This window comes from Melanaphis sacchari, unplaced genomic scaffold (assembly GCF_002803265.2).
Source record: "Melanaphis sacchari strain LSU unplaced genomic scaffold, SCAv2.0 Contig8_pilon_pilon, whole genome shotgun sequence".
Classification (NCBI taxonomy): domain Eukaryota; kingdom Metazoa; phylum Arthropoda; class Insecta; order Hemiptera; family Aphididae; genus Melanaphis; species Melanaphis sacchari.
In genome coordinates this window covers 1,868,336-2,156,693 of record NW_020271635.1, presented here as the reverse complement: position 1 = coordinate 2,156,693, position 288,358 = coordinate 1,868,336, and the positions used below count along the sequence as shown (strand labels likewise).

Sequence of the window (288,358 nt, the reverse complement as noted above, 5' to 3'; positions counted from 1 at the left end):
TTATGTAATCTAACAACTAAAAATTTAAAAACATTTTTAGGTTAGGTTAAGTGCTCAGTTTATTATTTTGAAGTAATTAATCTGATGCTTTAACACTAAATCATGTCACAGACTTTTTTTTCATTAATACTTACAATCTATATTCAATATGATATAATAAGCAAATTTGTTGTCTTGTATACTAAGCATGGTGAAATGATAAAAGGAAGCATATATAAATACTACTTTAATTCTAGACCTAATATTAATAAATGAAATTAAGTATAAATTCCTATAGCCGATGGTGATTGTGCTGAACCTTTGAAAGCATTCAAAGAACAATTCAGGTTGTGCTTTTATCATAGTCTATCTATCTAGATAGCTTCTGAAAAAAAATCACTGCACCATACACTCACAATATTTATTCAAATGCTCCATTTATTAGTTTAAGCTAAGGTGTATGATTTAATCGACTTCATAAACATTCTTACTAAATACAAGTCTTGGAATTTAAAGGTTAATTTGAGTATTTATAAGACTTAGGACTAATAGAAATAATTATACTAGATCATCTACGTAATTTATTGCAATAACAATTTGTATTATTCTTTACAAAAATATAACTAAAAGGGTTATTAATAGTTGATACTAATATTTGTTTATGACGATTATATACCATACTAATCATAAAACAGTTTTTGCACATGTATAGAAGATATCATAGAGGCCCAGTTTTATCATGCTTCAATAAAATAAATCAACTCTTTCCTGTGTATATGGTCTTAAGTTTAATATTATTATGTTTAAGTTTTAGTTACCTGTTGAGCAGAAGTAGATTGTTCAATTGACTTGTCTTCTCGTATTCGTAGAAACCTTGGAAATCTTAATGAAATTCCTTTTTCAGGATCCACAATACCTAATGCTGCTCTGTGTACCGGAGATAATGACAAATCTGCACATTTTATTTCCCATACCTGGACTGTTTCAAACCAATGATCTGGCTCATGGCTTTGATCAAAGCGGTAATAAGTTTTAGGTCCCTCAATAATATGTTGTTGGAAAAACTCAGTATGAGTTTGTAAATCTTCATCACTAAATCCTGTTCCAATCTAGAAAAACAAATGTATCATTTAAATAAAAATTGTTATGGCTTAAAGAGATATTAAGTATGTAAATATTTAATTACTTTACATATACTCTGATACTCTTCACTATCTGGATCATAACAAGCTAATAGGAAGCCACCATAAGTACCAGTACGTTTTCCACGACCCAAATAACCTCCTAAAACTACTAAATCTATAGTATCACCAACACCATCTAAATAATCTTTTTTTAACTTTAACCAATTGCGTGAACGTTTGGCTATTTCATAAGTAGCTTCTTCTTCCAATGTTTTCACCATTAAGCCTTCACAATTTCCTACATATTTACAAAAAATAAATGCATTTTGTTAAAATTAAAAATATTTATATAAAAGCAGAATTATTTTTATTATTTGTTATTAGGACAAATATAAACATAAACTAATATACTTAGTTATGTATATATAAATACATTTAATCTAAGTTAATATTATTATTTTTATTATTAACATGTAATAGAATTGCGGGTATTCTAACATTTATTTAATAAACAATTTTTATATTTGTACCTTTTATAGATTCTTCAAGAAAATCTTGAACTTCCTCCATTTTGGTCGTATCTAAAGATGTAGCTAACAAAAATTGTTCTTCTACTTCAATAAAGTTTTCTCTTAATAACTGACGACGTTCACAGAAAGGTTTTTTAACTAAAGGTTCTCCATTGAGGTAGAGTAAATCAAACATATATACACATACTTGTACTTTAATATCTGCTTCATTGGCATTCTAAATTATTCACGATACCAAATATTTTAATATATTTAATAAAACTATTTACAAATAATTTACCTTTCGTTTACGAGTACTTAATATTTGGAATGGCATAATTTTTTTATTTTCTCTATCCCATGCAACGGCTTCAGAATCCATCACAAAAGACTTAACATTAGGACCTTTAACGGAATCTAAACGATTAATTATGTCTGGATATTTACTAGTATTATTTTCTTGATTACGACTGTAAATATAAATATTTCCATCTTCTGTCAAATGAATCTATAATTTATAAATAAAACAATAATCTTGATTTCGAAAAGACTGAAAAAGTAAAATTATTATACCTGAGCTCTTTCTCCATCATATTTCCATTCGCATGTAAACTTTAATCCATCAAATCTACTTAGCACTTCGTGAACACCTTTAGTTGGATGTGCTAACATTGGTTTTAAAGGTATACCAGGAGTTAACTTACAATTTTCTGGTAAGGCACTAACACCCATTTTTAAGATAATAGGTATTATTATATCTAAATTTGGGCTTTCACTACAAATACATGTTAAAAATGTTTAAATTAAAAAGAAATATGTGCAAAGTTATTATTTGTTTAATTACCAATAAGTTGTTTTTATGATTAAAGTATTTGCATCATAAATTTTTTTAAATTTTTCTTCAGACATTGTTTTGGTTGCATCAAGTGTTTCAGGTGGGAAATCTTGAGGTGGTGGTGTCATTGTGCAAGCTAAACCAAGAGCCTGGAAAAATCATATGATACATTAACTTTTTAATATATTTCTTAAGTATTTTTTAACTTCTTTATTAATATCAATAAATAATTAAAATTTTGCTGTTATAATTGTTTATATAAATTATATTAAATAACTGTGATGATGTTTTATTTATATTGAAAAAATCACTCATCAATATTTAATAATAATTCAATTATATTTACCTGTAGAACTGATTGTTCAGCAAGTCCTATTCTTAATTTTCCAGCTAATGATCGCATCAAAAATCTAGCTTCAGAATCTTGACATGCAATAAACATTGATTGAATTTTATCAAGTTTTTTAACAGTTATCTATAATATTTAAAATGTATCATGGAATAAAAATAATTAGAAACTGGTTAAGATTAACTAATTAGAGAAAACTTTAATTAATTAATATGCATACCGCTTGACCAGTCATTTCTGAGATATCCTTTAATTTATAAAATACACTTTTCACGGTTAAACGGGCAGGTTTAAACATTGTTTTTTGATTACTTTTACTTTTTTCTGCAACAATTCCTAAATCACCAGTTTTTTTAACATCAGATTTTACCTGTGCCATGCTCCTTCCTGTCGTTTGAACTATAGCCTAAAGAGTAACAAAACATTTTTCATGCAGTAATAAATATTAATTGTGTGCTATACAAATAGTACAAGTACCTTTAAAAGAGTGGTCTCAGCAATACCTAGTTCCAAACCAACATAATCGGGACAAACTTTATTTAAACACAAGTATACACTTGGTAATAAATCATTTGGGCTAACCGCTATCACTGAACGAAAATAATTTGAGAGTATTTCAATAATTTTCAATCTAGCACTAACCTCTTCAATGCACAACAAAGTTTTTGTTAGTGCACTATATGGAGTCCTATTGAAATTAAATTTTAAATTTAGGTAAATATATAACAAATTATTTTATTTCATAGGGTATTAAGTTAGATATAATAAAAATAAAAAACAACTAAAATAAATTATAAAATCTAAAATATACCTAAAAACAATATTATAATCTAAATTAGATTTAAAATAAAATATACTATCAACTTTTATCATAAAAATACTAATAAATTTAATTTCAGATATAATTCATTTTTACTCACGGTTGGTCATGATCCCAAAAGGCATCTTTTATAGGATGGTAATTTTTTTTGGTTGGATCATATTCACTTTCAGAAATTTTATTATTTTTTGAAAATTCATCATCATCTTTTAAAGGAGATTGTTCTTTAATTATTTTTTCAGGAGATTTTATTTTAGTTGACTTTTTTGATTTTTTTTGAACTTGGTTTTTAGTTTTCTTGTCAGTACTTGGTTTATTAGTGACTTTCTTTTCAGTATCAGAATTATCAGACTCAGTTTGTTCAAATTTGATGCTTGGCAACATATCTTCTTCATCTTTTGTTTTACTAAATTTAAATGATCAAGAAATGAACAATATTTTAAACAATTGTATTCGAAATATTAATTTATACTCACATTTGGTTTTGATCTTGTACAGTATCTTTTAGAGAATGGTCATTTGTTTTTGTTGATTCACTTTCAGATATATTGTCATCATGTATTGGTGATTTATTGACATCTTTTAAAAGAGACTGTTCATCAATAGATATTTCTAATTTTTCAGCATTTGGTTTATTTGAAAGAGTATTTTGTACACATTTTTTTTTACTAAATAGAATGTTTAGATGACATTAATAAAAATAAATTTTGTTAGGAAAATTATAAATTACCTATCAGATGTTTCTTCATCACTATCACTAAATAATACAGCATGTTTTTTTCTTTTCCCATAAGTCTTTATTGGACTGGAGTGTACAACTTCTAGATCTCTATAAAAATTAATTGTACATTATTAATTTATAATTAAAATCTTTTTTGATTAAGGATTTTGATTACAAATCTAAAAAGAAGTATTAAAAAAAAAAAAAATGTATAATAATATTATAAATGCCATAACATATTATAAAAAATATTTAAATTACAACTTTAGATACCTAATCATATAAATTATTAATTAAATATCTATTTTATAACTATGATTGAGGAATGACATGGCTAATAGAGATAAAGTAGAATTTTAAAAGTAGTATTTTCAAACACCATTGCTAGTTCAAATTCTATAACAGCCGTTTTAGTTTAGAAGTGGAAAACCACTGCACTAACTCTTATCTAAATCAACAGTATAATTTTTAGAGTAGTAAGTGTTGTAAAACTAATCTGCTAGTGAAAAAAAACTAAAATAAATAAATAATTAAAATTATGTTATTAAAATATTTATGAATTAACTTACTCTGGAGATGTCAATGTCGTACTAACTGATAAAACAGGTGGATCTTTTTCCTTTTTAGTTCCATTCTTAGGGCCAAAATAAGACCTAAATAAGACATAAATAAAAAACTCTCAATTTTATAAAACCAACGAAAAAAAGTAAAAAATTAAAACACACTTACATTAACGTCCTTTGAGTCATTTTTCTATTTTTCAATAACAAACTGTGATGACAATAAAAGTTATTTAATAACGTCGAAGAAAACCGCCAAAATACTGTTTGCATTCTGTCTTTTGGTTAAAATGTTATCACTGAATTATCATTCATTTTTTATCATACTTCCACAAAATAATGTTAATACTCTATGCGTAGACCTTATATTATATAATTGACGGGGCATCTATGGTAGTATTGTGTGAATGCGAATGGGTGGTGCAGTCTTTCCTAGCGTATCAGCAGTGACGCCATTTCTTACGACCAAAAATATTGTTTTTTATACTTACTTACCATAATATGCTATATTATTATTATATAAATCATGGTATGATGAATTCAGTTACTATTTTAAGACTTTTAGTTTAATGTTATATAAAGATAGGTTCATTGGTTACACAAGTTATACAATGGTAATAATATATACTTTTTTATTACATAAACATTTTTGATAGAATATTTGGCAGAAAAACGTTCAAATTCGGAATATTCTTTCTACTTTTTGGCAAATTTCGACAATATTTTGGCTTAGCCTAATCAAAGCATTATTCCAATTTTTTTTATCAATTAATTTAAATACATGTCAAGAATTATCAACTAGATACGTATGACATATATGGCATTTGATTTTTCAAAAATTGTATTATTATTATTAATTTGATATTAGCTGGTTTTATATTGTATACGTATAAAAAATATCAATTACTCAAGTATAGGTATTAAAAATCACAAACATTTCGTGTAGTTTATTATTAGCAAAACAAATGCTAAATAAAACAGTTATTTGGCAAAAAACATTATTTATACATTTAAAAAACATTATTTTTTTAATTAATAGAACTTAAACAAAATAAAATTACTTAAATAATCTTCATCCACTTCTTCACTTTTTTTCCTATCAAATTCACTTCTAAACAATTAAACAAAAAAATCACATTTTCATTAAAAAATGAAGAAATAGTTGTATCGGTAGATAAACAGATGTATTTTTAGAAATAAAATTTTTATATTTCAATTGTAGGATAAAGTCATTATACTTTCTGAGTTTGGCCTGCAGTCTCTTCAGCTGCTTTTTCAAATTTGCAATATGGTTTTTTTTTTTTTGGTTGAACTTAGTTTATACCATTTCTAAATTTCTTTTTGCTTTCCTAGGTATATTAAAATGACGATAAATCCCCCATTGTATCTGGATTATATTTTTTCCTTTTTTGGCTTGAACTTTGAGATAAAAATATCAATATTTATTACATAAATATAAATATTTAATCAATTACTATAAATATGCATAACTTTACTTTTTTAGTGTATTACAAATACTGTTTGTTAAATTATATCTACATTGTGATATATATAATTGTCATAAATTATTTATTTTTTTATGTTTGTTAAAATATTTATTTCTAAGAAAAATCTAGACATTTGAATATAAAATTTCTCATTAGATGTTTTTACAACAACCTTAAAATATTAAAAATACATTTGCATAGCTTTTTTATATATACACGTCATAATATATAAAATTTAAATATTGATAAAATTAGATACTGTAGTAAAAGTAACAATTATAGTTATTATTTTGTCATAGGTAATTAATTAAAAGATATCATTTGATGGTACCATATTTTCATATATTATTTACTATAATAACTTCCAAAATATATAGATTAGGTACCCACTTTAAAACTGTTATTGCTAAAAATGTATTCACAACAGTCTACCTACTGTATAAAGATATTGACTTAATATAAATTTGTAATTACAGCTGGGCATTATTTAGTAATAATATTGTATAGGTTTATAATATGCGTTTTTGGAAGAGAATAGTTCAGCTAATCATTAACCATAAAACTAATAAAAAAAAATTAAAAATATAAATATACAATCGAGTTTTAAAAATCATTGTATCCTTTATAATAATTTTAAATTATCTCTTTTTTAGATAAATCGATGTAAGAAAAAAAAAAAGTAGGTAAGTGCGTAATTGCCGTGTGCCATACTGCGCAGTAGGTAGCTTATATAGTCATATTTTAATAAATCTGTAATAGCATCATTAGTACGTACCTATTTATAATCAATGGTAATTGGTAGTTGTCATTAGCTGCAATGTTGTGTATTAAATTTAAATTCAATAATAAATTAATATTTACAAAAATGATTAGGATCAAAGACTGTTTATCAGCATAAAATATAAATTCCTAAGTAAATACTTTATGATATACCTGATTAAAATACTTTATGTATCTAATTATATTTCTAATTTAGTATTTTTTTCTTTTTATTTCTTAATACGATAGACTTAATGATTTTTTCCTGAAAACATTGTATTTAAAAATTTCATCGTATATTCCTATTTATAACGTATAATATAATATTATAATATATTATTACATAATAATGCACGGAAAAGTATCAAATCCCATTCTCCACGAATACTATTTTTGAATTACAACCAAAAATTTTAATCAATAGCTTATTTATTTAAGTTAATTATTCGTTTATAAGTATTTAGTTTTGACTTTTATCTAAATTTAAATTAAAAATGTCTTTCAAAAACATATTTCGTTCATATAATTTGAATATTAAATATCAAATTTTGATATGAACTATATATTTGTATTATTAGTTCAGTGTTGTACCATAGCTAAATTTAGTTAGATAAGTTTATCTAGATACCATATCTAGATAGAACACTCGTATCTATTATCTTATCCAGATAAATTGTATAATTGGTATCTCACTGCCATCTAAGATGAAAACTACATCATCTAAACCGGGCCTCCACATACAATCTCGGGTCCCTGACTAAATATTTGTTCGGGCTCTTTATAAAACTTCCAAAAATATAATTTACCATCTATATATATATAACAATTTTTGTTTTTTAATTATACCAATTCGAAATCAATATTCATTATCAAGGCGAGACAACATCTGTCGGGTCAGCTAGTAAATTATAAAAAATTAAAAAATCAAGATTTATAAGCATTTCAACATTAAGTAAGTCAGTTTTCGAAGTTGATTTTAAAAGATTAGTAATAGAAAGACGACCCTTTACTTCTTTATCATCTTATTCTAATTTTTTTCTGCATTTCAGAGCACCTGATTTATGCTTATACAGTTATACATTATTTAATAAATTATTATATGTACAAAGAATGCAATACAGTTATTATATTATAATAATAAAAACTAAAAAGACACAAATAAATTCATGGATTCGACTGATTGAATGACTGAGTGTATTACTGATTAAATCTAGCTTAAAAGCTAGAATGTCAAATATTAAAATTTAATATAAGATAATAACTAATAATAATATAATATCGCTTACAAGCGGTTATAGACGCAAATTGCAACCACGATAATTTCTAGGTAATCAATGGTTAACTATCATTAATCAATGACTATATATTTCATAAAATGTTATTTTACAATCTTATTTATTATTTAATATAAAATATTAAGTATTACTACTAAAATTTTAAAAATTTCAAATACATTTTTTAAACGGATCCACGGGCCCTTAAAATAGCCGGACCCTAGTACTCAAGGTCCATTAGCCCCTCCCCCTTGTGGGGGCCCATATCTAGCTAGTATCTACTTTAGTAGTTAAGTGATTCAATATTGATCTACTTTTCAAAAAGATTTGGTAAAAAGTTAGGGAAGAATACGTTTTACGTAGGACTTATTTTTGGTAGGATCAATTATGTCACTATGTTATAATTTAAAATTAAATAACTGTAGAAACTTACTCTATAATCGTGATTATTTGCAAAAATTCATAAAATGTATTTAATATTTAACCACGGTAAAGTATCAATCAGACTAATAACTAATAGATAATTAAAAGGTGTCAGAACTTATGTTTAGAAATCCAAGACTTTGTAAGAATTTTATGTCATATTACGCAATATTTTGTAAGCTTGTAAAGTATTAAGAAATAATATAATATTAGTACAATACTACAATAATGTTTTGATTCAATTTTTGAAAAGCGCACACGTCGCCGCAGTGTTGCCACATATTGATCTACGTAATCGCAACCGCAGCTACCAAATACAGCTGATTCGATAACAACTGCGGTCCGTACTCCTTGCTTTGAGGGCCACTGTCGGCTGTCGGTAGGAGTGTAAAACTTTATCCTACGACTGTAACAGGCCGTGTGATTGGTCGTGAGACGCGGGCTCGACGACGAAGACCAGCTCAACTCGTTTCCTTTGTACTGGTAGGTAAGCAACTACAGACGCCGGTGTTGACCGATAACCCGAACGCTTCGACAGTGGATGCCATTGGTTAAACGTTCTCTCCGACCCTCTCTGCACTCATCACTGAATGATTCAGTCACTCTATGGTGAGCATACTTTTTACTCCACTCGTCGCTCACCACTGTTTCATAAAGTGCTATCTGTCTCGCTCATTCCGATCGTCTATCCACTCCATCATTGATGTTGCAGCAGCACCACCACCGCCGCAGCCATCAAAGTTATAGAGTACAGAATTCGCTATCGCCGGTTACTATACTAAAGTGATTAAATCAATTATAATAATTCAATTAAGTAGTATATTTTAATATTAATTAATCTATTATTGTTATTCGTCGTCGGGCATTCCACGGTAATATAGTTAAATAATAATAATATAACGTTATATCAATTGCCGTTCGCCGTCGCTCAATCGTCGTTATTATCGCGTCGATTTTTTTTGTTTTATTCCCCCCCGACATTGTACACAATCGTGAGTGAAAATTTTATTGGATTCTCGTTTTCTCGTAACTCATTGCGACATCAGTGCGCGTTTACCGTTATCGTCGTTGCCGTATTAATAACAACATCAAAGGCCGTGCACTCCACGATTAGTTTTTGTATTGTCCGATGTCTGGTGCTGAAGTACTAGACACTACCTGTGAATTGCCGGCCAAGAAGCGTAAACTGGCTTCCGGTGAATCGTCTACAGTGACCATCGACTCAGCACCTAGAAATCAGGTAAAAATGTCGAATAACGGCGTAGAAGAGATTGATGAGGGTCTATACTCAAGGCAGCTGTACGTATTGGGCCACGAAGCTATGCGCAAGATGGCCACTTCTGATGTGCTGATCAGCGGGCTCGGTGGCTTAGGCGTCGAAGTCGCCAAGAATGTTATACTCGGCGGAGTTAAGTCAGTTACACTGCATGATTCTGTTGTATGCACCTACAGTGACTTATCGTCGCAGTTCTATCTAACCGAAAGTGATATCGGCAAGAATAGGGCTGAAATAAGTTGCCCTAAGTTAGGTGAGCTAAATTCCTATGTGCCTGTTAAGGCATACACCGGAATTTTGTCTGAATCGTATCTCAAACAATTTAAAGTTGTCGTTTTGACTGAGACAACATTAGACGAACAGTTGCGTATATCAGAAATAACACATCAGAATGATATTGCTTTAATAGTTGGTGATACGAGGGGTGTATTTGCTCAAGTTTTCTGCGACTTTGGTGAAGATTTTACTGTAATTGATACAACGGGTGAAAATCCAATTTCGGTTATGGTTGCTGGTGTTACCAAAGAAGAACAAGGAGTTGTTACTTGTTTGGATGAGTCTCGACATGGTTTCGAAGATGGAGATTATGTAACTTTTCAAGAAGTACAAGGTATGACTGAAATAAATGGCTGTAAACCAAAAAAAATTACAGTCTTAGGACCATATACATTTAGTATTGGGGATACTACATCTTATTCCGATTATGTTAAAGGTGGTATTGCTACTCAAGTGAAAATGCCTAAAAAATTAAATTTCAAATCATTGAAAAATTCAATAGTTGAACCAGAATATCTTATTTCTGATTTTGGTAAATTTGATAGACCTTCTCAATTACATTTAGCATTTATGACATTTCACAAGTTTGTCTCAGTTAATGGTCGTTTACCAATTCCTTGGAGTTCTGATGACGCAGATGAATTTCTAAAATTAACCAAAAATGTAAATACTGATTCCATCGAACTTGATGTTAATCTAATAAAACGATTTTCAAAAGTCTGTGCCGGTAATATTAATCCAATGACATCATTTATTGGTGGTATTGTTGCTCAAGAAGTCATGAAATCGTGTTCTGGTAAATTTAGTCCAATATTTCAATGGCTTTACTTTGATGCTACTGAATCTTTACCAGAAGAAGTTACAGAAGAAGATGCCAAACCTATTGGTAATCGTTATGATGGTCAAGTCTCCATTTATGGACGAAAATTCCAGTCTGCTTTGGGAAATTTGAAATATTTTGTTGTAGGTGCTGGAGCTATTGGATGTGAATTGTTGAAAAACTTTGCAATTATGGGTGTTGGGTGTGGCAATGGTAAAATTTACGTCACTGATATGGATTTAATTGAAAAGTCTAATTTAAATAGACAGTTTTTGTTTAGAGCTCAAGATGTTCAAACATCAAAATCTGAAACGGCTGCTAAAGCAATAAAACGTATGAATCCTCATGTGAATGTTGAACCACAAACAAATAGGGTCTGTCCAGAAACAGAGCCAGTTTATAATGATACCTTTTTTGAAAATTTGGATGGCGTAGCTAATGCTTTGGACAATGTTGATGCCCGTATATATATGGACAGACGTTGTGTTTTCTATAAAAAACCACTTTTAGAGTCTGGAACTTTGGGTACAAAGGGTAATACTCAAGTTGTAATACCAAACTTGACAGAATCTTATAGCACTTCTCAAGATCCTCCAGAAAAAAGCATACCAATCTGTACTCTTAAAAATTTTCCCAATGCTATTGAACATACATTACAGTGGGCTAGAGATCTGTTTGAAGGGCTTTACAAACAAACACCAGAAAATGTTAAACAATTTTTAGAGGACCCTACATTTGTTGATCGTACAAATCGTTTACCTGGACTTCAACCCGTTGAGATTATGGATTCTGTTAGAGCATCAGTTGCAGAACGCCCTAAAAATGTTGATGATTGTATTGAGTGGGCTAGAAAGCATTTTGAAGATCAATTTACAAATCAAATCAAACAACTTTTGTTCAATTTTCCACCAGATCAAACAACATCTAGTGGTCAACCATTTTGGTCAGGACCCAAGCGTTGTCCAAAACCTATCATATTTGATGTAAATAATTCATTACATCTGGATTATATTTTGACAGCAGCCAATTTAAGAGCAGAAACATATAATATTAATCAGATTAGGGATCGCGTTTATGTTGCCAATGTTGTATCTTCGGTTAAAGTTCCTGAGTTTGTCCCAAAATCTGGTGTAAGAATAGCTGAAAATGATTCACAGATAACTAATGGATCATCAAATTATGACCAAAGTAAACTAAATAAAATTCAAAAAGATTTACCACCAGCAGACTCTCTAAAAAATCTTAAAATCGTTCCTTTAGAATTTGAAAAAGATGATGATGATAACTTACATATTGATTTTATTGTAGCAGCATCAAATTTAAGAGCTACAAATTATGGTATTCAACCTGCTGATAGACATCGAAGTAAACTCATTGCTGGTAAAATTATCCCAGCAATTGCTACAACAACATCTGTTGTTGCTGGTCTTGTTTGTCAGGAATTCATTAAATTAGCTCAGGGATTGAAAGATTTGGAAAAGTTCAAAAATGGTTTTGTGAATTTAGCTTTACCATTCTTTGGTTTTTCTGAACCTTTATTAGCACCAAAATCTAAATATTATGATATTGAATGGACTTTGTGGGATCGTTTTGAAGTGGAAGGTGAACTTACGTTAAATGAATTCTTAAATTACTTCAAAGATAAACATGCACTAGAAATCACTATGCTCTCTCAAGGAGTTTGTATGTTGTATTCATTTTTTATGCCTAAAGCAAAGAGAGAAGAGCGTATCAATACTAAAATGTCTGAAATTGTACGCAATGTTTCCAAGAAAAGGATTGAACCACATGTAAAATCATTAGTTTTCGAAATATGCTGCAACAACACTAATGGTGATGATGTTGAAGTACCTTATGTCAAATACAATTTGCCATCAGATTTCCAATATTAAAAGGTATGTCAAATATTCTCTAAAAAAAAAAAACACTTAATTCCATTATTAATTAATTATGTTATTTTGAAGAATTGTAAATTTGTGTAGTCTAATATATTATGTTATTTTTATTTTTGTTTCAGTTTATATGATAATGAAAAAAAAAATTGAAGAAAATATTGGTAATCACCATCCAATTCAGTACATTTTTGGTACCTAATAATTCTTATTTCTTTTTATAATTTAAAATTCAATGTGTGTTTTTTTTTTATATATATTAATTATTATATTAAAAATATGAGATAAGTTTATATATTTATCTTCAATAATTAAAACAAATATATATACTTTTTTCTAACTCGGGTGTTCTGTCTAACTATAGAAATAAATATTTATATTAAAAATAGAAGAAATGTGATTTTTTTTTTGATCTTGCCTTTTTAAAATAAATAATATTTAACAGATACATTTTAAATTAAAAAAAAAAAAAATATATTAGTCATGTATTAAGTTTGATCCAAAATAAAGTAAATTTTAAAACAAATGTTTATTTTTACAGACGAAATGCAGTACCTTATAAGTATATTTTAAGATACAAACACATGAAATACATATACTCGTGTTACCTAAAATACTAATATAAAATGTTTTCAATTATAACCATTAATTACTAATATTGTATTTATATTTTTTCAATAATATAAGCATTGAATGAAGACTATTCTAAAATATTCATATGCACTAGAAAACTATAACTGTTAAACTTCAAATTCATAATTTTATTTACCTCTTTAAATTTTATGTGATTATTTATATAGAATAGTCAAATTTGAGATTTATGAATATATATCAGATATTATTTTTTGTTATTTATAATTAACTTGGAAATTATTTAAGAAATATATCAGTGGATTCATGTTCTGTATAATCTGATAATAAATTATTGTATTGCTAAAATTAAGTAGCATAATACAATATTTTATTTTCATTTTATCAAGTGAATACTAATCATATTTATTAGTGTAAAATAGTTATGAGTGTTATGACTTAACAGTAATTTGGTGATAATATAATTTGGAATAAGATCTTAAAAGCTCAAGATACATTAAAAAATTTTAATTTTCTAGGTTTTAAAATATTAAATGACTACCAAAGAAAGTTAAAATTTTTATAAAGAATATTTACTGATTAAAATGCTTACTTAATAAAATTTTATTTTTGTAGTTGAAGGAAGTTGAACATTTGAACAAATAAAGTGTGTTTAATCAAATGAACAAATACATTGTCATCTATAGAAAATTTGAAATTAATATGAATATTCTTTAATTTATATTTTTATTTGTGTAAGTGAATCATGCAAAAATATAGTATTTATGATACTTATGTAATTTCAATTTTGTGTTTATAATGATTATATATATATATGGTTTAAAATAATTAAATTACTAATATCTAATTTAAGATTTTATTCCATACCTATAGAAAAATGGTTAGGAATTTTGTTTTTATAATTTATACAATATAATATAAACTTAAATTCTAAAATTTGACAAGATTGTAGGCAATTTATTTTTTTTTTATGAATAATTTATTTTGTAAGGCAATTGTCAATATTACTTGGCTATAGAGTGAAAACAGGTGTACCGATTTTGAGTTAAATCATCTGTATCACAAATATTTTATTGATTTAAACATAAATACTAAAAAATATGGAAGAGGCTCAACTATCAAGTGAAAAAATATTTTGTTATATGATTAGATCACAAATATATATATATTTATAATTAAAAAAAAATCCTTTATTTAGATATAATTGTATTGTACATTTCAAAAATTATTATTCTATACATTTTTGGTGGGCTTGACAAAAACTTTTTTTCGTTTCAGTTTCTTGCGCATTACTTCAACTTCATGCAACTCTGAATAAACTTCAGCAAATATTTCTTTTTGCTCTTCCTCTGGTATTGTTTTCCTAAAACACAAGATTATATTGAAAATATATAGTGAATAATACAAGTAGAGAATTTAATTTACCTGTATTGTTTCATTAAGTCGTATTTCTCCCAAGGTGTTGCTAATTCTTTAGCTCTTTCATAAAATCTTTCTTCTAGCCCTAAATCAGCTAATCCTTTCATATCTTTTCTTTCCCATCTAGCACGCCAAGGTCTGGGTTTTAACTTAACCTAAAAAAAAAAAAAATTAAATATTAGATTTTGAAAGTTAATTATTTTAATTGTTAATTATTAATTTTACCATTAGAGGATTCACAGGTACAGGCATTCCTTCAGGTAAATATTCAGCTTCCATATTTTCATCAAATGTGCTGTATTCATTAGGTGCGTCTCTCAAGTATAGCAACTCGTCATCAAGACGCTTTTCTAAACGTAGAACTTCAATCTTTTGTATTGTTGGATCATACAGTTGATATTTCATTTCTGTACCTATATAGATAATTTAAACTGGGCTTCAGTATAATTTAAAAAACCATATTTGTCATATTCACTTACCAATATGCTTAATTACATTTCTAAGGGTAAAATTAGCTCTAAGGCCACATCCTAAACGTTGTATACATATACCCACAAAACGAGTAGCTTTATTGGGAGCATGTGGATTAGATGATGAAACAGCCATAATGGACCCTATAACAAAAATAAATAATTTAAATAATATATATATTAATGTAAATGACATCTAAAATGTTTTAATAATAAGCTAAAATAGAATTTTTCAAATCATAATCTAATCATTGATAAATCAATAATTTAATATTTGTTATGTAATATATTAAATATGATTTGAAATAAAAACAATTAGTCTTAAAATGAAGAGGTAAAAATTACTCTTTTTTGACTATTTTCAACACTTTATTTATAAATAAAATTAAGTATCAATTAGTACATTTGTAAGATTTTTTTAAGAAAAGAAATAGTCATATACCGTCATTAAACAGACATCTTATACATACCAACATAAAATTCGGGTATATCGATATGTTTTCTCCTCTGTATCATGTCCATGCGTTCTAATTTTTCTCGTAAAGAGTTTCTCCATTCAATTTTAGGATCGGGTAAAAACTCTGGATATATAAATCTAGAGTTGGATGGGACAACTGATTTCCTTTCAGATTTAATTTGTTTTTCAGAAGCAGATTCATTAGGGGATTGTTGGACATCAGGTTGTGGGGCATTGCTGGATGATCTAGATACCCGAAACACTGTTAAAAAAATATTTGTTAATCTTTACTGTGTAAAACTATATGGAAATTATGAATATTACCTGGTGCAAAACCACACTGAACTTTGTGAAAGTTTAAATTTCTCAACAACATATTGAACTAAATATTTTATAGGACAGTTCACGTTCTCATTTCATAGCGATTTGTAGACGAATCGATTTATTGTATAAATGTTTCAAAACACTTCAACAATCCGCAGTAAATAGTAATGGTCAATGGAAAACTTTCATCCGGTGTCGTGAAAATTATCGCTATCAAATATTTTGTATATTATCAGTTTTTGTGATAAGACAAGACGACTGGTGCCTAACCCTAAAATATTAAACTTCTACCATAGTCTACCATGTTCATGGTACAGCGGTCGCAGGAGATAGGAGCAGTGAGCTAGTTTACATAGTTTATAGCACAGCACAGAATAAAATTACACAATATTGTAACGAGTAAATCGTTTCGTTTATTCGTTGGTCGTATAGGTATATGGTATAAGTTTGTTATAGCTTCAGTCAGCAGTGAACACCCTTACCAACGTAATGGTTCGGTAATTCGTTAGTCGGTACTACGTTATCAAAAATCAGTCAGCAATTTATGTTCTATGACATCGTCTTCGAAAAACTTTTAAACATCAGCGCTAGTGGAGCTTGTGTGGCGGTATTGTGATCGTATGAGGTATGATGATGCGCGTGTGGAACAACATTACTATTGTTAATTGTGTTTACTCTAGTTATTATTATTATTGCTCGATAGAAGTGTTATTACCCAATACCCATTAAGCGTCTGTGATAGTGAGTACTGTTAAGTGACGCTGTACATGTTGTGCCGCACTAATAAGTGCTGGTCGTACGTCTCTTCTAGTCAATTTCTCTAAATCATTTGCGATTTGTTGGTTTTTCGCAGACGATGTACAACGGAATCGGCTTGGCAACAGCCCGCGGTTCGGGTACCAACGGTTATGTACAGCGGAATTGGGCGGCCGTGAAAAAAGTCAAAGATCATACGTCATTCAAGACCGAAGAGGAGTTGGCCAAAATAGATTCTGCCGCCAACCGTCAACCCAATCAGGAGCTGTTGGATCACGATCGTAAGCGAAAGGTCGAGCTGAAATGTATTGAACTCGAACAGTCTTTGGAAGACCAAGGGTATGTATTATTCAACAAATATTGTCTTGGTATTATTCAATTATCTAAGTATTCTTTGTCATTTGTTAAATGTTTTTTTCACAGTTTTTCCCAAGATGAAATTATCAAAAAAATTAATACTTTTAGAGTTACGTTATTGGGCAAACAAAAGAATACGACTGAATATGATGAATGTGGTAGACCTATGTAAGTATAAATTATTACATAATGTAGATGTAAATTATTGTCTTAATCATATATACCTATTTTTTAAATTTTGGTATAATACATTAGCTTAAAAATTAATTTGTTTATACAAATTACTATATCTAAACATTAGTTTCTGATGTTAGATCTTTTAAATTATATTTATTGAACATTTTTATTACACGATAAAAGGTGTTAGTGTTTTAGTAACATGAAATTATTAATCATATAGATTTAATTATTGTCAAATTTTATTTTATTCTGTATATATACAATTTTATCAACATTTTTTTATGATTCATATTCATTGATTGATATAATTATTATTCATTTGTAAATCATTAATTTTTATAAGTATTTTTTGAAATTACAATTTTTGCTTTATAAATTTAATAATTTTATCTAGATTATTCTACAAAAAAAATAACTACAAATTCAGGTACCTATTTTATTTATTTATTTTTACTTATTTGCTTAATAAGATTCTTTTAATTTAAAATTTGTATTTTATGGTCAAATTATTATTAAATAAAATAAATTTATTTGTAAATAAATAATGTAATATGTAATCACTGCATATAAAGGGAAGTTATTCCACTAACATTGCAACCCTGTTTGGATCAATACTACAATCCACCCCTCTTCACCATCAAAGCACCACCCATTGGTAAACAGTGTATGAGTCACTATATATATTTATATATATATATGTGTTTTTTTTTCATAAATTGTGTGTATGTGTTTATTTTGGTTTGAGTTTTATAATGAGTGAAATTAGCATTAAGTAATAAAATATTTTAAAGTAACTATGTAAATCATGAAGGAACCACATTATAAGCCACCATGATCTGATCAAAATTAAATACATAACTATGTCTTCCAAAATTTACATGTGATATTAGTATTTAAATAATACATTGAGTCTTCCATTTATTAATTTAATTAATATTAATCAAGTCTTCCAAATATTTAAAATTGTGATTAGATTTAACTTAATATTTATTATATTTTAATTAAATTTATTTATATTATTTTAATAACAATAAAATGTCTACCCCAAATAATGTTGAACAACAGTGTTTTAAACGGGTATGGAAAAAAACTCTTAAATCTGTATATAAAAATCCTACAAATGATATGATTATGGCTGAAACGAAATCTATTCAACAAGTCAATGTTAATCTCAAGAAAAAAAAGTCTAGAAGACGACGGAAAAAAAAAAATAAGCAAAAAATTTGTGATTGTTACATGGATAGAACAAATTGTATGAATGGTTCAGTATCAACTTTAAATCCAAATGGTTCATTATATTTTCATCATGTACCTTGGAACTGTCTGAATACAGTTTACATTAATGGAATGCAATTCGCGAATATTAATAGCTTAAAATCATTTCTAAGGTATTTTTATGTAAAGGATATAACATTTTATTTATTGTTAATTGAGATTTGTACTTTACAGAATTTTAAGTTATTTATAAGTGTTAATAGATATCTAACATGAAGTGATTGTTAAATACAAGTAATTTTGTAAGTAACATAATTACTTGTATTTAGGTAACATATTTAATATAATGGGAATCTAATTGAATGTGGGTATACCATATTTTTTCTGTTAGGTTTTGAAAATTATGTTTATTTATTTTAAAATTGTTTTCTATATAGTCTTACTATGAAATAATTTATAGTTATTTTTTTTTTCAGTGTTAGGGATACTCATCAATTTGCCGATGAGCAGTTAAAAAAGAATGCAAGACTAAGAGATGCTTTTGGTATATCAGAATTTTTTATTGAAGGCTCTAGCTTAGACCCAGAAAGAAAAATAAAAGAAGCGGCTCTGGCCCAGTTAAAGGCATTGCAGGTGGATCAAGCACTTGAGCAAACACAAACGAATGAAGACACCTCAACAAATAAAGACAGCAGTATAGCAAACGAATTACAGTAAGAGTTATACTTTTCTTACCTAAACTAATATTTTATAAAATGTAGAACATTTATAAATTTATAATAGACGTGTACACTAATTTATTCATTTTATTTTTCATTTAAGGTTTAAAAGTCCTAAGCACAAAAAACGAAAGAAGAAGAAGTCAAAATCTCATAAAAGTGATAAGTATGTTTGAGACATTAATTTTACAATTACTAATCAGAATATTTTGTTTGATTTATGGAAAAGTATAAAATATATTTGCCACTAAGCTGATGATCAAAGATTTAATTTGATCTTGTTTATGTAATAGTGTTTTTATCTAATTTTAGTTTAGAAGAACTACAATTGTCTAAGTATACCTTTGATCATCATTTTATAGAAAGTAGCTTTATGCATTTTATGATACACTTAGATGTATGAAGTGAAAACTATTTGTTTAATTAGGCAATTTGTTGATTACCTGTTTAGTTAAACTGATTAAAGGATATTAAACTAAATAGTGGTAAGTTATTATGTTTTCCATACAATAATTTTTGTTTTGGTGTGATTTTCCATACAGTATTGTATTTTGCTATACTTACATAAATTCTAAAAAAATTTTTATTTTAACAATATTCATTTTTTAATAAATAATAAATAAAATAAATAAATTATATGATACAATTATCTAGGCTATTTAACAATTCATTATTATATTTTATTGAAATATTTTTAAAAATATTTTCTAATTAATTATTATTGTTTTATTTTGTTATATTCACCAAATAATATGTAGTTTAAATAATATAAACAAAATTCAAGATTTTTGCTTGTCATTTTTAAATAATTAATATGTTAAAACAAATACATTTTATATTCACATTTTTTATCCCTCATTTAGTTTTTAATTATTGAAATAAATATAGAAAACTATATTATTTTAAATTATTATTTATAAATATCAAATATTCATCTATACATTTATGATATTATTGAGATTAAATTAACAATTTTTTGGTCTTTGGTAAATCTAAAAATATTTCAAATTAATTTTCAGTGCATTGAACGAATTAAACTTAATTAATAATGTTAATATTCGTTTATATTAATCTTTCAGAAAAATGGCAGGATAATGTTTTTATGAATATTTTACTTTTTTATTTTTTAATATTTGTAATTAAATAAATTTACACATTTCATTTAGTTGTCAATATTAAATAATTTATACATTTATTGTTGTTACAGAGATAAGGGAAGTGAAAAGAAAAAATCAAAAAAACATAAAAAGAAACATTACTCTTCATCTGAAGATAGTCCAAGGTAGTATTTTTTTTTTTAATAAGTTATACAAATTAATAATTTATAAATAATTAAAATTGTGCTTTTGCATATTTTTTAATTATTTGATATGATGCTTTTTTAGTACTTATTATTAAACATGTATCTAATGGCATTATACTTGTTTTAAATATTAATTCTTGGTATTCAATTGTCATATTAAGAGATTTAAAATCTTAATGGTAATAATTTTAGTTAAAAATATCTTGAAATTCGAGGATCAAAAATGTTAATGGCTTTTAATTTTCTAAAAATTCATAGATTAAATGTTTTTAGAATATTATGAATACAAAGTTAGTGAATACTGTTATAGCACTATAAATTAAAGTTGTAATTTTGGTATGATGGAAATTTTATAAATATCAATTTTAAAAATGTTAAATAATTTAACAATTTACTTCTAGATTTATAATTTTAGATTATTTTTTCGGTTTATTTCTTTATTTGAATCTTATATTTTAATGATGACATTTTCTTTTTATTTTTAGAACTGATGAAGTAAAATCCAACAAGACTTTGTCTCAAGAAAAATCTAAGTATGATGATGATAAATCTAATAAAATAACCGAAACTAAAAAAAAAAATGAGTCTGAAAATAATCATAAAAAATATACAAAAGACAATGATACGAAAGAAATAGAATTCAAGTATAAGAGTGATCGAGAGGATTACCGTAAAAAAGATTCTAAACTAGAAAGTTCTAAAAACTTGAAAAAAGATAAAATAACTGAAGAACTCAATAAGCCAAAGTCTAAAGACATTGTTAATGATTCTAAGAAACAAGAAAATTCTCCTAGACATAAAACACCAATAAAAGAACGTGATCGTGATAGAGAAAAAGATTATGATAAATATTCTTATAAACAACATAGAAATCGTGATGACATTAAATCAAGTAAAGAAAAATATGATAAGAAATCTGATAAAGCAGACTCAAAATACAATTCTAAGAAAAGGAATTCGAGAACTCCTACTAAAGAATTGAAGAAAAAATCATTTAAACCTGATAAATTGACTTGCATTTCTGCTGATAGTGATAGTGACAAGTCATGTTATACACCACCTCCCAAGGGTTTAAATGCTAAATTGAGTCAAACAAAAAACAATGAAGAAAAAAATTTAAAGAGTACCAAGTATACTTTTTCATTGCGTGAAGATAGTGAAGATCGTTTAGTTGTAACCAAGCCTAATGGAAGTAATAGCGATTTGAAATCAGCATTACAAAATAGTGAAAACCAACATAAGAAATCTGAAACACGAAAAACAAATGATCGAATAGATCAAGTATTTTTAGATTCAAGTACAAGTGAAAACGGTGGATTAGAAGAAGATATTGATTTGAATATAATTAAAGAAATTACTACCGAGAAAATTAAAAAAGTATTTGAATTACACGAAAAACAAGAACAAGCACTGCTTCTTCTGAAAAAAAAACTAATGGAGAAAAAACGTAAAGTTAGGACTTCTTCCAGTTCAAGTGAGAGCTCGGATGAAGAACCTGTTAAAAAAAAAAGTGTCAAACGGAAACATGTTAAAGAATCGTCTTCTAGTAACAGGTTTGTAAAAAATTTCCTTTTCATAAAAATCTACTATAGATTTATTTAATATTTAACTAAGAAGTAATTCATTTTTTTGAATGTGGTTTCTTTAAAATAATTAATTTTAGTAACTTGATTTGTTCACAGTGATGTAAATACTAGAAAAAAGTCCAAGCGTTCACGCTCTAGTAGCAGTAGTAGCAGTGCAAGTGACACAAGTGTTGATCATCATAAGTCATTAAAGCGATCTAAAAATAAATATTCTAAGAAAAAATCATTTGTTTCACGTCGCCGTACCAAAGATAGTACATCTCGATCTCGATCTCGATCAGTGTCAGTTAGCTCAAATGAACGGTTACGTAAGAAACGGATTTCGTCAAGTGAAGAATCAAGTCCTAGGCGTAAACACAAATCATCCAAACGCAAACGTTCATCCCGAAGACAAAGGAGCAGTGATAGTAGTTGTAGCACTAGATCATCACCATCTTACTCAAACAAAAGGCGTTACAGTTCAAGTCGTTCACGTTCAACTAGTATTTCATCAAGCAGTCATTACTCCCGAAGTTCTAGTTCAAGTCAGGACTCAAGCAGTTCTAGGTCTAGCCGTAGTTCAAAGTCTCGATCTGCATCTATACCTAGGCGACGGGGGTCGCCTAGTTTTTTGGATCGAAGACGAATTACAAGGTAAATTTTAATGTTGTGTGTGTTCTATACCTCCTATTTCATTTTTAAATTAAATATATCTTGAGTTAAACAATTCCATAAAATGTTTGTTTAAACTATATAAAACATAATATGTTTACATTTTTTATTTACTCAAATTCTCAAACAAAATAGTAAAATTATGTTCCTATCTCATTTTAAATTATGCTCAAATCACGATTTGGATGATGAGACTGGAACACAGGTATCAGGCTATCAGTTTATGTATTTTGTATAAATATTGTCCAGTGTGTGTAAAATACAACCTTTTTGTAAATTTTTGGCAAGTCTTGATTATTATTTTACAAAAAATAAAGTAAAATTGAAAATTTAATCCAATTTAAATATTACCATGAGTAACTTAATTTTTGTGTTTATATTACATTTGATACTATAATAAATGATGAGCCATTAATTTATAAAAAAGTTATTTTTGCTAATTCAATATTACATTAGCAAAACAAATTTTATTTTGACTATTGATTATTTTTATTTTGCCACCCTTATGTGCTTTAATTGTCTTTTAATTATAACAATAATCATTATTTTTTTTTCCTAGTAGATTATAATTATGCATGTTCATGTAGATATAAATTACTATTATCTATGCAATAAAAAAAAATTGTGCGATTTGAATTTCTCCAAACAACTTTTACTGTGTTTTTATTTCTTTACCATTATAATTATTTATTTATTTTTTGATTGAATGTTTAAAATAAAAGAATTACTTGAATGCAAAATCGTACAATACAAACAAATAAACTATTTTGTTACGTTTTTGTTATTCAACACATTTTATTGTACATTACATTCTCACGTATCACTTGGAACAGTGTAGTAGATCGTCATGGACACTTTATTTAAAATATCGCTTGTAGGAAAAGCGAACATGTGAAAATCATTTGTGCACTTTCAATTGTAATATCAAGATACATCATACTTATGTTTTTGCTTTCAGATAAGTTATATGCATCATGGCTATATTATATTTTGTGTGATTTTATTTTTATTATTTTTTTTTTTTTTTTATTTAGATTTGTTAAGTTTTGATTTTTGGCAGTTTTTTTTGTTTACAAGCTGGTAAATATTGAAATTCCATTTTCATCAAATATTTTGAATTCTGCGATGAAATCTTCAATAATGGTTAAAAATTATTTTGTAGTGCGAGAAAAAGACCCATCCCATACACAAGACTAACGCCGTTTTCCACCAATTCTGATACGGATAGTGTCATCAGCGTGCACGACTCACCAATTGCTGAAAGCCACTAACTCAGATATTTTTCTTTGTATACTAACACAATTTGTTATAGTGCAATACTATTAGGCCAACATTTAATGGTTAAGTTATCTAACTCTAGTCAAATATTTGTGGAGTGTGAAATAATCACACTTCATAATTTGTTTTATTTTAATCTTCCTAGCAAACATGTGATCTTATTACTGACATTCCATGTAGGGATTGAAACTTACAAAATCTAGTCAAGTCTAAGTCATTCCTTTACGCCTTATAAATCTTTTAAAATCTTTGTGATATATTATTTTTGGCGGGAATAATACAATATTTTTCATGTTACCAATAATATGTTGTTCTATGTTATTATTTATTTATTTACTATATATATTTTTTTCATTTATATATATACAAAATTTGTATGTTTAAAATAATATTGTTCTGGTAATTTTCAAAGATGGACCAAAAGTACCGATGGCATTTAATTTTTTAAAAAATTTAATGCAAAATATCAATTTGCAATTGCTTAGAAATTAAATACTAATTTTATGTTTTATAATTTTTAAATTTTAATATATTTTATTATTTAATGAATTTGATAGAATAAAATATCTGTTTGTATTTATAACATAAACAATAACAAACAAGCAAATTAATAACAACCACCTAACTATTGCTTTATTACAAGTCACCATTTAACAAATTCAATTTTAGACAGTTATACAATTAATTTTCTCAATATTTGTAAAAATCTTATTGGGTTTATTGTTGTGATTTGATTGAATATATGTACAATAATAAAAACAGTTTTTTAAAACTAAAATAAATCCTTCCTCAATTTAAAATTTAAGCACAATATTAACAAATCTAATTGCTCAGTCCTTTGAAATATAAAAATGCTATCAAAAATTGTTTTCCAATAAACATTAATACCTAAAAGCAGATAATATAATGAAAAAATGTTTATGTACAACTGTAATAAAAATTGATAACAGTATTATACATAACCATAACAATTTTTTTGATGTGTGCAATTTATGTTTGTTTTTTTTTTAATAATATTAAAATATAAATGTATGAAAAAAAACTAAACAAAATGTAGTCTTGTAATGTAAAAAAAAGAAAAAAAGAGTAGTAAAAATATATATTTATTAAATAATTCTTCACAGTCTGCAAAGCAGAAGAAGTGCTCCAAAAAAAGCAATCAGTGCTCCAAATATTGGCATTAATTTCATGGAATTTACATCTTGTGGATCAGGCGCTCTAGGACCACTCGGATTTCTAGTGTGTTGTACCATTTTTATAGGATCCTTGTCACTAACAGATCCATCTTCTTCCACATCTACCTCATCATGTGGTTGTGGTTCAATATCAGAGTATAAATCTGGTAGTTTAGGTATATCTGAAAAAAATAAAAATATTAAAATGTACAAATTATACTCAATAGTACTAATACTAAAAACTATAGGTACCAACCTGAAATTCTGCCTTTGGCTACAAGTACTGCATTTACTTTAGGGTTATCTCTTTCACCCTAATATACAAATTACAATATAGTTATTAATAATAATAAATCATTAATTAAAAAAAAAAAATGTATCATTACTTAATACTACAATATTCACATTTAAAATTAATATAGTTTTATTGATTATGTATATATAGACGTATGTCTATGCTCAAGGTGTTTAAATATATTAGTGTTGTACAAATATGCAGTTATTTACAAAGTTTGCACCATCATTTATTATTCATGATTATAATATATACTTAATGTTTAATGTTTTATTTGCATATTTAAAACCTTTCATTTTCTGATGATAAATTATTAAAATACTATACAAATTGAAATTGTCATTAACTTTATTTTATAATTCTGGTAAAATCAAACAAATAATAATTAATAAACAATAAATTAAATGTATAATTGTTTTTTATGCAGTTAAACTAATACAAAATAATATACTCTCATTTTTTTTTGCTTTAAAACATAATTTTATATTTTTACAGCGTGCTCACTGAATATCATGATAACAGAATATATAATATTTACTTATTATTTGAATTCATTTTGTAAGTTATTTAGGATTTGGTTTAATTCATTTACTATGAAGTTATTTATAATAAAGTAATATGATATGACATTTTATTTGGAATTTGACAAAACTGCATCCCAGATTAGTCAATAAATTGTATAGATATGATACTCTATAGAAAGTATTGGATTAGATATGGATATAAAACGTCACCATACCTACCTAGTTTATCACGAAGCCATCTAATTCAAATTAAAAATAAAGTGGGTAGCTACTCAATTTTTCAAATAAATCATACTTTTAAAAAATCCACTCGAACGAGATTTCCTTTGATTATAGATATCTCTCCTCTCCAATATAACGTTGGGCCATCAACTGTGAATTCAATATACTCGTCATGAGCGGAACCAAATCCGACTTTGTCGTAGATATCCAACTGCGGTACCACCAAGTGTTGTTCGTTCAACACGACGTCAAACACCTGAAAAGAAAAATAAATGTCGTCGAAAACAGATATTACCGGTTTGATCGTTATAGGTGAGAATCACGGCAATACCTTTAAGCCACTATTGGTGAAGTACACCTCACTGAACTTGAGCACCATCACGTAGTCACCGTCCTGCATGATAGGTATGTCGTAGCCGAATGTGGTTTGCGAATACCTCTCGGTCTGGTACAAGATCTGGTCGTGCGGCTTGACCCGCTGTATGGACAGCTTCTTGCCATAGTCCGACTCTGTGCCGATCCGGTTGAAGTCCCTCTGGTACAGAATGCCGTAGCTGTCGACGTGTGCGTCGCCACCGGCGTTGACGGCGAAAATCACGTCCTCCTTATCCAGGCACTCGGACGGCGGGGCGCTGGCGCACAGGAGCAGGACGATCAGAGGCCACGCCATGTCGTAGCCGCCGGCCAACATTTTTGCGGACGATGCGATGAAACGCGGCTGACGGCTGTGTCGGTCGGTCAGGCGACGGTTGCGCGATCGGCGACACGGGCCATACTACACTACCGGTGATGTCGCGGGCGCCGGTTAATCGCACGCTATGGCCGCGGCTCGGGCGTACGACGTCATGCGACGGATTTTCGTTGACGTGTTTTCCGCTGGTAATCCATTTTTGCCAACTAATCCGATTTGAATCGCGCACGGTAATCGTGGTCCGCTGTTGTAATCATCAGTTGTAATCGCAATCCGAATGCCAAATCCGCGGTATCGTCGAACGACATTCCATGATAGAGTCACGGCTACAATACTAGTACTAGTACTACTACTGCTACTACTACTACTACTACTACTACTAATAATAATAATAATAATAATAACGATTATTATTATTGTCGTCGTACGATAGTCGATAGTTGTATATTATTATTATTATTACTAATAACGATTTTTATCAGAGCGCAGAAGACACGAGACGCCTTGATCAAGAGGTGAAGGAGGATGAGGAGGTGGATTGTTGAGGCTAAAGGAAAAACGGTATAAAAATTTAAAATTAATTAAATATTAACACATTAGGAACACGATATTGTAATATTATCTTACTGGATTACAGAATAATAATAATAATAATAATATAATATCATAATAAGATATAGTACTAACTTACGAGTATAATATCACCGTTCAAAGTGTTGACTACTGGATAGTGGATACTGGAGTCTGGAATACTGTAAATTAGACGATCGGCGATTGTTGACTGGTGGTTAGTGAGAAGTCTTATCAATTCTCCCCGAGATTGCTATAGGGTTTCCCATAAATACTTAGCTCCTTGAAAATAGATAATAATTCCCGCCATCGTTTAAATAACAATCGTAAACACATTTTGTTAAAATCTAATAGACTTCATTCACCCGACGGCCGACACTCATCATTCATCAACGTGGATAATCAACCAAATCAACTATAAAATTAAGTAACCCAAATTAAACCGAAACGGCTCTCTCGTCACCAAAACAGCAAAAAACATCTAACGTCTAAAACTAAACTTAAACCACGACTACTATAAGAGTACAAGACAATATCTTCCTAAAAATATTAATTGAATTATAATATTATACATTATTAATTTAGTATAATGTTTATCGTTCACTGTATTTAGAATATAAATTAGAGTGATATTACGTTGTAATCTACTCATCAACAAGGATACGAGGTAATAAAATGGTATTGTTTGAAAGTAAAACAAGTTTGTCGATCAGATTATTCGTTTTCTGAATAGTCGATGGTCATTAGTTCAAATGAAAAGAGTAAACGTTGCAAACGGTAAACTTTAGCAGTTGATCAAAATTCTAAATCTAAAATTCAAATACAGCCTACATGACGTATAACACATAATTCGTTTACGGCAGCACCATCTAGCAAACATAGTTATGGGCTGTTGATGTTGTTGTTCGTGCTGGCCGTGCTGCGATCAAAGTTTGTTAAGTCGGACGTAGATACCGCTGTGATCATTATCGTATATGAACGCGCCAGTCGACTGAATATAAATATACCGAATAGGATTCCACCCTTCACACAATATATCGACGTTACCGTCGAATGTAAATAGTAAATACGTAGTACTGACTATAAGTACGATTTAAGATTATAACTCATATTTTAGACCAAAGTAAATGGCTGAGTATTTATTAGAAATAATGTTACAACTACTTGAACTACTATTTATTACCAGCTACCAATGACGTGATTTTTATTTTTATATGTTTATCATCAGGTTTATTTCAGTAAAAGTACTTTAACTTTGATAGTAGTTTCTAGAAGTTAATTGAATTTAGTTAGTATGTTGGGAACTTGGGGTACTTTTCAAAACAATTGGGAAAACTAAAATAATTACGAAAAAACGGGAATATTACATAATACCAGTTTTTGACAAAATACAGCAATTTGTTATTCTGTTGAATTCAAAAATGATTAATCATATAGGCACTTTTAATTGTCACCAAATATATTATATTTACATACGTAAAGATTGTTTGAACATGAGACAATAATTCGGTTCTTTTGTGCTATAGATATTTATAATTATTTGTAATTTTCCATTCGTTATTTTATTGATATATTTTTTTTTAATCAAGTATACCCCATATAAGATTTTCATGTAAAAATTAAAAATACCAAAAATAGGTATAAGTCATATTTTTTTTTTTGATTAGAGTTTTAAGTTAGTGGAAAACCAATAATATTTGTAGGTACATCATTTTGTAGTTATGCATTCATACAGTTATTAATTAAAAATTAGTCTATACATTTTAAATTTTTAACCATTACATATGTTGTTTATTATTTTTATTTTGTTTTTAACAGTTAAATTTTCAAAATATTTAGACAAATTGTAAGTCAATTTATACCGTGATGCTATCATGAAACTGTCGTCTTTGACGACATTTACGATTTACTATTAATTTATAAGTTAAAAACATTGATATATGATAACTATGATATATTATTTTAACAATTAATTATTATACACGTAGACGATGTTTTTTCATAAATTAGTTTAACATACAGCATACTGTAGTAATAATATATATTATATATACTCGTATAACGTATTTAACAGAAAATATTGCTTAAATAGCTTTATAATTTTTATATTAACTATCCTTAAGAATGATGGAGATAAATTTAGTTCAGAATTGTATTAAGCCAGTCTTCACTTGTGACACGCTCGTTAAAACCTACAAATCTTACCCTCGTACAGTCTAAGCTACGAGTATTAAGTCGGTATTGTTTGCTAAAAGTGAAGTACGATGGCATACGTTTATCGTTTATCGTTTTATGTTTGTTTCTTTTAGATTTCATCGATCATTGATAAATAATATACAATTATATCTCAGTGATGCCCAGTCATAGAATTAGGACGTTGAATGAATGCAAAAAAATTTAACTCGATTGATGGTCGGAAACATTTCTATTACATTTAAACATACATAAAATATCTCAGTATCTCATTAAGGTCCCTGTTATAGCCGTTCGCATCTTCTGCACGTAAGACAGTTACACTTTTTTCTACCAAACTTTACTCCACCAACGGGTAACTCCCCACACGCATTGCGCATTGCGACGGCGGTGTCAAGCAAAAATATATTATAATTAAAGCTATCATTTCTATTTTACATATTTTGTTATATATGTATTTTAAATACATATTTTTCAATTAACTAATGAAAATCTAAAAAAAAACCTAATTTTCTTGTCAGGTGGCACTGCTGGGACCTTCCTACTCCGCAATTAAACGTCATTTCCAAAGTGTGATGACACTTACTTTTTGTAACTTGCCGTATAGATTGTATATAGATTATTTTAAATAAAAAAAAAAAAATAATAAAGTACATATTTCACTATTTTATTAAAAAAAAATTTAAAACAATATTTGCCATAAAGGATAATCATTTATACATACTTTATAATATTTAATATGAATTTTTTAGAAGTTAGAAAAATATGGATTAAAATGATCAAATATAAATTACCTATTGAATAATCTATCTACTGCACGTTTCCCAATTATTTGTGTGCTGAGAAAAACTACGTATCGACCGGAATACGCGGAATATTATAGTCAGTTGATGTAAATTCGTTCGTTTGTGTCATGTGTTTTTATCTCGTGTTAATATAGTTAATATGGTTAATATAATATTTTAGACTAGGTACAATTTTTTGTGAAAATTTAATTGAATATGTCTTAATAAATAATGAGTACATTTGCAATTTTTGGTTTTTAATGAAAAATTAAACATTCTAAGGGCATACATGATCATTTTTAAGGGCATAAATGCATGCATATTTTAAGGTTTTTAAGATTGTGAAGTTTCTAGCCTAACTTAGCAGAATAAATTTCCTTCTTGGGTCTTACCTATGTTAATGATTTACTACATACTAATATATGTATACATACACACATATATATATATATTTATTTATTAATAATAGACAAAGTCAAATGACCAATAGTACGGAATGCATATAGATAGAAGAAGGGTAGATGCATAATAAGATTAATTAAGTAGCAGTTATTGTAGTACGGAGCTGGTTTTTAGATTCATTGTGGCTAGACGCATTAAACGATTTAGTGGATGATTACCTACAATTATGATAAATTTGTTACACGCTTGAGTGCAACATAATATATTATACTTATGTGATTATATTATAATTTATAACATTGCGTCTCTATGCTACATATCTATCTACACTTCTATACTAATATCATACAACTGAAGAGTTTATATGTTAAACAAGATAATCTCAAAAACTACTGTACCGACTTAAAATAAAAATGTTCTATAAATAGATTATTTATTGAGATCCTGAGAGTGTTTTTAAACTTATTTTTTAAAACCATATAGATTGTTTCAGGTGGCTCATACAAGGATTTTGTTTTAATTTACGAAAATCGAATAATTATTTGTTATATTTACGTATAATTACATAAGGTTTTTATTGGTTACGGTAATCAATAATAAAAAAAAAAAAAATATTAAATATTAAATTTTCAACAAAAGTCAATGTACCTACTGAAATAATCGATTATTTTTGACGAAAGTTTCAGAAATTGTTCTTAACGATATCAGGAAAATGTAGAGTAGTTTGAATTATGTTTGAAAATCTATAACCAAATGAATATAGCAATGGGCTCATTGTCCATCTTGGTCGAATTAGTTCTAGATGCTTACACAGATGCAGAGTTCCTCGTGAACTAAAACCGAGATACATCGGTATAGCACCGTATTTTACATTAGTTCAGTCTTTTTCGGTGTAGTATGGTTATACAGTTAGTATATTATGTACTATCTAATATTAATAGTTATCTGGTGATTTATCAACTCTTTTTAAACTTGAATTTAATATGTCCATCTTGCTATGATCTATCTTACTCAACGACTAGGTATACGATAAATCTTTTATACAGTAAAGCAACTTTCTTGGTTTTAAAAAGAAAAAATTCTCGTTAATAAAGTATCAGTAACTATACAGAGTGTTTCTACTCAACAAATATTACTATTATTTGGAAATAGTGATATACTTAAGTTTTGTGTGAAAGGGAATCAATAGAAATAAAACTGTGTTTTAAGGTATTTATAATTCCCTAAAAAAAAGTAAATGGAAAAATAATTTTAGTTTACTTCTAAATCCACATTAACTACCATGTATGACAGTGTGAAAGCTTAACCATACATCATTGTCACAGTAACCATCATTTTATATTATTGTCCTCATATTAACAGTTTCTTTAAACTTATGATTACGATGATGATTCTAGTTGTAACTTGTAACAAATGCAACTATCGCGTTTTACTATTATTGAAGTTTATCATTGTATATTCAATAGTTGTGATAGTAAGCTATTAGTTATATTGTCTATATCTTATGTATAATTATGTAATATAATATGTATTATAATTTATAGACTACAGCAGAGGTTTATATTGCCGTACATCGCTATGAAGTATTATTATATTTTATCTAATTTTCATATTATAGGTATGTATTATATATTTTTCAACATAAAATGTGAAATATGTGTATTGTATTACCTTTTTATTAATTTTTTTTTGTTTTATTAAAATAGAAAATTTATAATCTGTAACATGTGTACAATAATCAAATAAGATACATGATATGAATAATAATTTACAAAATGATATTAGCACCAGGAGGAGACTGTTCAGTGATATAATCCTCAAAAATATAATTAAACAGGCAACTAAAATTTTTTTGATAAATACTTATGAATTATATATTATATTATATTTTTAAACTTTTTCTAAAAAAATATTAAGTCACTGATATCTCTCTTTAAAATTTGGGATTACCATTTCTAATAAAAATTTATTCGACATTCTTACAGGACTTATTCAAATGTTTGTATTACGGAGCAGCAGTATAAAAATGATTTCCCGATATTTCACGTATAGAAAAATTAAAATTGAAATTATTTTGTTGGTTATCAATTAGTTCACTACTGATTGAATTTGATTGATGATTTTTAGAATTATTCTGATGTTCTTGAGGAATGTATTAGTAAAATAGGATCTCCAAATTTTTCTTTATATACATTTCTGTTTGGAAAGTATGATCATTGAATATGCTTGGCGAAGTGTCCAAAATAAAAAATGTTTTTCATTATTTTATCATTATTTCGCATCCATGTTACATTCTTATTTTGTTATTATCTATTATTATTACTTACCTGTCAATATATTTTGTTCTAACTGCGGAGAATTAGTGTTATTTAGCAGCACACGGTGACGTCTATCAAACATTATGATTTTCAATATGAGTTTTATAATTATCTTTTCGACTTTACCACAAGCGACCAAATGGCACTTCGATTTTATTTTGTTTGTTGCTAAATAAGAAAAAATCACTATTCCCATGCGGATTTTGCCAATACCATGGTATATTTATTTTTAAATTTAAGTTATTAGAAATTTAAAAAAACCCTTGTTTTTGGCGTGAGAAATAAAATATAAATTTTGAATACTACGTATTTGGGCCACTTATTATAATGATCATTATGATGGTGATATTCGTTAGAAATATCTTCTAGGCCGTTTTTGTGTCTACAGAATATCGGATAATGTAGCGGTATTAATATAATAATATAACTTCACCTATAATTTACTATAAAAATCAATAAAATTCAATGAAATTGTACTAAAAAAAATAAAAAAAAAATGTAACTTTTACCACAGAAAATGATTGCAAATCGTTGAAATTATATGACACATGATAACATATTCAGCTAATCGGATTTGCTTTGTATTATTTTGAATACAAGCAAATTATTAGTCGATAATTATATATTTTACACACATTTTTATAGTTATTTTAGTTAATTTAACAGACTTAAGAATTATAATAATAGGTTTAACCAAAAATATAATAATTATATTACATAACAATAATTCATGTATAAATAACAATAAACGAATTTGTATTTTATTCTTTTATTTTATTATACTGCGAAAAAATAATATATTTCTAAGAAAGCAATATTTGTTATATCTCATATTTGTTCAAAATGAATGTAATTTCAAAATATTTGATATTTTTATATGTATTTGGTATTAGAGTTGAATAAAATGTTATTTATTCGCATAAAAAATTCAAATAATTTAAAAAAATAATAATTTAATTAAAAATGTATTAGAATAGTTTTCAGACATAATACTGAGTTCTAAATTATATACAAAAATAAATAGATAGATGAGACATGTGCCATATTTCTATAAAAAGTATCTGTTTAATCTTATGATATTTATTATAATATCCACCAATCAAAGAAATATTTTTACTTTATAATACACCACTGTTGTCATTATGTTCCGACAAAAGATTATTTTCAATGCAACTATCAACCATGACTAATTTAGTAAAATGTAACAAACTATCAGACAATATGTTTAAAAAAAGAATTATTTTGAAATATTGTTTAAAAATGTAGTGATAAGTATAATGCTATTTATTAATAATTAAATTATAATTATATTATGTTACAATAAGATTTATTGAAATTTGCTATAGATACTATTTTTATTTTTGTTATTATTTAGGTGCTACTATTTATTTTTATTATAGTTATTACAAAATTATTACCTACTATAAATTAATATTATTACAAGTATCTAATTAAAAAAAAATAAAATAATTATACGTATTTCTACTTATATAATTTTTCACCTTCTTCTATAACTCTATCTATAGTTTTGTATTTGTTTAATATTAATTTATAATTTTTTTGCATTTATTTGACATAAAAATTAAATTTCTTATCTTGTAAGTTAAAATACAACGCTAATTTTCATTTTAATATTTACATGTTTCAAATCAGTAAATTACCAACCAATGTCCAATTAAATAAAAATAACGAAAATTATTCGAATAGTTGTGAGAAATTCATCTGAGTAATAGTTTATTTGAATAAATTTTATTTAAATAATGCTTTATTTTATTTGATATAGTGTTATATATATAATAATGATTTATTTATATTATTTTTTTCTCTGAATACTTACAAATAAAAGGTGTAACAAAAATATTTAATATTTATATATCTTATATAATAGTGATAAAGATAAAGAAGTTATAAATAGATTATGTATCATATATAGGTATTTACTTAAATAAAAATAAGTTATCTACATGTATACAAATTTTTTTTGTTATAAATAAATACACAAATATAAAAACGTCGAACCATATATGCATGACTGTAAATTAACGAGTTTTGAGTACTTATTCCTATAAAATGAATAAATGAATATATTTTTATACTTATTACCTATTTTTTTTCAAAATAGAAGAATTAAGGTATAAATATATAGATAAAATCAAATATTTTCATTATATTATGAAGAATTGATTTTCTTTTCATGTGATTGCTATCATTATTTCGAAATTTTTAAGTGCTCTAAGTACTCTTACTCCAAAAAATGGTTGTTTTAGTGTAAGACCAATACAATATTACATGTCAACCATAAATTATTTAGATTATTTTTTAGTTATAGTCTCAATATATTGTATTACAATATCATGTATATGTTTACTTTTTGGTTGAATTTTGTTTTATCGACGATGATAATAGATTATTCATATTTGTGTTTAAAAAAATACTCATGTCACAAAATATGATTAATTCTATGACTTTCGTGTTATTATTATACATTTCTAATAATACAATTTTACAATTCGTACACAAATGGCATGTATGATGTGTTTTATTAAGATGGCTTTGCTTATTTTTACTATTAAAGTATTACCTATATGTATGCACACTACATATAGTACACATATATAGTATACATATATAGGCGAGGCTATACGATGACATTGACGATCTCAGGCTTGAGACTGACCAATGACAAACTAGCTCCGCCCCATAAAATCTCGCATCACTTTGCTACCGTACCGAGGTCATCGACGATCATCATTCTGCTGACAGCAATATGGACAGCTCCGAAGGAAGACGACCAAAGTGCGCACGATGTAGGAACCACGGCGTTATATCGTGGTTGAAGGGTCACAAAAAAAGGTGCTCATACAAAGAGTGCGTGTGCCCGAAATGCAATCTTATAGCTGAAAGACAGCGGGTCATGGCTGCTCAAGTAAGTCGGCAAAAATTATTTTTATTACTTTTTTCAATCATTATTGGTTTCTGTAACATTTATAATATCTGCACGTTTAATGCGTTATTTTAAAATCAATTTTTTGTTTAAATTCTTCGAGTATGAATTTTATATCAGTTAACTATTTAAAGGTATATTTTGAACATTTTTGATTCTGTCCAGTATAGCATATACGTATTATCAGTTATATTGTGACCAAAAAAACACATTTTTCATTTAATAAAATGTTCATAGACTTTATTCATAAACTCATTACTATTCTAAAATCATTAAATAATTTAGTATATTTTCTATGATATGAATTATTGTTTTTTCTATTTTACATTTTTAAAATTATGTTTTTTTTTTTAAATTACTAATAATTGAAAAAAAAATTATATATTTTTGTATCCTATTATTTAAAAAAAAATATATATGACTGATATTTATTCATTATAAATACCATTGACTATTAAACTTAAAATTAACGTAAATATAATTTTCAATAAAATAAAATAATATTTCAGACCATATTTTATTACAATATTGTATTAGCAAGTTTAAAAATTAAAGTATGTTTAATTTTCGCAAGCAAATAAATTTAATTCCAATTTCTGATTTTTAATTTTATGCATCATGAATATTATCTATTTATTTTTATATAAATTGCTACACAGTAAATGACAACGATTTTAATTTAATTTTAAACAGTTATAATGTATTTACTATTTATACGTATTAGTGCTTACATTATTAAATTGATTATTTTTTAGTAATATTATATAATAATATGATCATATAAATTAATTAAAAATTATTGATAGTTTATTAGTTATTACTTATTTATTATATAATATAAATATTTAGATTTTGTAATTTATTTTATGATAGCAGTATATTTTTTAATAAAATAAATTGATGTAAATTAATAATTTAAAGGTGGCATTAAAAAGGCAACAAGCGGCCGAGGATGCCATAGCATTGGGATTGGCTTCGGTTACTTCCGGAACTAAATACGGATGCTTACCACAAGGTCCCATATTTGGTATAACTGTTCCCACATCCAAGTCTCCTGTTGGTACGTAAATTGATATTTTAAATAATTAAGATGGTATAAATTGTCGAGTACATTTTTAGCAAAAGAAGAAACTGCTCGACCTGAAGAAAATTCGACAGCGACTTTACAGACATCAGATGGGACTAAGGGAGTTGTACCACCAGGTTCTCTCGATTTGCTTTGTCGATTATTTCCAGAGAAAAAACGATCGGTCCTAGAGCTGGTACTTCGTCGTTGTGAACATGATTTATTGAAAGCTATTGAGCATTGTGTACCTTTATGCAAGTCTTTGGCAGTTACTCCGAAATCTCGGAAGACCAGCACAGGTAAATACGTCTAATATCTTTTAACTTATAATGTGGTGTATTTTAGTTTCTCATTGTAGTGAGAATATTTTGGTTTTTCAAAATGGTATGTAGTTTTTATTTTTTTGCTTGCAGCATGATTGGTAAAAATATAGAAATAAGTTGAAAATTTTCTTTAATTTATGACGTTAAGACTATAATACTTTCCTAGTGATCAATTTTATCTAGTTGGTATTTTAGTTAGTCGAAAGTAAGAAAATTTAAATACTTTTTAATTTTTATCAATAATTATTAAGAATAATCGAAATACCATGAAACTATTGAAACTACAAAAATAATTACGTTAAAATCGTTACACTAGTTTTCAAAAAACTAATTTTTTTTTGTGTAATTCGAAAGTGAATAATTATATAAAAACTTAAAATTTTCACCAAATATTTATAAAAGCATTTTCTAGACATGATATTATCTTCAATGTATTTTAAATCTTTTTAATGAATATTTAATATGTTGAGGTATTTTTGTTTTTTGTTTGTTTGTTTTTTTTTTTAATTTACTTTAATTACAAATTATTTTGTTATTAATAATTCATCTAATATTTAATTTTAATACCTAAGTTTTGAAAATATAAATATTTAAGACACAAAATTCTACAAGATTTTATGTAAGTCATATCATAAGTTGTTCTCACAACTTCTAATGGCTACAAGTAAGAAGTTACAGTAATTTAAAAATATATAAGATAAATATAGGTATACTCTATTTTATATTATACCAGCGTTTGAAACTTTTAAATTAGACATTTAGACAAACAATAACAAATATAGATGTTTTATTGACTTGTTATATTAAAAAAAAAAAAATACTAATTGTAGAGACTTGAAACATTTTCAAGTACATATATATGTATCATTATTTTATTATACAATACTATCATCAAAATATTTTAATTAATTCTAAAATATCTATACCGTGAACCTATTCCATCATTCAACAGTTTGTCTTGATTGATAAATTAAAATATACAAAATTTTTGTTAAAAATTTCATCAATTTACAAAATTACGTTAATACTAATAATTAATAAATAATAATTTAAATATAATATAAGATACATTATATTTAAAAATAGCTGATCTCAGTCTTTTTTTGAAGAATGTTTTATCATTGGTTGTAATTTTATACATCTATTTTAGTGATATAGGTACTTAATATCAAAGTGTATTCAGTATTTACTATACGTATAGTAGGGGCTGCTACTCAGATTTTTTTACATGAATACTTTTTTTTTAGATAAGGTTGATACACCTCAGACTGCTGCTATTAGTTCTGCATTTATGCCTTGGGGTTTACACCGTGAACCACCAGTGGCTCATCAAAATACACGGAGGCAGCTGGCCACTAGATTGACTTATCATGTACCAGAACCGACAACTACGTTATTTCACCACTTTCGGTAAATATTTACACCATAACATTTTTTTTTAAACTTAATTTTACTATTTCGAGTATTTTTCTAATTATTGATTTCTTGACAATTAAAAATGGTTTTTGTATTTTATTTTGATTATGTAAAAATATTGGTGAGAAAATAAAAACTTTATATATCAAATATTGAGAGTGTACATTTTACTCTTTAATTGCAGTTAAATATAAACTGTACATAAACAAAATATAACAGGGGTAATTTAATAAGTTATGATTATTTTGAAATTTTTTTTTTCGAATATTTTAATTTGTTTTAATCGGTTGATTTATTTTTAAGAAAATATTTCGATTGAAGGCTAAAAGAATATTTTGAAATTTTTATGTAATGTATACACAATTGAACCAATATTTTTTGATTTAAGTCTTTAGATACCTATAGACTAAATTAAACCAAATTTAAACATAATTATAGATCTGTGATATTAATTTTATCTTGTTTAATATTATTACTAACCCTCTAAATTTTACCAAACCTAACGGGGGAATTTTATCCAAAATATTAAAATACTTTAATATTGATATAAAATCGAACTGTGTTGTTTTATGTTACTTAATTCATTTTTTTATTTTTATATAGAGAGATATTTTTTAATATATATACTAATTAGATATATTGAATGAGAGATTTTGTATTTTTAGGACTCAATCTACTGGAGTTTCGTGTGGACCGCCTTTTTATTTGCCGCCGTTTTTGCTAGAATCAGCTGAATCATGTCATGTAGCCAATTGCGCTGAATGTGCATCAGCTGCAGCTCAACAGATATAATATCATCATCACTTTTAATATATTCAATTAAAATGTATAAAAATATAGTTATTTGTATAAGTTTGTAACTTGTTTATTAATTTTAAGTTGTATAAAATATGAATCTAATAAATAAATACAGTATATTATGTAATATATTATTATACTTGCATATTACCTAATACATTATAATATACTTCTGATTGGCTAGCAATTAAACTAATTTTATTCTTTAAGTTCATTGAACTTGGAACACAAATTAAAATGTTCCTTCCTACACTGTTTTTTGACAGAGTCAAATTAATAAAGTACAGATAAATGATGACAACTCGATAAAAGTATGGGTTAGCTAACAATAGTGCTTTTGGCAGGAAACAAAAGAATTTCTGGACTATCTTCAAAATGGTTTGAAACGTTTCTCGAAAAGTTATATTTGTGTTTGTACGTGCACGTCTATCCACTTTGACGAGTTTTCGAATATTATTGTGAATGATTTGAATAGGTACGTAATTTATTAATGTGACTACAAAATGATTTCGTAAATACGTATTGATCGCAGTTGTTTTGAAACGGAATACGATATTTTAGATGTAAAATTAACAGTTTTATTTATGTCTTAAATTACTATCCAATTGAAACCATTATTGTTTTAGGTCACATCATGTCGGTAAAAGATGTACCTATCATAATTTGAATAATGTTCGAATTGGTATTCAATAATATTATTCATGCAATATATTATTTTACTGGGATCATATATCTTAAAATGATTATAATGATAATTTAATAAAATGAACGATACTTATGTTTTATAAATAATTGTTCTTTGTTTATCATTGAATATCAAAAACTTGGATTTTAAATATATCAGTGAATTACTGTATACAAATCACGAGTTCTATTACCAATATCAATCAAAATGGTTAACATTAACATCTGTGGTTTGTGTACACAACGCGGCACGACAAAATTAAAATTGTAAATGCGTATGATAATGAAAATATTTAAAAAAAAAACCATATTATATACTATCCATCACATTGTGGCATTGCACATCATTATAATTGTGATATTACATGAGAAGTAAAACCAAAATAATGTCTTAAATCAGGTAAAAGACTTGTGTAGTGACGTCTTACAACGTAAATTTCGGCGTGATCGCGACCAGCATAATAGTTTTCTGCACAAAAATGACGTCTTATTCCTATCGTATTAAATAATATATATCGACTTGGTGCATGCGCAAGGACTGTCAAAATATGTATGATAATATGACATTCGTCAGAGTTTGGTATAATTGCCCGGTGTCGATGTATAAACCATCTGGCACAGACATCATCATGTACATCGGTTGGCGCGAGAGAGGTGACTGGATTTGAGGGGCGGGCAGGGCGGAGGGAGGAGAGACCTAACAAAAACTAAGACGTCGAGAAAAAAAATTTCAACAAGTACTATCACGTATATATATTATTGCCACCGCCATCGCGTAAGTATATAATATATATTAGTAGTATAGTCTTCGACGAACCCTCGGGGGTCGACTGCAAATTCAAAAACAAACACCGTCGCCGTGGTAGTACTATCAATCAGATCCACCGGCGGCGACGTTGAATTTATATATATATATACATATGAATTATATACATACACTTGTGTGTTTGTACGGTCGTATAAGATTTCATATGTGTATTTAATAAAATATAATATAGTATGTGTGTGTGTGTTTGGATATCGCGTTAACGTCGCGGGTAACTTAATAGTTGCGTGTGTTTACATTCAATTTCACGGGACGTTTGATCGAATAACCGGCCTTATATTCCACCAACTCCTTGTGAACTCGCAGACGAAAACGGATTTCCTCGTCCGTCCAGGGACAAATGATTTTTAATTCCACGACACCACGCGTGTAATTGATATACCTATGGGGATCGAGATTCTTCTATACGTTTACTTTTTTCCTTTTTCTTTTATTATTATTATTTTTTATCGCTCTATCCTTGTCAAACGGCCGAAACGACGTCATATGAGAGAAACCCGCACTTATTATTTCATCCCCTCGGAGGAATCGCCGAAAAATCACACAGACCGGGTGGTCCATTAGCTGTTGCCCGGCCGCCGTTACGCCGTAGGTCTGATTGACGGCTACTGACACCCGTTTGACACACGTTTAGAACAAATGCGACTTGTCTGATGTAAGGAAAAAACAAAAACACCGCATGGAAATAATAATATTTGTAGTTGTTTATTTATAATGAAGGCAAATGTTCGGATAAAAGGAAATGTGTTTTTAAATGTGTTTACCGATTAGTCGATGCCTCATCTGCTGTCCAAATAGTGTACAAAATGCATTGGCATTAATGTAACGGAATCTCACATTTACATGTTTTTTTGTTTATATGCGGCTCAGTTTCGAATAAAAGTGTTTTGCATATACAAGACATCATAATAACTCAGTTTTTATCAAACCAAAGTCGCAGTGAATGCATAATATAATATAAGTTTGGTACACGATATTTTATTATATAATATTGGAAGCTTACAAAAATGTAATTTATTTATTCGAAACTAAATTAACTGGTAAATATTAAATTCATAGAAATACTGTACATTATTATTTATTTTTTTTTATTAGTAAAACTAATTTTTTAATTTTTGGAATCGTAAAATATAATATTTATGTATTTTTATTTTGTAAAATTATTTAAGTATTAAAAAGAAGTTTATTTTAAATTTGGTTACAGTTCATTCTATACATTTTTATGAAAAAAAAAAAAAAAATAACGAAAAATAATTAGCCAAAAATCAAAACCTATCAAAAATCAGTTTAATAGTTTATATTATTAACGTAATATTAATATAATATTAATTGACTTGTTAATAATATGAGTATTTTTGAAAACTAATATATTCTTTAAAAGTTAAAATTTATTGTAGATTATTCAAAAATTACATGTAAAATTATGCTAATAATTAATAACAAAATATATTGTATGTATTTTAAAAAAAAATAATTAAAAATGTTTTCATTAAAAAATACGCAAGCTCAAAAATAGTTTTTTTTATTTATTGAAACAAGTAGGTATTTTAAATATAAGGATTATATTGAATTATTAAAATTTTGTTTTTTTTTTTTTAAATTCAAATTTATAACTTCTTTGACGATTTAAATAAATTAAAAAATTTAATTAATTGAAAAACGCTGCTCCACGATAATTGAATTGTTAAAGTACGTACCTACTAAAAATTAACAATATAATACTAATCTCATAAATATCTTTAAATTTGCTACAAAATCTAAAAATAGCTAGTCATTGTATGCAAATATATGCAAAATACGTCTACAGATTTAAAATCGAGACTTCATAAATGGAGTTAATGTAATATTTTGATATAATTCGAGTTAAAATACGTAGTAATAAACATCCAAGTTCTAAAAATTATTATTTAATAATATATTATGTTGAAGTTTAACTAAAAAATTTGAAATATTTTTAAGCGAAGTTCAAGTAATGGCGATAGTAAAAAATATAAATATATTCATAGCAGAAAGGAAATTCGAATTAATATTTAATTAATAATTTATGATGTATATTATATACTACATAGTGTTGAAATTGTATTTTCTTATAATTCAAAATAAATAACAAAATATTTATTTCTATTAAGATGTCAAAATTATCTAAAAATATTTTTTAACCATCCAGATTCTAGATCTGTTTTGCTATCAGGAATCACTTTTAACGTTAAAATGTGAATGCGTAGACACATAAAAACACTCAAATCATTATAAAACCAATAGTTAATACAATAATAATTTCCCTCAGAATCTATATCTTGTATAAAATGTAGCTCATAAAATGATGGTAATATTAATGTTATACATTTTTATTTTAGATTCTGAGCGAAGCGATGAATGTATTAATTATACAATGATGTGTTTTTTTTTTTATGAATACAGAATAAGTTTTTGATAAAATGTTCCAATTTTCAAAAATAAGAGTGATTTATATTTTAAAGAGGTCAAACTTTTAAAAATTCCCAATATTTATTTTTATAATTGGAGAAAATAAATAAAAAATTAATGAAGAACGGAATTTTTTTTTAAATCTCAAAATGTACAAAGATAATTATTTTTTTATAGAAATTTTAAGTTTTAATTTGGACGAAATTACTTATTTCAATGACAAATAATGAATCGTTAATTATTTTTTAATAAATTTATAAACATTATTTATGGAAACTTAAACATTTATGTATTTTATATTATTATGAATTTTACTATATTATGTAATAAGATTTTTGATTTATTTTAAAATATTATCTATTTTTAGATAATATGAATCTATTTTACAGTTTTATAGTATTTATAAAAAGATGATTTTGAGTTATTTAAGTTGATATAATATGGTATAGGTATATTTATTATTATAATGATTAAATACTAATAATATAATAAATTCAGTATTTTTGGAAAAAAAAATATATTTATTAACTAAAATATTAAAAGTAAAATAATTGATTTAAATAGCAATATCAAAAAAACTTAGTGATATAGGCTGGTAAACCGTTTTCTTCAGAATCGTTTTTCATATGAAATAATATGTCATTGAATTTAAATTTAAAACAATTTTAATAGTGACCCATTCAACATCTAATGTATAGCAGTTCGGTATCCACTAACCTACTTTTTTGTCTTTGTGGTAATTTAAGTCATACAAATATTTTATGTTCATATTATGTAATGGTAATTTATATTTGAACTAGCAAAACATAAATATAAAATCAAGATAAAACAAATTTATGTATATTTATTTAAGGCATGTTATAACTATAAAACATAGGTTGTTTTGAATAAATATAGTTTAATTAAAATATAATTTTAAAGATTTATGTGAAAATGAGAACTATACGAAGGTATATAGAATGATTAAAAAAATTATTTAAGAATTTAAATAACGTAATGCTATTCAAAATTATTAGTTCTAAATATTTAAGAAATGATTAATCATTTTTTGAGCGTTATATTATATAATGGAAATCAAATTTTAAATATATTCTTCTGACCTAAATTTACGTTAAAGAACTCTAGCATCCTTTGACCACACCCCATTTTCACTCTAGGCGATAAAAGTATAAAACGTTAGGCGACACATCAAAATATCACAGTAAGAATATTATAGTCATTATATCCTCGACAAAATATTCTAAAATAAAAATATCCCCAGAAAAATATTTTATAACAAAATATTCTGCATAAATATAATTCAAAACTTTAATATCAGCGAAATCTATTATAAAAGTTGTGATTGTAATTAAAATACTCGCACTTTATCCAAAGTGATATGTGTAAATCGTTCTTTTGATAATGGCAACGTGTATCATAAGCTATCGTATTCACTTTATTTAATTTACCTTATGATATGAATTTTGAAATTGCGCATTTTTTTCTCTATAAGTTGCTTATTCAGTTTAAAAATATTCTAAATTATATGTTTCGTATTCTAATAGTGATTATAGTCTGTTATGAAATATTTTTCCTAGGATTATTTTCAATGGGATAATATTTGATTTTTAGATGTTTTGTTGAGAATATTATGGTTAGAATATTTTTATCGGGGTATATTGACGTTTAATTAATTATTATCCTTGGTACACAAAGTAAGATAAACAAAAACTATTCATTAGAATTATGATTCAGACATATAAAAATGTTTCAAAGACTCACTTAAAAATTTGCAAGAAAAAGAGTATTTTTTTATATGAAAAAAAGTTGATATTGTACAGGATACTTCTTTAATATTTTAGCATAGCGTTTTGATTCTACGTTAAAATATCTCGATAAAAATATTCTATATGAAGTTAACAGTTTGTGTACTGAGGATAATAGGTCTATTTTTCAATAGGTTTGGGTTTGGATAATATGTGTTGAATATGAAGCATAGTACGATTAGAAAATTATATTAATTAATCGACATTTTATTTATTTTTAAAGTATCTGATTATAATAAGTGTTAGATTAAATGTAAAATACGTACATAAATTTTATAGTTTTGTAAAAATATTTTTAAGGATATTGGTCATTGAATTTATGACATATAGACATACCAGAAACTAATTATTTGAATTTTAATATAGAAATAACAAATTTTTCAAAAAAAATTATCTACTTAATAATTTACAGTGAAAATGTTGATACTCATTTAATAAAAAAAGAATGTATAGCCACAGATTAAACTTTATATTATATAAAACATTTTAGTGTTAGAAAATATTATTCTTCAGACTATATATTTAAAAGTTTTAAAAATTGGAATTTTATTAAATTATTAAAATAAATAATGGTGTGTAAATGATTAATGAATCATTTTGTAAATTATATACGTAAAATGCGTATACAATATTTACACGTGTCTGGTATTTGTATAATATCTAAAAATAATATTAAGTATTTTATTTTTAATGCAAATGTATAATGGCTTAAAATTTATTTAGAGCTGTATTGTATAATAAAATATTGATTGTCGCTATAATAAGGAAATAAAAGTAAAATATTTTATAACGTAATTTAAGTTTAAGCTACATGACTGGGGAAATAACAATTACCTGATACTAGCTTGAAGTCATTTTTAGTTTAGTAATATAAAACATGAATTCTGTTTTGATCGCTATACTATAAAACTAGATGACATTGCAAAAAGATAAAACACGGTTTTGCGTCAATTAAATTGATAACTATATATTTTTTGGTTGGAAGTGATTGTTTAAAGGCAGTTTTGTGGAACGATGAAACAATGGTGTGTTTGGCATTAAAGGCAATAAACACATAAAGTAGGTATTTAATTATATATTTTTCATTTAATTTATGATATGTACCTTTAGTTTAATAAAATCAAGAACATTTTAAGAATCAAGTCGCGGAATGGAGTCAAAAAGTGATGATTTCGATCAAAATATTCGATTTATATGTAATAAATATAATGAAGTATAATAAATTGTTGACGAGATTTACTCGTCACACGGCGTGATGTATAGTCAAACTCGGTACATTCGCGTTTGCGAGGTCAAGCGGGCGCCTGTCTTAATATCATAATAATTTTTGTATGTCTACATACCTAAATACCTAATAATATGATTATTATTAAGACACTGATTTTTATTTAATAAAAAAAAAAAATCGGAATTTGTAAATATTAATTTAGTTTTTTTTTTTTTTTTTGCTAGTGTATGTAATAAAAATATCAAATATTTATAAAACGTTTTTATTCAACAATCATTTTTAATATTTTATATTAAAGAAGAAAACTAAGTATACTGAAAACAAAAATAAACAAACGAACGAAAATAACTATACTCTATAGTCACTAGAATAGATTGTAAAATAATATATGGTGATGTAAAAAATTCATATTTATATCTCCCACAGAATAATTATTATGTTGTGTTAGTGTTAATACTGTATAAAGGTATAAAGCATTTAACAAAATATGTTTATCTATTAATTATTGGTAAAATATTTAATAGTAATTTATTACACGATTGTGACGACAATAGATTTAACGGATGAATAACCAGCTATAGAAGCACACTCGCAACCAGCAAGCACCGTAGTACATACATATAATAGTGTCTCGAGAACAAAACATAATTTACACTTAATGTTTATTTCAAAATTTTTCTAAACGACATCACATATATTATTATTATTTACGTTTAGCGTGAAAAACCTACGCACTAGTGAAATAATAATAATCATAAAAAAAAATCATCAATGGAGACACAGCACTGTGTACATAGTACTCGTGCGAGGTTGCGTTCGTTCAAAGAGCATTTTCGTTTTCGCCGAAAAATAATATTACCTATGTATATATACATTTTATAATATACATCATATAGTTTACGATATTTACGGGACGCGCCGCCGCAGATGATGCGAAGAACGGCGGGAGAAACGGGAGGATTTTCGTCTCCATTAATGGCCGCAGAGAATCGCCTGTTTCGTGGCGGCGGCACGGCTACTATATTATGCGTGTATCGTAATAATACAACCGCCACTGGAGTCGCGGGCGGGCGAGCGCAAGCGCATAATATCATTGACATTGCTGCTACTGATATTGCTGCTGCTACTACTGCTGCTTTTCCACTGACGTGACGTCACGTAACCTACGTGTATACAGGGTAGTTTTCCTATCGTGTTACTTATCATTACACGCGTGGATAGGTATTTTATTTTGAATTTCGATTCCGGGACGGTTTCTGGCATTCCATCCGTCATAATACGAGAATGTATTATTTTAATACTGTGCAACGCGCGGATATGATAGAATATAATAGAATACGTTTGAGGAGTGCAGTCTTGTCACTATATTATACTGTTTTATTATTTTCGCGAGAATCGCCTCTTATTTTCACCGAGAACGTTTTTTTTTCTTTTCTAAACACTTTGACACATCGCAAATAGAATTTTATTATTCTGCTCGACGCTCTAGGTACACGATATTTAGTGTTATAAAATGTATTACCTACGTCAATCGCAGTTTTAATCAGTCAAGTAGACATAATATAAATAGATTTATTTCTCTTCGATTTTTAGTAATTTTAAATGTGCACAGAAAGCATATATCGGTTCGAGAGACCGCGATAAAAGGATGCCGCCGGAGATGGCGTTCATCAACTCATTTGAAGAACAAACGATTTAATAACTCCGCGGCCGAAAAGTCTATGTTTAAACGCCACAAAGCGTCCTAGTGCTCGAAAACGTGGCCTTTAAGCGCGTATACCACCAGCTAGGACGTAAAAACGCAAAAAAATTCGATATCAATGCAGGGAAAAGTACGCGACGGCGGCCGAGTGTTGGGACAAGCGATTCACCCTGTGCAAGATAATATATGTATATAATATTATACACATATTGCGTTTATTATGTACACGTCGTTGACCGGGTCGACCGCTCGGCGGAGTCGGGTGTTCCGGCGTACCCGTTTAGCCCCCCCCCCCCCGCCCCCACCCCCGCTCTTTTCTACCCCCGTTCGCCCCCCCCCACATACACACACACAATCGCACCCCTAAGTCTACTGCCGCCTCGGACTACGTCTTTGTATTGATCAACCGATGCGCGACGCACACACGCGGGCGGCGCAAACGTTAAACGCGAAAAGAGAGGAAAAAATCTAAAATAATAACAACGAAATAAAATCCGTCGGCAACCCCCGAACTAGGACGACGACCGCCGTCGACGCGTCGCGCTCCTACCGCCGTGTGCTCGAAATTATTACTATTACTGTTACTATTTTTATTATTATTTTTTTTTATTATTATTATTATTATTATTATTACTACTGTCTACTACTACCGCCGCGCCGCCGTCGTTGCAGTTATTATTACAGTTTGTTTGTTTGTTTGTTTCTTTATTAAATATCTCGTCCGACCGAACACACGTCGAATACAACGCACGTCGGGCACGTCACGCGCGCAAAAGTTGATAACAACGCGTCGCGGACGGTATCCCATACGGGACGAGCGCACGCCGACTGATGCCGAGAGGGGCGAGCGGGTCGTCCGCCATGCACACGCAGTAGTATACGGTCGCGCCTGATAATGCGATAACACGCAACACACACAGTGTACGCGGATCGTACGATAAACTGTCGTTCACGCGAGCGCGCGCGATCTCGTCGCCGAACCACCGAGAACGTGTAAAATAATATATAACCGTAGTAAAAATAGTATCGCGCGACGACAGAGCGATAATCGCATAATACCTATACATTATTATATCGTGCCCTCGCCAGCCGCCGCGATATCGTACGCGCGGCCCGCCAGCGTTCCGATTCGCGCCCCGCGGTCACCGCGTAGTCCGTCGTCGCAGGCGCGTGTACCCCGCAGTAGAGTACTAGTCGCGTGTCCCAGTCCGTCGTCCGCCGCCGTCTGGCCACGCGCCGATCACAACTGTACTGCGTTAGGGGTTATGGACGTGGCGGCGTCGGCCGCGGCGACCGAGACGACGACTGATACGACCAACTCCCCCGCGGCAGCTGCTGCTACGGCGGACGTCGGCGTCACGACGAAACCGACGGAGGCGACGTTAACGACGACGACGGCGACGGCGATCACGACGACGACGACGACGACGATAGCGGACGCGGCGAACATCTGTGATTACAATAACACGGCCGCGGTACGCCCGCCCGTGGTTCGCGTCCGATAGTCGTCTTAAGAGGACGCGCCAGTGGGACCGTAGACACGGGAAACGTGATCGCAGGTCAGTAATTATTTTAACGGTGTTACTGCGTTGTGCGTCGCGCGGAGTAGTCGACGTTGTTTATTGTTGTTTTCCCGTCGTCTCGGAAGCAAAACGGAACAATAACTCGAGCACAGAGTTCTACGGGAGAGACCCTTCGCCGCGATCGTCGCAAGCCCGCCAACAAAATAGGTAGGTTAACGACAACAACGCCTAACCGTAGTCGTACCCGCCCGAACGAAATTCCTACGCGGTTTTCGACGAGGTCATGTCGTCCGACATCATCATAACGCATTCGCTATCTGTCACGACTGTGCGTCATCAAGACGTAACAATATACGAAAACGGTACGACTCGGCCAGAGAGTGTGTGTGTGTGTGTGCAGCGTACTACGCGTTTTAATATAAACGTCCGCGCCAACATAATTACCGTATCATTACGTCCACCTCCCGAAAAGACGTCGTCTTTTCTCTCTTATTTTTTTTTTCTTTCTGTTCTACTCGTAATATTATGCGTCGCGAAAACGATCGATACACGCGTGCACGTACGTATAATAATATAATATAATAATACGTAGGTAGGTAGGTAGGTATATCCCGCCGTATAGCCGTGCGTGGCGCTCAAATGTTCCGCGCACGAACTGCTGCTCGGCGGGGTATAATATTACATATTATTATTATTATTATTATTTTAATTTATTGTCTGCATACGAAGTCATACGTATGTCGTTACGCCGCGACCGCGTCGCGTATGGCGGCGATCACCGCGTGCGCGTTAACTGCGCGTACTTCGAACGGGTTTCGCGTGATTTAAGGAGGTCGGCGAACGCGGGATAAGTGTCGAATTTCGTCGACGCTAAAATACACGACAAACACTCGCTATAATAACGACGGACGCAGTGACGAAATCGTGTAATTTTTACGCGCGTGCAAGTGTCCGTCGGGTAGTTCGAGTGTACAGTTGCTGTGTGCAGATAGGTTGATGCATCTCCTGGGGTTGAACGATTTCTCGCCGATGACATAGCGAGAAATGTAGGTAGTACTCGGGGGGGGGGGGGGGAATTCGTTAGCGGCCAAAATTATTCCGATCGCGATTAGACGTTTCCGACCGAATGACGGTGATGGTCTATGTGCTAGTGCATATATTTTATTGTTTTGCGGCTGTAAGGTCGGTGAAGTTTATACTCAGAAGAACGATTTTATAAATAATTTTATAGCTACACCTCTGCACGCCGTATTGGCAATATCCATGATTTCGAGAATTCCACGATTTCCTTACATTTGATCGTAATACACCAAGCATGATATACGAGTATTATTAACATGCGTATTGTATGTTATACATATAATGTCTAATGCTAAATAGCCGATTATAAGTTCATGGTCTAAGTATAAGAAAAATAAAAAAAAATAATACCTCATCTCGCGTACGTCTTTATGTATACGTGTGTTATAAGTATATCGACAATAGGGACATGTTTTTTTTTTAATTTGGTGACCCACATTTTGTTTGTTTATTTTGTGCGCCGCCAATAACCTATTTAAAAGGTTGACGGATTTTGATGAAAGTTTACCTGAATAACTGAATGAATAGGTTTACGAGTGGGTGGGTTACTGGAAAACAACAAAATGCAAACTTTCAATACATTCTTCGCAAACAAAAAGAAAAAAACAACGCTTCTATACTTTATAGTGGAATATTTTCTGGCTTTCCTTTGTTTTCTGTATGTGGCTCCGGTCGTTTGTCAATAAAACAATTTAGTCGCCTTAATCAAAACGATTTTCAGCTGTTTATTTCAAACTTAACTATTTTATTTATTTGAACGTTGAATAATTAATATTAATTTGACAATTTCTTATTCTTTTTAAAGAAAGACGTCAATTTATAAAGATTAAATCTTAACAATATGTTTATTTAATGTATAATGTCTTTACAAATTTAAATGATATTGTGTTATTTACATAAAATAAAATAATTATATTTAAATTAAATTAAATTTTCTTTTTATTATTGTAGTTTATTACAGATTGTATATTAAAATGTACAAAATTACTCTTATTGTTTTAATTGAAATTTACTCTATAGATATACACGAACACTGGTAATTGAAATCAAATTAAAAATTTATATCTCTGTAATAAAGTTAACAGTTAAGAGTAACATATAAGTACATAATTAATTCTTGAATTTCATACGAGTACTAAATCTGTTATATTTAAAGAATAAGTAAACTTTTTAAATGTTTATTTTATTTAACTGATTCTGAATATATAATCATTTACATCGTCTTTTAAAAAAAAAAAAAACGATTTACTGTAATGGACCAATAGATTTATTTCAAATAAATCATCCAGTTGACTTTGACAACGGCGTTACACAATAGGAAGGATTTTAAACATATTGATCAAGAAAGAGAATTATTTTTGATTACTACTTAATACCGAAGAACCATACACCTTTATAAATAACTTTTATCTTAGTCCAAGATTATTTTTAATATCATTAATTATCGGTCATTATTCATTATACAAAACTGATAAAAATATAAATTTTTTTTTAAAATTATAATTCTTTTAAAAACGTATTAATAATGAGTGTGATTTAATATACTAAGAACTTAAACTAATCAATAATAGAATATATATCATAATTCATAACATATTTTTGTTTGATATACATAATTATTATTAAAAGAATATTGACAATTAATAAAAATTTTAATTACGTAATATTTATGGATTTGAGATATTTATTTAAATTCCTTTAAACATATTTTTTATGTATATAATAATTGAGTTAATGATTCATAAAAATAAGTAATAATATTATAATATTGTATTTTATTTACTGAGAAAATAATTTTTTTATAGTGCCTTCTTGAGTTTGATATTTAATCAATCATATTTTTATTTTTATTCCTACACTTTTTTTTTTATTTATTAATTGCTTATTATAAAATTACTTTTATTCGAGATAAATACCAAGATAATTTTTTTCATTGTTAAAATTGTTTAAAGTTTGTTATTATTTTATTTTTGTTCTTTTAATAAAAAAAAAAATAATATTTAATTGTTAAAAATAAATATAAAAATTTAAGTTAACTTCTATAACTTTTTAAAAATGAGCATGTTTCTTTCAAGTTGCGTATGAAAGTTACATGTCAAAACTTTTAACTAAGTTTAAAAAAATATTAAATTAATTATAATTTGTATAAAAAAAAAATCTCGCCAGATAAATAACGTAAGATTTTTTTTTATTGAATTATAAAATCATTGATTTTTAATGAGATAATGATTTATTATTAATAATACTATTATCTGGTTAGGTTATATAGATTAACACTGTCACTAGCTGTGAATATTGTTAAGGTTTATATAATTAAAAAAAAATTGAATGTGGTTAATATTTTTCTTTTGATTTATTTCAAAAGTAAGCATGGTTTATCTTAAAATTGTATTACATAAATATAAGATACAAAATAAGTAGATACTTACATAATAATTAATTAAAATATAAATACTTTATTACTGCATAATATAGGTATACACATTTGATAAAAATATATATAATTTGATTTTTATTTAATTGATAATATTTTAGTATCTATATATATATATATTATGTACAGGTACAATATAGTATTTGTGATTTGTATTAATTAGTCTAAGTACATAAGCTTCAGTTAAATACATACATTTATATTTGAAATTGATATCATCAATCATAGTAATTAATATTAAAGCTGAAAATTTAAAATTACAACACTGTATGGGAATTTAACAGTTTTTAGGTTTAATAGCAAGACCTATAATTTACCAGGAACATCGAATTTGACCTAGTACCTAACTATCATTGGTATTTCGATGCAATTGACAGTTTGACATCTACGGTTATAAAATTCGAAGTAAAACAATAGAATTTCAAAAAGTATAAGGTAGTTAATTCAGATATATAGTGTGATATTGATAAAAATGAACGAATAATATTCTGGTATAACTATATTCCTTTTTTTTTTTTTTGATAACATAAAATGAACGTCATAATATATTGTTTTATACACATTGGATATAGAAAATTTAAGTATTATACTTATACGTGATAAAAGACGTACATCGATTATTAATATATTTATATTAAGAATAAAAGTCCTAAAAATGATTTTATTAATATATTTATTATTTATATTTAATTTTATAAATAGATTTATCACGGAATCTAGTATTTATTATACTTGTACCATTAAAAAAAAAAAAAAAATAATAATTATAAGCATTGATAGATAAACAATTATTTATTGAAATGTGCAAATCATCACAGGTATCTTCTGAATTCATCATCGTGGACTCAGTACTCTATAAGCTTAGTATACAAAGTTAAATAGGTAACTCAGATACTATAAGTTTGAATTTTGATTTTGACTTTGAATTGTCTACTGAATGATTTGTTGTGGACAATTTTTCATTTGAAGTACACTAATAATTGTTATCATCACAAGACCTAAAGTATAAAGTATAAATAAATCTCAAATATTTTAATAAATCATTCAAAAAAAAAATCATATCGTATTCATAGTTTATTCATAATTAATAATACCTAATAATAATAATGACTTTCGTATCAATGTAATCGAACAGGTCCAGCACGTATAATAGTCTGCTGCAATAGCCACGATACGACGTCGTAATGCCGGAACAGAGCAACGACTACCGAGTGGTGGTTTTCGGGGCGGGTGGCGTGGGCAAAAGCTCGCTGGTGCTCCGGTTCGTCAAGGGCACGTTCCGGGAATCGTATATACCGACCATCGAGGACACGTACCGACAGGTGATTAGCTGCAACAAGAACATCTGCACGCTGCAGATCACCGACACGACGGGGTCGCATCAATTCCCCGCCATGCAACGGTTGTCCATGTCCAAAGGCCACGCGTTCATATTAGTGTACTCGTGCACGTCCAGGCAGTCACTTGAGGAACTCCGGCCGATATGGCAGGTGCGTACATGCATTACAGTGTCATATTGTTGAACGTAACATCGGTGCCGCGTCACCGGGTTATGGGTATGTGGCAAAACGAGAAGGGCGTCGCCATTTTTCGCCAAAATCAACTTTTTCGTTTACCACCAGTATAATATAATATGGTTTAGGTAAATTTCCGTTTTCCACTTAGAACAATTTTAATTTTTAGATTTTGGTAACCCAATAACTCGTTATTGTAATGATTGATAAATTTTATAATAAATCGCGCGTAAATAATATTTTCACAATACGTGGTGAATTATTCTGTGTAAATATAATTTAAATTTAATATTTATTTTTATATATACCTATAAATATGCTTGCTTTAATTACTATATAATAAAATAATAACATTATAAAATCCTCTATATTTATTTAATTTACAAGTATATTACTTGAATATGTTCTCTTTAATATTTTTTAATTAGTAATCAATTTTGATTATTTTAGTTAGATTTAAAATTATTTTCAAAATGACAGCCAATTATCAATAACTCTACGTAATATTTTTTTTATTATAACCGGTTATCAAAGCTTAAAAGCTGAAAATTGATGTAGGTATGTACATTATTATACTGGTGGTAAACGTAAGGTCGATTTCGTGGAAAAATTGAACGTCCCAAAAGACTACACCAAAATGTTTGAGGCAACGGTGTGAAAGTATATTCTATTAGTAGTAGATATATAGAAGTATTAGTGGGGTCGGAATGGGTAAACATTTCAGAGTGAAAATCTTGTTAGTCCTGGTCATATTTATTGATAATATCTTTATGTCAACACATACGCAATTTAAGAGGGAGGAGATGTTAAATAATAAATAAGCTTTTCGCGGATTTTATCCATCAATGTTATTTTTTTAATAGATAAATATTAATTTCTATGGTAGCTTAAAAACTCCTCAACATATAACTTTATTTGGGCATATTTGACTATTAAAGTAACTAATTTGTTTACAAGTTTACACAGTGTTAAGTTAAAATTTCTAAAACTAATACCAAATGAAATTATACAAATAAATCTATTACATATAGACTATAGCCGACAGCTGTCTAACCAACCAGGTAATTGGTAATACTAAAAGCCAAGCCACAAAATTTTCCTAGTACCCCGGTTGTTCATGTATACTACTAATAGTAAATATATGTACGTTTACTGTCTTATGTTTTGTAAAGTTATCAAAAAAACAAGGTTCCTTAACTAATTTACGGCTTCATTTTGTCGGGTGATAGACAAGAAAAAAATAATCAATAAAAATAAAATATATAGTATTATAATTCACAATGTACAGGATTTTCCCTAGGTGTCAATGAACGATATCACTCTAACTATATTTATATGTGAAAACTCCTCGGCCTAAATTAAGTTTATCACACCACCCATGATTTTAAAATGTATTGTATCATTAAACACACGTATTTCAACGAGTTCAAATTAACGGTGTAATCAGAATTCATCGATTGGACTTATTTACATTTATACCTAGTCTTAACAAGTTCACAAAAATCTTGAAGATTTCAACTTTGCAATTTCATTTGGTTAGGTTAACAAGTTAAGGCAATAATTGTGTAACCATCTAGTATAAAATATATCAGAAGTATGATTTGACGAATTAAAATTATTGTACAAAAATACTACAGGAGTACAGGACACGCGAAGATGTGCAGCAACTGTCTTAAGAAAATGTAGTTGCCACCGGCCATTTTCTTGGTGTCAAGACGAAGTGGACTGTTTTAGTTATGTTTATCTAAGTTTTCGAAGATTCTATACTTAGTAAATAATATTTAAATATCGATGATGATATTATCTACTACGAAATTAATTCAAAATAATTGTAACATCTTCGACATAATAGAACTAGGTAAATATACGTAGATGGTAGATGTGCGGTTTTGGTTTTTGCGCAGAACTAATTCAGTTGATACGTATACCATTATACATATACCATTATACCAGTCTTTTTGTGTATGCTCACACGATTATACAGTATATTATATCATAATAATCGTACACGCGATATAGGTCAGACATGTTCGCTGGATCGTTATCGTCGTTTTACGTCAATATGTACAATTGCGATGCGAGTCTATAACTTTGTGATATTCTATAATATAGTGTTATACCAATCTTGGAATGTAGGAAATAGGTAAACCGTACATAAAGTGTTTACTATTATTATTATTATTAAGTATTAATATCATACCATGTTATAAATTATAATATACCTATATTAATATGTTATACACTGTAGTGATGTAGGGTAATGCGTATTGCGGAAAATGCCAACACTAAGCAAATCATGTTATTTGGGCACGCGTGACTGCGCGGTGCGCGTAGAAATAAGTTCCAACGGTGATCGATAAAATTAAGATTATGTTTTTTATGCCTGTAAACTTATTAAGTATATACCTACATTAAAACAAAAATCGTTTTTATGTACATTATTGTTGAACATACATCTTGGCCCAGGTCCACGCCACACCCTCATTTTCGTGTAATATGGCCTTAGTGTAAAGTGTTATATTATTAAAAACATATTCAACATAAATACATTTATAAAATATTGTGTGCGCGGTGAACTCACACGACTATAGACACTCCAACAGAATATATGAATTATGAATGTTAAGTAAATGAAATAATGATAATAAACGAATATCGGAGCATAATCTATAAGCTATCTTATAAATTTTAATCATTATTTTGTCGATTGTCTATATTAATACTTTTATCAAATAGTTAATTGCTTAAATGTTCACTGTATAAGAATATGAATTTAAATTTTCATATTGCTTATAATGTTCAATTTTTGTATTTTAATTTGGGGTTTTTTTGGTTTTGATCCAATATTTTTATTGTATACGTTTATAAGATCGTCGCTAAGATATTTGTCACGCCCGAAATTAAAATTCCCTTAGCGATTTGGCAAACAGAAAGTTGATAAGTTTATTATCTTTCAAAGAAACAAAAATTAAATAATTCGAATTTCGTTATTACCTATATGGTATTTTATTTTCAGTGGTTCAAAAAGTTTGACGTATAAAAATATAAAAATTTAATGAATTCGAATAATAATAATGATAAGAATTGATTGTACATAAAAAATAATGCTCAATGAACATCAAGTAATAATAATTAAATAAATTATAGCATTAAAAAAAATACATATCCATCCGTAATTCTTAAATTTAATGAAGTTTCTTCTGAAGTAAAATAAATATTTTATTTTTCCTTTATGCGTTAAGTTATAGTGCATATCAGATTCATGACGTATTTTTTCAATTCGCATTAAACCTACCATCCATCCTATTGAATACACCGTAAAACTAACCAAAATGATGGATTACTATTGTTCTTATTTAATATGAGATGAAATTTGAGAAAAAGGTACCTGTTATAAATAAAATTCATGTCAGTGATGTAGGTATACAAATTATTAGCTTAGATTCTCGGTAGAGCGAAGAATGTATTGATTTTATAATAATGGGTGTTTTTATTTTTTATTTTTTTTTTTTAGCAAAGGCACTTTTTCTAGTAGAAAAATGCTCCGATCATCAACTTCAGGGGTGGTTTGTGGTAATAAATTAGATCTAGTTTATACTTTTGGGAGGTGATAATTGAAAATTCTCATTACAATTTAAAATAAATGTAGAAGAGAGGAATAAGAACATTCGTTATAATTTTAAATATTATTCTTTAAATAATAATTGTTTGGAAATCTTTAATATCATAAAATTGTACTGTCTTCGCTCAGAATCAATTATCATCTCATACAATGATTTATTACTAAATTTAAATTGAACGTGTCATGTCATCTATAACAAAAAATGGTCTGTCAGCCCATTATCAAATTTTTAATTTGATATACTTATATTACTTCAAAATAGTTTATTTTACTATTGTCTAGTAGTAATACTAACTGTTGAATTAATTAGTGTCGAAAGCATTTCATTTGAAAATATCATTATGTTTATAAAATAAAATAATATAGGTACGTTTAAAGTTTAAATACCAACCCATGAATAATACTTTTAAATTATAACAAAGTAATATTTATAAAAACATGGTGATAGATTTATTGGTTCTATTTTTAGGGTTTTCTTTATTATTTCTTAAACTAATAACGTTTTAAAAATATTTATTTTAGAGATTTTAAGAGATTAAATAACGAAAAGACATTTTTCTAAATAAATTATGTTTTACTATTTTTGATCGTTATCATTTTTTATTTTTTATTCTAAAGCATATTTTTTGGAATATTTAATTGTATAAAAAACGGATTTGGATTAATACGATAATTTCAGTACAATGATATAATTTTAAAAATGGTTATATTTTTATTAATTAATTAATTAATGGAATACATTACCCGATGTGATCGACGATAACAACCAATAATGTAGGTACCAACTAAAAATTCGATTTTAATAGATCAAAATATTTGGAATAATATCCTGCTTCAAAATATAAAATTAAAAATGGATGTAATCATTAAAAATAATTTAAAAAAAAATGTATGATAATAATAATCAATAAAATTTATATTGTTGTTTTGTTACTGTAACGTCTTAAAATTATGCAAAATAAATATTTTCAAGAACGTTAGTATTTTCTAAAATAATGAATGTCTTAGACATGTTTAATAAATTATTTCATATAAAATTTTAATATATACAAAAAATAATAAAAATATTTTTTGAACATTTCAAGCAGGTATTTACGGTTTTTTGTTTTTGAATCACAATAAAAAACAAAATCTATTTTGTCAAAAATTGGTTTTACAAAGAAATTCCCATTCTTTCTTATTTTCTTTTGTTTTGTCTTCTTCCATTATTATGAAAAATACTGAGATTTTTTCATTTTTTACCCTCTCCTCCTCAAGTACCATTTAGATCCAATTTTATATTGAAAACTATTTCTAAAGTTGAAAATCTTAGCATTTTTATTTCATAATTCATGTGTTTTAATACAAACAAAACAAATAAACGCGCAACAATCAAAACTCAACACATACATAACATACATTGCTTACCCCAGATTTAAACAACATGTTACTTATCTGCATGAATCATTGGCTGGGCTGTCAGTTTCAAACGGTATTGCACAAAAATAAAATTTGAAATAGGAAGTATCAACAGACAGTGACATTTTTACATTAAAATACAAGACAAATTTTATGTACATAATATATCCAAATATCGATAACCCGTAAATTTACATCCTACGGACTACTATCGTTCGCCACGGCACTGCCCTCCAAAATTAAATATTGCATCTGTAACACTACTCGTTTATAGTGATCGTCGCCATTGTCGATGATAAATCGTTGACATTCGTTGTATTCAAAATGAACAGTCCTGTGCAGTGTTATTGAGTTTAGTTTATAAGTTTTCATCGTTATTTTGTTGACACGTGGTAAATTTAAAACGATCTAAATGTAACGTTTTCTGGTTGCGGTCTACATATTTTGTTATAGGTACCATATCGTAGGTACACAGACACATTGGCGGCAATAAGACATTAGACAACTGTCCGACCAAAATAATTAATATTTCTCTCACCGATAAATAGCGCGGCAGGTTAAGTTAGTTTATGTGTGTTTGGCTATTCAATAACAGCCGCGTTAAAGGAAGACACATGCTAGCTTAAATAACTTTATAGATAGGTCGTAGGTATCTATTATAAAATACGGCCGATATGTATAGGTATTTTGAGAATCGATATCAATCAAGTTGCGGTTTAATATCGTTATTCCACCAAATTTAAAAGTCAACCCGTCGTTGTCGTGGTAACTGTAACATGCAGATATTTTTGTGCAGTTATAAATTGCCCATAAACGTGGTTTCGTGCTATCGTGCTATCGTTTGACCTTCGTTGTGTAAATAAATGAATTCCGATGGGTTAGACTATATTATTATGTGTATGTCGGCCGAAATCGTTTAGATAGATTGACGTGGTACAATACGTCCAAGTCCAATAATTGTATTCCAAATTTCAATTTTTTTTTTCACAGAAGACTGAAAACAGTGCAAATATCTATAGGTACTATGACATAGGTGGAAACTAGAAAGTAAAAACTAGTGCATGCTTATCGATTGAATTAAAGGCGTATGAAAGGAGGGGAATGAAAGGTTTTCGGTTGCTTTCATTTCTCGTCCCCGCGGGAAAACAACATTGCTTGTAAATGTTGTTTGTACAATTCGTTATTCGAGGAAGACAGGTACTAGGCAGGCGTGTTTAGGTACCTACATATTACGAATATGAATAGGACAACTTCTCTAAGCGGTTTATGTATATTTGCCCATAAGTCTTCGGACAATAATAGGTAGATTCAAATATAATTCACTTAAGACAGTTTATGTTATTTTAGTGTATGGGGGGGGGGGGAGATTAAGCTAATACATACTGATAAAGTTTTATGCTTCTGTAATTCTAGATATTTATTTATTTATACCTAGTATGATAAGAAAAAAATGTGTGTACCTACCAGACTTGTAGCATTACAATAAATTTATCTATTGACCATTGTTAATATCAAGATCAGAAAGAGTAATAAGAAATAACACAAAGTATACAATTTATTACAAAGTTTAAGTGTTAATAAAATGCAAAATGATTATTTTTTGAATAAAAGTAAAAAAATATTTATATTCTGAATCCATAAAAAATTTAATTTGTAGCTAGTTCAGCATTGTTCTAGTAATATGTAATAGTCAGTTTATCATAAATTTTAAATCCAAATAAAAAATATTATTTGTGATTAAAATAATAAATTGTTGATAGGTCATCAAAGAGACTAAAGGTGCATCGGAGCTTCCATCAATACCAATCATGTTGGTTGGTAATAAGTGTGATGAGAATGACACTCGAGAGGTTTCAGCCGAAGAAGGTGATGCTGAAGCTCGACGGTGGGGCTGTCATTTCATGGAGACGTCAGCCAAGACCAACCATAATGTCAAGGAGCTGTTTCAGGAGCTTCTCAATCTGGAGAAGAATAGGAACATATCGTTACAGCCAGAAAAAAAGTCCATGCGCGGCCGTAAGATACGAGAGAAGTGCGCACTCATGTAGTAGTATATTATTTACTACCAAGACACGCTCATCGGACATGGGGATATAGTTTTACATATGTATTGTTTATATTTTATAAAATAACTTTCATTTTGTTAAGTCAGAGTTCATTGAGAATTAATATAAAATGTCACAACAAAGTTTAAATTATAATATTTATTAGCGAGACTGATAAGTGGCTGACAACACCAATTTATTTAGATAAGTACTTTAGAGCGATGTTATAACACAATAACGCCATGGACATTATTGGGGGTGCAAATATAAAAATGAATTTCTGTTGTATATGTCATAGACATATATAGCTAGCAAAGATATAGCATTTAGTATTTATTTTGTATATAATATTACTATAATAATTACTATATCAGTCTGACAGGGAATATGAGTATGGTGAATACTTTTGTGAAATCGTTTTTCACAGTACTATAAAATAAACATTTGTTTGAGTAATAATGTATGCAGTATAGGTGTTTGATTTGTGTAGTAATTATTTGAGAGAAACAGAATTCAATCTTAAATTTTTTAATTTTTAATGTACATCATTTATGTGTAATGTTCAGCGTACAGAATATAAATTATATTTCTTTTTTTATCATAATTAAATATTAATTATTGTAACGAGTGTTATATACAGTTGTAGTGTAACAAATTTTCCTGTATATAATGCTCAAAAAGTACCATAAAAATATTAATTATTTTAATTTTTTAATATTTCTAGCCAAGTAATATTGCTTTTCTTTATAAAGATGAGAATTATATATTGTATGTTGCACCTTGTACATAATATTTTAATAAACAATGTAGTTACCTAGTCAACAATATTATAATTATATTTTTAAATACATGACATTTGGTAACCTTTGTTTTTTTAGAAAAATATTTTAACATGTTATTATTGTTTACAGCTTTATATGGTTTATTTGTTATTCTAGTTATATAAGTGTATTGTCGATCAATTTTAAAAATTGAAAGTGATTTTCGGAAATCATTCTAATAAAAACATTTAGTTCCTGAAAATAATTTTCTTTATCATCGATAATTTTACGCTCACAATTTTATTATTTTCATATATTCACTTATATAATATTATAGTTTTTAGATTTTATTAATTTTAATGAAGTAATTAATATTTGTATAATTGAATCATTTTTTTAATTTTACATATTATTAAGAAATTATTAATTTAATAGGCTAATAATTTAGCTGAAATATTAAACCTAATAAACCTAACAAATGGGAACACGATTATTTGATATTTATCTATAATTACTAATAATTAGGTAATGCATACTTTTTTGGTATTTTATAGAATATAAAAAAAGTTTTATTGTAATGTTAGCCTAATGCTCAATAAGAATTTATAAAAGAAAAAAAGAGTAAAAAAAAATTTTTTCAGTTTGTACTGTCCATTAAACGATTTGATTGTTTATTATTTAGACATTTATATAAGAGCTTTTAATTGTTGTTTAATGAATGTTTAGTAAATATGTAATATTGAATGTCGGAGTACTCAAATGTGAAATCATTCATGACAAATCAAAAAACTTACACAATTTAAACATAAATTAACTAAAAAAGGAACAATTTATTGGGAAATTTAAAATGTATAGTTATTATACTTAATATTGTCAACCATTTAATTTTAATTTTTATTGAACTTGATTCATAATTATTTTTAGAAAACATATCACAGTATAAAATTTTTATTTATTATAGTCATATAAAAAGTAAAAGTTTCAAAATAAATACTTCAAAATTCTGCTATATGATTATTGATTATAGTATTTATGCTTTTTCCTTAATTATTCATCCATAGCTTGTAAACGATGGCGTGTAAGATTTACAATATCATAACAAGCTTCTGTGGTTAATAAATCTGATACCTATAAAACAAAGAGGACATTAATTACTATAGATATAATTCAAGTTTTTATAGAAATACTGTGTCAAATAAAATTGAATAATTTTTAATACATATTTTATCAAGATAAATGTATAAGCGTAAGTAAGTACATGACATTCTTAATTAATTGAAATGGAAGTAGTACAAGCCGATATTCGATAAAATTTACTTGTAATAAAATTGTTTTTGATGTTTATTGTGTACTTTAATCAGAATTTTAAAACTTTGTCATTGTTATAGTGAAAATGAAAGATCTAATAATGAAAATTAAAATATAAATGTTAGTGTAAAATACTAAAATTGCTTTTGTCACCTTTTTTTTTTCCTAAGCTTATTTTCCATTACTTATATAACTCATAAATAGTACATTTTATCCTAAATTATTATTCTTATCCTAGTAATTCTAAAACTATTATAAAAGACAAAAAAACATACCTAAATTTAATACAGTGTAAAACACAATTGTATTAATTTTCTCATTACAACATGGTAATTTATTAATTATAATAGATGTTAAAATTCAATTGATACAAGTAAATAATATTAATGACAAAAGTATAGAATTATGATGTAATGTTAATTCGATTTAGTAATATTGGAATCAGATTTTAGGTTTATGCTTATATTTAAGATCAGAAATTAGATAAGTAAAAATTGTGATATTGAGAATCTTTAATTAATTATAAAAATTATATTAAAAATATTATCATGAATAAATGTTTCTTTGATTTGATTTTTTATGGTTTATTATTCATAAAATCATCTATAAAAATAAAATACAAATAATAATTTATTTTAAATCTAAATGGAATATGTTATTTAATTTTTTTTTTAAATAAATTATATTTTAATTATTAGGTATTGCTATACATTGAAAACATTTACCTATACATTTGGTTATCTTGTAAATATTTATTTCAGGATATTATTAGTAATTTATATTTTCTCTAAAGTATATTATAGATTTTAAGATTCTGTTATGATTCTTTTAATTATTTAATTATTGATATGTTTAAATTCTAACTAGATACATGCCTTACAAAAACAATTTAAAATTAAACAATTAAATTAATTGTAGTAATATTTTTAAGACAGACATATTTTACAAAACTATAGTTTATAGTTTATCAATTTAATATTTCATTTTATTATATTTTATATTTTAATAAAATACTTATTTTATGTAATATATTTTTCATTAATTAAATTTTGGGAAAAATCATGTTTCAGAATTATGAAAATATTATTAACTAAAACTTGATATTATATATTTACAATAAAACTGTTCTATTCATATTTTACTATTAATACTTACAGTATATTTGTTTGATTCTTCTAATGCATACTGTATACTTGTATCATATATAAGCATTTTATAATAAGATAATGCTAATATTACATTACGCACTCTCGATATTGTTTGTCTATCACCAATATCAACGACCTATAATAAAGAATAATATTAAATATTTTTATTCATATAATATATTTAATTTAATGAATAAAATACTTGTTGAAGATCAACTTCAAATCCAACAGGATCTTTATTGTCGTTTGTTGGTTCAATCCAAATGTAACCATTGTTACCAAGTATAACACTAACTCCAGCTGACAAGTTATGAAAATGATTTTTACTACGTTTTATTAGATTAGATTGTACTTTAACTAATACTCCTTGTCCTAGCTGTTAAAAAAACATTTAGTTTAAATATCTGTTTTGTTAAAACAAGCAATTATACAATTTTTTACCTTGCCATACTTTAAACTTCGCATGTGTAATGATAAAGAACCATCAGCAAATACAGAATGAACTTCAGCACTAATTAAGTCACCTTCGCTCAAGTAACTTCTCATTGACTGTTCATCTTCCATACCTCTTCTTCTCTAAACATAACATAAACATAATTTTATAAAATCAGTGACATCACTTACAGAATTTTTTTAAATTTATAACTTACTAATTCTCCTCCGGGTAGTTGAATAGATGTTAGTAATAGCACAGCATCTAATCTAGCATTTATATCTACTTTCCAACGTTTATGCACCAATTCTGTGATACGGCCAATTACTACATCGCCAATCTCTCCATTGTATCGACACCGCAATGGACTAACTGTGACTAGTTTATTTATATTCTGTTCTACTCCTGCAACAGTTGCTTTTAATGATCCCGCCGATACATAAGTTCCATGACCTCTATATTAGTAATAGTTTATACAATTTATTAAAATAGTTTTTAAATAATAGATCAGATATAATATAAATAAACTTTAGGTAGTAAGAAAAGGCAGTATTAGTAGGTAAATGTAATCTCCCTTATAATAATGATAACATTAAACATACTAAAATACCTTAATTAATATTTTAATACATGTATAAAACCCAAATAGTAAGCTTTCTTATTTAATGTTTAATATTATTATATTAATAGAATTATTTGTGTAATAATTTATAAAGATTATACTATGAGATAGTTCATACTTTTTATATTATTAATTCTCCAAAAAAAGTAATGTATAAGTGTATACAAATGTTTACCTCATAAATCCTGTTTGGTCTCTAATTTTTTCACCAGGAGTAAAAATAATCGGCGGATTGGATGAAGGTTTCAGAACGGCATGCCTGGTCTTCTTTGACGCTAAGTTTATGGAAATGTTCATGCTGATGGCTGTGGCGCTTTTTGCATCCGATGTAAAATCCAGTGAAAAAAATAAGACATTAAACGTGAATTATATTATGGTCACGATGTCTGATACAAAATTCAAATACTAATATTATGGTATCAAACGTGTAGCATGGCGGTGATAAGGATAACAACCGTGTTTTGGGGATTGAATAAAAAAAAAAAAACCACGTGATTGTTTTGACAAGCAATCATTCCGAAAGCAATGGAAGAAAAAATTATTAATTGCTAATTTAAGCTCAGTATTTTCCTTCCAAATGATCAGTAAAATCATCCTCGATTTTAAGCAACCGCTATGTACATAATAATATATTGAAACAATGAAACATATACAATTAATTTAAGAAGGCATAAAAAACAATAAATTAAAAAAAAAAATATTGGATGATATATCAATGTGATTTAAAGCAATTGACACGGGCAAGTAAGTTTTTGAACCAGTTGGGCTTAATAGTTTCTTTAGTTTCTTCATTGGCCAAATATAAACTCCTACACCAATAATATTTTTACATTTTTACCAGAAAATCAAAGATATTGTCATCTCCTACATTTTTACCTGAAAAAGGGTAATATTATTAAATTCACGGTTTTAGAGTTGAAAAGCTTATAAAGTTAAAAATTATCATGACTTAAGAATTATAAATATATAAAATACGAATATTTGAATAGAGCATTTACAGCACAAATTGTTGATAGACAGCGAAAGTAATTAGTAGGTATAGTATTTGTATGATATTATGTATTAATATATTGTAAGACTATATATTTTTACGGTGGTACGAGCGCTATCACTTTTTTATCATATTTTGTAGGAGTCAACAGTAATACATTATCGTTTAAAGGAGTTAACACTATGTTTATGTACATTTATCGGAGTTAGATTAAAATTAAAATTAAAATTTAAATTTTATTAACCATTTCCCACCCGGGATGAACCACGAAGAGATTAACTGGTTTACACCTCAAAAATGGGGGGTGAAGTGGCCGAGCGGACTAAGGCGGCGGTTGCGTCGCGCACCGTCGCCGGTTCGAATCTCGGTCACGGGCGGCGTCATTCTTCAGGCAGTCACGGTGTCTGGAGAGAGAGAAGCCGCCGCCCCTCACCCGGGCATGGCAGAAACCTACGGGTGCCCACTAAAAATTCTGCCAAATAGGCGTCCGAACTATAACCTTCGGGCCTACTCCCGGACATAAGCGGCGCCATATGATAAAAAAAAAACCTCAAAAATATTTTTTGATTCTAATTTATGATAAAACCTTTTATTTTAATTTACACCTTTGAATTTGGGTGAATGTACTAATTAATGTAAAAGTGTTTTTTTTTATTAAAGAAAAGTTTTATTTTTTGTTTTAATATATCTATAGTCTATATAGACTGGTGTATGATTGCCATTCTTTTGAAAAAATCTAGTCTTGATATTTTATTATTTTAAAATTGATTCATATTGTCTTCGATGTATGACATTTTCTTGCATGTGAACTAAGTACGCTTTCGAGCTATTCAATATAATTTGTCAATAAGACTGCAGACATACTCTGGCTATGAAAAAAGTAAAAATTAAAAATTGGATGCACTCGACTCGGGATATCCTAAAAAATCCAACTATTATATCATTTTAATTTTGGGAACCAACGTTGATTAACTAATTTTTCAAACATATTTTATTATTTATCCTCTTTTATGATTTTCAATTAATACTCGCAAGTATGTATAATTTTGTTGCTTGTATAAATTATTAAATTTGGAACGAAATCTTACAGAAAAATATACGGTGTATTTCATCCAATTCTTATCTTTTTTTCCAGAATAGAATTTTTTTTTTTATGTTATTGAGTAGTGTAAATAAAACATGTTTTCATCGGTTAGGTATTATAGTATATTATGAGATGTATTGTATGTACATAATAATATACATTTTATTATAATATGAATAATACATACATTATCTCACATATTTTGAATATCTCGTGTGTATATTATATTGTAGTATATAGGTAGTGAAACTACGGCGCGGTGGCGCGTTGTTGATGATTATATATGCGGCAGACATACATAATATTTGATCTTAGGTTTTAACTTACCTGTTTTTTTTTTTTTAGATGACTTACGTTAAAGTTATTTAAAAACTACAATTATCTATTAAATAAACTTTATAATTATAGTTATTTAAGTACTCAGTATTGGCTACTTAAGCTTTATAGTATATCATAATAGAATGCCAAAAATATGAAGATATGAAAATTAACATTAAACACAATAAAAAAGAGAAGCACTACAGTCTATAATAAAATATAAACACCATGATTTTTTTAAAAGAAAATATTAAACCAAAATATTATGTACTAATTTACAAAGTATTATAAATTCTATAAAAGTAGGTTTTGTAGATAAATGTGCTATGGTATTTTGAAAATTAGTAATTAATATTATAATTTTTACTGATAAAGATACAAATAAATATTTAACTAAATATTTCATATTATATAAAATAATTATTAAGGATAGTTACGTAATTTGATTATGCATGTGTATGTATGGGGGGGGGGGATAAAATTGTTATTTTTTTTTATTTATTATATATTTTTTCAAAATATGTTTATTTGTATTATAAGCACCTTTCAATACAATCATAACATTGTAATATTATGTTTAATATAATTGCATGTATAAATATATACATACTTAGAAATTAATAATTATATTATATTCACAAATATTCACATACAATTATTGATATAGTTATACATCATAGGTACGAAGTTGTTGATATTCGAGTATGTCCTTCCTTTCAAAGATACACCATAGTAATTAAAATTCATAGTAATAAGTAAATTTTGATTTTATAAATAATACGCGAGCCGCTTCGGATATGATAAGAGCCGCAAGTTGGCCACTCATGGACTATATTGTTTATATATATAATATAGATTAATAACATAGAAATTATTAATACAAATTCATTTAGTTGCATCAACTAAGTTTTTAAAAAAAGATCATTAGATTAACAATTTAGAAAAAGTAGATTATTTCAGATTTTCTAAAAAAGTGTTTATCAACTCCATTTTACAAGATATTCCTTACCTATATCTTATATGGTGTAAAAATATAATTATTTGAAAACATAGTTTTAAGCTTATTTAAAGTATTTTTCTTAATTATTTTAAGCTATTTAAAAATTTTAAAAAGCTGAAAATCGAAGAAATATTTTATATTAAAGAATAAAAGAAGTTAAGTTTGATTGGTGAATTAGAAACCAGGTTGGATGATAAATATTTTTTTTAATATTTTCAAACATTATATTCTACAGAGGGTTATAATTTGTAATATTGTAAAAATTAAAAGCCCAAGTCTGTTAATAGAGAAAAGTTGAAAGCTGAGGTTTACGTTATATTTTGTTCTAAATGTTCGAAGTGCTCTCGAGGGAAGTGTTAGTGTCATGTTTAGGAACTGAACAAGTAAACCGTATTTGTACACTGTTATTTCTATATAAAAATCTTATCTATTTGTTATCTTACATACTTTTTGATTGAATTATAAGTCTCGATGTGGTAGGAATACATTTAGGACAAAAACATGCAGTACAAATGAAAATATAAAGTAAATACAATGAGTATAAGATGTCATCTGCCATTGCTATACCTAGTGACTAAGTTTGGGTAGTGCAATGATGAAATAATGATTTAAGTCTAATGAGTGGCATACATTGTTTATCAAATATATTTGCGTTCCCTAGTACAATTTCTCTCTTCGGGAAAAATATTTTTTCGGCAATACGTTGTTTTATGTGGCAAGATTAGAAGTAATATATTTTTCGTTAGATGTTCATAAAATATGTATCACTTTACTATTGAGGAAATAATAATAGTATCAGCGTGTTTTTTACTTTTGTTGCGAATATTAATTTCAAAGATTTCATGGTTATTGCGGTTTGTGTACGAACAATTATTATTATTATTATTATTATTTTTTTATATTTATTAAGGCTTCGACATCAAAGGTTTTTAGCCTGCATTAGATTAATATAAATAAGAATAAATTATAATTTTTACAAATATTGACATGTTAAGTGTGCTTACAATTTATGACTTATGTTTATAATATGAAAGAATAGGTTGATTGCGTCCAGACTATTTTTTTATTGTATCTAAAATAAATGGTATAACTTAAAATAATAATTATAAAAAAAAAAAAAATAATAAGAAATATATAAAGAGTAATATGATTACATAGTGCAATTAATCGGTCGAGTTCGGGTTTTGAGTGCATGGCAACTATGTTGGTAAACGCTATTTTTGCATTACCACCACCGCCACCAATCGGAAAAGCTCGACGTCCGCGGTTTTTCAATAGCGCTGTCGTGTCCGTCGTTTGGTGGCGGGTCCTCATCGTCGTTCCGGGCGTACGCACCACATACACAAATCCCCGCTCTACCACAACGCGCGTGTTCAAGTCCGGTAAATGTGTACCGATTGTACGTCTTTGTCGTCATCTTCGTCTTTGCTGTGATTCAAACACTAAACCATCGAGGTGATATTCACATTCATTGATAAGGTATTTTTCTCGATATTTTTCTAGTGCGCTACAGTAGATAGTGATTTATATAGTTATGACAAGCAACTACTGCTAACACATATTTAATATGACGTGAAATCTCTTTAGATTTTGTCGAAGCGTGATTTCTGCGTGCGTCGATGTAAAAATGTAAAGGGTTGGATAGAGTTTTATGGAATTTACACTCGGAGTTATTATTTTTATAAACTTTTTTTCATAACATATACGACTGAAGATTTTAATATAATAACTATTAAGTTTATTCGCAATGTATTCAGTACTCAAAATTAACTTTAACGTATGGGCTATGGAGTATATAATAATATTTAAAGTTATAGGAATTTTATCATGGTTATTATTTTTATTGTTAGGGGTATATATTTTTCTTTGTTTGTTCATATTTTTTATTGCTGTAAAAATAAAATTACAATGTACACGTAAGTGCACGCGAGCATGAGTGTGTATTCAAGTTAAGTTTTTTAATGAAGTATTTAGCTTTAAAAAATGGTTAGGGTGACACTAAAATTTGAATATTTTAACTGTAAATCTAATATTATACTTTAGTGAATAATCAAATACACGATGCGTGACGAGGGTAAATTGTTTTTACAGCGTTAAAAAGTTTTCTATTGTTTGTCATGACTATTTTGTTAATTAATCATACTATTTTTTACTTCAAATTTCACAATTTATTAATTTTTTATTTAATTTCTATCAAATAATAGTTACTTACTATCTAATATTTACAATGTCGACAAAACGATAAAAACAATTAACTATTATAACATTTATTTAGTTTTTTGTTATTTATTTTTAACATAATCACATTGGGATTTATATCAATTGTCCTCTGTGTTTTATACAGTAATTTAATATATTTTTTAGTTTATATTAGAGTATATTTATTATCTATAGGTATTAAATTTAAGGGTACAGCACTGATAATAATTTTTAATGTATTTTATATTTTTATATAAATAATATATTATAAGGTACCTATATCCTTTTACATTTTCCTAGATTTATAAATTGAATATATGTAATACAAAGTTTAATAATTATAAATAAAAATTGGAAATTTCCAATGATGTTTGAATTATTCTGCTTTGTATAACTGAATATTATATTATATGATTTATTTGTTAGCTTAAGTTTTTAAATATATAATTAATTTGATAATAATTTATTCAGTTTTTTAAAATTTATTAAAAATTATGTGGATGGTATTTAATAATTTTATAATTTTATTAAGAATCGTAGCTATTGATGCAATAGAATTTTATTTTTATTTTATTTTATTTTAGATATATCAAAGTCATGTTCAAATAAAATATTTAATTTGTAATATTATAAATATTTGATACTTATTATGTATATAAAGTGTTAAAAAATTATGGTTTTGGATAAAATATACTAAGTGTTAACATAAAAAAGACTAATGTATAAGTATTGGATACACAATTTATATTTAATATAATTAAGGTGATTTTCCGAATATTCGCATAGAGAATGCACTATAAAATAATAATTTAGTAGTATAGCAGGTATACGTGTCGATTAGAATTGAATTCATTGCCATTAAGTGAATATAGAAGTGTATTGTTTAGTAGGCGCCCTTTGCAGGTAGTTTATACAACTGTAATAAACAAATAAAAAGTATTTTTGGAAAAAAAATATAAATAAAATAATATAATTTTATTCAACAATAAAAGTTTCTGTAATATATATATATACACTATACAGTTAAACCTTGCTATCTCGAACTCCGGTATCTCAAAGTTTCAGTATGTCGAATTTTTTTTTTCAGTCCCGATCATTTAGTATTGGACTTACATGTTATTTTAGTATATCGAAGTTTCATATGTTGAATTTTTTTATAATTCGAAGTCATTATCCGGTAGGTACCCACCGCCTATTACGATTTACTAACTCGAATATAATATGAGAGATTAGATAAAATATAAAATATCTATTGCCCAGACTATAAAATATAAGATAAATAACAGAACTTATATACACAATATGTTGTAATAACGTTGATATTTAAATTATAGTTCAGCTGGTGACCGATAACAGTAATAAAATTACACGCACTTTTTTTGGACATTGATTCTACTTTGAGTATATCAGAAAGTTTAACCGATGTAGAAAATTTTAAAACATCTAATATTCTCAATGAGCTAAAGATAGATTCTGCCCATGAAGCAATCGATGAGGAAAAAATTGCTGTTGTTGAATCTTTTATACATGGTGTCCAAGCTGAAAGTTCATGAACTTCAAATATACGTCCAACAATATTTAGGAGTTTTTGACAAAATTTTTTATACATTTAAAATTTCAGGTATTTTTATTGAAAATACTTCTAATAATAAATAAAAATGATAGATTTTCTACTTTCATAGAAAATAATGTATACTTATCTAAATAACGAATACTGATGATATATACAATATATAAATACATTCTATATCATAAATACATATTTTTCCCAATAATTAAACATTGTTATTTCAAATTTTATTTATGTTTTAAATTCCCTCGGTAACTTGAAGTTTCGATATGTCGAATTTTTTTTTTTTTGTCTCTTGCGACTTCGAGATACCAAAGTTTTACTGTAGATGTAAATAAAATTTTGAAAATTTATTCCATTGAACATGTTTAATAACTAGTATTATATCTATAATAACTAGTATTATATAATATTACTTAAAACACGTACATAATATTTATTTATTTGTTCAATACTTTTATTTATTATCAGTGAATAAAATTAAGTTATAAATATCACAATAATATACTTGATACATTTCATTATATACTTTTAATAAGAATGAAACCACATTGATAAAAGGAAAAGTGTGGACAGAAAACAAAGAATTTATTGAAAATTAAAGTTTTATTAACATTTTAAACAAATAAATTAAATACTTATAAATACAAAAGTAATAATAAATAATGTAATTTATCAATTCTTATAGCAGAGCACGATTTAGTATAGATACATTTATGTCGTTTAATGTAAAAAAAAGATTTTGTTAATATAAATCTTGATATATCAAAATAAAAAAAAATAAAAAAATGAAATATTCCATATTTTATTTAATTGATTACTTATTATAAACATTTGGCGTAAGACGTTCGCTAATGAGATAAAAAATGTTAAATTAATATTTTGTATAATCATGACTATACAGTATACACAAGCATCTTACATTAAAATTAAAAATCTTTAGGTATAACATATTATACTAAGTTATCTTAATAATAGAATACGTTACTTAAATGTTTTAAAATTATTATTAATTAATTATTTATTTAATAATTGAACATTACTCAGCATCTGTATTATGTATTTATTTACTAATTAGACACTAAACAGTAGTATTATTAAAAGGTATAAATATTTTAAGTTTATGAGCTAAATTAGTGAAATTGTATAAATTAATCTTAATATAAAAATCAAACCCATAGTGTTTACATAAATTTAAAAATAGAAGTTAAAATATCGGAGGTTTATTTCCGTAAGTTGTGAAGAAAAAAGCTACCATTTAATTCTTTAGTTTTTAAGTTTATCTAAAACCCACTTCATTATTCACAGTATCATTTTCATTTAAATAATAGTTTTTAGTTTTTTAGGTACTTTTTGTATTGTAAAAATTATTTATAACTTTTAATTTAAACATTAAAAACACTTTGACCTCTTTTTATTTACAGAACCAAATTATAAATTTCTAGTAAATGGTATATTCATTAAAAAAAAAAAAAAAAAATAACCAATTTGATAATATCTTATTAACTAATTAAAGTTATAGGAGAATTTAATTTGATGAAATTTGAATTATTTTACCATTTATATTTTATGTTATTCGTTCTATAGTTTATACTATTTTTCTCTGTTTTAAGGTAGATTCACCTTTGACCCATCATGATTTATTGAAAATGCTCTTAAAATGTCACTCTTTTACAGTCATTATGATAAATTGTAGCCAGACATTTAGCTGTGGATACAAACAGGCAATTCAAATATAAGAGGTGACCGAATAACTAAAATTTACATCTTTTAAATCACATTTAATAAAACAAAATATGTAATGAAAACTTAGGAGTAGAATATACAAAATATTATGTGCTGGATTTTTAAATTATTAAATTATATATTTAGAGAGTTTATTACTGGCCGGCCGCACACCAAAAGATTAAAACTGCTTTAAACAGTGTTAGTTAGCCTATCACAGTTTTGTTAAAAATAGACTAAAACGGAAATGTCTATCGATGACTAACATAGTTTTACTCTTTTGGTGTGCGGCCGGCCTTAGAATCTAAACCGAATTCTTAATTTCAATTTTAATTGTCTTTCAATAGTCAATCACTAAGTTGACCCTTAGGGTCTAGAGATAATAAGTTAGATAAGCGTGGTTGACATATAAATATTTTAATATTATCATGTATCCTATTTGAATTATTTCATTAATTTATTATTAAAGCTTCTCAATAAATCTTCTGTTTTTTTTATGACTTTCTCTTTAATGTACCAGATTACCAACTATAGTTTTTCAAAGTTAACACTAAGCCTATCCGTTTGGCAGTTCTATTAACTGTCTACCGTCTACTTACCTAATTGTTTCATTGTTTCTAAGTTTGCATACAATATAATGTATCATATTCTACGTAGAACTTATTATTGTGTAACATAAGTTACCTACGTATGTATTTATATTTTGTAATATTAATTTTTTTAGTCGAAATTGTTTTCATTGAGTGTACCTAAAACTCCGTCACAATAGTATTATGAGGTAATATTATGTGTTCTATACTTAAAACTTTTTGAGTTCACTGTTATATTTTTAAAATTATTAACAACTTTTGTTGCAAAATAGTAAATTTTGTTATTATTAATATAATTTTAGATTTACATATATACATTTTAAATATTTACATATAGAATTTCAAGTTCAAAAATATCAAAGACTTGTTAAAATTAAAAATTTTGGTAAGACTTAGGTCAGCCGTTGATTAGAAATATATTGTACTGTGGTTGTTATAATTCGTGATGAAAAATAATGTATACATTGAGGTATATAGGTGTATGTGTGGGTCTTACACAAACATGTTCAGTGGAGCCCATTATCTTCTTGAATAATAATAATAAAAAATTGTATTATATAAATATGGTAGTTACGTACAATGTGATTAAGTGCTTAAAAATATGTGTTCATAGTAGATCATAATATGTAAGTCACAATTCACATACTATTAATACATAGTTAATATGAACAATTAAAAAAACCATAAGATTAAAATTAAAATAATTTATAAAACAAATTACAGTTATAAATGTAAAATAATTATAATTTTTTTTTTTTTTTTTAACAACAACACTTAAAGTTTATGCATTTATATAGCGATAAAAAAATATAACCATATGGAGATTGTATTGGCTAGTATAAGATAGTTCTTAAAAAAAATTAATTTATTCAGAGCTTTCTAACTTGGGATTCTAAAATCAATTAAATATAAAATTCCTGGGCAGATGTTGAAGTCATTTTGAAATGTCAAAAGCAAATATAATTTCCGTTAAATTACGCCTAATAGGTAGGAATCAAAACCAATAGAGTCTTGAACTAAATTAACTGTCATTATAGAATTCAAAAATGTAAATCAAACAAAATAATTGTTATATAGACAGGTAGAATAATTAGAAAGTCAAATTAGAGTCATATTCTAAATTAAATGTATCTGAACTATACGAGTTTTAGATTTTGAGCTTAGGGATGAATGTATTTACTTTACAATAATGTTTATTTTTATTACAAGGTTCCTTATAAGGTTATTCCTACTGAAACCTAAAAATATATAAAATATATGGGCACAATTAATTTTTGACAGACATTTAAAATTGAAATTTGCACAAGTTAGGTATTTAAACAGAGAAAAACGATTTTAGTTATTTTTTTAGAGTATAAAAATATAGATATATTTTGTGGTACTCAGTGGATAATAAGGAAATAATTTTTATGAATTTTCTTTTTTATTCTTTTAACTAAATACGAGTACATCCATCTTTTGTAGATAAGTGGATCCTCAGAAATATCTTCAGCAACATATATTATTTTGAAGATAGCCATTACTGATATATTATTTGGTAATATAATATAGGCTGACAAATCGTTTTCGCTCAAAATCCTTTTTTGTATACAATGATTTATTATTGAATTCAAATTTAACACATATGTTACAGTAATACAGTTACCTATTCAATGACGAGGTACACTCGAAACCTATTGTATAGCAGAATGATACTTACTTATCCTATTTTTTTTTTTTTTTAAGCATGGATATCTAAAGTCATTAATAATTATATTTATAAAACTTTGTAGCTTGCATTTTATACAATTTATTGATAATTGTTTTGTGATCTAATTTAAAGGACTTAATTAAAAATAAATTGTAAAGTCTCTAATTTAATAACATCTTTTAAACAAAAATCATTTAATTAATAATTACATGTTAAAATAATTTTACTAAGCATGAAAGATATAATTTTTTTATTTATCAGTATTCAAAAGTATTTTTTTAAATTCATTAAACAAACAACGTAATATACCTAGGTTATTTATTACGAAACTGACATAATTATTAGTTATATTAGGTTATACTATATTCCATAAATAGTTCTATAGGTATCTACTTTATTATGTACAAAACATTTAATTTAAAAGAGTGTTTTGGCGAAAACGCGTAAAATAAACACTATATTTTACTATTATTTTTTTTTTTATTTATAATATATATGTTAGTTTTGAAAATTAAGGTATTATGTTAAAAGTAAATAAGAAGTTATAATTTAATACGAAAAGAAAGAAACAACAAATACAAGAAAAAAAAATATTAAATAACTAGCTAAGTTAAATAATATTTATATATAGCCTATATGGTTAAATAAAAATAATAAACAAAATAAAATATTTATTTGTTAAGATGAAAATATATTTTCGAGGTTGAGAGGGATATGGAAGATTTAAAAAGGAAAAATACGTGTGCGCATTTTAGTGATACTTTAGGGAAGTTGGAAGTAATGCGAGTAATATCACAAATCTTAGGGTTATTGTGAAGTGTGTAGAAAGGGAGAGTCATTCAATGAAATTAGCTTATTAAATATTAAACTTACAAACATTAAGAGAAAAATATTTTTAAATTAATCATAATTTGCATTTACGAGAGAGGGGTGGTAATACTAGGATAATATATACTATTTTTGAGTTAAACTTTATCCACATATGTTGTTTAAAAACAAAAAATTAATTATAAATTGTCATATAATAAGGGTAGAATGGAATAGTTATATTTATAATATCTGAAAGATTTTCTGTTTAAAAAAAATAATAGATAAAATAAAAATAAAATTAAGTATGTTGAAGCTATTATATTATTACCGTGTCAATAATATTTTTTTTTAACCCTAAATCAATTAAAATGTTAGTTAATAAAATTATACGATAAATAAATTGTTTGTTTGGTCGATCCTTATTTATTATTTTTGCCGCATTATCTATTACTATAACTGTTTACCAAAAGTCTTTACTGAATTATGCTGGGTAGAAGGGTCTACTTTTTTTTTTACCCTATTGTAATTTGTATGACATAAAATTGTTGATCAGCATATAGTCAAGTATTTAGTAAATAAATTATCCTTTATTTTACATACACTGTAACTTTTTTTTAAATAATTCCATACTGCAAGAATAATATAGATCATAAAACACATAAAACAGATTTGTTGTTGTGTACTAACGGAAAATACTAAGTGTCTTTGATAGTTCTTTATTCTTTAATATGTTTTATCAAGAGTATTTTTCTATTAGAACACCTTTATGTATAATATATTATATAATAAAATAAATCTTTATTAAGTCTGTTGAAGTGATATTAAGAATGATTCTTAGGAATTTATAATAAATGAATAAAATTTCTTATCTCTTATGGATTATAGTTATGTGTGTAATCTTAACATTTTATATATCAAATTAAAAAAAAAAAAACTATTTATATTTCATAGAATTTTATTAATATTCATTAATAAATCATGATAAAATTTGTATTATCGTTAATAATAATTCTTAACATTTTGTTTTTATTTTAACAAAAATATACAAATACAATATTATATAATATAATATACACTATATAGTATATATACAATAAAACGTAATTAAATGTGCTAAAGGAAGAGAAACATAAATTAGAGGTACATTATTAAAAAATCACCCACTAGTGACACTTAGGATGGAATTAAATTTATACAAGTTCAAATGCCGATGAATTTGGATATTTCAACAAGAAACAAAGAGTATTTCTATTTATTTTGTTATCAATAAAATATTGTAATTTGTATAGGGGCTTGAATTTTTCATCATAACATATATTATTTACACGTATGTTTTATTATATACGCAATGGAATTTTAAACATGTTAAGATTAAATATTTTAAGTGTTATATACCACAAGCCTATTCTCACTCTCTTACGTGGTACATCTATATTGATTTATATAGGTATAACAGTTAGTAATATGGAGGTTACCCATTTGCTCTAAAAAAAATTAATTCAATTTGGGTTCAGCCCATTTATGCCAGAATAAAAAAGGTAAATTTTTTTCTACAGTCCATTTGCGTCAAATATACCTGCGTAAACAATTTACATTAATGAATTGGTTAATTTGTATGTTTAGAAGACGTCGTGTACTCGTGTCTGTAAAGTATAAAAAAGTTATTTTTATAAGTCTATAGATTTTAAATATAACTGCAGCATGTAAACGTGTGGCTTTCGAAGACATAAATATTCGTCCTAAGAAAATTATTTTAATTGAAATGAATAACTACATAACTAGTTCTGATTTCTGATTTTACTCTATCTGATGTATCTGCTGTACGAAAAAGTATTTACCGTGCTCGTAAAAAATCTCTTTTTCAAATCTTAAATCTGTGTCTTATGTTCATGAAGCATTAATCAATTTACATTTCACCACTTCTAAAAATGAAGATTCAAATGTGTATTATTTATTATAATAATAATAATAAAAAAAAAAAATAAATCGTACGATTGATTATGATTACCAATAGCTTATAATTTTTTAAAAAAAATATGTACTTACTAACTATTTATTACATATTGTTTAAAATAATTTTGATTATTATTCATAAAAAATTCGTACAGTTGATTATAATTTAAATAAAATTGTATTGGTTATTATTTGAAAAAAAAATTAATATTATTTTACTATAATAAATTATACTAGGTAAATTTGGTGCAAATGGGCTGTCGGAAATAATATACCTTTTTTATTTTGGCACAAATAAACTGTACCAAAAACGAATTAATTTTTTTTGGTGCAAATGGGCCATGCCCAGTAATATTATATGAATAATACTTTAATAATTAATATAATATAATGCGGTTAATTTTGAAAAAAATTATTTCAGCCTTTCGTATTATTAATATTAAAATATAAATGTTTTAAAAAATATATATAAGTTGACAAAGAGTATCTGTTGAGAATCGTTTTTCGTATATATTAATTATAGTGATCTAATTTAACAACGAAGTGCACTTAGTATATAGTATACAGCAGAACTGGTTCTTTGTTAATTATTTTTTTTTTGATCGATGGTTAAGGGTAGTCAGATTATTTTTAGATGTGAACCATAAATCAAATTTTTGAGTGTATAAAATAATTTTGATATATAATTTTGAATTATGAAGTTACCTTGCAAGTAAAATTGGTTATTTGATTGCGACACAATTTCTGTAAACTAGAAATTAGCTCTGAGTACTGTAGTTGTCTTAGCGGAGAAGTGTTATGTATTCAGTACCTGTTGCTTTGGTTTTAACTGTTAACCCCGTGTTCTGTCTATTAATTTTACACAAACACAAAAACAGCGATAAAGAAAATTCAAGTATAAAATATAAATATTTACTACTGGTTGAAATATGAGTATTTTAAAATCTCAGATCACTATTGACTTTATCTACATATTAATTTCTTTAATAGATAAAATAATTATAACTTTTTCTGCCAAAGAAATTGTTTTTTTATCACAAAATTACTTTTTTCGAGTTGTTTAATTTTATCTTTGGGACACGGCGTGGTGTAGTAGACGCACTAGTTACTTCACGACATTAGTGTTAAGCCAGCGGTTAGTTGTAATAGTTCCCGGATGGGTGGCCATCTGGGAATTACAGCAACACACATGCTCTATTCTACTTCATTATAATTAGAGAAATAAAAAATGTATCTTGCTAAAATAATTTGTTGTAAAAATACTTATTTAATGTGTGTTAAAATAATACTTTTAGGTATTATTTAATTTTAATATAATTTCTCGAAAGATTAATTAAGTTTTAAACACAAATTTGTATAATTTTACTCTTTATTTTTTAAAAGTATTTATTATACTTGAAACTTAATAAACCATTATTATGAGATTATAAACATTTAAAACGATTAATTTATTGTTTTAGTAAGACACAGAGATATATTACTAATTAATATAGTTAATTGTTGGTTAAAATTTGGTTGAAGTGATTTGATTTATTAATTTAGAGCTTAATACAGTTGAAGTATAGTATTATATTTTTGGTAACTTGATAGAAAAGGTTAAGGATTACTATTAGTTTATAATTTAGGTTATATGAATAAATCATAAATGCTTAATATGGCTTTGCACAGCCTTTATACAAATTAAGGTCATAGATTTTGTAATATATCTGCCATCTGGTCTACTTCAGCTAAATATAATCATAATTTTAGGGTATGTAATCTATTGTAGGTAATTTATTCATTATAATTATGTTGGATATAAAAGTGGATTAATTATTTAAAAAAAACTGATATATGACTTAACTATACAAAATAAACGATGTAACGTACTATCTATCTATTTATTGTTATTAATTTGAAATTAAAAATTTTATGTTACATAAGTTTAGTATAATATTTGGTTTTTAAATAGTCATTGTTGCGAAATACAACCTATTTCCTAAGTTTCTATATTACATATTATTCATTTTTAGATGATTACATTTTAAGATAAAACTATTAAAATTATTTCAATTGATTTTATTATTTTTAATCTACGTATATTAAATTTAGATCTATGGTTATACAAAATATTCGGTTTTCGGTGGTAAAACGATTATTTATTGTTTTAATGCACCAAGTTAGTTTATCACTATTGAACAGACATTTGAATAATTTGTCTATAATTTGTCTGTTTTAAAATGAATGTGTAATATTCTATTCATACACTGAAATTCAATTTAGTTTCTCATCTCGATTGTATATCGCATAAGTGTACCTCAACGAATCAAAATATGTATAACGCCATTAATCCATTCATAATTTAGATTCGTTATTTTAAAAATTATTATAATTTTATACTTTGTTTATAAAATGGTTCTGTTCATTAAATCTTTTTCATCAATTATGATACAATAACAATTAAATTTTTGTTTATGAACTTAAGAGATTGAAAATACATGGATCATTATGGTTTGTTTTACTTCTAATGTAACTTAAATTATTATTTATTGTTTTATACTCATAAAATAATAATATATAATAATAATCATAATATAATGTATCAAGTGATTGTATTTGTTTCATATAATTTAAATTAAGATACGATTGATTTATCTATATTTGGCTTTTATTTGTTTTTATTTAAAATTTATGATGACCAATGTTTGATATAAATCTCAATTTGGAATTTACAGCCAATGTATTTTTTTTATTTTTTTTTTTTGATCATTAATGTTGTATAAACCATTACTGACATGATTTAGCAGCGTATACTGATTGTTAGACAAACTAATACACGTGTTGTAAAATTTCATTATATTTCAAGAAAAAAGATACATGATATAACAGTATTTTCAATACAATGCTTGTAATAATTTATCATTGTATGACCTTAACGTAATAATTATTCGTTCGTAGTTTATTTAATGTGTTGGCGAAGAAGTTTTTTATGTCAACTTTGATAAATTGGATTATATTATTAATAAATTCACTGACTTATCTTATAATATTACTCTCAGATTTATGATATTCCTTAGAAAAAATCTCATTAAACATCTTTCATGGGTTATTTTATACGAAAATAACTTTCGATGGCGATAAATCGATGGGTGTCAACAAACAGTTGTTGATTGAATAAACTGATAGATACAATTTGTTACCTAAAGCGTTATTGTCTCATAATCTCGTAGTTGTGAGTGAATATTCTAGAAAAATATAAAGATTTGGATACTGAAGACAGGAATTCAAAAATGCTTTTCTTTAAGTAATTAATTTTTTTTGGTAATTTACGTATAATTTTTCATTGGTTTTTAAATAAATCGCTTAGCATAATTTTGATATTAGTAAATATTATATTATGCAGTGATCAATCAATGATGCAGTAGAGAGATAAATACTTAAGCTATTTTGAGATTTACTTTGAAAACTGGTGCCCAAGTAGACATTGGGGTTATATGAATAATGCGATGTATTATATATTTTGTTAGTTGTCTAGATTTACTTTATTATTTAATTTTTAAATATATGTTAAAAGCTTCAAACAAAATTGTAAATATATCATGAAATACGCTAGTAATATTGTATTATTGTGTATTTTTATTTACAGTATTGTATGTTTAAGAAGAATATGATCGAATATTTTATGTCTAGCAAAATGAAATTTCTCTGTTTGGCATACTATCAATCATAATAGTTGTCTTGAAAAACACACCCTTCTTCGCGGAAAGTTAATTTTTATTATAAAATAACAGTAAAAAAAAAAATAATGAATAGTCTAAAAGATGTTAATAGTATTGTAAAACATGTTATGAAGTTAATAAATTATTATAATAATATTGAATGAGACAAATCAATATCAACAATTTTACTGAAAAATTTATACTATAATAATAAAAAGATGTAATAAAAATAGGTATTCCATTAATAGAATACTATACATGATAAGATTTTTTGTTTTCTAAATTTATTAATAATATAGAAATATATAATGGATAAAAAGTACATAATTTTAATATAATATTGGAAATTTAACTTATCTATGAATAGTAATAAATATACACTTTCATTTGCATTAAATTATAATATGAAAAAAGCATGATCTAACTGATTTATGTTCAGTAACTTTTTTATTTTTTTAAAATGGTTATATGTTTTTATTTAGATTTTAGAAATAAAAAAATCACGTCAACATTCATTAATAAATTCTTTTTCACGCGTTTGAAAACTTTGAAATATGTTTTAAAATTTGTTTTCTTGTTCAACTAAATTAATAATTAATAAAAAAAAATGTTGTATATAAATATAATATTACAACTATATTAAAAGGTGTGAAATAAGGTTAAAATACTAGATTTATTGTAAAATATAGGTAATTTAATTATAAAATTGTATAAAAATATATCAAATTAAATCAATATCACGTTAATTAATAAACGAAGCTAGTAAAAAAAAAAGTGAACTGTCGTGGTAGTGTATGACCGTCAGGAAATTAATTGTTCATAACAAATAGCTAAGTGGCAAAAGATATTAATTTATATGTTACTTGAATTGGAATAAAAATGATTAATATTTGTACATATTTAATTAAATTTAATTTTTTAACTAGATAAATGGTTTAATATAAAATAATACTCATTTAAATTTAAAAGTAACATTAAAAATTTGAAATGGTTTTTATGTTTAATAAATAAAAGAAACAATATAAGTATTAAGTTTAAATAAAAATTGAAAACTTTTAGAGTAGTTGATGTTAATTTGATAGATAGAGTTTTACATACATGAGAATGTACTTACTTATAGTTGTTGTTAAAAATACGTATCTGATAATTATTGTGTAGTGGTACATATTAGTTGATTATTATATATTCGCTTTTAAATTTTATGTAGGAAAAAAGGAATCAAGATAGTGGTTGAATGAAATCATGCAAACACAGTTTTGGAATAAATAATTCATACTATCAACTATGATATTTAGTATTCGTTTTAAAAGTAATATTGGAAAGTTTTAATTTGATCTGGGAATATTTATTAACTATTGATTTTTTTGTTTTGTTTATTTTTGTTTAATATTTTCCATAAAATAATTTTTAGGGTAGTTAAACAAACAAAGTCAACAATTTATAATAGAGTTATAAGATCTTTGAAAAATGTATTTTATATTTATTTTATTTTGTGTTTTTTGATTATGTTGTGGCATTGTGGGTGAAATAAATTGTACATAAATCATTTGATGATAATAATTTTCAATTCTAAGCTTTTAATAAGTCTTGAAAACATCATTTTTGTCTTATTCGTATCAACGATTTATTTTGTTGCAATGAAAAACAATATTGTTGACTATTATTATTATTTTTAATATTCCTTTTATGTATTAAGCTGAATATTTATTTTTCTGTTCTTTTTTTTTTCAATTTAAATACTACTGTAGAATTATCGATTAAAATTATCATGCAATTTATACATATTTTTTATGTGACAGTGGTTTATTAAAAAAATAATTTACATAAAGACATTGTATTAGCTATAAATCTTAGATGTAATTTATTCAGACCGTTAAATTCAATCATAATTTTGTAATTCGTAAAAAACTTTTCGATTATTTTAGTACAATATGGTGTTTTTGTTTTAAATTATTAATTACTTTATCGAATAAGTAAAAAAGTAAAATAAATTTATTTCAAGTACTTATCGTTATAAATATTATTATTTTACTCATTTTAATCGTATGTGATTGAAGTATTCAAAAGGTACAAATAGTGAAAATTATAATTATTAAATTATTTTATTTATTTATTTTTCTTTAAACAACAATACATAATATCAAAAATAAAAATATTTTTTTCGATTATTTATTGAGTGCCTCTCAGTTAATCGACGGGGATATAAACTATGTATAATATATATATATATAAATGTGTGTGTTTTTATTTTTATAATATTTTTCTGCTGGAGTTAAAGAATCACTTTGGAAAATAAACACCAATAATTTGGTATAATTTTAATTTCCGTGTGAGACGCTAACGATAAATAATTTGCCAAGCATACAATATACACGGGGAAGACTTGAGATTTAATATTTTTCGCTCCAGTCATATCAGATAATAGAATATAATGTTGGGGATAATATAATATGTGGTTTCTGCGGATTACCGGCTGAACAATGGCTAGGTGAACACTGCACGTTTATTATCGCAAACGGGCATACATAACGGATCCGTAGAAATTCAGGACACGGAGGAAAAAAAAAAAACAAATCGTAGAGGAACGTATAATAGAAGGAATAACCATTCGCCGCGAACAATATGGCTGAATCGGACGGTAAACAGAAAGGTAAAACTTAATGGACTATCGAGATAGCTTTGCGCGCGTGGTCGTTGAAATGGACGAGGCGGAAAATGGTCAAATAGATGCTGATGGACGCTATTAGGCGTGCATCCTGAGTCGTGACAGTTATCCATCTTAAGCCAGACCTATATTTTCCAGTCAACAAGGCGTGTTACGCGAGAGGGGAGATCATATTATTTTAATAGCAATGGAAAATTATTCAAGCGTCGTTGTTTTCATCGTAATAAACCATAATACGCTATTATTTATTTTTATTGTTGAACTAATCGAAGTTGGTAATCATCAACTGATGCATATTATTATTATTTATTATCATTGTGATCGAAATTTTCTGGCGATCGGATATTAGGTGCTACTTTTTTTTTTTCAAAGCCGTGCGGTCATTTTTGCGGTGTTATTGGTGTGGTATGTTGCAATGTTTTTGTAAATTAATACGAGTAGGTACAATGTACATATAGTTTCAGAGTATTAATATTTTTACTATGCGTTTTCTTGTTTAAAAATCATTATTATGTTATGTTTTAATAATGCAGAAAATAAACCAGAATTGTTTTGATTTAATAATAATGAATATTATTTGATCAAAGACTAAGATTCTTGAATTCCTTTTTCACAGTTTATATATTTCAAAATAACTAAAATAATACTAAGGAATTCGTGAAATTTAATTTATGAAAATATGAAAATAGATATAAAAATTATAGCATCAGTTATATTTTGTTTTACTAATAAGTTCAATAAAGTATGTATAAATTATTTTATATAATAACCAATATAAGTATAATTAGTTTATTAATGTTCACTAAAAAGTAAAAATTATATTCATAATAATTTAAAAAGCTGATAATTTTTTTTTTAATTATGTTATTTAAATTTTTTTATATAATGTATTTATTCAATTCAGTAATATATGGTAAAGGTGTCATCTTATTCTACAGTAAGTTAATATGTTACTTTTAAAGTTCCTACTTTGATGTAATTTATAAATATAGTAATATATTTACAAAAAAACAAAAATTTAAAGTTTAGTCAAAACTCAAAATTATTTAATTATTATTTTAAAGTATAATTCAATACTATCAGTTTGGTTAGTTATAAGCTGTATATTTTTTCATTTTATCAACATTTCATTCTTATTGTATAAGTACCTATAATTTTTAATTATTTTATACTATAAATTGATACAGATACTTGTTGATATAACAATATATTAACTATGTATTTTTAAATAAAACCAAACTATGAGTTTTACATAGGTAATTATTAGTTTTAAGGTAACAAATATTATATTATTTTTAATTTATTGACTTATATAGGTTAAGAGTATAAAATGTTGGTTGTATATAATATGGTAATGTATAATGTCTAGACATTTATCAATTAGTTTATTGAATAAAGTGAGTTTAATTAAATTAAAAAAGATAATTTAAAAGCTAAAATAATAGACATGTTATTTAAATAATATGAAAAAAAAAAAAATATAAATTTATTTTGTTTTTTCAGTTGACGATGGCAGATTATCAATATGGATTGTCTAGTATTCAGGACAATCATATTCTGCATCAAGTTATTGCTAAACGAAAAAAAATGTGCGAATCTGTCATAAATGACCCACCAGGTGAGTGTATCTCGTAAATTTGTTTTAAATATTAATTATTAATTTAGAAATTATTGTAAGTTGTCATATGTGATAGATTAATTACATTCCCAGAAGAAAAATTTTGTATCATATGAATAAGAATAATTAAAACTCATGTATTGTATTTTATCAGTCATTGAATGGCGATAATTATCTTCTTTTTTTATATTATATAATATTAATTAATTTTATTATTAGTATTAAGGTAAGTCGAAATGTGGTATTAGTTTTTGGAAAACTTTTTTTTTACCTAGCAAAAATGTTAGTTAATATTTATAGAAAAAATATCCAAAACTGTTAAATGTCTAAAATCTAAATACGTAATTTAAAATTAGTCTCATAATTTTGAAAATTATACCATGTATAGAAAATTTAAAAAAATATATTAGGTTAAGTGATAAGTATCTATAATTATTTGTTTTAAATTAAATTAAAAAATTGATTTCGGCAAAAGCTGGTTTTGCATGAAAATTATCGTTTTTTATCAATTTTTTTTTTTTTATTGTTTCTAAATTTTTAAAAAAAGTGCTGGGAATTCTTTGCTTGTAAATTGTGATCCAACCCAAAATATAAAATAGATTTACTTTCTTAATAGAAAAATATCGAAGTTGAAAATCAAAGAATTTTTAATGCTATATTTCGTGTATACACTATATATAATTTTTTTATTATTGTAATTAATATATTTGTATTAATCGTTTCACTCTAAAATCTAGAATTTAAAAAATATTATAGTTGATCACTCTTTTCAGATTCTAAAATATATTATTGATAAAGTGATGTAATATGAGCTATAAATAGTATAACTAGTATAGTTTTATAATCGATGGACATGATAATGTGTATTTATATATTATATACCCAACTACTATAGTTTATATTAGCCTCTTTAGTTCTTTTTTTTTTACTTTATTAATCTGATTATTGTGTCACTGGTATACATAATATTTGTCGATTGTTTTTTGCAGTTGACAAATGTTTTATATATTTATTCAAATAATGTGATATCCTAAGGTGAAACGAATTTAATATGATATATTTGCTCGTCGTTTACTTAAAGATAAATATTTGTTATAATTCTAAAGTATAGTGCATTGCAATTGCAAACGTCAAGTATTAAAACGTTGCTACAAGACAAATAGAAATTATGTAATTTTAAATGTTAGTCTAATGCGTGGTATGTATTAAATAAATTATATGATTTGAACTATGTTAAAATGATATCTATATTATATATATATATAATTATTAACTAAATTAATATTTAAAATTTTGTTAAATTTTAGTTTAAAAGTTACTATTCAAAGATAATTGTAGACACTTTTTAGTTTTAACGAAATTATCTTATTTTTGAGTTGCTCTTTATAAATTTTTTGTTTTTTTTTTTCAGTATTATGTGTAATAAAATCATTAAATAAATTATTTTGTAAGTAAAATTTATTTAATTTTAAATAATATTACAAAGTTTCAAAAATGTTTGTGCATAAAAAAAAAATAACATGTACCTAACTAAAATTCTTTCTAACTTTAAATTGCATTTAAAGTATAAGATTGCTTTTATACACAGATTATTTATGTAATTTAAATATACTTCTATAGTCTATATCACGTTATATAATTCTGTTAAAATTAAATTTACTGGTTATGAAACGTTACGTAGGTGGTTACCATTATACTACGTGCATATTTTAAACGACAGACTTTCGAAAAAACCACACGAATTTAATATTATTTTGTCGTTTTTTTCGGGATATAATAGGCTGTATTTTTTTTTTAAATTTAGTTTCACATTTCATTATGGGTTTTATTGAAAGTGTGTCAATTATTTATTGATATGTCAATAAGTTTTTTTTTTTGGTATCGGTGAAAAGGTAAAAGAAAATTGAAAACTTCACAAAAAATATAGTATGTAATTAAATAATATTTTATTGATTATTCGTATAGAAACCATATTGAATTAAATATATAAACAAAGTAACTACTTGATATTAGTTTAATTGTTTAAATGCACAAACGAGTGTGTTTATTTTGTAAATTGTTTATGTTTAATATAAACAATACTCTAATTCAATTTTTTTTAACATGATGTATATATATATATATGTGTATTTGTATATAATTTTTAAATATCTATTTAGTATATATTTGAAAATATAAGTCAATTCAATATGTAATACGTTCAGGAACTGAGAACTTCATGATTTTTTCGGTCGACTCATAAAACTCAATTAAATTGGTTTCTATTACGATTTTGGATTTTAAAATTATTAAATAAGGGTTTCGGTTAAAATTGATGCTTATTGATTTTTAAAAATGCATATTTGCAATAACATTTTACAAAGGTATGTGTAGTAGATAGTATTATACTGAGTAGTTTACTATCGTACATTTAATTTACGCTGATCGATATTATTTTATAAACAAATAATACATTATTTTAAATTAGAATAATATAGTTACTAAATAATAAATTTATTTATATAATTATAAATATTTATAGCCTCGATGTAAATAAAATACGATAAATTGTACTTATTTAATAGTAATTGAATAAGATAACTGCGTAAGGTAAAACATATTTTTTAACGATGTACGTTGAAATTCGGCTCATGTTGAAAATAATAAAATGCAGAGTATCATATAGAAGTAAATATAATATAATTTATAATCGGCCGCTGCCTGCAGATGCGACTCGAATGTGTGAGTGAGCAATTGTGCGTGTAGAAGACCATGAGATGGAATATAAAACTATAAATAACTGAATATTATTATTCGTATTTCGTAATAACTCGTAGAAGCCAATCATTGTTCCATCATTCTCGTTTTATTGCAAATGAAAAATGGGATTCATATGTTTGTAAATTAATCGTTGTCAATCGTACAACATGATTATTCCAAATTAAAAATATTAAAAAAAAATATTTCTATGAAAAATTATTATATTTTGATTAAAATAAAACTCAATAATTTAAAAAAAAATGTTCAAATACACCGTAGAACCGATAAAAATCTAAAAGAATCGCAAAACTTATATTAATCTAAATAAATCTTGGTTTTGGTTTTATATATTGTGAAATATGGGTTTTAAGAAAGGTTCTGGTTCTCAGATTTTCTCCAGAAAACGATACGAGAACCGGTAATTTTGATTTTAATTATTGTTTCTGAACGAGTTATGTATTATTATTTATATAAAAAAATTTAATTGATTTTAAAACCGTGTAAACATCCATCTTCAATAAACATATTAATAATTATATATATTATAAATAAAATGTTAAAATTTTTATCATTGACATTGGTGAAATGTTATAGATATCCAATAAATTATTAAAAGTATTTAAACATGTGTCATTCTATGTACAGTTAAGCATGTTTATCCAGACTGAGTACTGTGTACTTAAGGATTATGATGGATATGAAGCATATTATATATCAGGTGTTTAAGATATAACTATCAAAAAAGTCATAAATTGACGCTAAAGTAAAGTTAATAATATAATATGATAGTTTATAATATTCAGTATTTACATTTTAAAATTCCTAAATTTATTTCATGAATCTTATATTAGGTAGTGAAACATACGATTTTAATACTGTAATAAAAACCATATAAGTATATAAACCGTTGTTAAAGTGGTATTTTAATTCATATTATAATGTTCTAAGTATATTATATGGTATTTCTTCACTATTTTTTAAACAGTTTTAAAGTATAAGTGATGATTTTTGTTTTTGTTCTTAGTTGTTTTTAATTGTACGGTGGAAAAGATTATATTTGTTATTTGTAAAAAATGTATTGTCGTTGTTGTTGTGAAACAAAAACTTTTCGTGTTTTGTAGTCCATTTGGAGAAAATATAAAAGTTTTCTTATTTTCTGCTATCATCTGTTTGGATTGCAATACTGCACTTGTATATTAAAAATAATAAAATATACATTTGACTGATATTGCAAGGTTATGCCATGACACACTATATTGCTGCTCTAATGTCAACAGAATTGAGAAACTAACACTATTGATCATCGGAAAAGTTATTGAAAACACATTGAGTTCATATAAAAAATAAAATATAGCATATATAAATAAATAAATAAATAATACCAGAATATGTTATTACACGAAAGTGATGACTCGCCAAGAACAATGATTTTAAAAGATTTATTTCAAGAAAGAACATATAAAATATTAATGATATTTTACTTTTAATACAATTCATGATTACCTCTATATAAAATCATTGTTTAATAATAAATACACTATTAGTATTGTTAGTAAGTTTTACGTAGTCTGAACTTCGGTTAACCTACATATTCTTATCTATGAAAAATACAAAGAAAAAGAGTCTAGTATTTTAGAATTGGAGATAAATTTATTGTTAAATTTGAAGTGATATTATAAATATATGGTAGGTACATTTCAACACGTTTATTTTCAGATAAAACTACTACATAAGTATGGAGATAAAATTTATACATCATGCGTAAATATTTTAAATGCAATATCCATTAAACTTGTAATGAATTCAGTTCGTGTGATTATAATATTTTATGTTTGAAACAAATTTAATTCCATCAATGTTTTTTTTAGCCTTAAAGGGTCATATTTTTGTAGTGAGCAAAAGCTGAATGTATTACTGCTAAAAATATTTTCACAATAAAATAATTATTACAGCGATAATAAAATGTTGGTGGTTTTTGGAATATATATTTTACCACTTACTTTTATTTTGGTTATATAGCAAGTCCTTACATATTTAAATGCTAGCATGTAAAAATAAATAACATTTTTTTTAGTCGAATAGATATAATAAAATGTTTATGAAATTGAAAGTGTTTTTAATTTTGCTATTCTTTAAAAAATATATTTTCAACATTTACCTTATTAATTTAATTAATTATTATGAATGCACAATCACTTCAACATATTATTACTTGATATAACGTACCTAATTCATTTAAAATAATTGCTTGTTATTACCTGCACGTATCACACTGTGTTAGATTATATGTATCCATTTAGTTTCATCTGTGTCACACGCAAGTGATTATAATATTGTGTATACATTACTTCAAGTTTTAACTAATTTATATTCATTTATTAATATATTTATATAGTTTTTTTATATTACTAAATTACTAAAGGAATATTATAGGTATAAACACATGGAAGTATTTTAAGCTGACTAATAATGGAAATAATACATTGGTTATCTATATTATGGTTATCGTATATTCCATTATAATATGATTAGATTTTAATAAAATACACAGCTTAAATATTGCTAGCCAGTTAAAATACTTATGTGCCATTTTATTATTAACAAGTTAATTTAAAAACACGATAACTTTTAGAATATTTTTTATCAAATTACACTGTTATATTATTAGATACTTATGCATACTTTAGAAAAATTTATTGTTTTATAAATTTAGTGATAAATAGAATATATTACGATTTTTTTAAATGCGTAAAAATATATTTGAATGTATTGATTGTGCGCAAGGTATTAATATACCCCCAGAGAGTCTGTTTAAGAGGACATCGAATTTGCATATTGTGATATTTCCGTCTTACAAACATAGATACTATTAACAAATCTGCATACAGAAGAACAAGTTTTCTGTTGTTAGCTATAATATAATAGTGAATTGATCCATGATGAAATTTAAAGGTGACAATATTATTTAGGGTACTTCATTGGGTTTTAATTGATTTATTAAATTAAAATTTTAAGCATTATTAAAGTATTTTACATAGTCAACATTTCAGTTCACATTTATATTTAAATACCAATAAAAACCTATGAATTTGCTCTAGATCAAAGGTTACAAAATTGTGGACGGTAGACTAACCTTATCTGGATCACAGCCAAAGAATACATTTTCTAAATTGTGTTATTTGACGCTGAATTAAATGATGTTTTTATTAATTGTATTTTTAGTTTCTTTAAAAAAACTATATATTATATTTTGATGGCCTCAACAATGTCTTATATTTTTGAAATGGCATTCCAATAATATTTATTGGTGATCCTTGCCCTAGATTATTTTTTCAACTTTAATTTTAATTATATAACAATTTATTTTAATATTATAGCTAACAACACAAAATATGTTGTGCTAAGGTTTATAATATGAAGATATTTTATGCGAAATTGATATCCTTTATACTTGACTTATTTTTACAGCAAACAATTGTGCATTTTAAATTGCTTTTTATTGGTAAGTTGAACCAAAATTTACTAGTTATATTATAATCAGTTAAATTATTATTTGTTAAAATTTTTTTTCTTATGTTCAGTATAGAAATAAATATAATGATGAGCATAGTAAAATTTATACAAACTATTAAAAATGGCGTATAACTTAAAATGACCATATAAAAGTAGTAGTATATTAAATTGCAAATAAATAAATGTCTAAAGCTTACCATCCAAACAGTTGTTAACACTATTTATTAAAAAAAAGTAATTCTAAATAAATAAATTAATTTAATAATATATTAAAGAAAAAAGTAGTTAAATTAAATTAAATTGTATCTAAATTTATAACGTTTTTACGCTCTTCACGTGAACCATTAAAACTATATAAATTAGTGAGTCTAAAATTAAAATAAATAAATAAATAAAACCAGTGCGCTAAATCTTATCATTTTAAATTATTTTCTTATTTTTTTTCTTTAACAAAACAGAATTAAAAATATAATAATATTATTTTAATACATAAATGTTTTTAGTTTTCATTTGATTTTGATTAATGTCAAAAATATCTAAATTAAATAAGGGGGGTTTTTTTTTTCCGTAATCAATTGATTAAAAGTACAACCATATTAAAACATAACATTTAATATTTATTTATAGATTATAATAATATAATTTAATCGTTTCAAATTATAATATACTATACAACATCTGCTATGCGTCTTAATAAAACGCCAAATAATTTTTTCACGCATATATATGGATAATAATAAACAGCGTAAGTTATACATATTTAGCAAACATTTTCTGATATTCTGCAGTTTTGTACAAACTAAGCTAATACCAATATAGTTCAAAATGTTATGATTATATACAAAAATAAACTTCACCACTCTAATGTGTGTTAGTATTTCTGTTTTTATCGGCTGTAGTATTTATGTTTGAAACGATTTTAGCGATTATATGTACATAATTTTGTCTATTCTAAAAGTTATAGTTAAACAGTTAAAAACGATTAATGCCAACGTTAGGAGTGCTCATGTCTGAAATATATAACCTGTCCTAAGTATATAATATTATAATATATTTTATTATATTTGTTTAAATAAAGATAATCGATGTTTAAAGAGGACTATCGATTATTTTCATTGTAACCGAATAATTACTTGTCGTATATTATACAGTGCACAGAGGGATACTGCCGAGTTTAGGTTAACATAGTTAAATTAATTATCAAAGAATCAATTATTGGTTTGGTTGAACAACACGGTTACACCAGTAATATTTATTCGCGTACCTGTAAACTGACAATTCATTTGTGTACAACAAAAAAACGTGAAAATCCAATAATACAAATTTTTATCTGTAAAATGACTCGTTTGCAACGCACAACTATTAAATTTCATTCTTAATTTAAACTAATATTATTACTTACAATACCTTATGCAATATAATGATAGAGTTATCTTAAACATTTCAATAAGATATACGTAATTAATTCAATTGAGTATAATCAATTTACAATTTTTTTCGATGATAATTCTACTACATTTTGAGTTGCCTACTTTAGTGTTTTAAAGTCATTTTACTTTATATGAGAAGGAAAATGTATGAAAACGATCTTAGAAAGCATTTAAACATGATAATTTAAGGACGTAAGGCTTTTTAAGTTTTGGAAGATTCTTGGTATAGTTTATATACACAAACGAATTCTACGTTTGAGTCACTTAAACACAGGTATTAAAAACTCGTGTGCGCAATCGACTTGTATGTTTGTGTGCGACTGAATTGCAAAAGAGAGTAAATATATATTCGAACGGGTATCGTTTGACTACACGACCATATTATAAATATGTCAATTTCAATGCAATACTTACGGAATAGTGGTGGTTAGATAAGTCGATAGAAAAAAAGAAATGGGATCTGTCGGAGACTGACTGCTAAGTCACGTCTGGTTACATGCGTCCGATCAAGAAGAATTGGAAAGTAATTGGCGATTGTCGATCAGATTCACTCGGTCAATGGAAGAAACTTACGAAAAACACCGATGACATTTACGATATTTTAAAAATGTCTATTCTAATCATTTTATTGTAGTTTTCGAAAAATTCTAAATAGTTTTGGACATCGGTTTTTTACGTGCATACTTCGTGATTCCAATTTTTTTTTCAGTGCGGCAGTGCCGATTATATAGCCTCCATCCATATTCCATTATAGAATTTCTATCACACTAAACACTACATATACACCATACGTTCAGGCAATTAGGATTACCAGCCCCACTTCAGTAACAATAACATTAAGCCTTATTTGCCTCCTCTCGCGCGCTGCCGTCTCGGCTATTCGCGATTCGGGGAGAATATCGGATTACTCTCCCCCTCCACCACAACACATCCAGTTGACGTTAAATGTATGTGCAGAACAAACTAAGCCTCAGGGTGGTGTATACTTTGCGCGTCGAATACTCCTCAGGTAAACACTAAAAACAACCGTTTCGACTAAGCTAATGTTCCGAACCGATTTCGCAATTACGTTAGGAGAAACCTCGCTAGTCTATATGTATGTGTATGTATATGTGTGTGTGTGTGTGTGTGTAAATTATAGACTTTTAAACGTATTCAATAGAAAAATAGGTTCTACAATCCCGCCCACACATATATGCCCCATCGAATGTTTGTTTCGACAACAGTAGGTACACAGCATTATAATTATCCTACGCCGTCTGCTGATATCAACTTCAAAGTCAGAAACAAGAACAACAGTCTGTTGTTGTCATGTAAATAGCCGTATTCCGTGCGTATATAGCTTAAAGTTTAAACATCAAATATAATATATTAATGGGGCGTGCAATTACGGATTATTATTAAGATTCGTTAAAACTATGTCGTTATATTAAGCATAAGTATATAGAAGTGCGTTGTGAGTTGTTGTGAAAATTGTACGTTTTTAATTGGCATGCCTAAATCAATCATTATAATATAGTGTTTTCATTAGAATACGTACCTACTCATTATTAACGATGTGTGGACGTAATGCGTATGTCACTATAATTATTTCAACTTAACAAGTATATAATTAATGATTTAAAAAAAAGTCATTAAATAATGATATTTCATGTTAGTTTACTGTAATTTATATACAATTATCATATTATATTGTACATAGATTATTATAATACATGAGTAATCAGAAAATCGTATTTTATTTATAATTATATGAATTTTAGTTATCATAAAACGATTTAGGCATATAAAATATGAAAAAACTTTATTCAACCCTAAATATTCACAATTTTTAATAACAATTGTTTTTAATACTAAATAAATATTGTATGCAATTATTTTTTGGATTCTATGTTAATTTTTTACTAAATAATTATAAATATAAAACTATACAAAGCGTTTAATTTATTCAATATGTCATATTGATGGAAAAAGTTTAAGTTATCGTAGACGCAGAAAATAACATTTTTTTCAATTTATTTTGGATCGTAAATTATGAAAAATGGCTTAGTAAACACCAGGTAAACACTTAGTCAATATTTCATCATTTTTTGATTGGCACGAGTAAGGGAAAAAGTTTTTTGAGTTAACTAATAATTGAAAAACGTTTTAGAACAACATACTTAACCTCAGAAAATCTATAGTTTATGGCACATTAATATAATTGAAATCTATTAAATATTTTCTGCGTTATCAAGGAATCATATATCTTTAATAACTTATGATAATATAAATACTAATACATGACGTTTTAATATTGACTGGTGATAATTTGTTTGAGTAATGATATATATACATATTACCATATTACTAAATAGCTCCGCATTTAAAAATTTCTAAGGGTTTAAAAACAGTTAAAATAACGATGGATTTAGCATTCAGCTATACATATTGAGAATTTTTTTTTCTGTAGATTATGTAATACAAGTTTTTTATCAAGTATAACTGCTATATTTGGTTTATTTGAAATTTTCTGGAGCAGTTTCAATTTTTTTTTTTTTTTTTTTACTAGATAATTCTGTTTTTACAATGATTTTGATAGACCACGGAAGTGGAAGGATAATAGTATACTTTATTATTTTAAAAAAATCTAATTTGTGTTTACTAATTTTCTGTTTGATGTTTTATAGTAGATATTAATATATAAGTGTAACTTATAAATTATAATATCATACAAAATACTTTAAAAAAAATGTTTAAAATTATCAAGATTAACAAATTTTTCACTACTTACACTAAATTTCGAAAATATAAATTAGATATTTATTAATATATTGTATAAAGTTAATGTTGAGACATTTAATTTTAATTAGTATCTTTATATTTTAGGTAGTAAATGTTAGCACATTATAAATGCAGTTGAATGGGTTTAGAAAGGCATTATGCTGTGTTAAAAAAGGTCCACTGGCGAGGAAAGAATATTTGTAATTTGTGAGATTTATAGTAATTTTTTTTTTTTTAATTTGTGGCAATTTAATTATTTATAAGGTAAATGTCTGTTTTTAGAAAGTGTATTATTTATCTGACATGAAAAAAGCTATCCAATATAGATAATTTGAATAGATTTTATTTTATTGAAAAAATGTTAAGTATTTTATTAGATTGAAAAAAATATAACTGCTGAAAAATAATAATTTTAAATAGCTCAAATAGTCATTTGATATTTTTTAAGAAACACGTTTGTTGTTAATTATTATTATACATTGCTATTACTTATTAATACGGTTATTAAAATTATTCATATAAATATATTTTACGAATGTATCTATGCAGCATTAGGATCTCCTTATTTTAATAACACTTGTTGGTTAGCATTTTGAATTTGTTTGGTTTCAACGGACCAGAGGTACTTATTAGCTGTGTGTACTTGCGTTATAATATAAATATTAACCTTATTATACATACAAATTCATATATTGAACTTTTGCATTTTTTTTTTTTTTATGATTTTTACATCGTTAAATATATCTGTAACATAATAAAATATATATATTAATATTATGATATCCATACATTGTGACCTTATTCGTATTAATATATCATGTATCATATTTGTTAAAAAAAATAGAAAAACAACGTATTATAAATGTACATAAATTACTGCTGAAGGATTTACAATAAAGAAGGATGTAGAAATATATATGGGTAGACTTAAAAGTGAAATATCTTTTAAATGTATAATTGAGCTAAGTACCTATATAAAAAAATAAAAAAAAATATTTAATTATTTGGAAACTTTAAATAGCATTTAGGAAGTTTGTATATTTTTATTTAGTTTTTCATGCAACAACCTATTAAATATTCTATTACCATATTATACTGGATAAGTTTAATAAGTTTGATCATAATTTTATATTAGGTAATAATAATTTTATAGGTTGTTTTTTAAATTAAAAACAATAATTTGTTAAATTAATTTGCTATTAATAAAATAAAAAACAAAAACATATGAAAAATAAACAATGATTTAGTTTGTTAATGAATAAAATAGTCTATTCCATTTATTTAAATGGTTTTTAATTTAAAACTATTATATATAATGTGCACCTTATAACAGGGCTGAATTTATAGTTTTTAAAATGTTTTATTGTTTTATAGTATCTGACAGTAATGCCTGGTGTCCCGGAGAATTTGATGGCTGGACGTGTATTAATCGGACAAAGGCTGGCGAAGTAGCCAAATTTCCATGTCCTTATTTTATTTTGGGGTTCGATACAAAACGTACGTATACATTATATTACCCATAAAATCAATTACTGTACAATAGCATATTATAGTTTGTAACATATTTTGTGCTATTTTTAGTATTAAGTTTTACATGCTAAATTTTTTGAATATTACATGCAACTCTACAGAAGTATTTATATTTAATGTTAAATAATATAGGCAATAAACCGTATTGAACATTAAAAAAAAATAATCAAAGTCAAGTTTAATAGTATGCTCATTATAGTTAACTATTGCAACGCGCCACGCGGTGTACGTAAATTTTTCGCAATGAATTTTATTATTTTATATTTGTATGTTGCTTGGATAAAAATTACTTTAACTATATACATCGCAGCAGCACTATAAGATGGTTTATTATTATACAATATAGGTGCATAGATATTCTAATAACTAATAGAGGTGTGGCTCGAGGTCATGAACTGCATTTACTCCGTTTTGATAAACATTTTTGTCCACCGCGTAACAATGGTTTATCGTACAGGATTATATACGTTGGCGTACGTTTTATGGCCAATTTATTGGACTCGCAAGTTTACTATTGCCTATCCCAGTTAATATAAACCAATAAGTTTTCAGATGGGTATTGACGTCACATTTTGTTGTGAACCAGCGGAGGGTAGGCTGTAGGTTGTTTTCCCGCCTATATTTGCTTACGAAACCTTAAAAAGACCGGAAAGGAGGAATAAATATTAGACATGATCTGATTAATGAGTTATTTCACGCGAATGATTCGTCGATTCTCTTATTTTCGGCACCTAAAGGTGAAAAAGAAGAAAACTTTTATATTCTAGTGTACGTTTTGCACGGTTTGAATGGTTTTACATATTTCCCAAAAACTGAAACGTGCCATTTACGATTAAAATACGGGTTAGTCGTTATTTTCCAAGTTTTACGAGTTAAGTAGATAACCCAGGGTGTTAGGTTACGAGAAACAAAAGCTGTTTTATTGTGTCTTATAGAATATAATTTTGTCTTACCTTTATGCATTTTTTTATTCATATCCATCCACATTAAAAAAAAAAAAAACTAAGAAGCGCACAGAATAACAAGATGGGGTTGTCGAAAAACGTCACTAACAAGCGAACAGTTACTGTTGGGTTTTTTTTTTTTTGTTATATAGTAATTTTAGGAATTGTGAGATTTTATTTTACTATCACCGGTGTATCGTGAAATATTATTATCCAATTATTTCATTTCTTCTTTTATTCGCTCTGGCGGCTTAGAAAATATATATGATATTCATTTATAAAACCATAATGTGCATACGCAGAGCTTGATAAACTTATTTGGAGTCTTCTGCTTTTCTCTAAGTAGTCTCTTTACAGATATACCTGTGTATTTTTTCATAAGTTCTGTTTTTTCTTGAATAAAATATATCTTACATTAATAATAAATTTAATCAAACTATGGTAGGAGGATTAGGTCTTTCCAAGCCAGCACTTCTCTAACTTCACCCTTCATCCAAGAGTAACTGTGATGTTTTCTGTTTTAGTTGCCTTTGTCTAAAATAGTTAAACTTCATTAAATACATGGTCACAAACAAATATTACAATTAACGTTACTTTTTCATAGCCGTATCATTACGTTGATGGCGCATGCAATTAAGTGTTCCTTAGTTTTATAATATTAATTTCAAGTACTTAGTGTACATTGTAAAATATGCCGAGTTCATCATATTTCTATTTTTCGTTTGAAAATTACCTTAGATGAAATTTGGGTTTTACATTTTGATAGAATTAATTTGTTTTACTTGTACACATAGTTAGTTTTCATTATTAATTTTTAGAATATTCTACAGTATCATTAAAATTTATAAAGTAAATTATATCATATTTAAGTAAACATACATTTTTCATACGCTTAATTATAATAACGATTTTGATCCCATGCAATACATGGTTTTTCATAAAATTAATTTTTATATTTTAAACATGATAAAAATATTATTAGTTTAATAAATTAATTGAAACTATAGAATCAATTTATTAAATAGTCAAAGAAGTTTAAATATATTTTAATTGTTAATAAATACGTCATTAAATTATAAACACTTGGTGATTCAATAATTTTTGAAATGTTTATGTGATTTTATTGTATTTTTAATTTAAATAATTTCAATAATAAAAACTATTAATAGGACACAAGTTTTGACTCGCTTTTTAATTAAAGAAGCGATATTATGATTTATTTTTTATAAGTGATTTTTGTTATATAATGTAACTTTCATCAACTTGTTACTTAAAGCATACCTAAAAATGATATGAATATTCGAATTTTTTGATAAAAAAAAAAAAAAAAAAAATGTTGAAATGGGCAATCAGAGTACTCATTTTAAATGCATAAAATCAATATTTCAATTCCAATTCCTGTAGTCTATAATCCCTTAAATCATAATATAATACTGGAATTTATAATCCATACTAAATGTAACATGTTGGCTATAGTTTATTGAGTATTTAAACAAATTTTTTAGAAATTCTTTATAATTTTATTTTAATATATTGAAATAATAATTGAAGCTTATTATTTAATCAAAGAAATATTTTCTTTGACACTTATATCTAATATTATATAATACTTAATTAATATATTTAGTTAATTGTTTTTTATAAGTATTTTTATATTATATAAAATTAATTTCACTATAATAATATATTGAAATTAGAATTTATGTTATAAATATTTTTATGTATCTATGTCAAGTATTATATAGACTAACATTCTATATATTTTTTTTATTTTAGTGATAAGCAAATATAGTAAAGTTTAGATTATTTGCACTAAAAGTTTTTCAAAAAAAAATTATTTTTATTTTGTATTTCAAAATTTAAAATTTAAATTAATTTTATCAACTACGTATTTTAATCAGTACACGCACGCACACACACACACACACACACACATACATATATATATATATATATTAAAAAAACTATACTTTTACATTATAAAAAAGTGATTATAGGCCAAAATATCGAAAAAATAAAGATGAAAAGAAAAATAGCGAAACCAAAATAGCGAAAAAAATAAAAGCAAAGTTTATATAATTACGAAATCAAAAATAGCGAAAAAATATTTTATAATAAGTACAAGTATAAAAATATAATATAAAAAAATATTCACAAAATCATAGTTACATTTGTAAAGTTAAGTTGTAAGCGATACCTTTTAAATAATTAATGTTGTCGTTAGTATTGTAGGATAAGGTTAAATTACGTATTTTTTCTGAACAATCTTTATATTTTTTTTTTTGATGTTTTTTGGCACCAGCAATGAACTGTTCCTGTTTAATGTCCTCTAAATGTTGTTGATCTTTTAACACATCGATAAATGTCCATAATGTTGGATGATATGCACCTTAAAAAGTTAATATTACATTATACATTGATACATTAAATACATTGAATTAAATTATAAATTTAATAAAATATTTTAAAAAACTAACCAAGTAATGAACTGAAACCTCTATGCCAACCCTCTACTGCATTGTTAGTCCTTGGCAATAAAGTACTTGCTGATTCGTAACAATTCCATAAACTTATTGAATACTTTGGTAATCTACGACCTTTTCTTCGACCCATTGGACGGCCTACCCAGGTGTCTTCAAAGTAGTCAATAAGTGGTTGCAAAATTTTTTCGTTATCTGTGTAGTATTGTGAATCTATTAATTCTTCAAACGCATCTATCACATGATTTTCTGGTACATATGCTAATGCTAATAAGAGCCGTATCTGTAATGCAAATGTCGAATCTGATATATATTTTTGGGCCATATATTGAATTTGTTGTATTTTACGCCAAATACATTGGGAAAAATGGAAATGGCATCCTTTTTGTTTTACATTTGGAAATACTTCTTTAAATGCATTAATTGATGCCATTTCAAAATCTGACATAATTAATTTTGGTGATAAAGTTGATTTAATTTTTTTTAATTGATTAAGGAGGTGTACATATGTTTTTTGTGATTTATTTGGTAATAAAGCGTAAACAGCAGGTATCAACGAATTGGTTGTCAATACATGTATTGTGTAAATTTGAGTAAAAAGTGTCGGAGTGCACTTAAATGTACCATCAACGAACCAATTATTACATTTTCCCATTAATTCTAGATTTTGTCTAGTAAAAAATATTAAAATACGTTCATCTGATGGACCGCTATCGTACTGCATGAATTGCTTTCCATCTTTAGTTAAAGTATACCTTTCAGGTATTTGGAGGTTAAAAAGTGACTGAGGATTCGGCGGTGCGCAATCATTACGTTGTCGTACTCTTCTTAACGTGTGTTTTAAATTAGATATTTCGGGTAATGCACCTGATATCATTGGATTTAATTGCGATGAAGCGATTATTTGTTGAGGGTTATCTTGTGACGACAATGATTGGGATTTCATTCTCTCGACTTCTTTTTTTACTTCTAACTTGCATATATCTGGAACGTGGTTATGCTCTGAAGGCTCTTTTTTAATTTTATTATCACTTGTAGTTGTTAATCGACCTTTACATTGCATATCTATACATTTCCAATACTTCGATTCCTTGTATATTTTTTCCTCTCTATAAGCATAACTATAATACACGAGTAAAAGTTTATTTTTATTAGATTTAATAAATTCCATAACTTAAAAATCAAATTTTTAAAAAATACAGTTTAAATAGAATATAAGAAATAAAATAATAAGCACAACACTTAGTCAACGATTGTCACGATGTCGAACGTCGTACAAAACTATTTAATGTCCATATAGTATAGGATACGATAGGTATACGATGTACACTATTCACGATAAAAGCGATAACGGATATTACCTTGAGTCACAATAATAATGACTGACTAATAAAGATTATATTATTATCTATAGTTTTCCCCTATTCTCTGTTTAATATTAACTATAAAAACAAGAGTTTCCCCTAAACATTCGATATATTATTTTTCGCCATAATTTAGTTTCGTTATTTTTATTTTCGAAATTTTTAATTCGCTATTTTTCCATTCACTATTTTTTTTTCGCTTTTTTGGCCGGTTACCTAAAAAAGTACATAAGTTATATTTTTAATTTTATAAAACATTTAAAATTTTGTTCGTTGTATATTTTTAATTATTATTTGATTATCTGCACCCCTTCAATACCAATTAGTGCGGATAATCGAAGTTCCACTGTAGATAAATATTTATATTTTATGCATTAATGCTGAAATTATTTAAACTTTCTTTTTACTGCGTATAATATTAGAATTTTGTTTAGTAATATATTGTAAGTTTATCACATGTAGATACGTCCAAATAGTATATTTGAATTTTATCGACAAGCACAAGATAAATAAAATGGTATCGAATTTAAATTAGATAGACAAATGTCTCAATAAACTAGATGACGGGTAAGAATAAATGGTTGAACTATAAACAATTCTGGGTATAAATGAGACATGATGGGTGAACCATAAATATTCTACAAATTGAAGTTTTAGTATTGTGACTCAACAAAGTACAACCATACCATAATCTGTTAAGTGTGTGGTAAAGAGTAGTTGTAGAAGGGTTTAAAGTGAAGAAAACTATTTCACGCGAAAACACAAGATTAAATGAAATCACGATATTAGTGTCTAGCCGACAAATAAAAGCTTTGACAATAAATTTTCGATCAATTTCTTGAAAGACACTGTCTTTCCAAGTATAGCTCGAAGGTATCAACATGGACGAAACGAATAAACGATTTTTAATACTGGTATGACACGTGTATTATATTCTCGTTGATTTATTATTGATATGTTGGTTTTTATACTAATATTTTAAATAAATACGTTAAACCACATCCAATGCATATTGCATATGCTTAAAATATTTTACAACTGTAGTTTTAATTATAATTTTCATAATACTATTTTTAATAAAATACTTAGTATTTCTGTGTTCAATAATAATTATTAGTAAAAGACGTGCATAAATATTTAACACGCGTTTTTATTCATACAGTTTAAATAATAATTTATATCTCATGAATAAACATTTATTAACTTCGGATAGATCATATTATTTTATGCATTATATATATTTATTTAGTGACATGTACTTAATAAACGTAACTGTTATCATGTAATAAAAATAAAATAATAAAATAAATCAAAAAGATATCTATAATTTTATAAATTATAATGATTGAAGATATTTGTAAGCTAAGATATTTTCCAACAAAATAAAGATTATTGTAAATCATATGTTGGAAAATTTAAAATTCATCAAGGTTATTTATACGTTGTTACAAGTATATTTAGGGAGAAAACGGGACTAAAGGTAGGTAGGTATCCAAAAATAATAATGAAGTATAATATTATAAGACAAACATGTTTCTCTCCAAATAGAATATAACACGAAACCCTTAACTATAAATTAAAAATGCAACGATGAGTCATGATAGAAGACAGAAATGGCAATTAAAAAAATAATTGTTTTGTATATTATGACTGGCTATCTGTTTTATAATTTATATAAAGCTTTCATAAAAAATTGTACCGAGTGCGTGATATTATTAGATAATATAAAAGGAATTCCATAATCAATCAGTAATCGTCTAAGCTTTAATGTCACTTTGAGATTTATTTATTTTATGAATTTTAACGCTATTATTTATCAAAAAAAAATGATATCGTACTTCTATAATAATTAATTTTATACAAAATATTGATTTTTGTTACAGACGATAGTTATTAACTGACCATCGTAAGAGCCCTGTGCAACTTCCCTATCCCATTCACGCTTCCTGATTCCTTCCCTTATATCACATATTGAGTAATTTGTATTTATTGAACTTATTTTATTGCAGATCATACATTTTAATATTTTGAATAATAATAATAATAATAATAATAATAATAATAAAAGAAAATTACGATTTAAAACCTTATTACTAGTTACCTAGATTTATTATGCCATTTTAAGTGTCTTAAAAGTGTTTAAAAATTGTTTTTCAAAATATAGACGTTATTCTTTTTTATTGTAAATTGTTAAATATATGTTATAAATATATTTAAATCAAAATTAAAATCAATAGTTTTTGAGTTATTTGAATTTGCGTAATCTAAAAATAATATTTAAACATGTTTTAAAGGTATGTAAGTATTAAAATTTGAAAATTATGATAATTAAAAATAATTTATTAATATTTTATAATTTTTAAAATTTTTTTTAATATAATATGTGTAAAGTTTTAGATAAGAAAAACTAATTATTAGAATTTAGATTTGTATACATCAACATTTAAAAAAAATCAACCGTTTAAAATACATAGATAAGGGATAGTTTTAAAAAAATAAATAAAGCACGTATTAATGACTTTAAAAATTAAAATTTTTTCGAATATGGTAGGTATACTTAAAAACTTAAAATATTAGAAATTTAATAAATTTATAAATGCATCATTAAACGATATTAATGAAGTATTATGAGTTAATACTCATACTAAACCCAGTAACTGGAAACCAATTATACTGATTAAAAAAAAATAAATATTTGTATTTATTTTTGTTATTTTGTAAAAAAAATCTCACACAAAGCTTTATCCTATATTTACCTACTATCTATTTATGTATATTTTATATATTTTAAAATAAGAATTTTTTTAATTTTAATTGGTAAGATTGTTGAAAACACAACTTACAAGGAATAAGTTTGATTAAAAAGTAGCGTATAAAATTATATAGCTTCGTTTTTATGACTAATATTAGTAAAATATTGAATTAATAATATAATTATTAGTTCTTGTTACAAAGATATCAGTATAATTTTTTACAATTTCATTATTAATTGTATTATGATGTAATATATTTTTATTTTGTAATTGAATAATGAGCTTATAATAATTAGATGTAATAAAATTATGAAAATGCATAGGATTAAGATTTGAGTATTATTTTAAATTGGATTATAATTAGGCGCTGGAGGCAAGTGAAAAGTTTATGGTTCAAGATGTTCAAAAAAATAATCAACGATATTATATTAAAGTCTATGGTATTTCTCCATTATTAATTTTTTAAATATAATAATGAATTGCTTTGATTCAAGATTCATACTTCGATATATTATTATGCACAAATTACTTTTAAATGTACTATACATAATTGAACGATTGATTAATATTTTTATAATTTAAATCTCATTACTTCTCTATTTAACCAAAAAAGTACTAAAGTCATATATTTTAATACTTTACAAAACATATATAGTTTTTATCCAAGCAAACATTGTACAGTTTATTTTATTCCATTGTTTTATACAACGTTGTCAAAATTGTTGTCTACTAGATATTTAAACGATTTTTACTAAATCAATTTTAGTGTATGAACAAAAATTGTGTTTATCATGGTTTATAATGATGATGTGAAAAAATACCGAAAAACCGAAACAGAAGATTTGAATTTGCTTCGCATAAAAATATATAAAATATCATATTCACATTTTTTCATGACGATTTTATTTGCTATTTTATGCGTTTCTGTATTTTAAACATTATAATTCTTATAAATCTATCTATTTCATCTTAATAATAATAGAACGTATCTAAGTTTTTATTTTGTAGTCAAATGGTTCAAATTACACAAGTTGAATATAATTATTCAGACATTAATAGTCTGTAAAATTCAAAATGCAGAAAATGAAATAACGGTATATTGTAATAATTACTATTTGAAAGAATAAATCATCTTATACATATATACTTGCCAATTTGTTTTGATATTACATTTTTTAATGTTGAAATAATTATTTTGAAGATTCTATAATCAATCACATTTTATAACTATCTTAAACGTTACAGCACGATTAATGATTAAGGTCGGAGTCGTTAGACGATAGTTGTTACGTTTAAATTATCATTTTTTAAACTTTGAAATAAAAACTTTATTGTTTCTTTAACAATAAGTACAAAACAGATTTGTTTTGAATAACGTCAATAACTTAACATAATATTCCATTGATTTTATAAATATAACATTAATTTAGATAATATACCATGCGTTAAATACAATATTTCTTTTTACATAATATTATTTTATATTCTAATTTGATAAAATATAATAAATCTACATTTTTTTTTATTTTTCATTTAAAAATATCAATAAATATTTAGTTATTATTTTTCATATCGTATAAAATCAATGATTTCACTACATTAAATAATAAAATTAATATAAGATTGTTTATTGTAAAAATTACGTTTTATTTGAAGAGATTTTCTAATGTACTTTTCCAGATCATTAAATATTCATAAATCATCAAAAATTTATAAAAAATTAATTGATTTAAATTAGAATACTATATACTATTATTAATATGTATGGTAATTAAGTATTTAAAATACTTTTATACAATAAAATAAATTTTATTTCGTACTGTTTTGAAGAATTTTTTTGACTGTTATAAGTACACATACTTAATATGATGCTAGATATATCTATTCCTTTTATATAATATTTTAATTTTCTTGAATTGAATATATTTTTTACCTTATTATATAATATATGATTAGTATTGATCAAAAACTTCTATGTAATAGGCAATTTAAAAAAAATCATCAATATTGTTGATTTAAGGCTTACGTGGCTAATATATTTTTTTTATGGGCCTAAATCTCACATTTGATAATTTTTAAACAGTTTTTATGTCGGATATCATAATGTCATAAAAGTACGGGAATAAAGTCTAAATATATCCCTATATTATATAATATTAAAGTATTTATAGTATTTATACATAAATGCTATTAAAAAGCATTACGAGTGATGAAACATTATGAATAGTCTTATTTTTACTCTCATGATAATTATGATAATAATAATATGATTGCTCTTGTAAAATACAAATTTAGATTATAATAATATTTACGAAAATAATAAATTATGTATAGTATAATGTATAGGTTTTATAAACCTGGTTTATTGTATTATATAATTCCCAGCTATATTATGTATAGGTGTACTAAGATTACAAAAAACATCTTTCTAACCCTAAAATTAACCTTCACAGTGTTTTGGTCTAAACTCTACTTGATTTCATCATTGAAGATTAATATAAAAATGGTTTCAAATAATTAACGTAGATTACAATTTTATTGCTGTAAGTAATTAAGTAGTGTTCTAGTGTATGTACATTGAATATCGTGTTATTTTGAGTACACTTAGACGCCACAGATGGTTTGCTGCAAAAATATTTTAAAATAATATATTAATTAAATTTAAGTAGCCTTTTTTTGTCATATTAGATAAAGAACTGTAAACATTGTGTAATTTATTACTATTTTTTTCTTGTTGTTTATTAAATAGAATAAATTTGCCATGGATATGAATATTTATAAATATTTATTTGATATTAGTTCAAGAAAGAGTCACATTTATTAAATTTATGGTTTTAAACTATTTAATTCTTTTCAAATGACTTAAATTATTATAATGGTTATTTGATGAATATTGGATATTTATAAATTAAAAAAGTATTTATATGCTGTTTAATATATTTTTTTCTTTATGTTTGTACATCATCAATTTTAATTTGTTATTAATCTAATTCCCTAAAAATAGCTAGGATGTTATTTTAGTATCTGAAGTGGATATGTATATTTATTAGCTTCGGTAGGAATAAAAGTCAAGTCATTCAAAATTTCCCAGGATATATATGTTGCTCTAAAGAGTCTTGAATAAAACTTCTAGATTGGGAATACTTTTGAAAAATTACATTAATCACATATATTTTTCAGTAAAATTTGACAGATAGAAAATATCATATGGAAAATGCTATCAGACTTATTTTTTAAGTTTCAAAATATAAAATAATAATAATTTTTAGTTATTAATTATTCATTTTTATCTAATAGTAAACTATTATTTATTACATTATTATATTCTATTATAAGTTTTAATTTAAAAATCAATACATTATAGTGAGATATTATAGTAGAGATACATTATAGTAGAGATATTGAAGTCATAACGTAACACTGTTAATCAACAGTAAAAATGTATTTTAGTTTTTGATGATTTTTATAAATTTAACTCAAAGTGAGCTATAGAGTATAGAATCATTTTTTTTAACAGTCAAACTAAAAATGTATTGTGTGATAGGTGTTTTTTTTTAACTATTTCTTGATATACTTTACATTTTTCAATATTTTAAAATATCATATATTAAAATATTTTGATTGTTTTTTATTCATTTTTTCACAGATAAAAAATGTTTAGCATTTAAATAATTATCAAATAAGTATTATATTGTGATGCGTTAGGTACTTGTGTTCTGTATTATTATTTATATAGATTTTAAAATCTATCGTATTCTAGGAGAATTATTTATTTGGTTACTTTGCTAAAAATTATAAGATTAAATATTTATTTAATTTTCGTAAACCATAAAATAAAATATTCAGTTCTTTTTTATGATTTTTTTTTTTTTTTTATTTTAAACCAACTGAAGATTTGTATAGAATTAAAACCCTCTTGTACAAACACGATTATATAATAAGCATTATCAACCCAAATTTACTATACAAAAGTTAATCTTACGAATTTAACATTTACAAAATTTCGCAAAATATTTTGATTTACTTTGTAACCCGCTGTTTGTACATAAAAATGTCGTTTTAATTAACAAAATTAAAGGTTTTAACGGTAATAGTTAATTATTTCGTTAATTTTAATTAAACATGTAATATTAACGAATAAAAAAGTGTTTTATATTAGTTAAAAAAAAACCATGTTTTCTCAGATTTTAAGTAAATTTTATTTATATTATTTAATGCAATGAGAAAAAATACCTATGTTAAGTTAAAGATAATTTATTTTAATTGAAATGTGATATGTACAATGTAAATAACTTAACTACATTTGTTTATAAACTTCTTATGTTGGACATGTATAACTTTATTATGTTCGCTATATTCAATAAAGATAGATTAAATTTGATTATGAGTTATGACAAAATGTATATTAATTTATTAAAATTGTTGGTAACTCGTTTATGGTAGGTAAACGGATTTTGATTTTTTAAATATTCTCAAATCTAAATTTTATACAGAATTTTATTAAGTTATAATCTAAATTCTTAGATAAATTGTGTATTTTATGCAAAATAAATAGTAGTCAAAACGGAACATATTATATTTTACATTTACACCATTTACAAGTATTGTTAACTAATTATCATAAAGACATTAGGATTAGAATAATCGATAAACCGTCTTAGCAATATTGTAGAATTGGATATTTTTAAATTTCCTATATTGTTATCATTTATCGGCGTTTATATGCATTAGATTTGCAGGATTTGGTTAATAGATTATAGTCACCAAATTACACCCAAAATAAAATTGTTACAGACAGTGGAGGATCGCCAAATTATTACCCTAGATTTAGAGCTTTATTTAAAAATAATAAATGAAAAGTAGAAAACATGAAATCGCGTTAAATTTTATTTAACGTTTATAACTAATTATTAATTAGACTGCCTTAACGTAAAATATAGTTGATTTTGTTTGTATAAATTAAAAATAAGGTTTATATACAGACAAAGTTCTATGTCATAGGCAATCGTATTTATCTGTAAAGTAAGATGCATCGTGCATGTTATCGCTTCTGTATCAGTTTCATTTGTTACGTTTATCGTGGTTTTTAAGTTGTATTTTGGTGAACGTGTCGGAATCGTTCAAAGTGTATTAGCCGTTGTAACGCTTCTCAAGTCGCTGATGTAATAACTATAATTATTAAGACCGGCAGAGAAGAACGTGCACGTGTCAAGTTAATTTGTTCAAAACTTGGAAGACCCAGGAGTCCCGCACGAAACCACTAAGTCGGCTTGTAGAGACAAAAATACATATAAACTATAATAGCTGTAATAATAAATGATATTGCTATCATATAACTCAAATATACACCGTGAGATCTATGAAAAACGACGGAGTGATAAACATGTTAACATTATGAAACACAATGTTTGATTAATATTCGAATCGTGTACGTGAAAACGTAGTATAATATAGTTTATTAAAATATTATAATGCATATCATGCGAATTTAATATTTTAAATGACCTCTTTTATAATATTTTTCATTATAGTCAAATCAAAACCGTCGTGGCGATGTCGTGTGCAGGTGTGTATTTTTGTGGTTGTAAGGTTAAAGAGATCATAATTCAATGAAAATTAAATTTAAATTTGAATGATAATATTTTTTTACTCTTCGTTGTTATGGGGAAACTAAACTGGATGTTTTTTCTTCTGAAACACAAAAAACCTTTTTCTTTGTACAATATTAAAATGTAAACCAAAAATATTTTATTTATGTGCGACTGAGTTTATACTTAAGCTCCTGCTGTGTGTAAGAATTTTATTTAACATGATTAAATCGTAATGTGTATTATTGCATGTTGAAAAATAAATTTTTGATTCACCTCGAAAGAAAATGAATCAAGTGGGTTCTATCTAGGGAATAGAATTGTATAGGTAGTCTATCATACATATTTTATTTACATATGGCTTTATCACTTGTGGTACTTACATGAATTAAATTACAATTTGATTGATTTATTGAAAAAACACGACACCTTTATATTTTTACTGACTACGTATTCATATATCGAATAAGTAAATATTAAATTTATACAAATACGCCATAATATAAGAACACTAGACACATATCTAGGTTTACATATTTGATCTCATTGGCTGCTGTATACAATAAAATATGTGGTTACAATATATAAACTTACTTTGGAATCGAATACCCCTCAATTTCAAAGAAGTTTTACATTTTCTTATCTCCATCAACTCTTATTTTACCTAAAGTTCCTATGCATTATTTTGAAAATAATAGTAATAATACTAACAGTGGCGTATTTACGGGGGGGAGGGGGGTTCTCGGGTCTCGACCCCCCCCAGAAAAAAATAATATTAATTTATATTATGTGTTTTTAATGTTTGTATATAATATATTTTAAAAATAACTTGGGTTTAACTATTAATTGACATTTATTTTCATAATAATAGTGAAATACAATATAATATAAATAATATCATTATTAAATCATAACTGTATGTACTTATATTTAATATTAAGAGAACCCCCAAAAATTGAAAATACGCCACTGAATACTAATAATAAAAAATAATACATAGTTACAATGTATATAATATTAAGATGTGACTTATAGATATTTATTAAAAGTATTATTTTAATTTCAAGAATAGTTATAAAATAGTAAATGGATAAATATGCATAATGTATACATTTTTCTTGACAAAGAATAACTCTTAAATCAAAATGCATCAGTGAATTATATTTGTTGCTATATGACGTGAAGTATTGTGTTTGAGAAATATACTTTTTAATTTGTTGGTGATGTTTTTATTAAATAATAATAATTGTTAGTGATTTTATAAATATTAAATCAGACTATTTTCAAACATATAGCCCACTAAATTTGTGACTTAATTAACGTTTAATAGATTTATACATATAGTCAGTATCAAAATACTTAATCGGGGGAATAAAAAAATTAAAAAAACGATGATAATTTTTACATAAAATCTGATTTTGTTGTTTTGTCGTAATTAAAAATTAAATAATTTAGATTTTACACAGTAACATTCTCTAGGTATAATAAAAATTCAAAAATATTTTGACTTTTTTGTGCTGTATATAATCATTTGAAATTGTTAACTTAGTTTTTTTCCAATCTTTGTATACGTGTGATCATATTTTTGTTCGTGAATAAGAATTATTAATAATTTAATACATGGTTTTTTATAATTTGTTTTTATACAAATAAAAAATATAAAAAAATACAACCACAGTGTAAAAATATTATACTATTTGTAGCTGTTAATAACACGAACTTATTCATACTGTTCTTCGGTACATTGGTATTAATTTATAAATATCATAGAATTTAAATTTGACATTTTCCTGATACTGATCCACTCAATAACGAGGTAATTTGATACCTACTTTAATAAGTAAAGCAGAGAAACTTGTATTTAATTTATTTTTTTCTATGTACATTATATATATTATTATTTTTAATTTGTTAAAGAGCAATTGTCTATTTTTAAAACAATGATATTATTATAGTTTACTATAAAACAAAATATAATAAAAATCTAAATAAATATAATGTAATATGAAGAAATAAAATATTATACTTTTTTTTTTTTTTTTTAACTTTTATTTTTAATACATATAATCTATAAATAAGTTTTACAATAAGTATGTTTGAGGATTTACATTATTAGCATAGTTGACATGATGAAGTAATCACCTAGCGGTAACACTTACTGGCTAGAGATTTAGAGTTATTTCATTTCAGGTTACGGTTCCAATTTTGTTTTAACCTTCTAGATGGGTTTCCAAGAATGGATTTAAAGTTTAGAGCAATGATTAGAGGGTTATATTATACTTGAATAAAATAGAAAGGATATACCTTTTTTTATAAATGTTGTAACAAAAATTTTAATATATTTTTAACTTTTATAAATTTTTGCAATATTTTATGAAATTCATATCTTTACAAAAATGTAATGTTTTATATATATATATATATATAACCACTAGTCTTATCCTCAGTGACTTTTAATATTTTTAAGTACGTATCTATACTTGAGTAAACAATAGACCGTGGTTAAGATTTATACTCAACCAAATTCAAAAAATGTTCATCAATTATTATTTGTTCTACATAATTTTTAAATATCGTTTATTCAATAAAAAGCGTTATGGTTATATTTTTTTATGGTCGAAAGACCTCTTGCGAAGTAAAAATTTTATAACATCGCTATCTTGACCGACATTTTTTTTGTTTTGCGTTAACTATCCGGTATGTATTTTTTTTTTTGTTTAAAGGTCAATGGATATATTTTTGATATAAACCGCTCTTGAAAATTAAAGAGCGACCTTGTCTGGACCTTAGGTATAGAGAAAAAAAATAAAAACATCAAATAAAAATAGCCTTTTTTTTCTAGGGTTATACTTGCCCGGCGTGATATATGCGATTATTGTATTAGCATAATGCATTAAATTTTAGATTTACGTTTTCATTCAAAATTTTCGGTAAACCTAACAAAATATTATACAATATCATAGTTTTGTTAACATTATTATCATGCGCGTGATTAAAAACTATGCTTTTAAAATTTAAGGTGATTACAGAAATATACATAATTGTTTTTTTGACGACTTTTCGCAGGTTTTGGCCAGAAAATATGCCTGTCGGACGGCTCGTGGTTCAAGCATCCGGACAGCAACAAGACGTGGTCCAACTACACTACGTGCGTCGATCTCGACGATCTAAAGGTCGGTGCTGTAAAAATATCTCAGTTTTCATTTCTGATGCCGTGAAAAGGTGGTATTGAACGCTCATCGTTCACCAATTCCCACCCCTATTATTATTATTATTATTATACCACGACAACGTGGCATTATCTATATGTCTCATTTTTACCAACCCTTAAACAATTGCCCACATCCATTCCCTGACACGATTTATAGGCCGACAGCGTTGACTGCCGTGACAAATTGCCGCACTTTTACTCACCGCCGTCACGACGTACACAATGGGGACTTGTGATAATAATATTTTTATATATATATGTATTCATTCATATAATGTATATTTTGCGTGTATACACATTATTATTATTACGTTGTAATAATGCGTATTCATCGAGAATTTGGTAGGTACATTGTAGGTAAGCTAGTCCATTGTCCGAGTCGTATGTATTATACACCTGTGCGCGTAATTGAAACCGCCGCGGATATTTATCGTTCGAAAAAAGCCGTCGACGCGCCGAACAATATACGCAACGGCAATAACAACCATATACGATAATAACGCGTGCGTACATTATTGTATCATTACCAATGCTGTGAAGTGTGTACCTATCAATTGCCATTGTGTGTAAATTGTATATGGTATTATGTACATATCATATAGTGCGCGCCGCCGTCAAAATTTTATGGACATAAGCGCAGTTTGCCTCAAAGTGGTAATTATTTTTTATGCTGATTCCCCTTCAAATTATTTAGATCAAAACGTACCAATTTTTCCAACATGTTATATATTGCATGTCATAATTATTATTCGTTGTGTAGGGGAGGTAAATACGTGACACTGCCGTGGTATGACTTCGTGTACGCGGCTGTATAAATATTACTAATATTAGTATTAACTATTGAAAATAAATTAAATCATATACTCGGAATACAAGAATAATTAATGAAATATTTTCGACGATAGCAATATAAGCGGCACGCATTATAATTTGTTAAAAAATAAATTTGAATAAAACATATACCCATTTTTTTTTTTTTTTTTTTGTAAAATTATTAAATACCTTATAATAGATAATGTTTAATTTATAATTTTTGTTGTATTAATGATTAACAGGTTTTACGAAATTCACTAATATTTTTATTTTCATTTTTTATATAACAGAATTGATTGGTACATTCAGTTGAGGAAAACTGGTATACACGCATTACTCAATTATATTACTCTTGGCAATAGGTTTATATTTTTAAGTACTTCTTCCCTACAGTCAAACTTAAATAATATATTTACCAAAACCGACATAATTTTTTTTGATAAGAGTTTATGTATAATAATTTTATTTAACAAAACTTTTACACCAGCTTGCAATGTCTCAGTTTTATTAATAAATAACAGGAAAATTGTACGTTCAGAAGAATCTATTTAATCCTTGTATGCTAATATTGCAATGAATTTATTTATTATTAAATTCAAACGTAAGAATATTATCTGGTGAATCTCATAATTTTTTTGTAATTTAACTATTTAAGTGAGTTATGAAAATTTGAATATTCTAAATTGTTCGTATATTTTAACATTTACATAATTCACTTAAAAAAAAAAAAAAAAAAATATGCATGTATAAGAAATGAATAAATTTAATATGAGATTATTTAATGTACAATTTGCCATGTTTGCCTTGTTATGCATTAATAAGACGAGAGACAAACTTAGCAGGTGTAGTGTTCTCTTAAAGAAAATGCTTTTAATTTGTATGTGTGTATATGTGTGTGTGTGTGTGTGTGTGTGTGTGTGTGTGTGTGTGTGTATTAATACATTTAATTTATTGATGCTTGTGACCTATTTTCGAACTTTGCCAAAAAGAATAAAGGGCTAGGTTTTTATTTAGTGTTTTTTTTTTCTAGTTGAGGAATCAAGTCAACATGATTTACAAATGGGGATACACGGTATCGCTAGCTGCATTGGCGGTTTCCATTTTCATATTCTTTTATTTCAGGTATTACGCTGCACGTATTTTATAATAAAATTGTATAATAGATCGTAGTCGTCATCACTCTCTCAATTTATTACTCACCATATATAAAGTGCAGGTATACTGGCTTGGCTACGTGCGTGAAATGTTTTAATATTTTCCACAAAAAGGTATTCGTGGAAAAAAAATATCATCCGTTTTCCATAAAATATCTATATAATATTATAATTTACATATTTAACGGTACATGACGTAAATTATTGGTCAGCACTTTAAATATTAGCTGCTGTTGGAGACGTCTAAAATCACAAGTTATTTAGCGTATAGTATAGGTATGTAATTGCTTTATATTTCGTGCATTAAACTTTACATTCATAAAATTTGTTATTATAATCTAGCCAACTAGATTGAAACAAGAGATTAAAATCATTTTAATTTTATAAAATTAACTGTTGACTGTTATTTCATTCAATAGTTTAAATAATTATTTTATTTACGATTTGAACGTCAAACAAACGACTCTTCTCAAATCCCTAATGCAATCAAATTTTCGCGAAACGAAGTATTTTTACTACCGCGGGCATTGCATATTTTTCACAAAAGAAAAACATTTTTCTTACACAACATATCAAGAAACATTTTTATATTTCGCGGATCAACTCTTTAACTAAAATCAACTCCTATATTAAGCCCCTGAGGACAAAATACTACACTTCGCAAAGGCATCTTTAAAATGGGAAATTTGCTGCTTGTATACATTACATAATGTTTGTTTGGTTTTGTGTCCGAAATTATTAATACGATGCGTATGGTGGAGTTGGTACAGTTGTAGTTGTCCATGTGTAAAGGAAATAGTCTAGCAATAACACTATTGATCGAAACATGAATTTAAGCACATAAACGTATCTATAACACTAATAATATAGTAGTCTCGGTTCGCACACAGTTCTCAACCTGTGGAATACGTCAGTAAATATAAATAACCACCAGTTGCGCGATAAATAATTATTTTAGTTCACGTTGGAATACGCATATTTACTTTGAAATAAGGTGAAAGGTCACATTAAATATTTCGATTAGCTATCATATATTTTTAAAAAGTTTTTTTTTTTTTTTAAATTTAAATTTATATGTATGTAAATTATTATGACAAAATTATAACTGCACAACGTGTAAAACTAGTCATTCGTTTCTTATTTTGTGTTGTTGGTGTTAGTTTAACTATTAATAATTCTATCATTGATGAATTAATTTAATTATTTGTATTTGTCTTAAATATAAATATAACTCATATCATATTAAAAAAAAAAGAGATAGGTTAAGGGTTGTAGTCATAATAATCGTAAAATTTGTACTCGTGATAAATAATAATGATAAATAATTGTTAAAAGTATGATATATAATATTATAATAATTGCTAAAAATGTTATTTATTTATTGGTTTATTAAGTTAATGCCAGGTAGTTCAAGTACCTACTGTATTTTTAGTATATAGTTTTTAATAGAGATGAATAATAGAAAGATATGTTATGGTTATATTATACTCTGGAAATATATAAATTCAAACCCTTTATATACCTGTAACTGTATGCAAGTATTTAAATTAAAATTAAAAAAACATACTATAAAATTTATTTATGATTAGGTAAGCATTTAAGTAGGTATTTCAAATCATTTAGAGAATAATTATTTTCAATGCTGTAGATAAACCTTGAAATATTACATTTTTTTCCCGTAAAGTAAAACATTTTTATTTTAACAACAGCTTGCTTTATTTTTAATTATTTTAAATAATCAAGTTAATCTGCATAAGCTTTTAGTAAAACTATATTTTAATGTATACTAGTCAACCATCATATTCTCTTTTCTCTGTAAAATATTTTATACCTAATTATATTATTATGTTACAAGTTTATTATCCATTGAATCTTCTGTTGATTTGTGTTTGTGTAGTATAGTAAACTCAATAATTTTAATTATTTTAGAAATTTCAAATTTTATACAAATATATATACACACCATGGTAGTAATTTAAATATAATAAGTCATGTTTCTCATCAAAGTATAATTTGTATATAATATGTATACAGTGTACAGTATTTAGTGTGTATAATTTATAAAGTAATTGCATTATAAGTGTTTTAAAAATGTATTAAAATAACAGATAACAGTATGACATTTTTAAAAGATTTATGAAAAAAAGAATGAAATTCTATGAAGGTGACCATTTAAATACGAATTTAGGAGAAAAAAGTAGAAAGTATTCAGTTAAACAAATTTATTTCAGAAATAAAGTGATGTAAAAATGATTTAAGGTTTAAAGTGAAACAAAGAATGTATTGTTTTAACATGTTTTTATCATTTTTTTTGTGAATACTTTTTAGACTGAAAGAATACAAAAAAAAAAAATGATGCAGCAATTTTAAGTATAAAAAATCGTGTCTTGATGGTCTTTTGAATAGTTCATATCTGATTTTATTTTTTTAAATTGTCTGTAAGCTTAAAGAAATACTACTTTCAAAAACCATTTAACTTTCGTTATGCTCTGTTCAAGATCGTGTTTTGATTATGATCTATTATTGGTTTCGAAATTCACAATACTTACCATTATTATGCATATAGACGAGCAAAGCAAAATAAATGCAAAAATCTGGTTTTAGAATGCGGTCCATCTGTTTAAGTAAATTTTTTATAATGCAGCAATAAAAGTTTTCTTTAATAATACATTAGCCAGTATTATTTTGAAAAACATTTGATATTGTTTACTATCCACAATATTTCTAAATAAAAAACCCAATTTTTATTGTTTAAAATTTGAATTGCTCGATGTGTATAATATATATCGACGCTTTACTGCAGTTATATATGAAATTTTTTCCAGGAGCCTCACGTGCACTAGGATACAGATACATAAAAATCTGTTCATATCGTTGGCAGTCAATAATTGTCTGTGGCTGGTGTGGTACGAAGCGGTGGTCGACAATTTGCCGGTACTGATGACGAACGGGGTAAGTTCAGGATACTAATCGACAAAACGAGATCGTGACATTTTATTTGGACAGATGTCGAATTTATATTTATTTTTCCAATTACACAATAATATTTTTATCATTATTGTGAGAAAACGATTTATGGTCGTTAACGTGCCGTAATTTTCAGCTGGGCTGCAAATTGCTGCATGTTTTGGTTCAATACTTTCTGGTGGCTACATACTTTTGGATGTTTTGTGAGGGTCTGTACTTGCACACGCTGTTGGTTGTCACGTTCCTTACCGAGTCCAAAGTGATGCCGTTCTTGCACACGATAGGCTGGGGTATACCGGCCTTATTGGTGTCCACATACGCGGTTCTCCGGACAACCACTCCTGGCGAGACTTTACAGTTAGTACGTTTTAGATTATACGATATAGTGTAGGTATTTTATACAGTAGTGATTTTTAATTTAATATAGTGAAATTCACTATTTATTATTTCATTTAATATCGCCCGAAAACCATCGGTTCGTTGTAATACCTTCTTACTAATAAAAATAAATATGACTCGTAAGCATTTATGGTCAGATACTGCAATAATTGTTATTGCTTATTTCACTCAGACAGAAATAACTATTGAGACAATTGTAGGAAAGAATGTAAGAAATTTCGTGGAATGTGCATTTAAAATCTACTTTTCACAAATTTTATATTTTTGTTAAAAATATAAAGATTTTTTGCATTAGTTTAAATATTGAAATTCTAATTAATTTAGAATATTTAAATTGTATTTTAAATTATATATTTTAAATTTACTTAATTACTTACTTTGAATAGGTACAAACCTCTTCTACAGTTTATTAAAATAAACAAAAATAAAGTTTATTATTATATTTTTATGTAATTTTACTGAAAAACTCATATCTGTGATTTTAATAGAACTTTTTATCATATGTATACAATTCAGCTATCAATCTTTTGGTTAATCAATTTAAGATTTTTTTCTTTTTTTGACAAAATGTTTATATTATACTAAATTTACCGTCTATAAATCTGAAAATAATTGTTTCTTTTAAAATATATTTTTATCTCATTGTGCAGTACTAAGTAAAGTAAATACATACATATATATCGACTAGTTTGTATATTTCTTTGACATTCTAATGAGCTCATTGTAAATATTTATTTTATACCACAAATAAATGAAAATCATTCCATTTAAAATACCACCTTCTAAGGCAGTTTTGTTTGAAAACCGTGTGTTTTAAGTTTCAATTGACTTAAAATAAATTCAATACATTTTGTCAAAACTTGGTAAGGGTAATAATTTATTATAACGAATTGGATTTAAAGCTGTTTATGTTATAATATATTATATTATTATAACTGTCTAGGTATTGTTTAATATTATTTGTCAAGCATTTTTACATCATATTTGTTTAGGTTAATAGACTAAAGTTAGTTGGATTATTTTAATACTTTTCTTATTTTTAGATTGAATTTAAATTATTGTATTTAAACTACACAATATTATTTTTGTATTTTTATCATGTTTTTTTTTAACAAAAGTCTGTCTTACATTTTATATCATTATTTTCGTATACAGTATGTCCCAAAAGTTTTGTATAACCCTTAATATCTCCATGAAAAATAAATATGTTTAAGCGCGGTTTTTTTTTTACAATACTAAGTATGAAAATTCTAATTGAATGACATAAAGTTCAATTAAAAAATTCAAAAATTATCAAAAATTTTTTTTATGCATTTAAGAATTTAAAATTTTTAAGTTAACTATTTTGTTGAATATAATTTTTTAAATAGTTCAAAAACAAATAAATATTAAAAATGAATAAAAATCGATTAAGTTAGATCAAGTTATGTATTTAAATAATTGTAATAAAAAAATTAATTGTTCCACATTTCAGTAATGAAATATCTATTTCAGCGCGACAATACTTTTACACGCCGAATTAAAGTTTTGAATTGAATAGAAATAAAAATAGCTATGTCTCATCTTAAATTTAATTAGATATGTAAAAGTATTTTCATATTGAAATAGATATTTTATTATTGAAATGTGAAACGATTCATTTTTTTATTACAATTATTCAAAAACATAATTTACTCTAACTTGGTCAATTTTTATTCAATTTTAATATTTATTTTTTTTGAACTGTTTTAAAAAATATGTAAAACAAAATGGCTATCTTAAAAGTTTAAGATTCTTAAATGGGTAAAAAAATTGAATTTTATGCCATTCAATCAGAATTTATATACGTAGTACTGTAAAAAAAAAGTGTTTACATTATATTGATTTTCCATGGAGATATTAAGGCTGATACGGGACTTTTGGGATGTACTGTATATATTTAAAAAAAAAAACTTTTAATTTGTTTGTTGATAAATTATTCCATACAAATTTTCGAGTAAAACTATTAAAATAGAATTTATTATACATAGTACATTATAATATAATATTCAATGACAATGCTTAGAATTATATTGCCACTGTACTAGTCATTATTAGCATTTTTTTTTACTTGACGTATTATAGGTAAAAATTATTTTTTATAATATAAAAACTATTGAGTTATAATAATGAAAAAAAAAAAAAAAATTGTGTAAATATACGTTTCACGTGTAGGTAATTTAATTTTTTTTTTTATAAAAAATTTTCTAAACTAGATAAAAGAATAATTTATGCGTAGTAGGAATTAGATTTGTTATAAAGCATCCTAATAATTATATGGAAATGTAAATGGAAATTCACATCACCATGACATTAAAAGGAAATGGAAGCGAAATGTTATGACGTTAAACAGTTGTATATTATATATTTTCCGCATACAACGTAGCTATAATAGTTAAAACTATTTGGTGACTAGGTATTTTATTTTGGTTTCATAAATCAAAATAAAATACAATACACTAAGATATATCTAAAACCACCAGTTGATATATTTTATATTTTACAGTAACTAATAAAATAGTTTTCAAATACTTTATTTATTTGATTTTTTTTCCTGTTTATCAAAATTATATTATAGTTGTTTCATAATTAATGTTTCGTGATCCACACATAAATAAAGTGTACTCATAAAAGTCAAATTTATTTTTATTATTAAAACTTGAATAGTAGTTATGTGACTATAGTAATATATTTTTTTATTTTCATAATTCATTGACAATATTGATGAGTTATATTAGTGGCCATTATATAAAAATGTAATTTACAGATAGCAAAAAATGAGGAGGAAAATTATAGATTAAAAAAATTATAATTTAACATTTTTCGTTTTATCTTATCTATTATTAAGGTATATAACATGTATTTCATAAATTATGTTTTACTTTTTTTTTTCTGAATTATTCTTAAGTATTTACTTTGTGACAACATATATTGATGCTATAGATATACTTGAATAGTAAAAGAAATAATATAATATATTTAAATTTTGAAATAAATTAAGAAATCGTTACTGATTTGTCAGCTTTAATTTTCATTCACCAGTTAAAGTTCAAATAAGATTGAATTGACATTGTAAATTTGATATAGAATTATTAAGAAAGACTAATACTACCGTTATGTCATCAACATAAATGGATAACGTCGTTATGAATTTGCTGGATGTAATTGATGATAACGTTGACGAGTGGTGCAAAAAAGGGAACTAATTGGTTAAGATAGTAAATACTTATTCAATTTCAAATCAACTAAAATTAATTTTCCGATTTAGTTTATTTTTAATATACGACAGTAGAATTAACGGTATTGTTGTCATCAGACAACATAGTATAGTTGCGTGGGTCGCTTTTATGTATAATGTGAAAATCAGTTTTTAGATTTTAATTCAATGTGGCACGTTCTTATACTAAACAGGTACTTAAAATAATACGTGACTGAACTCCACGATAATGGATCAGACTCAGCGTTACAAGTTTGCCATATTCGCATAGGAATAGTTAGTTGGAGTATCCCCAACATCTATATACTGCAACAAATGTAAAAAAATTCGAAATTAATTCATTTTTACAACTTTTTATTGGGCGTTTTTAATTTCCTGGGCTGGATGGTCGGCGATGTCATAGTTGGGATTCGCGAACAATAAAATTATCTTGCGCCACTAAGACAAATCAATTTAAATTTAATTATAAATCCAACCGCGTCTTAATAATGCGATAAAATTGTCATTATATTATAGTCATCTAAACAATCTTGCGTAATTGCGGTCCATGAATATCCCCACGGACAGCTACCTGCTCGGCATCTACGGGTTGTTTCTTCTGAAAATAAACATTTACAATTCACGCGGTATACACTTCATCGTTTCGCTCGCGTCTCGCCAACTATACCGTGATTGAACCAAAACTTGATTAAGCAAAGCGCACGGTGAATTAAATAATAATTAAGTAATTGTATATATATATATTGAAGAAAAAACAAGCAATCTTACATGTACATTTTCCAACATGGATAGCGGTTTTGTTGAAATATTATATATCAGATTTGTGTTCATAAAAGTCATGGCATACCGTAATTTACCACGGTGACACTATTTTGTCGAATTTAATAATATTTGTTCCAGCGTATTGAAACGCTTAAATTATATACTGATTGATGTTCAAGAAAATCGGAATTTTTATGTTATAGAAGCACTAATATAAATATAATATAAAACACAGAATGTTCTAATATGTTAGATATTTTTCGTCGTTATAAATTGATAATATTTTATTAATTTAAGATTAGTTGTTGGAAAAAAAATCAATGAATTGTACATGTGAAGATAACATTGTTTTTATTGTTATTATACATAAGACTAAAGAAGTGGTTAAAAAAAAAAAATGAGAATCGGGCTTAGCTAAAATCTAAGAAAATTCAAGCATTTAGCTAAATTTATGCAAATTGATATAATAGTATTGTGTACAAATAAGGAGTTGACCAAGTTAAGTTTAATTCAAGAAAATATAAGAATATAAATTATAATTAAAACATAATTGCATTATTCGTTAAGTTATATTTTTAATTGTTTAAGACATTCAAATTATCAGTTTATTACGACTACAGTAAAACGATTTTTTGAGTATAAACAGTTTCAAAAGCTCTTGATATTAATAGCTATGTAATATTCGACGTCAATATTAAACCCGATCATGTATAAAACGTATACATCTGATATTTGGCTTTAGAACTTGTTCAACCTTCGAAATGGCTCATTTGAAAGGGATAAGATAATATCGAATGTCATTATTTTCGTAGTTTCATGATCCGTGTCATTCAAATACCCACTTGACTGCACGTCTAAGCCCGATGGCTTCATGAAACTTCTGAAATGAAATCCTTATGGGATTTTGGCAACAGACCGAAGAAATAAATTAACTATATATAATGTTTGTTAATAGTCGTAATTAGTTCTGTTTAGTGTTAGTGTTCATTATTTAATATGTATTAAGCGTATAGTGTATACTAATATTTATAGTTTCTGCATGTAGTAAAATTAAAAAATACATACCATTTCTCAGGCTTTACACATTACATATGCAAATTAAAATAAAACATGACGTTGAGATATAATTTTAAAATGTATTTATAATTTTTCAGTAATGATTGGATTTTTTATAAAAATAACGAAATAATATTAATTAATCTTCAACTATATTTTTAAATAATGTTAATAAATTATAAAAGTGCTTAAGTTATATACATTTCAAAACTACTTTATAGAATAGTTGAAGAAAGACGCGGGAGTTGAATTGTATGGAGAACTAGATGAAATGGAAAATACTAGGTTAAAAAAACAATTATTGTAAACCAATTTACAGAATCCTATAATACTAATTTTAGACAAAATATCAGGCGTAAGACACTATATTGTATGAAACAATAAAATTATACAATTGAAACCAATTTAAAATCAGAATATTAGAAAGATTATATAAAAAAAACGTAACAAGTCTAAAATTTAAAATAATATTATGTTTTGTTTGTGTAATATTTGTAACACGGCTTATTGTATAGGCAATATAGGTACATAACATACATTTTTGCAGAATTTGCATATTTAAAAAATTACAATTCGAATCGCCATATTTTTCGTATGATATTATTAAGTATTTTTGTTTTAACTACTGTATATATAAATTGGAAATTTCATTGACGTCTAAAGAGAATAGGCGTATTGGGCCTTACCTATCAAATTATTTAGCAGTAAACCAATTCACTTGCTTCGGAAAGTTTAAAGTAATTCTTGATATTCTAAGTGAAGTAAAGTTGTTGTGTAATATGATTGAATACTATATTGATGGACTTGATTAACATTATATTATCACATAAAACAATTTGCTCAGCTTTTCAAAGTTGTTAAAATATATTAATGGCTTGATGGTGTAAAATATTGTTTTTCACCTGCAAGTTGTTTAAAAAAAAAAAAAAAAAAAAAAACTATTAATTCAGTGCAATGTAAGTTTGAAACTATATAATTATGTTGTAACTTGTGAATAATTATCGTATGTGAAAAATTATTTTATTGTTTTACATACTTAAATTGAAATAATTTGTTTAACTTTAAATTAAAAGCTTGAGAAGACCACTTGACCAGATTTGAATAAACAATACATATTTAAAGGATTTAAATCATTTTATTTTTTAAATGTTAACAGTTTTTAAGAAAGTTTTTGTAAAATAAATTTTAAGAATATAGACAAAATGTCTCAATAAAATATGTTAAAACCTAACTGTAACTCTGTACTCACTTTTTGTAATAATACTAGACTATTGCGTAGAATTTATTAATATGAAAAATAATAATTTTCCTTTTACAATAGCTCTTTGCTAAACAACATGTTTAACTACAGTTGTCAGATTTACTGTCAAGACTTATTATAAACTTTTTCCATTAGAACAACTCTCGTTTTATTTTGTGCGTAACTTATGAATTGTCTACATCTATTAGTAAAGGTAAATTCCTTAACTTTAATATACCTTATAAATATCACAGAACCTACAATAAAAAAAATCTGCAATTTATCAATACTTTATGTACTAAAGAAAAAAGTTATTTTCAAAACTAAATTTTGTTTTACATTTGAAAATTTTTGGTTAGTTATTATTTGTGGGTCTTTTCTTGAGCGAGTATGTTAAATAATGTAATATATTATATTAAATAACAACTGATAATGTATTTGAGAATTATTTCTGATTTTCGAAAAAAAAATATTGATGTAAATTAATTATAATAAACGACAAAGATAAAAAATAAATAAAATTGTATTTCACGAAAAATATGAAGTAAAATTTTTGAAAATTGTTTAATGTAATGTGATTCTTTGATAAAAAATGAGCAATTTTCTACTTAAAAAAAAAAAAAAAAAATTATTATTAATTAAAATATTTGAAGATGTAAGGTTTTTATTGGTGTATTTTTATACTAACTTTTATAAATCGTACAATAAGTATAATGTTCGTTAAAAAGTCTATTTTATTTTATAATTGTGTTGAATGAAATTAATCAAACTCAATTTTGGTCATTAATTTGATGGTGGAAATTCAATTGAATTATATAATTCACTAATTAAATACTAATTAATTACTAATATATAAAAGTTACATATATTATTAATTATGCGTTAGGAAAATTTCATAAATTTCATAAAAATTTCTACATTTTATTGACATGAGAATCGTTTTGTTTTCAAAGATTATTTCTAATGAAAAATTACTATTGATTTTAATAAAATAAACTAATGGAGTAATCGTACTATCATCTTGTAATGTAATTAATGTTATAATATTGACGTTTATATTTATTAATTTTTATCCTATAAAAGTTTTTTTTTACTTTATTTTGTTCTAAATTAATTCAATCTAGGATTAAAAATTATAGTTGAGAGTTATTAATACCATTATCTTTATTTTTTAATATTCATTGTATATAAGTCACAATATAGGTTTAATAATATTTTCTTTATTCAATTTTTATATTTAAAATAACGTAGTTTTTAAGTACTATTTTATTATAATAAAAGTTTTCAAAAAGTTTTCATTGCATATTGTTTAATCGTTTATTTTAGTTTTACTATGGAAAAATAAACATTTTTATAGTGATTTATTTTGATTGTTATTGATTGGAATTCGAGTTAACGTATTGTGTTTTCTTCATCGTTGCAGTAGATTATTTTACGAAATTTAATTTAAAATATAACTGTTTTCTTGGAATAGACTATATAAAAAAATGAGGGTCATTAAATTTTTCATTTACAGATTATGTTTGAAACATTAACCTAATGAAACATGAGATATTTATAATTATATGCAAATCACATAATGCAATGTGATAGTCGTCTAAAACTGTTTTTAAAATCAATATAATTCATTAATTTCATTTTAAAAGTTTGTCTTTGGACAATCGAATACAATGGGTCATTTAAAATAAGAGAGTGAAAAATAATTGAATTCATCTTTTACAGGAGATTCGTTTATCAGACGTTCGCAGGGTTTATATTTAATTACAAAAGTTATGTAATAAATGATCGCAAAAGTTCTCTTTTGGTTGTCCTTAGAACATATGTTGAACAATTAACTGCATTACACAACACTTTGAGACTTAACTTTAATGTGTAATCTCTTAAGATACAAATCTCTTAATAACACGAAACGCGCACTGGTGCACTTAGAAGAATGTAATGATTTTAGCGGTTAATAATTGTTATTGTAGGTTCACAATGTAGAAATAACTTAAAACTTAAAAAAGTTTTTTTCTTTTACATTTTTAACTTCACTATTATAAGACTAAAAATAAAAAAAGTCATATTGTTATATTTACATAATTATTCTTTGATGTCCTCTACCATGTATTAGACGAACTTTATCACACAAATAACTTAGTTATGATAAACCTGGAAATATTAAAAGTAGTAGGTATGATAGATATATTATTAATTAACTATACCGCTGTCCTGGATTACAACTAAATCATATAATTTAAAATATTTAAGTTAAAAGTTTAATTTATTTGTTACCTATTTCATTAATTTAGATAACATTATTAAATACAAAAATAATATTATCATAGTGTGATGTGAGTTAAAATATATGCTTATAAAACATCGCTCATTAATACAGTTCTAAAATCCATCATATAGTCGCAGGACATAATATTATTATATTATATTTAAAAAGATTGGAATCTTTTAGTTTTAAATATGCATACATTATATTATAAAGAGTGTGTATTATGCATATATTGTACATTATTTTTCACAAACATAATGCATATACGTTGTATTTATGTATATGTATGATTTGCTGTTTATTTTAATGGAATATTTCTTATTCTTTGAGTATTCATGAAACATGCAATATAATATTATTCCCACGTGGAAGCAATACATAAAATATTTTTTCAAGATAAAATTGTCATCAAGTAAAATTGAAACGGTATTTGTTCAATAAAGAAAAAATATTTCTCTGTCTAGATATCGACATTTATTTTTTATATCGTAATAATATGTTAGAGTGTATCTGTCAAAGTGAAAATTGGCCAAATAACATATAGTATTTATAATGTTTGTTTTGTTTTATTGTTATTATTTATTTTCAACATACTTTAACTTTGACGTAATGACTTAAGATTTATAATAATTTATAGATAAATAATTTAAAAAAAAAACGCAGTTTGCTTGTGTTATCAAATAAAAAATGACATGCATGGATATTTTATAAAAATTATGGAGGTAAAATTTTGTAATATTACAATATTTTATTAACATAATAAATGTGAAAAAAATTAGTAGTGAGAATAATACAAAATGTATTATTTAAAGATATGAAATTATTCTATCTTATTGTAAGCTTTGATTTTGATTTTTGCATTATACAAAGATATATAATACAAAATGGATACATTTGACTAAGAGATAAAGAGTAAAAAATTGTAATTGATTCAAACAATTTTTATTTTAATAACTAAAAATACTTTTTTTTAAATATAAAATAGAGTAATACGTTTAAGCGACATTTTTTAACGACTTGAAATAAAAAATATAACAATTGTAATTATTGCACACTACATAACACAGACCTTAATATAGGTATTTAATGTAAAAACAGTGGATTTGTATAATGAAGCTTTTGTTTAAATTAGGCTTTAAATGAAAATATTTTTTTTGTTTATTAATCAGTTTTTTTTTTAAATCGCACACCATATTTTCATTTTAAGCCATATAATTATATATCTAAATGTATTATTATAAATAAATTATATATTAAATATGTATTATTACATTCACGAACACCTATTATACTATCACTAAATTTACACATTTACATTAAATTTTACATTTATACATATACCGGGTTGCATAAAACCGTTTCTTAAATGTATTTTAATGAACATTTTTATCGAACCATTAAATCTTTCTATTCAGCTATTTGGATGGCACAAATAGTCGAATAAAAATGAATCGGTTTTTAAACATGATGCCAAAGTTTATGTGTAAGTTTGAAACTCATCACAAGAAAAGTGGTAATAACTCTTCTAGCTGTTTTAATTTGAATATAGGTAATAGAGTAGAGTAACGACGTGATAAAAAATTGAATGACTAACAGTAATTTAAAGAGTCGAAATCGGACCATTAGTTTAATTAACTGGTCTCCAATAATCTAGTGATTACATGACACTATTGAAAATTAAATTAACGTTTAGTGGGTGAATACATTTTTATTCATTAATCATCGTGCTATTTGTTCAATGAAGTTCATGCAACCCAGCAACAGCGTTTCAATTATTCATATATTTATTTGTTTTTACACATTAGCTGTTGGATACACGAATCTCTTTACTCATGGATATTGTCGGGCCCGGTCTGCTTGTCAATGTTGGCTAACCTCGTATTTCTGATAAACATCGTCAGACTACTGCTAGTCAAGTTACACGCCCGGCAGATCACCATGTCCAGTCCAAAGCACGCGGCGCCCAGGGAACGGACGCAGTCGTTCAGCCTCCGAAGGTGAGTAAAGTCTCGATCCATAAACCGGACCGATATCTTTAGCAAAGACAGTTAACAGCCCGGTATCGTTGTTATAAATATTTTGAGCTTATAAACGCAAATACGAGTCATGCCCTTGTGTCCAATAGCTTCAAACGGAACAATTGCAGTGTGGACAGCTATGATAAAGCACCGGCGTCATCGAGTCGGACAGGCAAAGCTGTCCGGGCTACACTCATTCTGATACCGTTACTCGGGCTTCAGTACATTGTGACACCGTTCCGACCGGAACCCGGTACTTCTTGGGAGCCTGTGTACCAAGTTACATCCGCAGTAGTCGCCTCGGGCCAAGGCTTGTGCGTGGCGCTGTTATTTTGCTTTTTCAACGGAGAGGTGAAGGCGCCGACAATGTTTATAGTATTAATATCAATTGATCTTAGATAATAATAGTTTTTATGTTCTGTTACGAGCAGGTACTTTCCGAAATGAAAAAATGGTGGAAACACTGCTGGATCAACAAAAATAGATCGTGGAATCCTTGCTTAAGAGCCACGTCTGTCTCCTCGCCGCAAAATCACCCACGTCTATTGGTGACTGAAGACCAACAGACCCAGGTGACTTTATAACTCGTTTTTTTTTTTTTTTTTTTTAATTCATAATATTTGAAATATTTTCAAAAAACTGAATTTTGAAAAAATTAGTAAAAAAAAATAGCATTTTATATAAAAAAAATTCACTGCATATGGTATAATAGTAATAATATATTGACGAATGACTGTATTCACTATTGTTTATTTAAAAAGTTTTAATTTTTATTTTCAGAGGACTGGGAGCATACAAGTTTTGCCGCGAAAAGATTCTGCTGAATGTTTTCAAAATGTTCAACTCTAGAACACACAAAAAACGCGTTACGACATTTATTTTATTTTTTTCCTATACAATATAATACGTGTAATATATTATGATATAATGTTTTTCTGTCGCCACTCAGACGATGGCGTCCCTTATCTGCGATTGGACTGGTTGTGTAGTGCCCGTTACGTTGGTGTGCGTAGTGCCACGTCTCTTGATCCTCCGTATATACTTGTGAAACGCTCCATGTACGTCAACGTTGGCAAAACAGAACAACACGGATACACAGAGGCCCTGCAGAACACGACAATAAATGACACGGTTAGAAAATGACAGTAGTAGTTGCTATAGAGGTGTGCTCAGATATTCTCGGATTTCCATATATAATCAGCCATCGCGGCCTGGATGTCCATGTAATTATATTTATATTGATTTAAATTTTGAAAAAACTCTAATTTTTGTACAATTAGTCTTTGGTTACATGTTTTTTTTTCATGTCATGACAATGTGTTAACTTGAACGATGTTAATTGGTAAGTGGAGGTTAAAATATTTTTGCGTTACTTTTACTTTGGAAAATCTGAGCACATCATCATATTCGGTGTTGGGAAAACAATTTAACTTTATAAACAAGGCTTATTAAAACCGAACAATTAAATTATAATAAATATAACTTATGAATAAGGTCATAATATAATATAATAATAATTTTAAATACATGTTTTCTCTCTTTAATATAAAAAAAGTTATTAATTTATTATTTATTTTTTTTATAATTGTCGTGGAATAATAATAATAATAATAATAAAAAAAAAAATGATTGAAAAAAAATACATGAATATAGTTGAGTATTGAAATATAAAAAACATTTGAAATAAAATATCAGATAGGGTTGGCAAAATCTATGGTGGTAGGCGAGTGTAATGAGCAGGGGACAAATACCACTATTGCTACTATTGATTAATAAAAAATAAAGCTAAACAAATATAACCATGAACAATGATTTGATATTTAATCACGAAGTTTAATATTAATTTTACCAACTATTATTTTTTTTATAGTGAAATTTTTTAATATTGATAAATTTACATTATCCTATAATTACTATTAGCGAATTTAATGAAATGTATAGTTATGTTTATATTATAGTTTATAATAAATTTAAAATCAATAATATTTATAATGACATTAATAAATTAATCGTTAGTATTTAATCATAGAGTTTTTTACCCAACACCACACTCACGTGGTATCCAATCATATAGATACTAGATTTATGGGTATGGATCGGTCTCGTACCTCATGGGTTTAGGATATTCGTGGTCGTGAATTTGTTTCTTCGTCATAAAACGTTTTTTATTCACTTGAATTCAACGACGAAAAAAAAGTCAATAGTTTCAAATAAGCCCAAACGTTTCACGTATTATTATCATATCCATACTCGTTTACTTAGTATATTATAAATATATATATATAACTCGTATTGGAGTAATAATAAATATGAATAAAATATATAATATTATAATTATTGTTGAAAAAGTATTAATGGTAGTAATTAAAATACAGGTGTGATTTCGTCGTCATCTCACTCACCTGGGTGGACACAAGTATTACGGAAAATATTTGATAAACTGTTTCTATGGTGGTCTTGTGCTTGGGCCTATACGGTATGAGAATGTAGTGTATGCCAAACAACGGAACTAGGATCAGAGCTGCCCTGACCGCCTTACGGACGCCGATTGGCGCCGGGTTTGTCGAATTTCGGTGCAGTTTGGTCAGTAGCACCCGCATGACGTTCATCAGGAACAGTAAGCTGGTCAGTATGGAGGCGAAAACCGGTATAGTCAGCACCCACTGGCAGTGGCTGTCGTGCATCCAACACCTGAAATATTATTATTATTATTATTATTATTCTTAGGATTGGTTTTTTTTTTTTTTTCGTGTCGTAAACATAAAATATAAATTATTATTACAATTTGTATCGCAGTTTGTGTTGATGCTATATTATATATTATATAAGTACTACATTTTAAATGATAATGCGTTAAAAATTTCGATTTGTATTTGTTTTATTGACTACAATGATGAGTAATTTATTCGAGAACGCCTTTAAAACTATTTATACGAAATACATCATTATTGTACACACATATTCATTACATGAATACAATCGCACCAATTCGATTACAGATATAGATGGCAAAGTATGTTGTATGTTATTGCGACCTAGTATTTAAGTCCTTCTCTTTGTACAAAAAAATTGTTTAAACTCAACATCAGAAATGTTGGTTTATTCGAGTTCGCCCTATATTATTTGGTATTGATACGTGTTGGGGGTATAGGTATTCATATTATAATAAATTACAATTAACTACAGCAGGGTCTCGTCATCCAAATATTGGTTAATCAGAACGGAATTAAGAATTATTACACCCAAATTTTAGTCAGCTGAAGATGAGATTTAACATTGTCATTGTGGGGCGGGGGGAGGGGGGTTAACTGCATATCGTCACCAAAGATTTTTTCGAGGAGGAGAAAGATGATTTTTTGCTTTTTAAAAAAAATATTTACTTTAAAAGTCACAAAAGCGTTGAATATGTCTACCTGATAGCTGAAGATATCGTTGAAAACTGTGAAAAACTAATGTTTTTCAGATATTTGAAGCAAAAAGTAATTAATCAGCATAAAGAATCAGTGTTTAATAAAAAAAATTTAAAAAAAAAACTAAATATTTTTATGCAATTTAATTTAATGATAATAATTATTTGTAACATATTATCACTTTAATTTGTAGGCAAAAATAAATTTTAAAATTTAAATTGCATTAAAATGTATGTATTTATTTTTTTTAAACCATAAGTAATACAAACGACTTTTTACCCCAATCCCGTTTAGATTAACGTGACTCTAATGTAAAATTATATGGTTGTTATACTCTGACGTTTTGCCAACATCCAATATTTATACTGCATTACTTATAAATCCATGCAGTGATACGTTTCGATAATTGTCATGAGAAATGTTAGTGAACGTAAGATAAATTATGCACCACATGAAGTATAAATAACAATAAATAGTGATGTGGAATTTAACGTTATTATTATAAATGTGTACCTTTAAATTATATTTAGTGTATTAAATGAACCTTCAACGTTAATTTTAAATGTATATTCAGGGCTCAGAATTATACGCATTTTATGACATTGAAATTGTTTATTTATAATATAATACGTATAGTATTAAAAATACAAGTTCTATTAAAATTGTGGAAAATATTGTTTTTATATGAAACAATTAATATTGAATTTAATATCCATAATTTACATCAGGTTTTAAATATTAATTAATGCATACAGTTCTAGTTTCAGGAAATTATATTGTTTAAAAAGTTTAAAAACTCTATATTATGATATGTAATTATGTTAATTTAAATAAGTATTAAAATCCATGTTGACCACAAACATTTATTCGTTTTATATGAAGAAACTGTGTGAAATTCATATTTTAATTATTAATTATAATATTTTATGATATGCTTATAACAAATAAATAAGTACTATTTCGTTTCATTTAGGGCTCAAATCAAAATGATTTTGGTTTTCTTTAAGTAAAAATAAAAGCATACATGAATATAAGTAATTTAACTAGATATCTGTTTTCGTTACAATACGTATAAAATAAAATAATATTAATACATTTTTTGAGAGAATTTTTTTGTTAATTAATAATTTATAATAACAAGTACATTTATATAGCTATATAAAATATGTAATGTATACTTGGAAATACGTTACAGGCACGCTCATCTTATTTTTAACCATTATCTGTAGGTACACAAAACCTATAATTAAAATAAATTGTTTTAAATAATATTAATGAGTATACTTGATAGCTTTGTTACCGTATTGTTATATGTATTGAAACTCAAATGGTAATTTTTTAATTCTACTAGTTAATATCGTGATTCTGATAAGTTTTTTTAATCTTTGGTTATGTATCAATATTTGAGCTTATAACTTCTGAATATTACTCTAACAATTTGTGTATTGACAATTATAATCGATAACCGATTATTGAAAATTAAAAAAATATGGTATAATACCAGTATGCTTAGATAATCAATTGTGTTAATTGTGATTAATCAGTAACAATTATTAGAAAAGATGTACGGTTTAAAAAATATAAAATGTGAATAAATTATTAATATAAATTTAGCTATTTTCGTTAATTTTTTTCGTTTTTAAATGAAACGAGCATTACATGTTTAATAAATCACTGGTATTTATTATTATATGATCGATAATATTGTCGATGATGATCGAAGTAGATAAATTAAGTTATTTAATTTGGATAAATAGTATGAGTTAATCCGAATCACGCGAATCACGTCAATCGTCATATGTGAAAAGTTATTGATCATGATATATTATAGTTAATAATAATCATGTTATCTGTACTCGTATACGTTTAACCGTCTCGAAATTCAGTGAAGTAGTGACTTATAGTTGTATTTTATATTTGTAGTAGCCATTAGCCAGCATAGAAGACATTACGTAGAAAAATGAGAAACCAATTTTTTATTATTTTTGTTTGGTCATACTGTAAGTGGGGTATTGTTATTGCTATTGAATTTAATGTACGCGTTTTTAATAAATTCTATATAAATACATTTTATAATTTATTTGTTTAATTACTTGGTTTGTATTTTATATTTTTAGACTACGATGTACTACGTATTTTCACATATGAAATATTAAAATGTATATTTTTGGTGTTTGAACAAAAATAAGAATTTGACTATACTCGGTACAATCAATGATATCCATGTTAAATATATGTATTTATAATAATATTATATTTTTCCACTTAATTAGGAATGTCATAAATATAATGTTATAAAATAATTAGTAACAACGTACCTACGCAGTGAAATGATTTTTTTAAGGTCTTCAAAACAATCCCCACGTTCGTTTTAACCGGGTTATTATTTAACTTATAAATTTAAATACATAAACATAGTTTTATTAATATTATTAATGTACGCAATTGGCTGTCTTTCAATTATAATTCTTACGTCCGCAGTTTGTATAATATGCTCACAATTTATTATTAATAAAATCTAAATACACAGTACGTGTCACAGAAATATTATGTTACGTTTAAAAAATATTTTATAATTTTGTATTTTTTATTGATAAGAAAATTCTAATACGCTTTTCAGAATAAAAACATAAATAATTTGTAATTTTTATAAAGCAAAATATGTTTCTCTAGTTTATGAACAATAATAATCCAATTTAAGTTAGGAATCGTCGTACACCGTTATTTAGAGTTTCCTTTAAAATTGAATCGTTTATGTGACGCATAACAGCTGATAACCCTACGATATTTTTGTCTAAGTAAATTGTTAAAAGTGGAAAAAAGTTTAATAACCACTATTTATTTAATATACCCACATTGTGTAGGCATTGAGTGAATTCCTTTTATTTTAGAGAGCACCGCTTTTTTACAATGTATAACCGTAATATTATTGTCGAAACGATGTTTTAGATGAAACTATTATTTATGTTAACTAATAAATAGACTGACCACTGACATATTATGTTATTCTTTTAATTAAACACACACAAACACGCACGAGAGCGTGCGGAAATGAACGTTTTTCTATGTGAAACCACTAAAACATTCTTTTGATCGTGTTCACATAATATACATTAAGTTCATATTATACAAACATACGAGTATATAATTTCACGATAATTCCTCTCATAATTAAAACGTGAAATACTACCTAATTTGTGTGCCTATAACGTACGCCTATTATATTATTAAGTGGAGAATTCATTGTGATGGAACCCTCTCCCTCTTTTAAGTCCTGAGCTCCAATTTACATAAATTTGTTTTGTTTAAATTTAAGGAGATATTTTTGCTTTTTTTATACAATTTTGAAACACTGAAAAATTAGAAATTTTGTTTCTGTGCCTTAATATACGCAGAATTCTAAAACGGCCAATTATGTATATAATTACACCATGTGAATATTTTAGAAGCTAAAATATTAATTTTCATTGAACATTTAACATAGATATGCAGATTCTAAAGGATAAGTCACGCGTTATAGGTAGTTCTACCTGCTGACAGAGCACGTATGATGTTGTACGATGAGTAGGCGTTTATTAGGACGGGCTTTAAAATATCCTCGCATCGTGTCTATAAGTTCATTCACTGACATATTATTATAATGTGTTTTGTATATTTTCGATAGAAAAAGTGATATAATTTGCAATTAGATTATCGTTATTTCAGCAATAGTCTTTACTTCTCGTAGAACAAACCAAATAGGTACGCATATATAATGCGAGTGGGCTAATATTATATAGTTTATAATACAGTCAACTCTTGATAATTTGAAGTTGATAGGACTGTTGAAAAACTTCGAATTAACGAGAATTTGAATTGCTGAGTAGTTCAAAATAACGAGAGGATAAAATAATCGAATTATAGAGAGTTGAGAAAATTATTTTGTTTTTATTATTCTACATATTAATTGTTTCAGTAAATTAGGTGGTACATACTAGAGTTATTAGAGTTATCGACGACTCGACGAGTTAAATTATGATTAGAAACGATTAAGAAATAAATTTATAAAATGATAAGGTTCTTACGATAATATTCTATAGTTATCGAAAATAATAAATTAAGTTTCTATACGATTGTATTGTAAATTATATACAAAAAGATTATAAGAATACAGATAAAATACATTTTGTGAATATACTTCGAATTTCTGAGCGTTGAATGAATGATACTTCGAATTTTCAAATGTTAGTGGCCAGTTTTCCTAAAATTTAATTTCGAATTACCGAGTGTACTTAAATACATTGTTTTCTTTGAATTACCGCATGATTTTCAAGGGACCGAGTATTTACTTTGAATTACCGAAGGTTTGAATTGAAAGGTCCGGTGCAAGAACCAGCTATGTCCACTTTTTGAAATTGTTCAGGAGAAGCAAATAACCAAATAATTTCATTTTTAATGGAGGTATCAATATAGTATATATACATAATTACATTCCCCATATTATCGAGAGTCGATTGTATAAGCATTTTATACGCAAGTAAGTATTAAAATTTCAATTGATGGGAAACGATGGATTTTTCACGTTTTCCGATGGGGTTCCACTCACTGCGTGGTGTCTTCAGAATTACTCCTCCACGAAACATACAGAACGGTAAGCACTGCGGGCGCACCCCAGCCGATAGCGTAGAACCAACGCATCGCATACACGTCGTTGACGAACACCACCACCAATGCCATGTGCAAGTGCAGTCCTTCGCAGAACATCCACATGTAATTAGCTACCATAAAAAATTGTAAAGCCACGTGTAAAGCCCGACAATATATCTGAAAAATAAGTCATAAACGATAATTATTCAAAATAGTATATTATATAGCTATTTTGAAAACTAGCTACGTTTAAAATATTAATCAAGTAAAATATCAGCTCTGGCTTATTAATTAATTATACGATTCGGATCCCTAAACAATAATGTTTTATAATTAGGCATTAAATATTGAATTTTAATATTATTTCAGGCACCACCGTACATCGTACGAATAAATTTAGATGTATAATATTAATTTTGCCGTTCAGTAAAATTCTTTGCTATAAGATATTCTAACCAGTCACACAAATTGTCATCAATCAAACAAAAATCAACGCTGTGACAAATATCTGATGAATATCGCTGAATCTCTTTCGAAGGTGACGAAATTAATAGGTATATATAGTGATATGTAATTTACATAGTCCGTAGCTGATTTGTGTACATGTTTGGGTTATGGTAATAATATAGTTAATAAAATTGTTATTTTCGACGCACTTGTGTTGTGATTAAATCACAAATTTACACTAGATTTCTATCAAAGTTTTATTGTTTTGTTAAGTTAAAGGCTTTGTCTATAGTAGACATTTTCTCGTATTAATCTATTTTGTATATTACGTCAACGTTACATAATTAACTTACGCAAATAACGTTGGTCTATTGTGGGTTTTATAGAGCTCTTGAATTGTATTGTTCTCCAATATTTCAATACATCTATAGGAATATCAAAAACGTGCAAAGGATTTTTCGGTTTATTCCAATTAATATTCTAAGTAGGACGATGCTGGATTGAAGACGTAATTAAAAATAAATTATTCAATCTTTTTTTTTTAAAAAAAAAACTTATCAATCAATTATTTGTAAATGCTTAAGATTTTTTGACAGAAATATTTTCACGATTATACGGCAGTGAACAATCACCTAAGTATTTAAAATATTTTTGATTTTTTTATAATGTAAAAATATAAAATTAATTATGTTTGAATATACACTTTTTAATTATATCTATAGATCATAATGATGCGAGTATTTAGTACTTGAATTCGATATCCAATGCTATGTATTAATATATTATTGTAAATGTAATTCACTGGAATACTAATTTTTTTTTTTTTTTACAAGAAATTAATTTAATATTTATAAAACATAAAATTAAAATAACATAAGTGACATGTTGAGGAAGAAACCCATTGGTAACACTTTTTTTTTACTTATTTAATAGGTCTCTACACCATTTACGCTTTAATCTGTAGAATGGGTTTTTAAAAGGAGTAGTGATGAACATGTGGTATATTATTGAGTATTTGTATGTGTTTTTAAATTTTGGTGGAAACGTTTATACATTATTTTGATTAGTTCAGTGATAGTACTTATTTTTATGTCGTCGTATAGAGAAAGGTTTGAAACGTATTACGGGGCGTAAGTTAGAACCGCAGCGTAATTGATTGAAATGCCTGAATTGGCCTGGTATTAGAAGGTTTGGCAGGACCCCAAACTGCAATTCCATAAGATCAAACTGGTCTTGTGATTGACTCAAATATATATATAAGTAGTTTTTTTTTAAGTGGTATTTTGGAATTGAGAAGAGGATGAAGATGAAGTCTGTTGTTAGCTGATTTTATTTTTTATTTTAAGTGAGGATCCTAGGTTATTCTCTTATCTAATATTATGCCTTAGTATTTAATTTCAGTTTGAACAGGGATAATGATGTTTTTCATAGTTAACTAAGGGCATTCTTGGGAAGATTTTTTCCACGTGAAAGTGATTTGCACAGATTTTTAAGTATTTATTTTGATTTTTCACTTTTTTTGCGTTAATTTTATTTGTTCGATCCTGAAGTGTTTCCAAAACTAAGTTAAGATTCTTACGCGGAATAGCAGTGTTGTCAGCTTATGTTGCAAGAAGGGTATTAGCGGATTAAAGAATTTCGGCTGTCGTTCTGATTATGTATACATTTATTACACCTATATGGGTACATTTTACTTATATATAATATATTATCGTATTAGGCGTTTTACTTAATATTATTCCTTACATATTTCCTATATTGTAATTTTATTTATTTTATGTTTAAATAATATAAGGTAAAATATACTACAATATAATTTATTATTATAATTATTATTATTGTGATTATATTATTTTATTTCTCCCTTAAACAGTCATTTATTTTTTTTTTAATTTATAAATTATAATAAAATGATTATTATATTGTGATCATAAAATAAAAATTTATCCTTGGATGATATTTTCTATGTAATAATATTTTATTTTTAAGTTCATTAACATTCATAATATTCTTAAAAAAATTATCCAGAAGTCTGCATGATTGTTGGACTGTAAAATTGGTTTCAAGTAATACATCAACTGTTGGTTAATAATAATATGTAATAAATATTTTGTTGTTATTATTATTATTTATGTTATTATTGATAATTAAGTAAATAATATGGAAATTTATATTTCAACTAGACCGTTCTGTTTTTATACTATTTACCATCCATTCATATTGAGGTTATATAATGATGTTGCTCGTCGATAATAATATTCTCGTTAAAGACGTTAACAACGTGATGACCCATAAATACATTTTTGTATCATATAGTGTTTATCCATTTGTATACTTAAAATAATGCACATACATAAATAAAAATAAAAACAATTACAAAAATCGATTGAATTTCCGTGAATTTCTGTACATAACAAAATTTTCTATTTTATCGAATTAAAAACTGTATTATAGCGTAGGTTTTTAATTTTCAATTTTTAAATATATATTTATCTAAACGTAAATAGAAAAAAAAAATAGATTAAGACAAAAATGTCCAAAATAGCATCAAAAAACTGAAGTATTTTGAAAGTATCATCATAAATAAAAAATTTAATTAATTTAAATATTGTGTACATATTTTAAGTTTTAACGTTATTAATTTTTTTTTTTTTTTTTTGACTTAAAATAAACAAAACAAAGTTTTTTGATTATTTTTAAAATTAGGTACTTATCAGTTATTCATCATAATCCATGTTCAAAATATGAAATTGAAACATTTTTAATTCTCCAAAACTGATAACACACACAAAAAAATAAATAAAACACTCTTATAATTGTAAAACAATTCATCAACAATTGTATCACTCTACTCAGAATAAAATATACTTAATGCAATATGTTGTATTCGAATTTAAAATTAACAATATTTTATAGATGGAATACATTATATTTTAAACTACGCATAGATGTACTTATGTAACTTAAAAAAAATCATAATTGATACTTATTATTTAATTAAAAATATATTTATAAAATACTTGGCATTTAAATATGTGAAAATTATTACGTATTTTAATATTTCTTTAATATTATAGTGCTTATCCGTAAGTTTAGAAATTAAGTTTAAATTTTTTGTTAATTACATAAAAAAATAAATAATATAAGTTTATTATTTCAGTTAAATAATTAATTAACTAATTTTTCATTAAAACAAATATTTCTTCATTTTAGTCATCAATAAAAAATAAAAATAAAAAAATACTCATATAATAAGCTATAGAACCTTGTACTCAATAAATTATTATGTAATTTATTGCTAAATATTGTTTCTTTTTGTTTACAATTAAATAAATTTTATATTTGTACTTCGATATTTTGATTTTAACCAATGTTTAACAAATTTGTTCAGGTATTTATTTACCAAAGTTTGTTTTAAACTAGTTATTGGTCGTTTTTAATTTTTATAATAACTTTGTCATATAGTAAGAAGTTTTTTCAATGGTGTTTATGTTTTAAACAACAAAATATATATATTATGTAATTAGTGTTAGTCACGTACTTTAAAAATTCATATATTCATCTCGTTACTTATATTAAATACAACACACAACATCAAACATTGCATTATTGAGCGCTATAATATTGTTATTGTTATTATATGTTTTGAATTTTTATCGTTATTTAAGTATAGATTATGTTAAATGAATAATGATAATAGATGGTCGATTAAAATATAGTCGCAGTTATTTTTGGATGACTAAATGCGACCAAGTTAATACGTATATTGTATTGTAGCTGATTCATAATATTAGTGGAACACTGTAGCAAATCTATAGTGAACATTGGTTAGATTACAATAATTATTCTTGTCAAACGTAATGATAAAGTAACTATTTTATAGATTGTATTGTTTTGTGTCTAGTGTTGCTTTGTAATATTTTATTAAGTGTGTATAAAATCTTACTACGCCGGATGTCTATTTGTCGTTTTTTAAACGTTAATATATAGTGAAAAATTGATTTATTATTTTATTAGTAAATATTTTTATACGGTTAATATTTTCCTGATTAAATGGATCAAATTCAATTCAAATTAAATCTCTGTTAAAACGTTTTTATTCAACATAACAATAACTTTATATGTAAGAAAATAAATATTAAAACTTAAAAGCTGTAATTTAAAGAGCAGTATATTTGTTTAAATTACTACTTGAGATCGTATACACATATCTTTATTTTTAAGTACACTCGAATTGTTTGAGAAAACGAACGTTTTGTGTGAGAGAAATAAATCTTATGGCATATACTGTAACTTGTAATAATGCTTTGGCTTACGTTATTTACTGAATATCATCATCGAATGCGCGTAAGTCAGTTTGTAAGGCGTACGTTTCACCAGTCCCCTTCATTTCGATTTTCAAAAATGTTTTTGGTTAAATATTTAGCATACAATTAGCTTTGATTGACGTGACTAATTTTAAAATTTACTTGACACCAGATCAACTTTAAAAATGAAAATAGGATGGAGGAGAGTTGAAAAAATGTTTCTACAATCCCTCTCAACCAAATTTTGAATGTTAAGAGTTTTTTCCTTTCTAATAATTAGCGTGAATTTGCGTGACCTATTTCAAAATCGTACGCCAAAAGCCCCAAGTACCAAACGCTATGCTCTCTTTTATCCATTTTTCCAGCCTCTCCATATTTTTGGTATAGCCCTAGTGTGTCCCAGTTCATTTAGAGTTATCCAGGGTGTACCACGAGGAGTTGAACTAGCTTAAATCTCAAAAATATTTTTTATTTTTATTTATAATTATATATTTTAATTTAATTTACACATTTGAATTAGGACAAGTGTATTAATTATTTTTAAAAGTTTTTTTTTTTTTTTAAGATAAATTTTATTTATTTATTTTATTAAAATCATTATATAAGTTAAAATGCAATTTTCCCATCGTTTTCAGTGTTCCACAACCATAGCTTTAAAAAAAAAGTATTATAGTTGTAAATTTTAACCAACATATTTGATTATTGTCAAATCACTCATACTTGTATTTTGAAAAGTTGATTTTATAATTTTATCTTAAATAGAACTTATAGCTGTAAATTTAGGACGCACTCGGGCTATTCCATAATTTTTTTTTGATAAGACTATGAACGCACTTGGGCTATGATAAAGGTAAAAATTAAAAACGAGACGCACTCAGGATATTTCCGACCTGGTGCCAAGCAAATTTCAAAATTAGCCACGTCAATTTAAGCTAATTGTATGCTAAATATTTAATTTAAAACAATTTTAAAAATCTAAACAGGGGGGGGGGCGTTATTGAGACGTACGTGTTTGAAAGAGCCTGTTTATTAATGCATATTGAAATTTTTGTGGTTTTTAATTCATTCAGAATCGTTAGAAATTGTAATTTATTCCCGAGCCGAACCAATACCATCAACGAACATACGCATATTATATATATACCGTACCTATTAAGTGAGTGCGTGATTAATGGATTTCGGGATTACATAAATTGTATTTTATTCCATAGGTTTTTATTGACATGTTTTATGTTTATTGACTAAAAACTTTTTTTTTTAACCAAGACAAATGCAAATCCGCAAAAATGAACAATAAAATAATAAATAAAAACAATACAGGAGGAAAAACTTTCAGGGTTTGTCACCAGGAACGTAACCAGGGGTTTGTTTTAGAGGGAGTCAAGTTAAAAAAAAAAAATTAATAGGTATTTTAAAAAATTCTTATTATTGAAGTAAAAATCAAATTATTGTAGTATCAACATTCAAAAGTAATAATTATTGTTTAGTAAATAATAATAATAATAAAAAAAAAAAATAAATAAAAAATGTAGGTACAAGTTATATTAATAATAATTTTCTTTTAGTTTTTGCCATTATATCTAACACGTCTTTTGGTGAAACTGATATTCCCTAGTGAATGGATAAAAGAGTCATCCCTGTTAAACGGTAATTTCCAATTTTTTTTCGAAGTAGTGTTTTTGCTTTTTTTAAAGAATAAAACGAACGTTCAATTCGGTTGTATTAATTTTATCTAGTTATTTGATAAACGAAAATCATGATTATTATATTAAAAATTTATCCTTTATGAGGTAGGTAGATATTAATATTGTGTAAGTCTTTATTTACACAGACAAGAGGTTATTATGTGGTTTGGTTTGGTTTGTTTGAGAGTAATTTTTTCTATATATAAAAGTATAAAAGAAAATATTATCGATGATATTTGGGGGGGGGGGGGATCCAGATCTCATGCAACCCTGCCCTGGTTACATCCCTGTTTATCACATATTATTGGCATTTATGGTATTATGGAAATTATATGTATATTATATTAAAAATACATCTCGAGCATACTAATTGACAAGTTGAACTGTTATGATAATAGCATTATGTAAATTATTATACAATTTCAGATGATCAATGTTAGATATACTGGATGATAGAAAAATACAATTTTAAGTCATCAATTAGTATTTATCTTTCTCTCTCTCTCTCTCTCTCTCTCTCTCTATTTACATAATATGATGTGGGTGGGTAATCTAGCATACTCACTCCCATTGATCTTTAAAATTATTTGGATGTTAAGATTTTTAAAATTTTTAAGTACGATTGGTCATATTTTTAGATAGTAACATTTTTTTCTTTTATATACCATTTACAAAGTATCCCATAGTGACATATATAAACTTTCTTTTTTTCAAATGATAACTCATGTTTAATAGAAGTTATAAAAAAAAAAAGAAGAGACGATTATATTCAGTAAATAAATATTTAACTTATCACGTATCACATCATAAAAAAAAATAATTTAAAAAAATCTATAAATAAATAATTAATCACCGACAGAAATAATTTTTTATTTGCATATAACGAGAATATTGTGAAAATCCATGTGGTAACCTATTCTGAATGAAATAACGCTTACCCCGTTTTGTTTGACAATCGACAGGTCTTGCACGACCGTTTTGTACCAAATTATCCATGTGAGGTTGTTCAGTGCCAATGATATAAACAAGTGCACATGTATAGCGATCCTAGTGCACCTCAAAGTCCTGTAACATAGTATATACCATCAAAGTGTTTCGTGATCTATTTGACATACATTGATTTTAAATTCAAACCAGAGTGGTAATTAGCCGAGTGCACTAAAAAAAAATGCTAGACAATTAATATCTTTTTGCATCGTATGCAAACATACAGAGTTTCACTAGTTATAATAGGTCACAAATTTGTTTATGGGCCACACAAAGTTTTCGTTAATTATAACATTATTGTGTGTATTATTACAAAAATAAATTTAAATTAAATATAGAATGAGGATAATAATATTTAAAGTAGTTATCCATTCAGTATCTATTATATAATTGCATGTCGTTCAGATATAACGCCACATATAGATTAAACGTATTTAAAAATAGCCGCCTATAACGTTCATCTATTTTGTTTTAAACTGTGTAATTCCAGTGATAGCGTGGTATGCTTTGCACTTACAGTCGAAGAACGATCGCATATTAGATAATTTATAGTACATAAACGTAAGTAATAAAATGTGAAATTTTGAGATGTTTGCGAATAGACAACGAACTATCTCCATGCCAGTCGATAATATACGCTTGTGTTTTCCTAACGCTTTTCTAGGATAGTTTTTAAACTTTCCGGGCACGTTTTCAATATACACTAAATGCATACGTGTTATATAATATTATTTAATACCATGCACGCGTGTGAATACGGAAGTTCGGGTGTGTATAATGTTAATCGGAATGCGAGAACAGACGCGGAAAGAATCATTCGAAAACGTTTTCGCTCCATGATGTTACACCAACAAGTTTACTGCAACTACTATTGAAGTAAGCGCACGGCATTATCATGTACCGTGTGCTTACTCATTGCACAGCTAAATATACATTGTGCAGTGGCAGGAGAAAACCACATGTAATATTATAATGTTTTTTTAAGAGTTTTTTCTTGAGAACCACGAGTCGGGGTCATTGTCCGCAAAAGCGTTAAAAAGAAAACATGTTGTCTTTTGTTTTACTTGAACGTGAAGAAAATCAGCAATGAAGTGAGCAGAGCGGCCAGCGAGACTGAGTAGCCAAATATGTACAGCGTGTTTATTAGTTCTCGAAACTGAAAAAAAATACGACGAGAATACATTAATGCGATGCAAAAATAGCAATTGAATGTATTCATCGTATAAAAAAAATATTTACATATCTAAAAACAATGAAAGTTTCTGCGTACATGTATGTACATTGCACGCGATTGTGATTTTTTAAATCATGATTATTAACCATTTTTTTTTTCTAATATTAATATTGTAATATATCGAATACCTCGTAGTCTTCAACGTCCACACAGCTGGTGTAATTTGCCCATTGTTTTCCGGTCTCCGGATGTCGGTACCACGTGCCATCTGATAGACAGTTCTTAAATGCTTTTCCTGGAAAAAAATATAGTAAATAAAACACCATCGCACATATTTTGAGTATAAATCATCACAATTAATAAACAATATATTATACGCGAGCTGGAATTGAAAAAAAAATAGTTTTATAAATAATTAATGATGATTAACTTTAAATAAGTATAATAATTTGTCGTTATATTACTATGTAGTGTATATATTTTATCAGTTATATATTCACATTTCATTTATCATTAGTTTCGAAAACACGGACAGCGATAAAAGCATTTTTCATGCACATAATGATTTTTGACGCCGTCTTAGAATCATTAAAATGTTGGGGAATCTATTATTTTGTTTTTTTACATTATTTCCTTTTTAAATCTGAAACGTTCGGTAATCATTTTGGTTTGCAGATATAAGACCCATCATCGCAATAATACGTAGCTACGCTGGTGTTTACTAACTGATTAATACGTCATATTGGCATCGATGATACTTTTAATGCGTTTGTCATAGGATATACGTTAAAACAGGATATCATAACAGTATTTTATCGTTTATTTACGAGAAAAAAAATCTGTATTGTCGGCGTTTTAATACTATTTGCCAAAACGGTCCGCATTCGGATTGGGTATACGCCGATATTACAATAGAAAAGTTTCGAACGCGACTAAAATACAACAATAAATTGACTAAGATATTCGCTAAATTCACCTGGGTTACCAAAATATTTCTTGTGAATCTTTTGTGTGCTTATCCTATCGAAATCGACGTTCACCGCAACGGGGGCTGTTTGTGTGGGCGATATTATTATAATAGCCACTATCTTTGGTACAGACAGGCACGCATACACCAACGTATCTACACTCACACACACACACACACACATACCCACTTACACTCACGCACATACACCCATATACATATGTTTTACTCAATAAATATCATCTGAAATGAACCACGAGACTTGTATTAAGTAAAAATAATGTTAGTTTCAAAAGCAAACTTACATATATGTATATGTGAGTGTGTGTGTGTATAAATATATAAGCTTCTGCCAAAACCCGGTAAGACGAAAAATTGTGTTTAAACGGATTTTTTTATGGTGTCGTGTATATTCATGGAGCTTTCATTTTAGTGGCCATTATATTATTATACACGCGATATTTTAAAAAAATGTATGAAAATACGATATTATAATAACTATTCTTTTATGATCTGTATACATTTTACAATAACGCGTGCTTTTGTTTATATAACATTATATCATAAACGATATCGCAGCTATAAACCCAAATACCTATATGTTTATAATATATTATGATATTTATTTAATAGTAATAATATAACGTATGTGATATCAACAAGATTATAATAATACGTTTTTGCGGTACGTTTAGACTTCCAAAAACTGTTTGAGAATTACTCATCTCACTGCTATATTAGTATATTATAGTATTATGACGATTGATAGTACATCAATATATTGTATATTATTATAAAATGCAAAGTTCAGTGAACCGATGGTGATTAAATAATGATGTCTATAGCATAGAACTATTAAAGAAATAATATATATATATATATATTTATTACGAATTACGATACATTGTTTTATAATATTTTCTAATACTATTATAAGCAAACGATACGAATGCATGTAAAACTGTTAATACACTAGAATGCAATTTAGTCAATTACAGAACTTTCAAAAAATATATATTGTTTGAATTACACTAAACGTATAACAAAATTGTAGGTATTATAACGATGTGTTACAGAAGTCATTTGCTATAAATTTTGGTTTTAAAATATCATATTTTTATTTGTTATTGTCGAGTTTTAAAGTACATTATAATTTATAATATATTACATATACCTAATAATTAAATTGCATCGCAATCGTGTTTTCTAATAAATCACAATAGAAATTCGAAACCTTTACAAAGTTATTAGATTAAAAATAAAAATATTCGTATCATTCCAATTTATTTGATGCTATATGTGAACGATGGCACTGTAATATTAAAATATTGTACGTATGTACAAGCAGAGTTATCACAATTTATAAACACAACTGACATATTACTGAATTTACTATACTTCAAAGAATTATACAATAATATATGTTATGCGCACAATTTTACATAATTGTTTTGTGTTTTAGCTAATTTGTGGGGGAAAATGCTTTTTATAAAATCGTAGTAAGTCAATCTAATTTTTATACTATTCATCAATCAAAACTATATTTTAATATTTTAATCAATTCAAAAGCCCGGGTCTTTATATATAAATCGCGTTATGGCATATTCTTCGAATTGTGATGAGTGTGAAATATTTTGTAATCCAAAATTGGTATAAACCGTTTATTTCATCACAATTATCGAAACGAGTGTGGAATTATAATTTCATAAACGACAAAATAAACGCGTGTTCTGATGCTTAATACTTATATATATTATATATGGATTTATAAATATTGCATAACACAGTGATGTTATGTATAATATAAATTAAAACATAAATAATACGATCTATCGTACGCGTAACAAATAATCATTATCGTATCGTTGCAGATTACAAGAATGTGATTTTTTTAATTTTTGAATCAACAATTAAGTGTATAAACCTCAACCTTACAGTCCCTTTAATATAATAATATAAGACCTTTATTTGATATAAGGATTAGAATAATAATTGGGTATATTTGCAGATTCCATTTCTATTCGAAATAATTATTTGTTTGCGCAGTGTTGCTTAATAATAACACTGTATGACGTAAATTATTTATAACTAGGGCTTGTAAACGTTATAATAACGTTATGGTTATAATTTATAATGTTATATTTGACAAAAAACAATAGAAATTTTTAAACGTAATTATAACGGAAAACGATAAACATAAATAATTAAATAACATGAAACTAAACATAACGATTAACAAAATATATGATATATTCTCAAACAAAACATAACGCAAAACCTTATGTATATATAGTATATCATTAAAAAAAAAATAAAATAAAAATATTAATTATTTAATTAATAAAATTAAAATTATAAAATATGATAAAAATGTTAATTTTGAATAACGATAAACGCAAAATTTGTATAACGTTTTAATTCTAAATAACGTGAAACGAAATTTTTTTTTCAAAAGCAGCCCTGTTTATAATTATATTAGTATTTGTATAGTTGTTATGAGTATTGAATATTTGGCTATGTTATGTATTTTAGTCTCCGTAGTAATAAATATATTGCTTTATCCTCTATGCGCTCACTGATGGCGTATCTTCGTAAATAACGCTTCTGTGTATTTATAATATTTTGAATTCGACCGAAAACCGTCAACATGGTTTGTTGAGTAAGCTGCAAGATCTGTAACTACGATAAAATTTACCTATCTATTTTAAACTGGTGGTGAATAAAAACCAAAGTATTCACATACATATTGTAAATAATAGTATTGTGTTAAATTTATTATACTAAAATTATGGTATCATTTAACTGATTAAGAATGTTTTAATTTTGATCCCAATACTTCAATGGCAGATTATCTTAAAATACAAGATATTTGAAACCAAATAAGTTTGAAAAAATTCTCATTAATAATCACACTTACACAAATTTCATATATCGGCAATCAGAACTTTTCAGTTTTAACTTATAATACACTTGAACGAATACGTGATTCTCAAGTAAACATTTCATCTGCAGTTATTGCACGGTAATGTACTAAATATGACGACGTTTTAATACTTTTTATGTAAACGAATTAATAAAAATAAATATATTGATATTATTCACAAATATCTAATTATATAAAGTGAAAAGCAAATCATAAATTTGTTATTAATTTATGATTAAGTTTACTTGAACATGAAAACAATTTAAACATAAAACAATTATAAATCTGAGAATTCAAAGGGAATAATAATATTATAAACTTTGAGGTAAAAGCTATATTTATCCGAACAATTTAAAAATGACTATATAGAAACTGTATTTAATGGGGACGGCAGTGGTAAATTTCTCCTAAACTTAGATGCTCATTTTGTTTTTGAAAATATTATAATATACACATAAAAACATATATCATATTTATTGACTAAATGGTCAATAATTATATAAAAATGTCATAATTTTGCCAACATTTAGAGCAAGACACACTGTAGGTAAAACAACGGGACAACAAAACCAATAATATTATTTAAAATCAAATGCGTTTGTCTGTGTTGTATCAATAAATCATATTTGAATGGCAATTTTGTTTACAGGAGGGTAAATATTTGAAAAAAGGATTTAATAAATAATGTCAAGCACCGTATTTTATTTATTCAGAGATTGGATAAAGATTTATAATGCATTACACTATATTTATTATTTGAATGTACACATTTGTAATGTAGAGATTTTTGTTGTTTTTAATAGAAATTTTATGATGATTATTCTTATTTAATGGTAACTATGAATAAAGTAACTACAACTAAATTAACTAGAACTATTTACATTTTATGTTTATTTTTTTCAAAGAAAAATTGGTTAATATAAAGGTAAAACACCTTCAGAATTGAACTCTTATGGATGGAATTAAAGAGTTATGTCCGAGGTAATCTCTGAAACTACTTTTGATTTGATATCAATAAAATTAACATAAATAGAAGTCATTGATATTTAATAATATATAGTTATCTATTATATTTATAAATAAATATTTAATAATTGATTTGATGCCGTTTGGTCTTAGTAATCAGTATACCAAATCGTTATACAACCATACAAACTTCTACTACAAGAAAAACTAAGTCGTAAAAATGAAATACGCTTGTTCTAAAAATATTTTCTACAGAACCATATTTTGTTCATTATTTTCGAGCGTAGTCGAATAAAACTGTTAGTTCGTTAATGTAATAAATACACATTTAAAATTGTTTTAATATTTATGTGGCTAGTTTTGTATTAATATTTATTTATTATCTTGTTATTGATTTTATGTTTTGTTATTTTGTTTTATTAATGATTATCCTATTTTAGTACAAAACATTTTTTTTTTTTTTTTTAAATGTGTGTTTATAACATCAATAATCGTGACAAATTTATTGTGTGTCTTTTTAAAATATTTAATTTAATCATTCAAAATTTATGTTGACTAATTTTGAGTAGTGAACAAGTTTTGTATAACATAATTTTCAAAAAATAATTTTGCTTTTTGCAATTGAAAATATCCAAGTAACCATTGTACAGTAACAAAACACTATTCGATAATATATTATACATATATTTTGTTCGTGTTTTATATATAATAATATGATGTACTGAGTACCAAAATTTGGCCTTTTCCTTCGATCAATGAATATACTACTATATATGTATATATTACTATGTTAATTTTATATAGACACAGTATTTGTCCGTTTGATGTGACACGTCTGAATAACGTATACCGTTATAAATGTATTATTTTTTTTATATTCCTTGGCGATTCACAGAAATAAGCAGGATTGTGTAACACGGTGGGTGGTAATTTATTAACAAATCGTACCGAGATGAATTTTGGGAGACGTGCAAGACGACGTGACGAGTTTACAAAAATTGAAAATCGCAAATTGTACATGAGGTTGTTATCCACCCCCATATATATATATATATATATAATAACGCGTATGTAATATGTATATTGTATACTGTATACTACGATGTGAAGGTAATACAGTGCAACATACGGTCGGAACTTGTTGAGATCATTCATATCCATCTTGAATCAGTTGAGTCAATATTATAATATGTCGTATGCAATAAATTTCCATTCCGAACGCGATCGTTCATCAATATTGAGCCAAATATTTCTCAGCAAGTACATACGCTGACAATAGGTGTTTATTATAGTTATAATAAAAAGAAAAAACACAATAACGACAATATGATGATATGTACTAAAGAGTACAATATAGTGAATTAACTTCAATATTTATAGCATACATATAATATGTAATAATTATTAATATTTAAGACACAACAGTATAATAAGTACTTACATAGATAGAAATGTTGATAAAAAATGTATAATTTTAAATTTACATAAATATTAAGGTTGCTAGATTTCAAAAATTGAGACAACTAAATAGAGTGGGTTATTTATAGTATATGTTAATGCAATAGCGTTATTTGAGTTTTTTTTAATGCGGGTGTCAAATTTTAAGCAAATTATAATTGTTTTATTATTACCTTTTTTTATAATAGTATTTACATGTATTTTATGTTAATATTGGACTGAAAGGTTAGAAAAATATTTAATATTTTAATAAATCAAAAAAAAAATTGATAGTTAGGAATTGGAAATAGTTTTTAACATAATATGTGTATGTGGTATGTCAATATCACCTAACCAGGTATAAGTAATATTGACATGCCGTATTGTATATACCTATAAGTACATTTATTAACGATAAATAATATGCGTTACCTCTATACATAAATTATATTACATTTAATGTACCAGTTATTCTGCGCCTATAAATGTTATGGCAGGTAAATAAAATGAAGAAAAAAAATAGAAGTTCCTTGACCTTATTCTACCAGAAAGCATTACTAGGTAGTCGACTATTAGGAGCTATGTAGCGATGTTAATACTCATATTAATTCACATGTACCATGAATATTTTTTATATTTACCTATTGTCAAAGTAAATAAGCAATCACTTTACTCTGACTAATAGATTGTTAACTACAGTGCAATTTAATAACAATTTTTATTTTCAATTACAACTCAACCCAATTAAAACATTTTCTATTAATTATTTTTTTTCAACGAGTGTGCCACGAGCGTCTCTGAAGTACACCACATTTATATTTCATAAATATATGCATATAGGATTTAATTAACACACTTAAGATTAATTCTAAATCCTATTCCTATAAAAATCCTTTATTGCTCTCTTTTTCAATTCAACTAGAATACTGCTTTCTTATTTGGATAAGTAGTACGTTAAAACACTAAAACAAATTAAAGCTAAAAAAAAAGCATTAACAACGATAAAAAAAAAATAAAACTTTGAATTTTCCTTAGAAAGGCAAAATAAAGTAATGCACTTAAATCGGTTCTACGTTAAAGGCATGAATCACAATTAAGTTTTAATAAAATTTTTAGCTGGTAGAAAAAAAGCAAACTATTAAAATCCATATTCTATTATGATTAATAATATCCAGCGTCATATAATTCAAGGCTGATTATCAACTAATGATGTGAATAATGATCAAATCAAATTATAAGAATGAAACATCACTTAAGCTTATTATTGATGTTAATATTATTATTGTTTAAATTGTTTAATTTAAAATTAATTTCGTCAATGACTATATTAGAGTCAATGATTAAAGGTATTATACAACAAATTTTAAATGTATTATAATGTTTTTACACATATAAAGTTATTCACGTACTTAAATCATATTATGTAAGTCAAAACAAATCGTAACACATATTACTTATTACCTTATGTTCAATATTCATTAAATATGCATCATATCATATTCGTTTTGTCATTAAAGTCGATTTAATTATAACTTGGAGTGAACTTTAAAATTTGGTTTTAATTATTACACACATTATACTATTATGTTGTTCATATTGTTTACTATATAAATTTGTTTAATTTAATGTGTATACATTATTTAATAGAAATTTTGAATTATTTATGAAATATAACTACTAATTTTCGCATTAATTTAATAAAGTCGAAACTTTTTTATTAGAACTCATTACTAAACTAATGAAATGTAATTGGTAGAAAAGAGTCATAAAAAAAAAAAAATAAATAAATAAATAAAAACAAACAAAAAATAAAACAATTAAAAATTATTATTCCTACGACTAAACCTGCAGCTTAATATTATATTAAAGTTATTATTATACACTTGTATAATTCCAAAAAAAAGTTTGAATTTAATGTATTATTTAAATATACGATGTTTCGTGTTTATTTAATTTTTCTTGAACTTCATTGCTCAATTTTGGAAGAAATGACTGCTCGGATACTGTAACTACTAATAACTTTATAATTTTATAAAGTCTGATTAACATTTAAAAACATTTATAAGAATAATTAATTATGGTAATTATTTTTTAATGCAATATCTTTGTTTACTTTTTAGTTTTTAGGCATTGTCATTTCAAATGTGACTATTTATATTTAAATATCTACATTATATGTACTTAAAATAGTGTTCTATTTAATAAAATAAGATGATATTATGTTTAATGTTTATCTTTGTTCCACATTATATGGTTTGAAAATTTTAAATACGTCTTAGTTTATGACATGAGTTCCGAGTATTATAGGGTATAGGTATAGAGTATCTATCAATGTAAATAAAAGATTACATAAAAAGTTAACAAATTGTATACATTTTATAAATATTATAAATTAAATCAATTATTTTATTATATAGTCTAACAATGATGTTTTTAATACAACATTTTAGCCTGTGAATTTTTATTTTCATTTTTATAGTAAGTAATAATAATTATATATAATCATTGACTATATAATGTATACAATATATACTTAATGATATTATGTATTTAATAAAAATGTAATTCTCACAAACCAATATTTTTATATGATTTTAAAAGTAGAAATTATAAGCTATTAAATGTTAATATAATGAATCCATAGCTATAATATTATTATCTAGAACAATTTTATCAATAATTAAAAAAAAACATTTATTTACCGGCAATTGGCAATATTTTTAAATGTATGACACACTAAACTTTTTCGGTTGGTTTTAATGTCGTGATATATATTGTTTCTTTATAATGCCGTAAAATTAAAAAAATATATACGACTAATTTATTGAATTTAAACATTTTTAATTGTAAATATTAAGGTTTATTAAAAACATTTCATTATTCATAGATAGCTTCTATAAATATATAACAAATATACTAACATATATTTATATCTGATTTTGTATTGTATTATTAAATAGGGGTACATATATTATTTATTATTTTATAATTCTATGCTTCACTATTTATGTAAAGGATTCTCTCGGTCCTTAAGCCGTAGCTAGCAATACGATGCGGCTGCATTGACGGATATTTACTATATAATATAAGTATTACACGGGATAAACCAAATCACCATTTCAGCGTCAACGATACACGTGGCTTAGAGCATAAGTATTTTAAGTACACCTATGTGCACATTATATGCTATAGGTAAAATAATACAGAAACGTTCTGGATTAATACAATATATATATCGAGAGGCACCTCTTCTGCTGATCGTGGGTACTTAACAATTTTATGAGTCTGCTTATTTTAAAATGTATATAGATACGTATTATATTGTTATAATATTTGTGTACCTATGTACGACGCAAAGAATTTCACTGAACTCGGATTTTACTATCGGATCGTAAATAATATTACTTATATTGTTTGTATAAGTGACAATATATTGTGTAAGAACTGAAGAAAAAATGTTCCTTCCTGAGAGACTTATAAGAATATAAGTACAAGATGTATGTGTACTTAAATGTATTTCAAAAAATCGTATTGTATCTAGTCCTGGTGAACGCATAAACGATATTAAGAAAATAATATATATATACATGTACGCATATAATATATATGTATTCGTTTATTAAAAAAGTAGTTTATGTTCGTTGAGATTAAAAATCGTTTATTGTTATCTCGAAATATCGCTCTTTATGTTTTTTAAAAGATAAATACTAGATAGGTTGGTCGTCTTAGTTGTCTTGGCGTCCCACCAATAATAACATTTTTTGTTGTTCCTGTCCAAAATAATAATAATTTTATGCAGATCGATAAACGCTGTTCGTTTAAAATGTTTCAAACACATAAACTTATAATAGTAGACCGATTAAAAAAAAAAAAAAAAAGAATAAGATAACAAAATTATGATGTAATTTACGATTATGATTCAATGGTCAATGCTAAAAAGTATTAGAAAGTAATATCACATATAATGTATTAATTTATTTTGTTAATGTATATAGTGTGTTCTAAAAGTCCCGTATCACTCTTAATATCTCCATGAAAAATCAATATATTTAAACGCGGTTTTTTTTACAGTACTTAAGTATGAAAATTCTGATTAAATGGTATAAAATTCAATTTTTTTTTTTTTTAAAAATCCAAAAATTGTCAAAAATTTTTTTTATGCATTTAAGAATTTTAAATTTTTAAGTAAACCATTTTGTTGGACATAATTTTTAAAACAGTTAAAAAAAAAAAAAATATTGAAATTAAATAAAAATTGATCAAATTAGAGCAAATTATGTTTTTGAATAATTGTAATAAATAAATTAATTGTTTCATTTCAGTATGACAACACTTTTACATACCTAATTAAAGTTAAGATGAGACACGGCTATTATTTATATTCAATTCAAAACTTTAATTCGGCGTGTAAAAGTATTGTCGCGCTGAAATAGATATTTATTATTGAAATGTGAAACAATTAATTTTTTTATTACAATTATTTAAAAACATAACTTGCTCTAACTTAGTCAATTTTTATTCGTTTTTAATATTTATTTATTTTTGAACTATTTAAAAAAACATATTCAACAAAATGGTTAGCTAAAAAATTTAAAATTCTTAAATGCATAAAAAAAATTTTTGATAATTTTTAAATTTTTTAAAAAAAAAAAATTGAATTTTATGTCATTCAATTAGAATTTCCATACTTAGTACTTTAAAAAAAAACCGCGTTTCAATATATTGATTTTCCATGGAGATATTAAGGATGATACGGAACTTTTGGGACATACTATTTCTTTATAACTTATTGTTGAGCTATTACAGTTTAATACTAATAGCTACTAAGTAAACAAAAATTATATAAACACATATTTTTTTTGTGCAACTAGAAATCTTATTCTTATTTTATAATAGTTACAGATTTTAAACATTTAGGAAAAAAGTTATTTAAGTTATTAGTAAGTAGATAAAAATTTAAAATTAGTGTTCTGAGACCTATTGTCCTTTTATTAAACTAATTTTGTGATAACACGAACAATGCATTTGCATTATTTCGATTAAATTTAAATTGTTAACTAAGTTTACTTTTGAAAAGTTTAAAACAATTTGCTTGATTTTTACATGCATAGTTGTTGTGAATTCTTTAGAAAAGTTTATGGCCATTTATTAACATAAGTATTATGAAAAAACCAAAACTTTATAGTATGAACATAATGTCTCAATACTATGTCATATGATATTATTATTATATCTCCTTGACAATTACTTAACCAGATAATGAAAAACAAATAAATTATTGAAAATATGAATAATATTTTTTATTCTAGATTAATTCACATAATATTTCAAACAAGTAACAATAAGCCAGCCCAATGGAATAATAGAAGGTTATAGTTTATATTTATCAATAGTAACTACATAATTAATATTGTCATTTATAATAATTTATTATTTCAAATATTTAAATGTTATGTACAATTATAAATTTATTAAATAAGTTCACACATTTGCATAAGTAGTTAATAATTTATACTTGACTATATTTTTTAACTATTTTTTAATTCAGATGATTTTTCGAAAAAATACAAATTTAAAATGGAAAATCTTTCAAAACTAAAATAAAATAATATAAATTATAGATTAAAATATGAATTATTTATTGGTTATTAAAATCAAAAAATATAATAAATGGCAAGAGTTGTAATTTCATACTAAAATAATACATTAAAGTTATAATCAATTCAATAAGTTACAATACATTTTTCTAAACTATTAATTAGAATTACCTATTTAGGAAATTATTATTCTCATGATAATTAAATAATAAATTTGGTTGTATATGAAATAATGTTTTAACAATAATTATGTAAGCTAACACTGCTTTTAAAATTTAGAACTCGAATTTAACCAAGATGTTTTAAAGTGTTATATTCAAAACCCATCTACATTCAACATTCGAGTATAATACTTAATATACGTCAAAATTAATCGTGCTATATAATCTAGAAATTTGAATACAATTAAATTCATCTACACAAAATGTATCAATAGTGAAAAAACTAATTGACATGTAATAATTCAACTCAATAATTATTATTTTCAAAAACATTTATCTATATATACACATTAATATATATATAATATATATTTATGTATTAAGACATTTTCAATATGATTTATTTTTGTATGTAACTGTGTTAGCAAAATTATCGGTAAATTTAGTACAATTATTTCTAAATAATTATTATATTTTAATCGGTAAAAATAATAGAAAAATATTTTTACCCAATAATAATTAAAAAAATTACCGTTATAATAAATATCTGTAGCTCTTTAAATATCACGTCTGTCGTTTATCGTCCGTATTTTAAACCGTCACAGTAATATAATCCATTAACTAATGGATTTTGATACATTGTTACAATCTATCATATCGAGTAAATTGTTATTAACTTTTTGAATACCTGACATTATTATTATTCAAATGTTAGCTCAATTAATTTGCATTCACACAGCATGGTAGATACCTGTATATACGATAACTACCGTGGAAGAGCTTAATATATTTTAATTGAAAAATATCTCAATAACACCCAGTATAGTTATATTACAATCACGTATATTATAATGACGCATTGCTATTATGAAACAACATTTATAACTACTATTCTATAATAAACTATATCGATATTGATTTCGTTTAACATCATTGGAATCCAAACTAGTGCTAATTTTATAGAAATTTTAACAGAACGGATATTCACTTCGGCGTTTTAAAATATTTATTAAAACTGAAAATTTGCTTTGGAATGTCTTCCGGTAAAATTGGCGAGGTATTAAATATTTATATTTTGACGATATTCGATATTCAAACATAAAAAACGATTTATTATTTCTGATTTCACATAGATAGGCTAAAAAGGACAAAAATCCAACTAGATTTAAAAAATTCACTACACGACATTATACATGTCACAGTCTCGATTCAATAAGGTCTCACAATACACAATTCTAAGACCATGAAATATTTAATAACGTACATAATATAAACCTCCCAGTATGTACTATTATGTTCAATAAATAAATTATCTATCACACATTTTGAATTTTATAAAAAATTCTTACAGTCCTATATTAATGTCGATCTATTATACTAATATATACAGGATGGTATTTTTAAACCTATAAGATATATTTTATTTCCAGTAAATTTTGTATTTTTAAAGAATTTCAAGTCGTTGAACGCTTTTAATAATTTTAAAATGGTTTTATAATTTTAACTATTATTTTTATATTGTTTTTCAAATTAAAATATGTATATAGTCATTTGAATTGTTTAATATAATGATATGACCAAGTATATTTGTATTATTTAAACAGAATACTTTTAATTGTATTTGTAATTCAAAAGTTTGAAATTTTCAAAAGATGGCTATAGCTAGAATGTCTAGAATTTTCATTGTAGTTACTATTGCTCGTATATAATAATCAGGGTATTTTACTGTTTTCTGTATAAACTTTGAAACTCACGCAAAGAAGCGTAATATTTTACGCTTTTCAATAAATATTTTAATGCTAATTTTATTCCTTTATACTTCTCATTTCCTTATTTTCGCTTGTTCTGTTATTTATTTTCGGATTTTTAAATGAATTACAAAATTTGAGTTGAGTTCTACAAACGTATTACAAACCTAACTTAACATAGGTTTTTGATTCCACTTACTAGGAAATGATCATTCTCAAACAATGTTCTGGAAAAATTTAAAACGCCACGATTAATACAATATAATATAATATTTAATAAAATATTATATATATATCACACAAATCACTGCAATATGCCACAATGCTGCTAAATATATTCTTATGATAACGCTAAAAATTAATATTGGTCTTTATACACATTTAATGGGTAGCTGCGTTGACTGAACGTCAATAAAAGTTACGGTCCAGCCTCAGTATAATAATAATAATAAGAACATAATATAATATCACACGTATACGCACCTATAATATAATATATTGTACTCTCGATCCGACACTGCCACGAAAGGATTAATGTACGCGTATTTTCCCGTCCCGTCTTATCGAACATCATATATTATTACTATTATTATTATTATGAAGGTTACAGCTTTTTTCCATCCCTAGATTTATATAACCACAACCATTAAAATATATAGGTGGCCAAAAATAAAAAAAATTCACGTGGCGGATGGATCCATAACGTTTTTATTGATCGACTTCAGTAGTGATCACTTGAAGCACAAAACGATTACCTACTACAGCGTTAAGCATTTTATTTCTTGAAAATAACGTGCCGCCGTGCAATGTTCTCAATCATGTTTTTCGTGGTGAAATTATAGTTATACATATTATATATTACGAGCTTATTCTGCATGGCGTTATTGGTGACAAATTAAATAATGCCAACGGATTTATCTTGTCTTAAACTACATAAACTGTAAACTACACATCATATTTTTAACACATTCACACATTAATTGTGGTAGTTATGATAATATATAAAATACAGGTCTTAAATCATATATAATTATAATAACTATTTTATTTTCTGTAATCAGTGGAGACTCTGTATAAATAATTAAATACTTGTTTTCGCGAGACAGTCAATTCCTGTGATCTCCCTTAGTTAAAATGTCAAATTATAAATATTAACTTTGTGGTGTATGTTTCTGAATAAGGATAACATATTTATAGAATTTTAGAACCACGAGTATGATAGCTTTGCTATGATTCAATGACACACACAAATATTTTTATTTTATTAGTATGGACATTGGACAATTACGCAAATTTAATTGTATTATAATAGTATTACATTCACGTACTTAACGTTGTTAACATGTTTTATGATAATACTTTCATTTGAATATTTATGTACCTGTAAAAAAATTCTCCCTGAGGTGATGGACAATACCGATTTCGAATTTATCAACGTTCGATAAAGCTCTTTTTCATATAATATTATAATAAATTAATTAAAGTTTTCGCATAAAAGACTAAAATAATATACGTAATAGTACCATTCAGCTATAGACTTATATCGAATTATGCCAAGAACTTAGTTTATGTTTTATTTATTTTTAAAGTTTTCGTTTTTAATATCTTCAAGAAAATAATAGTAATTATAAAATATTAATTTATTATAGATTAAGTAGAAAATAATTTTAACAATATCATTTGTTGTTTTTAGAAATCGTATGCTCTTTGATGATATTTACAATAATAATAATTTATATTGCATTTAGAAATGAAAGGGAAGAGAGTATTAACAACAGGAGAACAATATTTTTCTACTTATTTTCATTTACATACAGTAATACTCGCTTAAGATGCTTTTCGAGGGATCAATTCTCTAGAGAGTCTTAAACAGGAAAGCCTTTTATGTGGGGATTTAACAAAAATCAAGTAGTTAAAATATCGATTTTATTTACATACTTGTACATACGCGTTATTATTTTATTATTAAACATAATTTAACAGGTAATACATTTATAAGTTAATATATAATGATTTTTTAGATAAAATTTATTTAAAAATAAATACAGTTATACATACACATCTTAATTATTATTTTTTTCTATTTTGTTCTTTTTTATTTATATCAATAAAAATGTCTAGTTTTGTTTTCTGGAGATTGTAAGAATGCATCTTAATTAGCAAGGAAGATTTTTATTTCATGAATATATCTCAATAGTCAATATTTATTATTCATTTTTATTTTTATTATTTCACTATTACTAAAATGTATCGATATCTGCTAAAATGGAGAAAATTTAAAGACAGTTTTCATATTAACTAGTATAGGCATCGTATTTCATTTATTTATTAATATTTTAGAGTACGGGTTGAAAGCCAAATATTTTATATAATATTATTAAAGCCAGTAGGTAATATAAAAATAATTTTTTTGTATTATAATAAATCAATGTTTCTATTGATTTCTGTTTTGTTTTGATTGAAATATATTATACGATCATAATTATAATATTATTTTATAATGTTTACTTCTTAATATTTTGTATATATTTTCGGTAATTTATACAATTAACTAACAGATAGATTCGAAAAATTTAACCTAAATATTTTTAAGATTGCTATTCATTTTTATGTGTTTACATAAAAAATATAACCAAAATTAAGAAAGCGAATCGTATTTGCATGTCATGAAAGTACTTAATCGTTATGATTTGATTCAAAGCATTTAATTATTTTAAGATTTATATATGTTTTCTAAAAATAATTTTAACATTACTTTATATCATATTTATACTAATTATAATAGTAATACAATTTGTAACTTATATCGATTGTTTAAATAATAATAAAAAAAAATATATCTGATTTTTGTTAGCTATATAAAAATAAGCTGTAAAAATTCTTCGGCGCTCAAAGAATCTATCGACATAACTTTTAATGAAAACGAATCATTATTTATGAGTCTATAAAGGACAATCTTGAGAATATTTATTTATATACTTACATCAATGATAAATTATAATAATTATTATTTTTATTGATTTTTTTTAACTATGTAGCTATACTATTTATATAATTCTAAAGCGGTGAGACTATTTTTTTCAAAAAACTAATTACTTTTTTTGACACTATTTATTATCTTAATGAAAAATAAATATACGTACTTTCAACTCCAACATAATTTCCACAAAATTTAGTGAACTAGTTGGTATCTATCTAAAATATTATTCTTTAAATAAAAAAACATCATAAAGTTTTTTTTTTTTTTTTTAATATTAAAATTATTCATTTTATTTATATTAAGTATGTAAAAAACTAAAATTAAAATTATTTTGTAGATATTGGTAAATGTAACACTTCAATAATAAAAAAAAATATATAATAATAATAAAATGGTAATGAAAAAATGTACAATAATTCATGTATTATATTTTAAATTTTAGTTAATTAAGTTCTAAATTAATATAAAATATAATATTTTACTATATAATAGATACATGGTTTTTAATTTTAATGAATGTTGATCTATCCTTACACTTATAAAGAATAATATTTTTCTCCAGAAAGTAGTAGGCGCTAATTAAACGTTTTAAAATAAATAAGCAGTTGGTTATATTTTATTTTGATTAAGAAGGAAAATGGTCAAGATTTGTTTTTTTTTATCAAGTGGAATAAATGGTGGAGGAATATGAAGCTTCATTTTTGAAGAAAAATTTTTATGCCCGACCAAACTGTTCACATATCTCTTTCAGAAACAAGATGACGTATAATTGTTATACATAAACCTAGGTGTGTGTACATGACATGACATATTTTAATATTTTAATAATCACTAACGAAGATTCTGTGGACCTATCCGAATCGAACCTTGTTGATAAGGCGATGATATTATTTACATTTTACATTAGCTATTTATCCAATATCATAATCGAGTGTAGCTAGCAGAAAGTGGTTGGTATCCATAATAATAAACATATATACAACTCAGTCAGAACGGAAAAGACGACGATGATGATGATGACTGAATTAACACTCGAGCCAACCTACCGGAAATTATGCTATTCTATCCTGATTATGTGAATACAATATTTGCTATAAATACATTGAGCGTACAATACACCGCTTATTATAGATGATATATATATTTCGAATAATCAATAATTTTGATTGGCTCCTGTTGCTTGTCACTAATTACTTCCGCCCGTATTGTTTTACATCCAGTCTCGGGACCACGTTGATGAGGAAGAACAACGATTTCTTATAAAAAGATGACTATAACGGGATGATGGGGTCATTCATGAAATGTTTATTTTTGCTGCTAGACCTCTTTGCCTGGTTAAACGTCTTTGCAAGTGAAAACAGTCTAAACTTTACCGTAAGACCAAAAAGTAAGGATTAATCATACTGTGTGTGTTTGGTGTTAACTGATTCACCCGTGTATAATAAGCACATATAAAACTTTGATTATTATTTCGTCATATGTTCAAACCAAGGTCTTTAAAACTTTAAATTTCCAGTAAAAAAATGTAAATTGTTGCGATAATATAATAAGAATTTTCATAATATGTTTAGTTTAATAATTTTTAAATCTAAAGACGATGTGTATTATATCAACCTTTTAAATTTATATTGATATACATATTAACTAAACATAACAATTTTTTTCATTAATTTAGTATAAAGATAAATTAAATTAAGTGAAAATAAATAATAAATTATATATTTTATAATGTTGAAATAATGTAAAGTGTATCAATAACATTAAGATGACACGGCGTGTTGATTAGGCGATTTCGCTACATACAACCATAATCAAGTCGTTAAATTTATAATTTTCTAGTTTCTTCTATTATGATTATTTTTTTTAATTGTATTTACTAAATTATTTTTTAATTAATAACTTAATCTAATTTTAAAATTGAAATACTGGCACATATATTACTGCGAGGAGATTTTATGTTTGCATATTATAATAATAACTTGTTGTCGAGTACGTTTTTTAATGAATACAGATAATTATTTCTGTGATAAAAAAAATGGGAATGACCGGAAATTATTTGGTAATTAATTAATACGTATTTCATTGAAAATAAATATATAGCTGTAATTAAATATATTATTAAAATTTAAAATTAGCTTACTGGATGGATCAAATCCCATCACATAATACGGGCACTGGGCAAAAGCAGTGACATTAGGTGATGTTTCTTCCCAGCACGCATAACCATCAAAATACCTTGGACACAATTTCTTTGTCGTGTTCACTGAAAATTATCGATGTTTTCAAAACTGAGTTGATAAAATCATTAAAAAATATGTTCTAACCTGCTGTTGCATTCGTTAAGCATTTTTGTCGAAGTTCCATCAAGAACAACGTATTTGAATCGTACACCTTGGATGCAGCGGGGTCCGACATTCTGAGAAAACATGAACAGATAGTATACATTACATATTTTTTTAATAATACAAATAATATTTTATTCCATTTTATTCATCAAAACTCATTGTCTAAGATGATAATCACACAAACATACAGATTAAAAATACAGGTAGATAAATAAGTTAATATACAAACGATAATCTTCGGTTGTGGTTTTGTGAAATTATAAATTCAACTTAATTATTTATACGTTTTTATTAGTATATTTATTTCATTTATAATATATTATAATATCTGTTTAAATAATGTCAGATAATGTAAAATTGTAATCTTTCAAAAAAATATGTGAAATATATTATATTTAAAAATAAATTGACATAGTATAGCCGGTATAGCTATAGACATTTCTTATATGATCACATTCTATCACGTTCAGAGCTATTAAAAAAAAAAAAAAAAAAAAACATTGAAATAACTAAAAACGTTTAACTAATTTATTATGAAAATATTAAATTTTGTATAACGACTAATATTAAAAAAAAATATTGTGATATTAGCTCTTGCTATTGGTCAATATGAATCATAACGTAGTTTTGTTAGGTTAACTTTAAATTCACATACATGTCTTACACCGATACTAAAATTGATCTTAGTTGGGATAAGAAAATTAACTAACATTAGTGTCTGGTTAATTTATTTTACCACATAAATGTACGCTTTTTCCATACCAATTATAATGTAATCCGTTTACCATAGGTTCTAAAGTGAAACCGATAAATTCAAGTTTTAAACCAAAAACCAAACACCCGAAATTAATCTGTGCCTATACTTGTCCAGTAATAAATCCAAGAACAGCTTATATATTTTAAAGTTGGCCGATGTTGTAAGTGTTAAAATAAAAACACGACACAAACATACCCATTCTACTCACACTATAATTAAGTGTTTATGCCTTTTTTGGAGTTGACAAAATATAAATCCACTGTGCGAAATATTGCTACTTGTCAGTATATACAGCTATAATAGTACTTTAAGTGACAAAAAACATGAAGAAACAAACTGTATTTAATAACTGTAGGTACGAATTTTCCCCTTTTATATGCGTTTTCTGATACTAACATTTAAAACTTGACTAGATTTTATGGTGTTTTGGACTTTTTTATGAATTGAGAACATTTGGGTAAAATTATGAAAAAAAAAAAAAAAGAGTGATAGAAAATATTTCACACCAATATGATATTTTTAATCATCGATATTATGTAATGCTATAAAAAAATTGAGGACAAAATAATAATTTTACAAAATATTACTTATAAAACAAATTCTATTCAATTTAAAGTTATTAATAAAATTTCAAATAAGGTGATAATATTGTATAATATTTTTAACTATCGTTTTAATTGTTGTTTAATTAAACAAGATGAACTTTAAATTACTCGTCGTATAAGTTTAAAATGTTATACAATTGTAACTTACCTCCAAGATATTGCATTCCATACTTTTAATTATTAATCACTCAGTACAATTGTGGAGTGTACAATAATAGTAAAAAAAATCAATTTATTTATTTGAAATATTTTATTTATTGTGCAAATCCAGATATTGTTTTTTTTTTAAATAAATTAAAAAGAAAATAATTTGCTTTAATAATACTTTATATTTGTAATTAAATACCATTCATACATTTTAATATCATTAGAAATTTAGCATTTTCAATATTGCTTGTATATTTGCTATACATTTTACAATAAAATGTATATTCTCTATTCTATCTTAAATATAATCTATCAGTTACTAGTGATATTTAGATTTTTATATTGATATTTTTAATTTATTTTAGAAAAGAATAAAATATTTATTTTACTATGCTGTTATTACTACCTATATTATACCCGATCATTCTTTATTTAGATTATTGTAAGTTAAAAATTTAGTTATCTAGGAGTTAAATAAGTTGATTTATACATTTAAACGTAAGTTAACACACTTTAATAAATGTTTACTACACCATTCGTAATGATAAGGAATATTTCAAACATGCCAGGAAGCATTAGTGTTGAATTTATAACTAAAATCTTAACTTAGTCAGATACATGAAAGTTTGTTGTTTCTCGTTTATTTTAAATTTATTATTAAACAGAAATAATTATATATGTAACGTGTACGTGAGTGTTTGGCAATGACACAATATTATAAATGGACATGTACTGCTGTTTAAATTTTGAACGAAGTTAATTTTATTGGGAACTTTTTTTGTACATTAAATTGTTTGTGATAGAAAAAATGGTCTAAAATATGTAATACATGAAGTTGACCTTACATTTAATGAATATTTTTGTTTTTCTTTGTCTTATACAAATCAATTTTTTGTAATCATAAGCATTTGTATTAATTGTTCCATATGATAAATATATTTTACATTCTTAAATGCATTAAATAAGCTAATATTTTAAATACAGATTTTAGAATAACATTTAATTGGTAAATATATAAATTCTAAATATGGTATACATTTTGGTTAGTTTTTAAAATCGTTTATATATTGTAAATATATAATAAATAATGAATGCAATAGTAAATCAGTGAAAGTAATATCCTTTATTTTTTAATATGAAGTAGAGTAAATTTAGGTGAATACTTAACATTTATATCATGCTTTTAGTTATTTTTCTTAATTCGCAAAAAGTTGTTTTATTTTAAACGATCTTGTAGTTTTTTGTCGTTACACTTAAAAAAAGTTAACGTATGATAATACACCATATGGTTTAAAATATTGTGTAATAATAACTAGTAAGACACTTTAATTTTAATAGTATAATATATTAATTTTATTTTATACCCTAATAAATTATTAAATTGCTTAGTGTTGTTAAAGCCATAGTAGGGTATTGTTTATAATATAAAACGTTTCTAAAATTAAATATGTTTTCGTATCATACAGATAATATGCGTGTGTAAAAAAAATCACTACAATTTAATAGTTTATATAATATGCATTTGTTATTTTTTATTTTAAAAGTGCTTTTCTGGGATATCGTAATACATAAATTATTTTAATTTTTAATAACATTGTTTGGTTTTAAATGAAATATCAGGGAGTTTTTACAACCTGTTGAACACAGGTATTTTTAATGAGTAATTTACATTAAACATAGAGATTATTTTTAAATAGAAAAAAAAAGATTTGATGATTATTTTTGATCATATAACATGAAAAAAATTACGGTAAATTAAAATTTATATCGTTTTAAATACTTTCGTTATTGGTTTTCAATATATTATTTTCTATATAATAATATGTAACGTATACAGATATGATATGGTCGTGAAACGTCAGTACATGAATTGTGACGTAAAAATTGTCTAATTAATTTTAAATCTAGCGTGAGTTTGGTTCAGCTACTATTGTGATATTATAATATAGCTAAAATTTAAGGTTAAGAATAATCAAATATTTAAAAACTATTTCCCGCTAAGCTGAATAATCCTTCTTTTTATTTTATAGCCTACTGGTATATTAATAAATTCAGTATAACTTATACTATATTCTTTTTCAGTTATAATATATTATTATAATTTTGAAATAAAAATTAAGTTGACTCTGTTTATAATAGCTCCTAAGAGTCAAAGTGAAGCACTTAAAAACGATTATGCTATACGAAGTTAAGGATAAATTATAATCTTACCAACATATAATTATATATAACAATAAGAGTTATACTATAAATGTAAAAAAAATATTTTAATTTCATAATTTTTTTTTTTTTTTTTTTTAATACAAATTGCTACTTGGTGAGTGTGAAAATATACGTACCTAATTACGCATTTATGCATTTATGCATTTAAAAAAAAATTCAAAAAAATCAATAAACAGAATTTTCTCAATGAATTAAAACTAAAATATCACGAATTAATTGTACGTTTGTTATCAGACACACCATATGTGGACAGATAAGAGAGCTAATCATAAGAAAGAAAGAAGAGTTTTCAAGTGATTTCGAATAGATTTTTTTTTCTTCTGGTTGTAGTAAACATTCCCGATCGAGTGGAAAAGTTTCTCAGGCGGGCAATGTGAACGAGATAAACGATGAGTCCATATTACATACTACAAGGGGCGTGGTTCAAAACAAAAAAAAAAAACCTGATAACACCGCTGGGTTATTCACACGTCATATCGTCAGAAAATAAATGTACGCAAACTTTATAGTAACTTGAAAATTGTTCATTTTAAACTATAAGTACGTGATTAAGTCTTATGAAAAAAATGTGTTGTCGACACACATATTGTGTGCATTTTTATTTTTTTTATTTAACTGGATGTGAAATATGTATATTTTTGTGTTATGGTTTTATGAGAGTTGTTTAAAATCTTTAATCTCAATTATATCAAAACACAGTATTTTAGGTAAGTATATACAATAATGTTTGGATGGTGCAGTGTTTAAAAAAAAAAAAAAAAAATATAACATATTATTCTTAGTTTTTAGTATGCGCATAGTGTATATTATATTTTTTATGTATTATATTATTGCGATAACAATGTATATATCATATTAACGTGTGTTTATGTGTTGTGTGTATGTGACGTGAGAACGGAGCTCGAAATTGGTTATATGTATAACATTGCTCCTCCGATATAACAATAATATATTAATACGCCCGTATGTTGTGAAGTTTAGGTCATGTACAGTGCTATTTATGCCATTGATTCATGGTACATAGTATTTATATTATAGAAAATGTTTCCGATTCAACACTATATTAATATATACGATCAGGCTTAACCCGTCAGATTTTCTATACATAATGATATAATGTGCGATTTATTCACGTCCAATACACGTACGTGCGGTCACCACTCTGGGAACGGATGTTGTTGTCGTTGTAATGATATCGTCTACAATAATATATAATGTTATATCATTATGCACACTGTTGTAGCAGTACACATTATAGAAACTGAACAGTAACAGAGGTTTCATACGTTTTAACGTCGTCGTCCCGCAGAAAATGAAGAGGATACGGTAGTATGGTGTTGTTCATCTTATACGCGACATACAGCCATAAACAGGTTACGTATTACCACGCTATTTACGGATATTCTGATCGTAAACATTAATTGCATAATTCAAATTATGAAAAAACTTGTGTATCCCACCTGCCAAATCGATAACAATTGATACATTTATTTCTGGAAATATCAATAGTTCGATTACTATAATATTTCAAGCAATAATTATTATTATATTATGTTTAAGATTTCAAAGTTTTTAAGGAATATATGTTGCGTGGTGTAATGGCTAAAGTTGGTATGCTCAATAATTGGAGTGATAATACAAGAAATTTCTTATTTTATTTTAACAATAGTTATATTTACGAGTACTATTTACTCACACAATCATTACTATTATCTTTTTTTTCATTAGATAAAGCTTCGCTAACTATGGCCGTTGGCAGAATTTAATTACATAAAATGTTTACAACTTTTCTTAAATTAAATTGTGTACATCCCAATTAAAATGTAGTTATTAATTTAGATTTAATGATAAAGGTTATCGTGTATTTAAGTTGTCTAGGTGTAAGCTCTACAACTTCAGGAAGAATGTTGGATATTTATCTGCTCGTTTTTGTGCTTCGAATGTACGCTATTCGGATACGATGAATTTAGTTATGATTATTAATTATAATACACACACACACACACATATGGTAAAATAAAATATTATTATACACGTAAATAACTGTTTGTTATAGTATTATGTAACAATAATTGATTTTGAAATATGAAAATATTAATATCTTTATACTTTATGATTAAAATCATTTAAAGCAAGAACAATATTTTCGTATACTGTCTGCGTTTAATGTTTATATTATGTATTGGGGTGCAGCTGTATAAAACATTTGACATTTTTTGCTTAGTAGTTTAACTAACGGAACAAATAAAAAAAATATGACCACAAAATCAGAGTAAAAATAATAACACTCTCGAAATATAATATAAATAGTATGTTTATCATATTTACTATACTTCTCATAATATTGAAAGTACAGTATCTAATAAATTGATTCAATTATAATTTTATAATTTCCAATAGCTAAATTTTTTATAATATTTTAATCATTAATGATGATGATGATGATTAAATAAAATTGGATACGATTATTTTTTAAATCTACGAAGTATTTTTATCCATCGTTGTAGTACATACTTTTAAAGAGAATTTTTCAAGTAATATTTATTTATTTTTTTTTTTTTTTTTTCATAACGTTTTTAATTTTTTTTTTTTTTGGAAACAGGTTTTACAGTGAAACATTTTATTTTAAAATATTTTAATTCACGATTTTTAATTGTTTTGAATAGTTAATGAAAAAAGTTGTAGATACAATGTATTTTTAAGATTGTCGATGGAGTATTTAATTTTTACAATTAAATTTTATATGTTTTTATATCTGCCTATCTTTTAGGTAAATAGAGCTGTTTACCTAGAACTCAAAGATTATTAAATAATGAGCAGTTAATTCAAAGCTTTACTACAGTCAATTAGGTATTACTATTTCAGAAAATTATTGAGATCATTATACTTAATTGCTTGAAAAAAATAATAGTAAGTAATTTTGTTTTAATAAGTTCTATTACAAACAATATATTGTAATTAAAATTTAATAAGCTTTTGAAGAATACGATATACCTATACTCTATATTATAGAGTATAGAGTCTATAGTTTTTTTTTTTTTTTGTTTTTTTTATTGAACTTAAACCCGGCGACTTAGGCCATTAGCTGTTGTAGGGGTAAGGTTGGTGCGGTAGGTTGTTTTTTATGGTTGTTCTTACGGTTGATAGCAAACACGTGTAAGTGTGGCAAGGTTTTTATCCACTATGATCCCGGACGGTCACCCATCCGGGAGCTAGTAGTTGTGGCCGTTACTTACTCTCAGTTGCATTCTACGACTATTAGCAGCCAACGCGTCACGCCAAGCCACACACACTCTATAGTATTATATTGGACGTTATTAGTGATTTCTAATGCATAGAATATGGTAAATTCTACATTATCTAAGTGAACTCTCAACAATACATCACATTGAAGTTTAATTAATTCTAATTTAATGTTTTAGACGAGTAGTGAACAAATTATTCGAGTTAATCATATAAACAGAGTACTCTTGGTCTTTGGTAATATTAATAATTATCTATATATAGTAGTAATAATTTTAGTATTCAAAACTACTAAGTTTAACTACTTGAAACTTTTAAAATATTTTTTAACTAATAATTATAGATACGTACTTATAATAAACATAAGATTTTAGTAAACACGTGTAATTTTATTTTACAATTTGGTAAACATTTCATAAAGTAGATAATTTCAATAAATTTCTGTGTTATAATTCAAATTAAAGTAATTACTAGTTGTTATCTATTTTTATTTTTTTTTTTATATTTATGAATCAATACTTTATTATTGAAGCTAATATCTGCGATACCTATCTATAGAATATAATTATACAAATAGTCCGGTCCTGTTCTATATTCAATTATAACCAATGTGTCCGCTGTATTTACTGACTTTTACTAATCAATATATCTCAAATGACGATAGTTTTAAATAGAAACCCAATTGTTTATCTTAGAGTAGTAATTGAACGTAGAGTTAAACGTGTTCTTATAAAACTAAAAGAATGATTATTTATCTGAACTGTTATAATACTGTAATAAATCTATATGACCTATTTACAACGTAACGTTGAACATTGATGTTGTGATATCGTCAGAGTTTAAGGTGAATAAATGCGATAAAACTGATTCTGTCAAATTTTTAATGGTCATTAATCATATTATAATATTTAATACAAGTAGTTTAATGGTAAAGTTTAAAGTTTGTGCTTTTATTCAATTTTTAAGATAAAATATAATAGTTATTGGAACTAAATTGTATATAAACTATCCGAATAATGAGTATACAGGTATCTATTTGAATTATTTTATGTACTATACAATTATTGACGACTTAGATTATAATTGTTTATGTTGTTAGTTATAAAATATTGTAATCATTATTATATATTATGTAGACTAACATTCAGTATTATCAAACATTTAAATTATCAAAAAATACTCACTTATAGTTCTTATAGTCTTATTTTCTATAATATTATGTTCTCTGCGACTCACCAGTGAGGTTCTCGCAGATATATCTAAGTAAGGTCGTTAATTGGTTGTTTATTCATTTTGAACCGATATATATATATTTTACTACGTATATATCAATATTATATATATATAATATGTCACCAATGTGGCTGTAAACGATTAGGGTTGTCGATTACGGTTGCCGATTTTCGGTATAATGTTACATCACATGATAATATAACAATAACGTTTATAGAGGTCGAACGTCCAACTTCCGCTTTAACGGAAGTTTGGTATTTTTGCGTTGAAAATAAATATATATACATAGGTGTATATGATAATCACTAAAACTATAATATATATGTTAAGTTCATGGCCGAAAGTTCGCAAATGTGCCTAGCTTTCACATAACTGCGTAGTAATCATTATTATTATTATTATTATTATTATAACTGTGCATTATTTTTGTTTTTTTTTCGTCAAGGCGTTGGATCCGAGTTTTCCGCGTATATATAGAACACCGTAGTTACACTACGTAATATATATATACATAGTATAATAATATATACTCTCCGTTTTAGCATTGCTGCACACAAGACTGAACAGACATCGTATTTTATGACACGCGCGTAATGCGTACACCATCGTCGTAATCGTTGCATCATGATCTATATGTATACGCGTACTCATGTATTCGCGATAAGTTTCATATTATTATCTACAGTCGTTCTCACTCGACGTGGTAGAAGACGATATATATTTTTAATTGTGTACGCTACAGTACACAGAATAACACCATAAAATATCTCAACATTCAAAAACTGAACGCAATTTTTGCATTCTATGGACATGTACTTACTTTAAAATGCAACAATGATTATGCAATAGTATTATACAACAGAAATGTCGATATTTCATATTCATTTCCATCTTATTCTTATTACTTTTTAATTTGTATGGATTTATAAAAATTTTGATTTTTAGAATTTTCAAGTATGTTTTTAAAGACTATTTTTTAAATATTCGTTTGTAAAAGTTTAATAATTCAAGATTTCAGTATGGATAGACTTTTTTTTTTCAAACACTACATTGTTACTACTATTGACGAGGAGATGATGTTTTTGAAAACTTAAATGTATCTAAATAAAAATTCGAGCAAGTAATTTCTCTGCTGTTAAACTTTACAAATTTATTTGTAAATATGGTATTAAATACTAATACATACATGTTTCAAAAATCAGAATTTAAATGAATGCATAACCGGAAGATAAACGGTGGTGAGCATGCTCGCATTTGAACTACCGTATATTTAGGTACGCTTTGTCATTTTAATCTAAGAAAAGCCATGTTTCTAGTGAATCGTAATATCGTTATATTAATTAATTGTAAATATTATTTATATGCTAGAAATCTATTTTGTATATATCTTAATGTTGGTATCATAAATTAAAACTGAATGTTGTCTATTATTGAAAATAAATATTTATTATTACTTTAGTACTATTGAAAAGTCATAGATTGAAGATTTATTACGATATTGATGTATATGATTAACATATTACTGTATAGTATGATATTATTAAGTGTGATTATGTTTATTTTTTATTCTTTATTTTTTTTCTGTCATTTTCTGTATATCTGCGCATTGTGAATTAAAAAAAAAATATTTACAATTTACTCATTTCTATCGTTATTATCGTCATTATTATCGTATATCTATAGCTATAGTGTTGTAACAGTAATAAAATATTCATATTGTACATACGTATAAACTATACATAACATAACACAATATATTATTATAATTTAAGCATAATTGAGTAAAACTGCCAAAACACACTGAGTTAAAATACGATTTCAAACGAACACAACTATAATATTTCGAAGTACAATATATTTTGATGTATACACGAGGAATGTACATGTAACTTGCCTATCTAAACATTAAATCTATGTTTCGTAAATCAAAATATAATGCAATAATAATAATATGCATTTTCCCTTTTCGTTTATTTCACACATTGTCTGTCGACTCATCTATAATTAGCGAAATGTTAATGTGACATCATAATTTATTTTATTCGTTTTTCGCAGTACAATAGTCGAGTACGTAAAATTATTATAATGTTTCTCTTGTGTTTGTTTTTTTTTCTCAGTACGAACATTATTTATTATCGTTGCGTCCGCATATTGCAGTAAATTTATTGTTTTAGTATAAGCGCGTGTTCAAAGAGCAAAAACACTGAAATTGTGAAATTCACAGAGCATAAAGTGAATTTCAGTATTGTACGTACACAAGTCAAAAATGTGTACAAACTAATTGTTAAATGTATAAACTATTAAATATTATTGACCGGCTTCATTATCGTGCAGATAGTATTTCTAATATCTAATAAGGCACGGGTTGCTTGTACAATTTTAACGACGCGTCGAAAACATTGCCGATCATTGCGCGTCGTATAGTGAAAACTAAAAACAATCATTTTAACAGTGTGTTATTTCAATATATTAATTTAATAACAATTAAGTCAACAATTATTATATATAGATTTCATTGGTATTTTTATTTTTTTAATTTAAATTATAAACTTAGCCTAAACACTAATTGTTAAATAATTGCCATTACAAAGTTGATTTGTCCTCGACTTCAAACTATATGTACGTTTGTCTCAATGTCAACATTGCGCTATATTCATGTACAAAATAGATATTAAAGTACAATTTGTGCGAAACTCGAATTGTTCATTTCGTCAAGTATAATAGTAATATATAGGTGCTAGGTACACAGCTGTGCACTTCGTACAAAGTCTGACATGTTCAAACAGTTTTGTACGAAACATAATTCTTATTTAAAAATAACAAAACCATTATATTATTATAAAAATATGTCTCCGTGGAATATCAACATAAATTAAAGCGACGTAGTTCTAAATCTACGTGCAAATAGGTTATTGTATTATATAGCTCAAAACACGGTTACATTATAATATTATGCTTTCAGTGATACATTTTGTATCTAAACCTACTGAACTATACTTCATGCCTATTTTGAAGATTCTATAGTATAAATATAATGTATTAGTTTTCAAAAATAATACAATAATTAGAAGCAAAAAATCAAAACTTCTTAAAAAAAAAATAATTCAAAAGCAGTGTATTAAATTTTACTAAGTTAATTATAGTGTTTATCACAATGTTGAGCGGCATAAATTGCTTTATGTTTTCAAAATCATAAACTTATTCTTTAAGATTTCGTAATTTTGATTTTCAATAATATTACGAGTACAAATGTTAATGATTTGTTTATTTTTACAAAATGATATGTGCAAATTATTATACATTAAATTTCTTAATATTAAAATTTAGTTGTAATTATTATTAATATTTATATACATAATATACTATGTTCATTAAGGTTCAGTTATTAAAAATTAAATAAATCTCAATAATTACGTTTAGAAATTAAAGTCACTAGATCGGATGCTATTAAATATAAAATAAAATAAAATAAGAAACATGTTAAGTAAAAAATAATTTGAAATCTCTTTTACTATTTTTCAAATTGTTTTTAATGTTAATATAAAAACAAATTATTTTTAGAATATGCTCAACATTTAATAAATTGTATTCGTTTATTTTATATACGAGTACATGATTTTTTATGTAATACCATCAGAAACTGTTCTTATCTATAAACGTTTTATGACAAAATATAAATAAACTCTGTCATTTGTGAGGTATTTACGATCTTTAAAATCAATACACGAAGTCTGTGTACTTTTAAAGTATCATTATCGTGCAAATTTGTAATGAAAAATCTGTATCCAGTTAAAATGAATCGAGATAGAAAAATAAGGTTAAGTACAGTTCCATTTTCTGTGGAAAAATCAGTTTTGTGAGTGAAATAGACTTCTAAACCAACAAATAAACTATAATATACATAATCAATCAAGTGTGTTTTATTTCATAATTCCATAGATAATATTAATAATGTTTTATAGTTATATTGTGAAGAACAAATGCTTGCTCTTAAACGAAAAAAATAATAATAGTTAGTTAGAACAGTAACTATATTTAAGTATAGTAAATAATTTCAAATAACAACACAGTTACGATGAAAACATTTTTTTGATTTATCGTTTTATTTCACTTATGGAACAATTATAAAAAGTATTAAGCTAAAAATAAACTATTATACTTATACAATGACTATAACTATTTCTGTAAAAAATACGTGTGATGAATGAGAAATCCATGGGGAAGTTGTGAAGACTTCACTTATTTTACCCGCTATGTCGAAATGCTTTTATGCTGATGTAAATAGCCCATAAAAAAGCCATTGATAGTTTAGAAATGTCGAATTTGTATTGATAACTCCAATCGTAGTAAATCTAACCACATGCTTTTTATTTGTATTAATAAAACTATGAATGTGAAATTAAACATCGATGTTAACACGAGAATATATAAACGATTTTCCAATTTATTTGAGCGAACATATTCGTTCATGTGCAATAAAGTCGTTCTTAACACATATTTGCTGCAATATTTTATGATTACTTTCGCATGTTAAATTTTATTGAATAAACTATATTTTTGCATACCTGTATGTATATATATCATTGTGATAAGTGTCTAATCGTATGTTACACGCATGCATGCATGTATATGGAGCGTACGTTTTTTCAATTTTAATTTTTACTTATAATATTGTATTGGTGTATAACTTAATGCTGATATTAATAAATCAGCAAAACGTAGTAGACCACCCTGTAAATTATTATACACAAACAACATCTATTTAAATTGACTTTTATGTGTCAGGAAATCTCCCCTCGGTAAAGGGGTAGTGTCGTAAAACCAACGGACAGTATATATTATTTAATAATACAATACACATGCTGCAGTAACTTATTGCCAAGGAACCCTCCCTCTATATTATATCTCTGTGTGTATTATAATATAACAATAACACACACAAATATATATATATATATATATAGCATGTATATGTATATCAGGTGTCCTATGTAAATGTATTGTTAACATTTTGGTTTTAACAAACATAAAGTATACTCTTGTTGTACTCTGTATGCACGCGTACAAATATCCGTGAAATTCCACTGAGGATTCTATGCGTTTTGTTGAAAATAACAGGGTGTATATGAAGCATTGACACCGAATATGTAATTCTATAAATGTGTGGTGGTGGTCTATTGGTAAACTAATGAATGACGAGATGTGTGTTTTTGGAAATACCCTTTATTCAGAATTTTTAGACGTAATTTTTGAGATACCTTTTTGTTTTTTTATGAGAATTTAAGACACTGGATATATTTAAGCTCACCTTTACTAAATATAGGTCTAAGTATACACATATTTTTTTAAGGGGTGCACATAGATATATTATAATTCCTATGATGTGTTCTGTTAAGTATAGTTATAATAATTGTTAATAAAACGTATAAATTTAGGGTTAATTTTAATTATACACTTTCGATATATTTTCTTTAGTGATCGGCACTATTAATATGGAGCCACGAAAGAAACTATAACTGTTTGTTATGTACTACAATTTAATTTAAATGTATATCATACATGCCAGAAACTTAACCATGTATAAGAGTGTTATACCTATATTATTATAATATTATAATTTACAAAATATTCGGTAATAACGTTCCATTGTGTTCAATATGGGATATTATAGTCTTATCAACGTCCTTAAATTGTATACGCAGTTGACAGTTTATTTCAAATAATTTGAATGACTTTTTTATACAGGGTTTTAGTTTTTTTTTTTTTGTCGTCGCAATTATATTATTTTATTGTTACGAAATTGAAAATAAGACTACATGTATAATTCTTTTGTAACGTTTATTCTAGTCTTATATTTTGATATAAATCCCTATTATATTTGTCAATGATTAATGTATTTTATATAATATAAAATGTAATCTTACTAACCCTTGGACAAGTTTTTTTGTTTGTCCTTTTATATACCTACAATTATTATTATTATTATTATTTTAAATTGCCAAAATAAACGATTTTCCATTATGTTTATATACTTTTATAAAGAACTATATTCAAAATTATTTCACTCAAATCATTATCTTCTATTTTTTTTTTTTTTTTTTTTTTTTTTTACTGTATTTGATTTTATTTAAACGACAAAAATAAGTTATATCTATTATCTATATCCATATAATATAATGATATTTGAAATGAAAATTAAATTACATTTTAATATATTTTTTTATATATATATACAATTACATTATGTAATTAAACAAAAATATTGTTTTCTCTAAATGAGACAATAATTTGACATGAACAACACGACATCACCAAGACAAGACTCATCCATAACTAATTCGTGTATCTTTAAACAAACTATTCTAAACGATTTTAATGGTACAGCTCAAGTATACGTCGTGTGTACAGATTTTGAAAAAGCATTTAATGGAGTTTATCATCAATTATTAATAAAAAAAATAGTAGAATCAATTAGTTTTAATAATTCATTGCTATAATGGATAAACTCTTTTTAACAAACCGCACTCAAATTATAAAATATGAAAACTACACTTCTAATTTAATTAATGTTTTATCTGGTCTCTCTCAAGGAGATCATTTTTCACCATTATTATTCTCTCTCTTTGTCAATGACAATGTTAAGGTTTAAAAAGACTCTGAATGCCTATTACTTGCTGATGACACTAAACTTTAAAAAAAATTGAGAGTATTGTAGATTAAATTAACTTTAAATTGATTTAGATAATTTTCACCATTGGTGCTATAAAAATGGTATATCTTTAAACATTAACAAATGATCTATTGTATGTTAAAAAAAAAAAAAAAATCAACCTCAAATTTTAATTATTCTATAAACACACTCAATTTATCTTATATTTTATCATCAAATACTTAGAAATGATATTTGACTAAAAATTGACTTTTAATAAGTATGTCGATTATATTTGAAATGAATAATTTGTTAAATTAGGTATTTTAAAAGTATGTTCTTGGATTTTTATGATAATGAAGCATTAAAAACTTTATATTTCTCATTAGTTAAAAATTAAATAGAATATGCCTTATTAATATGGCATACAGACAATATCGATTAAAATACAAATATAATTTTTTTAAATATATTTTTTTTTAAGTGTAATGTTAAAAAGACTCCTCATTCAAGACATAATTCAATAAGTGACTTTTATTCAATATTAATTCTTTAAAAACAGATACCTTACATTAAATTTTAGATTCTTATTCAAATAATTTTATAAAATAATTGATTATCCAGAATTGTTTAATTAATAAAACTTTTAAATTAATCATTTATCTGTTAAATATCAACACTAAATATGGGTTATTCGAGTATAGCCTTGCTAACATTATAATGTCTGTGGGTAATACTATACATAGTACATTTTAATTTGTTCACTTGATAAGTTTTTATCTAAATAATCCTTTATACATTTTAATTGTCTACAACTTTTACTTGAATAGGCGTATGTTACTTAATGTTATATTATATTTTATTTAAATTTATATCATTTGAAAAATAACATATATTTGCATTTACTCTACAATCACTATACTTTACAGAATATTTGTAATTTAAATTTATTCCGTTAATAAAAAATTATTATTACTATTAACATATATCTTTATTTATTATATTCAAACTTTGATTTAGTTTTATACTAAGTCATTGTCTTAAATTTCAAGAAGCATTTATTACACATAGCTGAAATTTCAATAAACTTACCGAAGTATATATTATTCTATGTAACAAAATATAAATTGTTATTTATCAGTTAAGTTCTATTAAAAGGAAAGAAAACGGTTTTTGTTTTTATTATTTATGATTAAATTAAGAATTACACATTTAGTGAAATTAAAAAAGTTAACTAATTTATCAGAGTTACCGTTTTGTTTTGTAACTCAGTAATATAATTCTAAAATTAACTGTTTAAATACTGCGGGTACTTAATTTAATAAAACGAATAAGATTTTATTTATATTCTGATATAGAAACTAATTTTACATAAAATATAATTTCATATTTGTAAACATATTTAAAAGTTATAAATACCAAATCTGTTGTATGTATTTACAACCTTCTATTACAAATAAATTTAAAGATTTATATAATTTTATATTTATAAGAATTTCGGTTTGTGTAAACAAAGAATGTTTACAGTATGAAAAAGTTATGCTATTTTTCAATTATTTGATTAATAATACAAAAAAAAAAAAAAAAATCCTTATTTATAATTCAATTATAATAATATTAAGCTGACATTATAAAACACATTTCACTAAGTTATTATTTTTACGATGTTTTGGTTACAAACTTATTATAAACAATATTTTATGAATAATTTAACAGCTCTAATAATCTATTACAATTGACACTATTTAATTATATATATAAATGTATATTATAATATTAACAATTAATGCGTTTGACGGTACTTAAATTAAAATCAGTATTGTTATTTCAGAATAAGTATCGATGTGTGATTACTGATGATATACGTTCCACTATTATACCGGCTGTTACCACTGTTATAGCGTCGAATAAATACTTATAAAATACCTTTAAACCCACCATATACCATAATATAAATAAATTATACAGGAATACCATTATACTTAATATTATTATAATAACGATAATAGAGTATACCGATCAAACCGATATACTAACATTGTATAAAATACTGGAGTTTGATAAAATATTAAAACCTATACCAGCAATAAACCAATAAAAAACGTTCTATACGATGTACTACTATAACACAAATATTTTTTATTAAACTTAAACTAGAATTCACATAATGATATTGTATAAATTATTTTAAATATATCAAATAAGGTATTATATGACCATTCAAGAGGTATTCAAGCAACCACCGGTCACCGGTATATCGAAAAAACCGTCAACCTTGTTAAAAATATATAATAACCATATTAAAAATATATAATATATCTACAAAGTTTATGGAAAGTCTAACATGACTTACTCGTTAAGCCAAGTAAACGTATTTAAAATTTGATAGCTGTGATTTTTTTTTTTTTTTTTGACATTATTAAATTGAATGATACATAAAAAAAAAAAAAATGAATTTTATTAAAAGTTAAAATGTTGCATTTTGTAATAAAATATAATATTATAGATTTATGATATTATGTCAATAATATTAATATCGACCTGTTTAGTGGTTTTGAGGTGTCATAATAGATACAATGCAATAGCATTTCTATTCATATCTAAGTATTGAAATTGAAAGCTAAACTTCAATGAAAATTTCTGATTTTACTTTAATTTTTATCCCTTTGATGCGTAAGTCATAAACAATCCTAATGCATATAACATCGCATCTGATTGAAATTATATTGTTTCATCGTTTATCTACGCAAAACATAATCGAAAACTGGTGTTCAAAATCCCGTAATAATTAACCCCACAGCATGCTAATCCATATTACTTTGTCCATGCTTATTCAATAGCGGTACAGTTTTTACATTGGAATAACTAAATAAACACAACAGATTTCAAAACGTTCTTACCAGATCAGTAGATTAACACAAACAGAAAGCGTATTGTTTTCACATTTTAATATTTTAATACTCATCATGTATCATTGTAAATTCAACAATAAATTTAACATATTTAACTGACAAATGTTGTTTGGAATTAAAATATCAAATAACTGGACATTTGGTCACCTAATTTCAATATTATACGTGTAATCACGTAAGACATGTCGTTTTCGAGAGAATTTTTTCATCTTCAGGTTTTTGATGTACAACTAAAAATTTCACAATAACCCAATGTACGCTCAGTTTATTTACCTCCGTATTACATACCACATTTCTCCGCTATCTAATCCATCATAGTTCCATGCTCTACGCGTTTTTTATGGCGGTATATAATCGTTTTTATTTTTTTTTCACGCCATAAAATTAATCTTATATTCCACGTCGTAACAAAGGTGTATTTTTTCTTCGTTACAAACGACGACCCTAAATCTGCGTCGGTTTTGTATTCGCGTTGTGTAATAGTGCTATATATTCGTAGCTCTAAGAATCTAAAGAAGATTTTTTTGTTTTTGCTCGAGAAATACCAACCATATGTCATATTGTCGTTATGCAATTATATTAATTATATTTACCATGAAATTTCGCGATGTATCGATTTGAATAAAACAATTAATCGTCTAATAAATAATATAATCTCTAATAAAAGTTTTCTGTTAACATCTCGTGAAAAGTCACATATTCGGGTATTCTGTTAAACTTCATGAATTTCGCAAACGCGATAGCGTACGTCGACGAATTATTTTTATCATTGTTTTATTAATTTAGTTAACGACAAAGCCACATGCTTGACAGCTCCGAATTCCGACCGTAATTCAGTTTAATTGATTATACATACTGCGTGTATACAACTGATGGTATTTTTGTGCTGATCAAGTAGAAGTATATTACGATTATATCGCTCAGTTGTTATTTTATTTCATGAAAACTTCTACTATTATATTAAAGGAGTTGGTGTGATTATACATCATATAAGATGAAAGAATGATTGATCGAAACAGTAAGAGCACGTGTTTTTATCAAAGAACGAGATCTTTTATGACCGTGCGGATTTTATGAGCACGCGAGACTGCAGTGTAGCGATTAAATAAATTTTATCTGACGCGAATAGCAGACGAAATCATACATTATAATGATATAATAAGCACTCTGATAATACGTTATAATATCGAGAAAAACTTAATTTGGTTTGTATAATTTACATTCGGTTGTGGACAATTACGTATATATTGCATTTATGATTGCGGTTACACCTGCACTAGCGTTTACAGTAGTCGCGTTATTGGTCAATACTACCGCCTTGCTGCCTCAATGTGTAATAGTCGTGATTTACAATAAATATTATTATATCATGATATACACGTCTTTTTACTCTCGATTAAATAGATATTTTATTGGATTTTAATATAATAATATTAACATATATTATATGTATATAATTGTACATTATGAACGGTCCAAAAACAATCGGAATTCTAATACAATATCGTTTATACAGATTACTCGGATTTATATTTTAATCATTATTTAGTACGTATTTATTAAGCAGCTGAACATAACATATATAATATATAAATAACAATTTGATGAGTTAATAAAATAATTTAATTAGTGTTGCATTGAAAATACGTGTTTATAAATCAAATTTTTTTGGATAATTACCAGCACAGCAATAGGTACACCTTTTTAATAGTTTTTAAAACATATTAATAATACCGTGTTATACATAATATTGTAACTCTCACTTTCAGCGGCTTGTCTTTATCCAATAACTTTTTTTTGCACGTTATTTATTTATTTTTTTCAAATCTATTAATTTAAAATGAGTATTTGATGGCAAATTTGTGAGGTTTAAATTTTTGCTAAACGAGCGGTTCAATAATTTGAAAATAGTTTAATTTACAATTTGATTAAGAAACACTCATTGGAAAATAAATGCAAGTTGCACTAACGTATGCATTGTTCGAAGCGTAGAAATTAAACTATTAAACGTGGACAGAAGAGATGTTATCATAGTGTACCGAAAACAAAATAAGAAAAATGTGCATCAGAGTGACGGTTGATAAGTGCACACCTCATTTCCAAAAACATGCAGTAGATATCATTAAATTATAAAATATAATATTATCTTATACATTATGTGTATATACGTGCTTAGCACTCACATATGTAGTTCGTACGATTTATGACGCATTTACTAGACGGTAATGTAAAATATTTATTAGACATGGGCAATAAGAGCGAAACCAGGTCCGAAACGCGTCCGCTGTCAAAATTTCCGTCCGATTTAATACAACAGGTACGTGTAGCTATATCTTATTATTATGTGTTAGAGTTCTATATGTAGCTAGAATGCCGTCATTGCATTGTGTACAGAGTGATTCATATTGCTTGACGCAGTGTTCTTTGTAAACTTTCGTAGAAATCAATAAAATGATGTATTTTAGAATTTATAATATGTTATATACAATGAATAAACCGAATAAAGGTTAGGTAGAATTTTTGAAATACGAGCGTTTGACTTTTAAAATAGAGTAGCCTTGACATAAAACGCCTATAAAAAGTACCAAAAACAGCTAAAAACAGCTAATTTTATATTTTTTTAAAAATATAATTTCACGTAAAAGTTTTTTTTTTCAATTCATAAGAGACATGGAAAACGCGAATCAGCAACTAAACACACTGGGTCATCCTGTACCCTCTGAATATTACAGAAAAATCCTATTTGGTCAAACACGCGAAACGAACATTTACCACCATTCACATTTTCTCTAAAAAGTATGTGATCGCCCAAGTGAATCGAAGCGTAGCTGAAATCGAAATGGAACACAACTGAAAAGAAAAAAATTCCAAAAATATTACACCGTTCGTCATAAATTTGAATTATCTGTGTAAATTATACACTGTTATAATAAAATCGCTACATAATTATATTAGGTAAATGCGTGCGTGTATGAATATTAATCTGACAGCAATATTATTTACCGTGTACTGGTCGAGCCAATCGACGGCGGTACCAGGATAAGTTTGGCGACGAGAATGTCTAATCTAGGACTTTTTATGATCTGGAAAACGACGATTATTATGTCCGCATCGAGTCTTCCGATGACCTGAAATAATTTCATCTAATCTAGGGCTATAAGTGCTAAAATATTACTCTGATCCCAACCTATCATACATAATCTGTGATAACCGTGCCGTACATCGAGTATAAGGATGAATTACAACGAGTATCGCGCGTACAGATAATATTATACTTGGTCCCATATTATGCATATCATTATAAAACGACACGCAGGTAATTTTGCTTCATAACAAACGATTTACCGAGCTCATAGTAATATATAATATTCAATATATTTAATAAGTCTTGGTGTATGTATTCGGAACGGTGTATTCCTAACCAAATGTATTGCGCTATTCTCTTACGCTTTTGCTTAACCTATTGGAAAATTAACCACATAATTTATAAAAATCTTTGCATATGTTACGTTATTAATCTCTTTACGATGCACATAAAAAAAAAAAAAACAAATATATTCAACGTGTGTATAATCACATTGTTTATTTAATATTGTTTTTATGATATAAAATAATATACTATAATACTAAACTATAGCTAATCGTGGTATATTATTAAATTAATATCAAGTGACCAAAGTTGGGAGCGATGGTGATTACATACACAAGTACCTTGTTCACCATGCGAATACGATATATTAGCTAATGCTTTAATTACTGGGAAATAGTGTAGAAGTAAATGCGGATTTGTTTTCTATTGCGATCCTTTAATTACCAGGCTTAACAATACTATTATTGCTGAATGAGAATAATTTAATTTATTTACCAAAAGCGTGAGAGTAATACTTTTCTAGACGTGAACATCGGAAATGTACACCCAGTTTTATTGTTTTTGTATCCGTCTGTTTCGTTGTGCACAGAGAAAACATTCTCCAAATATTATTAATAACCAAAAAGGTCTCGATGAATATAATTATTATTTTCAAGATATTAATTAACAACTATAATATTGATCCGAGTAGTAGTTATATTATATATCTGCTGCAATACGATGATGTATATATTTTTTGTTTAATAAAAAAAAATATACAGTTAATTAACAAAATAATAACATCAGTGATGTTACCGGGTTCAGATATTATGATTTGGTTCAATTTAATTTCCAAAAATTATATTTTACGTTTTCAATTTAATACTACAGAAGAAAAATATCATGTTACATATAATTCGCGATAACTATCCACCTAAACAAACTAAGATTTTTTATAATATAATATATTGTAAATTATGAGTAAATTTTATTTTTATGAAAATAATTACGGAATTTTCACAGAATAAATAAAGAGTTTCGTATTATTTTTGTTGTAATAATATAATTTAAAATATGCATCTTAAATATGATTAAACAATAATACATTAAGTACATTAAGTTAAATAAAATTTATTATCAAAAAGCACTATTAAAAAGGTAACCGTATAATTGTTTTTGTTTATTATTCTGTGCATTAACGTAATAAAATAAATTTGGAATGATTTTGGAAACTACCAATTCTATGTATGATAGTTATAGCCGGAGAATAGCTAGTAAAAAAAAAAAAAACAAAGTGAAACCATTACCAATGAAAAATTCTGACTGTTTAATATAAAATAAAAATCTTTCGTAAATTCAAAATTAGAAAGTCAATTTTTTTTTTTGTGTTAATTTTAATTAATCAATAACAATAAATTAAAAATTGTATTCACTAATTATTTTTTTATTCGAGTAATATTTAACGTATTAAATCAATTTTCAAGTTATTTACTCGGATTATGGATATGAATTATGTAATCTCACGGAGAGGATATATCTATTATATACATTATTCTGTATAAGTATTAAGATTTACTTAAAAAATACGTTGATATCCATCTTTCATAATAATGTATATGATATCTTGAATAAAAAATGTAAAAAATTGATTATCGATAACAATATTCTTTTCAAGAAAAATATAATTAACGTATACAATATTAAAACGTCATTAATCACGACAATGAAATGAGCGATTATTTGTTTAATAGCGAGGTTATTATAAAATCAAAAAATTATTTTAACTAAAAACAAATTGCCTGCGTTATCTAAGTATAAAACGTAAAGACCAATCTCTTAAATAAATGTTTTTATTCAGTGCTTTTTCAAAATCGGTTACCATCAGAGTTTACGCAATGACCTACCCGTATTACGTAAATGGTTGTCTGTGAAACAAAGAGTTAAAATCACACAATAAAAAGATTCTACTGCCCTCTTTATTCGTAAACATATCGAAAAACTTAGCACTGGAAAAATATAACCAATATTTTAAGAATAAAAATGAAATCTTGTGTCGATGTATTAAAAATTCTTTTGAAAATATGTTCAATATTTTCATGAATGGAGTAGAAGTTTTTCCGTAACTGACGTTTTTAATGGTCCCCGTGACTGTTCGTTTTATATGGGATTCACTGTCTCGTTAATTTATTATATTAAAGTTATATAGATACTAAAAAAAAACTATAATTTTCTATTTTTCACAGCAATAAATCATTATACAGAGATTTAAGAATTTAACTATTTTAGATATCGTTGTTACTTTGAATTATTTCTTATGAATTTAAAGAGAGCTTTTAAGATATTTACTACAGATTGCTGTATATTATCATCGTCGAAATAATAATTCCAATAGTTTTTTACTAGAAATTATTTAAAAAAAAGAAAAGAAAGAAGTAAATATTTTCTTTTTGGGTTTTTAAGAAAAATCAAAAGTTCTTGGTGCAATGAAAAATAACTATATCACTTATTACACTGGTCTATTTTATAATCCGTTTCATTATTATAAAATTATATTATATTTAATAAACTATAACATAAAATTTGTTTAAAACAAATTTATATTAATTTTGAAATTATATTATTATAACATTTAATAACATTTAATTCTGTATTAAATAGTAGGTTAAAAAAAAAAAATCCGCAATACAACAATAAATACAACTTTTGATGCATACAATTATTATGTAATTAGATTATTTCCATCGATCTTAGCGTGAAATAACAGAACACCTCGCGATCGTTTTACATTTTAATGTTTTAGCAAGATTATTAAGTTATCTATTTTTTAGTATATTATAGGAACACAATTATAAGGACCATCACAGTTTCACCTTTATATTGAAAATAATGTTAATGAAGTTACTATTATTGCAGTTACACCGCAATGACACGTATTGTGTAAAATTATACGGAACGAATACCAGCTGTTTTAACAAACGATCTAAAAAGAAAGGTTAATAATAATATGATACTTTACAACAGTAATTTATTGTGTTATGATATTGTTGTAAATTATTATACTACATATTAAATATTGAATAGATAATAATAAAATTGTACCTCTTGTTAAATAGTGTGAAGTAATATTGACATTAGTGGTGTTAATTTGCCTATAAATTGCGCCGTGTTACAATAACCCCAACATTTCGCACATAATATATAACTATTACAATATCATGAAATTTAACATTACATTTTATTTTATTTTTGCAATCCTCAATATCAACTCTAAAATTGTTAAAAATAACTTTATTAGATCTTGAAAAAATCAAATACTAAAACTGTACGTCTGTATAGGGATCAACATTTCCGAAAAAATGGTTTTGACAAAAAAAGTCGATATTTTTAGGAAAGATGATGACATTTTATGGAAAAATGATTTAAAACATTTTTTTTTTAAACAATAAAAAAAAATAATAATAATGTAAAGTGGAAAAGAGACAATCCAATAAATAATGATAGTTAATTATCACACTAAGTAAAATATTAATATACTGTATATACTATTACTTAAAACCTGTATTGTGGATAAATCTTGCAAACTCTAAAACTCTATAATATTAAATAGTTATAATTTGTAATAATAATTATTTAGTATTTAGTATTTACTATGTAGTTATTAAAAGTTAATTGTTTATTTAATACAATGGCACGTACGTCGTATTGACAAATGTAAAGTAATAATGACAAGTTTCTTATCTATTTTTTAACTAGGTTTTTTTAAACTTCAATTATTTTAAGCATGATTATAATTTTTCAACTTTTTTAAAACTCTATTTATTTCTAAAAATTTCTGATTTTAAGATTCTTGAATTTTTTCATATTTTTTGAAGCTCTGGGAAAAAACAGGTTTTTTCGATATTTTCCCGAATATTTCCGAAGATTTTCTGCCATTTCGATCCCCACGTCTGTATCTGCTATGTCGCTATATTAAATTATTTTTTAATTTGATATAAACTTTCGGTAATTGTATGACAAAAAAGTATATTTTCGTCAACTACTCCAAAACGTCCAACCAAAAAAGATAATGGAACTTTACTATAATCTAAAATTCAGTAGTGTAGGTAAAATATTAATGATAAATGATAATAGTATATTTCTAATGTATAATAATAGTATACTATTAATGATAATTTTAAAATATTTTATTTTGCTAAAAATTTATATAAAACATTTGAATTAAAGTAATTAGAAAAAAAAAATTACTATGAACATAATACAAAATGCTTTCGGGAGTTATAAGTACCTAATTGACAAATTTTGTTAAAATAATAATTTTTGAAATCTATTGCCAATGATTCTGAGTATAAATATTAAAATATATTCAACATTTTAGATACTTATTTGTAAAATAGGTATACTCGTTTAACAATAATATCGTTTCTAAAATATTAGATAAATAATTTGATATAATTATTTAATTTTGGATTTTTAGAGTTCTGCTCATTATCCTATACACACTAACTGCAGAATACCACGTCTAATTTTAATGGCTTGTTCAAATTGCTATAACTTTCATCGTGGTGTGGATTACGTGCACGATAAAATGTGTTATAAATATTATTAATTTTATAATGAAAAAGTTTCTGCCGATGTAATCACGATATGGCGTAATTATATAATGACTTAAATGGATGAAAAAAATCATAAAAAAAAAACCCGTTATCTACCGTCGTAATTACAATGTACGAACACCTCTTCTGTAATTATCTTCCCCACGTCCACAATAAATCGGCTAATCGGAGTTCAAGCGTAACGTAATACTCATACTACGGTGGTGCGATACGACTGTTGTTCATACGCAGCCGTACAGGCTACGTATGAGTTGATTCCTGGGTATAGATTTACCTGCAACGATACCGTTAAGTTGATTCCCAAGTAATTTAGAGATACGTACGAGTTGATTTCCGGTAATTATATATTTTTTCAATATTTATTTAAATATTAAGCCTATAGCGTAACCCAAGAAACACCATGAAGAGGTTGGTTGACAAGTTTCTCAAGCATGTTGTTCTTTTTAGTTTTTTCATATTTTTATTTATTAATTATTTATTGTATTATATTATATTTATTATTTATTAAAAAAAAAAATAGTAATTAGGTAAAATATTATATCGAAAAATGCAGTAATATGGTAAAAATGTATAACACGTTGTTTTTAAAAATTGGTATTTGGTAATGAGATTACCAGTATACCGCGACATTTCTTTTCTTAAAAAAATTGTTTTTCTTGGTTTTTCTTAAATTTCCTAGTCCAATTTATTCTGTATTTTATATTGATATACAAAAATAGGGAATAAACTCGTACATATCTAAAAATGACCCGGGAATCAATTCGTACAAAAAGTAGGTCTCGGGAATCAACTTATTTTCATCAGCCTGTACACTATTACCCGTTTTATCAACGAAACATCAACCAGCATAAACGCGTTAAATTTACAGTTGGTTGTACATAAATTGTCTTTAAACACGACATATTAAGAATCAAACAAAAGAATGAAAACAATCGAACGGAAGAAAATCTAACCTATGATCCTACCCTAACCTAACTTAACCTGTGCAGAGATGATGGATGATTTACTGCAATTCTGAAATTTTCCCGTATGGAAGTTTTGCTGCATGCATTTAAGCTATGTTTTCATTAAAAGGTCTCTCGTTCTTAAACAATTAAACACCTAATCTACTAAAACACACACACACACACACACACACAAGTATATATATATACAGTAAGGGGGTCCTTATTTTTTTAACAAAATTTTTTCAGACAGTGCCCCTTAAATTTGTTCAGTTATATGAGTAAGTAATTTTGGAAAAATTTGGAAGGTCTCACTTAACCCCTTTTGGTGCCGCATCGGAGTTGAATATGAGCACAGAGTTTAATATTCTAAAAAATAGGCTTTATATATATTAATAAAAAAAAATTGATTTTTTTTTATCATTAATTTTAATTTTACCAATAATAAATTATTGACTCCTAAAATGTTTTCTTGAGTGTTTATCTTCACTTTGTGGATATTTCTTTCATTAGTCTTTAACAATCTAGAAAATGTAATACTATTTTTAAGTTTGATTTAAGTTAATTATAGTTAAATTATTTGTCTGTAATACGAATTATTTTTGTTCTTCGTTTTTTCAAATTTCTTCTATTATTTTGACTCCTCTACTAGCTATGTCATTTACATTTTTTAATGATTTTATATATTATATAGGTATATTAGGTAAGATTAAGTTTGGTGAGATTTCAGTTTATAAGATTATTCTTTTTTATTACTATTCAGTCACCATATTAATAAACTCAAGTGATGTTATTTTAAATGTATATACATATAATTTTAAAATTCTAACAAAACAATACGGTTGAAGAAAATAATAATGTACAATTTTTATTATTTTTATTTATGCGTGTTTTACTTATCAAACTAATAGTCATAAATGGTTATTTTATAATTAAAATTATTAGGATAGAGTTGAACATAGATACCCATTGCTGCAAAGTTCGATTTTTATAATTTTAATATCTTATTAGGAGTATAAAATTAATTAATATCATTATTTAAAAAATGACAAACTTCAAAAATTAAAACTAATAAGTATCGTACAAGCATATTTTATTTTTTTAATGTTGTGCAAATTTAAATATGATATACTGTAGATTCGTATGAAACAATTGTTATATTTTGATGAATGTTTTTCCCTAAAAAAACCTTTGTAGGTGAGATTGCATTAAATTTACGTTTAATTATAACTAGGGCTCGGAATTTGTAGGAATTGCATATTGTTCTGTATGCACTCAATTTATAGCAGACAAAGTTAGCAATCTGATATATACAATGAAAAGTTAAAAAATTGAAAATTCATATTTTGTATATTTTGTCAATTTTAGCTAAAAAAAAAGTGCATATTTCATTGAATTTTATACGCATATCATGCATATTTCATATTTTTCTAAAAAAATCGATATTTTTTCTTTTTTTACTTGTATATTTCAATTAATATTAAAAATAAAACTCAAAATTTTCAATGAAGGTCTTTATCGTAATTTCAAAACACTGAAGAGTGTTTTTAATTATATTTTTAGCTCAATAATATGTCAAAAGACCAACCAGTTTTTAATGTTTTTCAGTTATTAACAGTTTTTATGTATATTATTATTATTTTATTAATTTATTAAAAAAATCTGATGTATTTTATTTTTTTAGAATTCAGAATAATTTTTTTGCATATAGGTATAACATCGTTTTAATGCATAATTTGTAATTTTTTCGTGCATACTTTACCTTTTATAGCTACTACAACATCCGAACCCTAATTATAACATATAGTATGTTTATATAAATAAATTGTAATACCGAATATTATTTTTACGAAAAAAATCAGTTTCTAAAACAAAAAGTTTTACAATAATAATGATTATTCACCATTGATATTTCCATGCGACTATTTTGTATTAATATAGATTTCACGCATGTGTAAAAATCTCTAAGTGAAAATTTCGTTTTATTTAATTTATTAAAAGCATAATTGGTTGGCTGTATTTGGCTAGCTCAACGAATTCAAATTAAGGTCGACAATTAGCGTTTCTGAAAACGCTCACTAAGCGATACTCCGAATGTTAAAATTACAAAAAGGGAAATTTTAAACGATATTATTTATTTTAAATGTAATATTATAGTATAATTGTTGGAATTCAGATAACATTACATGAGCATAGAAAAATTTTCGAAAAATAAAAAGGAAACATTTATGTGGTTTTTGTTGGTTTGGGAAAATCTTGCATTTCCTATAAAAACACTGGAATAAAAATATATATACCACCGTGGAGTTTACATACTTCTAATAATAACATAACAAACGTCGAGCGTGTAAACTAAATACGCCCCGTAGTGGTTTCTAGGTTAATTTTTTCTGCGCCACTGTGCTTCATTTGAGTAAAACAATAACAGTATATTATTATTATCTTTAAACACCGTTTCGACCGTCGTTCAACCATGTGAGTTGGACCTTTTATGAAATTTATATTCATCTAAAAAAATAAAACTATGGAATTGCATTAAATTTAAATTAAAAAAAATCACGAATAAAATATATTTTATTAATTGAAAAAAAAAATCAATAAGCCGATTAATGCGGGACGTGAGTTAAGGCACATCGTATCCAGAGTTATGTAGAAAAAAAAGTTTTATTTCTTATGCCAGTCATCTACTTCAAATATGCAACCGCAGTTTTTGGCAATAATATTATTAGAATATACCGGACTTACAAGTCGCGTATGACTATTCTTATATATCATATATTTCCGTGACCTCAAAAATAGCTCACACACGCGGTCGCGTTGAATTGGAACGTATACTAAATTTTGATGTATAATATATATTCGAAACACGGACGACAGACGATGTATGTAATACGACCTATAACCTATTTAATAATATAAAGGATCGGACTAAGGTTATTTTGATATGCCATTATTATACTAATATATACCGGGTGGTCCATTTATTGTAAGACATTCGTTATTTAAAATACCATAATTATCTTTGAAGACATTTTTGGCAAAAATTTAAGTCGATAAAAACAATATTTTTTTATTGTAATTTTTCTTGATTGTTTTACTGTTTTTTATAACAATATAGATTTTTAATTCCTTATTCCAAAGCAAAATATTTATTTAAATATTTCAAAATTCTGATATATAAAAATTTAACTTTAGACTAGTAAATTATAAGTTATGAAAAGGTGTTTAAGGTTTTGATAAGTGAAGTCAACTAGTACAGGGATTCAAACCCGCAAAATATTGATCCAGTATTTTACTTGTTTAAACTTTAAATACTTATAAGTTGTAATTAATTAACCATGTCGTATACGTCGATTGCTTCAAACAATAAACTACCTATTACAAATATAGTATATATATAGTACATATATAATTAATACATACTTTTTCTCTAAATTTTATTTTTATCGTTACAGACGGTGTTTTATAGGGACTGTTATACTTTGATCACCGTATTAGAAACATTTTTCATACCTATTTTATCTCTTATAATATACGTTTATATTTATACGATAACGATCGTTTTAATAAAGTATCAATTAATTGATACTTATCGCCTATCGGCCAAGAATAATATTACAGTAATTGTTTTCTTAACCTAGTTTTGAATAATTTAATACTTTGTATTGCTACTTAACTTATTATATATGATATTATTACCTATATTAATTATAACATAATTAATGGTTTTACCTTAGTTTTTAATTTTAAAAATATTTCTTATACTACCTAATTTAATTAATACACAATACATATATGCAATTTTTAAGACAACAAGTAATTAAAAATATATTATTAAAAATAATACTCTTATTAACCAAAATATTACAAATAATAATATTATGCTGTTTTAAAATACGAAATTAGAAAGTTAGGTGAGTAAGTAAGGCTCTGCTGTACATTAGGTATCGAATGGGTCGATATTTTAGGTCTGTTAAATTTGAATTCAATGATATATCACTATACACGAAAGACAATTCTGAGTAAAAACGATCTACCAACTGCCTATACGTATTAATAAATTATTACGTTCTTTTTTTTTTTTTTTTTCATATCACTTTTAAAGTTATTTATTTTAATTTAAGCATTATAATAGGCTCATATATTTTTTTCCAAAAATATTACATTTTTCATATTATAAGTATTTAAGTATAATAATTATAAATATTTATATCATATTATATTAACTTATTTACCTCAAAATTAAATAATATTATCCTGTAAATACTGTAAAACTTAAGTACTGATAAATAGAAAATATTTTAAAATAAATTAAATCTGTATTGAATATAATATTATAATATACTTAAAAAACGTAATTTCAACAAATAATATTTTTAAATTAAAACAAAAACATTAGCATATTATTATTTATCTCTTTAATTAGTAATTTTGACAAAATTCTACCTTCAAACGAATACGAAAAAAATAAAAATACACCATGGTAGAATCAATTTATTCATCACTCCGCTCAGAATCTAAAATATATGTTGTCATTCAAAACAGTAAAAACTTAAAAATAAAATAAAACGATAACAGAGTAGTAAAAAGTATAATATTTTTCTAAAAATGTTTCTTTGTTACAACTTAAAATTTAAATAATGGTTATATTACATAAAATGAATCATTTCATATATCCGTAAACATACGTATGCGATGTAAATACACAACGAAAGTTGACTGTGTAAACAATGAATTTGTTACGGATGGATAAATGCCGATCTACCATTTATTTTTACATAATAATAGGTACATCAATTACATAAACACATCAATATTGTTTTGATCAGTTGGTGACCGACTGTCACGTCTGTAAAACTAATTAATAACCTAGCTATATAATATATTTACGGTACTACAAATGCGCATTACACGATTATAATATATATATATATATATATATATAGAGAGAGAGAGAGAGAGAATGAGAGTAAAATGGAGGGGTAAGTTTTTTTCTTTTTTTTGCATTATATATTATACACGTATTAATAACATCACCATATTTCGGTTTCGCTCCGTACAGTCCCGAAAATCCTTTTTATATTCATTAATCATCCCACTGCAGCCTATTAGGTTTCTCACCCTGTTGCAGTTTTATTGTAGCCAAGACCAATAGTTTTTTTTTTTTTTTGTAAGTAAACACATCGCACAACGTCGTTTATATTATACGTACATTTCTCCGTTTTCAGTGTTTTATATCTGATGTACGCTTATTATTATTTACAGCCTTATGGGCACTCTCACGTGAAATTTTTTTCGTGTTTTTACGTAATAAGAATATATTCTTGTCGTTTTGTGAAGTACCTACGGCTAATAGATAAATACTACGTGGAATGCGGTGATTATTGTACGATAATAATTTTTAGGAAACTTGTACGCATGTCTGTAGGCATCATATGCGATTTTCCTTAATCAGCGCGAGTTTAAAAATAAATTTATCTATGCATAACTAAATGATAATATGTCGGAATCGCTTAAGGGCGGAATTTTTAAAATGTATATTAGTAGTTTGTTAGGGGAAAGGCTCGAAATACTGCCGCTGCAATAACCGTATTCATTAATTACAACAACGTATAAAACTTTTTCGTTTTTATTATCTCAAAATTAACATAAATTTAAAAAAAAACATCATAAATTATAATAATTAAACTACCTAATGAAATTTAAGCGACGATATTTGTTTGTCAGTTTGTCAATACTTTCTTCTACCATAGCAAAAACGTTTCATCAAATACTCATTAAGATAAGGTCTTTCTAACAATAATTACTTGCTTTTAGCATTTTTTAAATAAACTTTGGAAAAACCAAACACTAGTTAAAAGATAACTCTTTTAGTACTTTAAATAGTATTAAAATTATGTGGACGTAATCAAAACGTGTATTAAGTGATCATGTAATTGTCTTATGAAAACCTACCTTTTAATTTTAAGAAATTTCTATTTTCGGTTTTCAACAACTATAATATACACATCTTGATCAACCTAAGCGCACTAACGATTTGTACAGCATAGGTATATACATAAAAATTAAAGATGCACGTGTCACAATAAAATCGATTCACCAAAAACAGTATATTTATTTAATATACAACCATTGAAATAATAATAATAATAATTATTACGATAATGTTTATTGAGTTACAGTTTTCTGTCGATTTGGTACACTCAGGATAATCAAAAACACATTACCTATTTTAAAGACGGAAGTATCTCTTCATGCCCTAATCCCACGCCAGTGATGAATTTTGATTTTTATATACACCGGTGGTAATGATCTCTAGGGATATCGTTGAGAAATATATATGTACGAGAATAATATTAACATCCAAAACCAAAACACTTGACGTCGCACAATAAAGTCTTTGAGTAAAATGAAAGTTAAACAATCAAATCGTTTCACTATACTGTCTCGAACAAATAATATATTTCAGTGAGACGTAAACCACAAACTCTAATATTTATATTTTTCATTTTCCTCAAGATTTTCTAAACAATCGCTCAAGAAAATATCAGTTTTATAACCTCAGATTATATTTTATTAGCATGCCACATTATTTTTAAGCTAGACGATAAAAACATAATATCAACTTTATTTTATACTTCTGTGATTTGAATACTATCGGTCGGATCTATGTGTAGTATATTAAATTATAAACGTTTCGATAGAATAAATATAAAAAATACTTTAATATCCATACTTTTAATGTAATTATACATTCAACATAAATTTATTTCAATTACATTGAGCTATACTTAAAAAAAATTAATTAAATTAACATGACATGTGGTCTGTGACTATTTTTTAGGAATGTTTCATTTTTTTTTTTATTTATGTTAAAATTAACATTTAAAAACTGACTGAACATTTTTTAATAACAATAATTGTTTTCTTATGAATTGCCTAGATTATATTTTTTAATTAAAATTTTTAATTTTTTTACATCTGTTGACATAGCAGTATGATTTACCAACCTTAAGCGCCCCCTTTTTCTTTAACAACACAGTATTCAATATCTGATTTTTGGAACTTTTAAATAAACTTAAAGACTTATTTTCAAATTATTAAAATTGTTCATAAAATTTATAAAAAATGTTCTATGGGGATAATAACTTCTATTTTTTTTTTTTATGTAAACCCCTCATTTCTTATTTAATTATTTAGTGGATAATTTTGATGACATTTTTCCTTTTTTTTTTTTTTTTGTATTAAAATTAAAATTTTAATAAGTGATTTTTAAGTGATTTAACATTGTGTATAGATGATATTGTAAAAATAATAATAATAGATTTAGAAAATATAAAAATATTTTATTTTTAACATATTAATAAATAATAATAATTCATCACCAAGTAAAAAGGTCTAAGTAAAATAAACATACTAGATTTAATATCACATATATTTTATATTTTGTGTAATTTTTTTTAAGAACTTTTGTTTTTAGAGTAAACTTTTAAATAACTGAAAAACTATTCATCTAAATTTTAAATTAGTTACATCAAATTTTTAAAAAGTATACCCACTAAATAATTAACAGTAAAAAGGGGGATTTTCATTTAAAAACAGAAATGTTTATTAGAATATTAAACATTCATACATTTATATAAAAAAATCTCAATTATTTAAAAATATAGTCTTTAAGTATATTTAAAAAATACTTAAATCGAAATTTAAAGACATTTATTAATTAAGGAAAACATAAGGTGTTAAGGTTGAGCATAATTAGTTAATCATCCTATATGCCTTTTTTTTATCTCAACAATATTTTTTACAAACAAATATTATGTGCACATTCTTTTGTTCTTTATATTATACCATAGCAAATTAATTGTATATATCACTTATTTTTTTACGTAACATAACTATTACACTTACAGACACAAAATATTACCACCACATTGAGCTAATTTAAATTATATAATATTTATAACCGATTAATTATTAATTGTATACCAAATTATAATTATATAATTTAAATTGTTATCAATTACGATATATATATATAATATTAACAGTAAGTGACTCGTTTCATGTGTTATAATTCTTATTAGAAATAGTTAACCCATCATACGAGCTAATATATATACAATATACATATATGTTATGTATAAAGAATATCTTTTATATCTTGTTTCGTTCAAATTAGATATCCCGCGGAAAACATCGATATAATATGCCAATTTTAAATACTATTAATAAATATATATATTTTAAATAAACTATTAGTAAATGAATATAAATTTACATACCAAGACAATTCATCTATTTTAAATCTATTTATAAGGCATAAAGGTTACTTTACAATTATTCCGACTATTTAGATTAACAAAAATATTTATTGATTTAACAAAATGATAATATTATGCTACATACTCTCATATCTCTATAATACGTCCTAAGCATTGTCATTTGTTTTTCCGATTTAAATGAAATAATTTTTAACACAAATACTTTGTTTACTGTAAATTTACAGGCTATATCAACAATTTTGTTTACTTAATTATTTAGAAATGTTAATCAGTCGTAAATAGTTATTGCAATTCCATTAAATATGCGTATACATGATTATTAGGTGGTGAACTATTTTTTAAGCAGTTTTTTAAAGACCAAAATAATACTCAGTAGTTAGGTAAAATAAATTTAAAAAACAAACAAAATGCATTCATTATTCATAAATTTGAAGGTTGTTTATATCCTTAGAGAATTTATTAAAGCACTATCTTATAAGTAATAAACATAATAAGCCCATTTTTCCATTTTAACATTAAAATGTATTTAAACTCAAATATTATATTAATAACAATAGACAGTATAAAAATCCTATTTTATTCTCTAATTAAGCTGAAAAAACAACAAAACTTTAATAACAATACGAATTTCACGAGCGCATTAATTTCTATTGCTGTTAATTATCATTTTACTACTTACGTTTAAAATTTTAATGATAATATACATAGATACTCGACTCAAAGTTTTAACAATCCACTCCAGCACCAAACAAAAAAACATGAGAAAAAATTACTTTTGAAATAATTCAAAAATACCACATACCTTAAATAAGTACTATAATACGTTCTATAATATTTTAGATACTAAGATATAAATTTATTTTATTCTAACGTTTTTTATAGGTTTTTTATATACCTGTAGAATCCTATCTACGAATTAGTTTAATTTTCATTTGTTATCATCCAATCAATATGTCTTAAAACAAAATTAGTTATTATAATATGCGTTTATAAAATTTATATTATATCAATTAAGATAAACCCATAAATCTGATATTTAATTATTTATTTTATAAATAACCTAGCGTATTTCTATAAGTTTAAAATTCAATAAAAATAATAAAATTTTTTTTAAATTAATTTCTTTGCGTATCATCACTATAATAATAACACTATCTACGTACGAATAGTGATTGTGCATTCATATACCATACTGATTGTAATATCAGACAAATACAGTGCTATTAAGTTATTTTTCATCTACAACTTTAGTGTAAAAGATTGACATTTCCTAAAAAAATTTCATAAACTAGTAAACAAATTCTGAATAGGGATACTATTCAAAATTATTATGTATTTAAAATACGTACACAAAAAAGTTTACGAAAAGTTGATGGTGAGGAGTAGGGGAAATGGATAAATTTACTTGTGTAAATCTACCATATTCTTGCTTAAACGAGTACACAGTGTGACATCGGACATGTTATTTTTTATAGCAAACATTATTTCGTTATCAACAGGTTATATTTACGTTCAAACATTCTGAAAAATCTTTAAACGAAAAAATAAGGGAATAGTAAATGTTGAAATATTTGAGAGACAACTATTATTCAAACGTATTTTATTTAAGAAAAACGATGAACAGTAAATCTGTAGTTACAGTCTTTGAAATGAATTTATCCATTCCAAATATAATAAATATATATGTAACAACAATATACAGTAGTGTAACCTAACATAGAAATTACATCGAAATTCTTTCGGACTTCAAATACCGACCCGTGGGCCTCTCTACTAAAAATAATTAAATTGCACTCTAGGTCACTATAAAATACAACTGTATTTATACTGTATATATACAGACTACGATCTCATATAATATAGGTATAATACGGCGACATAAATTTGGTCGACAATTTAAGGTATATCTGTATTCAGTCTGACAAACTACAACAACAATTTCACTGGCATTCTGACCAAAACTATAACACAAATCTGTTTTGACCGCAAAGAACTCCTTTATGGTTAGTGCGGACTGCGGAGGTAGATTTAGTTTATTGATTTATTTATTTATAAACATTGTGTATTATACACGGGCTGGTCTAACATAATAAAATAAAAATATAAACTATATTTTTGACGTCATACATTAATATTTTTCTAATTCAATTTAGTTTTCCACGATCCGTGAAATGAAACGACACTCAGAACTGGGAATTGAATCTAAATTTCTGGTTAGATGTATTCTAAGAAATTGAAAATATAACCTGCAGTATGCACGTAAGAGATAAGTGACCATTATTATTATTACGATTTTTGTTTTAATAAATGATAGCATGTCATTAAATTCGTATATCGTAACAATAATAAATTGTTCCCCTTATTTTCGTTTTTGTTCGAATTTAATGATTGTACCGATAACCGTTATTAACTCCAATATACTATTGGGGAGCTTACAAAAAATATATATCTTTTGTAATTTAAAGGTTGGGTGAATACGTTGGGAATAGTGTATCGATTTTATAATATGTACAATAATACAATAATGAAATTATAGTATGTTACATAACGACCAAATATAATTGTTTATTGAATGAATTAACAAATTTATTGATAAAAATAGATATTATATTTAAAAGTACGACTGACGAACTCGAAATCTATTGCACAAATACTCTATGGTTAGCGCGGAAAAACAATATCCAATACGCTACAAGCAAATGCATCGAGCATGACAAATTCGGGTGCAGACGAAATTATTGCGTTTTACGTCATTCGTTCGGAGTAGATAATAATTACGTTATACTATAGTCTATAATAAACAATTCCGGACCAGAAACATATACGTTCTGGCGTCAATTGAACAATACACGATGTCCAGTGTAAAACGGTAAATAATTTAATATTTCCGACACGCCCTTCTCGACAAATATTATATTATTATAATGTGCTATCGAAAGTCTCCCAATCGTACCTAAGTATGGCGAACCACAAGTACATAATAAAATATAACACTTACATTATTACATACACGTGTAATAACGTGCGATTCTGGGTAAAAAAACGTTGTGGTTAATCGATGGTCAAAATATATGAGGGCTCTGCGTTATACCTACAGTTTAAAACACTTACTTTTCAATTTACCCATACCTGTATAATTATGATTACTTACAATGAATATATACGTGATATTATCAATATCAGTGGGGTATGATAAAATATTAGACACACTTATCAGTCAAATTGTAATTAACCCTTACATCAATAATATATAATATCATCTCAATTATTTACTATTGATGAATTTAATAAATATAAATTGTATTGACATTTTTCAATTTTAAATTATATAAATATATACAATTATAAATTTCTAGCTCAATATATAATCAAAATATATTTGTATTACGCCAAGTAATCTTTTTAACGTATAATTTTTATTAATTTAAAATTTATTACCATACTAGTTTTTACGTAATACGCATTTTACGACATTAGAATTCATATCATTTTTTTTTTTTTTAAATATTATTTTTTTACTATTTTGAATGGAAACATGCATACGTTATTCCTAATTCTAAAACAGAATTTTGTGAAGTACTTTAACGTATCAAAATCGAATTTCATGATGAGAATTTACTATTACTCATGAGTACTCTATATAAGTATTTAACGAGTAAATGAGCGCTTCACTTTGAAGTTTTATTGAGGTACTAAAATAATTTACAAGATTTAAAACCATTATTTCACTACCTAAACTTTCAATGCTTGTAACTACTTAACTATTTATCAAACATTTTAATTTTTTTTCTGAAATAATGAGTATTTTTCGTTTTATGGATCGCCTTGTATTGTTTATAATACCATGTATCTACCCATGAGGCTATAGTTGCTGATACAATATTGAGTGCGTCATATCCATATGTACTATAATAATTGCAAGTGTAAATAACAATAACAACTAAACAAAGTAATTTTATTGCACGTAAAAATACTAATTTTTGACACCTTTTTTTTTGTCGGTTACATTTAGTTAGCGCTCTGCTATTTCAAAATGATATTTTTTTCGAAAAATGTGGAGATATAAAAAAAATTAAAAGCTAAATCTCACGCTGGGTTATTAAAAACATATATTGCAGAAATTCAACAACTCACAATCCCGAAATCCCGAAAACGCATAATGTTCTCCGAGTGAAAAAAAAACATGTTTGTTTTAGTAAAATATGAATAGGCCTTATAGTGACAAAAATTATTCAAAGCTTTTTATCCTGTACAGAAGGTACTGAAATATTATAATATTCCACACGTAATATTTTATCTATCGAATATGCACCAGGGCAATCTTCGTATGTAAATAATTAGCCGTGGTCAGTGCTTAACTAAAACGAACAGAACCCTCATATATTTTAATTATATAGTATTATGCCAACATACCATCATTTACCCGACAAATTTGACCAATTACGTGGTTTTTGAAATAAATTTCGGCGTCCTTTATTTCCATGCATAGTTTTTGCCGATTCAGTCCCGCCACGGTGGGGTCATGCGCTACAGCAGAGTAATTTACAAATTATAGTCGCTAAGTGTAATTTATAAAACTTTTCTTGTCGGAATGGCTGTATAGTGTTATGTGTCTGAGAGAGAAGTAATGAAATGATATTTTATTTAAACGAATTTTCGTATGTTATATTTAGTATTATCAACTCTCTAACCACTTACTGACTCAAAAACGTAACTATATTTCACAGTCAATATTATACTTTCTCTATATATACGCGAGTGACTAAACGATCGTTTGATGTGCACTCAAAAATTTACACCAAACCATTAACTCGCAAAAACCATGAACGTGAAGGCGCATGACACATCATACACAATAGTTGTGGTGCAATACGTCGCTACACACGTGTATTCATTACTAAGAAATACTATTACGATTATGCCTTCGTCTGTAATCTTATAATTCAGTGTAAAAATATTATATTTTATAAAAATACACTTATTTGGTTACCGTCGAGACTCATGTGTAGTTCTCCACCGACATTACTTACAATGCTAAAGTTGGCCAGGAAAATCATTTAAAATGCTCAATCAGATATTGTAATATTAAAATATTATAATGATAATTCATGAAATACTTAAGTAGGAATAGACACATAGAATGTGGCGTCTGAGTTATACATATATTATTATAAAGAGGTATAAAATCTACAACCGTGGAAAATATTAACATTTCCCGCATAACTACAAGAAAGATAAAATGATAAGTTCCAATGAGATTAGCAAGTAATTCGAAAAGCACATTTGCCCGTTCAGCGTGTATATAATAATTTATTGCTCGAACTCTTGAAAATAACGCATTAACTGTTTTATTATCAAATAATTAACTCAATGAGATTAATATGGACATACATAAGGTAAATGTTTTGAAATTATTTTACCGTGTGCTTCATAATCTGATATACCTACACAAAACAAGTATCACGATACATATGTTTATGAAGCTTTTGAGTTAAATAAACATATAAAACGGACAATGGCTTTAATCACTATTTTTTTTTTTTTTTTGTTTTGTTTTTTGTTATTTATTTACAATGATATGGTCTTAAGCTATATAGTATTTTAACGATATATATATATATATATATTATATAGGTTCTTGAAAGAATAAATAATATATTCAGTTAAAAAAAGAAAAACAAATGATATTGTGAAATTCTATATATCTGAAAATGGGAATCTTTATCGATGACTAAAATTCGGCATATTTGAGTAAGTGTAATTGTATATAATATCCACATGATGTTGCAATTTAAATGTCGTATAAAATAGTCGTTTTTTCTGATCGTAAAATTCAAGAGAAAAACCAAAACAAGTTTAGGAATATATTATTATGTTTAGAGACATAAAGATTATAGTGTATACATTCGAAAATAAAATCGACTTGTACGCCATGTTGTTGTGCATGTTTTATATTCGAAAACGTTTCAATCAGTGATCACGTATCACGAACGGACCCTTGGTCTACTGACGTATGCGATTACAATAAGCCATTTTCCCGGAAATAATAAAATATAATATGTGATGTGAGTAGATCGCGGACGAGGCTATAAATAAATACCAAAATGGAATAATATAATATAATACCTACATTATTGTGTCATGCGTGTTCTCATTCAAACGGATCATCTCACCAAAATTCGATCATTCATTTTATTTTAATTTATGCATTCAAGTAATAACCTTACGCATAGTAATGAACAACTGTGGTCTGCGAGTTTCACTTAATATGATCACATTGCAGGTCGTTTTGATTTAATTGAACTTATGCATAATATGTTTCATTACAATTTACTATAATTATAAATTTAATAAAAAACATCATGCATATTATTTGTTATGTTCAATAAAGAGTAGAAAATATCAGTATTAGTTGTTTAATCTGAACGTTACGGTATGCATTTTTTATATTGATTTTAAATTACACAGGTAATATTATATTATTATAAAAATATATTAAATTATAATATATTGTTATATTTTATCTTATGATAAAAATTATCTTTGATTTTGGCTGTTTTAATTTTAAATGCATAAATGTTATTCGATTAGCCAGTATATAGTTACAAATATATGATTTAGTTGAAGTTTTCATATTTTGATTCTAATAAACAGTCTGTTTTATAAGACTTATGAACTGATAACTACATGAGATAAAACGAAACTCCTTTTATTATAATATGGCTGAGGTTATACATGGTATATAATATATATATATATATATAGTGTATAACATATAATATAATATTGTAATGAAACGTACGCATTTAACTTTAACATTTTAGTTTTAAACCACATCAAAAGCTTAAACCACGCATTTCAACGTATTATAATTACTATTATTATTATATGTGCTTAATAATTTGTACGAAATTGATTGTACAAATCTGCATTAAAAGCAAACGATATTATATTATTTCAAGCATCACTTTGAAATAGCGTTTTATAATTATATGTTATTAGATGAGAATTTACAGAGTCGGGAGTGTAATAAATACTACGATAATTACTTTTAATTGTATTATATAAAGGGTATATAATTCATATGTACATATCCTTATAATTGGTGATTGTCAAATGGCTATTAAAAATTGTTAACTTGACATTTTAGCAAACGTACAGACAATGTTATGTGCTATATTGATATTACGTATAACACATAATTTGCTAATTTATTTAACATTTGATATGCGTTAGAAGTTATAGAAGGACTAATTGAAATATTACACTTTACAGTGATTAAATATTTTTGAAACCTGTCCCGAATAAACTTGTTTAATAATTCATATTAAATAAATAGGAATTTTTCATTATTGTTTGTTCAATATTTTAAAAGTGAGGAAAGGGATCAAAGAAAACATTTTTTAGATGAATCTCCTTATTTTTTTTATGAAATCAATTATTTTTTCAACAATAAAATTTAGTTTTTTAATTGATTACTATTAGAAAAAAAAATGAAATAAGTAGCTTAACCAATACTAGATTGACGGTGATTTTAATTTATCAGGTACTTATGCTACTTTCTACTTAATATTATGGTATTGAATACTGATGCCATCATGTAAACCATAGACATTAAACATTTCATTAGAATCATTAGATAATGAATTGACAAATAATAATTTATAGCCATAATTATATTAAAAATTTAATATTCTTGATATTTTCGTCCCAAAAGTCCCTCTATATTTATATATATATATAAATATATATATTATAAATATGATTATAACTACACAATCAAGTAAATTTAATCTTAAATTTTTTTCACCAACAATTTTATTATAAACTTGTTTAACGATTTTATAATTTATAGAAAACCAACAGTTTAATTTAAACATTAGCTTAAAATCTATTTATGGTATTAAAGAAGCAGATCATAATTTAATTATAGGTACGTCTAACAAGCTATGGTTTCTATGTCGAATACCATAAGTAGTGCCAAGAATTCACTTCATAAACCGTCCTTTGTCTCTGGACAAATAGGTTCCGACATATATTAATTAATAGCTAAACGACGAAGAGAAAGAGCACAATATCAATTAACAAATTACGTTTATATAAAAGCGGATAAAATATACCCGAAAATTCATTAAAAAATAATCCCGTTTCTTACGAAATATTCTGAAAGATATTTTAGTGAGTTTTTTCCAAATTAAAAAAATTTAAAAAATTAAATTTAGTCATCTGATTTTTTAATTATAATTATAGCAGAAGTTGTAAGATGTGTCCAACAAAAGTAATTTAACATTATAATAATATTAGGTTTTACCCAGCTAATTGATAAAAACCTATGTTCTATCTATCAAATTTTTGTATTAAATCATACGTGCAATTTGATAATAACCTTTATTTAATACAAGGTTCCTAGTGATTCCTCACTATTTGAACCACAATATCGTTATATTATCTTTTTGTCATTAACAACATTAATTATACATATTTTCGACGTTTTGATAAATTTTGTATTATTATTATATATTTTATCCTGCTAAGTGAGATTACTGTTCTGATAAAATCAACTAAAAGTGAACTGTCCTACAGCATTTACGAAATAATTGTATATCGTGGTAAATAATTATGAAAATATTACCTTTTTTTTGTTTTGCTTACCGTAACGAAACAGTTCTAACAATTTCCGACGGGATATTAATTATTTAATGTATGTTTTTCGACGGTTTCTACTGCTGCAAATGGCATGCCGTGTGGCTGAGAATTTACGGGAGTGCGAGTCGTAGTGCAGACGATTCTTGAATCTTTTTTTTCTCTCAGCACTGGAGTTTGTTTCGGACCAACTGAAACAGATTTTCGACTGTTTTTGCATCGGCATTCGGCCGCGGATCAAATACACGATTATACAATTATACGCCCACGATGAATATACAAATTCTTCCAGGCTGTAATGTTATCCTTCGAAAAAAATGTTATACTATGTAATATGTATGCATGGTGGATACCAGATATATTACACAATAGCGATATCGCTGTGTCGTTTGAAATTGTCATGATTTCGATTTTGACAAACTCGATTTACACTATTTCAATGTAATATTATACAGTAGGGATGTAGGTATGCTATATGACACCGATGTATATCGAAAATGTATTCTATGCTCATGATTTTCGTATTTTATCGTTAAGAAACCATAATTTTTTACAAAATATTTAAATTTTACGAACAAAACAAACATAAAGCCATGCACAAAATGTATAAGCTATATACTTATTAGATTAATATTTTAATATCAACATTGATTACGCTTCCAGTTAAATATTATTTACATTTTGTCAGTGCGCCAGATATCATCAGATCTATACAAATAGAACCCCATTTGGGTTTTTCAAACACGAATAAATCGGCAAAATACGACAGATCATTATTTAACGTAACGATAAGTTAATATTTAATAGTTTTGGGATCATTTAAAATAATATCCAATTCTGCTATGTAGGTATCACATAAATATTTATTTGAAAATTTTCCGAATACTTTATCAACTGTTTACCGTTTACCTATTTACTTCGAATAAAAATTAAAAAAATTACCATAAATTAAAACATAATGTAAACGAACGAAGACAATTTGTTTTCAGTCTGAAAAATTCAGTTTAATAATTTTTATTAAGCAATATTTTAACACGTCAGCCTATTGACCACAAGTTATTTACGTATTTACGTATCACCGAGAAACCTTATCAGAAAACTTCATGTCGAATAAATAGTATACTGTAATACATATTATTTTAATCATAAGGATTTCAAAATTTGTTTCACAGGATTTGATATAATATCTCTAAATGTCATCTTAATATTTACTATAGTCTAGATATATATTATTATTATTATTACCACTTGCACCGTCATCGGTATTGTTTGGAATAGTTGATGAAACTTTTCAGACGTTTGTACGATCGTACGCGTGTTGCGATTTTTCATCTTTCAAACTTTCAAAGCGTCAACTCAAGAACAATGTGCATGCGTAATACAACTACGCTACTGTATAAATATATAAGCTTTTCAGTTCGAATAAAACCCATTAATTATATTATAGCATATCATTCGATTCGAAAGCAATTAACGTTCCTGTGCGAATAATTAAACATTATTATTTCTTTGAAATTTGTCTAAAGGTTTCGTTTTTTAATTCGTTCAAACTACATTTTAACAACGTATATAGACGTAAATAATGAAAAATGGTCTAATGCTACTTGGAATGGGCCTGCAATTTGTAACAAAGAGTTAACTATATTATATATATACACAAAAGTAAGTAGGTATGTAACAAACAAATGCGTCCTTTAGATATAAGCCTTAAGATAAATCTAATATACAGTTTATTTTTGTATGAGTTGTTCAATAATTATACTTCGTCGTCGTCATCGTTGCCATCGACTACCATATTTTCAATTTAGTTTGTCGATTTAAAACGTTTTGTTTTAATATTTTAAAACCACTAACCGCAGTTATTATTATATCTGGTTGTTTTGAAGAAAAAACTTTAAGTCTACTACGCATTACTGTGTTTTACGAACAAATTTACTTTTTCCAACGACAAATTGAACGTAAATAAAGCGTTCAACGCGTATTGCTTTTCAGTTATTACGACGCTACAGCAGTAAAAGAAGAAAAATTCTATTTTAATAGTGTGGTAACGACCGAAAAAAGATCTTTATTATTGTACCCGACACACGCGTAATATATAATACATCTATTAAATATAGAAGTCATGTATATACAGGATGATTGTTTTTACAGTAAACATTAATTAACATTAATAATATTTCTCACATAATTTAACTTGTTGAAAATATATATAATATATTTAACATCATTCAAAATAGTAAAACAGAAAAACGACAAAATAAATATATTATTTTATTTATTTATTTATTTTTTTGAATTAATCAAAATCATATAAGAAATAAAAAATACATTTAAGAACAATTAAACATCAAAATAACAACTGTTTGAACTGTTAAAAAAATCAATCGATATCATATAGGCGTTTAATAGTGCGCATACATTGTATAATCAAAGTATAGAGACAAAAATATCACCAACATGAATTAATATGATAGTTTGTTTGAGGCGATGCGCGGCTTCTCAGCTGTATCATATGGGGTTACGCAGTATAATATGTTGAAAGTGCCACGGTGCGTTCGTTCAGGGTTTATGTTGCGAAAAAAGCGGAAATCGTCTAAATAACCACGATATTCTTATATAACATTATGCACAACCATCTGGTTTGGAGTTCATTTTTTTTTTTTTTTTTTTTTGTACATTTAAGCGATACGCATTTTGGCAGTATTGTATTATTCTTGCCTACGTTTGTGACATTGGATACGTTCGATAAACATTGTCTCGTGCGATTATGCGGCTCGTATGGTTTTATTGACGACCATTTTATGCGCTTTAGGTATATATACCTGTGCAAGTGTGCGTATTGTTGTCACTGGGACGTTATTATGCACGTATTTTATGTTTGTATATGTATTTTAACGGACAGTAAAAAAAAAACAAAACAAAACAAAAATAAAACTAGAAAAACGTTTATTCTCTCGCGTATGACGCGGTCGTAAAGGAAAACTGATCCGACTGTAGAAAAATACTTATCTTTAACAATCCAATTTATTTATATTCATGTTGAAACCTATCAGCCAATCGAACTAAAAATAATGCGGTGTGAAAACTATTATTACAGCCAAAAATGCATTTTGGTCCGATGATAAATAACGGGTATTTTTTAATGTCATGCAATTAAACGTTTTTCACGTCACGCATTAATCATTATGATATAATATTATGTATTTTCTTATGTTTAAAAGAAAAAATATATAAATTAAATTAACTAACTGAATAAATATTTAAATTATTTCATATTAATCGCAGAGATTTTTCATAGTATTTCATAATCATCCTTTTTTCAGTTCAAATTTTGTTTTGAATTTTAATATCCAATCACCACTCTATGATGTTAATATTTTGAATTTTAAGATGGACTGTTCAACTATTTGAACATATTTTAGTTTATCACTCGAAATTGTTTTCATGTTTAAAACTATAACAAATTCCATGTCAGAACTCGTAATCTCTTTAAATCTAATAAAAAAAAAAATTAAAAAAATACGGGGAAACGTTCATTTCACATTATTTGAAGTTTGTGGCGGAATACAATCGATAATAAATTTATTAGTTCGATATTGCTATTTTTGTTTACCACGATACAACGTTACTTCGGTAGTGATAGGAAATCATTGTACGATATAATATTACTATACCTAATACACATTCGATTGGAAAAATATCATTATTTTATCCGTCATCTCGTCGGTACGGAATTTGATCTAAATAACAGTGATTGTGTAAACAAACGCACATTACTGAACAAACATCAGACCAGGTATAGTTAATGATTTTCCGAAGACTGTAAGTGAATATCATTTATAGTTTGTCTAATATTAATAAAACCAAGATAGCAGCGATTCTCCGAACAACAATATTTACTTGAAAAAGTAAACAACAATTAATAGCTTTACAAAAAAAATATCAATTAATAATATATTAACGTGAAATGGTTTAACTACTTCTACTTATAATAGTTAGAACGTACAAAATGGGACAAAATACACCGTAGTATATTAAATATTGGGAGAATTTAAATAATATTGATAATGTTTTCTACATTAATGGTTAAAATTTGAAATACTTGTTATATAAGAATGTATGTACTGAATTAGTGGTTGGTCAAAACGAAACAAAAAAAAGAAAATTAAAGTCCATGTATTATGTATTATCTATGATACCTATTTGTTATTACTCTCAATATTTTTTTTTGTGATTCTATTTGTTGTTTTTTTTTCTTTTTAATTGTCCAAAAGCATAAATTATAAAAAACGTTTTCTGTCTGTCCCTGTAACGATTCGATCAATATTGTATATGATATATTAATTTCTTAGAAATTAAACGATTTGGATCTGACGACTTCCAACTGTTAAAAGGCGATTGTTCGTAGAATGTACAAATTGGAACAAATTGATTAATATCGCCTCGCTGATAATAATACATCAACTTGAAGAATAATTGAAAGCTTCAGCTATCAATGTTTTGAACATATTAAAAGAATAAACGACCTCATTCGTTTCATATATTCTGCAAAGCGGTGAGTATTTTTGTAAAAAATAATTATGTACTTAATTATACGTCTTTAAGAGGAAATCGCGCTCCAATAATTCTGTATAATCATTGTTTAGATAAAAAGATAATTAACCTAGCTAATTGTTTTTTTTTACTTTTTCAGAAATTTCTTAAAGCAGAAAAAAACGCTATCGACAGTTTTGTGAAAAAAATTTAGCTCTTAAATCCTAACAAGTGTCTTATAAAAACTCTACTTAAATTTTTTTTGAGTTCGTTGATTAATCATTGCTTTAAAACGCAGAAACGCCGTTATTATTCTCTCAGTTGCATTTCTACTTTTTTATTGATAAAATATGCAAACTTGAATTTTTAAGGAATGCATTTTATATAAAGTTATTTGTATTATTTTTCAAAATGTAAGTATTTTATAATATGTTTTTATCAAATTAACAATTGATATTTTAATTGATTAATAAAATCAAATAACACATGCCAATCAGCCATAAATATTTTGACCAACGAAGGCACGCAATAAATGATATAACCAAACGAATAAAACATAATAGTATCTTACACCAAGAGAATGTACAAATGTGCTAAGCATTGGTTCATGTCAAAACTTAAAACAAAAGAACAAAATCGCAAAAATTACAATAAAACAAGATATTTGGGAGTTGGACGTATAGAACAATTAAAAACATTTGTAGCATTATTGCATATACAATGCGCCGTGCAACAAATTATGTATATAATAGTAATCCTTGCTAGTTCGACTAGACTGAGGATTGTCAGATTATTTGAGTATGAACAAAAAAATTAAGAAACAATATAACTTATTATTAATGCAAAATTCTTAATGTTTATTTGTAATCTGTAATAAATAATTTTATCTTATGACAAATGAAGAATTGACGAGTAACTACAATATTAAAGTGCATTAAGTTATATCTTTTCGGATATAAATTATGGAGTTCTAAACTATATAAAATATAATATTATAACTATTTTTTTATAGATGATATTAATTTTTATAATACGTATATCATTTTTCCAAAAGATTTTAAGTTATAACCTGCTATTAATGGTATTTGAATTACAAAAGGAAAATCAAAATACATTTTCTTTGATCTAGATTCGCAATGATACTCCCTATTGTTTTCCAATTTGCCAGTAGTTTTTTTCTTAATACAAGGAAACAATTGTAAAAACCATATAATTTTTTTTTTTAAAGTACCCGCAAAATAAATTTTCTATCTTAAAAGTTGCGAGATTAAACTTTTAGAGTACTCATTCTTCTTGGAACCAAGCGTATACATAAAAAAAAAAATACAATATTATTAAAACAATATGTTTCTTGGTTTGTTGAGGGATTTATAATCCCCAACGAGAGCTTGTTTATCACTTATTTTATTTGCAAAAAGTAGATTAATTGCTATTTTTAAATTTTATTAATGCAGTTATCAAAAAATTACTGTAACAATAGGAAATCATAAAATATTTTATCTAAGTTTTTGTAAAAAAAAAAATGTAATTTATTAAAAATCAATATGTCCATTATAAATTATTTTTACAGTTGCTCGAAAAAAATATAATATATACTATCTACAACGATGCTGTGTCCACTAAACTTTAAATTTAATTTTATTAAGACGAGTTTGTGTCAATGAAGTTTTATTATTAAAATGTTTTTTTTTTTTTTTTTTATAGAAATTCTGTTAAATAAAAGATTTATTCCCAATCATTCGAAATAAGTATTGAAATGAATGAAAAACGGCTGTGTCTTTCTTTGTTATTCAAGTGCGATGGTAAAAAAAAGTATTTATTACCACGTTGTTCGGTAATTACTAGGTGAAACAAGACATCTTATCTCGCATTCATCGTTGATTTATGTTCAATATATCCACAAAGGACATCTTTCATCAATGTTTGTTTGTATCGTAAAGAGTTGTCCGTCATACATAATGAAATATTTATTGATAGTATTTTACAAATTTATAATAATTATGTTGTATAAAAAATTATGATAACATTTATAATCATTAATTATAATTACCATCTGTTAATTGGTCATTGGCGTTATTATCAAGTTTTTTGACATAATATCTATAATATCTGTAAGTAAAACTGTAAATAAGCCAAATAATGACTGAACATTTTATTAAAGAATGGTATTTTTATTTTTAAATTAACAATCTATTCGCCTGGTTTTTCTGTGCTTTGTCGTTGAATTAATTTTTAAGCTAAAAAAAAAATTATGCTGTTTGCTTTTAATTTAAAATAAATTATAACGCTGTCTATAAGTAAAAATGTAATTTATCTATAAACTGTTTAGTTGAAATCGTTGGTTTCTTACAATATTGTAATACTATAATTTTTTATAATACATAGTATACGATTCAAAATATATGATCGCTAACACTTAAGCAGATTTCATAGCAACATAACTTGTGCTAACTGATCACAATTAATAATTATTTTCGTTCAACGTGATTAAAATATAATATAAACCAATCATGTTCACCGGCATCGACTGATACGCTCTTTGTTTAGTGTAAACCACGTTTTACACGATTTAAGCTCGTTTTAATTCAACCACTTCTGTTTGCGTGTAATTAATGATGAAACTGATTGGTCCATTTTAATAAATTTAATAATAACTATTGTATATATTAAAATATACAAACAAAAATGTCAAAACGCTACTAAAATGTGGGACCATATTTAGTTTTTTTAACGAAAAGTTGAAGAATTATTTTGGCCCTTCACTTTTTTAAACACACAAATAGGCAGATTTATATTAAATCACACTGTGAAAATGTGTTTATTTTTATTTTCTTCTGCTTGGTAATTAACGTCATTACCATTTGATCAAATACTAGTTGTAATGCCTTTCACGTGCCCTTATGATTTTAGAAATTTATTCCTTCATATGCACATATATAAAGCTGACCTTAATACAATTATATTTTTTATACTTATTTTCTCATTCAATTTTTGATCCGTCACAACTAAATGTTGAATATCAATTCCGCAAATAATAAAAACTATGACAACGATAATGATATCCATATTTCTTAATATCATAGTTATGCATGATAAATTATAATCGAATGTAGTTATGCCATGTCGTGTGTTTGCAGTAACAGCCATGTACCCTTCCAATGTAAACAGTGCAGTCAATTGTAATACTACAGTAAAAGATGCCACACCTGCATATATTGTCTCCATCTTACAACGATATATTATACAATTTTTATTCAATAGTTCTAATTTTGTTTAATAACTTCTAATAATACTATAATACTAGAGAAAATAATTATTAACTTATTATCAAACTTTATTTGAGAGTATTACTCATTATTTTTCGTGAATTGTTTATGGAATTTTAATTTACAACAATTTAAACATTACTCAAAGCCAAAATTAAAAAAAAAAAAAGTTTTCAAAATAAGATATTGTAAAAACCCCACTAAAAACTTTGGATAATATTTTTACTTTGAATTTTGATAATATATCAATACTCACTATTATTAAAGATTATTATATACAAGATCCAAGACCTACTGAACACAAATTTTTCATTTATACCTTGGTATATGGGTGTGACTTCGTCACAAAACACTGTAATCGAGTTTTTTTGCTAGAACACGGAACGGCGCGCAAACGATGAGTCAAGTAATAAAAAAACCAACTCGTTTGGTCAGACTAAAAGCAATCGTGTAACGATCATGACAAATAAAAATATTCGCACGGTGCAATTAAATTAGTGAAACCCAGATGACGCATTAAAATGTACAATAACTTTTATTAATTTCATGTCATAGCGAAGCACCGTCGTAGCCGACGTTTCAAGTGTTTTGTTTATGACATAAATGCGATGTATAGCACTTTAGAAGTGCACACTTTTTTTAAATTTTTATTTATCTGTTAGAGATGCTGAGCCCATTTTTAAGAATTATGCCACCTCCAAGCACTCTAACCTTGCTTGCAAAAAATCGGCCGCAAAAAAAAAAAAATATTTTGCTTTCTTTAGTTACTTTGCGTTTGTCAAATAACTATAACAATACTGGTCCTGGTTACCCCACACGTACCTATTTTATATTTAAATGGAGAAAATAGATATTAAAAACACTATAAAGTCTACACTTACCGTATATAATAACTACACAAATGTAATTTTAACTATAGTCTCTGATATTATCGTTATTGGAGTAAAAAAGTTTGTTGCCACTGTTCAGTTCAGTTACATATAATATACAAATTATTAAAAATATTAAGTACCATTAAAATAATATAGCTGCTCAAACAATTCGAAACAAATATTAAATAAATATATATATATATATATATATATATATATAAATTATAAAATATAGGTCTGTTATAAGTTTAAATTCAAATATTTTCAGTGCTATGTTTATTTATATTAAATTCTCTAAATTTGTACACAATACACACGTATGTAACATATACACACAATTAATAAAGTTTTTTCGCGTACCAATCCCTTAATTTTATATTCAATCAAAAAGTAAACATCATCTAATTTCGATGTGTAATATAACAATAAGGAGATTTATATCTATTGTTTTTCATCTCATTATTTCACGTAAACACAATATTATACACTAAAAACAAATTTAAAATAGTTAATTATTCTATAACTTTCAATGCTTAAAATAATTCGTTAGACGTGATAGGTGTTATGTTATTGTATTGAAATAAAAACATTTTAATGTTTTGGTTTGACGAATTATAATAATTGTTTCAAGAACACAATGGAAAACTTTAAAATGAGAATCGGTTTTGCAAACTAATTTTTAACACCATAACTATTGTTAAACCTTTGGCAGTATAATGTTGACATGTGGTCCACCCTAATCAGTGTTATATGATGTATGATGTATGTGCATAATACAAAATAACTGTTTAGTATTATTATGCAAGTTACGACACTATTGATATTGTATTTTTTTTTCTAATTTGGTTAACTTGTAAAAATTTAGAAATAAGTGGACAAATTTTATTTTTACAAGTTTGGCATATTATAATTTATTACTAAAATTGTATAATACATCTTCTTAGATTATAATTAACTTATTGAATGTAACCATTATTTCAAATTCTAAAACTATGTATATTTTATGGTAAAAAACAAAAGTATTAAGTTAATGTGTAATTTAAAATCAAATATTATGCTCACTTCTCCAAGTATATATTTCTATGTGTATAGATAAATGTTATATTTTTAGCAATATTTTATTACCATTTTACATATACTATAAAATATAATACCTACAATTATATATTGGAACAATATACTAATAATTTAACAGTTGTTAAGGTACCTATTTTATTTTATTTTTATTTTATTTTTTTTTTTTTTTAACATAATATAGTGAAACATATAATTTTATTATTAATCATAATAATTTGGTCTCCTTTAAACAGCATAATTTTTTTTTTATAAATTGAACATCTCATTTAAAATTATGCACTTGGTAACACCAAAAAATAATCACAATGCAAATATAGTAATAACATGTTATATTTCGTAAGTTTGAGGTAGTAAACTCTAGCATTTAAGAGAAATGCATAATAATAATTGTAATATAGAATACCAATGAAATTATTGTAGAGAACCGATAGGGTCAAAATTTTAGCCACTGTAAATTTATGTCCGCCGAAAAACTTTACTTTTATGTGTATATTGTATATACTCGAACTAAAACTTGATGCGTTTTATTTTAACAATAGTTTTTGAATACTATCTTTATTTCCGCTGTTAAAATTATGTAACCATATAATAAGTAGGTTTTAACATACCCCGTAATTTATTTAATTATATTAAAATTTAAAACACATTATCATGGATCATAATATTATAGTGAAAAAAAAAATAAAATTGTTTAATGTGCCGTATCCATTAGGAACAATATGTGACAGTGTTATTACGATTCACATTCCCCTACATAGCTAGATAAATAATTAACAATAATGTTTTTTGTTACTGTGTGGTGTAAATCAGAAATATACTGTATACAGCATACACTAATAGGTTATTAGTACTTTATAATTATTGTATGACATGTTAGTTATATTATACTATAGTTATTAAAAATTCACTAGTCTTTTTAATTGATTTATTTTACGTAACACATAGTAAACAAAGTTATGAGTTACTAAAAAGAAAAAATTAATTTAAAAACAATATTTGTTATAACAAATAGTTCTTAATATTATGTTTAGTAAATAATTTAATTATAACATATTTAAATTGTTGATACTTGTATGTTGTTTGTAATATAATATGAGCTTACTTATCAACCACATTGGGTTACTGCAAATATTCTACTGTGTTCAGTCAACAAGGACTAATAACAGTAGTATCTCAATTTAAGCATAATTGTATCGTTTCTTTATTCAAAGCTCAATAGTTACAAAGCAATTTAATTTACTAAAGCATTTTTTGGCAAACATTACAAAATTAAATTTTTAAAAGCAGTACATGATATGGTTAATGTTCAATCAAAGAATTCCTAAATGGGCTAAAATTCATAACTAAAAAATATACATACATAAAAGGAGAAAAAATACGATCAATAAAAATGTCAACAAAATATTAAGTTAAATTAAGAGATCGTCCGTATTGATTTAAGTAAAATCAATACTATACTTATACAAACTTAAGAAGAAAATGTGTCTGAATATTTTATGAAATAAACTAGATCCTAATATTTTTGATTTCTTGAATCATAAAAAAATGAAACAATTCTGTATGAAATGTTCATATTATAATGCATTTTAATGCAATTTTATATTTTTTAACATTCAAATTAATGCTAGTAAATATAATACTTATTTTTCAATATTGAACAACTAATAATATCTGGTGTGTATAATACTAAATATAATTAGATTTTACGTAAAAATAAATATGTGTGTAATGGAAAAAAATCCTGAAATGATTATTAATAAAATTTAAAATATAACCGAAATTATTGATACATAATATCTTTTTTCCAAATACTTTTTTATAAACCTTTTGCAAAATTATTTTTTTTTACCTTGTAACAAATTTCGGCCTTAATAATTTCTTTAATATTTCACTAAATGTAATGTAGTATTACATAGAATGATTCCTTAAGTTTTCTGATTAAAATTGTTAAATACCTGTAGTCTCATAGGTTTATTTTGTTTTAAATTTCAAAAAGTGTTATTTTAAATGATTAGTAAAGTATAATTTATACATTAAATTATATCTTCGAATTATTAAAGAGTGAATGTCATAAATTTAAGCAATTTAAAACTTTGATAATAATGTGTTAAATCAAAAAACAGTACCATTTTTTCATATTTCAATATTACAAATAATGTGTGATGGTATAGGTGAGTATATCATATTATGGAGTTGTAATATTTTGATCAAAATATTGTATGTTATACATTAAATACAACTAATCAACAAAACAACAACATCAGCACTTCTAAATAAATTTATTTATTTTCCATTCGTAATGTAAAAAATAAATACTGTATAACCACAAATAATTTGATTGTGTAGGATAATACACCTCCTTTTTTCAATAATTAAGTTATATTTAGAATTTTTAAATAAAACTACTTAAAGACCATATTTTAAATTTCTTGTAATTCATTTTATAATATTTAAGAAGTGTTGTGTAAAGATAAAAACTTTTCAAATTTAAACAAAATCTTCCATGATTACTATAAATTTTTTAGTGGATATTTTGTTTAAAAAAAATATTTATGTATCAAAATCGAAATTTTAATATGTGGTTTTTGAGTTATTTAACTTTGTATACTTAGAAATAGGATAATAAGATCCATAATAATGTTTTCATGTTTTAGTAATTAATATTATTCAATCAATATTTATACTTCATAAATATTGTCTATGTTTAATAAATACTAAATCCTATATCACATCTATAGTTTATTTTTATAAAAATATTTTTAAAGACTTTTATCTTTGAAATAAATATTTTAATAACTTAAAATTTACTCATTTGAATTTAGTACATAACAGTTTATGAAAAAAAAAAATATATATATATTGATTAAATAATTATTGTGTATGACCACAAAAAACTCATTAAATAGTTAACAAAATTTCAAGGGTTTGAAAAATATGATCTTTAAGTACCTATTTTTAAAAATTTAAAAAATCAAAATTTGACTAAACTCATTTTAAATAAATAAAAATGAAGTTGAAAATGCTTGGTAAATTACTTTGTACAATAAAATATGCTACAGTAAATTAGTATTTAATTGTAACGTTGTATTTTATTATATAACAAAAACATTTTTTTTTTTTTTTTACAGATATTTAGAATAGTTTCTTGTAGAAATAAGAATTGACGTCTTTCACGTATCTCGGTTTTTGCCAATTTTTAGGTTATACACTTGGTTTTTGTACTGTCTTGTATTTTATTTTTATTTTTATTATTACGTGCTACACAAAATACAAGTTATTGCCAAAAAAATAATAATAAAAAAACTTTTCAAACACTTTAAATTACAATTTTCACTTGATAGACTCGTCGAAAAATATTCCATTACATCATTATATATAATAATAACACCATAAAAATATCGAAAACGTTATGTTTTACATTAAAATCACGTCGTAACGTCTCATTTGTAACATACACTTTGACAAGTTTACATGATAATATAATGTTTAACAATAAATTATAAAACTGTATAACAAATATGTATGTAGTGTATCGTAGTGTAACAATATAACACAGCACTTTGAATATAGTTGGTACAGAACAATATATTATAATACATTGTGGTTCGCGTACGTCGTCATTATTTAACGATACAAACGTCCCACAAGTATATATTGTCCAATTTTTTTCACGCATTAAACAACGAAAACAACGTCTTAGATCAATTTTGTAAAATGTATTGGAGCTGTCAAAACCTAATAATAATACTTGACGTATTATGCTCTAATGAAGAATTATATCATAATCGTCCAAACTTTCGCATCTTGAGAAATTCCTTCGTTCTGATTGTGTATTAATTACTGTTATTAAAATAATATTATTACTATTACTATCGTTATTATCGATATTAAGATTAGACACCTTCTAATGATTTTCCATCACATATTATAGTATTAGATACTTTATTATACCAAGTGGAGTGACTACACTTTTAATTCGAAAGTCTAACCTTCTTGTCAGTATCAGATTTACACATTAAATTGATCTCATTACAAAAAATGACATTTACGAACAAAAAAAAACATATTATATTTTTGTTAATCGTTACTGTTTTTAAGTATTTTGATTGACAACATACATTTTTAATTTCGTATTCCGAAGTTTAATATTTAATGAAGAAAGTCTTACAGAAAAAAATCGAATTTTGAATGAATAGTTTTTTAATCAATTATAAGAATTCAAAGTTTTAATACCTGAAGAGCAACATTTTGCGAAGTACTCTAACGACACTACTTTGATTATCGAAACTTTAAATACTTAATAATTTATTTATTAACTATTCATTTGAAATTATGTATCAAAATTTCTCCAGTCGGTGAATAAATAAATTACGTTTCTAGAAGTGTATTATCATTCTAACATAAATGTATACATATAATATAAATGGATAAAGGGTGATCATCAAGCAATAAGCATGCTTACACTATATTTATTTTCTTCAATAATTTGATTTTTAGAATTTTTAGATATACTTAAAGACCATATTTTTAAAGTCTTAAATTGTTCATACTACTTAAGGAATAGATATCCAATTATGATACAATTTTCTGTTTTATATATGAGGACACCCTCTCTTCTTTTTTTCTCCAAAATATTTTATGAATGATGTTTTTCTTTGAATTTTAATGTACATAATTCAAAATTTGAACGAAAAATTTTCTAGTTATCAAAATGTTTATACTAAGGATCATTAGTTCCTAAAAATATTGATAGATTAATATCAACCACATTATCATATTCTCAGTTTATAATACCATATATTAATATAAATCCATTATAATAATATTATCATGAACCTATTATCTTAAATATACAAAGATAAATAATTCAAAAACTAATTGTTTGAATATTGATTTTGATACTACAAAATTTTCAGAAAAAAATATTCACTAAATAACTTACAATAAAAAAAAAGTTTCTTCGAAAAACAAACATTTACATTTCAACAGTTCAGACAACCCTTAAGTAGTACGAAAAAATTTTAAGAATTCGTAAATATTACTTGTGTGTATAATATTTAATATTTCAAAAAAATTAGATTTTGAATAACTGTTTTATTGAAAACTAAAGGGAATGAGCAAGTTTGATTATTTATCATGAATATTTCTTATTCACTTGAAATTATAAACAAGATTTCAACCGCTAAGATAGTGAGTCTAATAAAAACAACCTCAACAGTTGATAAAATTTGATGTTAAAATATTAACAAAAAATTTTGTGTTCAATGTTTAAATCTGTAATAAAATCAATTTTTTATGAATTTCCACGATTCAAAATCATAACTTAAAAATGTATAAAAAAGAATATCGTAACTATATTATATTTTCAATTTTTTTTTTCAGTAAATACATATATAATCTGTGAGAAACCTAATATTAAATTCTTAAAATTATTTACCAAATAAAAAATTAAAATTGTTATCAACATTTATTGATAAGAAAATCGAAAACTTTAAATGTCTATAAATAAGCCAAAAAAACGTCATTAATAAATTATAATTAGGTAGTGTTTTAATTTTACAAAAAATTTGCTTTTCTTAATTTTTGTTTTGTTTTTCCTGATAATTATAAAAAATATTAGATATTTTTATATCTTTAAAATATCAATCAAATTTAATTTCCTATTAAAATTCAATCTCAAAACTGAAAACCAAAGCATTTTTCTACTATTTTTCGAGTATACAGACACATAAAACAAAACACTTACATCATTGTTCAAGCAATCAATAGGTTTATTTAATCAGAATCTAAAACTACAAAGGAACATTTTTTTACATTTTTTTGACATTTTCCATTTTGTAATTTTATCATTTTAAATTGACTTAACACAATATTGTTAAAAACTAAATTATTCTTAAATACTTTTGTCTACATTGGGTTTTTAACCAATAGAAATGTTGCATACAACTTTTAAAGGTATTTTGTTGACCAATAAAATGTTAACCGAAAACTTACAGTTAAGTACACCATTTAACCTAATGAAAGTACAAATTTCATACTCATCGCATATAAGGTAACTTAAGTTAAAGTTGTGGAGTGTTTAAATTAATGATATATAAGTATAGTTAAAATTTAAAATAATATATGATACAGCATGAGTTAGGTTTTAATTCTAATTTTTCAATAGGTTTATAGTGTATTGTTTTTCAAATCCTAACAAAAATGATATATTGTAAATTCGATAATAGTATGTTTTTTCTTAGTTTCTTTTTTAATTAAATTCATACAAAGCATATTTTTATGTAATTTTAACATAAAAATCACATCAATTATTTTGTAAATTGAATTGTAATTAAATTAATACTTACTACGGCAAAATCATTTTTAAATAAATGTAAAACTCGATATTTGGAACAGTGTATATACTTTTGATAATTAATATAAAAATATTGTGTTATGATTTGAAATAAAATATGGAAACTAGAAATAACGTACAATAAATACTTATATAAAAACAATAAACCATAAGATTTCATATTGTAAATATAATTTATCGAAATATTATCGTTATTCAATACAAGAGATAAAATATTATTCATGTTTTAACTCAGTGATATGATATTATGACTGTCTGGTGCCTGCAGCTATATCAAAAACAAACATATATAGTTGCTATTTTAAGAACAAAACGAACAATTCATTGACATTCATATTATTTTTATCAGTTGGATTAGAAAAAGAAAATATTTTGTTGTTTAAAGACGGTTCTTATTAAACATAAATCACTAATGCTAATGCATCTAGATAAGGTGTTTATTATAAATATTGTGTTATAATGTATAACTTGCATGAATTATTCAAAAAATAAGTTGTCAATTTGTCAATGCGTGATTTATTATTCGTAATATATTTTATTTTATTAGCTGACTGACAGCATAATTATTTGTATTTTACAAATAATTAGAAGGTAAAAGAAATTCGAGGGATAAAAAAATCAGAAAAGAAAGTTTCTAAAAATGATTTGAAGTTATGAATAAAAAAATTTTAAAATTAATCTCAATGTATAGTTTCACAATTACTAACTTTTAATGGTAGTTTCAAAGTAATAAAAATAAAATAACAGTTTTAACTACCTATATAATATTACTATTTTCTACAAAATAGCTTAAATTCGTTGTATCTCTATTCTCTGTCTAGGACTGTTGCGGTATTAGTGCTTTAAAAGTGTTCGTTTTATAATGATTGGTTGGTTTTGGCGTGGTTTACTTTATTTTAAAAATCTAAACAAGTTCTTCAGACGAATGAAAAAATAATAGAAATTTAAAAAATAAAATAAAATATAACCATAACGTGATCAATGATCATTGTCTATCCGTCTTTGAAATTGAATAAACGTCGTACTAAACAATATCGCGGGACAGCATGTGTCAACTTATTCTACAAGCTAGAGTAAACAGACATGTTATAATATTTTCTCGTAGAATTTTAACGCTATGTTTTAACCAGTTAAAATATTAACCACAGCTATAAGTCATTACACTACGCAAACAGCATTTTGTGTTGTTAATTGTCTTTGTCGACTGTAGTGCACGCAAACGACCGTCATTCAGGAATTTCCTGCGATGTGCTTACCGCCATTGCCATAATAATATTAATAGTATTTCCTTGTCATGAGTTAGTTTTGTCGGCATGTAGAACAACGTAGAACACAGTGCATAGCGTTCATACAATAGCATAATAAAAATGTGAAAATGTTTGTGTATCGCTAAAAATTTAAAATTATTATTATTTTTGTTATTTCTGTATTGCGCAGTTTAAGTGTATGTATATTAAAAGTAAATTAGTTTATTTACATATGATATCTAATTTTCTTAACCAAATATATCGAATTCGTAAAAAAAAAAAAAAAATAGAAGTTATCATTTATATCACAACATAATAGTATTAAAAACACTACAATACAGATGCCAGATCAATCGGTTTCGATCAAATAACTACAACGTTACAAAAATATTGCACTATCACGAGGTCGTCACTGATCGTACCCCGGTGCGACACGACAATTGCATAATATTAAAATATAATATATATTTTAAATACAACAGGTTAGGATTATTTGTAAATCAGTGGAGAATTTTCAGTAATAAATATATGATATGATTTACTGAACACGCTAATTCCCAATTTTTTTTTATTTAATAATGGATTTATTATTCAAATTATAATTTATGGAATTTTTAAACAATATACCGAATATAAATATAATAGTATTATATATGACATTTATAAATTAGTAAATTAGTACAAATATTTCTAAAATTTTAAAATTAATACAACCCATAATATATTTCACTAAATCTAAATCTATTAACTCATTATCCTTAGAGTTCACAAAAACTACTTGTTCGAATTTTGATTTTAGTACGTTGACATTTTCAAAAAAAAAAAAATATATATATATATCTGCTTAATAATTTAGAATAATAGGAGTAGGTATTATTTGAAAAAAAAAGTCCACAGGAAACTTTTTAAGTAATAAAAAAAATTTCAAGAATTTGAAAATATGATCTTTAAGCATATTTAAAAATTCCAAAAACCAGATTTTAAATAATTATATTATTGAAAAAATAAACTAAAAAAGATAATTATCATTATTTAATCACCTCGTATACCTATTACATGAATAAAATTGGACGTTATATTAAATACGTGTGTGAAATATTTCTTTGATTAAAGTTTTAGTTTTAGTTCTAGTTTTTTTTTCTTATTTTTTTCCATTTGGTAAGGTGGGTCCCGTCAATGCATGTCAGTCTAGTTTGTTGTCTACCTCTACGTGCTGTAAAAACAATTCAATTCCATCGTAAAATAAAAACGACTGCATTATATATTTTTCCCAAAAATACCAATGTTTTATTATTTAATTTGAAATAATACTTAAAATTAGGTGGGTAACAAACGTATGTGTTTCAACGATGCACTGTTTTTAGCGTGATTTCAGTACATTATAAACCGATCATTTCATACAAACAACAACATATTATAATATTATACGATGATAAATCGTAATTTCTCAACAAATACTGACGTAAAACAGAAAAAATAATACCTGTAAAAATATGAATTGTCGTAAATTCAAAAAATACCAATTCTCTCAGTTTGTCTTAAAAAATATGATTTAGATAAATTATAACTTTTCAACAACCATAAAATATTATATTAAAAATATTGATATACTGTACATTTTTTTTTTTTTTTTAAGTCCTTTTTGATATCATTTTACTATTAATGTTAATGAGTTTTCAGATTAAAATATATTTATATATAATATATACATATATACATACATATATTAATATTTAAGTAGAATTTAAACAATTAATAATGGATCAAATGATTAGAAAATAATTGTCGATATTTAGGTAAGTCAGATCGGTTTATATCAGAGTTATTACAAAATATTACATAAATTAATAATTATACGATATTTAATGCTTAATACTTTATTATTTCTTATTTTTATTTGGTTTATTGTTTGTAATTAACTTACCTATAATATTTAAAACTGTTAATAACTAATTAAATTTTCATTTTTCATGCAAAAGTTGAGAAAGTTTTTAAAAATTAAATTTAAATTAGTTTATAATATAATCACAAAATTAAAAAAAAAAAAAATATGGTAGTAAAGAGACATTAAGTTTTTATGTATGTTTTAAAATAATACAAACATATTATACATTTAAAAGATTATTCTGTAGTTTATTGTTTTAATTTTTTTTTTAGTTAAAAGGCTAAAGCACACTCTTAAATTTTGTACAAGGATTCAAGTTTACTTTTACAATAAACTAAAAATCTTTTCCAAGACTTCTTTGATTGCATAAAAAAAAGTTTCTTTTAATTTCAAATATTAATTTAATCTAATAACATTTAAATACTAACATAAATCCAAAAGTAGGATAACATACTGGTAGTAGTAATAATAAACTACATCATGACAAAAAAAAAAAATAATAAATACTCACTCGTAATCGACATTTTATAGAAGAATAAGTTTTAATATATATTTTTAATAGTATATCTATACTGCAGGGCTTTTATAATAAACTTTGTTTTAATGCAATTTAATAAAGATATTGTTATATTCGTTGGGGGTAATTGAAAAAATTCCTCACTTTCAAAGTAGTGATTAATCCTTTTGGTTTTTACACGTACCTACAAAAAAAAAAAAAATCGACTTACGAACTTTAAAATTTGTATATTGAGTAATAAAATCATAAATTATATTAAATTGAATGTATATTAATTAAAGATTCTTTGAAATATAGATTAAATTAAGTAAACCGGTTTTTTATGCGTAAAATTTACAGTTAATATTGGATTAACTTATTGAACAAAACATGATAGTTTTAAAGTTTTATAAAATAAATCTTTAATCAAACATCTCTAATTTAAAGTCACGCCACTAAATATAGTTTTTCGTAATATAATACTTGAAAAAGCTAATAATACCTACTGGTTCATTTTTAAACTGTTATAATTTTACTTCAAATGTAATTAATAAAAATATAGACGAATTAAAATATGATATATACAAATATGTATATATCTAAAACATAATTAAGTTAACTAATATATTAATACTAAACTAATATTATATCATTGCATTTTTATAATAAATACATATTTCTAATAAGATAATTGTCTTTTAAAATATTACGTAACTGTCAACGTTAATAATAGTCTTAAAACAATATTGTTTTATATGTCTATAAAAATTCTCGTCAAAACAAGCAGTTTCAAATTAAGTATGAAACACGATAGAAAATATCACTCAATGATTTATAGATTTGTAATTTAATTATGAATTAATCCCAAACATTTAAAAAAAAATAATCAACAGATATTTTCTTCTAATCAATTATATATTATTAAATTAAATAATATAATAGATTAAGCAATTTATGAAGTAATCGTATAAAAAAAAAAAAATAGAATATTATGCTATATAAATTTGTTTATATTGATTTCTCAGTTTTATAGAAAATTATTACACATGATATAGGTAGCTAAACGTAGAATTGTATTTATGTTATTTTTTTAAAATAGACGATATCTATTCTCATATTTTATATGATATAAAATATTGCTTTAATAAATTTTAAACTTTTAATTATTTTTCAATATCTCACTACCGATTAACTATTGATACTTACCTTAGAATAATATTACGGTACAATTTATTTGAAATAATTCTCCAACAGCGCGCTGAAGTCCAGTAGACGCGTTAGAGTCAACATGTGTCCGTCCTGATACTGAAGAGCACTTAAAAAGCTTTGGCGCCGGCAAACCGTAGCATACCCCCAAAATACCGTTCCACTCCCACTCGTACCATGGAAACGCTATACGCCTATCCCGTTGTTGAGGATAAAACAATATTATACATCTACGTATATATATCAAGTTTTTTTTTTTCAAAACACAAAATCAAATTTATCGAAATTGAAAAATTTGTTAACATTTTTTATTATTTAATTATTTATTTAAAATTAAAAACGTAATTAACCTTGATATAAGTATTGAGTCTGCAACAAATTAATGTAAAATATAATAAATTATATATTTACAAAATGGAATTATGACTAATTAATGCACTATATCGTTATGTATAGTATTTAAAAATTAAATCGAAAAAAAAAAGAAAGTATATATATATATATATATTATATATAATGAATTGTACTTATTTTTTTAATATCATGTACATTATGTCACCTTAAAAAAATAAATATGTAGGTATCTACTATCAGAGATTAGTTTTTTGTTATATATTAATTAATTTAGCAAAACTTCACAAAAATCGAATAGAAAATTTACATATTGATATATTTTTGTTGGTTTAGCCCATCCTCGTGTAGATACTACCGACAAATTTAAATCGTACAAGTCAAGTACCAAAAAAATACTTTTGGAAATATTTTTACTATGCTAGGAATATAATATTCATTGAACAATTAAGTATTGTTTCTAATTACTTAAATGAACGTATTAATTTCAAAGTGATGTGTATTTTTTTAGTCTCTCTATCATCAGCCGACTTTTTTCACTTTGTGGAAGTAATACTTTACTTTAATTATATTAGTAAGATGCTCTATTTCTTCCTAATTTTGAATTTAAAAAACAGGAACAAAAAAATTATATTTAGTAAATATAAGTGATATGCATAGTGAGTAAAAAAGTACCTATAATCTTATTTAATTTTTTAATTTTTTATATGTTTTATTCACAATTTAAAATATTGTACTATTCGTATCACTTTTTAAATAAAAAAACATCGTTAAGAAATAAAATAGAATGAACGGTTTGGCATTATTCCATTGTCATAAAATTATTATGATATAATTAAATGAAATTATCAATATACTTACATAAACAAAATAAAAGAAACATTGATATTGTGATTTAATAATTTAAACCAATAACTAACTATCTTATTATTATTATAAATACATTTATAATATATATTAATCTACATTTTCAGCTAGTAATTTTAGTTTAACTTACCTACCCCATTAAAGTATGTCTTTTCTAAAATGATCATTTATATTAAAATACTCATAATAATTGTTTTTTTTTTGTTAAATGATAATTATTATTTTTTTAAATTTTATTTGGAATAGCAGTTATATTTATTCAACAATTAGAATACTTTTCTTGTATATCAGATATGTACATTACATATTTAATTGTTATTTAATTATTATTTGATACTTACATTTTTATTTGACTACTCGAAAGAGTATTTTTGTTCAAGAAAATTAGCTTTAAGTAACTATTTGCAAAATGTTTTTAATTTTAAATCGAAATAAAATACAATTCATATTAAACACGTAAAATAATAGTTTTATGTCTTATCGCAGAATGCAAGGAAAAACTCTTTTAAATGGGAATCGTCTTTTGGTAGCAAAAATACATGGTTATGTTCAAATTATATACTTAATAATTATATTAATTTAATCATTAAAAATAAAATTCAACATTCTACTTCAAATACAAATTCAAAAACTAATTATAATCTGAAGTTAAGTTGAATAAGATAAGACCATTATTTAACAATATTAACAATATTATATTCTATCATAGGTCTTCAAAGAAATATACTCGCTAACATTTATTGTTTTGCATTATTCATCTATTATCTTCGTAACGTACAAACTACAAAGTTCGAAGTTACTGATGGTTATATATATATATATATATATTTATATATTAAGACTGTTTAACTTTTTTCATACTATCTAGGTTCAATAAATGTATTGAATAATATTTTACGATACTTTACAAACTTTTTCATTATTTAAGTATAGTAAGTGTATAGTTTATACTATTTATTTTGAGCTATGTATAATATATTAATATTATAAAATTTAATTTATTTTAAATTTTGACTTTATTTTCTATAAGTTCTAAGAAAATTTTTGGGATAAAAATTTTGCTCAAAATAATAATTTTTCTTATTTTTAAATCTGGTCAGTATTCTGCGTACTAGTAAATGATGTAAGACGATTTTCCTTCTCCCTCTTCCCCCTTCATTAACCAAAAACCTACTTCTTCCTTACTTTCTGTCCGCCTTTGTTTTTTTCTTTAGTTCAAAAATACTTTCTAAGTATACTTAATGTTTAAACGTACCATTATCATAAATTGTACGTGAAAATGTTTCATTCACACTATCTATTATATTCCATGGTTTGTTAGTTATTTATTAGACAGTAACAAAAAGTGTTATATGAAAATGAACTCTGCAAAGAAAATAAGCTTATACATTTTGGAAAATAAATAACTTAAATGTATAGGTACATATACTAACTATTATATTTTTATCCAACACGATGGAATGTATATAACTTAAAATAATGTCTATGGACCGTAACTATTAGTATCTAAGCAATACAAGTCCGAATTCGTTGTATAGAACTTATAATACTACTTCAAACATTAATACATTTTGAAGTAGTATGGTACTAAATAATAATATAAATCAACCTAATTTCATAAAGTAAAAAAACATTATCAATTGCCTGACTTGACTTTTCAAGAATTCAGAATGTATTTAGATGCATCTAAATAATTAGATATGTATTTATATTTTATATATTGGATATAATAATCATAGAATAATAGGTGATTTAAAATTAATTAATATTAATGTATAAAAAATTATATTTTAATTACGTTGTTCTTTCTAATTTCTACCGATATTTAAAACATGCATATATAATATTACGCAAGTTATAAAACATTGCTTAAAAATATCAATAGTACCTTATTTAGTTAATTATAACAGTATTTTATACTTATTTTACATACAATCTATAATGAATAACGTATACTTTTGTTTGATACAAAATATTAACAAATAAAATACGATATAATAGTCTTAAACTGTTCAAATAAAAGATATACAATTTAGTATAATGAAGTATCTACTGTGAAAAATGCTTATAATTAGACATTGTACAATAAAAATTTTTAGATACTTAATATTGTATTGCAAACTTATTTTCTTAATATAGATTATTTTTTGGATAATTATTATGACCTTATGATTCAAACAATCGTAAAGTATAAAAATATGTATCAACTTTTTCATGTTTTTTGAATTAAAAAGCTATTCATTTTTAAGATACCATACTTAACTGTTATGTGACCTAAGTCAAACATTTGTGCTTACTTTAATTGTATATATTATTTATAATAATTTTTTTACCCTATAAATATTTAAGGTATTTTAATACTTTTAACTTTAATATGGTGGGAGACCCAAATGAGGTATTAGATTTTTACTATTTATATATAATATATATTATACTATTACTGAGTAATAACTATAATTATAAATAGTGTATTATAATTCAATAAAATGTTATATGATTTTAATATATTTTTTAGTAATTTCAAGTATATTATTATTAGTTCTAAAAAAACAGTATAAGAAATTCACAAAAACTATATTATACAAACACAAGAAGTAAAGAATAAATATATTTTACATTATTTGAACACTTAAAACAACAATTATTTAAAAATATTTAAAGTATTTGAGATTTTATTCAAGATTTAAAAATACGAATTTCAATATTTTTCATCCATATTTGTAGAAACATCTCTTGTGTTCAGTAATGAAAACTATTCGAGTACAATATAAGGTATAAATCATTTTTTTACGTTATAATTAATCTTCAATGTCACAGCGAAATATGCAATCAAATTATACATATAGCAATATATACTTGCATTGCAAGTTTATATTTAAATGTGTATGTATCTACTTATCTTATACGAATCAAGTATTCATGCATTCCATAAAATATAAAACAATAAAAGAAAATTTATTTTCATTTTAACTACTTATATTTATTTAATACCTTATAACAGAGTAATTTTATTTATCGGGTTTCACATATAGATTTTATGTAAAATTCAGTAAATTGAGTTTTTATGGATTATATTAGCTATACTTTTAGTCAAATGCATATAAAAGATATTTCTGGAATAAATTTGTTGTATTCAATTTATAATGTTAAATTTAAATCTATTCGATTATATAGAATAATTCATTAACGCGGTATTTTGCCCTTATTTTTTGTGCATTTGATATTATCATCACTATTCACGAAACATGTGATAATATTAATTTAAAAAAAAATAAGTTACAATATCTTCACAAAAAACTCTTTAAATAGTATACAAAATATAAGTATTTGAAAATATGGAACTTAATAGTATACTCAAAAATTCTAAAAACCATAATTTGAATAAATTAATAATTAAAAGAAAAATAAAGGTCAGTATGCTTGATGAATCACTTTCTGTTTAATGAGTATATAAATATTATACAGCTTTACTACTATTTATAAAACTTATTTAAACAGCTTTAGTCTGTCTAGCGTTATAAATCTTTAAACAATCGGTTCCGTCAATAATGCAACATTTAATTCTCTCATAATTTGAATAAATAGCCTTTGGTCATAAAATAACATCTTATGAACTGAATTTGAAGCCAACGTGGTTTTACTAATCATAATATATGGCATCTACTTTGATATTAAACTTCAATAGACTTAAACATTGTTATCTAAAATACCTTTGTCGAATAATCAAAGTACTTCTATTGGTTCAAATATAATACATTATATAGTGACCATTTATACCTAAAGCTATTTTCGCTATATTCTATTTGACCATTACAAAAAATATCTGACCTATCCATTTGTAGTTTCCCAAGTAATACCAAAAAACGTTCAAAACACAATTGGTGTTGTGACCTTAAAGTGACTAAAATTAACCACTCAATGCTATAAATTCCATCAATATATGGTTAGGTACTTTACTTAAGTTTCAAGAGTATATAATACAATATTTATCATGTAATATATATATATATATATATATATTGTATAATATTTACATAAATAATAAAAATAAAAACTTTTTGTTATTCGTTTTTGGATTTTACACTGGAAAATTTTGAATTTTCATAGATATTATACTCGTACTTATTAATAATACTGTCAGTTTTTCTCGATCATTAGGAACATTATTGTATTAATAATTTGTCGTCATTGGTAATAAAGCCTTCTAATTCTTTATACAGATTCTGAATAAAACCAAAAATGTTTTCCTTGGAGCTATTTGTACAAGATTTCATCTAAAAATAAATTATTGGTGTTATTATATTATTATAATTTAACTGATTTAAATATGCTGATAATTTAAAATAATTATAGAATAAAATATTGTATATTAGTAAAAGAAAGGTATACGCTTATGACTTTGACATACATTCACTATAATATCTACGTTCGTTATTTTTCATTATTTGAAAATTAAAATTTGTGATTGTTTCGTTAATTTAAAAAGTAGAATCTCACAATAATGATCGCTTAAAAAAAAAAAAAAATTATTAGGAGGGCAAGCTTTATTACAAAATAGTAAATACTATTATATAAATAGTTAATAAATACTTTTATCTGGCCTGTTTAACTGTATATATGGTTACAGTTGCCAAACTTAAAATTAAATAAAAATTACAATTAAGCCTATCATTTCATCAGTAAATGATAATTTTTTGTATAAATAAATGTGTATTTAAAAGCATTAATTTGTTCCTAGGCTATTTTCTTTTAAGTCTTCTCGATGGGTTGCTGAGAATGGCAAAATAGATAAATATAATTATACCAAGTGCCAACATTTTTATAGACACATTTTATATGATTTGATATTTTTTATAAGCTAATACCTAAAAAATTAAAATTCATAAAATATTAAATAAATTTTGATTTTGTAAATAAGACGCAAGCTGCATCTGACAATGACTAGAACCACATATGGCTCGCGAGCCGCAAGTTTGTCACTTATGAACCTTAGCTATATATAATTTTATAACTATTTGTTTGATATTATATTTAATATATCAATAATACCTCTTCCAAATGAACCGACGCTTCCTCATAAACATTTAACAACGCGTCCTCGGTTTTCCAAATACGATGATTCAGCAATTGATTGGCAGACCGAATTTCATTCAACTCCACTTGGACAGCGTGCAAGTCGCGGTCCACGACTTTCAATTCAGCTTTAGTACCGTCAACTTTGATCACGTGAATCATTCGATCCACGTGGCATAGTGTGTCTGTATTCGGCCGCTGTACTTCTTGCAAATCTTTAGTGTTTATCAGTTCGCTTTCCAAACTTTTCACTTTCTGTCGAATATTTTTAGACCATTAGTCAATGTATTACTATAACGATATATAAAATAGGAAAAATAATATATTTATATGCAATTTTTTGTTAATTAATATTTTATATTTGTAAATTAATTGGAATTTTACCAAATATAATAAATATATACAAAGCATTATAGATATTGCAGATAATGTGAACTGTGAATAAAATAATTAGGTAAACATTTTTATCTAATGATTTTTATTATTATGATTATTATTATTAAACGTAACTTATATGTTATATCTAAGTACATAAATAATAATTATTCGTTCGACTTTTTAACATTTATTTTCAATTAAAAAAAAAAAAATTAAAAAAATTCAATCGGTGAGTGTATCGCCTGTAAATACGTAATTATATCATTATTCCTTACGTTTTTAATAAAATTAAATTGTATTTTTTCTACACTAACCGCATAAACTTATTATGCCCCTAAGGTATAGGTTATTTATTTCAAATATAGAAAAGAAAAAAATGTTCAGTTATCGATAAAAAAAAAAATGTAATATTTTAAAACAAGAATTCAATAAAATATAGCTATTTTTATATAGTTAATATTTAATAATATATAATATTATATATAAGTTTTTAATTTTATATAATTTATAAAACTTAATAATAATATATAAAACTTGTTATATTCATATTTTTGTCTTAGTAATAATAATTTTTTTTACGAATTCTGTCTTTTTTTTTACAATCATATTATTTATTGTAAAAAGCTGCGGAAAAGTTCACTGATCGTAACCCTAACCTCATTTAATTTAAATTGATATTGAATTTTTTTATGTATAATTAAAATATCTCACACACAAAATTTTAGTTACGATTAAATTTCTATAAAAAGTTTTTGTCTATGACTATATTATCTGCATGACTATGATTATATATAGATGTAGGTGTATATATAAACTAAAAACGATTTAAGTAACAAAAAAATATTATATACCTGCAATATTAGTTTTTATAACAATTAACCATGTACACGATAAAAGGGTAGATGATAATATTATACAAGAAATATATTCTCTTACATAGTTAAGTATAAAATATAATCTATTAAATATTTATGTTTAATAGAAAAAATAAATTTTAATCATTATGATCTGTAGACGATTCATTAATTTATATTATTATTATAATTCAAAATCCATTAAATAAATCAAAAATGTATATAATAACTAATGTTTATGATTTGTGTAGCTATTAAAAATTCTCCATAAATTATTCAATTTAATACACACAGTGATATATTAACCAAGTTCATTTTCATCATCTTCTAAGGATTTATTCAATTTTTGATTTTTTGATTTACAAATTTAAAGAATAATAATAACTGTATTAATGATAATACAAACACAATTTTTTTAAATAAAAACTATTATTTTTTACTTTAAATTCAGATGTTTATAATTTAACTCAAATGTGTAGTTTTTGAAATTTTAAACTTTACTAGGATACTAATATTTTTTTATTTATTATAATATAGTACTTATTACAATAGAAATATTTACAAAAATAAAAATAATTTAATGTAAAAATGATATTACCATCACATCAAGAAATCTTCTAAATCTATTTATATGAAATATAGTGGTCGCCGCTTAATGTAATCACTTTGGTACGGGACATTACTGATAACATAATCCGATTGATAACATTAAACGAAAGTTAAAAAAGTTATAAAAAATATTAAAATCTACGTTAAATACATGGTTAATAAAAATATAATTTTTTTATTTATTATTATTTATAAATAAATAAAGTACATATGTAGGTATAAATTTGAATTTTAAAATTAAAAAAAAAAAAAATTAAATGTAAATAAATAAATATATATAATATGTATGTACACCACTAACATTTATATCTTTATTACAATTTTTATCTTTATTATGAGACATTCGACGAAAAATTTGATTGTATGTTACAAAATTATGATTTTATGAACTCAAACTGATAATATTATGCGGCGTATTGATTACAAAAACCGACATAATTTACACATATAAGTATAGATCCGGCCCGTACTTACACTTTTCGATAACAATAAACGATTGATAACATTAACCGTGATTATAATAAGCGGAGACCACTGTATTATGTTTAGTAAATTAAGTTTTAAAACTATCCATCCAAATTCTTATATAAATCTATAAACAATAAACATTTAAAAAAATAGTGTCTTATTTACAAAAAAAGGGGCAGTTTTTGATTAAAAAATATAATTTATATTCGTATTTTCTACAGGAGCCACTTTTTAAATTATTTAGAAATCTAAGTATTTAAAAAATATAGTATCTAAGTCTTGATTAAAATTCCAAAAATTAAAATTTATGTAAAGAGGAAAAAATAGATAAGCATGCTCGGTGAATCATTATATTTTTAAAAAAATATTATCAATACGATTTGGAATTATAATAATTAATAACAATAATATGATGATATGATGGTGTGCTGAAAAAAATACAACTAAGCTTACATTTTTCTTCTTCGAATAACCATCAACATTTTTTTCATTTATGATTTCTCGGGTTGATTTCAATAATTCTTTAAGTACTTTATTTTCCTCTTTCAAATCTAGACATTTTTTTTCATAAATTTCATGCTGTTTATTACCCATGTTCAACTGTAATAAATAGAAACGTATTTTATTATCAATACCTGCAATATATAAATATAAGACGTACCATTTCATGAAGATCAAGGATCTCATTGGTACTTGCTCCCTCAACAGGACATTCAACCATCAGTGATTGTTTTTTCATGTGCACTGAAAAATCTACACATCGCTTTAACATGTTTCTTTTCGAACTAAAATGTAAATAAATAATATTTATTTGGAACGCTTACCAAGTATTAAAATAACATTGGAATATATAAAATCTATTACTCACATTTGTTCACTTATAAATTTATTCTCTTTCATATTTTTCAATGTAATCTCATAATTTTTATCCATGATTACATTTTGTTCTTTCATATTTATATATTTCTGTTCAAGTACTTTTTCTTGTTTGGTAAATTCATCCAACTTATTTAATCTTCCCACTGATTTGTCAAAAAATATATTTATTTCATTTTACACAATGTGTAAAAGTTTTTACGTTGACATATTTTATTCGTACAAAATATAATATTAATAATATGTTTTACAATTTACAATATGTAAGTACTACCCACCATATATAGCAGTAATCGATTTATGTTTTCCAGCTTCTCTAATGAACTCATCATTTTTTTTTTTTAATTTACTTATGCTTGTTTCTACCATAAAATCAACTTCCTATATAAATATTTATAATAATTGTAGTTAACACAAAAAGAAGTATTCAAATTTTAAAAAACACAAAATAAGTGGTTAAACTTGTTTTAACTGAGCCGTTTCCGCCTTTAATAGTTTTTCAAAATTATTTTTTTCGTCCAAAATATTTTTTAAATATTCATAATTATCTTTCAATTTGATACTCAAACGATAAGTTTTACTTTTGAACTTCTCAGTTTTCTTTTTAAAATTATTTATTTCATCACTTAACCTGTATAGTATATACAAATAAAATTTTCAAAAAATTCCAACTTTAGTAACTAACAACTATCTATATAATTTTAAACCTGGAAATAATTTTTTCTTTAGCATCAAATTGGATTTTAAAAAATTTCTTGCCCACTTCATTAATTTTAATTTTATCTTGATTCATTTTTAATTTACTTATCTGAAGTATAATAGCTGTTAATTTGAGTGAAATCTAAAAGCAAATATTCAACACAGTTAGTATCTACGCTTATAAACTATAAATCATTCAGTTGACAACCGAACAAAATAAAATAAATAATCTAAATTAAAACTGTAAACATATTGAACACATTTAAAAACACGATCCAGGTATGCAAAATTCAAAAAATGTTAATACAAATAATGGTGATATGTTTAAAATAAATTTACACAAATATAATTTTATCTTTATTTAATTTATAATACCTATTTTCTAGTATTTATTTATATTTATACTTTATATTTATTACCAAGTATACTTAAGTACCTATAGAGTGTAGACCAGTGGTGGCCAACATGAATAGGTTCACAGACTACATGAATAAATGCAATGATACCAAAAGCCTAAACGTTTATAGATACATTTCATGTTACTTATATTTTTTTATAAATGTATACCTAAAAAACTTAAAATTCATAGTTATGGTAATAATAATAATAATAAGAACAACATTTTGATTTTAAATATAAGACACAAGCCGTATCTAACAATGACGAGAACCACATGGACTCACGAACCGCAAATTGGTTACCCCAAATAAAGACTATAGTACTTACCATTTACTGGTTAGATTAAGTTACTTTATGCCATTGTATTTATATTGTATATATAAATATATATAAAACTGAATAGTATTTAAAAAATATTTGAATTTACAAAATTATTTAAATAAATATAAAGTATTTTCAAAATAAACCTCGATGAGTTTGACTTATCTAATTAAAATGAATACTTTGTAAATTTATTTAGGTAATTAATATAAAAATGTATTCCATTATATGCAAATATATTTATAGTATTTTCGTATGAGTTATTCTTGAATGACTCTGGAAATCGCTTAATAAAAATATAAAATAATATACTCATTAAAATATGTTATTTTATTAACTGATAAATCATAGAATTGTATATTTTTTGTGTAAATTATACATATATAGTTCAGAGATCCATTAATATATCATCTATAAGTTAGTATTATAAAATGTGTACTATTTAATATTTTTTTACGTCTTCATTTAAAGGTAAATATCAATAAATAATTTCTTATATTATGATTTATATCATGTACCTATTAACTTATTGAGTTTAACATATATTTTATAAAGTAAAGTTAGATAAGGGTTTACCATTGTTTTTGCCACCTTATAGAATATCATTTATGTATAATTATGTTTTAAGTATAAACTACAGGCTAAAGATTTCTTATGATGTTTACCTATATATATTAATTAATTAGTTTTATAGATCTATTGAGCAAAATGAGAGATTTAGCTCACAAATATTTGTTTACGCTCAAAACTGAAAACTATTTCTAGAAAAAAATTATCCCTGCAAACCACCAAAAACGTCCTAGGGTTTTAGGGCTGCAACAACTAGATATCTACGTAACAAGCGAAGAACTTTTGTGTCCCCGCAAAACAATTCCAAATTAGCCATAACTTATTATACATAGAAATAATTTTACGATGCTCAATCGTATTATTTTATAGTACGCAGCATAAAAGCAGTTCATTGTGTGCCCATGATATTAGTTTTGCAAAATATATGATATTATTATAAAGTATACATCACGAACACTGCGCACGCATGATTTTTGCAATGATAATTTACCACACGTTGCTCTACGAATACAATATTATAATGGAACTGTTAAAATTCAAACAAAATTGTACTTAATTAAAACAATACAACATACTAGGTTTCGTATGGCGGAAATGGATATCAAATGATCGAGAAATTCTCAGTGTAATATTATGTAATAGTATACCAGGCAGAGACGATACTCAGATGTTCACATATTATTTATAATTATTACCTATATTTTATTAGGTACTAAACACATGATTATTACGTTAAATAATGACGTGATCGTGATATTTTAGGATTAAAAAAATATTATATAATTGATATAGTAGTGAACACACGCGAATTGTCGATATATATATATATATATATATATACTCGTATATCAAAACTAACTCGAATAATATATACTTTAAAGCTGTATACTATTATTCTAAAATTTTAAATTTTCCAGTACTCCGTTAACTGAATTAATTATGGAACCTATAATGGTTAAATATTTGTTACTCCGTATTATTATTATTTTTTTAATCGTTTTAACATCGATAAATTATTACTCACCAGCTTTTTATATTAAATATAATACTGGAAAAAAATAATCCACTGTAGCTACAATAAATATTTTTCCAATCATAATACTCTAGTAATATTACTAATGTCCCTAATAATTATTGATCGCTATTCGCTAGCAAATAATTTCAAATGACGCTTGCATTCTCAGTCTGCTGCTTTTTGATGCCTTTAAGCGCAAACCTATAAATCTGATAAAATGTTATACTAAAATAATGAAATAATAATTATCAAAAGATTATAAAACATTTCGTACCTAAGATTAGGTTATATACTGATTAGTATAGTATATATATTTTGTATTATATTGGACACAAGTCACTTATGAATCTAAGTTAAAGATCTATAAGTGTCCGCTTAAATAAAACGTACTACAGGTTTACAGCACTTGAATATATTTTATTTCTTAAGTGTAACGACGCCTTTTAAACTAATAGTTATATCTGAACTTGTACTTTAATTGTTGGATTTTAATAAACGAGATGGAGTCTTGGCCTCGGTGATACGATGTCATTATTAAACGAATTACCCCTTATATAATATATTTAAACTACCTACATCTGTTTTTATATCACTTGTTTAATTATAAGCTCATAATAAACTTAAATTAATCATAATTATACCACAATATAAAAAATAAATTATGCTTATATTGCAATGTTTTATTCTCGAGCTGCATGAACATCATTCGTTCCAGGAATCACCATTCTTTCATACTTGCCCAGCACTGACTCTTTTTTCAAACTTTGTCTGTACTTATTATACCTCAATTCGTCATAATTGTCATCAAAACAATTTCCTAGTTTCTAGTTATTATAATAATATTTCCATCAACGGCCTGTGTAAAGTATATACTTCCACATAAACAAGCACATGTCAATTCGACGATCAACTAAAACAACTAAACAAATATTCAATTTATAGGTTTTTCAAACATGTAATCTAGATATTATAAATATAATAAATTTGAGTAAATGTGTTAATAATTATGGGGTAGTTTAAGCCCTTTGTTTATATTTTACTGTATTTATAAAATAATAGTTTATTTTAAAGCCTAGTATCTCCATATATTATGTTTAATTTAATTAGAGCACACACCTAAAGGCCACATATATAGGTGGCTCCATCTTTTGCACACGAGTATCATGATGTACGGCAGAATGGATTAACTGATGTCCACTAGACTGTGTAGATAAAATAGTTGTGAATTTAATTTGTGAGTAACACAATTTCGATTGAGTTTAAAATGATTCAAAAATAACATTTCAATATAGTTTTAATAAAATCCACATTCTCCGATGTATTTATGTGAATATTGTATGTTATGAAAAAAAAGAAACAATTAATTATTTTTTACAAAAATATGAGTTTTTACGAAATGTAAACACATACTCGTAGGCAATATGTTTTACTTTAAACTTACTATTTTTATTTAAAAATTGCTGTTAATGACAAAAAAAAAAAAATTCTATCATAGACCAAATATTTTTTCGTAAGCCTTGGTAATTTTTTCATATAGATCAATACATAGGAATACATAAAATTACCGTAAATTTTATATTATATATTATTTATGACGTATAACGTGTACAACAAATAAATTCAAAATTATTACTATTTTTTTTTTTTTTTTTTTGTTCTTTTCAACGACCTACTTTATTATAATTTGATTAGTATCTTTTAATAGATATATACAACAATACAATTTTATGAAATTATCATGATTTTAAAAAATCGATACACTTTAAATTTAAAAAATACTAGATAATAACTTTCTAATATTTTGTTATATATGTCTATAATTGTATGGCAAAATTGATCATGAAAGAAAATGTATTTCAAACATTATAGCAATACTGTAAAACCTTACCTCATACAATCTGTGTGAAAAAATTAATACGATAATTAGATATTTATAAAAACTGGAGAATTAATTATCTTAAATTTACTAATCATTAATAATAAAATGATTAAATAATTATGAATTTTTTTTTAAAGAATGATTTATTAATTATAATAACATTTTTGTTATAAAATTTGATAATTTTTTTTTTGAAAAAGTGTTGTTAACTAAACAGTTGTTGAATGTGTATGTAATTATTAATAATATGTTAAAAATAATTTTAATTAGTTTTTTAATATTAATAATTTTAATAATTACCAATCATTTTTTGCTTCTTTTTTTTTCACAGACATATTACAAGTTAAGCAAATGTACATAATCTATAAATTTTTAAATATAAATTAAAGTATTAAAGCATCATTAATTAACAAGTTTTTTGACCACCATTTTTTTTCCAATACAATACGTGTATAAAATATGAATATATAATTCATTTCACATAGCATACTAATTACTATTACTGATGATTGATGTTATAAAAGTAGAGGCACATAGAATTTTTGTAAACGTAATTAAATACATAGTTGATAATTTTTAAAAGTGCATAGCATAATGAAGTACAATACTGGACGGATCGACGCCGTACGTAAAATATATGTTAATTGTTTCATTTAATACGATTATGCTAAGTGATATATAGTAGTAGTATAACAATTATCGGTCTGTTGAGAAGTTTTCAAATCGTTCCGCTCGAGGTGCATTACCTTTTTACAAATTGATTATGTTGTAATCAAACAGAAGGCAATTATTAAGCGTACCTGTATAATACTTGTTTACAACGACTGAAACTTCTTATACTGAGTACTGATATTATATGATTATATTTTATTTGTTGAAAATAATCAACAAAAGGAACATTAAAAAAAAAAAAACTTGTCATGAGAAACAAAAAATTGTTTGTTCATAATAAATTTGGTTTATAGGCCGCCAACATCGTTTTGAATAAGTACCTAGCTATAACAATTATTATTAGTCAGTACTAAAAAAAATTAAATAGCAAAAAGAAAAAAAATATTTATTAATGTTACTAATAATTAATTTTAATATTATACAATATTACATGTCTTTTAAAATTCATATTTTTTATTCATTGTATAAGTATAATCTATCTCATAAAATAAATAATAAATAATTACCAACACAAATACCTACGCCAATTTTATGTATACATGATGAATACCTACTGATTTTAACATAATACTATAAATATTTAAAATAACTTTAAACAAACAAAAATTAAATGACTTTTTCGCACAGAACAACGATGCGATATGTAGATAAATAATTTACCATTAAAATATTTTACTCATATGATATGTGACTCGAATCCCTTTTAATAAATGCGCTAATTCGAGTGTTTTCTCATAGGCGCCGTAGGGATTTTAAGCGGCACACGTAGACGCGTAATATATTATTATGACTGCAGAATACTGAAGACGACATTTACCTAAACCGCAGAGTACAATGCGCTTATTCAACCAACCACCATTTACCGAGTACAACACACACGCTGCATACACAGACACCGATTATAGATTTATCCTTTATTTATAAGTTTATAACCATCGCATAATAACCATCCTTAAATTACCGACTAAAACAAGGGTAATATATTATGCAACATAAGTTAAACAGCTACTTTTAGCACCTCTAAATTTTCACATTAAATTGTTTTATACATACATGTATACAGTCGCGTTCAAAATTATTGTGTGACAATTATTACTGTTGTCGCGATGTGATGTAATAGTATATTATAATATATACAACGTATACTAATTTTGCTTTGCTATAAAAACCAATCAATTAATGCGTTTGTGTATACACACATACACACACATACACACACACACACACACACACATACACACAAATTACATGTTTAGGTAGGTGTGATACTTGCGTATTACAATAAAACAATGTGATGATGTTATGCGACCTGATTTCGCACCTAGAGCACTTACCCAAATAATAACAATAATAAATCGTTTTTTCGTAAATCCTACATTGTATTCGGCTTTCATAATATAAATTGGGTAGGTACCTATATTATACCTGTGGTAAAAAATGCGATCCGAAATCGGAACGTTGTTATAAAATGATGTATGACGCAATCCAAACAACCTAACCAGCTTAAAAAAATATGTTATATTTAATTTATATTTTTTTCCTTGATAAAAACAGCTTGTACCTATTATACAAGCGAATACTGCGATAGTAATATACGTTATCAAAGAAAATATGCAAATAGGGTCGTTTCAATTGAATCGCGTACACGATACGTACGCGTCCGGTTCCGCAACTCAAAGTGTTGCGAGACGATAACACAAATATGATATATTATTCTACCATTTGGTCACAAAAAGTATGCGAAACGCGGACGGTTCCGATGAAATTTCAAGAAAAAAAATTACAACCCACAACCACAGTTCAAGTGTAATAGGTATTTGAAATACATATTCGGTGTGATTTACTACTGTATCTTGTCTGCATAGTGTAGGTATACTATAATATTATCTATTGTACAGTACATAAATATATAATACAACATCGTTATTGTTGCGTGATCACGATATCATATAATGTAAATATGGAAATAAAACATTTGGAACTACATCTGAAAGCGATGGAAACGATTCCATGAATACAGCCGCCATGCGAAGACTACAACAGCCGACTGTACCAATAATGTTTATGTTCATTTAATAACATTATTATTTTTGACGACATGAAATGTATTCATAAAATGATATTCTGAAAAAAAAAAATCATAGCTACCTATATTAAAATTACGATGTTATAATAACATCCTAATATTTCATAAAACATAGCAGAACATTAATACATAATATATTAAACGTAAGTTAGGTATATGTTTTCACTTTACATTGAAAATACATTAGTGTTTCTGCATGATAAATAATTCCTTACATAAATAGCTCTGGCAGAAAATAAGCCTGAATATTTTATAGCTTAATATTATTTAGTGTTATTAAAAGCACTCATGAATTTATAATAAAATTTAAACTTTTACCGATAAAGTTAATTAACCAAAAAAAATTTAATGAGTTTAATTTTTATTTAATATCAAAGTTTATAATTATAATACAATTAATAAAATATTAATAGTAATTAATTATAAACTAGATGTATATAACATGAAAATATTTCATATTTATTCAATAATCATAATGATTTTTAATAATTGACACTGTACAGATAGGTACTCGTAAATATGCGACAATACGATAACACATATAAGATATTAATACGTTTTATTGTTTTTATTATGATAACCAATTAAACAATTTCATTTTTACAATGTTTATTAATCATATGCTATTATTCTACTATTTTTAGGTAAGTAGCTACTGAAAATTTAAATAAGTTTCCTTTAATTAAGTCTAACAGTAAAATGCATATCAGTAGATGTTTTAACCGTCCAACGACGTACAATGTATTAATGTATAGGTGATTTTCGTTTAAATATATTCACATAAATAGTAATATTCAAAGTGATTCACTAACTATACTAACCTCTTTTTTTTATTTAATAATAAAATAATACAAAATTTGACTTTTGGAATTTTTAGATATTTTTAAAGACTATAATTTAAAATTCTCGAGATTTTTTCGTACTATTTAAATGAATGTTATGTGGAGGTATACATTTTTGTTATTTTCAAATGAAAGCTCCTTTCATAATGTAAACTAGTAAATTATTTTGCATTTACAGTTAACTTTTTTGAATATTAAGTCATTAAGACCAAAATTTAAACAAGTAGTTTTTGTGTTACATACATTTTTTATGTTAGTACAATAGTGTTCAAGGCTATTATCTTTAATATAAACATTTCAATAACTCAAAAACTACTCATTTGAATGTTGAATTAAGTACATCGATGTTACGATAAAATAAGGAGGAGGTATCATTTTAAGTACACAAAATTATATCGCTATAAGGAATGAGTTAGTAAATACAAACGAAAAAATCAAGAATTTAAAATTATATAGTATTTTAGTATATTGTAGATGAATCAGAATTTGAATAAACCTATTATTTAAGAAAAAATGAGAATGAACGTAATTGGTGTATCACTCTGTATAATATTACATTATTCTAAAAAGCTTTGACTCCCACCCATGCATGTTGACACACAAAAATTGTCCATATGGGTACTGTCTATACTGTCTATCACCATTATACTGACCCCGCTGTGCAATGGTTCGCACGCGTCGTATATGTTTCGCGCGCTAGTCATTGTTTGTACAACGCTCTTCACCGGGTCGGTAGCGGGCGTGTGTGTACGTAAAAATAAATTTATAACAAGGAATATAATATGATAATATGTAACAAAACCCATCTCCATCAGTGCATTTGAACAAACACTACAGCGCGCTTGCGTATGCGCACGCACTCACAGACGTCGAAGTAAACTCGCGTTAAACACAGTACTTATCGTAACGGTGGTTCGACGTGTACATCATATTAATATCATATTATTATAATACCATTAAACGACAAAAATTGTTATTATATTAAAATAGTTACCTCGCGATTGAATAATATCATGCTGGTACCCGGTGAATTTCCTACGTCTACTCGCGGGTCACCGACTCCGTCTCCGCTGTAGTCGTTCGAGTGATGACGATCCCAGACACCCGCCATGTGACGTATCAGTTCGCCGACATTTTGGACTCAATGCAACGATGACCGCGACCAGATACTTTACCGTGGACTCGGTGGTCCAACAAGTACAGCCGGCAGCCTCCACCACACCTACCACAACCTCCACAACGACTATAAACCTCAACACCGAGATTCCGAGCCACGAACGCGATGGTATCGTGCAGGTTGTAGCTGGTTATAACCGCGATCGTGAACAAATCGCCGCCACAGTCGAGTCCTCATCTCTTCTCCAGCCTACCGCAGACAATCAACCGACGTCCGTTCATCACACTCCTGTAAGTAAATTTAAGCTGCACATGAACAGCATACTCGTGGTTGTCTTAACCCTAGCTGTTGGTCAGCAGTTAAGTCAATAAGAAACACGTCAAGTTACACATTTTATACACAATAACCACTAGACTATTGTGTTATCCGACATATTAATCAAAAACACTTTGTTACCTACGTATAATTGTGATATGTTATCATTATTAAAAACAAACGAAGGAACAACACTAAAACAGTGGAATTCATTGATTTCACACTCAAGTTTTCAAATTTCACAATTTATTGATTTAAAACTGTAATATCATATACATTGCATAATTTTTTATACTAAAATCATGACATTTTTATCATAATTTTGCGTTCGAGCATATTTTTTACCATATTTTAATTGCGGGTTTACTATGCAAAAGTCACCAGTTGATTCAATAAATAAAATATTCCAAGGCTCTAAACATTTTCAGAATAAGTATTATATTATAAAGTATATTTTTTTAAATTGTATATCATTATGTTAAGCACGCCATTGACGTTTGTTGTTTGATGTGACGATGAATGTATTGGTTTTATAACAAGATGTGTGCCTCTTTTTTCTATCTTTACCATGATTACTTTTCATAAACGTAAGTAAAACATATTGTAAATAATGACTCAGTAAGTGATGAGTGATGACCAATAAAGATGGAGATAAAATTATATTTTTGGGTGACAAGAAAACCGAATATTACTAACAATAATAGAAAAAATGATAAATATTCAAATAAAATATAAAAAAAAAAAAAATGGAGATAAACGAGTTAGTCTTGATTTATTGCTTATGATACAGCTTTTAAACCAATATATTACGCGATATCAATATAAAAAAAAACATTTTAACATTTTTAATTATAAATATTATAGTATTACCGTAACTATAGTAAATAATAATAGCTACGATATTTATTATTTAATTTTTACAATATTGATAATATTTTTGTTATCCTAAATCGAACAAAAATAACCTTTTTCTTATAAATGTTAAAGTTTGATCAATTTTTGTTAGGTTATAGATTTACCAAGTTAATGTGACCATTTCGTATCTTTCAACAAAACTGTAATCATTACTTTTTCAGTTTTAGCATTTCAATGTAAGGTTCACTTACTTGTATATACCAAATATATTTATTATTTTTTTCTATCGATCAATTTTGTATTACTCAACGCCCGTAATGCAGCGCGTGCACCGAAATGTGTATCAGGATGAGAATACGTGTTATTTGGATTGACATAAACTATATATTGTATATTTATGCATATTTTTTAGTGTATCTTTATGAAAAAAACGTCAATAATAATAATAATAATGATAATAAAACATACAGTTCTTCAATAACTAAAATATAGTAATATATTCTACAATTGTGTCTGAGTATACATACAATATGTAATATTATGTTTAATATTTGAATAAAGTGAAATATGCAACAGTGCAACACGATGAAAAGAAAATGAGTTTTAGATTTTATTTTCAAATCACTTTTTAATGGTACCGATTTTCAACGAAATTTATAACTCAATAATTTACTTTTTAATACTAAATAGTATATGGCGAGTATTTAAATAATATAGCCGAGGAAACATAATCGCTCAACTTTTCAAAAATGCGTCACTTTCCTTCTCAAAAAGTAGATTGCAAACTTCTTAAATGCAATAAAATATAAAATTATAAATGCATATTTTCTTTATTTCATAAACTCCTTCAATACCGTTTCATTTTTAAGTGCTGTTGCTTCCACTGGTAACATAGATTTACCTGATCATTTCTTGTTTGTTTATTTTTTTTTACATTTTTTGAGTGTAGTAACATTCTATGCAAGATATGAAATACAAATTTTAACATTATTATCATTTCACTTATAACATGTTACATCAAAACTACGACCTAAAAACGTTTACTCAATATCGCCTGAAAAACATAATTGTGAATATTAAAATGTGATATGCCTTAAAGACAGCTATATTTAAAAAAGAATTATCTGAGTTTTCAATCCAAAAGTGTTTGAAAAATATTGTTCTTCAGCGCACGATCACTATTTAATCACTCACAATATATAAAATGTCTCATCACAATTTAATTAAGCACCAATGGTGAATATTAAAAAGTATAAACTATTAAATTAAATAGTATAAGGCTTTATTATGTAAAACTAAAAAAATATCATTATCTATAAACAACCAACAAATAATTAATTATTTAATTTTGTAAAATTATATTATACATTTATTTCAGCCATCTAAAAGCATGATTATGTTATAAAGAGTAAACAAATAATAATGATGTAATAACTAATAAAAGAGCAATAAATTCTTAACGTTTCCATAGCTGCAAGACATATGTTATACATCTGATCTTTGTATACATGTATAGCATACATTTTTATTTTATTGGTATATTTTGTATTTATAAAAAAAATGCTTGAACTTGTAAAATAATATCATACATATTATACTCCCATATTTGTTAAACAAAAGAGTTGACTGGTGTGTATGTAAATTTTACATCATAAAAACAAAGATATCAAATATCAAATATATTTTATATGATGTATGATGTATTTTACATACGTATATTTTATTTTTTTTGTGGTTTAATAATTAATACAAGTATCTCGCGTGAATGGTAAAATATTTATGTTTATGACTAAGTGTAAACTAAAAATGAAGTAAAATACTAAAATGACATAATGATTATATTATTAACAATAATGCTGAAAATACGAACTTCTATATAAAAATGTAATTAAATTTAAGCAGAACAATCAAGATTAATAAAACAGGACGTATCTCCAAGACTTCCGCACTAACTAAAATTTTTATGTTCGTATAATCGTATATTCCTAAAATAATAAAATTTAATAGTTATCATAATTGTGCAATAAATATGCGCACCTATTAAAAATGTTCAGATTTTTTAACGACAATATTGCTACAACTTAAAAATTTCCAACACAATGTTCTTAATAAGTAATAATAAAAATAATAAATTGTATTAATTATACAGTGAACCCATAACAGTCACTGTAGTCGGAAAAAAAATAATAAGCATTTAAATAGGTAAGTAAATAACTCTAAAAGAAACTACTTTTTTCTTGTTAATAATTTTACTTCTTTTTTTCTTTTTCTTTTTTTTTTTTTGTTAAACAAAGTCAAAAATATTTTCTCTTAATAAACATTATATTCATTATTCATAATTGAAACGAAAAACTTATATTTCAAACAGTATTATTATTTCACTTTAAGCGTTTTTTCCCCCTACTGTCAATGTATACGTTTTATTTTCATGATGTCAAAGAGAAGAGTTTTTATTTCACGAAATGTATTTTCTTATTTTGACATTTCATATAATCGTTGACAAAGTATGAACCAAGACCAGTCTTCCTAAAATCCCGACATAGTATTTATCAATTTAGATATTAGGCTATAAGTTCAGTGCTATTTTAGCCTTTAGTCCATTTTATCAGCTACCGCATACATGTATATTTTTGTAATAAATTTAACGTTTGCTTCAAAATGTTAAATAAATGAAAAGGTATGCTAATCAAATAACCTAGAATATTATGTCAAAATGATTATTTTTATCGATATACCCTACCAATAGTATTCAGATAAAACATTAGTATTTGGTAGGTTAATCATTATATTTAAAATAATATGTATAAACACATCTAAAGTTAATTAGTACCAACCGACATCATAAACTGACCATTCTCTAATAAAAAAAATGTACACTTATATAATTGCCAAATTTTAATATATTATCAAATATTTTGTCTATTATTTTAAGAATATCTGATCTATAGAAATTATTTTAAGATATATTATATGTACGATTTACGAAGTAATAAAAATTATGAGTTTTAAATTGATTAATTAATTTAACGTATATATCATAAGTTATAACAGTATATACCAATATACCTAATAATATTTATCATATAAAATCATTTATGCGATTTGTATTTATTATGTTTTAAACGTCACAACATTGTTGCAACGAAATTCCTGACAATCCGTTCAAAGAACAAGTATAGCAATTTACAATATAAATTTATAATTTTTCAAATAATCAAATTTAATGTTTTTTTAAAATATAATAAGTACAAACACTTATTTATATCTTTAAAATATTATTATAATATATATATATATTTATACAATCCTATGTATAAAGATTCACAAAATATCTTCTTTTGACGTTATAATAATACGACCACACAGGAATTGTTTTTGCTTGTTAAAATGTTTCGAATCTTTATAAACCTTACTCGTTCACATTAAACACGCCGATTTTAAATAATATGCAGTAAGTAGCTCATACATTATATTTAATACCATACATAACTATTTACTATTTTGGCTTACATACCTTTTGTTTTTATGTATACAAATTTGAAGGATTGTACATCATTTCTAAATGAACTATTACTATAAATACGAGTTTTTGTTCTTAAAACGTTAAAATAAATATAAATTTTATTGTGTTTTAAACCTTCAAACCTTATATCTATTTACCGACATAACAAATCAATAAAGACTTGAATAAAATAAAGCTAATACTGAGTTATCAGTAATTGTCTATTCGCTCACTTCAATTCAGAATAGTTTTGTATTATTTTATAAATTCCTACATTAAAAGTAATAATGAATAATGATTTATATAACATAACAGATTACAACAACCTATTAACCAAGAAAATATTAAATTAAATCACAATTACCAAGATTTTTCTTCAAATTTCGCATAGTAGCTTCTTTGTAGTACCAATTTCATTGAACGAAAAACAATTACTCTTATATAGTGCATATTACACTAGAAATGTTTAAAAACTAACTCGAGTCCACTAATAGAAATTATACCAAATTATTTCTACCTTCAATCAGTAACTATATAAATAACTTAAACATAAAATTATTAATCAATACATTTTATGCTTATGTTTATGAACTATGTACATATAGATATATTTTTATATATATCAAATTTATCTATTTATCTATAATCATTGTCTAAGAAAGACTACTGCTTTATCCTACCTATTACATTATGTTTTGTTAAACTTTGCACATGGATTATTTAAGCAAGTACTGTAAATATTGTTAAACAATGATAATTAATTAAGTATAGTTAAGTACACATAAATGAGCATCTTTTTTTTTGTTTAATACTTAAATTAATATTTGAAATGAAATAAAAAAATACTACGAAAATCAACAATTTATTATAAACATTTTAATTTCCATATATTTTATTTTACTTTTGAGAAATTACAACTTAGATGAATATGGTTCAAATCATTCACTAAGCTATAAACTTAATTAAATACAAACGTACCTACATATACTTTTAACTTTTAAATAAATTAAGGATAACTATATTTTGCAGCTACTTCGTCTAAAATGCAAGTACTGTTTAATATAAACAATATTGACAAAAACTAGTTTAATGACATACTATTAAGAAGAGTAGATCAGTTAAGTTCCTTGGTTATTTTATTCAATAAAATGTTTACCTGGAAAATACATATCATAAGGCTATATTATAACAATAAGAATATTTAGTAAATTACGAATCGTTATTCAAATAATATCATAAACACTATACGGTGTATAAACACCTAATAATTTTACCATTAATTACTACACGTCATATTTAGTATAATTATTATAAGCGTCAGCCCTATCTACAAAATAAGATAAACCCAAATTCAAAAAATTATAACATTTCAAAAATATATTAATACAAGTGTCTAATACTAAATTATAGCATATCACACATAATTTATTTAAAAAAAGATTTATTAACTTAATTAAAATGTTTTTAATCCAATTATTTTACTTTTAAATTAAATTTCTAGTGATGTAATAAAGTATTTTGCTAAGCTTTTGAATGAAACGTAGAGTACAGTAATGTTCTTATATTATAGTATAGTTTTTGTACAAGGACGCATTGTTTTGTATTTACAAAAATACAGGCTTGGTAAAATATGACTCATTTTAATAAAAAATATTAGATAATATACATTATATAGTTTTGTATATATTCTATAGTAATAATTAATAAAATTTATTAATATTAAAATAATAAAGTTATATATAGTAAATTAATAATCATGTAGAGGTATAATATGATACATTAATAATCTTAAAAAATTTGTTACATTTCAAATATAACATTAAACAGCACATCAATGCGGTATTTATTAAATACATGCTATTTTATTTAGTAATTGTACATTTTTCTATCATAAATATTGTTCATAGTACGTTTGAAAATCAACATTATACGTTTAAATATATATTAAGTAATATGTTCTATAATTAAAATATTATTATAGTCTATATCTATATTATATATAATTTATAAAATTCAATCTATCGCGAACCTTAACTAAATAGACTCTAAAAAAAAAAAAAATATTTTTAATTGTTATTATATTATAACCTTAAAAACTGCAAAACAAATATTCAAGTACCTATTTTAAATCTTTTTTTAATATTACGTTGCAAAACTAAATATCTCTTATATTATATATTGCTCATAATCTTACGTTTCAAAGCTTTTTTTTTTTTTTAAACACAGTTTGATTATTAGATTGAATGCTAATTCAATGTTTTATTAAAAATATATTCTTAAAAATAATATACTTCTAGTATTAAATTTGGTTATTTATAATTGTTTAATTTGGAATTATATAATGTATAAGTTAACAATAATATTGTTTATGAGCCACTATAAGTAGCATTTGTGCATAACGCGTGATAAAACGAAGAAAGAATGTTTTATTATTACTGTGGTTAGAATATTCAACGACTAACGTTTTAGATTATAATATACAAAAGCTGCTAAAAAGACCGATTCGAATAATATTAAATTTGTGAAGAACCGAAAACGATAATATCATTATATATTATGCTAACATTTCATCAAATTTCAAATGCCAGTGGTAATAAAATTAATATAATAATATTAAATAAATTTTAAAAAAAGCGGTAGGTACATTCAAACAAAATATATTAACGTAACGTAGTTGATTGATATAGTATACTGTGTACTTAAACTTGACGATCATTTTTCAAAAACTTGTTAACGTAATAATATTATAATAACAATAAAAAGAATGCGTTCAATAATGTGATATAGCAGCAACCTATTGAGGAAATTAGTTTCAATTTAAAATTTAAGAGTAAATATTCGGTTACATTTCCATTTTTTTTTTCTTTTAAAGATCGATTTTTTCCTAGCTAACGACATTTTACGATATTTTACTTGTTTGTAGTTTTTTTATGAATACGACCTATTTAAAAATGTTCACGTATAATCTGATTTAAATAAAAATAAAACACCACTTACACGATTGGTTTTCTATTGTTATCTACTCTAATTTGTTGAAATATAATTATTTCGGTTCATCAAGTCTTTTTTATTCACACCTTTTTTAAAATTTTTTTTTTAAGTATATTGCATTTCAGTTTCCTATCTGAAATTATTTTTACCATATTCGATTATCATTAAACACGTTACTATTAAAAACTGAAGGATTATATTATAAAATTGAGTAAATTTTTGTGTCAAAATAATAATTGTCTACCACAATTTTTTTCCTAATTTGTATAATTTACCAACTTAAAACTTTGACATTAGTCATTTATCATATTGAGTATGTAACTCCTTCGTTTTATTCTCTCTGCATGTTTGAGCTTGTAAAATTTGAAGTATTTTAAAATTGCGATAGTATACTATGTTTGAAAGTTTTACAATTCCATCATTAGTCGTTTCTATTTTACTCAAAGTTCTAGTTTCCAAATGATATTACTTAGTGCTAGCTCGATATAACCTAGTTAATAATACTATACATTCAATGAACATTTAATATACGCAAATTAATACACTGATATAAACGTTAATATTCATAGACTTTTAGTTGAAAAATACTAAATAGACCATTTTAAGAATATGATTTGTTGAAAAGTAGCTATTTCGTAAATAATCTTTTCGTTTTAAACATGATGTACTAAATTTATGCAACTTATAAAATACGTATGTTTTAGCGTAATTATTAAATTATTTTTTGTTTAAATCCCGTAAAATACAACTACCTATATATTTTGTGTATAACTAATGTAAATTATGGATATATTTCATGAATAATTAGTGTAAGATGTGGCTAAATATCGTGTATAGCTAATGTAGAGACAAGTTTATATTTTATATATAGGTAATAATTAACAATTAACCATGGTAATTATAGAACTTTCAAACTCACTAAAGGTGTATATTATAGTTATCCTTCTATTATTCAAAAACTATTTAGGATTTCATTTATGTTTTTACTCAAAAATCTGGTTAAAAACCTTTATATTGATGACTATTTTTACATAATTATACTTAATTTTCTCTTTTCCGTGATATATTGAGAGAAATAAATATTTTAAATATTAATGTACTTATTGTAATATCTAAGTATAAAAATATAGGATCACTGATCAACAATAAAAGTCATAAGGATATTTTAATAAATTTGTATATAAGTATAATATAATTCATTTTTTATGAAGATAAATAATTATACAATTCTTGTGACCTGACAGATGATTCAAGTATAATAACTATAGCTGTTTTCCTCTAGCCACTTGCTTTAACCTGTCATATATTTATTTTGTAAATTAAACTCGTCTGGAAACATATCTCTTAGACAATATGAAAAATAGTAATAATTATATATTCTATAGGTATCTTAAATATTTGAAAGGAAAGAAAATACAAATATTTTAATAATCATACATAGGTATAATATATTATAATGTATATATTTTTAACCTGAAATTTTTTTGTTTCATTAAATAGTATGATAATATATTTAAATGCATATTCATATAATTTAAATTTTAACTATAAAATATTTATTTAAAAACTAAAAATAGAAAATGTTAATTTCCATAAGTTTTAATAGCAAATATGATCTTATTTTTATGTATTTTTATTATTTTAAATTAATCAATAAACTCAATTTTTTGTAAATACCTTTATTTTTTTACACTTATATAATATTATTTTTAATTAATTTTATTATTTTTTAACCTGGTTTAAGTATTTACAAATGTACAGCCCTTAGCGATTTAACGCTAGATTTTTTTCTCTTCTACCTTCTATAAGTTAAGTAATTTCTTCTGCCATATAATTGTCTAGAACTGTTTTCATAACCTGATAGGTAGTGCACTTAGAAAAAAATTATTTACAATTTTTTCGTAAGACATGTGCCAAAAAACAATATAAAGATAATTATTTATAAAAATAACTGATTATCAGATAACATATATACTGGATGATTATTTTATTGTACAACACTCATATAATAAATCTATTAACATTTCAAAAATATTTTTTTTTTTACATAATAATTTGGAGATTTTGATAATTCAGGTAAAACTAAATTTTAAATTTCAAGAACATTTTGAATCACGAAAATATCAGCACTAAACAACAAGACTGAAAAATTTCTACTTTGTTTTTTCACTGCTGTTTAGAAACATTAGTCAACCTACAACTTAATTTTGTTTTGGCATGTTTTTATCATTTACCCTGGTTAAGTTAAAAATTCAGAATTCACAGACAATATAAATCAATTTTGTAGACTAATGAGATAATTTTTTTTTTTATTAGTATGATAATTTAAAATGTCTTTCATACATTATCAATAAACAAAGAAAAAAATTAGGTTAATTAAATTATAACTTATAAGTTAAACAAATAATTAATTACTGTATAACTTATTACTTATAAGTCAGATAACAAACTTAATTCTTAAAACAGTGGTATAATACATGTTTGTGTCTACTATTAGTTAATTTATTGTTATTTAAAATTAAATTTATCACAAATTCCAGTTCTTCAATTGAATGTATAGGCGTAATCCGAATAATCATACAAATGATGAATATTTCCAGTTAACAGTCAATTTACATAATTTCTAATAGCAAATTACATTAGTTTATTTTAGTTACAGTTAAAATATTATGAAGATTTTTAGTAATTTTAAATTGTTTTGATAAATTTCTCTAATAAAAATGTAATTACATAAGCTGTAATTTAAAAAAATCGTATAAAACAATATATAATACGTGAATATATATTCTCAGATATGAACATTAACTAAATAAAAAGTATATTATGCTAACAAATAAAGTTAAAAGATGATTTTAATATGAATTTATTCAATTAGGTTAAATAATTGTGTACATGCACAACATAAATTAAACAGCGTTGTATGAGACGTGAAATATTTTAGAAATTGGTCATTATAACCGTCGTTCATAATTCCATACCGAATATAATGTTGATAAATTTCTATATAAGTTGTATAGTCTTAGACTATAAACTATTAAACAGTATAAGTTAGTATAATATAACATTTTATATTATAAAACCACATTAAAAAATTAATATAATAATTACCTGCTCGAACAGTTTATTGAAATAAATGTAATAATATTTAATATTACTATTCATGAACTTTAAACAAACATATTTCAAATTAAACATAATATTTGTATGTTTTTACGGTATCTACTCAATAGATGTATTAAATAATAATACTAATAATAGTAATAATAATAGAGGCTATGTCAGTTTGTACAGGTGTTAACTACGATGACGACGACGACGACGACGACAACGACGGCTGAGATGATAACAGCAAACTTGCCATCCGGTGACGCTAAACAACAACTACTGTTAAATCAGAAACGATATTCGGTCACAGACTTGATGGACAAACTATTAGAAGACATATACAGAGTAGGTGGTGGGGGCAGCGTTGCCTCTGAATCTTCGACAGACCAGATGAATTGGAGTGATAGCGGTGGTAGGCCAACGATCTCTGCAAACAACGGATGGTCCAAAAGACTAACAAGAAAAAGTAAAACTAAGCTAATGCAGTTTATCACATTTTATAATAATTAATTAATAAAGAGTAAATTTGTAAATTCTAGCCCCTTCTAATTCGATTTCTTTGTTGTTCACTCCAAATAAGTAAAAATATTAAATACAAAAATATTACATTAATCATAAACAGAAAAATATATTGGCTATAAAATGTGTACACTACACACTACAAGTACATATACTACATACTATAAACACTTAATAATTGTATAATAATTTAGCTGTATCTACGAAACTTTGAAATGAAAAATGAAAAAAAATATAAATTCTTAAATTCTAAAATCATTTATTTAAAATATTCTAATGAGTTACTTACACTACTAACAAGTGTTAAAAACTATAGTAATTAACATTAATAATTTATAGTTAAAAATATAGCTATTTTTTCTTTTATTGAATTCATACAATAGACATATGATGCATCATTGTATACTAAGTCAAATAAACAATTTAACATAAAATAAATATTATTCTTTGAGCCAAAATTGATAATATATAATTCATTTAAATAAAATAATGGATTGTCTTGTACAAATATATAAAAGATGAAAAAAATGTTTGTTGAAAAAACTCATGATTATTAAGTTGATAACAATTGTATTAAGTGCGTATTTATATAGATAGTACTAATTTAATATTTGTAAGTCGTTATTTATATATTATATTTTAGAATTTAATTTACTAGCTAGATAAATGTAAAATATTCTATTCGCTATTCTGTGTCATTATATTTCGTTCATTATTTTCTACTCGTGCGCAAATAAACATTCACTCAAGAATAATGTTATACATTATAACATCATGTGACTTTGCATCATCGTCCATGGAAATCACTTAACTATACGCGTCACGTTTGAAATTCATATCAAGAAAATAGGAATAAGATGCGTATATTTTATTATATTTGTCACAGGAGCGAAAATATAAAATATGAAAAAATCGATGAAATAAAATGAGATTATATTTTTTTTTCAAATGAAACGTAAAATTTCAACTGTAAATTTAATTAATAAATTAATTATTGATTGATTGAGTTTTAACTATGGTTAGTCAGATTTCATAAGAAACATTAAAAATTTATCCATGAAAAAAGTTTATTAAAATTGTTGATCTTATTGCCATTAAGATGAAAATATTTATTATGTTTCATGATTGAAATTATTAACCAACCATTTATGTTTCAAAGAAGCCAATTTTCCATTTACATAAACTTTACTTATCCATGTATCCTATAAGTTTTAAATTAATATCAAATTATATCGTCTTATTTGCAAATATTTGCTAGTCCATTTTCAAAATTTACAAGCCCTAATTCAATCCACATCTATAGTTGTAACCAAGCACATGCTTGTTATTAGATATTTGATAATCTACATTGTTACAATCACAGATCTGAAATATACATTTTGGTAATTCTCGCTAAATCTAGACACATATTTTGGTATATATCTTAAAACTTTAAATCCACATGGGTAGACCAAGTGAATTTAGTCCACCTATTATTGTAACTCATAAACGGCTAACTTACAGATTCTGAAAATAAACTTTCAATTTCACAATTAACTTGCATAATATTGGTGAAAAATATTAAGTCACTACACTAAAATGATACCAACTTCATGTACATCAGTTTTACACTTTTAATTTTGTATTTTTTTTTTTTTTCAAAAATATAATTTGTATTGTTTATCTTATTTCACAATAGTTTATTAAATAATTTCGACTCAACGTTCATATTGTGATAAGATAATATTATATTGTATTATAAATTTTAAAATAAAAAATGTACTGTCCCAAATTGTATTGCGTGATTTAAACATCGACTTTTTTATATAATAATTGCACTATGTTTACTGCTAATGCATACAAAAATGTGTTATTACATTTTTAATAAATATTTTGTTAAACCATACTATACATTTATCACTGCATATCTATTAGAACAATGTCATTCATTATTTCATTACATATACGTTAAGGCTGTAAAGATAAAAAATGATAATATGTATATTATTATAAGATAATATAATAAGCTACGTGTGTAGGAATATTGTGTATGTACTGTAAGTTTGTAAAACAATAGATACATCACAATTGACAATAACAAGATTATTATTATTATTATTATATATAAGCGTCCTGTTGTACCATCCTATACAAAATATTATAAGCTCACATATAAAAAAAGTCACAAAAACAGTTTCCTCTCACGTGTTTAAGTCTGTAAATAGCAAAATAGCATTACAGAGAGAGAAAGGAGAGAGAAAGAGAAACCTACGGATGTATAAACCATCCTATATTATAATTTAATTAATATATTCATACATAAACACGATTGATTTATACAGAAAACATTCCAAACATGTTAAATTTACAGGCCATTTGTTTAAGGCAAAGCTTTTGTAATTAACAGAGATTTACTTATTTGTGTTTACAAACGATCAAATCTGCGTTCCACGAGAACAGCGATACTTATCAGTCTATCACTTTCATTCAGTTTTCGGGGAAATTAAATCCATACATAATTACGCTAAACAAATACACTAGTATAAATGATACAATTTAGACAAAAAATAAAAGAAAAGAAAAGTAGGACGCGCTAATTGAATTCACTACACTACACGATGACATTTATATTTATTTTTTGTACGTAGTTAATGAACTTTTAACGTTATTTTTTAATTTTTTTTTTATTGAAAATAATTTTTATAATTTTAGTGTGAAGTACAACTAGATATTTTTAATAAAAAACATGCTTAGAAAGCAATTTATAGTACCGTAGATATTACTGAATTATTTTTTTTTTGATAATCAATAAATTAATACAGCAAATAACCATTACTCATACAGAAAGTGTTAATAATAAACCTAATAATATTTTTAGAAAAAAATATATGATCTGCAGATTATTACATTCATTAAATCGTCGATTGTTGGCATTGACGATTTCTCAAACATATACCGTATACACTATACACAAGCTGATTTAGTTAAGCACATAATATTATGTAAGATGTGTTCTCAAATTACTTTTCATATCATATATCATATAATTATTAATAATAATAGTAATATTAGATTTTATGGATTGTGCACGTTTATCATTTTTGATAGCGTTCGGACAGATTATATCCTTTAAATTTAAGTACACAGCCATCTGCAAATTAAATTTTACCAAGTTGAATTAATATTGATTTCGCGCTTCTTGATATTTGTGGTAATAATCGGTATTATATATACACCGGGCACTTATTAGAAGTGATCGCTCCATTTTTGTGTCATATTAAATCATATACGAAAATTATTATTTATCTATTTATTATATAATTTTAAACATTTCATGAAGCCACTCTAAGATTCTGAAATCATCATCTATCTTTGGGTAAGTGGTAAAGTCAAAAATCCAATTACCCTTACCTCTGTAAACTAAATCTGTCCTTATATATACGTAAACTCGAGCAATGCATGGCATTAGTGTAACTAGTATAAACTGTATAATACTCGAATACGTAGGGCGATATGTATTTTACATATATTTTGTACGTTAATTATTATGATTATTATTAGGCGTGGAAGAGTTGTCTACAACGGTCGACCTGCTCAGGGACCAGTTGAATGTGTGCTGTGAAGCGCTGGTGAAGGCACTGAAGAGAAGGGACATTCTGATAGCGCGCCGGGACGCAAAGTGCAACATGATCACAGCGCTGTTACACGCGTACTCCATGAAACGAAGTAAGTAGCGACCCAACACTGGATCAATAATATAATTTACCTATGTTACAACATAATAACACTACTAATACCATCAGGGTAGGAATAATGTTTTTGCCTAGACATATGCAAATAGACAATGATACTTCAATCTCAACTGTTAGGTAAAACAGACGAAAATGCCCTCTAATATTTTGTCATGACTTTTCAAAATGTTCTGTGTCTTCGGTGCTGAATATTATTTGAGTAAAATATGACTATACTTTATCAATTGATCTTTCACCTAAGTACATCAATATTTTAATAGATCATAATGATACGATCAATAGAGATTGTTTCACAGAGACTATTCACGCAATATTATTATATATAAATACTATAGTATACCAAAAGTTCACGTCGCCTACGATCCCATGAAACTGACGTGAGTTACTAAATTATTTTCAACGGCGATTTCGGAAAATGATGTAAAAGGCCCGTAGGATAAAAGCCAAACGTTTGTTACTGTCATATACACACACATACGCACACACGCACACATATAATAAAATACAATATACTATATACATATCGTATATTTAAGTACATATTCAGTTAAACCTCGGCTTCCTTTGGTCCCTTCCTACCCATTGTCGTTGTACCGTAACGGAGATAGCGATATTGTGGTTTCACACAATATAAAAACACTATAGTGGTTTAAATGTTTAGAAAGCTTTTTCAAGCAACTATCAATCTCAGTTTGCAATCGATTCACCAGCAAATGACAACGTGGAGACAATAATGTTTTCATTTCAGTTTGGGTCTTTGGCGCACTGCTATTACTAACTGCAAACTGCACTATTTGCGACGATTTCATAAAGTAAGGCGAAACACACTTATGTATTTTGTGTGCTTATAAGTCTTTTTTGGCACAACATAATTGTTGAAAATGATACATGTCGAATCGAGAGATAATACGTTTGGTTTTATATTTATTCCTAAAAATGTACGCGCATCGGATTTATAACTGTTTCTTTTTTTTTTTTTAATTAATTAATTAAAACCTACCGCAATTAATTAAATTTGAATTAAGAGTATAAACATATTGAAACTAAAAAAAAAAGATAATAAAAAATAAAAATTATTTTTCAACCATTCCCCTAACTACATTCTTGGTTGTTTTTTTTTAATCCTATAGGAATCCAGAATGCATGTTCATTATTCAACTCTGATGACAAAATAATTTATTAATATTTTTAAATCCATCGCCCATCCGAAATACAAATCGTTCAATAATATTATCTGCCACAATTATATACAACAAATAATAAATTTATTTTTTACTGGAAAACGATATTAGTTTAGTTATTTTTTCTGGTTAAATGATAAATGAAAAATTATTATTATTACAGTTTATCTCAATCATTTTAAAACGAAAGGTTTTATAAATATAATATAGATACAATTTGTACAAAAATAAGTCTTTCCTTCTAAATATCATTTTTTCGACATGACATTTAATTTTCATTTGAGTCACATAATATATATCATAAAAACACCATACATAGAGTAACACCCCTTAGGGTGTGTACATATTGTGCACAACTTCTACCTATTTCATCTCAATTTAATTTCACGCAGCTTTGTTTTTTCTATTTCATAAAATCACATCATTTTAGTTCAAACGAAAATACTCAAAATAATTTATTTATTAACTCTTTGACATTTTACATACCTATTAAACGTTTATTACACAAATTCAAAATAATTTAAAAGTTGTTTTTTAGTCTGACTATTTCACGCGCATATCATTATTCAAAATATAAATTGTTAATACGTTTTATTCAATATTTGGTTCATAAACATAACGATCAAATATAATATATTCATTCTACGATTGCATAATTTATTCTTTTAAATAATTCGAAAAAATTACCTTCAAACTAACCACTTTGGTTTTTATGAATACTATTTAAATTCATGCTCTAAACTCTATTTTAATATTCTTTGTTATGCATAAGCCAGGTATTTTTAACAAAATTAATTATGTATGTATATTTAATATTTATATTTCAAAATGGTTTGAGGCAGATTTCTAACTAAACTAACTAAAACTTTTGTTATAACTTTATATTCTCTAAATTTTTCTAAGAAAAACTCTATGTTATAACTTATAATTTATAACGTTAAGTTATTACAATACTACCATATTTACATGACTAGTTAAAACAAAAATAACAATCGTAGGGCGAAGGTAAAAAATTAATTAAAATTTTTTTATCGTTTATATACTATATTAATATATATGAATCTGCGGCAGAGGTTTAATGCACACGGACCTCTTACCCCCACAAAAATAAACACCATTCACTCAACACTAAATTAATTACTTAGATAGCAAAACAAGTACCTATAAATCTATGTTAAAATAAGTCCTAAACTCGGTGTATTGTAAACAAGACGTTAAGTCTTCTGCTCGAGACACTTTTCTGGCATAATGTGTTACAATATTGTGATCGAAATATAACAATAGATATTAAAGATATTTAGGGTGAATCACCATATAAAAGATATCAAATCAATATTATATGATACTCGCGGGGACACTCTGTAATGAAAACACTTTAATAGGTGGAGGACCACTTAACGATTGGTCAAAATTAGACACACCTTACCGAAATTAATGGCACGTCCAAACGTTTCATCGATCGGTATTGAACTAAAATGCGATAGCGTAGTTCTATGGTTGAATATAATAAGATAGGACTTTCTCTATTCTCGTCTAATATTCTTTCTAAATCACATTTCTTAAAAAATTATTACTACCGATTAATTAATTATAAACTTCATGATAATTATATATCTATATTCTATCTAACAAACTAAACTTATTCTCATAATGATTTAATAAGAAAATTGTATTTTTTTTATTACTTTATACCTATAAGTGAGTACCTATTACTTAAGATTACTAGTTAGGTCAACCATAAACTGATGCAAATCATCAATAAGTATTTATTTTCATAGAATATTATAAGTTATAACACATAGCTACTATTGTTCTTAATTTATTTTAAGATGTTTATTTTTTATTTTATTAAATATGAAATTTACACAACTAAATAAAGATGCGTAGGTCCTACATATAAACATTAATTATTAATTTAATACACTTCAGATGTAAACATATATACCTAATATAATATGTCTGTTCTGAAATTTCATATTAAATAGTATAATAATATTTTAAAACATACTCAGTAGAAAAAAGAAACTATTTTTAAATATTTCCAATACATATTGTACAATAACAGCTTAATTTAAAATTATTCTGTGTAATATCTCACTTTAAATTAATTTAATAAAATTATAAAATATTCTAACAACATAATATTTTTAATGATTTAAAATTAAAATGTTTGATATTTTTACATTTAAATCAATTTTCTTGATTATACATTTAAACATCTAGCATAAAATCTGATCGTAATATATTCTTTAAAACAATTATTTTAATAAAAAGTTATTTTTTGACCTTTTTCAGTAGTTTTTAAAAATGTTCAAATTCCATAAGAGTTTAATAATTTAATTTAGTATCCCTCATGTTATATTATCAATTTTTAGTTAGAGCTTCATGCAGAAAACTCTACAATACTCAGATCCTTTTTAAATCCAAAACATTTAGATTAGTAGATAAAAAATAGTATTATTCTACAAAAAAAAAGAAATTATCGATTGTCAATTGCCCACTATATTAAGTTTGAACTTTTAAGACACTAAATAATTAATTTAATAATTCTGTACGTTAGGTTTTGAGCTTTTGGGTAACCATCTTATACAACATTTTGCCATTGGTCTCTTTTGTAATAAAAACTAAATCAAATTAACACTATTTTCAAGCTTGGAGACTATCTGGATGACCATGCAGTAATTATAGACAAATATCAGCACTCCCGTTCATTAGTAATTTATTTGAAACGTGTATCAGATAATTGTTCAATCGATTTTCGATGTTAGACTTTACCCTTCGCCATTTTAAAATAGTTTTCAAATAGATATTAATAAGTAAAAAAAAAATAATAACTTTTATTTAATTAAAACACATTTTTGTATCTGATAACATAAAGTAAAAATTAAATGAGACATATACATTAGTGTTGAAATATGAATTGTATATATGTCGTTGATGTAGATTCCTTTTTTTGAATAACGTAATACATTTTATTTTTTTTAATTATTTTTATTTGAAAAATTAATTAATTTAATACCTACCGGTGATTTCGTTGTCGTAGATAAACTTGGTTTCATTATATCTATATTTATCCAATATATGTATATATAGATAATTGTACTAAATACAATAATTAGCATTACATTTTTATAGTCTATACTCATCAAATAAAATTGCTTTTTTTTAATTTATTAAATGAAACTATAACTTCTTTGTTACCCTCAAAGTCTAATGTATAAATCAACAAATATTAAAAAAAATACTTGAAAAATAAATAATTTACTGTGATGAAACGAATTTATGATTATTTTATTTTATTTTTTTTAACAAAATACACAAATTAAACGTTTAATTTAAAATAATTTTTAGGTTTTTTTCATTTCATCTGAATTACTTAAATAGTTTTCATAACGAAATTATTATCTGAAACAAATATAACAAAAATAAATAAATAATTATTTTTATTTAAACAGAATACTTACGTTTTGAAGTAGTATGGAACAAATCTAAATTATTTTAAACAATTTACTTTTTACAGAACAATTTATAATAAAGTGTGCAATTGAATATTATGGAGTTTCGTTATTTGTATTACTTTAATTTGAACTCACTCCAATAGCAAACAAGTAATAAAGTAAAATCATTAATCCTAAACGAACCGTATAAGCGATGTATTCAACTGTAGATACGCGTTATAATAATCACCTAAATCATAAACAGTAGCATAAATAAGATTAAAATTATATACATTTTTATAAATAATAATTATAACTGGCATAATTAATATTTTTATTATTACCACGACTTAAATAGGAATTTTCTTTGAATCTACAATAGTAGTATATTAGTGTATATTATCAAAATGTAACGTTTAGATTAATATGATATCGTAAAAGAGCAAAATGTATGACTAGGTATTTACTTACACAGCTGGTGTGGGTGTAGTTGAGTTTTATCGATACGGGCGTTAAATATATAGTAATTATTACAAAATAAACTCTATGGTTTCGTGTATTACTCTACATCAATATTATAAATTATTTGAAATATTTAAATTACGTTTAAACTTCATATTATTTACGCACACGTAGCCAATTAATGCGTATCTATTTTGAGACTACTGTAAGTAGACATTTTTATATATTATAATATCATTGATTATATACTGTGTTATACGTATTTACTTCGTATAAAACTCATAATTTATACCATTGTAAGTTGAAATGATCATTGCATACGGCCTAGGTTGTATGATGTGATAAATTTACATTTTAAAATTGAATATACTTTAATACGTGTAAAATACATACATACTGTAATATTATGTATAACAACTTTTCAACACCACCAGTATTATTTTTATTTTATAGTAGGATATAAATATGTATATGTTAATATATATCTTTGTTAGCAAAAAATTAACGTTCCAAATGTTTCAATATTACAGATCTAGTTTTAATCTGATACTATGCAGACTTTCTGACTATAACACAGTGGTTTTCATTGCATAATATTATATACTAATCGTCTACCAATAGTGTGTTGTATACAATAAACAATGAAAATTGGTTTTTTTTTTTAAAAATCTGTGAATAACTGACAACGGTCTATAGAAAATAATATATCCATGGTACTAATATATATTATATACTTATGTTTTGATATAAAATATAACAACATCTTAAATTTCCTAGTTTCTCTAAGTGCTATTTAATTTTTAATCCACTATTGTAAAAATCCACTTCTTCAAACTATAAGACGAGTTTTAATTCCGAATAACTTACAATTGACAAGATTATAATATAGAATATACCAAAAACTGAATTCAAATTTAGAATGTCATGATGTCATAAATCTAATAGCTAGAGCAGTGTTCCTCAACCGGTGTTCCGCGACACACAAGTATGCCGCGAACTAGATGTAGGTGGCCGCAACCGTGGTACATGCCTATATACTATAGTGTTATTAGGCATTAATTTTTAATCATATAATATATTAATAATTAAAATAAAAATGTCTTTATTTGCTTGCTTCTTATTATTTTATTACTATAAAGTTCCGTTAAACTGTATAGTTATAATAAATACGCCGTGAGTATAAAAATATTGAGAACCACTGAACTAGAGATTTTCTGTACTATATGGACTATATGAAGCTACTTTATATACAACTATATCTGAAATAAAAGACTAAATATGAAGCATTCGCGTACTGTCAGATAAAACATCAAATAAAATTAACCTAACCCACTATAAAACTAATTAAATATTTTTATTTTATATTCATTAAGTATATCAAATCTCAAGCACCCACGTAAATTTTATTTACAAGCTATTATAGCAAGTATAATAATAAATGAATCGTAACAAATAATTATCTGTAGTACGATAATAGAGATTAAGATTTACGACTTATACTCTTTTATTGTATTTCACTCGATTTTTAATATATTTAAATTTCCCTCTAATATTATTCTATTTTAAAAATTAACGATGGCTACATGCTTATAAGAAGAATCAGTCGACATCATAACCGTTGTGTCATAAAATGTTGGATGAATGTTTAAATAATAAAACATGTATCAGATATTTTATAATTATGTGGTTTAATTATATCTAAAAATTTGTATTACGAATAAATTCAAGGTGGTTCTACGTCAAACGTGATCGCAGTCAAATCATAATCCTTATATATATTATATAAACTCGTAAACTACTTTGTAGGTAAAAAATAATTAAACCAAACAATAACCATCTTAATGTTATGACTAAATCGCTCGTTCTTCGTCTAAATCCAAAAACGAACATAAAAATCTAGCGTCGACACAAAATATTACGCTACATTTCGCGAGCTGAATGCTTGTTTTGTTGTAATTTTTTATTTTTTATATCAATAAGACGGAATCTAACCTATTTAGACTTTAAAACAATTTAAAATCTTTTATCCGAAATGACGATAAATCGTCGTTATTGAATGATCGGTCCTAAAACAATAATACTCCCACTTATCTCCGCTGATATCTCGTCCACCACTGCGGAACCATCTCATCCTAGGACTTAGAACAATAAACTACTAATTTTCGACTATTATGTATGTCTAATTAACCCTCCTTGGTTTACGTGTCGCTATTAAAATTTAAACGCAGTCGCGAAACCGGTATTAAGCTCGACTCCACATACGTCTCCACACGTTTTTATTTGCGTGTACAATCCATTCAACTCGACAACGGATAAATAAACGATACGGTTTTTCGTCATAATAGTTTGATAATATATTATATAATGTCCGTAACGGTACGATATATAGGACGTCAATGAGTTGGAGAATGGGCAGATAATCATACTCCTTCGCCCCCGGGAAGGGTTGCCGGAGCGAAGCACACCGCACGTGTGCACGCGGGGGTAGACTTCTGCCACCGCCGCGATGGCGTCAGGAGAAGAGGGGTTGGCCGCCGATCGATAAAAACGTAATGCGCATGTTTTAACGCACAACAGGAGGAAACACGTACCATATCAGTGCCGTATAATGTAACGTATAGTAAATTGCATTCTTCATTCAGACCGTCCGGTGTTTGAACCGTCATCGCCGTCATCTCGTCCGGGCGACTGCAAATCGAGACGAACGAAATATTCCTTATCAAAACACATTTGGAAGACGGGCGATGTGATGAATGGTTTGCTCAACACGTTGAAGAACATTGCCAGTCTCAGTGAGTACCTCTATACCTATAAACGTATGCATATAAAACACACAAAAAACATGGTCATATCGTTATAAATTTATAATTCACCTATATAAAATGTTACACTTTCACGTTATAATAAATTTAAAATATTATTTTATTCGATCATTAGAGATAACATATTACATAAATATACATGAAAGATCATATTACATACACCGCGTTATTAGTATAAACAGTAGTCCGTTTAAAATGTTCTGTGTTGTTGTAATTCTATTGATGTTAATACACCCGTTAAAATAATATTTGAAGTACCGATGTACAAACTATAGTGGCCGCGTATTATTGTTGTAAACGATTGTAATATATAGTTATAAATGATAACATGTAATAGTAACTTTACGACTATATAAAAGTTGTTTATGAAAAATATTTTTGTTTTTCCCCTACATACACATAATATCAAATTATATTTAATATAATATAGGTATACCTTATACATTATGGGTGATAAGTACGGTTTTCGGTTGAAAGTTTTCACCAGTACCTTTACCGTGATAAACAAACACTTTGAATGATAACACAATGCATCAAAAGTATATAATATTATATATTTATTTATACTATAATATAGACATTATATTTACCTACTGAACATTATTTTGTTATAGTGATAATATAATACAAAATTTCGACTCCATCGCGTTCTTTGTATAATCGAATTAAATTTGGTCGATATTTCTCGTTTGCAATGAATATTATTAAATGCTAATAAAATTGTCTAGACAGCACAACGAGTACTCATATTTTTAGATTTCGATTCGATCGGTAAAAAATTCCATTATCAATAGTGAGCTGTTTTTTTCGTTTGGTATAAAAAAATTGCGGAATTTTCAATATTATTTTTCTTTCAAATAAAATAGTGAAAATTAGTTCAAAAAAATACCTCTTTAATCGTTTATAGAAGGTAAACCGACGTGACTTGAATCCGACGTTACCTATCCTATGAACGTTTTAAAAGAAATACGACTATTATAAAATGATGAATTATATTATTTTTGAGGTAACAACCCAATTCAAACTGGACGTTTTGTACAGCAATCGATAAATAATAATATTGTTACGATACGATACGAGGGATAAGTATAGTTATTATGGTTGATAATATAAACAATTTTAATTTAATTTTCTGCATACTATTTTCTTAGGAAAAAAGCAATTTATAAGAATAAACAAAAACAATTTTTTGTTATAAAACAGACACCTATATTATATGATACGTATATTTTATATATACAGAGTGGCTCACTATATTTTTTTTCGTACATAATCGTCCGACCGCTACATAAATACTCTTTTATTACTCTGCCTCTAAACGCCTTTTGATTTAACTTTAAAACTGATATTACTATTCATTCAAATACTTAATGGAAACCGGGACAATTTTACTTTTAAATTATTTACATTATTTAGCTCTATAAAAATCAACCATCGTAAATTCCGAAGAATCGAGAAAACGAAAAACGAAAATACGGTTTAAATTATTGTCGTAAACATGGAAACATGTAACATCTAGACACTCTGTATAATTTAAAATTTTAACTTATTTACCAAAGAAAGTTTTCTTATATACGCTGTGATATTGTATATATGTAGTATACACTCTCATTCATAAGAGTATGATGGATAACGACTATATTTTGTTGTTAAAAATTGCGGTCTCTTTAACAACATGTACGAGTATATATATATATGTGTATGTGTGTGTATTTTATACATTTATACACGCCCATATAATTTACTACTCATACATAACAATATAATATAACACGCGATGCTCCAGTCGAAAGACAGTCACGTGGGATAATGATGTGCCAGTGATAATATAATACTAGTCGACAATCATTATTCACAGGATTCTGTATATCATCCTAATGAATTAGGTACTCCGTTTAAATTGAAATATGCGTTTCTCAAAGTCTTCGATTTCGTCACTTGACGGTCGTGTTTATGGTTGTGTGTAATGTATACATATCGCTATACGTACATAATAATATACAACAAATATAAATTCGTCAGTTTATTTTATAAGGTTATAAATCACGTGATTTTTTTTCGGGTCATTAGATAGTATTAAATAGATATTATATTTTAAACGGCTACCGCTTTAAAAATGTTTTAAAAAAAGAGTAAGTATAATAATCATAGTCTTTAACCTGTGGCTCCGAGTTTAATCATTAGCGAAAATTTTCGAAAGTTTTACGATGCTAAATAATCATAAATATATGCAGAGAAAATAGACCCGATTGTAATGTAGACCCTCACATACTACCGCCTATAATTCTATAAGAGAACCACTACCACTCTTGTTAAAAATTTTTTATTTCCATAAATAAGATGAAACTTAACATAAATATTTATCAATAATAATAATATTTTTCAAAACAATGTATTTAAAATCATAAATAAATAGATAATTATTTAATTAATATAGATTAATACTATTGTAAATTACATTATAAATGAAAATTTAATTACTAAAATAACTATTTTTCGCATATTTATTTAAAATTATTTTATAAAAATTTTATTACTACTAGTTTAGTTCATCGAAAAAATTTTTAATAACCTAACCTAACCTATCTTGAAAAATCTGTAATATTAGACGAATATAAGTTCCAATATAAAAAATAAAAACATATAATAATCCTACACAGCAAAAATAAGTAATAAAATATATAAGTTTCTACATATTATATATTATATATATAATGTTATAAGATACAAATTTATACAAACATTATAAACTCATACAATTATCTTAAAATATTAAAATTAAAATTAAAATGTAGCCTTAAAAATTTAAAAAGCTATTATACTTTTCTTATAAGTAGATTTGATAATAATAAAAAAAAATATATACATTATTATATTTTAAGTACTAAAATTTGGTTAACTGATACAAATCTTTTAAAAAATAAAAAGAATATTTTATGTTACATTTTTTATTTTTAGCATACCTATTAACATGCCTATTTTTTTACTGTATAGAAACTCACATATTATTATATTATTTGTAAGTATTAACCTATGTAATTCGTTAGCTGTTACTTTCGTGTAGAAAGTGACGCTATTTTCTATTATTGTAAGTGTTCAAGATTTTAAGCACCATATAGAGAAAAGCTTCTTTCACACAAACTAGACGAAAATGATAAAGCCTATATAACTTAGAATAACTTAACAAACTAAAAACATAAAAAAACAATTACTGTATTTAACAAATTTAACAATAACTAAACTATAATTAATGTACTGATCACGGTTATAAAGTTTATTGTGCTAGCTTAAGAATTCACAATAGCAAATTATTTTTAGTATACCTACAGTTAATATGCTACAGGAGTTAAAAAAAATCGATTTGATACCATTAGTGGGTTTTTCCTGAAAATAAAAATGTAAAAATTGTAATATTAATAAATTTTGAACTATAAATTATATAATATATTAATGTATGACGACGTCATTTCTTGCGGCCCACGAACCGGCACAACGCTTTTATTTCGATTCATATGCATGACAGCATGACATCATTCATTCGTTATAGCTTTTTTACTATATAAGTATGTTAAACGAATGTGTGTGTGTGTGTTTTTTTTTTTTTTTTTTTTTGAGAAACATTTAACGTCTATGAGAGGACATGGTCACTTTATTTTGTTCAGAAAATCACTCGATCAAGTGCAAATACCGACATAGAATGGAGATACAAAATAAGTACGATACGATATTTCATTTTACTTTTCTTGTGGATGTAGATAGTAAATTTTTAAAAATTAAAGAATTGACAAAAAAGTTACATAAATCAAGACTAAATGTCAAAATACAACTCATTTCAATGAAAGAAAAATAAATTGTTTACTAACGTCAAATGTTCTTAAGAATAATTTTCAAATCAAATCATTGAAAGTCAACGTCAAAAACTTGTTTGTTCGAAATAAAACCGTAAACAAAAATGACACTTCGATGATCAAACAGTTCACCGGAGACGACAAAGAGAGACGTGTCATAGATCTAAAAATAAATATAAACTTTAAACATCCAATATTATGTTATACTCTGCATTATAGTCGAGGATTTTCTCATTTATGTTAGATATGCTTATTAATTTTGTGATATATTAGTCATAACTTTAAATTTAATATTAATAATTGTTTAAAATGGTGAAGAAAATTTGAAATATTCAAAAATGTATACCAATCATAAAAACATAATAAGCTTAAAAAACACCTATTCCTAAAAAATAAATTATACTGTACAAATTATAAAAATGAAATATTATTTCTACTTCTGGGCTATGTTTTACGGTAGAAATTATGAATAGATTTTCTTGAAAAATAAAAACATTTTTATTCATCCAATTAACGGTTCGAAGATGGTTCGTTCTAATCGAAATCAATATAATAAACATAAGTTTTTATGTACAATTTAAAAATAGTAATATCGTAAAAATACTCTCGTTAATTTTCTTCTTACAAATAACTTTCAGTCATGTGTATGATATTTCTAGTTTCTTCAAAATAATTTGATTGTTTTTTTTTTTTGTGCCTTAGTATTACCTTTTGTTCAACTAATAAGAAGTTATTTTTATAATCAACTTTAAATACACTTGTAGAATACCCTTGATAATTTAAAAACTCGATTTATTTAATTAAGATTAAATTAATTTAAGTTACCCAAAAATAACGAAATATCATAGTTTAATACTGTATTACGATATAAATCAGCTTAAAACTAAACATTAACTCATATACTAGTATTTAAAAAATTTTCTCTCATTTTCAAATATTTTACATAGGTATGTAAAACATAACATAAATTACTATGAGTTTCATACCCTATATTATATGATCTGATTCAATATAATACATAAGTATTAAAATATTAAAAAAATGAAACAAATATTGATGTATTTAATAAATCAAGAGTAAAATACAGCAATATTTAATGGTTTATAATATTAAAATAATCACCATGTATAATATTTTATTAAATAATGAGTTTTCTTTTAATAAAAATTTAAACTAAGAATTCTAGAAACCTGATAATGAAGTAGTAAAATAAATATATATTTCTTAAATATAACAGGAAAGGCCATTCACAACATTTTTTTTTATATTCAATAAAATATACCGAAAATTTTATCTAGAAAAAAAAATTGATAATAATATAATAGGGAAAAACAGGCTACCCCTGCATACTCCACTCAATAACCTTAATGACAAAAATGTCGATTATTGCTAAAACTAAGGTTTATTTTTCCTCGATTGTTAATTATAATAATTTATTATGTTAAAATTTAAATGTATTTATCAGTAGTTTTCAGCATACACAATTATACAATTTAATATATACATCGACAAGAACGTTTAATTTGATACAATACTAATAACAATAGGTCATAACTATATTAAGGCTTGGAACTTATTGAATTTTCAAATTTTTATTCTATGATCCAATTTTTTGATAAACACAGTAGTAAGTAACCCAATTCTTAGTATTATATCATTTCTTCTATGCACAAACAGATTAGATATTGTTTTTTATTTAATGAAGATTAAATCAATACTTTTAAATAATTACATCGCGTTTTCAACAATATTAAATATACGATTAATTAACATTGATTGTTGTTAATATATTTTAAAATTTTATGATTACATTTTATATATATTAATATATATAAAATGGGAGTATGAAAATGTGGCATGGGAGTATAAAAATATATTTAAGGTAAAATAAAATACCAAATATACAAATCTCATCAAAAAATAAGTGTATTCTTGCTTCTTTTTTTCTAAAAAACTTAATGGTTCTTTTTTCACACAACTTAAGCACGATAATCACTGACCGCCTTCTTAAAATATATGTCAATTGCACAAAGTGAATAAAATATTACTTCAATGCCATTGAATAGAGTATATAATATTATTATTATGGAATATGGTTTATATAATATACATAGTATAACAACGTACTCTCTGCAATGATTAATATGGTTGGAAAATTGCGTCTATAGGTGAAGACACCAAAATGAGATTCAACATGAAGCCTGGACCCGGTGATAGTGACTTTGAACAGTGGCAGAGCGCTATGAAAATGGTCGCGAGACTTCCAGACGGCGTTCCGCATGAATTCCGAAACACGGTACGTATCTATTTATTTATAAATTATGATTATCTATAGCTTTCGTACCCATTCGATCACGTTTACCACTGACCACTACCCGTAACCACTTGACTCGCCCACGCATTGGCTCGTCTCAATAAAATGATGTATTATCGCGTGTCACGTATGGTACAATACGAAATAAATAAAAAAATAATATTGGTTCGTACCGATCTATAATATTATCGCACGCGGACACGCGGTCCGTTTTGCGTTGCACAGTTATGGTTGACCCTGGCGGAAAAATACTTGTCGTCCAGGAACGTAGAGTGGCCCAAGGTGGAACGGTTTTGCTTCAACGACACGACCAACCCGGATGACGAAGAGCTGGGCGTACAAATCGTAAAGGACCTGCACCGAACCGGTTGCAGCTTATTTTGTGGTTCATCTGGACTGGAAAACCAAGCGCTGCTGAAACGAGTACTCTTGGGGTTCGCTCGGTGGAACAAGGCAGTAGGATACTGTCAAGGGTTCAACATGTTGGCGGCGCTCATACTGCAAGTGATGGAAAAAAATGAATCTGACGCCTTAAAGGTTGGTTTGTCGCATTGTGTCGACGAAATCTTAGCGACTCGAAGTCCTTCAGCGTGACAGCAATTCTGCTTGACATGTGTTTCGATTGGCTGTTTCGAGTACCAAGATTTCGCCGACCAATTTAGTCGTTTAATTAATCTGATTAAGTCGTCAATACACTGTTGGTTTATCTTTTTTTTCGTTTAGGTAATGATATACTTAATCGAAGGTGTACTTCCCGAAGGTTACTTTGCCAATAATCTCAGGGGACTGTCTGTAGATATGGCTGTGTTCAGAGACTTGCTAAGAGTCAGACTGCAAAACCTATCGAGACATTTAGATCGATTACAGACTGAATCAAAAGACTCCGGTAAGATAAATCGTTTTTACCATATTATATTTTCATCTACATACGAATAATACACAATATATACCTACACTGTTCAATAGGAACCAGCTATGAACCACCCCTAACAAACGTATTCACAATGCAGTGGTTTCTTACACTGTTTTGTAATTGTCTTCCCCAGCGTACGGTGCTTCGAGTCTGGGATTTAATATTCCTTGAAGGAAGCACAGTGCTTTTGAAAACCGCCCTAGCTATCTGGGATGCTTTATCCGAGTAAGTATATAATATTTTATTCAAACCAACACTCTTTCGACACTGTGGCTATATATTGTTGTAAAGTTTTTGACAGATAATTACAATTTAATGTGTTTACGCAGACTTTTGATATAAAATACATAGAAATATTATTATTATACAACAAGCATCTTTGGCTCATGTACGACAACCATATAAAAGTTACATAATTTAAACTATGACGATAGTGTGTAGTCAATTATCAACTTAAATACTAATTTTTATGTATCAAACTTCTCAAATGACACGAATACATTTAAAAAAAAAAAAAGATTCTGTTATAAACACGGCGTGTATGTATCGAAATATTTTGTTTTTTATATAATTTAACAAAATATTTAAATCCTTGTACATTATATTTTTTGCTGGGAAGCATTTTTCATTGCATTTTATAGTTAAATTCTAATAAAAAAAAATATAAAATACTTATTTTTATAAAAAATATAATTTGAAATGTTGTCACCCTATTATCATAAGTTATTACAGTAACTTTATTTTTGTGGTACTTTTTACGAAAGATAAAATTAAAAATTATTATTTTTATTTACATAATAAATAATAATAAATGCACATCATAATATAAACATTTGAAATATCCTTGGCGTAAAGTATATACTTTAACGTATAAAACTGCAAAATATTAAAACAGACAAGCTAGTTAAAATTTAGTTTGAGCCAATTTTTCTGTGAGAATTAAAAGCTAAAAACACTTCATAGAATTGAACAAAAACTAATTAAACTAATTTCAACTCGTATCATAAGTAAAGTTCACCAATTGTACATGTCCTCTAACTATGGTTATTTTCACAATTTCAACGTTAATACTTACAGTACGTTACGTCTTAATATAGATCCATTTAAACTTAATTAAAAATGTTATTTTAAATGTTGGTATCCATATAATATAATTGCTTAGATATCTTTTGGGTTATTGCATAATAATATAATTATAATATTGTCGCGAAAAAGAGAGTTTGAAATGTTTGAATATAGTTTTATAAAAAGTTTTTTTTCTTTTGAACTGATGTCAAATAAAATTATTCCATTTAGTCGGATAATGACAGTGACAAGTGCAGACGAATTTTATAGTATTATGGCTGTCCTCACCAGAGAAATGCTTGAGTTCGGTTTAATGGACGCTAACAATTTAATCAACGTGAGTATTTTCGTCGACAAATTTACATACCTCAGCCCGTTTAAGTTAGTATAACAATAACGTCTACCACTATAATATTTTTAACACACGTGGTATATATTATTATGATCTTATGAACTATAAAAAATAAATAAATTTATGTTACTCGCAGACAATCAGTACAATGAACGAACTAGTCGAAGTCAAAGAACTCCGAGAAAGATACATGTACAATATAAATCCATGGGTCAGTCATGTTGCGAAACGAGGACTGCGATTGTTTTACACCGAGTCCGACGTTGAGGAGACAGACAGTGATGAAGATGTCGATGGTAAATCGTCGACGGTCACTGCGAACAACGATCGAAAAAACGAATTCAAAACCAAACGTGAGATAATAGTGTAGTTGGACTCTCTCGACAATATCATAAATTTATACGTACAATATTTTAATAAGCACCTGTTTTGTATACATATAGACGACAAATCCTGCAGAAGCAATAGACAGCCGACTCCTAGTTTAGAATCCGAAAGGGAAAAAGTTGCGTTAGACATATCGTCGTTAAAAAAACAATATAGCAAGCTCAAAGAAAGGCAAAAACAGGTCCAAGTTATTTTAACGGGTAAAATACATAATATTAAATAATTGCGCTTAATATCTGTTTGAATACAAAATTGTTGTCTATAAATACCTAACAAATACATTTTAAAACGCAATTAATCTCGATGCTTACTGGAATGGAAGTATCCGCATCGGCTCCCGTTTGTCCGTTTCCACTCCCTCCTTTCATTTGAAGATGGCCGTATCGGCTCCCGATCAACAACATTTTTCTTCCCATTTACAGGCTGAGGACTGGCTATGGTGAGAAGAAATTCTTTGTGGGCATGGTTAAAAATTGTGTTGACTTAAATTTTTTTTGGAGTTTTAAAAATAATATAAAATTAAAAAGTAAAAAATTAAAAAACCGGACGCAATACGGCCATTCAACGGATGGCAAGGAATAACGACCTGGAGCCGATACGGTATTATCCACTGGAATAACTACACATAACAAAACACTATTCTTACAGCTGCGTGCAATGGACAAAACTTTATCGGGACCTCCAACTCTTCAGCGATGAATCATTTGCTGTTCGGTAAAACGGCTCTGAGATGCACATCGATCGGGCCCATACCCGGATCTATACCACTAAAATACATACAAGATGTCAAAAAACCAGAACCCATAACAGGTACATTATAATATTACATATTAAACAATATACTGCATGAATATTATACTACACATAACGAACAGCTTCCGGTTTTTACGCACAACGGGATAATGACCTTTGTGCTATTATCTGTAGTCAATTATTTAATACGTCGTGTTAGGATTCCGATATTTTAATTCTCCTAATCTTATTGTTATTTTTTTGATATACCATATTAAAATAAATTACAAAAAAAAAAAATATTAAAAATGTTGTTATGTGATTATAGTGATTAAATAATAATCAATAATACTAATAATAAAATATTCAAAATATGAAAGGTAGTGTAACCATTATATTAAAGATAAGCCAGTGTAGGCTTTGTTATAATTAAAATTCTAAATATATCTACCAAAATAATGAGATCAAGTAAAACAATACATCAAATTATGAACCACACGATAAACTGAAAAGTACCTTAAACAAATATATAGATTGAATCGATCGTAGTATAGTTTGTTATTAAGCGCATATAAAAAATTAAAAATATCGTTGATTTACTAGGTACTTAACGGTATTGTCTGCATAATTAAACGTATTTTTTTTTTTTACGTTACAGAACCACGAGTCCGAGAGAAACGGACTGTATCGTCATCGTCATCTTCATCAACGTCCACCGAACTCTGCGATGATCCCGCGTCCGATTGCTGCAGCGAACGGTCGGTCGATGACGATGGATGCAACAGCCACAACGAAAACGGGGATGGAAACGCTGAACTGGCCGTCGACGTTGTAGAATGTCGTATACCTGATGTTAAAAGCGGCGACGACGATGTCAGTGATGTGAGTCTAGCTGAAATGTTGAGAGCTAATTCAGAAGTATTAAGACGGATGTGCAGAGGAAAAGCAGCAACAGAAGATTTAGAATTAGACTTAGAAGAACGGTTACCGGACTTGATAAACAACATCGATATGCTTGGCGAATCCTTAACCACTGTAGAAACTTCAACTGCGAACGAATCTATAACTGCCGTTAAGAGTTCCACTAATGACTTCCGAGATTTGCTAACGGACGAATTGCTGTCTACAACTGAGACTTCCACTACCAATAATTTTCAAGAGACTTTTGTGGACGAGTCATTGTCTACAGCCGAATGCGTTGATCGAGCACATTCACCACAACAACCCAAAGAAAACCAAGATAACTTTGAAAATTCTACTACGTCAGCACCGAAACCATTTGCTCCGTTCCCTTCAAAAGTTAGGCAGCCAAAACGGCTCGGCATCGAATTGGGTCTATACTCTGACGACAATTGATTTCTTCCTTTTTTTCTATGATTTATTACAGAATTTTAAACTTAAAAAAAACAATCATTGTTAAGTATTTTTTTATAAAAAATTATTGTTTTTGACAATAATTTAAATATTTTTATTATTTATTAATATCGTCACCTCTTTCGATTGAGTCGCATTTTTTTTTTAAGTGACGATTGATGATGATCTTTTTAAACGTCTTTGGAAAATTTACCACACATGTGATATTTTGTAAAAAAAAAAAAACTAAATCCGATTGTTTCTCTTTGTATGTGTATTGTATGTATATATAATATACAATACAATTAATTATAAGAATATCAATAAATACAAGTATTAGTATGACGTATTTTAATAGGTATATATAATAAGCTTTAAAAGATGTCGCCAATCACAGTCATCCTTGACATTTCCCAGTGATTGGGCTTCTTTATTTTTGTGTTCTGGAGTATTTTTATCATAAACCTATAATAATATTATATTATATTCAAATTATATTTATTTTTTGTGAATCAATAATGAATGACATAAAAAATATGATGCATATGTATTGCTCATTCTACATAAAATACGTATATAACTATATATAATTAAAATGTTAATACTAAATACTTTTATTCGTTATTAAAATAAAAATTTTAATAAATAATTGGTTAACTATAAAAATACGATAAATATTGTTCATTAATGTATGCAATAAACTTATTATGAGCATTATTATATTTGTTAGATTTATTTTACATCAAATCTCGCCTATTAGTATTGTTAAAAATACAATAAATACTATTTCTAATTAAGCACTGCAAAATAATAATATTTTACAAAAAAAAATTACAGCACACCTTACAGTGACAATTTGTTCTAAACAAAATGCAACTTATTTTTCAATATATTTTATTAACTATTATGTTGGTAATATAATGTTATTTCAATATAAAAACTATCTATTGTATCAGTTAAGATAATATAATTTAAGCATACTATTTATAGTTTAATTTCGTCAATTCATACAAAAATCTGAAACATGTACAATGTTCCGCGAATTGATAAAATAAAGAAAAATATTATGTATAAAGCGTAAATACTCGATGTTTACATAATGTAAGAATGAAAAGTAATATAAGATGATGATTGATTAGACATTAGTTCGACTTTGAGTACAAGACTTCACTCTATATCAATAGGCTGCTTAAACTAAAGTAGACTACTGATCTTAGAATTCATAACAAAAGATAAGTTATACGAGTATACATAGTTTACTAGTGCTTTAAAATACATAGTATTATTCTACAGTATAGGTATTTTAAACCTAAAGATATAAAAAAAATCAAATTATATGGTTAAATTTTTAAATCACATATAATATTATAATATATGTTATGATCATATATGTAGCAAATATTCAACTTACTTTTCGATTATTATGATGTGCTATTCAGCTGTTATATTCGTGTATAAAATAATTATAATAATTATCACAACTATATATACGAAGTATACTACAACTATTCTAATTATTGATTAATTATATTTTATTCAACTATATCTAATGTCTTAATCATATTCTAAGTACATTTACATAATAAAATCTCAACTTATTTTAGTATAACTAGGTAATAATATCCATATTATTATAAAAATATGTAATTTTCACCATATAAATTAATTTCATAAAGTAAATTTTTCACATCATTAATATATTATGATAGATTTATTTTAGAAATGTATCTTGAATTAAATGCATTCAAAGACAATTCGTTGGAAAAGAGATTTTCTGAAATTGTAAAAAAAAAATAAAAAATCATACTCTTTATGAAAAATTACACATAAACGAATTAATGGTTTTTGTTTTTATTTGATAAATACTATTTATAATCAAAATCATAAATACCTAAAAATCGTAATAGTAAAAATAATCAAATTTCATTTATTCCAAACGAATTTGAAAAATTTTAATTAATAATACCTCGTCAACTAAATAATTTAATAATAAAGATGGATTTTAGTATTTATAATATTTTATTCATTAATACATCCTTTAAAAATTATTTTTAAAACTATGTTGTCAGCCATACAAGACATAGTAAAATAATAAAAAAATGTTCACTTTTAAACTTTGAAGTATTTTTCAATTTCAATCAATATTTCGTTGAATAAAGCGCATGTTTAGCTTTTATTGATATCTTTTTAGTATAATTATTGAAAAACGCTTATGTTGTATTTAATTAAACTTGATAAAATCAAATATTAAAATGTCCCGATAACTGTTA

The 288,358-nt window shown here is 25.5% G+C and overlaps 12 protein-coding genes across 21 annotated transcripts in view; 6 read left to right on the top strand and 6 right to left on the bottom strand.

Moving 5' to 3' along the window:
• Nucleotides 1-5,240, bottom strand: part of LOC112602641 (DNA ligase 1) — a 5,754-nt gene extending 514 nt beyond the window's left edge. The window contains exons 1-14 of the mRNA XM_025350828.1: nucleotides 5,067-5,240; nucleotides 4,907-4,990; nucleotides 4,347-4,445; nucleotides 4,093-4,284; nucleotides 3,717-4,022; nucleotides 3,274-3,484; nucleotides 3,017-3,202; nucleotides 2,794-2,922; nucleotides 2,457-2,596; nucleotides 2,186-2,387; nucleotides 1,914-2,120; nucleotides 1,634-1,850; nucleotides 1,166-1,401; nucleotides 798-1,088 (exon numbers count right to left, since the gene is read on the bottom strand). Of these exons, the coding sequence (XP_025206613.1) occupies nucleotides 798-1,088; nucleotides 1,166-1,401; nucleotides 1,634-1,850; nucleotides 1,914-2,120; nucleotides 2,186-2,387; nucleotides 2,457-2,596; nucleotides 2,794-2,922; nucleotides 3,017-3,202; nucleotides 3,274-3,484; nucleotides 3,717-4,022; nucleotides 4,093-4,284; nucleotides 4,347-4,445; nucleotides 4,907-4,990; nucleotides 5,067-5,170 (2,604 nt within the window). The 5' untranslated portion in view covers nucleotides 5,171-5,240. The remainder of the gene's footprint in view (nucleotides 1-797; nucleotides 1,089-1,165; nucleotides 1,402-1,633; nucleotides 1,851-1,913; nucleotides 2,121-2,185; nucleotides 2,388-2,456; nucleotides 2,597-2,793; nucleotides 2,923-3,016; nucleotides 3,203-3,273; nucleotides 3,485-3,716; nucleotides 4,023-4,092; nucleotides 4,285-4,346; nucleotides 4,446-4,906; nucleotides 4,991-5,066) is intronic.
• A 4,009-nt stretch (nucleotides 5,241-9,249) lies between these two features.
• LOC112602640 (ubiquitin-like modifier-activating enzyme 1) lies at nucleotides 9,250-13,245 on the top strand. The gene is made up of 2 exons (XM_025350827.1): nucleotides 9,250-13,107; nucleotides 13,230-13,245. The coding sequence occupies exon 1, from the start codon at nucleotides 9,970-9,972 to the stop codon at nucleotides 13,102-13,104; it is 3,135 nt and encodes a 1,044-aa protein (XP_025206612.1). The 5' UTR covers nucleotides 9,250-9,969; the 3' UTR covers nucleotides 13,105-13,107; nucleotides 13,230-13,245.
• Nucleotides 13,246-14,890: 1,645 nt separating this feature from the next.
• On the bottom strand, nucleotides 14,891-16,584 carry LOC112602639 (39S ribosomal protein L19, mitochondrial). Its single transcript, XM_025350825.1, has 6 exons — nucleotides 16,366-16,584; nucleotides 16,055-16,303; nucleotides 15,594-15,728; nucleotides 15,340-15,527; nucleotides 15,121-15,269; nucleotides 14,891-15,058 (listed from the first exon to the last, which is right to left on the bottom strand). The coding sequence occupies exons 1-6, from the start codon at nucleotides 16,415-16,417 to the stop codon at nucleotides 14,929-14,931; spliced, it is 903 nt and encodes a 300-aa protein (XP_025206610.1). The 5' UTR covers nucleotides 16,418-16,584; the 3' UTR covers nucleotides 14,891-14,928.
• Nucleotides 16,585-16,737: 153 nt separating this feature from the next.
• Nucleotides 16,738-24,714, top strand: LOC112602637 (serine/arginine repetitive matrix protein 2). Of its 5 annotated transcripts, none has more exons than XM_025350821.1 (10): nucleotides 16,738-16,990; nucleotides 17,219-17,460; nucleotides 17,545-17,646; nucleotides 18,053-18,085; nucleotides 19,350-19,586; nucleotides 19,696-19,758; nucleotides 20,800-20,874; nucleotides 21,381-22,448; nucleotides 22,578-23,114; nucleotides 24,295-24,714. In XM_025350821.1, exons 2-10 carry the CDS (start codon nucleotides 17,222-17,224, stop codon nucleotides 24,401-24,403), a joined length of 2,463 nt encoding a protein of 820 aa, XP_025206606.1. In that variant the 5' UTR covers nucleotides 16,738-16,990; nucleotides 17,219-17,221; the 3' UTR covers nucleotides 24,404-24,714. The 5 variants fall into 5 exon arrangements, with proteins under 5 accessions (XP_025206606.1, XP_025206605.1, XP_025206609.1 ...); XM_025350820.1 differs by having other exon boundaries at nucleotides 16,738-17,106; XM_025350824.1 differs by lacking the exon at nucleotides 24,295-24,714 and adding an exon at nucleotides 24,167-24,206 and having other exon boundaries at nucleotides 16,738-17,106.
• A 780-nt stretch (nucleotides 24,715-25,494) lies between these two features.
• LOC112602513 (malectin-A) lies at nucleotides 25,495-28,105 on the bottom strand. Of its 4 annotated transcripts, none has more exons than XM_025350607.1 (5): nucleotides 28,009-28,105; nucleotides 26,958-27,684; nucleotides 26,700-26,882; nucleotides 25,842-25,899; nucleotides 25,495-25,767 (listed from the first exon to the last, which is right to left on the bottom strand). In XM_025350607.1, exons 2-5 carry the CDS (start codon nucleotides 27,315-27,317, stop codon nucleotides 25,529-25,531), a joined length of 840 nt encoding a protein of 279 aa, XP_025206392.1. In that variant the 5' UTR covers nucleotides 27,318-27,684; nucleotides 28,009-28,105; the 3' UTR covers nucleotides 25,495-25,528. The 4 variants fall into 4 exon arrangements, with proteins under 4 accessions (XP_025206392.1, XP_025206395.1, XP_025206393.1 ...); XM_025350610.1 differs by having other exon boundaries at nucleotides 26,958-27,561; nucleotides 28,009-28,099; XM_025350608.1 differs by having other exon boundaries at nucleotides 26,958-27,696; nucleotides 28,009-28,096.
• An 8,022-nt stretch (nucleotides 28,106-36,127) lies between these two features.
• On the top strand, nucleotides 36,128-40,164 carry LOC112602697 (doublesex- and mab-3-related transcription factor A1-like). Its single transcript, XM_025350911.1, has 5 exons — nucleotides 36,128-36,511; nucleotides 37,451-37,589; nucleotides 37,649-37,894; nucleotides 39,166-39,328; nucleotides 40,000-40,164. The coding sequence occupies exons 1-5, from the start codon at nucleotides 36,353-36,355 to the stop codon at nucleotides 40,124-40,126; spliced, it is 834 nt and encodes a 277-aa protein (XP_025206696.1). The 5' UTR covers nucleotides 36,128-36,352; the 3' UTR covers nucleotides 40,127-40,164.
• A 9,137-nt stretch (nucleotides 40,165-49,301) lies between these two features.
• LOC112602526 (GTP-binding protein Di-Ras2) lies at nucleotides 49,302-63,156 on the top strand. Of its 2 annotated transcripts, none has more exons than XM_025350638.1 (3): nucleotides 49,302-50,363; nucleotides 54,977-55,331; nucleotides 62,136-63,156. In XM_025350638.1, the coding sequence occupies exons 2-3, from the start codon at nucleotides 55,026-55,028 to the stop codon at nucleotides 62,421-62,423; spliced, it is 594 nt and encodes a 197-aa protein (XP_025206423.1). In that variant the 5' UTR covers nucleotides 49,302-50,363; nucleotides 54,977-55,025; the 3' UTR covers nucleotides 62,424-63,156. The 2 variants fall into 2 exon arrangements, with proteins under 2 accessions (XP_025206423.1, XP_025206422.1); XM_025350637.1 differs by having other exon boundaries at nucleotides 49,302-50,534.
• Nucleotides 63,157-64,143: 987 nt separating this feature from the next.
• LOC112602606 (exosome complex component RRP4) lies at nucleotides 64,144-67,103 on the bottom strand. Its single transcript, XM_025350773.1, has 6 exons — nucleotides 66,868-67,103; nucleotides 66,288-66,525; nucleotides 66,079-66,213; nucleotides 65,840-66,013; nucleotides 65,645-65,773; nucleotides 64,144-64,309 (listed from the first exon to the last, which is right to left on the bottom strand). The coding sequence occupies exons 1-6, from the start codon at nucleotides 66,987-66,989 to the stop codon at nucleotides 64,229-64,231; spliced, it is 879 nt and encodes a 292-aa protein (XP_025206558.1). The 5' UTR covers nucleotides 66,990-67,103; the 3' UTR covers nucleotides 64,144-64,228.
• A 4,300-nt stretch (nucleotides 67,104-71,403) lies between these two features.
• LOC112602538 (calcitonin gene-related peptide type 1 receptor-like) lies at nucleotides 71,404-133,701 on the top strand. Its single transcript, XM_025350660.1, has 11 exons — nucleotides 71,404-71,564; nucleotides 88,489-88,603; nucleotides 100,423-100,545; nucleotides 116,774-116,880; nucleotides 118,762-118,853; nucleotides 121,711-121,837; nucleotides 121,989-122,209; nucleotides 132,616-132,807; nucleotides 132,936-133,179; nucleotides 133,260-133,400; nucleotides 133,609-133,701. Exons 2-11 carry the CDS (start codon nucleotides 88,495-88,497, stop codon nucleotides 133,675-133,677), a joined length of 1,425 nt encoding a protein of 474 aa, XP_025206445.1. The 5' UTR covers nucleotides 71,404-71,564; nucleotides 88,489-88,494; the 3' UTR covers nucleotides 133,678-133,701.
• Nucleotides 133,538-233,197, bottom strand: LOC112602540 (calcitonin gene-related peptide type 1 receptor-like). Its single transcript, XM_025350661.1, has 10 exons — nucleotides 233,129-233,197; nucleotides 168,568-168,659; nucleotides 168,384-168,506; nucleotides 149,653-149,759; nucleotides 149,355-149,446; nucleotides 148,242-148,368; nucleotides 140,824-141,041; nucleotides 135,231-135,519; nucleotides 133,736-133,932; nucleotides 133,538-133,673 (listed from the first exon to the last, which is right to left on the bottom strand). The coding sequence occupies exons 2-9, from the start codon at nucleotides 168,656-168,658 to the stop codon at nucleotides 133,774-133,776; spliced, it is 1,206 nt and encodes a 401-aa protein (XP_025206446.1). The 5' UTR covers nucleotide 168,659; nucleotides 233,129-233,197; the 3' UTR covers nucleotides 133,538-133,673; nucleotides 133,736-133,773.
• A 5,312-nt stretch (nucleotides 233,198-238,509) lies between these two features.
• LOC112602482 lies at nucleotides 238,510-252,198 on the bottom strand. Its single transcript, XM_025350575.1, is given in 9 exon segments — nucleotides 238,510-238,620; nucleotides 239,396-239,710; nucleotides 242,182-242,328; nucleotides 242,390-242,513; nucleotides 242,597-242,750; nucleotides 242,883-242,985; nucleotides 243,067-243,235; nucleotides 243,312-243,445; nucleotides 252,082-252,198. Coding segments are annotated over 9 exon segments (1,374 nt in total).
• On the top strand, nucleotides 251,778-286,657 carry LOC112602525 (TBC1 domain family member 30). 2 transcript variants are annotated; one of them, XM_025350635.1, is made up of 13 exons: nucleotides 251,778-252,494; nucleotides 263,150-263,438; nucleotides 267,032-267,196; nucleotides 274,945-275,094; nucleotides 281,141-281,268; nucleotides 281,512-281,823; nucleotides 282,010-282,172; nucleotides 282,253-282,424; nucleotides 283,496-283,601; nucleotides 283,753-283,969; nucleotides 284,060-284,203; nucleotides 284,652-284,813; nucleotides 285,394-286,657. In XM_025350635.1, the coding sequence occupies exons 1-13, from the start codon at nucleotides 252,240-252,242 to the stop codon at nucleotides 286,089-286,091; spliced, it is 2,961 nt and encodes a 986-aa protein (XP_025206420.1). In that variant the 5' UTR covers nucleotides 251,778-252,239; the 3' UTR covers nucleotides 286,092-286,657. The 2 variants fall into 2 exon arrangements, with proteins under 2 accessions (XP_025206420.1, XP_025206421.1); XM_025350636.1 differs by lacking the exon at nucleotides 274,945-275,094.
• The last annotated feature ends 1,701 nt before the right edge of the window (nucleotides 286,658-288,358 follow it).

Bases quoted from the DNA above. Each gene is read 5' to 3' on its own strand.
- LOC112602640 (XM_025350827.1), top strand. From the start codon at position 9,970: ATGTCTGGTGCTGAAGTACTAGACACTACCTGTGAATTGCCGGCCAAG.
- LOC112602639 (XM_025350825.1), bottom strand. From the start codon at position 16,417: ATGTTGTTGAGAAATTTAAACTTTCACAAAGTTCAGTGTGGTTTTGCA. The intron at 15,729-16,054 runs GTATGTATAAGA...TTTTTGTTATAG, and splicing joins TATACCCGAATTTTATGTTG to GGTCCATTATGGCTGTTTCA. The intron at 15,270-15,339 runs GTAAAATTAATA...TTTTTTTTTTAG, and splicing joins TACCTGTGAATCCTCTAATG to GTTAAGTTAAAACCCAGACC.
- LOC112602637 (XM_025350821.1), top strand. From the start codon at position 17,222: ATGTACAACGGAATCGGCTTGGCAACAGCCCGCGGTTCGGGTACCAAC. The intron at 18,086-19,349 runs GTACCTATTTTA...TTTTTTTTTCAG, and splicing joins AAAAATAACTACAAATTCAG to TGTTAGGGATACTCATCAAT. The intron at 19,587-19,695 runs GTAAGAGTTATA...TTTTCATTTAAG, and splicing joins AGTATAGCAAACGAATTACA to GTTTAAAAGTCCTAAGCACA.
- LOC112602513 (XM_025350607.1), bottom strand. From the start codon at position 27,317: ATGTTGGCCGGCGGCTACGACATGGCGTGGCCTCTGATCGTCCTGCTC. The intron at 25,900-26,699 runs GTATGATTTATT...TTTGTATATTAG, and splicing joins TTCGAGTGGATTTTTTAAAA to GGTGAAAGAGATAACCCTAA. The intron at 25,768-25,841 runs GTTGGTACCTAT...TATTTTTTTCAG, and splicing joins AGCCAAAGGCAGAATTTCAG to ATATACCTAAACTACCAGAT.
- LOC112602697 (XM_025350911.1), top strand. From the start codon at position 36,353: ATGGACAGCTCCGAAGGAAGACGACCAAAGTGCGCACGATGTAGGAAC. The intron at 36,512-37,450 runs GTAAGTCGGCAA...AATAATTTAAAG, and splicing joins AGCGGGTCATGGCTGCTCAA to GTGGCATTAAAAAGGCAACA. The intron at 37,895-39,165 runs GTAAATACGTCT...CTTTTTTTTTAG, and splicing joins ATCTCGGAAGACCAGCACAG to ATAAGGTTGATACACCTCAG.
- LOC112602526 (XM_025350638.1), top strand. From the start codon at position 55,026: ATGCCGGAACAGAGCAACGACTACCGAGTGGTGGTTTTCGGGGCGGGT. The intron at 55,332-62,135 runs GTGCGTACATGC...AATTGTTGATAG, and splicing joins AACTCCGGCCGATATGGCAG to GTCATCAAAGAGACTAAAGG.
- LOC112602606 (XM_025350773.1), bottom strand. From the start codon at position 66,989: ATGAACATTTCCATAAACTTAGCGTCAAAGAAGACCAGGCATGCCGTT. The intron at 66,526-66,867 runs GTAAACATTTGT...TTACTAATATAG, and splicing joins GACCAAACAGGATTTATGAG to AGGTCATGGAACTTATGTAT. The intron at 65,774-65,839 runs GTATTTTATTCA...TCTTTATTATAG, and splicing joins TTGAAGTTGATCTTCAACAA to GTCGTTGATATTGGTGATAG.
- LOC112602538 (XM_025350660.1), top strand. From the start codon at position 88,495: ATGGCAGATTATCAATATGGATTGTCTAGTATTCAGGACAATCATATT. The intron at 100,546-116,773 runs GTACGTATACAT...GACTTTTCGCAG, and splicing joins TTTGGGGTTCGATACAAAAC to GTTTTGGCCAGAAAATATGC. The intron at 121,838-121,988 runs GTAAGTTCAGGA...CGTAATTTTCAG, and splicing joins CGGTACTGATGACGAACGGG to CTGGGCTGCAAATTGCTGCA.
- LOC112602540 (XM_025350661.1), bottom strand. From the start codon at position 168,658: ATGTCGGACCCCGCTGCATCCAAGGTGTACGATTCAAATACGTTGTTC. The intron at 168,507-168,567 runs GTTAGAACATAT...GATAATTTTCAG, and splicing joins CTTAACGAATGCAACAGCAG to TGAACACGACAAAGAAATTG. The intron at 133,933-135,230 runs GTGAGTGAGATG...CGTGTTCTGCAG, and splicing joins TAATACTTGTGTCCACCCAG to GGCCTCTGTGTATCCGTGTT.
- LOC112602525 (XM_025350635.1), top strand. From the start codon at position 252,240: ATGACCGCGACCAGATACTTTACCGTGGACTCGGTGGTCCAACAAGTA. The intron at 283,602-283,752 runs GTGAGTATTTTC...TGTTACTCGCAG, and splicing joins ACGCTAACAATTTAATCAAC to ACAATCAGTACAATGAACGA. The intron at 284,204-284,651 runs GTAAAATACATA...CTATTCTTACAG, and splicing joins GGTCCAAGTTATTTTAACGG to CTGCGTGCAATGGACAAAAC.